Below are 230,015 nucleotides of genomic sequence, written 5' to 3' on the forward strand. Positions count from 1 at the left end.
CAATTTACCTAATAGTAATTTGACTTAACGCGTTGCCAGTTGGCAAAAAACACAACGTATTGCAGCCATTGAAGCCAGCAAATGAACTGAGGCAGAGTTTGCAGATTCTACCTGACCAAAAATGTCTTGGCATCCAACTAAAAATCTCTATGAACTGGGCCATATTAAAATGCGGATAAATTAACTCATCAACTTACAGTGTATAAGTCTCCTCGCCGTCCACTGTCAAGCTGCTGTTGTCGTCTGTCACTTTAAATGCTCAAGCTCTTTGAAGTTAAGCAATTTTTTGAACACGATTCTTACATTTTTTTATAGTTGATCAGCTGGAAAAATCATTCTGAAAGTGATTCCAATGATATTGCTCCTCTTTGTCATTTTTGTAGTCAAAAATTAATAGTTACAGTTATCGTCCTCCATGTGGACGGGCCTTAAGTCATGTTAATTTAAGGGATATACTCTCGCATTTACATGCAGTTGACACTCCTGACACAACGTGCATGTGGTCAATATGATGCAGACCGGATTCACACCTGCATTCCTGTGAGCCAATGGCTGTTATGCTTCATAAGACAATGCACTACCACTCCACAGCTCTGACTCAAGTCTGATTTTTTTCAAATCAGAAAAAAAGTCCTATAATTAATGCATAATGCATCCTTATACAGCTCACACTGTCACTTTGTTTCCTTCCATGGTCATACTAGCCTTTATAGCAGAGTCCTTCCCCTAAGAAGACACGTAAAAGTTAGTTTAAGAAGGAGAGCAAATGGTGTTTTATTTGAAGTCAATTGAGGGGATAACACATGAAAAAATGTTGGACCTTTTTGCTAATCTTCAGTATGTTTGGCTTGACATATTGATATTAGAGTCTAAACTATAACTGGAGTTTGCTACAAAAAATAGATCTTTAATAGAGAAGTCACAGGAAATTTTGTGACACTCATTTACGTCAATGAATTTGCATGGTCTCTACCAACAGATGCTGAGGCTGCCATCTTGTTCTTAAATAAGGAAAATCTGTGAATATACCTCAGTTATTTACCTCAGGTTACTTAGGGGCCAAACATAAGACCAAAACAGCTAAACCTTTGAAACAGGATGGAACAAACATAGAGGGATTTGTGTTCCTGGTCTTTTTAAGCCCTCATTCCTGCTGGCCATGAACGGCATAATTGTCCAGTATGGCAAACAGGGCTTTGGTTGGATTTCCTGTTCTGTCCATAGTCTGTGGTGGACCAGTGTCTTTGGGAAGACGTGAAGGTGGTTTTCTGGGGTCCCCAAAGTCTTAAGCGGTGCCTATATTGAGTTAGGATCCGTATCTAACCAACACTGACCCCAAGACCGACCTGCAACTTGTCCGCTCTGTGGTTGACAAAGGCACCCATGATCAAGGTGGCAGGCAGAGGGTAGAGCCGCTTTTCCAGAACCCCACCAATGATACAGCGACTGTCCAACATTCCTAAAAAAAAACATCAAAATTATTAACAAAATTATGAGTTACATGTGAATCATAAGTTTAATTCATTAGGCATTTAAAAGACTACTGACTCAACAATGGAGGCAAGTGCTATATTCTGTAATGTATACATAGACTACCATTCAAAAGTTTGAGGTCAGTTTTTATCTTCTATAGAAATTAATACTTTTATCCAGAAAAGGATTAATCAAATTGATCAAAAGTGGCATTAAATTCTTTTAAAACGTTTAAGATTTTTATCTCAAATAAATCTCTTCTTTTTAAACGTTCTTTTCTATTCAAAGAATTGAAAATAAATGTATTATCGTTTCACAAAAATATTAAGCAGCAAAACAGTTTTTGAAAATGTTTCTTGGGGATCAAATCAGCATATTAGAATGATTTCTGAAGGATCATGTGCCACAGATACTAGAGTAATGATGCTGAAAATTCAGCTTTGTCATCACAGGAATAAATTAAATTTTAAAATATATTCAAATAGAAACAGTTATTTTAAATTGCACAAATGTTTCTCAATGTTACTGTCTTTACTGATTGAACGAATGCAGCCTTTGTGAGCATTGTGAGCATTTACAGATCAGTGACAACAAAATGCACAATCTACTCATATTACACAGACTTGGAGTTTCAACAGAAACATAGGTTATACTATTGTTAGACTAAGGTTTATTGTTATTGCTATGCCAAGATGAAGCCTACAAATTGGTTTACATGTTCTATGGAAGATGAATAGAGCTTTGTAAATGACAGGGGTTCCAACTGAAGCCAAGTATTTTGAATAGGATTTTTACTTCCTGAACACTACTGTTGCCATCTAAAATGAGGAGTATGATAAGCAAAAACACATTTGAGTAAGAGTATATGAGTCAATGTTAAAAACAGGTTTAAAAAGAGAAAGGGTTCACATTTTGTCAGAATTCAGACTAGACTGAAATTGGGTATTTTATGATCAGTTTTCTGGCAAAAGGCAGATTGCTTTTCTTAACTATAAAACAAGAGATCAACAGAGAAACAATTGATTTTTTTCTTTTTAAAGCCAGTTACCGCACTCTGATATTTATATATTGCACAGTCAGTATATATGCCATTCTTACCCCTGAAGACCATTTTAGCTTCAGGAAGTTCCATCTGGTAACCAAAAGAGAAGGTTGTCTCCTGGGTCCTAGTACTCGCCTCAAACTCCACTCCCACCTGAATCTGCAGAGATGAATTAACACTCTGCAGCTTTACGAAACTATTGCTGTGTCTTGTCATTGAAACAATAACATATCCATCAATACCACCATACCTGTTTGTTGGCCCTGTGGTAGTAGCTGGCATGTGCACCTCCTTTACCAGCATTCAGAGTTGCAACCCAATTTGGCCCTGAGGCACAAAATGATATGGCATTAGAGCTTTAAGTACCTCTGAGAAACAGAACATTTTACATAAAAATAGGATGAGTTACACTCAAGAAGTAACTGCTTAGGACTACTTTCACTGGTGTATAACAAATGGATGACCCTTGAACTAAATCAGAAGACCGATCTTACCTGAGTACTGGCCTGCCAGGGTAAGTATGCCCCCTTCTTCTGCTCGACCTCGATGGTACACCAGCTCTCCCCCCAGTACCAGCTGCGGGGATACGCTTTGAAGAAAGTGTGCAACCATGATAACTGGCACAAAAAAGGCACAAACAGATAACAACATTTACTAGAGTTAATTTTTTTTTTAAATGTGAGCAGGGCTGCCAACTCATTTAGCATGAGACTAATGCAATTGTCACTATGCAGAAGGTCGGTTATCTTGGCGTTTTGCAATATCCTTGCAGCACCAAAGTAGAATTAATATTAGGCAATTATTTCATAAACTTTAATTAAATACACCATGGAAATATACTGAGGTCTGGGCCTCGGGGACCTCAATGGAGGGTATGGCCCTGGGTTTGACAGATCACTGTGGAGGCCTCAGTTTAAGTAGCATGTAAACCGATCATCTCTTCCTTTTAACAACTAGTTATAGCACGAAATAAACATGAATGGACACCCGAAAATTTGGAAGATTGGAATCGAGTCATGTGAACTTATGAAGACCCAAAGATTGAATCGAGATTGGAATTAAATCGTGTGAACAAACCAAGACCTGAAGATTGATTGAATAAGGATTAGAATCGAATAGTGTGAAGATACGAAGACATGAAGATTGAATCAAGATTGTAATCAAATTGTGTGAACATACAAAGACCCGAAGATTGAATCGAGATTGGAAATTAAATCGTGTGAACTCACCAAGACCTGAAGATTGATTGAATCAAGATTGGATTCGAATAGTGTGAAGATACGAAGATTGAATCAAGATTTTAATTGAATTGTGTGAACATACAAAGACCTGAAGATTGAATCAAAATTGGATATTAAATTGTGTGAACACACAAAGACACATGGATTGAATCCAGATTGGAATCGAATTGTGTGACTGTGAACTCACCAAGACCTGAAGATTGAATCGAGATTCTAAGCTTGCTAAAGTTGCTAAGGTGTTCTATGGTTTTAGCTTGTTGCTATGTGATTGCTAGGGTGTCTGAGGAGTTGTCAGAGTGTTGCTATTTAGCTGTTAAGGTGTTTTAAGTGCTTTAGTGTGGTGTTAAGGCCCCGATATACTTCAATAGAAATCGAAGAATTAACTAATGTGACATTTCGAACAAAATCAGGCGAAATCAAAGTTAATTTGGTGTTCATTTTGGGAGTTCGAAACAGCATTTCAAAGCGAACTTTAGGGAAAAGTTTGCTATGGCTGGTAAACAACTTCGTTCTACCACTGGTCCGTGGCGATTATGTAATAGGTAGCTGTCCCCCTTCTTGCAGCATATATTTAAATAGTCAACTAAAAGCTGCTCTCAGCAGTGTGGGGGGTGTCGGATGTTCGCTAACAGCATATCGCTGCACATGTTTTCCACACATTCGCATGTTCACAGTTCTTTTATATTGGTTAATGGTCACATGACATGCAGGTAAACAAACAAAATAATCACTTTTAGTAAGTGTTAAATAATTTATTTATTATAATCTTTAATTTTTATGATTTTTACTTTACTTTAATTAATTATTAGTTTTTCATCAACTCACAAACGGCCTGTAGTTCTCTCAAGTAACCCCAGATTGGGAAACCATGCCATATACTATTAAAGACAGACCCACCAATGACAAGAAACAACTGATTCAAACATATCTCTTTTTTTCTTTTTTTTTTCTTAAGGAGTTTAAAATGAATGCAGTGCTACTCCAAAAGCTTTGAAAATAATAAAACATTTTTTTAAAACAATTCATCAAAATGACGTACAAGAGCAACCACAGAAAAACCTGTTCTGCATGTTCTGTATTGTGTTGTTTAAACCAAAGCACATTTCTGTGACATATATGAATCATTCTGTCTTCGGTTGTAATGAGGAACTCATCACCTGATTCCCTGAGAATGTCAGGGTTGGCCAAAGTAATCGCTGCTGTGAAGTCACTGCCTCTATACTCCGTCTCAAACTGCCATGTGACAAACTGTGCCTGTTGAGTCTATATAAAATATTATAAAGTTAGTCCACACCACATTGTTAAAAAGTGTTAAATTAAACTAGAGCAATTTAGCATACTGCTACTAACCTGAAATACTGCTTTAGCTCTTATTTTCTCACTCAGATGAAACAAAGAGTGTGCATTTAAGCTGCCAGAGGAGTCCATTTCCCCAATAAGCATAGGTGAGTCCTTTATACACAGAAGATGATTGGATTGTAAATTCATCATAACTTATCCAATGCATATATACCCAACACACTTTGGCAATTAGTCCATTATTATTTAAACCTGTCCATTACTGCCCATTAAGATGCACTGCTTTTGAAATGTGTTCAAACAAACCTAGTAACTTGTACTGCAGGTTTTTTATTTATTCAAACATTGCATAATATGCAGTATGAGTCATAAGCTAAAACAACTAACTTTTAATGTTAAATAAGTTACCTAAACCAAAGCCTATTTTACAATTTGGTAAGAAAAGGCATTTAAGTTAACCAACAATGTCAAAAGTCAAAAGTATCAGTCCATATTCATGTCTTCATGAATGTTCCCAGAACAAAACATTCCTATCAAATAACCTTTGGCAGAACTTTTAAAAGACATTTAACATACTTTTAAAAGCTATGCGTCTCTTGTTTTTAACCGTATAAATGCATTCTGTGTGAAGGGCCATTAATTAATAAGCATTAGAAATTTACCGATTCCAAAAGTTTGAATGGTATATAATGTATATTATTGATTTTTTTTTTTGTGTGTGTGTGTGTGTGTGTGTGTGTGTGTGTGTGTGTGTGTGTGTGTGTGTGTGTGTGTGTGTGTGTGTGTGTGTGTGTAAGCACCTTTAGAAGTGCTATTTAAAAATGAAGTTTCTTATTATTGTCTTTATTACTGTACTCCTAATTCAACACAAATCGCAAGTCCAATTTTCCTGCCATTTTGCCCTGATTCCAAACTACATCTATATCAAAAGTGCTGAATTTCTCAGTGTTTAATATTTGACAGCATAGTTGCTTAACTAATATACACAACCTTGTAATGTCATTTGCAGGATAACCCAATGAAATTGTGATGCAGAAGAATAATAATACAACAAATATCGACGCCCCTGTCCAAACATACTGTACCTCTTGCCAAAGATTTTTGATAAGGATGTTGTTAAATCCCCTAAACTCAGCTGTAATGCTCCAGAAAACCACTTGAACAGGAACAGATGCAAGAAAAAATAACTGAACATGATCCAGATCTGTCAGATTCTTACCGTTTCTTTGCTGTCAGTGTCTGACTGTAGGTGCTCAGCGTGAAAGCGATAACTGGACGGAGCAACAGCACTGAGGTGAAATGTGTGACTGACCTGAGGAGAGAAGAAGCACAAATATTTAGTGGTAAATTGTGCTGAAAATGTTAATTAAAATGAGTGAAACTGTCCTGAATAGAGTCATAATTAAAACCACATGTATAAACAAACCTTGAAAAAACTGCTGAGGGTCTTATTTATCACCAGTTTTACACCTTCAATCTGCTGTGGAAATACATCTAGGAGCACAAGCAATTAAAATGACTTCTAATAGACCAATTTTGCTCAAAATGTGTGTATTTTAATTGAATTTATGAAAAATGCATTAAAAAATCAACAGAGATAGAAAAGAGTATCAGACCTTTACAGTTGCGGTGTAGACCATCAAAGCTTCCCGGGTTAGGACGGCGTCCATCTCTCCTATCCCACCGTGACAAGGGTCTATCTTGTGGAAAGGGGGAGTTTTGGCGCCCTGGCCGGTTTGACAAGGCCAGCACACTGCCCATGGGAACCCAGAGCCAAATGAGAGGACCACTCACTTTCAACCTGATCTTCTGAACAGTGAGAGACAAAATTGTAATATTATAATAATAATAATTAATATTTAATAATATATACATAACATTGGGTCATGCATTCTTCATTTACTAAGAAATTACAATATCGGTCACATTTCACAAAAAGGATATGAGAAAAGATAATTGGGGGGAGTAAATAATTTTCAACTCTGCAAGAATCAACTCAATCGAATCAAAATGATAATAACGAATGACCTGCACATTTGAGCTCGTCAATAATCGTGCATTTTCTGGCATTACTTACGCTGAATAAATGTGGGTTGTGCCGTTACAGTATGCAAAAATTATATCCTGAAATCATACTTAAATATAGCTTTTTACATGCAGTGACCGCTGGAAGAGAGTAAGGTGAAAGGATGCTGAGGGATGTAGAGATAACTCAACTACAGACTCTAGCGGCGGAACCAGCTGATCAGTGCAGTCATTTAAAGAAGAGCAGCTATGAAACACCTCCGTGCAGAAACATGCTGCTGTTCATTCCGCACAGCGCTGAAAACAAGACATTTGAAGAATTAATGTAGCGTATTTGCAACTCTGTGTTAATTAGCATAATATATTGTTGTGATATAATGCAAGGTATGCTATTTTAATAATAAACGTCACTTTAAATTTCAGATTCTGACGTCACGGGGCACGTACATTGGGTTCTCCTGCGAGGTATGACTCATTTCTCCGACTCGCTTCTTTTGAAAAGTTCGTTTCAATGAACCGATTCAGTCATTCTTTAACGACATCACGTGGTCCCTGACTGTAGTGCCATCTGGACCTATGGTATGGACCTGGACGCGATATTTTTTTCACAGGATGGTAGGGGAAGACTCATGAATATTCATTAGGGAACTCATCCCTGATTGGTCTTAACCCCAGTGACTGGTATGTTTAGGGTCGGGGTTAGGGGTAGGTCATCAGACCCCCAGTGAGGGGTAGGTTTAGGGGCGGGGTTAGGGGGTAGGTCATCAGACCAATCAGGCATGAGTTCCCTAATGAATATTCATGAGTCTTCCCCTACCATCCTGTGAAAAAAATATCGCGACCTGGACGCACATGTAGCACTTGAGCAGTTGTGTAGTGCGATACACTAAAAAGATCCGACTCAAAGGAACGATTCGTTTAACCTACGATTCGGACACCGCAACTGTCAACATGGCAGATGAAGCAACTAGAAAGGCAGTTTCTGATATACCGCTTTTAAAAACAAATTCAGGACCAAGAGATAAAGAACTATGGGTTCAGAGACTTCGAGAGGAATATTTAGCTCTCATAAAGGTGAGTTATTGTATTGTAGCAAAAGTATATTAGGGAGCTAAGATGCTAACTTAGCTGTATGAACGAATAACCATACGTGTCATTAAGTTAAAAGTGTTCAGTCTTATTGACTTAGACAGTTCATTCTCATTTATGATTAACAGTTTGCGTACAAATATAAACTTCATGTTACAAAATATGTGCGCTTCATATAATAATTGCGTTGCCTTGCAGTATGTTGAAAATAACAAAGCATCTGACAATGATTGGTTCCGTTTAGAGTCCAACAAAGAGGGCACAAGGTCAGTATTATTGCCATAGTTCTTCTTTTTAGGAGCTATTATATTTTAATTAACATCTTGCTACCTTTTTTGTGTAGGTGGTTTGGAAAATGCTGGTATATTCACGAGCTTCTAAAATATGAATTTGACATGGAGTTTGATGTAAGACATTTTGAACCCACTTACTGTATATTTAACTTAATTTAATGAAGGTCTGGATAACCTATTTAGCTTCATCCTGATTTCCAGATTCCAGTTACATATCCTGCCACAGCACCTGAAGTGGCCATTCCTGAGTTAGATGGGAAGACAGCGAAGATGTACAGGTTGGCTTCATGTGTTTATAGCTTTTCAATTTGATCACAATTATGTAATATTGTGTTAAAATGTACCTTTATTGTGAAATGATCTTTCAAAATCATCTTTTGTCACAGAGGTGGAAAAATCTGCCTGACAGACCACTTCAAGCCACTGTGGGCAAGAAATGTCCCAAAGTTTGGGCTGGCTCATCTAATGGCTTTGGGAGTAAGTAAAGTTACATGTTTAGAATGATATGTATTATGTCATTAATTTCCTAAACTAATTTGTTTTTATGAAGGTATTGCATCTCATATTAATAACTAATCTCTGTTCTTTCCAAAGCTTGGACCATGGCTTGCAGTTGAGATTCCAGACCTCATTGCAAAAGGCATAATTGAACATAAAGAACAGCAAAACAGCTGAAAGTAGCCGTAGGATCCTTTGCATATCACTGTCTTAATGATGCAAACACAAATGAGGTTTTCACATGTTTTTCCCAAAATCATGGCTACCTACCACCCTGTGGTTTCAAATTTTTGTTTGCAACCTCGTAGCAACTGTGTATGTCACATTCACATTTGTACATCTGTTTTTTTGTTTTTTGTTTACCGTTCAGGTTTAAAATGCCTGTTCAACGGAATGTATATGTATTCATCAGTAAAGCCTGGTATGTAAATAAATGTGGGACCATTTTAAATTGTGGTCTTGGGGAAACCTCACTATGATTTAAAATGTTAAACCTTTAATTTAAGTTTTATAGCTTACAAAAAAGAAAATCATAGTATGCCAAATTATTCACTTAATCATCTGGAAGTTTTTCTGTTTCCAGCTTTTTAAATGAGAAAAAAAATGTAAAACATTATTTGTGTAGTAGGGTACTGTTCATCCTATAAGTTACTAGATATTAGTTATCCGACGTGTCTTTTAGATGACAAGGTAGTGACAGGAGGTTCCCAGTTCCTTCGGGGCGTAATGGTTAATAAAGCAAGATTCAATGATTTCAATAATTATGTCTTACTCCATAATGAAATATTATGTCACAAATAAATCAAATAAAAGAACAGATATTCTAAAGATATCATTGAGGCCCATGAAATATGTATATAACAAACATTCCTACAGGTTTTCCACCTCATGTGTAATATCTTACTTTTGCATGTGTAATAAGAACAGGAATTGCTCTGATCATCTATCGTCAAACATTTAATATAATAATCAGATTACACAAAATGGAAGTATTTTTGTAATACAATCTTCAAAATGTATAGATCATTCCGTCATAGGCAATCAATATATGTATACTTTCAGTTTTGTTATGGTGCCACATAACAGCAGAAAAAAAAGTGATTGTCAGAGGATGAATGTCAAAGATGATTGTGTGTCCCTGAGAACTATGAGGAAAGTCAAATCTTATATACACAGATAAAGTGGATTTCAGTTCAACTGTAAACATTAATTGACGTATGTCAACAAACCAGCCTAATACAAACCTCTGGATGAAGCATCCGTCATGATCAGTTCGGATTAATAGCGATTACACTTGTGTTTGATCATGAGAGTGCAGATGGTCTCTCCACATCCCCAGCATAGCTGTACAGTATGAGCAGGATCTACTTTTAACTTGCACACTGTACAAGTACCTGAGGTGTTTGAATTTGTGGGAGCCTTTTGGTTTTGAGCAATGAGCTGTTTGAGTTCAGTTAAGATGGTCATGTTGGGTGCAAGCGCAATATCTGTGACCTTGATACGCTTTGGGTCAAATACACAGTCCTCTTCTAGACCGCTGGGCACAGCTTTCATGCCACAGTTAGGAGGTACCCAGGCAGTGTCATATCCCTGACTATTCCAGGTCTTCTGCATGGGATGGTTGTCCTTATCAATTCTTTTGATTTTTCCACAGTCAACGCTTAATTTAAGCACTATTCTGTCAGTAGGTTGTGATCTCAGAGGATAACGCTCTGCTTTCTTCTGGTCACGGCTCACATAAACTCCAGGTCCCAGCATTCCATCTACTGATTGCTTGAACCCATTTGTTATGATCTGACGAGCTTGTTGCACAGAGGTGCCGTGATACATCGTATAGTGACTGCCTGATTTGGCTTCCTGGTTTGCCTGAAGATGACGATCTTCATCATAGAATGCCTCCCAGCCAAAGAATTGGATGGATGACATTTTTTTTTCTCTCCTGTGGATTAAATGGAATAATAATAAATTGCTTGTCAGTTTGATACTACTAGTAAAATGTTTGGACACATCTGCTCAGTCTTAATTACTATTTTCTATCATTTAGAATACTAATAAAGTCAGCAAAACTATAAAATAACAAATAAAAGTAAGTAAATGTATGTTAGTTAGAAATGTTAAACAAATCAATGTTTCAATATAAATCAATATTATAGCTTCTTCAAAATAACCACCTTGTGCCTAATTTACAAGAACTTCCCGGTCCAACTCATTCACTTATATAATAAATAGAATTTTACTTTTGTAAAGAAATGAATTGTACATTTATAAGAAAAAAAACCTTTAGAATTTCTATCAATAATGATATATTTCTATCAGCAATTCCGCCATATAGTTCGTGTAAAACATTACGTTTTATTTTAACGACATTTTCATTGATCAAGATAGCCCTATATTATTCTGAAAGGAAACAAACCTACCTTAAAATGCTTCGCGCAAGTGGACAAGAAATTACATTAAACTCTGAGCCTGAACTTTCTTGGTTATTCTCAAGACAGGAAGGTTTCACTTTCAATTCTTCTTGAACACGTCTTCCTGTTTTGCTGGGGGACAGGGGGAGTAAAAATGCATTTCCTCTATAATTTTTTTTTTTAATTGTGTTTCACTTTTGAAGTCAAATAATGTGGTTCACCATGCATTTGTTTAATACTTGAAAGTGCTCACACTTTTGTGAAGCTAGATTAATGTGATACGTCAATCAAATAGTGTAGACCCGCCTTATTCTTTTGATAAAAAGTATTTCAATGACTAGAAGCGTAAACCTGGCGACCAGCTATGTTGCCATGTCCGCTTATTATAAGCGCTTTTTCCCCCAAAGTTGGTCAGTAATAGTAGTTAGTGGAACCAACTCTAAATAATGTCATTAATCACCATAGTTTTTTTTCTTTTGTCATGTGTTTCTGCGTTTCCCAACTCTCTCTTCTAACCACACGACCACGAGAATAAAACAATACGTGTTCACGATTTAAATGACCAATATTTGTATACCTATGAAAACTATATTATTACAAATAGGTTTGAATTTAGTTTGATTGGGATAATTTTGCCATTAAGGTGTCTCAATCTGAATTATTTGACGACCTACAAAATAATACTAGGCTATTATTAAAATTAAATTAAATATTTTACGTATCATTACGTATCATTTATACGTATTTGGTAAGAGGCGATTAAATACGATTTTATTTCAGATGGTTGTAATCGCTTTCAATTCGATTTCAATTTCGATACTTATTTTAGTATTTTAATTTTCTAGTAAGATCTGGCAACACCCAACGCGTGCTAACTGGAACGTGGACGGTGCATGAATATTTTGGTTATAAAATTAGATCTAATTTGAAAATTTACTCAAGGCTGGTGGTGGTAGAAATCATCTCGTCATAATATTTGTTATCACTTTGTTGTTGTTTTTTCGTGTTTTTTTTACCGGACTGTTCTCTCAGGACACATAGTTATTTATTTTACTACATTCGAAGTGGCCATCGAGCTCGCAGCGTATCTCATAGTAACCGGTGTTCTTGTTTACGGTGGCAGAAGCACCGGTTGTTTTCCACTATGCGCCATTCCACTGGGAAGGAAACTTCACTGCTGCACGCTAGCTTATGACATTGCACCTCTATTTTTCTCAATTACTCTGTCTTACGTAAACGTGACGAAAACCTGCTCCTAAAACCACCTCTGGTCTTCAGGTGTTGCTTTAGCTCCCATACAACGTCATTAAAAGCTTTGGTATTTTAATTAGATTTCAAGCTGTATCGCGAGAGATGCCAGAGCGTCATGGTGACATGCAGTCTGTTAATGCCGCATTGTGTCCTGCCAGTCTCCCAGCGCTCAGTTCAAGCTCGATAGTCAACGGGACGCGGTAACGCTTGCTCAAAATGTATCGAAAAGTTTGGTTCTCCTACTAATGTGACTGCTTGCCGAATTGTCTACTTGGCATTTACTGGAAATGTCCAAGACACGCGAAGTGCTACTTGTTGGGGAAGGCAACTTCTCTTTCTCAGCAGCTTTGAGCGAGACCGCAGGCGACGAGGTCGGTGTGACCGCCACTTGCTTTCAAAGCGAGAATCAAACATGTAAACATGAGGGAGCCGTGTTGAACATACAGCGACTCCGCGAGAGAGGTCGGTTATGTGGTTCATCTTCACCCTGATAATGTTGTCAAGATTGTCTTGTGTTCATGTTCCTGCAGTGCTTTCTTGCGTCTTTGTTGTCCTGTCTGCATGATTTCTGAAATATATTTTGTTCTATTTTAGTAAACCCAGAGTTTACTAATGTAAACATTTTCAAGAATACCTATTCTTCCCACATAAGTATCAAAGGCCCTGAATTTGCATGCCAGCAGCCAAGTCCATAAATTTATACAGCCGGTTGCTATGAAACGGCTGAGGAGGGTTTAAAAAGCCTCCTTGAATTCTGTATGATAATTCTTTAATTCAGCCTTTAATTCAGTATAATCTTTTCCAACAATTCCCATTGCAGGAAATGCTGTTCTGTTTGAAGTGGACTGCACTTGTCTAAAGGAGCACGAAACCATCCAGCATCATCTTTTTGACTGTGTTATTTTCAATTTCCCTCATTGTGGGCGTAAAAGTGGCGTAAAGAAGAACCGCATCCTGTTAGTGAAATTTTTCCAAAGGTAAGTGTGATACACTTGTGGCTACATCTAAGGTCTTTATTAGGGTGTTACATAAGCTTGACTTCCAGCATTATATAATGTTGATACTGAGAAGATCAAGAGTTTAATATTTGATATTTCATGTATAATGGATGGATGTTTTTTTTTTTTTTTCTAGTGCCATTGCAGTCCTGAAGGACAATGGGGAAGTGCACGTCACCTTGTGCAATGGGCAAGGCGGCACTCCGTGTGACAGTCCAATGAGAGAATGGCACAATAGTTGGCAGGTGGTTGCCATGGCAGCAGAAGCAGGGCTAATTCTCAGTGAAATCCGTCCCTTTGACTGTGAAACGTATCAAGGTTACAGATGTACTGGTTACAGGTAAATATCTTTGCACTTGGACAAGTGGACATAGTCCACTAAAATGTGATTTGACATGGTGAATTCAAGTCATCTTTATTTATATAGCGCTTTATACAGTACTGATTGTTTCAAAGCAGTTTTAAAGTGATAACAGGAAATTTTAAATTTTAATGAATAAAAATATTTTGCTAAGGAGTCAAGATAAAGGTTTTCATGTAGAGGGAGGTCTGACCCACATCTTCACTCGGAGTCTCCCGCACACCATGCCCGAGAAACTGAAAATGGAAAAACCCATTGGGAAGGAGACTGTTTGTTTTGAGCTTCCGGCAGAGTTGAGTAATTATATGAACAGGTGAGTGGTAACTCTTTGCTTATTGAATAATAGCGAAACTAAGGGTACATTTAGGCTATGTTTACACGGAAACGATCTGAAGAGAAAACGCAAAAGTGGCGTTGCGTTATCACTTTTTATTCTGCGTTTAGACGGGCGTTATCGGGGGGAAATCCGCGTGCATATGATGACGCAAAAGTGTGTGAAATTCGATGTAGTATGCACTCCAGGCGGCTAGGTGTCAATGTGAAGCACTGCGACACAACAACACCAATATCTGAGAATATTTTGTACAACTGCTGAAAAGACTCTTGTACGTTTATCAGAGCTGCTATGGCAACTTGAAGGTCCAACGTATGGAAATAATCCGGAATATTGGGGTTATTTTCCTGTAATGGCGCATGCCTGTGACGTAAACACGTACGCGACGAGAGCCACACTGAGCAGATTTGCGTTTTTACTGTTTAGATGGGAACGCGACGGTGGATCGTTTTTAAGATTTCCACTCTGGAGGGTGGTTTCACTTTTTTGCGTTTTTAAGCCTCCAAAATGCCGTCGCCGTGTAAACGAAAGGCACATCCGATAAAATATTTTTACGTTTTCACCCAGAATCGTTCTCGTGTAAACAGGTCGTGTAAACCTTTGCGTTTTTTGTGTGCAGACGATAATGTTGTCAAAACGGTCCCGCACTAAAAACACTGTATTATGCATGACAGGCCAGTACTTGGCGATGTCACTTTGTAAAGAAACACTACGCCCCTATTCATACTTTGCAGTCACGTGACTGCAATGGATACCTGGCGGGCAACAAACGCTCACAAAATGGCCAATACTACAATCAATTATATAGTTAGGCTATTTTGTTTCCATAGCACATTAACAAAACATTTAATGACACTAATAACACTAAAAACAATACAATTACTAAATATGAATAATATAACTAAAATGATATAGGCCTAAAAACAGTCTTTAGTTCACAAACAGCACAACTCTGCCATCTGTGAAAATCAAAAGCAGCTTCAAAAACTTGTTAAAAAAGTTAATGTAGGTCCACAAGAGAAATATTAAGCCAGTAAATCAAGATAGTCGTCGCTATACCGTTATATCCATCCGTTATATCCATCCTTGTCTCTGAGAGAACGCGGCGTTAATGCAGCGACAGATGCTAAAAGCTCAGTCCGTTTCTACCTTCACTTTCGGGGAATGAGCGCGTATACATGCACATTCTTAACGCGATTATGCTGAATAATAGTGCATCCAATCGCACAACAACTATCTGGCATGTCGTTACACCCCAAAACACCAACTTTTGTATATTAAAACTGGCGACGTCCTGGCAAGATCCTTGATTAGTTTACTGGGTTTCGTTGCTATAGAACACGTTCTTGCCCGCCAGCCAGTACTTGTGACGTCACCTGCAAAGTATGAATAGACAAATAATATGCATGTGCATGACGTAACCATTTTCACAAATTCGCGTTTTTGTAGTTAACACGAGGACAATAACCGTATTGCATTCAACAACTTGCACTTTGAAACCTGTTTTCAAGAGTTTGCATTTCCAGGCCCCAAAACACCATTGTCATATAAATGAACGGCCAAAACGCATACATTTTTAATGTTTTTAGTTACAGAGGAGTCACATTTTTTTTAATATTCTATAGCATTCAGTTACTTATTTTCAGAAGTGACTTATATAATGTTATTAACGTCAAACAGGCACAAATGCGCATGAAAAATAAATCAGTTTTAGCATAGGTGGCAATAGTGTCGTAGATAAGACATACTTCATCATTAACTCATTACCCACCTTTGAAGCAATTTTACATCATTTATGATGCAACGCTTTTTTGACATAATTTTCCAGCAATCCACGTTTTCACTTATATGGTAGGGGGCGCTATTCCACATCTTCTGAAAGAGTACAGAATCTCTGGATCAAATCACTGGCAAAGAATCAGAAACAAGCGATAGAAGCATTGTAGAACAAGCGATAGAAGCATATGCAAGATAACGTGATCTTCAAACATTGAACATCATATACAGTAGTCAACATTTGAAGTGGATCAAAACCTTTCATCAAAGTTATACATGAATTTTGAACAATACCCGTTCTTGTCTTAGGACAACTTTAATGAACTTTTTTGATCCTCTTCAAATGTTTGCTACTGTAAATCAAAACAGCTTAACGGTGCCGGTAAATGTCGACCCAGGGCGAGGTACAGGACTGTGAAGCTTTGGGGGTGTTGATGGACTCTCAATCTACTCCATCTATGTTTTGATCATCGTTATGAATCCGATCTGGACAGATTCTTTGACAAAAACATGATTTACGCAGCTTTTTGTTCAAAATGTTGCCTTTTTAATGAAATTTACCCTGATTCAACTTTTCAACAACATTTTTTAGTTGTTGTTGTTTAAAAGCAGAGGGTCTGTTCTTTCTTTTAATATATTACATGTTCAGTTATTCATACAACAAAATATTCTGAGGGCCATGAGATCTTTGTGAAAATAATAAAAAAATGCTGACGTGGCTGGCAACTTTTTTAACTCCTTAAAAACATTTAACGCAATAAACACAGCATCTGTTTTTTTCTGTTATCCTTTTGTCTGCGCTACAGTATATGATCACGCTATCATTTATTCAAGTGCTATTAAACCATTCAAGCGCGATGAGACGCAAAAATGAGAATTGAAATTAAATCTGTACTGGCGCGCAGTCTGTGAATCTCCTGTCTGTGTGACAGACAAAGAGGACTCATGCTGACAGAAATTCGTTTCAGACAGCGCACGGCCGCATTGGGTTCTCTTTCATGCTTGAATGGACAAAAACACATAAAAGTATGCCAAAATGTCTGCTTTGTCAAATATCCTCGTAACCACAGTCTTAAATGAGTTAAATGAAGTCTTAAATGTACGTAAAGAGTTGTGAGGACATCGGATGTATGTCAGATCCACGTCATGTGCGGCAAATCTTAAAGTGACAGCAGGCTAATAAACCTGCTGCTGTGATGTCTGTCACAAATGCTAATCAAAGAACAAAAGAAAAAGAGAAAATCACTCACTGCTCTTGACTGAACTTTTGTAGCTTTAAGGATTAACCTATGTTTCATTTATAATTTATGCAGTGAAGACTGTAAAGATTATTAATTTTACTCTTATTTCTCTATATTTCCTACCCTTTAGATTCAAATTTAAAATATACTGTCTTAATGTTGTTTCTAAATTAATTTGGAGATTAAATGTAAAATTATGACAATATAAAAATATATTAAAAACCTAGGTGCGATTAATCACGAATAATTACCGAAAAATGTGCGGTTTATTAGTGCATTTTTGTCACATGGACTACAGAAATACCATACTAACACCATTGTTTCTTACATGTCTCATGACCAGATGTCTTGAGCATCATATAAGCTTAACAGCAGAGGGGAAGATTATTAGTGAAAACTGACTTGCATTTTGGTCTGTTCCTCACACAGCTATCATGGCCTCAAAACACTTGCAATATAGCAGACAAGTCATATTAATCACTTTTATGTTGCTTTATGCGAGGGATGTATGAAATAGCTGTACCATGTTGTCCGATATTAGAGATTTTTTTTATTTATCGGTCTTGTTTATATAGAATATTTAATTGCGCATGTTCTTTATCATATTTTCACATTTTGATTGCCTTTCCCATCGTTTACAGGCAGTGTTGGGTGTAACTTATTACTAAGTAATTAATTACTGTAATTTAATTACTTTTTCATAGAAAAAGTAAAGTAAGGGATTACTTTTTATTTTTCTGTAATTTAATTAGTTACTTCTGATTCAATTGCATTAAATTTTATATAGATTATGGAACAATTCTATATACAACAATAGTGGAATTAACATCTAAAATGTATGTTTTTAATGTAACCTTCTCCCGTTAAATACTTTATTCAGTTCAAGAATAGTTTATGCAACTAAATATTATTTATTTGTAAGAATTAAAAGAGCAGTGTCAGGTCTATCCTTGCATTGTTCAACTGGTCGAGGTTGATATGGGATTTAGAAAGTAATTAGCAATAAGTATTGTAATACTTTTTAGAGAGAGTAATCTAAATACACTGTTGAAGATGTGATTAGTATCTAGTAATTAATTACTTTTTTAGAGTAGCTTACCCAACAATGCAGGTTACAGGTCACAGTTAATCTTTACAATGTATACTATATATTCATACAATTTTAACTAATAATTTATAAATGTAATCTTTAGCAAATATTAAAACATTTTTTCATACTGTATATTACAATGTTGTTATGCTTAAATTCACTGATTTCTATTTTTTATAGAATATTTCAGTATTATAAATGATTAAATGTGCACATAATTTTTTTTAATCTCGTGTCTTTGTAATCTTTAATCAAACATTTTATATTTCAATAACAATAGCAAACGACAACAGTCCAATCAATTGGGCAAAATCAAGTCCTTGCTTAGATTTTTTTTCTTATCATAATAGGGAAGAATAGACTATGGCAACTTTAATCTTTAAAATTGTTTTTACATTTTAGGGATTTATTTTATGTAGGCAAAATAGGATAGGATTGATATTTGCAATTTGTTTTGCCATTTAATAATGGTTATAAATAACATTAAAATGTTAGTGGCCTGGATACTTTTTTACAGAAGTCCTACAGGTTTGGAACAGCATGAGTGTGAGTAAATAATGACAGAATTTCCTGTTTTGCATGAACTATTCCTTTAAGGTAATGAACATTCATAAACTAGAGGTGACAGCGTGGTCATGGCATTTATCATTTATATGCAAACTCCTCTATAAATGGTGACATTGTCAAGCCAAAATCACAAATTATGATCTTTTATCAGTCTTACACTATATTATACAAAAAAAGATGGGCCGTTCACTTTAAAAACAATAATTACAATAATTGCAATATTTTTGTCAGTATGCTAATGCCTTACGAATTTAAGTGTTTTCATTAATTTACTGTTTTTAATTAATTTACTGATTCGTGTGTCTCCTGTCAGGAATTTCCTTGGTCAGCAGTCCCGTCATCCAGTGAAAACTGTCCAGGAACAGTTACTTCGAGAGCTAAAGTCAGTCTGGCCTGTTTGCAGTATAAATTGGGACTTCCCAGAACTGGTAAGCTGCCTACCAGAAACACCTGAGGCTTGTGACTCCACTCTGACCCAGTCAGAGGTCTACTGGATTAAACCTACTGACACATATATATTTGACCAAAGCAAAAATGAGCAAAAGGACTGTGAGTCTATGGATGACCAACAAAGCTTTACTGGCAGCTATGCACTTCGACCGTCTCTGTTGCTGCATGTCCAAGAGATCACCCAGAACGAGGACTTCAGCCCTGGTACGCTTCATGCGGTCAGTGGCCTGGTCTTTCAGAGGGTGCCCATCTCCCTGAGCCGTTCTCCTGCATTCCACCAGCTTCTATTGGTGGGAATGTTCCCTACAGAATCCCATCCTCTCCAGTGCTTCCAAGATTGTTTGGAGTCGCTTCTCACTTCTTACAGCGTCTCCTTTGAAGAGGCGCAAATAGGCCTAGAGCAGCAAGTGTGGATGAATTCAAAGATGCTTCCCAAGTTTGGGCGGATCGCATCACTACCCTCTTTGTCTTCAGCCCTCGATGACGGTTTACAGTTAATTGGCGTCTTAATAAACTTGGATCATTTAGCCACTGTGATTTTCGGCATTTCTGACTGGCGCTTGCTTTGGAGTGCCGATCCTCGCTTTCTTAAGCATTTCGAGGCCAATCCACTAGGACCTTTCAGTCCTTTCTCCCTTTACCCACCAAGCTACTCGCATGATGTCAGTTTCTGGATGGACCCAGAAATCTATGAGGAACTGGACTTCCATGCAGTTGTGCGAGAGGCTTCTTGCGGTTCTGTTAAAAACGTGGCGTTAGTAGATCGCTTCAGACACCCACACATGGGTCATGCTAGCCTCTGCTATAGGCTGACGTATCAGTCGTCAGATCGCGCCCTCTCACACAGCCAAGTCTTGGGACTACAGAATCAGCTACGGAGACTGTTACCCCTGCGCCTGCAGGTCACGCTGAGGTGAAGAGGTTTAAATGGATGTATAATCTCAGATTAAAAATTGTAAAGATGAAATTTAGCTTTGTAGATGGGAAGAGTGAGTCTTTATTTTGACAGATTTTTTTCTGCAGTTTTATTTTTATTACTACACAAAAGTGAGTGGTTAAAATCAAATTTTAGTATTTCAAATGATGTATTATTTCCATTTATTTAAAACTGACATATCAAACTGTTGGAGCTGAAGGGATTATTTTGTTGCTGTGTTTGAAATTCTATCATGTTTAAATATTGCTATTGCTAATAAATCAAATTTTTACATATTGATATCCAAGAAATGTTTACAAATTTCAGTGGTACTGTTAATTTTCCTTGTTGTTTAATATTAATTAATTTAGCATGTTTAGGGATCTCGTTTTAATTAGGAAACTTTGAGGATTATTAATGCAATTATTAACTGCAAATCATTTAATCTGATGCGTTTAAAAAAAAATTCTTAAATATTTTTCTAGGTTCTTTGTAGGGTATGTGTATGTTTACAATATATCTGAAGCTGCATTTTGATACTGTGATATTTCTGGAATGTGCTTATGATAATTTGTGACTAAATTGTATTGTTGCTTATATAAGTGTGTCATTTCTATTCTTCTGGCAGTAGCGTCAACTAAACAAGATCTAAAAAATAATGGCTTGTTGTCAGATTACTCAAACTAACCCGTTTGGTCAAACAGTGTTGGACTTTTTGGGATTTTCTTTTAAAATTGCAAATCAACAAACATAAAACAATGACATTGATCTAAATGAACTAAGCCAATCTAACAGATTTTTATGGGGTAAATACCCTTTTAATGTGACGGTTGCAGTTTATGGCTTTTTACAGTGAAACATGGTGTATGAATATCGTAATCATTCAGTAGCATGTTATTACCAGTGTTGGGTGTAATCCACTGTGTAATTAATTACTGTAATTTAATTACTTTTCCCTTGAAAGAGTAAAGTAAGGGATTACTTTTTATTTTGTGTGATATAATTAGTTACTTCTGATGTAGGCTAATTGCATTAAATACTGTATAGACTATATCGAACAATAGTGGATTTAACATAAAAAAAATTACATCTAATGTTAAAATCATGTATGTTTTAATGTAACCTTCACCTTTAAATTCTTTGGTCAGTTCAAGAATAATTTACAAATAATTTAATAATCTAATTACACTGTTTTAAATGTAATTAGTAGTAATTAATAACTTGTGGTTTATTACCATCTGATACCATTGCCTAAAACTGATATTAATCGAATTAATTGTTCAGCTGGCTTAGATAATAGACACATGTATTGAATGAGAATACATGAGAAAAGAATACAAATAACTGTGTAATGAAATGTTTGTATATATCGAAAAACGTACGTTGGTCATGAAAGCATGCTAAATCGGCGTTTGCAGCAAGGTTATTACTAAACTAAAACTTTAAAATTGAAATGAAACACAGAAATAAAAACGAATTCAAAATACCAAAACAACTACAAAAACATAATAGTATCTCAATGATACTATAATGTAATAATGTTTACCATCCGCTTGCTAATGTCGTCGACCTGCGCGCTTGCGTTCGGTGTAATGATGACGTCACGCACAGCCAGTAGAAACATGGCGACGAAGAGTCTCCGTCAACGCAACAGACGGGGAAGCAAACAAGATGCCAACAACGTGAACACACCTACCACTGACAGCCGAGCAACAAAAGACTACAAATGTTTTGAGGACAATAAGTCTAGTGACCCCCGAAATGAGTAAGTAACCATAATCCAGTCCAGCTGACGCGTGGTGTAAAATTTTGTAACGTTAACGTTAGTGTTGACAGGTCGCTAGCTCGCTAACGTCAGGTTGTCTGGATATGCGACCAATACAGTTGGCAAACACATGAAATATCCACAGACTGTCTAAATAACACGAAGAGACCGAAGTACTAAAATGTATCCAGGCGACGCGAATACGCTCGCTTTTAATGTAACGTTAACATGACGGCTTTCATTCAAGTATTCATTCATTCAAAGGCAGCTATTCTACTACCGGTAACGTTATATAAACGCAGATCAGCGCTCCATTGAACAAACAAACGCTGAAAAAGAAGTTGTGTATATAATTGTCATTCTTTTAAAATGAATGCTTGTTATTAATGAGCTGGAATACTTTAGTGACACATTTTAAGATTTGCCTATTATTAGCATGTTTGATGATGCGTAACGTTAACGTAAATCTCAGGTGCATATTCGCGCATGTCGAATTTCATAATCTTCTTACATTGTCATTAACTTTAACGTTAGCTGAACAGCGCAGGTTGACATCGTTGTCTATTTTGTCTATGCGAAAAGCTGGAATTTCTCATGCTTACTATATTAATTATGCTTGTGAATGAGTTTAATGATATGTAGATTGACGCTGTTTTAAATACTAAATAAATGAATGACAAGCTTGTGTTACCATGTGCTCTGTTCCCATATTGCCTATTAGTTTACTCCCAGATAAGCACATTAGCTCCTATCCCCCGGCTCTTCATTACAGGTTATCCACTAAGGCAGGACAGGTGTGGGCTCCTGAGGGCTCCACAGCCTTCAAGTGCCTGGTTTCAGCCCGTTTCTGTGCTGCACTGCTCAGTAACATTTCTGACTGTGACGAAACCTACAATTACTGGGAGCCAGTGAGTTACATATTTTCCTGGTTCACAATTTTTTGTTAATCTCTCAGAGTACAGTAATAAAAATGGGCCGGGACCATTTTGGGCCAGTTGATGGTCTTGTTGGCCCAGCACTGTGTTGTTATGCTTTGCACACTTTGCTTGCATTTTTTTAGTGTGATTTATCATTATTGTTGTTTCAAAACAAAGATTTAGTAAAAAATTGCGACTTGTGATTGAATAGTAAAAATAGGTCGAAAACTATTATTATTATTAAAGGTCATATATATATATATATATATATATATATATATATATATATATATATATTTTACAAATTATATTTATATAGCCTATATATGTGTGTGTGTATGTGTAAAACAAATAAATACAAATTTCTACAGCTTATAACCATCTTTGAATTCAACACACAATAATGAAATAATGGTGCAATTTGTTTTATAATTTTTAACCCATTAAACATGTATATCTTATAACATATTTTAACATATTATATATTACATACTACGTGTGTGTGTGTGTATATATATATGTATGTATGTATATATATATATATATATAAATTATACTGTGTATTATTTTTATGGTGAGTCAAGTTAAAATAACTCCTTATTGTAGAAAGCAAATCCTTATTGTTGAGCCCTGATCTGTGCCACATTGTGTCCCGTGATGCCCTGGAGTACGTAATAATCCAACCCATCAGCGACTGTCCGGGTGTAGTTCAGATACAAGAGCTTTTTATTTGTCTTAACTCGAAGGTTGTCATGTCTATTCCTGATCACAGACAGACTATAGAGTGGTCTAAAAACATTATGAATGTGCCATTTTGCTGAATTTCACCATTTTTTGAGAGCTACTCACTTTAGTATATAAAAGAAAAGTACCAAACATTCTTAAAACATTCTTTTTATCTTTCTCTGTTTGCTGGCCAGACTCACTACCTGCTCTATGGAACAGGGATGCAGACATGGGAATATTCCCCGGCCTACGCAATTCGTTCCTATGCGTATCTTTGGCTCCATGCCCTTCCTGCCTGCTTTCATGCCAAAATATTACAAACCAACAAGGTAAACTAGTCAACTGCCCAAAACTAGGTACTAGATTGGTTACCAGTTTTGATTCTGTAGTTGTAAGCATTTGTTAAGGTGAAGGATATTTCTTTGACCAGTGAGATGGCTGGAATGTAAAAATCAGATCTCAAATCTGAGGGAAATAACCCCGGGAAAGCTGTGGTTCTACTTATACAACTCGGTGTAATAATTCTTTATTTCTAACAATGAAAGATAGTATATTTATTTTTCTTTGGAGCGCAATTTTACAGTTTAATCAACTCTGTCCAAGACTTTTAAAATGTATATTTTAAATAGCTCTTAGCTATAATATAGAGTTTTTCATTCAATTACATTTACAGTATGCATTTGGCAGACACATTTATTCATAGTAAAACAATATATATTGTACAGTTGTGGTCAATTTTCTATACACCTTGGAGAATCTGCTAAATGTTAATTATTTAAAAATAAATAAACAGGGGTCATAAAAAATCCATGTTATTTTTTATTTAGTACTGTCCTGAATAAGATGTTTTACATATATCTTTACATATATACTCCACAAGATTAAATAATAGATTTTTTTTTTTTAATTACCACATTTAAAAGTTAACATATGCTTAATTATTAATATTTATTGTCGGTGTCGCTAACATACGGAAGCCCTGAACCGCAAGGTGAGAAAAAAAAACGTATCTCGTTATTTCGACTTAATATCTCGTTATTTCGACTTAAGTCGTTATTTCGACATATCTCGTTATTTCAAAATAACTCGTTTTTACGACATAATTTCTCGTTATTCCGACATATCTCGTTATTTCGACATAAATATCTCGTTATTTCGACATAATAAGGGGACATTCTAATATGCATTAAGCTACATTTAGCGTTCTTATATGAGTTTCTATGGGAGGAAAATGCTTAATGTCAAATTAAATGCTTTGCGTTCATATTCTGGACTAGCACAAACTAGCACAAAACCTTGTGTAATTGCTAAATAAGTTAATTGGCATTAATATGCAATGTTTTAGAAAAGTATAAATTTGTAGAATATCCAGTGTTATGAAAACAGTAGGTCAACATAACTACAATGAGTTCTTTAATTCCCGGTCTTATTCTGCCCTCTTGTGGCATATCGAAATGAATACAAACCATAATGAATACATAACGGACAGTGTTATTTACTAACAGACCAAACACAGTAAATAATCATACTAATAAAGTATATATACAACAAAATCTGATGAGCTCAGAATATAAACTCAACGCGTTTAATTACACGTTAAGCAAATTGCCGAATACACTCAAATGAGTCAGACGTCAATAAATTATCGACTCAGACGTCAATAAATGGACGCGCAAATTATAATCATTAATACAAAATGAAACAAAAATGTCTTTTATACACAAAAATGTCTCTATTTGTACAAATTGCTGCACATTCGTTGAATTCTGAATTTTGCACACATAATTGAAAGCAATTTGTTTGTGGATAGTAGCCTAAAACATATCTGCAACATTTATCAAGTTCACGGATAATTGTGCGTGCATTTATTAATCAATATGATACTAAAATTATAATAATGTATACTACAAAAATCAGATAAGTCCAGAATATGAACGCAAAGCGTTTAATTTGACGTTAAGAATTTTCCTCCCATAGAAACTCATTATAAGAACGCTAAATGTAGCTTAATGCATATTAGAATGTCCCCGTATTATATCGAAATAACAAGATATTTATGTCGCAATAACGAGATATTTGTCGAAATAACAACTTACGTCGAAATAACGACTTATGCTGAAATAACGAGATGATATGTCGTAATAACGAGTTATGTCGAAATAACGACTTACTATGTCGAAATAATCATGTCTAACAACATCATAATAGACATTGTTACGAAATAATGCGACGTACATGATGTAACTTTATTGATGTCATCTGGCATTTAGGCTCAGGTAAGCCTAACGCGTTACGCTACTTTAATATTATTAAGTGCAGAGGCCGTGAGTGCAGATACGCTCTGCGTGAGTTGTATTTAGGACAGTAACGTTAAATACAAGTACTCTACAGTGACTCTAGGGGTCGCTGTTTGACAAAAACGGAAATCCTGCATAGTGCCAATTTAATGTTTGCACCCTTTTTTAAATTATGAGTCCCTTTGTTTGAGTCCCTCAATCATCCTTGGTTTGAAAAGATGAATCTCAGAATCATAGTCACTGCTGGAAAAGGGTTCAAATATTCAAAAGATGCTGGAAAACCAAAGAATTGGCAGGACCTGGAGGATTTTTCTGAAGGACAGTGCGCAGTTTAACTGTTCAGGACAAACAAGGGACTCATGAAAAACCATCACAAAAAAACAGTTGTGGATCATCTAGTTAACGACTCGCTATTAAGAATCAAGCGTGTGTTAACTTTTGAATGGGGTCTATTAAAAAAAAATCAGCTATGGTTTATTATGTCTAGTGTTTATTTTATTTTATTTTTTACAACTGTATATATATTGGCCATTCATTATATGCCTTCTTAGACATGTGAAGATGTAAACTAATTTGCTGATGTTCCTATTCAGGTCCTTGTGTTTTATTTCCTGCGCTGCATGTTAGCATTTACCTGTTGTGTGTGTGAGCTCTACTTCTACAAGTAAGTGGATCATACTACATATGGCACCTCAGCATTGGGCTAAAATAGGTGCATTTTACAGTGTGTGACGAAATAAAAGTTGCTTAAAGATCTGATGTCATGGGTCTCACACAGGGCCGTGTGTAAGAAGTTTGGCCTGCATGTGGGACGTCTTCTGCTGGCGTTCCTCGTCTTGAGTGCAGGGATGTTCTGCTCCTCTGCAGGTGAGTCAAATCAAATAGGTCATTTGTGGCTTATCTGCTTGATCACATGGAATTTAGATGATAGTTGTAACTGCTTGTTACTATTGTTATTGCGTGTGTATATACTGCAGGTTAATGTGTGTGTTTCTGTATGTTATATGCAGCTTTCCTCCCCAGTACGTTTTGTATGTACAGTACTGTGGTAGCTATGACTGGGTGGTTCCAGGGACGCTCGAGTCTGGCTGTGCTGGGTATTGCAGCGGGGGCCATAGTGGGCTGGCCCTTCTGTGCCCTTCTGGGGTAAGAAATGGCCAACAATTAATTTTTTTGTATATTGACAAGCAGCAGGGACAAAAAAAATCTATCACACCTGCCAAATGCAAATAAAAATATATCTGCCATAAATATTTATAATCCGCAGTTAAACTGTATTTTGTGTTACGTATAAGTTATATTTCGTCCTTATGAGAATAATTATTTTCCTGATTTTTATTCTCTACATTTTAGTTTTGGGGGGCTAAAAGTGCCCCTATTATGCTTTTTCAAATATTACCTTTCATGCAGTGTGTAATATAGCGGTTTTGTAAATGTAAAAGGTCTGCAAAGTAGAGGAGGGGTTTAGATCTTTCTCTTTGAGAACGGAGGTGATGCTGCAGTGTATATTATGAAAAAAAATTTTTTTAAAGAAATTAATACTCGGCATTGAATTAATCAAACGCGACAGTAATGTTACAAAATTACTATTTTTAAAATAAATTTTGTTTTTTAAAAACGTTATATTTCTATTGATTTTTGAAAAAAATTATTATGATTTCCACAGTTGTTTTCACAGGTGATATTAATATATATATATTTTTTTACTTTGGTATGAAATAGCATATTAGAATGATTTCTGAAGGATCACTGAACTGACACTGAATATTTAACAATATTACTGTATTTTTTTAACAAATAAATGCAGCCTTGTTGAGCAATAGAGACTTCTTTACAAAAACATTAAAACCCTGATCTTACCGACTGAACTTTCTGTGCAAGTTTCTTTACTTTTTTACTTTATGTAACTTTCAAATCTGACCGTTTACAGAACATGTTCATCGGGTTCAAATCCCAGGTTCGACTGCGACCTGGGTCATGTCCTGATCCCACTTCTAACTCACCATTACTTTCCAACCCACTTTGCAAGCAATGCAAAGCAAAAAACAAACATAGTAATAAAAAAGTAATCGTCAGACTGTAGTTTAATGCATGAATTATCCTGCAGTTCCCTAATAAATGAAAAAAAGGCAAATAACTGTTTAATTTACTCACCAAAGTCAATATTTACTTCCTATGGGCGATAAGCTATACAAATAGTCCTGATCATCCAACTAGGTGAATTTAGGATCTGTTTACTGATTGATTTTGCAGCATACCCATTGCCTTTGACCTGCTGTTGCTGAAGAAGAAGTGGAAGAGTTTTATCACGTGGACGTTGGTCGCGTTGCTGCTCTTTCTGGTTGGGAAACTCCTAGATCTTTCTGTCTGTCTTAGGTTTCTGAATTGTTTTTGTGTCCTTACTTCAGACACTGAGATATCATCAACAGCAAAATGCCATTTTAAAATAAAAAATGTCCAGAATCATTGTATTATACTGACATGTTAACACTAATAACACTTATCATTGTTATGTTTTTCTGTAGGTCCCTGTTGTTGGAATAGACAGCTACTATTATGGCAAGCTAGTGATTGCTCCACTGAACATAATACTATACAATGTGTTCACTCCTCATGGGCCAGATCTCTATGGTACGCCTCAAATTATTCATATATACTTCTAGAAATTATTGACTCATCCTTAAAGGTGCTGTATGTAATTTTTTTTTTGGTTGTACTAAAGCATAAAAAAATACCATAATATGTTTGCTGCGATTTAGGAAACATGCTACGTTCAAATGCTTTAAAAAAAAAACAATGCTGAATGCTACAGCCAGTTATTCAACTGTTAAATGTTTTTTCAATGTCAGAATGTCTGTTTTTGCTTTGGTCTGTGTGAACCCTGCCACTGCCAATTTACCCATCAGTATTTCTTCACCCTGGGTTGCCAGTTGGGGGACAACAGCATATTTCAGCCTTTGAAGCTAGCAAAAAAGTGGGTCAGAGATTGCAGATTCTACCTGACCAACAAAGCCTCAACAATAATATCACTGCAAAAGTTCTGTATACAATAGCTAATCAACGTACAGTGTAAGGCTCGTCACTTTTCCATTGTCAATTGCGCTCCTTCCTGTTGTGTGTCCTCAATCTGGCAACCCGCGTATGTTTTGAGTCTGAGGAGGGAGGTGTGGGAGATAACTCTTTTATTTTTCAATTTTTACTGCAGTACCCATTTCAACCGCTAGCTGTCAATATTACATACTGCACCTTTAAAACATACAAAAATTGTTTACAGTAAAGCACATAAATGATAATTATTCTTAGTGCCGTCAGATGGCATCAGTCATCAACAGTTAAACCTTATTGCAGTGTTTTTTTTTTCTCTTACAGGCACAGAGCCCTGGCATTACTACTTTGTAAATGGTTTTCTTAATTTCAACATTGTGTTTTTGTTGGCCCTTTTTTCTCTTCCTCTCACGGCGCTTATGGAGGCACTGCTTCAAAGATTCAATGGTAAGAGAGAATAATGTGTCTGACTTGTTTTTTTTATATAAGTCCTTAAGTTGCCAACTAAAACCCCAACCAAATAATTGTGACGTGTGCCACGTACTGGGCATACTTTTAATCTCATGTTTCTTAATGTATAATTTGCAGTTCAGAACCTCGGCCGGCCGTACTGGTTAACACTGTCTCCTATGTACCTATGGATGCTGGTGTTCTTTACTCGTCCACATAAAGAGGAGCGCTTTCTGTTTCCCATCTACCCTCTCATCTGTCTGTGTGGGGCGGTGGCACTATCCTCGCTGCAGGTTAGAATTGCTTCTGCATTAAACAGTCTTTTCTTCCGTATTGCGACGTATATATCCCAGTGAAACTGCTTCTCGAACAAGACAAATGTAGGGTGGGGCTCGATTTTGTATATTGGAAATTGATTGGATCATTGTTGTTTGCTATTGCTGTGATCTCATCCTCATACCAGTAAATGCATCATCAGAGATGTTGTTGCAAGAGTAATTTTTGTAAATCATTCATAATAGATAATGCAGTATTCAATAAAAAATAAGAATTATCAATTTTGATTTCATAGTGACTTTATATCTGAATGATTTGTATTGGTATACTTAACAAAAATGGTCATTTAGTGAAATATTATAACAATTTAAAATAATAAATTACTATTTTAATATATTTCAAAATGTAATTTATTCCTGTGATGCAAAGCTGCATTTTCAGGATCATTACTTCAGTTTTCAGTCTCACATGATCAGAAATCAGTCTAATATGCTGATTTGGTGCTCAAGAATCATTCTTTTTTTATCATCAGTTGTGCTGCTTAATATCTTTGTGAGAACCTTGATACTGTTTTTCAGGATACTTTGATTAATAAGAGTTCAAAAGAACAGCATTTATTTTAAATAGATTTTTTGTAACATTTATAAACTTTATTTTTTACTGTAACTTTTGATCAATTTAATGCATCCTTGCTGAATAACAAATATTAATTTATTAAAAATTGATTTCAAACTTTTGAACAGTAGTGTGCATGAAACTTCAAGATTCTTTTAAAGAATATCTTTGTATTTGATCAGCACATGTCCAAAAACTTCAGAGAACTGCACATCTTTATTAGCATATTTCCCCAGCGTTGTGTAAATTAGTTAGCTGGTAAACCTGCATGGAATTTCAATGCGATACTTTAATTTATTCTCCCTTTTAAACAGTTTTCTGTCTGTTTTATCCATGTAGAAGTGCTATCACTTCATATTCCAGCGCTATCGTCTGGAGCACTACACCATCTCCTCCAACTGGCTGGCTCTCGGCTCTGTGCTGCTGTTTGGAGTGCTCTCACTGTCCCGATCTGTGGCCCTCTTCAGAGGTAAGGACAAATCATGTAAGGGCTCAACAATAAGCATGTTGAGAGAGATTTGGGCCAATTCTAATGAAACATGCCCCCAAAGGTAGGGTTATATAGCTGGCTGAGCTTGATAAACAAAATGATAAAAAATGTTTTACTTAATCTTTGCCTTGCGCAGTATAATACTCCTTTTTGTGATGTCTCTCTCACTTGGGGTTGTTGTGTGTGTTAAGGTTATCATGCTCCGCTGGATTTGTATCCAGAGTTTCATCGCATTGCTAAAGACCCTGCTATCCACACTGTTCCAGAGGGAAGACTAGTCAATGTTTGTGTGGGGAAAGAGTGGTACCGCTTCCCCAGCAGTTTTCTCCTGCCCAACAAGTGAGTTTGAGTTCTGATTAAACTCTTAAAGACTAAAATATAAATATACACTACTGATTACAAGTTTTAGAGTCATTAATATTTAAATGAATACTTTTATACAGCAAGGACACATTAAATTGGTCAGAAGTGACTGTAAAGATGTATAATGTTACAAAATATTTCTATTTCAAATAAATGCTTTTCTCCTCAACTTTTTATTCATCAAAGAGTCCTTAAAAAATGTATGGGGGTAATATTATAATATTAAGGCATACAGTAATATTAAGCAGCACAACTCTTTTCAACATTGATTATAATAAGCATATTAGAATGAGCTCTAAAGGATCATGTGACACTGAAAACTGGAGTAATGATGCTGAAAATTCAGCTTTGCCATCACAGGAATAAATTACATTTAAAAGTATATTGAAATATATAACAGGTATCTTAAATTCTAATTATATTTCACAATATTACTTTTTACTTGTATTTTTGATCAAATAAATGAGCAAAAGAAACATTTGTCAAAAACATCCAAAAATCTTACGAACCCAAAACTTTTGAACGGTAATATATTTCTATGATACTTACTAAATGTATCTTATTAATTTCCAGCTGGCACTTACAGTTTATCCAGTCAGAGTTCAGGGGTCAGCTACCTAAGCCATATGCCATGGGTCCTGATGCCACCTGGATACTTCCATCAGACATGAATGATCAGAATCGTGAGGAGACATCTCGATATGTGAGTGACCTACACATACACTTGGGACTTAAATTTTGGTTTTGTAATTGGTCTTTTTATTTAAAGGAGTTAAATAATTAAAGGATTAAAAGGGATTTAAAGAGAAAAAAAAGAAATAAGAATGGTAAAAATTTCTAGGTCTAATAATTGTAGTTGTGAAGTAATCAATTACAACTATTTGCAAATAATTTTGGTTTCACTTTATTTTGATGGTCCCTTTAACACATTCTGTTGTCTAGAAGTAACATTGCACCTTCATGTCTACTAACTCTCATTAGAGTATTAGTAGAGTATTAGTAGAGTATTAGTAGAGTATTAGTAGACTGGTACGGTTAGGGTTAGAATAAGTTGACATGTCGTTGCAAAGCTACTGATAGTCAGTAGAGTGTCTGTTGGAGGACCATCACAATATAGAGTTAGCAGATAGTCCACTAAAACTCTAATGAGAGTTAGTTGACTTTTAGTTGCAAAGTTACTTATAGTTAACAGAATGTTCAAAAGGGACCATCAAAATAAAGTGTTACCATAGTGTTTTATTCCTTTTTATTCATTCTTTTAGACATTTCACTCTAATATGTCAAACGAAAAATGTTTCTTGTAATGTCAAACTCGGTTATGAATCCTATAAATCATAACATATTTTCAATTAGAAAATGGTTTAAAAACATGTAACGTTTGTTAAAAAAAATTAGTAGTTTGCATTACTGGATATTGCTGTCAGTCATTTAACATTTCTATAATGAAACAGTTGTCAAATATTTAGCTACTTGCATCTTACCATGCACTCTCTGCTGTTAAAACTGAAGTGCCATGTTGGAATTGGCACACTTCTTCTGTGATCAGTAAGGACCGCCTTCTTTGATTTGATTGGTCATCTCAATCATTTTGACATTGGGGAGGGCTGTTAGGCCACTTCAAAGTCAATTATTCAGCTCTATACACCCATTTTTATCATTTAAAAAAAAAATCATCCACAAGTTAAAGTCAGTGTCACTTATCTACAACCTTTAATTTTTCTCTGCATATGCCAGTGTTGTAGCTGAATGTGAAGTACATATGTCATTTTCCATGTTCTCTGGCTCTCAGGTAGAACTGAAGCAGTGTCATTACCTGGTGGATCTGGCAACAGAAACAGAAGCCCCTCTTGAACCACGATACGCCACTAACAAAGACGAGTGGAGCATTATTGCTGACAAGCCTTTTCTAGACGCTACCAGGCAAGTCTTTAGTGGTGGAGTATATGTGCATTTTTCAGAACGAGTGGAAATTTGTTAACATACAAGAGACATTCAGAGTAAATTAATTCTGCTGTAAAGAGTCATTGAAAATTGTAGGGTGTGTGCTTATCCACTAGAGGGCCTGCTTGTCCTTTTAAAGATACTTATGACATCATTCTCAAGCACTCATAATGAATCGTTGTGACACAGGGTGTCTAATCATCCTAAAAGAGATTATCCTTGACCCAATTTATCAGTAATGAGCTCTGCGTGTCTTTATTGCCCAGTTCATGATGGCGAAATAAATGTAAAAAGGGTTTCTTTTTAAAGAGAGTGGATTGTAGATTTCTGGCTTTTGTGAACTCTTTTGTGTACATTTCATCCTTTTCGTGATCCTGTTGCTGTTCCCTTTTCGTTTGTCTCCCACACAGGTCCTCCAGATTCCTCAGGGCCTTTTTTATCCCGTTTCTGTCAGAGCAATACACCACCTTCAGCAGATATGTCATCCTCAAACCGAAACGACTCAAAAACACCCGGAAAAGAACGCAAGCCTGACCTGCCTTTCCTGCTATTTTTCCATAATCGCATCCCTCCATAAGTCCGGTCTCTTGCAGTGCTTCATCATTTGGTCCCAAGATGCTCCTCCACAACTCTTTCTGGCACACGTGGGATTGTTTTTGTGCGTGAGTGCGAATGAATGAATGGAATGAATGTATACTTGTATGCCAAAGTTTGTTTGAGCAACTTTATCAAGTCGTGCAGTGTCAGCCTGTATGTAGACATCATCGTTGCTGCCCATCCTCTGGACAGTTTCAGCACCGAGCATGAATGCCTTACCCATCTTCCCCGATCATCTCCGCTCCATGCCATGCCTTCTGTTCATTCATTCCAGCGTGTGCTTCTCTGCATCTCTCTGAAGCGTTTCAGAAGATTTCTGTTTAGATTACCCTTTAAGGACTACAATCCCTCATTTGTAATGACCTCATCTTTGATCTGGGAGAATGAACTGTACTCCATGAATGCAGACCCAAACCAGATCTCATGTGTCCAGAGAAATGAACTGCTGTTCATTTGTCCTGTTTGAGCAACTGGCCCAGGCCGGCCTCAGCATCTCAGGATGAAAGTTGAACCAAGAACGGAAGTTTTTCTTCAGTTCCATCGTCTGTTAAAGTGGACATTGACTGTGAGGTCAGACTGCAGACTGCATTGAGTGTTTACATTCCAAATAATGTTGGTCATCTGAATCATATCAGTGTTAACTGTGATTGAGTCAAATAAAAGAAGGCTGTCTTAATGTGTGACTGTTTCAGAGAGGTCATTTCTGGAATGGATGCACTAATATCTGTCGTCTTTGTAAACTTCAGGGTTTTCCCGGTTATTAAAAACCTGAAATTGTTATTTCCTAGCCTGAAAAAGACATTAAATTATGTAAAATCTTTTTTTTTTTTTTTTTTTTTTTTTTTTTTTTTTAATCTTGGATAGCGTTCTTCTCTGTTCCAAACAAGTAAATAAATAAAAAATATATAGATTTTCTTCTAAATTTCAAGTATTTGTATTTAATTAAAAAAAATATACATATAAGTTACTTTTTCCTGGTTTTGCTCTTCTCCAAAAATAAAATGAATTATATTATTTATAAAATATATATATATATGATTTTTAATTATTACATATTTACATATTTAAAATTAAATTCAAATATAAGTTTTTTACAAATAAAAATAAAAACAATTATTTTAAGTATAAAAATATATACATGATCACATATTTCTATCTAATAGTACATATATAATATTATTTTTTCCTAGTTGTGCTTCATTTGCTGTAAAAATACAAAATATTTTACTTGTAAAATAAATAATTTTATTTTCTTAAAATAACCAAATGGATCAATAATATTAAATATGTAAATGTAAGTTGTTTATATTTAAACCATTTTAGTAAAAATAAAATATATAAAAGTTTAAGCAAACTAAATTAATTAAATGTCTCCTGATGTACATTTAGAAATTCCCTCCAGCAGTCTCTATCAAATGATTAAAATAAAAACTTCAAAAAGTGTAAAATGCAAGTTCAGATTTTCTCTTTGTACTGTAAATGAAAATTCTGCCATCATGTACTCGCCCTCAAGTTGTTTCAAACCCGTATGAATTTCTTTCTTCTACTGAACACAAAAGAAGATATTTTGAAGAATATGGGTAACCAAACAGTTGATGGGCCCCATTGACTTCCATAGTATTTTTTATTTTTTCAAACTATGGAAGTCATCAGGACCCATTAACTCTGGTTACCCATATTCTTAAAAATATCTTCTTTTGTGTTCAGCAGAAGAAAGAAATTCATACGGGTTTGAAACAACTTTGAGGGTAAGTAAATAATGTCAGAATTTTCATTTTTAAAGTGAACAACTTTCTAGTGCCAAGTAACATTTTAAAATTGTACAAGCTTTATTTAGAAACCATGAGTAAGAGAGTTTACTTGTATTTGTATGATGCTTTTGAGTTAAGTGCTGCAGCTCTGGGTTCCAGAGACTCATCACTGAAAACACGCATTTCCTGTATGTGTCATTGTTGGTTCTGTAGAGAGAACATAGGTACGCTGTGGTGAATCGATTGTGTGTGTGTGTGTAAACATGCTGAGGGCAATGAATGCGTGGCTCTTGGGATTATTAAGCTGTCTACAGTGACGACATGTTAAGCCCCACAACACTACAGGGAATTCTGATCCTTTTTAAATCCTTGCGTTGACGCTGTACTCTATGACGCAGAACCCCCTTTGAAACATAGTTTTCCAGGGACTGTTCTATGCTTCATTGTTCAAATGTAATTTACAGTTAACTGTAATTTACAGTTAAACATAGCAATGATCCAGAACTTTAAGTGTATGTGCTTTAAGGAGGCTGAATAGTTCTCTATTTCATTTTTATGCCATACTGATGCCTGAAGTAAAAAGTTTTGGGGTGTAAAAAATCTGGTATAACAATGCTCAAGGCTTCCTACAGTCTAAGAAAATCTGTAAAAAAATCTTTGTTGTCCAGGCCTGGAAAAGTCGGAATAATAATTCTTTAAAAGTGTCCTGCTTTTTCACCTTTTCAGCTTTAGTTAGTGTGTAATGTTGCTGTTTGAGCTTAAAAAAGGATCTGCAAGGTTACAAAGCTGGAAGTCCACTCCAAACGGAGATATTTTATTTAACATAATTTACTTTGCCAGAACTACAATGAACGACTCGTTTGGACCACATACCGATTTTTCCGGATCTTATGAAGTCACAATTTTACTCATTTAAATAATCCTTGCCTATGGAATATGCAACAAAAAAAGGGGGATCTTATGAAGTCACAATTTTACTCATTTAAATAATCCTTGCCTATGGAATATGCAACAAAAAAAAGGGGGGGGGGGGGGGGGGGTGAGGCCTGGTTGAGCTGCTGCTAATTTTTGTATTGCTAATGTGTGAACAGCTTGTAACGAAACTTAAAAATAGACCTTCCCTGACTTCCTAGGTTGTCTATGTACTGATTTTTAGGAGAAGGGTTTGGAACGATTTTACTGGGAAAATACAAATGATGTCATGGTTACACATGGACCTGAGAGCCTCTTTTAAGACATGAAATGAATGCTTACTATGTTTACATTCAGGATAATGTCGAAATAGCTGTTCTGTACTGTAAGCGTAATGTCAATGTGTCATGCAAAGAAAAGGGTTTAATTCAAACTGTAGTCTCACATAGCCAGAAATAGCCTAGTAGGTTTCAACTTTAAAATCAAACTATCATAACAGTGTCATTTTAATTAGCCTATATCATCTGTCAACATGATGCTGGTAAATGCAGAGCTGAAAATATTCACATCGCTTTGATGATCAAATGCTTTCTTTACTGCCGCTTTCTCACCTCTGTCATTATGTGTTTGTTATTGAGAGGAAAAGCACGCAGCATATTACAGATTCATCTAAACGTCGCTCTCAAAAGCAGCGTCGGGATGTTCACTGCAAAGGTATTTTCAACTTTTTATTTCTAAGCGAAGAATTGAAAAAGAACTTGAGTATATTGGGGCCTTGAATCACGTTCAGTCTCTTATACGTTTGCATGAGCGTTACGTTTCTGGCTGCAGTTCACTTAACAGCCACCGGTGTCGCTATAACGAGAGTTTCTGTTATTCTACATACAGCCGCTTTAATTTTTACATTTTATATAGATTTATGATATTATAAAAGTCAGTTATTAAATTCATATATATTTTAATTTCATTCATTTGATATTTTTGGTAATTAATGCTATTTAGTGTAGAATGTTTGTTTAAAATGCCATCCATGTATGGCTTATATTAGTCTGGAGACAAAACTGTATCACACTGGCATAAGCACATCTGTTCCACTCATTATGTGTCAAGTCCACATTTAGGTCTGTGATCCACCATCTGCAAAGCCTCAGATATGATGAAAGCAGGTGTATTGCCCTCTTGACCATTTGCTTCTCCATCCTGGCAGGATCAGTCACCTGTCGCTGTCTGTCGGCAGACGAAACGGCAAAACCAGGAATTACTCTGCCTTTTAAAACCATAAGCTGTTTTATGCTCTGTGGCTCTGCCCTTGCTCATAAAAATGTTATTTTGAGAAGTAGCTTCTTGCTAAGATTGTTGCTTGAAAATGCTTCATGCATCCAGGGCTCCAAATTGATGTCATGGTGATGGTGATCTGAGTTCCCTTTCCAAACCTGCTCAACAACAAAAGAAACTACAAGCTTGATCTCAGGTCACCTTAATAGGGTGAGCTGGATCAATGCTTATGAAGATGAACAACATCCTTTTTTCTAAACACAAACTAACAAAAGCAGGCATAGTATGAATAATGGATGCCAGTGAGTTTTAATTGAACAGAAATTAGCAACTGAATGCAGAACAGATGGTCCAGACACAGGCCCATTTAATCATACAAGACATTTTTCTGCACATATCAAATAACCATTTTCTCAGTTCTCATGACCCTATTACTTCTGAAATGGGTTTGATTCTCATTTGGTCTTGTCTTATTGTTTATTTGGCGATCGAGTTTTTAAACGATGCATGTAAGGATTGTCATGCACATTTAAATCTATAATTGATGTGATATGATGTTTTGTTATTTGTGGTGTAACTAACAGGTTGGTAATAAAAGTACTCATATGTATGGAACACAAACAAAATATTTTTTGCAACAATAAACATTCCAAACAGCTCTCAGAATATTGCTCTTGGAAATTTTATTAATTTTCATCCAGGTTTCTGTAAATTAGTCTGATTATGAGAATGTTATATTAAAGGCATACTGTTATAGTTTTTGTTAATATTTGGATTTAGATTTTCATTTCTGTTTTCATTTCAAGTTAATGAAATTTGCAATAAAAGGTAAAGTTTTAGTAATTTTGTTGTGTGTGTTTCATGTCTAAATTAAGTTTTAGTTTTTAGTTAATTAAGCACTTCCACTTTTAAAATGAGAACTGTTTCATTGGCAACTAGATAAAATAAAATAAGTTTTTTATATTTTGTTTTATTTCAGTTAATGTTGTTTTAATGGTTTATTTAAAAATAATAACAAGAAAGGTCAAGTTTTGTGAAGTGCATTGTGGGATACAGCATTCCTTACAGTGGGCTGCACTGGTATGTGACAAAATGAGTATGTCCAAATTCAGTACTCATAAAAGAGTAGAAAAAATACCTGGATGACCTACTTCCGGTGAGATTCTAAAGTGTGCATATGATGGACATTTTACTATCCCATGAGGCCATGAGAGGGGATTTGTGAATGGCAGTGAAGTGATGCAACTGATGCTGGTATGGTCACATGATAATGACAACATGGTGAATGTAGTATGCACGGATTACATTCATACTTTATGCTTTAGCAAATGTAAAGTCTCATCTAGGTATTCTAAATGTGGATACTGAGTACACTTCAAACACTGTATACTATTGCTGCAGAATAGTAAAAGTATAGAAGTATGCTATTCCATTATATGAAACAAATGAAATGAGTAATGCTTCTTCAACATGATTTTCAACAATATCTGTGTAAATAAAATGGTCAAAAAAATGGTAACAAGTCATGAAAAAATAAAGGAAGTTAAAAGGTCCTTATACTCCTGCTGGGACAGAAGTTCCACATGGGCTTTAGTCATTAGTCATAGAATTTGTCCCCAAATGTAGATGCTTTTGATATAGCGAGATATTTTATGTAGCCTAACATTTAAAAAGGCAACATAGCCTAGGCTACTTATTAAACGAAATAACCATTTCAGCATCAATCATTCTTAATCACTTCTGGAATATTTAATAAGAACTCCAGCATTATTAATCTTTCAGCAAATCATGTAGGCCTATATCTTGGCAATAGTAAAAGCATATTTCGCAAAACAAATCTTCATGGAGATCGGAACATGAAATATGGGATCTATTTCATAATGAATCTATTTCCTCACAATGACAGACAACAATTGATATAGTTATTCTTATTCTTCATATATTCTGTATCTCCTATGCCTTTTTGACCCAAGTGGATTTTCTTTAGTTACTGAACCTAGGGTTTTGTTTTTTTCTAATTCTAATTTTAATACAATAAAACTGAAAAGCAAGTTTTGTCTCAAAATATATTGGATGAATAAATATGCAACATTTAAAAAATATATGAAATGTAAATATTAGCAGTTGTATGTAGGCTATGCAACATGGGGTGCGCGCATCTCGAGCTCGTGCGCTGTTTAGTTTACTGGACTGGGCTCGTGCACAGGCATCAGTGAGAAACCCCGTAGCACTATCAGGAACTAGCTAAACAGCGTCTAGCATCCAAGATGGCGGGAGCAGACAGCGACGACTCTCTTTACCCTATTGCTGTGTTAATTGACGAATTAAGAAATGAAGATGTTCAGGTAAACAAAATACGTAAATTTACAATATTTTCTAATTTTAGAAATACACTCGAACGCGTACGTTTTACTTGACACGAATAGCTAAGCAACCGGTAAGATGGGCCTGTCCTAGTTTAGCCCACTGGCTAGTAACGAGAAGATAATTCAGGAAGTAAGACACTACAATATTATATATCAAATTTACTGACAGCTAAAGCCAGCTGTATGTCATTTAGCACAACCAAATGTAGTATTTCATCTTTGTAAAATGACCCAGTTTCGTTTGTAAATAAAGTGTGACGCAGAAAAGTTTGTGTGATTGCTAACATGGCTAACGTTAGCTGTTCTGTGATTTACCTGTTATGTCATTGACTAGCTTAATAGAGAATCCCATAATTTTAGTACTAGACATTTTAAAGCACGGTGAAGGTTTTAGAGAATACCGGTATGTCTGACACGACTGTTGAATTGGTTGAACCAGTTAACTATAACGTTAGGTGAGCTCATTTCCTTGTATTATAAAGATACAGGACCAAAATCAAATAAAGAATTAAAAAGTTTAGTGTTTTTGGTCTCAATGTCATTATTCCTTAGTATTTTATCTATCACGCTATCATTTTAGAGAAGCATAGACCAGTAGTTCGTTTGGTCCCTCTGCAGGTCAGCTGTTTCACCATCAATTGTATTTAGACTATCTTCTTACAGATTTCTGCTCTTTTTTTTCTTTATACTTAGTTACGATTGAACAGTATTAAGAAACTGTCCACCATTGCCTTAGCTTTGGGGGTCGAGAGGACACGCACTGAACTTCTACCTTTTCTTACAGGTAAGGTTTTTTGATGACTGCTGGTTTATATCCTTGTCAAAAATTACTATAACATTTTTATTTTAGGTGTTGTAAACTATTTCACTCATGAATGCTTCTTGTACATAACTTTCAACTTCTCATTTTGTGATTGATCAGATACCATCTATGATGAGGATGAAGTTCTGCTTGCCCTTGCTGAACAACTGGGGAACTTCACCCTGCTGGTTGGAGGCCCTGAATATGTGCACTGTCTCCTTGTAAGCTTTGACTTAGGAAATTGACTCAATAAAATAATTCAAGTGTGGCGCACTGAGTTTAAATTTGTTTCCTTGTGACTTTTCTTACTTGCGTCTTGTTTTTTTTTCAGCCCCCTTTGGAGAGTCTGGCTACAGTTGAAGAGACTGTGGTGCGAGACAAGGCAGTGGAGTCCCTGCGGAAGATCTCCCATGAGCACTCTCCAGTGGACTTGGAAGTGCACTTTGAGCCTCTGGTAAAGCGTTTGGCCAGTGGTGACTGGTTCACGTCCCGTACCTCTGCCTGTGGTCTGTTCAGTGTCTGCTACCCACGAGTTTCCAGTACAGTCAAAGCCGAGATCCGCCAGTAAGTTCAACATATTTGTGAGGAGTGTTTTACTGTAATCCTACTTTTTTTCACTTTGGAAACATTGATCTAGTTAATTCAAGATTGTTCACACAAAGAGCATACTGAAAAAAAAAAAAACCATCAGTGCACCGATAACTTGTATTGCAAGCTTCTTCCGGGTGACCACCTTTTAACAGGAATAAATCTAGTCTCAGGTGGAATCTTAAGTTTTTTTCCTGTATCACTTCTCATGTGTTTGGTTGTGAAATGTAGTTTGTAGACCGGACAGTTGTTGGCGATTCTTCCTATTGAAATGTTGTGTAATGTGTCACCCCCTGTGTGCACAAAAGCAACTAGTCTGTCGTGTGAGAAGAACAGCAATTCAACGACTTTGAAAATTGTGTGGTGTAGGGGTGACCCCGAACAGTCGAAGATTCGATGCATCGATAGGAGGAGCCTGATTCGACTACCAATCTCACAGTCGAATCTTCGCCGAGGTTATAAGGGTGCTCAATGTCTGATTTCACATAGAACTACTGGTTTTCTGTCAATACGTTAATATAGGAGCCTATTATGATAATGCTGTAAATACAAATGTGCAAAGGAAGAAGCTTTAAATAAATATTTTTAACGTGCATGAATAAATCCAAACACCCCGTGACAGATTTAAGTTTCACTTTCGATACGTGACCGAAAGAGGAGCTGGAGCGTTTTGGCGGCAGGGATTTCAATTTTTAAAAATGTCTGGGATAAGAAAATCTAAAGAGTGGATGCACACCATCAGGAAGGATATTTTCCCATACTGGATTTAGCATCAGGAAAACCATGATCGCAAGTTGGTTTTCCTCTGGAGATTCTAAAACGCTTAACGTGAAAAAAGCTTTTAAAACGCTAGGGCACTTCTGGCTTAATTAATGTATAGTAGGCTACCTCATTAAGAAACCATACAATGTGCAGATAAGTAGATGAACCCAGAATATGAACGCAACGTGTTCCTCCGATAGAAAGTCACGTAAAGCGTTTTCTTTATAATTACGGTTTTAAATGGGAGGAAAATTAGCGTTTAATTAAACGCGTTGCGTTCATATTCTGGGCTCATCTGCTTTTCTGTAGGCTATACAGTATGCTTTATTAATAAGATGTGTATAGAATTTTATCTTTTAATATAACTGTCTTAGGACATCAAGCCGTTAAACGTTTTTCATGTTAAGCGATTTAGAATGTATTTTATCTGCGCACACAATGTTGATTTCAAAACATTTCAGCCGGTTCTAATGTGATTTTTGGATGCTGTGAACATGTTTAGACTGTCACTCGAGTTCAGCGTTTATTGTTGTTTCTGCAGTTAAAAAGACAAAGTTGACCATTCTGGCTATACTTTTGATATTTTAATAATATATATATATATATATATATATTTTTTTTTTAAATTTATTGATCACTACGGGTAATCTAATTTAACTATTTGTTGCTTGTGTTTTGAATATATGTTCCCCGGCACTTTGCACACATTTGTTCTGCATCTTGTGACTTGATTCAGACTTATTTCCTTTTTTTTTTTCTTTTTTTTTTTTTTTAGAAAGGTATATTCTGTTCTAATTTAATTCTGTAAATTAATTGTTGATTATTTTTCGCAGCATAGATGTTGCGTTCTGTAGGTAAGCCTGCTCGCACAGGCAATTTAGCCGATTTAATTTGATTTGCATGTGAAATGCAAATCCTGTCTATAGTGTGGCCTTTCTGCAGTTATTTATGTTATTTCTTAGTTGTATTGATCCGAAATGTTTTTCTACATTTTTTTCTATATCTTTGTGTGATGTTCTGTACATCGCGGCTTTAAAATGTCAAAGCCCCGCCCCTTCCCTAACCCCACACACACCATTCGACTATTAGTCGACTATAGGGAAGACTTGCCGATTCTGATTCGACTATGAAAATGCTTAGTCGGGGACACCCCTAGTGTGGTGTTACCGGGATTACTTTAAAAACACAATGAAATTCAAATTATTTTTTTAAAGGGGGTCATCGGATGCAAAATTCACTTTTATATGGCGTGTGGACACACCACCATACAATGAAGAAAATCCATTTGCACCTTTTTTTTTAATAATAAAAAAGCCTAAACGCTCTCAATAATCAAGCCATTTGAATTTTCTGAGCAATTTGACATCATATTGCTCATGCTCCGCCCACGACCACTGACGGACTATCCCGTATTAGCATATTTCTGCCCTCAGCCATTTGTATACTGTACACTAAGGCAGCACTTTACGTATCTTGTGTCGACACGCCCCATGGAAGAGAGGGGTGGGGTGAGCAGTTGCTCATTATCATTTAAAGAGACATGCACCGAAACAGTTCGCTGTGAAAAGAGCTGTTTTTGAGGAGGTAAAAAGCATGTTGTTTGACACTACAATTAAGGAATTTTAACCAAAATGTGTTACAAACTTTACATGAAGACCCTAAAGAATCATACCAACTTGTGGAAAATGAGAAATATTTTATTCCGTGTATACGGCGACATGTAAATAGGTGGGCGTGGTTAACTCACGTGCAGCGTGAGTGAGACTGAGACAATGAGATTTGTCAAAGAAACATGGAGAAAGCAGATCAAGAGGATCCACAAAGGAATTAAGTTTTCTGAAGGGTTGTTGTTAACGTGATATTGTTGGGGAAAAAGGCACAGCAGTCAACTAGAGCAGTGTAGCACCAGTAGGCTAAAGTTTAGAGGAGTGCACATTCACAACGGGGAAAGCATGAAGCTTACTTGACCACAACAGTTCATCTATCAATATCGTAATGAATAGAAATAACCTTAAATAATGTATAGTTATCTGCATCTTTCCGTCTCTTATGTATAGTTTCTTTTTAAACACGAGAATCGCATTCAGCATGACATGCAAGCGGTTGCCGTGGTAATGAACAACCTGCTTGTTCAAGCGAATGTATAATCTGTATCTCAGGCAAAATTACTAAATATGCAGTGCAAGTTATATATAACTCCAAACAACTGGCCACTGAACCAGCTGATAAAATCTTCCTTTGATTCGATGCATGATTACAACTTGACACTCAAATTAACCGATCGCATTTTACTGATGCAAAAGATGTGCACACGCACTGAGAGGGAGCACGGTGTGTCAGTGTGCTTAATGTGCTTAATCGTCATGTAAATAATCTGACCATGAGAATATGATCCTAAATCAGGAATAATTTACTATAAAATTAATAGTTTTTTTGGATTAAATCTGACCGATCCGATATTCAGTATAGGCTCCAATGCTGCAATTAACTAAATTGCCCCACTAAATTATATTTTTCCACTAAATGTTATAATGAAGTTGTGTGTATTTAGTGGACTGTGATCATCAAAATAGTGATCATCAGTTCCACACACACAGAGGTAAAGATATTCCACAATAATCAAGAAAAAACAGCACTCGTATCGGTGAAAACTATAAATTGTATTCGGATAATCCAGGCATGTTTTCAACGGATTTCATTATTATACGCTATAGGGCTGTAGCTATCGAATTTTAGCAATCGATTTTAGCAATCGAGTATTCTACTGATTATTCCATCGATTAATCCGGTAATCGGATAAAAAATTGTGGTAATAAAAATAGATCCAAGTGAACAACAGCCTTTAAAATGACTTAAAAATACAAAAAGGTAACACCTTTACAATATGGTTCATTAGTTAACATTAGTTAGAATGAGAATGAATTAGAATTAGAACATTAGAATGAACAATACTTCTACAGCATTTATTAATCTTAGTTAATATTAATTTCAACATTTACTAATACATTATTAAAATCAAAGGTTGTATTTGTTAACATTAATGTACTGTGAACTAACATGAACAAAAAATGAAACTAACATTAACAAAGATTAATAAATACTGTTACAAATGTATTGTTCATTGTTAGTTCATGTTGGTTAATACATTAACTAATGTTAACTAATGAACCTTATTGTAAAGTGTTACCTAAATATATAATAAGCAAAAATTTGTTAAAATAAAGTATCAAAGTAAAAATATGAGTTTTATTGAACAACGCTGTTTAAATACACCATGTAAAATGAATGATATAAACTAAAATAAACATAACTTATGTACATTACGTAAAAACAAATGTCCGCAGATATCACTAACGGCTTGGTTACAACATTAAGGCACGATCAAATCCTTGTTTAATATTGGCCAAACAAAGTTTAATTAAAATACCAACTTAATCTTTAATATTTGGTCACTTATTTGGCGTCAGAGGTTTTGCGTTCCAGCACATGCAGAGACTGAGTATGTGTGGAGGAGTGTTTACTGTGAACAGAGCTGAGGTACTTTTAACACAATCTGCACGCATGTAAATAATGAATGGTGCATATATTTTTTTTAACTGATTCGCAGCCTCTGTGATTTCATGATAGCACTATGCTTTATTATGATTCTAAATGGTTTTAAATAGATCACGTAGCCTTAGAAAACGTTGTAATAATGCGGTTCATGGATTCTCGTCTGTGGAATGCGCCACTTCTGGTATTTTGCCGGGTACTCGACACGGGTAAATTGCAATTGAGGATTTTTTTTTAAATCGAGTACTCGCCTTAAATCGAGGAACCGTTACAATCCTAATGCGCTATTCATTAGTATAAATGCATTCAGTCTTGTCACATCACTTCTTTCTCTTGCTTTGGCATGTTCTTTGTATCGACAATATCAGCAGCTGTAAAACAGGGCTCCAGAACCAATGTTTTTGATTGAGTTTTTTACAGAACCTATAGACCTTATGTAGCCACGCCTCTTTTCAGCGGTGAGCTCGTTGTCTTTTGACTTCCGGTCTGTATTTTCACAGCGATCTTGCGTAGTTATGAATGAACGGCTCGTTAAAAAAAATTCCAAGGTCCATTTGTTAAGACATATGCTTTACAATGCTTATGATAAACATTACAAAGCTCATGATAACTTTCGTTAACTCTACAATAAGTAAATCAACTTCACCAGCTAATTACTGCTGGACAGCGATGCCATAGAAATATACAGAGCGACCGCAAAAACGGAAGTTCAAAGACAATATTCTAAAGATGGCGGCGCCACTCGTTTCTCTGGTGCATGAGGTCTATATTGCATTTTGTCATCAGACAAATTTTTGTCCCTGGTCTGACTGAGTACAATGTATGGTTTATTGTTTACTCTGGGAATGAATAGCCATTTAGACTAAGTGTAGTTATAGTAGTGTTAATGTTAAAATAACCAAAGTGGACAGGAAAATGATTACCTCATCGTCTTAGTTTTTTCCCTTTAATTGGACACATGTTACCACATGTACCGTCTCTCCTCAGGCACTTCCGCACCCTGTGTTCTGATGACACTCCCATGGTGCGCCGTGCAGCTGCCTCCAAGCTGGGTGAATTTGCCAAAGTGTTGGAGCTGGAGTATGTTAAGAGTGACATAATTTCCCTCTTCACTGCATTGGCATCTGATGAGCAGGTTTGGTTTCAGTAATACTAACTAAAATGTATACACACTAATTTCATCATTAAACCACAGCTAAAACCACAAACCACAGCTAAAGGTTTTTAGCACACGTTGCTTGACAAGACCAATACAGTCTTGAAAGGTTTTCATTGTGTTTATGTAACTCAGTGCTGCTGCAGAATTGTATGGTAAATATCAAAGTGTTTTCTTCTGACATCTGAATGCAAACATTTACATCACTGTAGGACTCTGTTCGTCTCCTGGCCGTGGAGGCTGGCGTCAGCATTGCCACTCTGTTGCCTCAAGAGGATCTGGAAGCTCTGGTGATGCCCACCCTGCGCCAGGCAGCAGAGGACAAGTCCTGGAGGGTTCGCTACATGGTTGCAGACAAATTCTCAGATGTAAGCATAATTATGCGTGTTAATTATGTGCAATTACATTTTTATTGGAAAATCTAAGTGTTTACCACAAAGTGCTGTTTGCATGCAGTGGGACAGCTCCAACCCCAAATGGTTCATAATTCTCCACACGATCATAACTACACTACCGTTCAAATGTTTGGGGTCAGTAAGATGTTTTTGAAAGAAGTTTATGCTCGCCAATACTGCATATTATTGTGAAATATTATTGCAATTTAATATAACCGTTTTCTGTTTTAATATATTTTAATGTCATTTATTCCTTTGATGGCAAAGCTGAATTTCCAGCATCATGATTTCAGTCTTCAGTGTCACATGATCCTTCAGAAATAATTCTAATATGCTGATTTGTAGGGGTGGGAAGTTTTTGTAATCTCACGATTCGATTCAAATTTATTTTTGGGTTCACGATTCTTGATTTTGAATCGAAATTGAATTAAATGGATAGATTTGATTTTAAACTTTGAATTTTATTATAATAATTTTAGCTCAAATTAAAATTTAACTGGAAAAATAAAGGAAATTAAATGACACTTTAAACACTTAACAATAATGTTTCATTAGTTAACTACATTTGTTAACATGAACTAATGAACTGCACGTCTACAACATTTATTAATCTTTGTTAATGCTAATTTCAACATTTACTAGGCTAATACATTGAAATCAAAAGTTTTATGGGTTAACATTAGTTAATGCACTGTGAAGTAACATGAACAAACAATGAACAGCTGGGTTTTTATTAACTCACGTTAACAAAGATTAACAATTACAGTAATGTATTAACTAAAATGAACTAACCATGAGCAATACATTTGTTAATGTTAACAAATAAACCCTCATTGTAAAGTGTAATAGTCATTGTTTTATTTGATCAATCAATTTATAATATCTAAATATTTTATATTGAACCATTTTATTCATAATGAATTCCTCTCTTTTAATTTTGTTAGATGTGGGTAATACTAGTTATATTGTTTATATTTGTTCCCCTGGAACTGTTTTGCCATTTCTGCTTATTATATTATGTTTTTAGAGGGCTTGTTTTGATTTTTTTGTGTGATATCTGAATTAAAATGTGATTGGTTTATGTGAGCGTCAAGTTGAGAAGACATGTATCGACTCAAAGGAAGGGATTATCAGCTAGTTCCAATCAGTGGCTAATCACTTGGAAAATATAAAAATATAATACAAGCTGTTGCGTTCTCAATATTTAGTGACTTGATATTTAGTGTTCATTCGCTTTTACAAGCATGTATTGTTCATTACTACAAACACGTGTAAAAAGTACCTGTACACAGAGGCGGCAAGATCACAAGAAAAGCTTCACGTGTGCCAGTACAGTTTAGAACTGCATTTATTTGAAATGGCAATCTTTTGTAACTGCCACGTGATATCTATTTAATGCATCCTTGCTGAATAAAAGAAAAAAAAATCTTGCTGACCCTAAACTTTTAATTAGTATACAGTTTTAATTTGTCTGATGTTTCTTGCTGCTCACTTACTCGATGGGGGCAGTTTCAAACAAATCGACAATCTGTTGAAGCGACTGCTACTTATCTGTGTGTGCCTTACAAGTGCAATATGCACAAACTGCCATCAGCAAATTCTTGATGCAGACTGGTACATCAAAAGCGGCAAGCTTCGATCTTTTATTGTGAGCTTGTCTTAAGTGAGTCCGATATAAATGGAGTAACCACTTTGATCCAATAAAGAACTCGTCAGACTGATTCAAAACATTAAATCTAGTGAGATGAGATCTCATAAATTATAGTTGATAGTTGATCAGTGGCAGAGCTCTACCATTGAATAGTGATGTAGCAGTCACTGTTATATGATTTGTATTTGTGCACTTTAGCAATATAAAACATTGTTATATAAGCTTCCTGGAAACCTCTTTCCTCGTATGTAGCAGTGCTAAGGTTCAACAGCTGGTTCCACAGTTTCTGGATGACACCTCATAACAGTTCACTGGTCTCTATAATCCTGCTCTGATACTCATTGTTGTGTATTGTTGTGCAACTTGACCTAAATGCAGTTCCATATTATTTTGCCATGTCAGTGGATGATTTTGGATTATCCTGAGCCACTTGAAATGTCAGATTTTACTGGAATAGAAATGTTGAATGCAGTCATATAAGTTCCCAGAAATAGCCTGGGTGTAAAAAGCAATGAACAGACATTTTGACCTTCTTTAGAACCGAGTTATGTACCTCATCTCACACACAGTGCTAGAATAGACTTGATTGTATCCGAGCGTGTCACGGAAGTGACTTTGTCCTTTAGTATGCAAGAAATGCTGAGGTGCTACAGTAAAATGGAAATATGAAATGACATTCTTGTCTCTGTGAATTTACAGTTGCAGAAAGCTGTGGGTCCAGAAATCACAAAGAATGACCTAGTGCCAGCCTTCCAGAACCTTCTGAAAGACTGTGAGGCTGAGGTTCGTGCCGCTGCTGCAAACAAAGTCAAAGGTGAGAGAGAGGCATCAGAGCAGCCAAGTAATGTGTGATCCTGAAGTTGATTACCTCTGCTATTAATTTGGGTATTAGATTTAAATGGAAAATAAGTTATAAGCATCTGTCTTCGTCGCTATACAAATAACCTTGGCCTCATGTACATCTCTCATTAGTCATGAATCCTAATGAGGTTAATTGCATTATATGAATCGCAGCGAATTTCAGAAAAAAAATGACTTGTATTCCAGAATGTTTTTTTTCTTTATTATATATCACATTTTTAATTTGCCTCTATTTTTTCAGCTATAATGTGTTTAGTTCTTCTTATAAAGAATAAAATATTTAACTATTTTTGTAATATAATCAGCATTGCGTTATGAGTGTGTTTTGTTAGTAGCTGGCATTGTAGCAAACTGTGGTTCAAAGACTGCAGATGACTTAAAAGTCCCATTTAGTCTGCAGTTTGTTTGTAAATTTACTCTTAAGTTGGTCTTTCTTTGAAAATTGTGAGATTTTACTGGTATTGCCTACTGAAATTTGTTAATTGTGATGACCCTAATTGTTTTATTTTTCTTATCCTCAGAATTCTGTGAAAATTTGCCAGAGGACAGCAGAGAGACTATCATCATGTCACACATTCTTCCCTGTGTTAAGGTAAAATGCTCAGTCAGCCAAGGCTTCAGTCGACTTTGGCTAGTACATTTGTTATTTTATTCGCCAGACGCCAAGAACAAGGCAAAGTAAAAAAGTAGAAAAAGTCTAGATAAATATAAAATATGAATTTCATACAATTTAACAGTCTGTAATAAAATACCAACAAATAATCAAGCTAAAAGCAATAGCACAAATAAAAAATAGAACACGTATACAAGTTAAATAAACTGCTTTTCAGGTTCTTTAGGTAGATCTAACACTAGTTAGATACAGGTTAGGTACATGAATTAATCAAAACTTATCAAATGTAAAAAAAACACTGCATGTTCTTCACTGTATAAATTAAATAAAGATGAATCCTTAAAGGCATAGTTACAAAAGTAATTCAGTCAAGAGCAGTGAGGGATTTTTTGCAGTGTGCCTTTTGTTGATTGATTAACTTTAATAACACAGACACTTTAAGACATAATGCACAGATCCAATATACTGATACTTTACATGTTTTCTTAACCGTTTACCGACTACGTTTACTAGGATACTTGCCAAGACAGGTATTTTTGCATCATTTTTTTGAATTTGTCCGTTTCAGCGCAAGAAGACGTGAAAGAGACTAGGAAACGAAACGTGACTTTCTGGGTGCGCGCTTTGAATGTACCAAGTACCGAATTTAGTTCTCCTTTGCATCGTCTTGCGCTTTGTTTAAATTGCCAAGGCTTAAGAACATGTGCAAATTAAAATCTTCCATGACAAGTAAAGCACTAGCCCAATGAGTGATGGTTCCGTCAACTCTTGGCCATCGGGAATTCCTCATTGTCGAGGCCTGCATTTAGATCTAGCTCGTCTATTGACTTTACGCAGTATGCGTAAGCCTCTCTGTTTCTCATGTTGAGTGACAGTGACCGTGCGTAAATCTCAGAAGGCAATGAAATTATATCTGCACTAAATACATTTTTTGCATCTAACTCAATCACAGGTGAGTGAAATCGTAAAATTTAGGACATGTTTTAGTTGCCTAGTGGGAAATTCGGTCGCATATGCTGGTGGTTTACTCGCATTGTAGAGGGTTGGTCAGCACTTGTCAAAAACATCTCTGCAATCTGTCACTTTTCTGTCTGATCGCTTGTTCCTCGTTGTTCCAGTGCTCATCAACATTTAATTTGTGTGTAGTTCCAATCCTGGATCAGTTACTGGCAGATAACTCTTGAGTCAGCATCTGTTCTTTAAGCGTCTAAGACTTAAACAAGATCAAATTAACAGTGTGTCATTGTGTCTGTTGTCTGACCTACTGGCTGTAGAATGACTAGAACACTTTTCTGCACTAGCTGGCTCACTTAATGTGTTATATTCTCCTGGATTGTGAGAAGCATCTTGTTCTGGTGAAAATGTCTTGCGTAGATTCAAATCGCTGTTGGACAGGTGTTTTGGTAGCTAATATATGTATTTTTGAGAATGCCATTTGTTTTGTTTATGCCCACAGCATAGATCCAAAAAATGTAAAGATTCATGACAGCACAGCACATTTTATTCCAAACCTTTAGTGTAGCCGAGATACATTAGAATATTTCTCATGGTGAGAGCTGTGACATCCTTCATTGCAATAGAAATTTTTATTGCATTGCATTAAACAAGATCTTCCATTTTTATTTTATAGATTTTATTGAACCCATTTCTAATGTGTGTATAATAATACACACACACACACACACACACACACACACACACACACACACACACACACACACACACACACACACACACACACACACACACACACACACACACACACACACACACACACTCACAGTATCTCACGAAAGTGAGTACACCCCTCACATTTCAGCAAACATTTTAGTATATCTTCTCAAGGGACAATACTATAAAAATGGAACTTGGATATATTTTTGAGTAGTCAATGTACTGCTTGTATAGCATTATATATTTACTGTCCTCTGAAAATAACTCAACATACAGCAATTAATGTCAAAATGGCTGGCAGCAAAATGCCAAAGAACTCTCAAAGGATTTGAGAATTAGAATTGTTGCTCTCCAGAGTCTCCACAAAGTTGACCTAGGCTATAAGAAGATTGGTAACACCCTGAAACTGAGTTACAATACAGGCCAGGGTCATACAGAGGTTTTCCAAGACAGGTTCCACTGGGAACAGGCTTTGCTATGGTCATTCAAAGAAGTTGAGTCCTCGTGCTGTGCGTCAGGTGAGGAAGCTGGCTTCAAAAAACAGACGCATGAGTGCTGCCAGCATTGCTTTAGATGTTGCAGAAGCGGAAGGTCAGCTTGTCAGTGCTCAGACCATACGCCGCACACTGCAACAAGTCGGTTTGCATGTCCGTCGTCCCGGAAGGAAGCCTCTTCTGAAGCTGGCTCACAAGAAAGTTTGCTAAAAGCAACCTGTCCAAGAGCATGAATTACTGGAACCATGTCCTGTATCCTGATACTAAGATAAACTTGTTTGGCTCAGATGGTGTACAGAATGTGTGGCAATGCCCTGGTTAGGAGTACCAAGAAAATTGAGTTTTGCCTACAGTCAAGCATGGTGGTGGTAGCATCATGGTCTGGGGCTGCATGAGTGCTGCTGGTACTGGAGAGCTGAGCTTCATTGAAGGAAACATGGATTCCAACACGTACTGCAACATTCTGAAGAAGAATATGATGCTCTCCCTTCAGAAACTGGGCCGAACGGCATGATAACGACCCCAAACACACCGCCAAGATGACAACTGCCTTGCTGAGGAAGCTGAAGGTGAAGGTGATGGAGTGGCCAAGTATTTCTCCAGACCTGAACCCTATTGAGCACCTGTGTTGATCCTCAAACGGAAGGTGAAGCACCTTGTGTTTAACATCCAGCAGTTCCATGATGTCTTTATGGAGCAATGGAAGAGGGTCCCAGGAACAACCTGTGCAGCTCTAGTGAACTCCATGCCTAGTAGGATTAAGGCAGTGCTAGATAACAATTGTGCTCACACAAAATATTGACACTTTGGACACTCACTTTTGCTGCCAGCTATTTTGACATTAATAGCTGTATGTTGAGTTATTTTCAGAGGACAGTAAATATATAATGCTATATAAGCAGCACATTGACTACTCTAAAATATATCCTGTTTTTATAGTATATAAAATGAGAAGATGTACTAAAATATACTATGAGAAGATATACTAAAATGTTTGCTGAAATGTGAGGGATGTACTCACTTTTGTAAGATACTGTGTGTGTATATATATATATGTATATGGTAACACTTTATTGTGTGTGTGTGTGTAACTCATATATAGTAGTTGTATTTGCTGGATATTTAGTGATGTTATGCTTGATTTAAAGTGAGATTTGAGTTTATGTAGCCTTCAGGTATCATAAGTGATTGAGAGTTGTATCAAAACATTTATTGCAATTAATGGCATTGTGTTGTTGCACCTCTGTCAACAGGAACTTGTCTCAGACACTAATCAGCATGTGAAGTCTGCACTGGCGTCAGTCATTATGGGCCTCTCCACCATCTTAGGCAAAGACAACACCATTGAGCACCTGCTTCCCCTTTTCCTGGCCCAGCTCAAAGATGAGGTAAGCCTGCTGTGAGTGTGTGAGTGTGTGAGTGAGTCTGGCTAAGGTAATTTGCGTCATGTTCCAGTCACAGATGATACTTCTGTGCAACTGCTCACTTTGATCCTGTTAAGGTGAGGCATTGCTAATGCTAGCCTTTTAGTGGAAAGCAGAAAGCATTGAAGTGAGAGATGAATGGATGAGTGTGGCACACTATCTCACGTCTCTTTATTTTATTGGGGCGTTTTGTTGCTTGCTGCTGTCTGTATTGCGATCGCTCTTAGTTGCATGGTCTTTGAACATCTGTCTGTCACACAGCCTGCATGAAATAAATAGAACAAAGCCACCTCCTGGACTGCAGCTTGCATTGATCCATGTTTTAAGACAGGAAACAGTTTCCTATTTGGTGTTAGTTCTTGTATTGTTGTTCAGGAGTAGTGCTGTGTAAAAAAACAAAAACAAATCTTGTCACATAGTTGTCAACTTGTATGTTGTGATAAATTGATGCTTATGTTGTGATAAATTGACGCTTGTGAAATGATACACTGACATTTAATGGTTAACATCCTTGCTGAGTGCATGCAGAGATTAACATATATTGCAACATACTGTTGTAATTGCACAACAAATTGCTTGATTCGAACAGTTTAATGAATCAGACCAACCATTTGGTGAATCATTTTGAATTGATTACACACAAGTAACACATAAAATCTGCACTTTCATTTGTGGTATTTAAAAAAGCATGTTAGGAAAATGGTATCAGTTAGGGCTGCACGATTAATCAAACTGAAACCGCACGTGATTTGGCAAAGGCTGCGATTATTTTATGCTCAGCTTGTCAGTGAAATACAGCTCTGTGATCAGTAGTAAATGCTGCTCCATCTGAAAGCCAGAGGGTGCTCTCATGCAGACACGTCAAATATGCACCGCAGAAGTGGACAACACGCGTCATTACAGGAAATCGCTGTAGCTGAATAAACACAAGATTGAAATGGTTTAAATAAAAAATAAAAAAATTTTAAATGTTGTCTTTTGTTGTACAAGAGGTTCATAAATGCTTCTCATCTTTGGAAAGATGTTTGACATGTGTTGCTTTTTTCAAATTCACGTTATAAGCAGGGTTGGGTATCGGTTGGATTTTATCCCATACCAGTACCTACTCTGTATTTTTTTTTAAACGGCTCCGGTGCTCAAACGGTTCTTGAACCGATACTTAAGAAAACGAAACCACACACACTTTGTCAAAAAAACAATACCCTTTTATTTACAGGGCCAAACTGGACACAATATTAACTTAAATCTTTAAACAATATAAATACAAGTAACATATGGTAATAATAAATAAACCTTTTCACAAAATTTCACATTTGCATAATATCAAATAAAACAATATTGTATCAAACAATGTAATAATACTGAGGATTAATAGAGATTACTACCAGGGTAATCTAATCTCGACATGGCTCCAGGTTCCCATGTTTTGTCTGCTTGAACCAGTCACCGTCTTAGCTACGCAGCGTTGAGTGGACCTATGCAAGAGAACTTCTCTGGTTACTGGTGTAACCTATGTTCTCTGAATAGGGAACGTGACGCTGCGTCCGCTGCCAAACTCCTCGCGCTGCCGACAAGCTTCCTTTTTCGGGAGAGAAATCTGAGGAGCAGATGATGCGCGCGCCAATATAATATTACGACAAAAGAGCGTCGAGGTGGCACCCGCGCCATCAGCCGATGTATTGGCGTGATTCTATATGGGCTTCAGACAATCGGCACACCCGGAGGGCGTTCTGACGCGTAATTTTACATGTGAAATGCAGCCAAACCTTCATTAATCCCCTCGCTATCAGCAGGCATTCCAAATCTTCCGGAAGTTCCGGGAGTCTCCCGCATATTGATAGCGGCTCCCTGATGCCCACAAATTAGTTAATCTCCCGGAATCTAGAGCGAGCGAGCAAGAGCACGCATGCAAGACAGAAGAGACTGTGCTCCAAACTGTATAGCGCGCGCACGGTGGAGAGGGAGAGAGCTAGAGACCTTGCGTGTGTGTGCGTGTGTGTCTCATGAAGCGCATGTAAGACAGAGATTCAGGCACCGAAATTTTCGTTCTTGTTCGGTCTCGTTACTACCGTTTACGCCGGAACCGGTTCCCTATTTGCACCCCGTTTCGGTACCCAACCATATAGGGGTGGGGGAAAAAATCGATTCTTAGATGCATCGCGATGCGGACGTGGACGATTCTGAATCGATTCACAAATGTCAAAAATCGATTTTCAAAAAAAAAAAAAATTTTTTTTTTTAGATATGTAGCCTATTTATAATGACGTAATATTGACGGAACTCTGAAGCGCGGAAGTGCAGTGCCCGGACCGTCTGTCTGTGGCGTGCGCACATAACAGAGACGCGATGGCTGAGCGCGAAATCCAAACACCCTCCTCGTTAAAAGCTGACGTGTGGAAATATTTTGGCTTCTATGAAGTTGAAGGGGGAAAGGAGCTGGACAAGAGCCACACTAGTTGTAAGCTTTGTAGAATAAAACTAAAATATTTCGGCAACACGACAAATATGAGAAGCCATATGACACGTTTCCACCCAGAGGAGGAAAAACACTCGGCTGTACCAGAGCCGTTTCTCTCTATGGCTCTGGGCTGTACCGGTGTTCAGACGATTTCTGCTGCCTTGTCGAAAAATGCTACCCAAACGCAAATCGATCATAGATAATGTTGATTCATTCTCTATTGTTTCCATAATGGTGTAAATCTCACAATATTATAACATCGTTATTTCATTTTAATCAGGGTAAGTGTATGGGGAGCATATTTGGATATTTTAAATGAACTAGCAATTATCACATTTGATATAACAAGTAAAAATGATATTATTATATGAAATAAAATTATAATAAAATTCGAAGTTAAGAGTACAGTATAATGTACTGTTTTTATTTTTAAAACGGTGTGAAAAGTAAAAATTATCATCAAATATTCATCTTTGACCTGTCAAAGTTTCCTACAAGTCTCCACAGCAAGGATGCATAGATTTATGGGCGTGGTAAGCAGAAGAAAAATGAGTCTCCACATGCACCAGTTAGTAGCACATCTCGATGGGTAGCATGAATCGTCAGAACACCTGTTGTTGTTATATTATTAATTTACTACAAGTATGCTGCTAGTTCAGGCACACATTTTTTTTCCTGTTGGTTCTTTGCAATGTTAATAAAATATATTGTACGTTAATTCTTTATGGGTCATTACTTTGTACTTTTAAAGCAAAGTATTTATATTCACACACACACACACACAAAAGATTCAGATAATCGATAATCGCTTTTGAATCGAATCGCAGGCCTCTGAATCGTAATCGAATCGTGAGGTGCCTAGAGATTCCCACCCCTACAACCATAGTTTATAAGTGACTCAAACTCAAAGTGCTTTCAGATGGACCAGCATTTACTACTGATCACAGAGCCATCCGTCACTGGCAAGCTGTGCATAAAAAAAGAATCGCAATAAACCAAATCGGTATTTCATGTTAATTGCGATTAATTGTGCAGCCCTAGGATCAGTGTTTGTATCTTTAGTATTAGTTATATACTATTATCAGGGACTATTATTATTATTATCATTACGCCATTCTGGATCCAAAATAGGTCATTATTGTGATTAATCTTTATTCTATGAGTATTTTACTGATCACTGTTTACGATTTGAAGCAGTGCTGCATAGACCAATTGGTGTATGACATCAAAGTACTTGGAGAGCAATTCGAAAGCATATGGCGCAGACTGCTCTAATGGCGCTTTTCCACTGCATGGTACGGCTCAGTACGGTTCGGCTCGGTGCGGCGCAGTTCGGCTCACTTCGCTTTTCCACTGCGTGGTATGACTCGGCTACGCGCGGCACGGCTCGGTTCGCTTTAGCTCGGTTGCTTTTCCACTGCAGTTAGTACCGCTTCAAAGTGGGTGGGATTATGACTGATCGTTATAGTTTATCTGCTCCTCGGCAACTAACAAGAGGAACGTCTGCGCTTCTCGTCCACTGACCACGATTCAGCCATTTCTTTTTTGGAAGTTTTTTTTCGTCAAGCAAGTAGTTTTAAAACATTGGAGGCTGTTACTGGCTATTTAAATCTAGCGGGTTTGATGTCTCGCAAATACAATGACGCTGGTAGTGACGATTCTGTCTGTCTGACCAATCAGTGATCTACAGTGCTTCCACGTCACATTTTAGTATCGGTACGGTACGCTTGGAACCTCAACAGAGGTGGTACCATTTAAAGCGAGCCGTACCGTACCATGCAGAGGAAAAGCGGCACAAGTGAGCCGTGCCGTGCCGAGCCGTACCGTACCATGCAGTGGAAAAGCGCCATAATCATTCTTGCGGCACTTTGATATCATTTACCGATTGGTCTGTGCAGCGCTACTTCGAGTCGAAAAACCCAAGTCTCATGAAACCATGAAAATCACGCCTTCCGAGTTGTCCCCGATTTGGCTTTGCACGTGCAACTCTCCTGGGAAGAGTGAACACAACTGAAGAGAGCCATCTCTGGGAGGTCTGCACGCATAGGCCTACCTTAATGTAAGAATCTCATAGGGGTGACATAAGAATCTTTTCAGGGTTTGAAACAACACCTGTCAAATGCGATGGGTGACGATGTGAACTAGCCAATTTGGTGGGTTATGTTTCACAAATTGTTCACTCAATTTGCTGCGCGAAGTTTGTGCAAACTGCGCTGTAGAGTTGTCTATACTATACTGGAATTTCCAACTTCGATACGATACCTTGAAACATTTTGATATTCATTACCATTTTCGAAACCAAAGGGAAAACTGCCATATAAACCAGCATACAGATAATTTATCTCATAATACTGATAAGTTGGGTAATTATCACAGGGAGGATTTATTTTAATCATTGAACTAAATACAAAAAAAGACAAGCAAACAGTCAGTAATAAACAATAGCACAAATAAATACAATAGAATAAAGAAACAAATGAAATAAACACTGCTTCTCATGTTTTTCAGGTAGGTCTAATTTTAAATTCAGGTAAGAAATAGACTACAGACTTTACAGAAATTAAAATAATCAAATGTAAAATAACACTGGATATTCTTTATTGTAAAAATGGAATGCAACCTAATGCTTGCAATTAAAGTTGCAAAAGTTATTCAGTCAAGAGCAGTAAGTGCTTTACTCTGTCTTTTGTTCCTTGATTAAAATGACAGACAGCCGCAGGGTTATTAGGCTGCTGTCACTTTATCCAATATACTATTACACATTGTAAGCTTTCTTTCTCAACTATTTACATTCCAAAACTGACTATTTACCCAAATGTTCGCCAAGATGCGCATTTTGACATAATTTTGTATGTATTTGTCTAAGCACAATAAGCCACTAAAAAAGGCAATTTGGTACTCGCAAGCTGTTTGAGAAGTGGCTTTTTGGTGCGTTGCACTTATATAGATCAATGTTTTGAGCGCGAAACCTGCCGAAATGACAAATTATGTGCAATACAAGCACTATTTAAACGTAACGAATGAGACGAGTGTCAATTTGTCATCGGAGAGAAGAGAAAGCAAGAATGAGAAGCTGGTATCGGTGTATCGATACTGCAGAAAAGGACTATTGGAACAGTTTCAGATTTTTCAGTATCCATACATATCGAATTATCAATATTTTTGACAACACTACTAGGGCTTTGACTCCGAACCTCGTTATTCGAATAGAATTCGAATATTTTTAAAAAAATAATGATATTCGAACGAATATTAAGCAGCCTTTATTATTCGAACATGTTATGGGCATTATTTTTTGTAAATGTGTTTGCTTGTAAACGTTGTTTTCAATACAGATTCCGAGGCTTTTTCACGCCTGGTGAAGTTGTGAATCACGAGCTCATTCAAGGCAATTATTGGTCATCTGGGTTCCTGTGGGTGACGTTAGTGTCCTGGTTAGCGCAGCGCCTATTTTGTATATCAAAACAATGGCGCGCCAACTCCTACAACAACAACTCCTGACGAGGAGTTCGAAATCTACACTCCTGACAATTTGAAAAGCAACGTGTGGCGCTACTTACATTTTACCAGGTATTCTTTACTGTTAACATCCTGTAACATCCGTTCTGTAAACGGTAACTTAAGCCCTGGCTTTTTTAATCATTTAGACTTCGATGAGCTAACGTTAGACCACTGAACTTCTAGTCATCATGAAAACAAACAGAGCGGCGCGTAATGGAGTGCATCAGAGCAGCATCAAGAATATCAAATACATTGCCGAGAATCTCTTATTTGCATCTTAAGTTTATTGCCAATAATAATAATGACAGGTTTGCGAAAAGTGTAGGACTCGGTGACGGTGAGCTCGCGCAAAACACATCTTCTGCACAGGAACGCATCTGATTGGCCGATGCGTTCAACAGACATGTCTGTGATTGGCTACAATGCTCAACGTTGCAAAAGCACGTTGCAAGTACCTTTTAATGCAGAGGTAAAAATATAAGTAAAACTGTAATACCCTATGCACTTTTCATGATTAGGTAAGTTAATCGTGGCAGCTGTAATCTTATTCACATTTGTTTTTCTGATTAATTGTTTTGCTCTATGAGAAAGACAAGGTAACAAAATATTTGGGGCTTTACTTAAAACATTCGGGGCTTAAGCCCCCTTAGCCCAGCCCTAGCGCCGTGGCATTTAATGGTCAAAATATTAATAATTAATATTCGAATATAGTCGAATATTAATAAACCAACGAACTTCGAATATGATTTTTGGGCAAGGCAAAGCCCTAAACACTGTGTGCGCTAAATCTGCGCAGTATAAGTCAATATGAATATTAAATGTATCCGAGTTGCGCAGCACCTGTGCATTTCTGTTTTACTTCAACACAACCGCCACTAAGCAGTGAATAAAGGTGTGCTGGTTTGTTTGCTTTGATGGGAATTGTGCAGACACTGAAGAGTTTGCACCCCTGTATTATAGTACTTACTATTTTTGTATTCGCTTATTTATATATTTATTTTCAGTTTTCATTTTAATAATTTTGTGCTTTTATCTTTAAATATTTCTGTTTATTGGTAATTAACACAAATGTATTGGTTAAGTTTTAGTATGTTTTCTGGAATGTTACAATTTTTGTCATGTCTTTTCTGTAGTGTCCAGAGGTTCGCCTCAACATCATCTCCAACTTGGACTGTGTGAACGAGGTGATTGGAATCCGCCAACTCTCACAGTCTCTGCTTCCGGCTATTGTTGAGCTGGCTGAAGATGCCAAATGGCGAGTGCGGCTGGCAATTATCGAATACATGCCACTTCTGGCTGGACAGTTGGTGAGTCCTGACCGTCAGTGTCCTCGAATATTTTATCCTGAAATAGAAATCAGACTGGCCCGTTGGTCAGTTCTTATTTTTCAGTCTCTCTTAAAGTATTTTAACGAATCATCCTATTATCTTATTGACGGCAAGTCGCTTTGGGTCCTGTAAGCTGATCTAACTGATGAGCCATCTTTTTTTTCTCTTTTCTCGTGCTTCCAGGGTGTAGAGTTTTTCGATGAGAAACTCAATTCCCTGTGCATGGCTTGGCTTGTCGATCATGGTAGGTTACCTATCTTTTTTTTAAATATATATTTCCTTTTCATTTTAAGTATTAAAATGTGTTCAACTCTGGCACATAATATGTCCCACACAATGTTAAATGTGAGACTTAAAGTTATTTTTGCAATTCCGTTTGCTTGTAATAGAAAATTTTAAACTGCAGTTATAATGTGTTATAGTTTAGTATATAATGTGAGTCTGTCAGTAGACTAACACTTTAGTCTCTGTAATCTTTAGTGTATGCCATCAGAGAGGCAGCCACCTGTAACCTGATGAAGCTGGTGGAGAAGTTTGGAGCCGAGTGGGCACAGAACACCATTGTGCCCAAAGTGCTGGGAATGGCTAATGACCCCAACTACCTGCACAGGATGACTACCCTCTTCTGCATTAATGTGAGTCAGACCTGATCAGTAAAAGGATCTCCGACTAGTTTGACAACTTAGTCTTATTGGGTTAGCGATACCATTTGCGCCACAAACGTGATTTAATAACACACCCGATGTTTTCGTTGTAGCGAGATATTTTAAAATAAAGTTTTTACCTGTAAGCCGCCATTGTTGTTTTTACCCATTGCATTCTGGGCCGTGACGTAGACTGGTTCCAGTGTCGCTACAAACACAAGGCGCGTAAACACTAACGTTATCAAGTTTAAACTATTACCTCAATTAGCGAGCGAAATGCCTGGGCACTGACTTTTAATGACCCTATAAGTTCAGTTAAACCAGCAAAATATGAGGAAAATATGTTAAATAGGAAGGAAGAACAAAACTCGAACTTGGTTAAGGTATTGATCTGACATAATTATTTGGCATAAAAAGGCAAACTACAGCTACAGGTTTTATTTTGCTATGCAAAAAAGAAAATGCATAGAAAAGCAAACCGTGTAAAGACCGTTTGCTTACGGTAAAACCCACAGTTTTACAATAATGATACATTGATCTTAGTTAATTAATTTGTCAAGATTGCATATTATTCACACTGAAATAAAGTGGTATTTAACAAAAAAAGATAACATTCAGTCATGTCTGTTTCTGTTTATTAGTCATAGGACAGTATGTTTACAGCACATTTAGAAAGAATGATCATTTATACATATTTTCCACCAAAAATACAACCTCTGGAGCTTTAGCACACTCTCCGTGACACGTTCTCTGACTGAAAATATAACTGTATTGGAACTAAGCAAACCCTTCCGCAAGAACCACGAACCCCCATGAGTGCGTTCATCAGCTGTCTGCGATCAAAATCCTCAAATGAATCAGGGCCAAAGTGTCGAGAACAGAGCCGCAGGTAACTGGGGAATTTTACTCGCCCACAAGCATCTTCCCATTGTTTTCTTCTCTTTGCATCAGAACAAGGAAAACAGTGGAAGGTCAAATCACCTCGCTCGTTTGTCTTCGAATGGGCACCACAACCAACAGCCACACAATGTGGCATTTTATCTCTCTAGGTGGGTCCGACGATGAACTGTAGAAGAGTGTGTCGAACTGCCCGCGAATGCTCGCCTCTGACGTGTTCTTTTTAGTTTAGCGCCCAGGACCGTCGTGCGTCATCAACAGTCGACGGCCCATAGTACAAAAAAGCTGAAAAAAAGTGGTGATCGCGCTTTTTTATTTTTCTTAATCATGAAAGCGTTTCAGGTATTTTTAACCAAGCGCCTTAATTAGGAGGTGTATTGACATCATATCTAGACTAGACTATCTTTTAACAAACAGCTGTTAAGTCACAGAGGAATTTATGGGGTTGGTGCTGATGTACTAGCTGGAAAAGCACAGTTTGCCATATGTTTTGACATTTGAAATATATTACAATCTGTCTTAGTTGAATTATTCTCTTGGTAGAATGGTGCTACATCCATTAAATATTTGGCTGTTATCTAAACTTTTCTTTGGCTTCAGTCAGGGTTGTTGCACTCAGATTTTAAATAGACTATTATTGTGGCCAAAATTTTCTATTTGCTATTCTGTCAAACGACAGGGGGCGACTCGAGTAATTCTCCTCTAAACCACCAGAAATCAGCAGTGAAGAAGTAGTTTGCCGTTTAGTGTATTAATTTCTGATTCATATAAAAAGAGTAATAAATGCAGTAGGTTTATTGTACTTTCACTGCAAGTAAACTAGTTAAACAACTGAAGGCTTATTGAAGAGTGTTTAAACCTTAATTTCATCAGCAGGGCTTACTTCTGCTATTAAGCAGTTACTTAAGACAAGTGCAAACTGGGTGCTTAATACAAATGTGTTCCTATTCACAAAATGAGAGGCTTTTATGGTCGCCCATCAATGCAAATGTCTCTATGTTTAGAAGGATCATAAACATGCTGGTACAGACGTACCAGTTCGGCCAGATTCGGCTGGAAGTCGTTCATCTTCGGATGCGGCGCCGCGCGCGATGTTACAAAAAGTCAATATTCTTTGGTAAATTTTATGGTTATCGTCAATACCGGCATATTGGGACACTTAGCATCAGTGCTGCAATGCTGTTTTGGGGCTCTGAACAGTATCTGCAGTTAGTTCTAAAACATAGTGAGCCATCTTATCTACATAGGCTTCAAAGGCGGCATACTAGCTGAATTTAAACCTTGTAATTGCAGTTTTTCAAATGGTGAATTTCAAACAAAACGCATGGGAAACTTGATCTGTTCGTGTAGAGTTTGATGTTCGCATGTTGCTAATATAATTGTGTGATTCTAGAAGCATAAAACAGATATTGGGGCACAGATATTGGGGCACAGATATAAGTTGTTAATTAGGTTTTGTTTGGAAATTGACTACATCTATAAAGTATCTTTTGGATCAAGCCTTCACTTCAGGAGTTTGGGAACAGCTCATTATCCCTGATATGTGAAACTATCTGTTTTAGGCTCTTTCTGAGGTGTGTGGACAGGATATTACCACCAAACACATGCTCCCTGTAGTTTTAAAGATGTCCAACGACCAGGTAGCCAATGTTCGCTTCAATGTGGCCAAGTCACTTCAGAAGATTGGACCTGTGCTGGACAGCAGGTATGTGCTCATCCACATTTGGCCAGAAAAAAAAAATCACATTTCTCTTAATTCTCTTAGTTCATGTTCCTCTGATGTTTTGATTACAGCTGTCTGCAGACCGATGTGAAACCGGTGCTGGAGAAACTGGCATCAGATCAAGATATGGATGTCAAATATTTCGCTCAAGAGGCCATCAGTGGTGAGTTCCACAACTGCTGCTCTTGAGTGTTGTGGAATCAAAAATGCAAACCTAAAAGCTACTACCATTCTTAAATTCAACCTGAATCGGTGCAAAATGACAACATTATGTAACACTTGAGTTAAAATCAAAATATCAAAACTCTGTAATTTAATAGTAAGATTATAAAATGGATAGTTCTAAATAGGGCTGGGCGGTATATCGAGTTTGTACAATATATCGATATTTTTTTTCCCCACGATATGGAATGAGGCAATACCATTTATATCGATACAGTAGTTTAATACGAGCACATCTGAAAAATAGTGGAGTATGCAGTGTGAGCTCCTGCAGTGAAAGAACAGTACAATTTGTCCTAAACATGACACAAGCTTATTAAGCGCTTCAAAATAACTGGTAAGATAGTTAACAAGTTTAAAGCAGCTTGCCCTGTCAGATGCTCGGACAGATAGTCTACTGTTAGTGACTTAAAGATAAATACTGGCGCTGTTTAATGCGTTTGAGACGTGGTGCTTTCCTCAGTGCTTAAATTACATTTCACAGGTATATTCTCCATCTGTAAATGTTCAAACAAATCAAACAAATATGTCCATTTCACTGTCAGGAGAGGATGAGCTTCTGCAAATGAATCTCCGCTAAAATTCAAGCTTCTGTGAATGAGCGCCACCGCGCGCATGCGAGTCAAACAGACGAGCACAATAGAACAGTAGCGCAATAATTCTGACTAAAATACATATTACTAAAATATTTGTTGTTGAAGACAATAAATGTGCCATATGTGGAATTTTAAACCTACAAGTATATTTTTATGAAAGTGACCATTATAATGGGGTAATCAAATGCAGGCTAATATAATTAGTTCGTGCTTTTGTTTTTATTTTCATTTTTAGTTTAGCCTTTAGTCATTTTTAAAAACAAAAGCATTATTTTTGTTTTTAGTTTGTAATGTTACAATGTAATGTGATTTTAACCACCTTTTTGCACATAATATAATATATTGCATAGCCTACATTACATTCCCTATATTTGTTTCCATATCCTTCAATATCAACATTGTTTGGATATCATTGAGCAGGATGTGAAATATTTTTTTTTTTAAATAAATACATTTTCTTTATCCAAATAGAAAAATGTAGAAAGTACCGAGATATATATCGTATATCGCCATTTAACCAAAAAATACAGAGATATGTTTTTTTGGCCATATCGCCCAGCCCTAATTCTAAAGTTGCCGAAAGACGTTCAAAATACCTGACCAGCTGTATACTGTTAGTGAACATCCCGATGCTGCTGGGAGTGACGTTTAGATAAATATGTTAATGTACTGTACGCTTTCCTCTCAATAACAAAATAAACACACAGCAAAAATATCAGCAGTGAGAAAACAGTAGTTAAGAAAGCATCTGATTATAGTTATGTGGATATGTTTTCACAAGCTTTGCAATTCAGCACTCCAGTCAAATCATGTTTATGTATGTAGCACTTCATACAATAGATTGCTTTAAAGCAAGCAGCTTTACAGTATTAAACGTAAAAGAACAGTGTCACTTTCAATTAGAATTATATAAAGCAGCCCTCCAGTGTATCTGAAAGCGTTTGGACACGCAAACCGTGACGTCATGACTTCAGCAAACTTTTCTGGAAATTAAGCTTTGGCAAGCTGTTCAAACTTCAAACAAACTTCCTTTTGCCTTGATTTGTTCAAAATGACATCAAACAAGTTCAATTAAATAATATCAGATCCTTGATTTTTCTTTTAATTCTCTTCCTACAGTTCTTTCTCTGGCCTAAAGTACCTTCTTGCTGAATGTAAGACCCATCTCAAGCTGACCTCCATTGTATTTATTGACATCCAAGACCATCCACTGGACTGTTTATGGAGAAACAATGTGTTCTGTTCCCTATCAGTGAGAAGTGTTTTAGGGAAACTTGGCTTCTCTAAGTGTTTTTTTCCCTCCAGCTATTCACCACATACCATCTTGCTCTTCGTTCCTACCCTGCAATAGGCCCGCTGAGCCCCTTTTGCTAACCCTTCACTTGCTAACCCTCAGCCGGGGGTCACACACTTAGATGGCGTTTTACTATCCACCTAACAATCTAATGAAGCATCATAGGTTAAGAAAAAAAAAATAGATGTATTGAGGCATCAGTTGTGTATATTTAACTTCCGTCACCTGTTCTGATGGGCTTGAACCATGTTTGCTCTTATTGCTGATTTTAAGCTTGAGTTGACCCGCGCATGCGCACAGCATGACAAAGGGCCGAATCACTACTGCAACTTTCAACTCTCATTTGAATACTGTGTTCCTGTGCCCCGTCGTACACAGATTGTTGTTAAACCAAGACCTCATAAAGCACTAGCCGATGTCTATTCTTTCAGTGGCGTGCTCTCGTACTGCTCTCAAAGTGCTTATCTTCTTAAAGGGACCACAACAAATTTCCATCAACTGTTATAACAGGATGGGCATTCCTAAATGGCCCTTTTTATCTTTAGAAGGCAAGCTTCTCCATTCTGTGCCATTGACCATATTGCACATTTAGTTTTTTTGTTTTGTTTTTAAAAAGATTTTTAACTTTTGTCCTTTATATGAAAGCATCTGCATGCCTCTTGCACAAAGGTTCGGTAGGCCGCCTGTGAATTAAGAAGCTCATTAATCACAGGGCATCTTAAACTCTCTCTCAACACAATCCTTTTTGCCTGTGATGTTGACTGTCTGATTCTTCAGCTTCAGAGTGCAGTCAGTATAGTAGTATATTCTATGTAATGAGTGTCTTTAGAATGTGCTTCGGGTTTTATTTGAATATGGTCACATTGCCCTTGATGGAAGGGAACTCAATAAAGAACGTTATATAACCCCATCTCACTGTGTGTGGACCTTCTCTTATCTGTCAAGCCATATACAGGAAAATGCAATATAGCATGAGGATGCCTAAGCTGGGAGAGGATTGCAGCAGAGCTGGTTATTGAAGGCATATCATGAGAAATCAAATTTTCCTTTATCTTTGAAAACTACTTTCAGAACTCAACTTCTGTCCAAAAAACCCCGCCATCCAGACAATGCAAAAAAAACTTATGAATTTTCTTTAGAAACTTGGTTGTCCAGTCACAGTGGCAGGAGAGATAAAAGAATCCATAAATATGAAAAAAAAAAAAAACAAGAGAACATTGTAACTAGTTTATTATTATTATATGTGATTTTATGTAGGCTACTCTATGTACACTATACTATTCAAGAGTGGGGTTTATTTATATCATTCATTTATTTGTTTAACTCTAGTTCAGAAATGATGAATTACATTGATCAAAAGTGACAGTAAACATTTATAAACCCTACAAATTTTTTTTTTTTCAAATAAATGCTGTTATTTTGAACTCAATTCGTAATAGAATTCTGAAAATTGTAATGGTTGCCACAAAATATTCAGTAGCACAAAGTTTTTTTCAACATTGACAATAATAAGAGCTGTTTTTTTAACACCAAATCAGCATATTAAAATTATTTTTGAAGGACCATGTGACACTAAAGACTGGAGTAATGGCTGTTGAAAATTCAGCTTTGCTATCACAGGAAAATGTTTTAATTTTATTATGTATTTTAAATAGAAGTTATTTTAAGTTGTAATATTTAACAATATTGCGGCTTTACTGATTTTAGAAAATACATAAAATGAATGTATAATTTTTTTAAACCAAATTTTTTTTTGAATGGCATAAATATGCAAGGAAAGGGGTTATTGGGCTATTAAAATGTCACCTTTTATCATTTTCTCAAAATTGATACATTTCTTCTTTGCAGACAATGAATAGAACATCTCTTAAGTGTTGTGTTAGGTCTTCTACAACACACAAAAAATTAAGCTCTGCAGCCCCCAGCAGCTCTGCACATCCTTCTGAAGGATCCTGTTGAGTGCTTGGTTTATTTTTAACCTGTCAAACTCACATAATTGGTATAAATCAACCAGAGCGTCAGTCCTGAGTGCTAAAATTATTAATTATTTTTTGTTCGTTTAGAATTCCATATCAAGATCTCATCACTAAAGTCCTGGCAGTTTTCAAACTCATTCATATTTTCACTGGCACACATGGCATGCAAGGTCTAACAGGCTGTGAGAGCTGTCACGTCTTTGAGTGTTTGTTCTGACAAGGCTGTTATCTGTCTGAGTTGTGAAAGCTGTTGTCGTGTCTGCTGATGAACAGTTTACAGCTGGAACATCACGACTCACATTTGAGTGTTAGTGCCATTCTGCACAGATTAATCATCAGGGGAAATTATCCAGCTTTATGCAACATTTCTGTTCATTGAACAGCTATCTATAAAATTACATTTCACATACGATAGCTGTTCTCAGGTTGACTGATATTTGCAACGTTTCTCCAATTTGTATTAGGATCTAGACCAGTGACAAATTGCCTGCATCATATGGCTAATATAAGAAAAACTGAAGTTTCACTGAAACCTACAACTACATTTTTGTTTAATTACTGTGCTGACAAAACACATTAATTAATCTCCACATTGTTTTCTGAAGGCAGAATGGTGTTTCGATTCCTGAATAAATTTGCGCGTTGAACTAATTGTTTGAGAAAATTATTCAATTACCCATTCTTGCTTCGTTCCTCAATGAATGTCCTTTTAAGTGAATCAAATCATTTAACGACTCACTTGCTGCCACCTACTGTGGTTTTTAGTTTCATATTTAAAATAATACATTTTTCCATCATTTTGTATTTGTATATTTAAAAAAATGTATCTGTGTATCCAAAATGTATCCATTCTGTGTTCCTAATGATGAGCCAAAACATTATAACCAGTCACAGGTGAAGCGAATATTGATCATCTAACAAGACCACAGATTATGGCCTGGGTATATTAGATGGTAATCAAACGATCAGTTCTCATAATCATCGTGTTGGATGCGGGAGAAATGGGCAGGAATAAAGATCTGAGCGACTTCGATAAGGGCCAAATTGCTATGGCAAGGTAACTGGGTCAGAGTCTCTCTGAAAATGCAAGGCTTGTGGATTGTTCCCAGTCAGCAGTGGTATACCAACAAACTGGTGACAGGGTGTTGTCGTTCAAGGCTCATCGATGCACGAGGGAAACAAAGGTTATCCCGTCTGATCTCGAATGGAATGGAGTCTTCAACCACTGAAAGTCCATCATTCTCTCGTCAGAACTGAGGTAGTGTGATGTGAGACATGTGGTAGGAACAAAAACATTGCTCGCACAAATGATTTCAGTCAAGGAGAGTGTGACCTTTATTTCCCCTTGTTCAAGAAACTCAGCATATTCAACTGAATATAACAGAATTCATATTGTGATTACATATTAGGAAACATCTTATCACTGAAAACCAACTATAACAAAACAGTTCACTTTTCAATGTCAGTAATAATATCAACACTAGTCAAAGACTGACTACAAATTTTAAATAGTCACGATAAGATCTTTTTCCTCCAAAGGCATAAAATGACAACACTCACTACCAACACCCATATTTTGAACTATTTCTCTAGATATTGCTATACTTTTTTAATATAATATAAGACCATGACAACTATCTCATGTAGCTGGTTCCAAAAAAAATCCACATAGTGGACTTTAAAAAAGAACCTAAATGGAGACTTTGGTTCAAGGTATCTTTTAAAAGAGAGCACTTCATACTGCATTTCCAAACAGGAAGTTTTACTTGAAGAATTAAATCTAATAACAAGACATTCTTCAAAAGGAACAATAAGAATTGAAAGGCACAACACTTAAGTTTCTAAGAAGAAAAAAAAAAAAAAAACGTTGAGTAGTAGTGCACGCTGTGTAAGCTCGTTGCATGTTGATTCTGATTGGTTTAATCCACGTATCTCAAGTCTGAATGTTTACAGTGGCTCTAAAAAAAAACATACTGGTGAAAAAAAAAATACTGTAACCTTGTTCTTTTCTACTTTTCTAATCCACTTCGAGGAGTCCAAAGTAGGTAGTGTAATTGTAGTCAACATGAAATCAAAATTAACCTTATTTACTTTAACACATGTTGTTTGGTCTTACTGTGCACAACCATCAGTGCATATTATTCCACAGATGATTTGTTTTTTAATATTTTATCGTTGCTCAGCACAACTTTTGTCTGCTGACATCACCTAGGTCATGCGTGCTTATTGTTTAATGTTAACTAGCCGTCAAACAGCTGTTTAGGCAATGTGGTAATACAACAAGTTTGAATTTCTTACCATTAGTTACTGCTTTAGGTATCATGAAATAAGCGAATAACAATATTTTGCAGCATTTAGTAATCTTGGTTAAAGGTAATTTTGTAAATATACTTTTGTGTATTGTTAATTCATGTTTGTTCATAAATGTTAATTTATGTGAATATAAATAATACATTTTCAACTGCTTTATATGTCTAAATTAACATTAACCTAGATTAATAAATACTGCAAATTATAGTTTGTTCATTTATATGTAATTATCAAATATTTACTAATTGAACTTGAAACAAATTGTAAAGTGTCTATACAATGGCCATTCAAACAGAAAGCGTTTTTGCATTCCACTGTTCAACTTTTCCAATGTTTTACTATTTAAGCATGCGTTAGACGCAGTGCTGGAAATGTGGTGGAACTGAGTCCAGGGAGTGAATTTTAGGAAAGGATGGAGGGATTCCAGTTCAAAAGATTTCCAGGATCCACGTAATGGCAACCAAATGCTATACATAAATTTATTGTTTTTTTTCTGCATCTATGGTTTCAAAATATCCCCAACTAGGAGATATAAACTCGCAATTCCGAGAGAAAAGTCAGTATTTTTTCCTCTGAATTGGTAACGCACAATTGTCATAAAGTCCAAATTGTGAGATTTGCAATTCAGAGAAAAACGTTATACTTTATAATTCACAATTAAGAGTATAAATCACAACTGAGAAAAGAAGTCAGAATTGCGAGCTTATGGTTATATCTCATAATGCTGTTATTTCTCACAAGAAAAGATGTAAACTTGCAATTGTAAGCTTCCATAGAATGGCATCTTAGTAGTGCTTAGGTCTCGCTCTATATTTTGTTCTCCTTTAATACCTGTTTCACTACCCAGACAACAACATGTGACTGGGCCATGTGGAATCTAAATGTACCAGATGTGGGCCGGATCTGGGCCGACACTATGTTGCTGTCTGGGTAACGAGTACATCATTTTACTACGGAAAAAATGATCTGAATTGTTTCATGCTGACTTTATTTCTAATAGTTATTTTTTATTGTCCTTATATGTACACATTTTTTGTTAATGATCTATTATTTAAAAATCCCACACTACTAATAATGAAAACTTGAGTAGCTACTACTAATTTAAGTATTAAACAAACTACTTATAAAAACACTGAAACTCATAGAACTTTAGAGTATTATATAGGAAAAGGAATATTGCTTTAATACTGATTTTTAAACTCTATGGTAGCTGCACTAAATTTCATGTGCTTACCGAAAAAAAAAAAACATATCAGGACACTAGCGCATCTCACAAACATCTTTAAAAATGATGGTCTGTGTGGGTCTACCAAATGATCAAGTGCACATCTGTAGCATCTGTTAGATGTGACCCAAACCATGGCATTTTGTTCGTCCCTGAGGGAGCTTTTTTCACCATACTTGTGTCTGAGAGCCAGCCTCAGAGTGCTTTATTTCACATTTAGTTTACGAGTACACACCCTTGAGGGGCCTCTACGGTCTCCACCATCTCGCAGTCCAGGAAAGAAGCTTCAGGTGTGTGTTGTGCCGATGGGCTCTCTGCTTTGCCCGTGGGGAGAGGCGGCTGGGCAGGAATCCATGCGTACAGGGGCTCTGTAGGGTGGGACGGAGTGTAGTTCGTTTGATTGTCTGGTGGCGGAGGCCAGTCTGGAAAGCGGGCTGACTTGGGGCCATATGCCAGGGATGAGGCTCCAGGCTCCAGAAAAGGGGTTAGGGTTTGGGTCCATGTGAAGGGAGGGCTGGACAGGGGACTGTTCTGGGGGTCTCTGTAGTCCTGGGGAGGGGGGTAACCATTCTCTGCCAGCTGCATCTGATGGAAGTAGGCCTGTACTTGAGACTGCTTCTGGAGATAGAGCCTCTTCTGCTGCAGTCTGCACATAGGATTACAATTGAAAAGGTGTCATAACTGAAAGTTATAGTGTCGCCCAGATCCGGCCCACATCTGCCACGTGTGGAATCCACATGTACCAGATATGGCCCGGATCTGGGCTGACACTATTTCGCTGTCTGGGCAATTTCAGGACATTATGAATGCAGTTGTTCCTCACCTGTGCTCTTGAAGTTGTTGCTCTAAAGTGCGTGGTGCAGCCTCTTTACAAAACATCTGCCCACTTCCAAGAGTAACTGCCAACTGACTGGCCCTCTGAAATAACAAAAAACAAAACAAGCCATAATAAAAATCTTTTAAAAATAAAAATCTTTTTTATTCATGAAACTCTAGATGGTGCAGGCTGATGGGTCCTTTACATGCAATCACATGATTTACTACATGGCACAAGCGAATTGGCCTCCGCTGATTCTGCAGCCAAGTGAGATTGCTTGCTCAACACTTAAAGGGGTCATGGACTGAGAAATAAAATTTTCTTAGAGCTTTTGGCATGTAAGAGGTCATCATACTATACAAATATCCAGTAAAGTTTTAAAGCTGAAAACTTCCTTGTTTGTCCAAAAAAAGCTTTTATTGTAACCAAACTGACGTGTTATTTCTGCTATGTAATGATTCATGTAGCTACAGTCAGATGTTCTGTCTATGTGTCAGTAAATCAAAACAGTGACTAAACGGTCAACTTCACATTGTCTCTCTTAGTAGGATGGAAATAATCAGTTATATATGGGGGAAATCTATTCCGGAGCTCTATTTTTAAAGCCGACCATTATTTTAGAACGTATTACTTCCTTGGCGACGTGCCATGCAGCCACACATGACACATGTATCGCGTTTATTTCCTTTTTTATAAAAAAAAAATCACAAAGTGTTAACTACATTATGAATTATATGATATATTCCGATTATGAAATATGTGGAAGGGAAGGTGTTGTGTCGTTTATATGATGATCATGTTAGTTGATATAACGCGCAATGAGTTTGCACCGAAATACAGAGGATCTGTCGGCTTTACATTAGGTAAATTCATCCATTTTTCCTGAAATACAAAAAAGTAAGTGGCCGGTGAACTGGGAGAAGAACGAAGTAAACTTTATGGTTTCATACACAATGTGTATCTGATATGAATATAGCACTTTGTCAAAAGTAATATATTCTTTGCTTTGTCTTTGCTATATTCTTCGCTTTGTCGACGGCGCCGACCCTGGTGCAGAAATCGAGTTAAAGTGACGAGATCTCTGCATGCGCTCAACATGTCTGATTGGCTACAATGCTTATCACTGCAACCTTTCATGCCACGGTCTAAATATAATGCTATAATCAACACTTTTCACGATTAGTTAACACTGACAGCAGTAATAGTAAAAATGTGGTAAAAGTTTTTGAGAGAGTTCCACATGTAATACTTAGCAATTTCATATGCAAAGATGTTAGCCAATCAAAGCTGTTAGCCAGAGGGATAAAATCAGGGTAGGACAAATGCCTTTTATTTCTAAACTATGACAATTTTAATTTCTAAAAACCATACTAACATTATAAATGCCCACCTTAAACATTATAAAACAATAAAGCAATGCAGTTCATGACCCATTTAAACAGCCTGGTTCAGTGTTTTCTGTATTCTGGTCCTCTGAAATCCTCCACCTCCCCCAGCTCCACCTGTCTAGATCTGCTATGGGATTTATCTATGCTTTTTAACGTAGCAGCAGCATATAAAAACTGTTTCGGTAAAATACGATTAATTGGTTGACAGAAAGTTTCCGTACGTTGAATAACATAATAGATCAGACCACACATTTAAAGTAATTTTACAGTAAAACACTTAAATTTACAGTTTTTGGAAGTGAAAAAGTGCAAGTCATTGTTTTATTTACAGTGAAAAACTGTAAATTGACATTCCCAGAATTCCACTTCACGTTTGATGTATTTTTGTTGAAATAATGGTTTCTTAGTTTTCTTCTATTTAGTTATGTACATTAGGGGTTTATGTTACATCTAATGTTGTTCAATTAATGTTTATTACATTTTTATTTTTATGTCATGCGTGTTACCATGATGGTGTTTAGTATTTGTGTGAATGAAACTGTGCACCTTCTATATATATTAGTGTTTACCTTCTCAGCTTGTGGAAAAGCTGCTTGTGATGAGCTTTGATTCATCATGTGACTTTTTCATCACCACCTGTTGGGTGGTTGTCAGTATATTACAAAGGTACAAAACAGATATTAGTACTTCAATAGGTTGGTAAATTAACATTATATCAGTTAATGAAATCCTTTTTTCCCCTGTAAATTTAAGTTAAATTTGTAATGTTGCTACCATATTTTTTACGGTAAATTTCTGGCAACCACAGTTGCCGTTTTTACCGTAATTTTTTTTTTTTTTTTTTTTTTACAGTATACCAAAAATCAAGTTTATATAAATAACCAGTTTTAAAAGTTTACATGCCAACCAATAGTCCTGCAATATATTTACACATTCCACTATATTAGCAGAAATACTGTTTTTGTACATTTGGACACTGATATCTGAATCAAAGATATGATGCTTATACTTTGTACTTTATATCTATTAGTTTATTCAATAATACACAAAAAAGTTATTCATGCATACAACTTGAAAACACCTCTTCTTTAATGAGCATTTTAATTTTGGATTAAAATTCATAATTGAAAAAAAATCATAATAAAGAAAAAAACTCAAAAGAATTAAGTTCTTGAAAAGAAAACCTCAAGTAATTTGACTATCTTATATTATCATTTCTCAGAAAAAAACTGCTTCATTGCTTATTGATATTTATAAAATGTTTGTCTGCATGGTCAAAGTCATGTGGTCTAACCAACATGCAGAATCCAGGGATAAACGAAGCAGATCATTTGAGCTTTTTATGATTTGGGTAAGGTTAGTTCAGGTATTACAGTTTTTCTCAATCGATTTGATACATTTCTTCAAACTAATGTGGTTGCTCTCAAAACAATTAAAACTCTTCTTGCTCCATCTCCTCTTACTATACCATATATTCCTTTCCCCTCTTCTCTTTCTACCTCTTTCAATGTTCCTCTCCCTCTCAATATTACCCTTCTTCTATCCTCTTCAAAACCTCTCACTCTTACATCTCTTACTTTTCCCATTCTTCTTCCCATTCTTTTTTTTTAATAGTTTTTGTAATTAAGATAGCTGGGTAAACAATTAAGGAATTTTCATTTCCTGTGTTGTGTGTATTTTTAACGCAGCAGATATTTATTTGGGGCTAATTGAGAACATTCTAAGTGTAACTGAGATTTTAACAAATAACAGAGTTCCCTTTCGAGGGAACTCAACACTGCGTCGAGAACTCGACACTTTGGGGACGCTCCCTTAGCGTGCGCCTCTGAAGTAAGAATAAAACTATTCCAATCCTGATTGGCGTTGCGTCCTGACGTAACATGTGACGGCATAACCGGAAGTATAAAGGTGACGCTGAAACACACACATACCAGCTATCGCTCTTTAGCAAGCGCTCTATGTTGAAACTGTCTGTCCTATTTATTGTTGTCTGTCCTTGAAAGTATGGCGAGTGAACAATTTACAAGAATTGTGCACCCCTGTCCTAGATTTATTATGGGTAGAGACACGCATCCGTTATGTTTAAATTGTTTGGGAGTGCAGCACGCACAGGCAGCTCTCGAGGGAGCCGCTTGTGAGCCCTGTGAACACTGTGAAGCACTCCCACTAAGAGTGCCTCGCTCCCGCTTGGCTATTTTTTCTAAAGATGGCCAAGCTCGCGATCCTTGCAGTTCAGGTCCTGCGTCTATTGAGGCGGCGCAGAGGCTTAGATCGTGGGGATCGCAGAAGGATCTAGCAGATGAGAACGAGACTGCCGAGGCACTTTCTCGTTCGTCTTCTACGGATTCTATAACGCTCGCTCATGGTGCAGAAGCCCGCGCTGCGGCTTCTTCTGCCCGTGACGAGTGCCCGGTGCTTGAGCTGTCTGCTTCCGATGAAGTTGATGTGCTCAGCATCGGAAGCGCGGAACATGAGTCAAACTCGCCAGCTCATGTTTCCGCTTATGAGGAACTGGTGGAGGTTGTAACGTGTGCTGTGGCCAGACTCAACATCAGCTGGCCACAAGATAAGCAGGAGGAATCTCGTCAGAGTAAATTAGACGAGAGATACCTGCAGCACCGTTTACAACCTCAGCGCCGGGGCTTGCGCCTTTTTCCCAGATCTCCATAAAGAGATAGTTAGATCCTGGGAAAAGCCCCACTCGTCTCGCATCTCACATAATACATTGTGTGATTATAGTAATGTTGTGGGTGCGAGAGAGGCGGGGTATGCCAGGATGCCGCGTGTGGAGGAAGCTTTAGCGAGCTATCTTTCTCCCGAAGCGGCATCCTCGCTTAAAGCCCCGGCGCTGCCCAACAAACCATGTAGGGACATGGCTATTTTGCAGGCGTACCAAGCCGATATTCTCAAAGATCTAGATGAGGGGGAGGGACCAACACCTGCTGATATTGCTGAGCTAAGAAGAGCCGCAGATGTATCTCTCCGTGCCACTAAGGAGACGGCCAGTGCTATTGGCCGCTCCATGTCAGCTTTGGTGGCCACGGAGAGGCATTGTGGTTAAATTTGTCGGGCATGAAAGATAAAGATCGTTCCTTTTTGTTAGATGCTCCGATATTGCCTTCTGGCCTGTTCGGCGACGCAGTATCTACTGTCGTCGACAGGTTTCAGTAGGCGAAAAAACAGTCGGCAGCTTTTCAGCAGTACCTCCCCCGCCGGCTTAGATCTGGGAGGGCTGGTCCAAGTGGCCAGCCTCAGCCATCAGCCAGCTCCTCTCATCGCCTGGAGCAAAAGGAGAGCGTTTCCTCTCGAGCCCCTCCTACGGGAGCTTGGCAACAGAGAAAAAGCTCTCATTCTAAATCCGCTGGCCAGAAGGGCGACTTGAGGGCCGTCATTCAGGCTAAGAGGGCTTCAGGAAAGAGGTCCTAGCCAGAGTAATAGGACCTCTAAGGGCTGTCCCCCCCGCTGTGAGGCAACCAAGGTTGTTTTCCCAGCGGAGCCCTTCGGAAAAAGATGTTGTCCCGCCGTCACTGACGCTTCGGGTCGCATCAATTTCCAGCGAACGCACACCATGGCGCTCGCCCCAAGAGCTTGCAAAAGAGCACCACCTATGGTCGAAAAATCATTCTCGTCCACTTCCTGCCAGTTCGCTGCTTCAGAAGGTCGAGAACAGTGCTCGAGAAACACCCGAGGCCAGCTTCGAGAGGCTGGTTCCCTTAGTAAATGTTTTGGAGTGGTGGCGCCTTCTTCCAAATATTTCTATATGGGTCCTGAATATAATAGAATATAATATAATTGACCAGTAGAAAATCTACTGGTCAAAGTGGCCATAGAATGTGTTCCCCTACCAGACAGAGAGTCAGGGTTTTACAGCCGATACTTTATAGTTCCAAAGAAGGATGGCGGGCTCTGGCCGATTTTGGACTTGAGGTACTTGAATCAGTCTCTGAGGAGGTTCAGGTTCAAGATGCTGACAATTCCCATCATTGCGAACCAAATCAGGTTCGAGGACTGGTTTGTCACAATAGACCTAAAAGACGCCTATTTTCATGTCTCCATCCTTCCATGTCACAGGAGGTACCTAAGGTTTGCTTTCGGGGGCGAAGCATATCAATATCGGGTTCTTCCGTTCGGCCTAGCACTCTCTCCTCGCACGTTCACGAAGTGTATGGATGCAGCTCTGGCTCCTCTCAGACTCCAGGGCATTCGTATACTGAATTATATCGACGACTGGCTTACGTTGGCTCAATCTCGATAAATGCCAGTTCGGCATCGAGAACGCGTCCTTGGCCACATTCAGAATTTGGGGTTGAGACTCAACACGAAAAAGAGCGTGTTGGAACCAGCTCAGGAAACAACGTTTCTGGGTGTGGTATGGAATTCGATTACGATGCGGGCACACATGTCTCCCGCACGTGTCCAGTCCATCCTAAATATGGTTTCAGGAGTAAAGCTAGGTCAGGCCATCACTGTGAAGCAATTTCAAAGAATGCTGGGCCTCATGGCAGCGGCATCCAACATTTTACCTTTGGGCCTTCTACATATGCCATGGCGTGCAATGTGGCCACCCTTCAGTGGTGGCTAAAAGCCAAGGGGTTTTCTCCCAAGGGGAATCCGTTTCTTATGATCAGAGTAACGCGCAGATGCCTTCGTTCTCAACAAATATGGAAGAAACCTTGGTTCCTGTCCCAAGGGCCAGTGTTGGGAGCGTCATGTCGCCGGAAATCCGTTTCGACAGACGCCTCCCTCACTGGCTGGGGCGCGGTCATGGACGGCCGCTTTGCCAGGGGTCTGTGACAGGACCATCATCATTCTTGGCACATAAACTGTCTAGAGATGATGGCTGTGTTCAGGGCTTTGGAATGGAGACTTCATCCAGATGTGGTGAAGTTGATATGGGAGAGGTTTGGACCAATGGAAGTGGATCTATTTGCGTCTCGAGAGACGTCCCACTGCCCACTTTTGTTCTCCCTCTCACATCCAGCCCCACTGGGGTTGGATGCTATGGTACAGGCCTGGCCGAGGCTTCGCCTGTACGCTTTTCCCCCGATCGCTCTGCTTCCGGAAGTCCTGGAGAGGGTCCGTCAAGAGGGCATCAGTCTACTTCTGGTTGCCCCAATGTGGCCGACCCGAGTGTGGTTTTCAGACATGATATCACTCCTGATAGCTCCGCCATGGCAGATTCCTCTGAGGAGGGATCTGTTGTCTCAGGCGGAGGGCACAATCTTCCACCCTCACCTGGAGCTGTGGAAACTGTGGGTCTGGCCTCTGAGGGGGTTCAGTACCTAAATGCTGGTCTATCAGCTGGGGTGGTTGAAACCATACTTAGCTCTAGGGCTCCGTCTACTAGGAGATTATATGGCCTCAAGTGGAATGTATTTGTCACTTAGTGTAGAGAACAGGAGTTAGATCCAGTAAACTGCCCGGTGGCTTCAGTTTTGGAGTTTTTGCAAGATCGTTTCTCTGCGGGTCTCTCCCCTTCCACGCTTAAAGTGTATGTGGCTGCTATTGCGGCTTTCCACGCACCCTTAAGTGATGGGCCTCTGGGGAGGCACCAGTTGGTCATACGTTTTCTCCGTGGTACTTGGAGTATGGACCGACAACCAGGTCCAGGGTTCCTGTCTGGGACCTGGCGGTGGTTCTCGAAGGGTTATCCCTGGCCCCCTTCGAACCTCTGCAGTCGGCTTCACCTAGGGATCTTACGCTAAAAATGATATTTCTCTTAGCTATTACCTCTCTTAAGAGGGTGGGAGATCTCCAAGCCCTGGCAGTGACACCAGCTTGCTTGGAGTTTGCCCCTGGCAGAGTTAAAGCCTTTTTGCACCCGAGTGCGGGCTACGTGCCTAAGGTTTCTACGAATACGGCTGGGTCCATGGTCCTTCAGGCATTCCATCCTCCACCTCATGTGTCAGCAGAAGAAGAGAAGCTTAATTTGCTCTGCCCCGTCAGAGCTTTGAGCGTGTACCTCGAGAGGTCCTCTTCTTTGAGGAGGTCGGACCAATTATTGGTGTGTTTTGGGTCACCTAAGAAGGGGCTCCCGGCATCCAAGCAGACTATTAGTAATTGGATTGTTCAGGCTATTACCTCGGCTTACAAGGTGCGCGACTTGCCTTCACCTTTACCTGTTAGGGCTCATTCGACTTTCGGGAGTGCCCCTCCAGGAGATCTGTGAGGCAGCCGGCTTGGCTACCCCACACACTTTTATTAGGTTTTACAGTTTACACCTCCCTAGTACACCTGGCGCACACGTGCTTTCGTCCTAGTTAAGTGCTTGAATCAGTTTCACTCCGGGACAGGCCTTTTCGGTGCGTGGCCTAGTGGGCATTCGTTCCCCAAAGTGTCGAGTTCTCGACGCAGTGTTGAGTTCCCTCGAAAGGATAACGTCTCGGGTTATGACTATAACCCTTGTTCCCTGAGAAGGGAACGAGACACTGCGTCGCTCTGCCATGCCCCTCGAGGCCTTAGAGCGTCTTGCTTAATCGCGAAGCTGGTATGTGTGTGTTTCAGCATCACCTTTATACTTCCGGTTATGCCGTCACATGTTACGTCAGGACGCAACGCCAATCAGGATTGGAATAGTTTCATTCTTACTTCAGAGGCGCACACTAAGGGAGCGTCCCCAAAGTGTCGAGTTCTCGACGCAGTGTCTCGTTCCCTTCTCAGGGAACAAGGGTTATAGTCATAACACGAGACGTTTTGTTTGTTGTGTTTGGAAAAATGGTGAACAAATGATTGTGATTTTTTTTAAACCAGTAAAAAGAGCTGCAAATTTTTTTCCTGATATAATATTTTTGGTTGGCTGTATGAACTACTGTGAAAACATTTGAGAATTTGATGCAGTTTTTAAAAACATTATGCATGTGATTTGTAATTTGCATGAAATTAAGGAAAATTTACAACCCGTTTAGGACAACTACAAAGTGTTCGGGTTACTATATTAGTTGTTTGAGAACAGTGGAGAAATGTGTCAAATCGATTGAGAAAAACTGTTGCAACTCCGCCACAAACTTAATAAATACTTAAAAATATCTTTATTTTGAAAAAATATATTTAGATATGAATGTTCACATAAGTTCATAGTGTATGGAAAGGATCCTATTATATTTTACTTGATGGTTACACCACATGACATTTTAAGAATAATTAAATTTAAACTTTTCTTGAAAATGGTATAAAAGTTTTTCGAAACCAACATTAACACAAAGATTACATTTCTAAAAGCTTGGGTTGTATGATTTAAACAAAAACATTTTCCCCTTTTGTTTATTGTGGACACTCATATACACAATTGACTCACCTGTAGTCGCTGAGCGAGGTACTGCGTCTCCAAACTCTGTCTCCTGGATAGCAAATAAGGGTGCATTTTACCCGTGAATGTCAACGTATCTTTTCCACTAAGACATTGGCGTCCTTCTCCCTGAAATTATTAAAGAATAGGTTTTTATATCAGCATAAATACCTTAGTCATAGATCATTTTCCAAGACTCTTTTCCATATTCTAATTTCAAGTTCAAAGACACAATACTTATGCTTAATGTAAAAATAGAAAACAAACTGAGACCAGCTCAAATTTCTATCTGACCTGGTGACTGAATGGATAGTCCTGTGGACTGACGGTGGGGAGTCCACCATCTCCTAACACTATCTGGGCTTTGTTCAGCTCCAGGAAGCCCTTGGTCCTGGCCAGGTTCTGAAGGTGATGTCTGAATGCCACTAAACCTGTTAAACCATAGGTCAATAAATACAACAGATCTCGAGTCAGATGAACTGGAAGAGATATTCCCGTGACTGCTGCAGGGGTGGTCTGACTCATTGACTACTGCTATAATTAGTACAGAAGTAAATCACTGCGATTATACTCTGCTTTTAAAAGTAACAATTATTCATAGAAGGTCAGATATCAGTCAGAATGAGGGTTATTTTATCCACTAACAATAAATATTCCAAAACACTGATTATGACATGCAAATACATGCCTGCAGACAGTTAAGTGGTGGGCATGCTAGATTTTGTGCTTCAATCACACATAGAAGAACAGATGCAGAAGCAGATTTTTTTGTCTTTTGCTGCAAACTATAGTTTAAGTTTGGTGAATTCTGGCCTGTGCATTTCTATAGTGAAAAGACATTTAACCAATAAAGGATCTACATGTAACAGAATAACCTCTTGGCTTAAACTCTTGATCCCCAGTCTATATACACTTGCAGCCATGATAATGTGCTCTCTTTAAAGGGATAGTTCACCCAAAAGTGAAAATTAGCCCATGATTTTCTCACACTCAAGTCATCCTAGGTGTATATGACATTCTTCTTTCAGACGAATACAATCGTCTTGGCTTGTCCTGGCTCTTCCAAGCCTTATAATGGCAGTGTGGTTGTTTCTGTTTTGAAGTCCATAAAAGTGCATCTATCCATCATAAAAGTGCTCCACACATCTCCGGGGGGTTAATAACGGCCTTCTGTAGTGAAGTGATGCATTTGTGTTAGAAAAATATCCATATTATAAAATATTCATATTCCATATTTAAAAATAATATCTAGTTATTTTACTTTATAACGTTTTAAATATGGATATTTTTCTTACACAAACACAACGCTTCGCTTCAGAAGGCCATTATTAACCCCCCAGAGCTGCGTGGAACACTTTTATGATGGATAGATGCACTTTGATGGACTTCAAAACAGGAACAGCCCTTCACTGCCATTATAAAGCTTGGCAGAGCCAGGACATTTTTTTAATATAACTCCGATTGTATTCATCTGAAAGAAGAATATCATATACACCTAGGATGACTTGAGGGTGAGTAAATCATGGGCTAATTTTCATTTTTGGGTAAATTATCCCTTTAAGTACACTGAATTGGCCATTTAAGCTGTAACTACAGTTATATACTATTAAGTTCATATCCTGTTGCCCATATGTTGTCCAAAGTAATTTCGCAAGCATAAATGTAGTGTGTCCATTCCTTGAACAAAGTTTGAGAGAAAGGTGATGGATGACAAAGCGAAATGAAAAATGATGTGCACAAGAGAACACAAATCATCCCGACCTTGAGTGAGAGAAGTGTCTGAAGCCCTTCGCCCCTCTCTGAAACTGACTAGTGAGTGATTATGAGCGTCCCGCCCCTCTGTGTTGAGTGGCTGCAGGGGTTCAGGAGGCTTCATGCTGAGGAAGACTGGAGCTGCGGAGCTGGCAGGTGTAGTGCTTAGAGCTGGATTCTCTTCAGGCAAGCTGAAGACACTTTGTGTTGAACCCATGCTGTACTCTGAGTCCATGCTGCCGAGGGACGGGTTCAGATCTGTGGAGAGTTACTGAAGTTCACTCAAGTATGTGGATGTAACAGTATTTATTCTGGGTACAAAATGAATGGGAAGACTCATATGCAAGTAAAAGCTGACTTTGGAGAGTACATAAACCTTACCAAGTTACCGTGAACTTTTAGAAATGGAACATAATGCATGGTTTACATTACAATGTAAAAACAACAATCCAAGCATCACTGACCACATTGCAGTCCAGACATAAACATAAACATAAACACATCTGTTTACCTGTGAATTCTCTGAATATGCACTTCACCTTACTGACTAGACTGCATTTTAGTTTGTCCTTTTGTTTATACTTTATCCTTTTTATTTTAAGATTTAAATTAAGCTTTCATTTCATTTTCTCTAACTTTAGTTTATTTATATTATCTTATTTTTTTTCTGTTTATTATGTAAAGCATTTTGAATTCCCATTGTGTAGTAAATGTGCTTTATAAATAAACTTGTCTAACATTGATGTAAGTGACATGAGCAAAATCAAACCGTCTACTAAAAAAGGTTCACTGTGTGTTAATGTCAGTAATTTTTCTCTCCAGAACTCCATTCCTTACATTTAAAAAAATAAGAGACTGACATGATTGCAGATGACCCAGTTTGAATCCTTCTCTTTTTTTATTCCATCTAGTGGGCATAAATAAATTAATTTAAGTTTAATTCAACAATATATTATTAGAGATGCACCGATGTATCGGCCAATAAAAGCAATTATTTTCACAAGCTGATGATCATGGCAGATTATATCCTGTCAATCTAAAGGGGGCCGAAACAACGTGTGAGATTGAAACTCATACTGTGTGTGAAGAAAATCTCTGGTATTGAATTTAGGGCAAGTTAACGAGACAATAACGCATTAATAGTTAAAAAACAGCAACATTAAAGCAGGCTCTATTTGACCATATGAATCACCGATAGTTCAAGCCAGGGTTGCCAGATCTGTGTTTTTTCCCTACACAAAACTATTTGTAGTGCTGCTCCTTTCTAATAATCACAAAGAGGTAGTTACTTCTGATGAGAAACAAAGAGCCTGCTTTAAAATTCTGGACCTTTCATTGTGAAACTCAAACAATAAAACAATAAATAAATTAAATGTGACTTAACAGATCGATTTAGCGCCTCAGTTTAAGTGGCAGCATGGCTGCGAGTCTTTTCTTACCCTTTAATACATAGCACAAAATAAACATGAATGAACATTAGAAGGTATGTCCAAAAGTACAGTACAAGTTGAGAACAATGTCATGTAAAATCACATTTATCTCAGGATAGTCATCCAATGTTCACATGTCTTTAGTTGGCTATAAAAACACTAGAGACGAGCTTATTTACTGTTAATTATATATGTATGTTTTGAATAAATTTGTCATGAAGACAAGTGTTTATCTTATGTGCAACTGAGTTGCATAAAATATTTCCGTTTTTATTTGAGTGTGATTATTACATTTGAAAATAATAGCTCTGTTGTTAATTTTAACATCTAACATCATAGTATAATGTAACAAATGAGAGAGTTCCTTGTATAGTTTGCAGCATTATTTAGGAGATTTTTGTCCTTAAAAAAATCAAACTCTGTATCGGCAGATATCATTCTGAATAATCGACTATCGGTATCGGCAGGGATGGGCAGTATTTCAGACACATGGATTTAAAATACGTATTTGAAATACAAAATACTATTTTGTATTTTGAAACCTTTGGAGTAAATCGAATGGAATTTGTATTTTAATACATTTAAGATGAGTATTTTTGTATTTTCAAAATACATAAAATACTTTTTGCCATTAAACCTCTTTTATCAGGGTACTGGTTTCGTGCATCAACTAGTTCAGACACGCCCCTTCCCCCCAACCCCAACATTCTTTTTTTCTGGAATAAGGTGAGGATGTCATGATCAATTTTACTTGTTGATTAAAGTTACATTTAGAGGCCTGAATAAATATAGTTATTCAGATTTGCCTGCAGTTAACATGAAAGAATAAAAGTGCACAGACAAGTGGGAAAATAGCATTAGCCAATCAGTCTTGATCGGTTATTGATTTTTAGCAACTAGCTTGTCAAATGTGTTTAAACCATTACTGTATGTAAGGAATGGGTGATATGACAATACATATAGCGAGGATATAAAGTGTGAATTGATGGAAGTTTTTCTAAAACTTTTACCTAGATAGGCATAGGCTTATTTATGGGGTAGGCAAATTTATCTGTTCAGCTTTAAGTGGGCAATTTAGGAATTATTGGATTGTTGGAGTGGGAAAAGAAGCACTAATGAATGATACACTACAAAAATCTTCAGCTTTTAGTTTTATTGTTCATTAAAAAAAAACACTTTTCAAATGAAATCGTCTCGGTTACGTATGTAACCCTCGTTCCCTGAGTACAGGGAACGGAGACGTGTCGTCGGGGGAGTTCCCTGACGAATTGGGATCACGCTAGGGAGAGCAATTGCCTTCGAGTGAATTAAAACGAGCCAATGAAAATTGGCATGCAAGATTTGCATTCCGCGACCCGCCTACCAGCGCGGGTATAAAAGGCGGAAGTAAACATTGCGCAATGCTTTTCGCTGAGGAGCCGAACGGTGTCCAGTCCTCCGCGAAGGTACAGCAACATGGCAAAGGGACGACACGTCTCCGTTCCCTGTACTCAGGGAACGAGGGTTACATACGTAACCGAGACGTTCCCTTTCGTCCTGGGAACTCCGACGTGTCGTCGGGGGAGTTCCCTGACGAATTGGGATCCCTAATAAAACGCCATGTTGCTGGCCCCTTCCAGCGCCCGGCAAAGCTACCCTGCAGCAGTTTCTTGAAATAAGTTGCGGGAGCTAGCACGGGAAACAAACTGCTGTTCCGCAAGACCCGCACAGTGGATATGGATAACACTGGGAAAGTGTTCCCTCAAGAGAGGAGGGAACGCTGCGGAAGCCCCAGCCTGACTGAGGAAGGCCAGGAATACACATATGTACTAGCCCGAAGGAATAGTGAAACATACGGCAGTCCCTGAGGTAGTCCCAATCCAAGGGAAGTGGGAGCGTACTCAACAGGGACGACGAACGTGTCCGTCAAGGGGAAGACACGGCTGAACTGCACGTGGCATCATGGGTCACAATAGAAACCACTGGAGCACCCAGTCTACTAGCAACTCCTTACTAGAGGTAGCAGACCTGGTGCCGGGCGGTCCGTCACGCCCAGCACCGGAGGGGTGAAGGAGGAACTCACGAGGCTCACCAACGTAGGGCGCCATACGGAGCAAAGAACGCACTTATCCGCTGTTTGAGGCGGAGTGGCGCAGCAAGCCGACACAACCTATTCCCTCGACCCACTGGCCGTAGCCAGAACTCGGGAGGAAACAGGTTCCACTCCAAGGCTATAGAACCTAGCGAACGTGTTAGGTGTCGCCCAGCCCGCAGCTCTACAGATGTCTGTCAGCGAGGCGCCTTGAGCCCAAGCCCAGGAAGCGGCAACACCTCTAGTAGAGTAAGCGCGCAACCTGTGAGGACAAGGCTCACCCAGAGACTCATATGCTCGGGTGATAGCATCCACTAACCAGTGGGCTAACCTCTGCTTGGAGACGGCCTTCCCCTTCTGCTGGCCTCCGTAACAGACAAAGAGCTGATCTGAGGTTCTGAAGCTTTGCGTTCTGTCAATATAAACCCGCAGGGCACGGAAGGGACAGAGAAAAGCCAGGGCTGGGTCTGCCTCCTCCTGGGGCAGCGCGTGCAGGTTCACTACCTGGTCCACGAAGGGAGGGGTAGGAACCTTGGGCACATATCCGAGCCGGGGTCTCAACACAACGTGAGAAAGGCCCGGCCCAAACTCTATGCACGATTCGTCGACTGAAAAAGCCTGCAGATCCCCGACCCTCTTGAAAGAGGCCAATGCCAACAGGAGCGCTGTCTTAATGGACAGGATATTATCTCTACCGTCAGCAAAGGCTCAAGGAGGACTTTGAAGAATTCTAAGTACCAGAGCAAGGTCCCAAGAAGGTACAGAGTGCAAAACACGAGGTGGATTTAACCTCCTGGCACCCTTAAGGAATCTGATGACCAGGTCGTGCTTCCCTAGGGACTTTCCTTCCACTGCATCGTGATGCGCGGCTATTACTGCGACATACACTTTGAGGGTGGAGGGGGACAGCCTCCGCTCCAACCCATCCTGCAGGAAGGAAAGCACGACACCGATCGGGCAAGTCCGGGGGTCCTCCTGACGGGAGGAATACAATCGACGAACAGGTTCCACTTCAACGCATAAAGGCGCAACGTAGAGGGGGCTCTAGCGGAAGTGATGGTGTCTACCACTGCCTGTGGTAGACCACCTAGAACCTCTGCATCCCGTCCAGGAACCAGACATGGAATTTCCAGAGGTCTGGACGCGGGTGCCATAGAGTGCCCTGTCTCTGAGAAAGAAGGTCCTTCCTCAAAGGAATCGGCCAGGGAGGGGCTGTCGCGAGGAGCATGAGTTCGGTGAACCAAGTCCTGGTGGGCCAATATGGCGCCACAAGAAGGACCTGCTCCGCGTCCTCCCAGACCTTGCACAGAGTCTGTGCAAGAAGGCTCACTGGGGGAAATGCATACTTGCGCAGGTCCCGGGGCCAGCTGTGAGCCAGGGCGTCCGTGCCGAGGGTCCCCTCAGACAGGGAGTAAAACCACTGGCAATGGGTCGTGTCCGGAGATGCAAACAGGTCTACCGGTGCGACTCCGAAGACACTCCAAATCAGCTGGAGCGACTGGGGATGGAGTCGCCACTCTCCTGGCAGGGGAGGCAGCCGTGAGAGCTCGTCTGCCACATGGTTGAGCTCCCCTGGAATGTGATTGGCACGAAGCGACCTCAGATGCTTCTGACTCCATAGGAGGAGGTGGGAGGCGAGTCGCGACATACGACGGGAGCGTAGACCACCTTGATGGTTGATGTACGCGACGGTCGCAGTGCTGTCCGTACGGACCAGTACGTGCTTGTGTCTGAGAACCCCTTTGAGGCGACGCAAGGCTAAGCGTACTGCTTGCAACTCTAGGCAGTTGATATGCCAATGCAGTTGAGGCCCCGTCCACAGACCTGAAACTGCATGCCCGTTGTACATGGCCCCCCACCCGGTGGCAGAGGCATCTGTGAAAACCACAGCATGCCTGGAAACCTGGACTAAGGGCACTCCGGCCCGTAGAAACACAGGATCCGACCACGGGGAGAAGGTTTGGCGGCAGTGCGTGGTCACTTTGACCCGGAACTATCGCTGTTTCACGCCCACCTCGGGACTCGATCGTGAAGCCAGCGCTGAAGCGGTCTCATATGTAACAGGCCGAGCGGCGTTACTGCGGCTGCCATATGCCCCAGGAGCCTCTGAAATTGTTTCAGTGGAACCGCTGTTCTGCCTCGAAAAGACCTGAGGCAGGTGAGCACTGACTGGACGCGTACCTCTGTGAGGTGCGCAGTCCGGGCGACCGAGTCCAGCTCCATACCGAGATAAGAGATCCTCTGCACGGGGCAAAGTTTGCTCTAGTCCCAGTTGACCTGAAGCCCCAACCGGCTGACGTGCCGAAGCACCATGTCCCTGTGATCGCACAATACATCTCGCGAGTGAGCTAAAATGAGCCAGTCGTCGAGGTAGTTGAGGATGCGAACGCCTTGTTCTCTCATGGGAACAATGGCCGCCTCCGCGACTTTCGTGAAGACGCGGGGTGACAGGGCCAGCCCGAAGGGTAGGACCTTGTACTGATACGCTCGACCGTCGAAAGCAAACCGAAGAAAAGGTCTGTGTCGAGGGAGTATCGAGACGTGGAAGTACGCGTTCTTCAGGTCGATCACTGCAAACCAATCCTGGGGACGGATGCACTCGAAAATGCGCTTCTGCGTAAGCATTTTGAACGGGAGTTTGTGTAGGACCCCATTCAAAATACGCAGGTCCAGGATTGGCCGTAACCCACCGTCTTCTTGGGTACAATGAAGTAGGGGCTGTAAAACCCAGACCTCATCTCGGCAGGAGGGACCGGCTCGATCGCGCCCTTCGCCAGCAGGACATCGATCTCTTTCCTCAAGACAGGGGCGTCCACCGACCGCACACGGGTGAAGTGGACGACCCTGAACCTGGGAGGCCGGCGTGCAAACTGAATTGTATAGCCGAACCGGACGGTGCGGAAGAGCCATCGGGATGGACCCGGAAGCGCTAGCCAGGCTTCCAGATAGCGTCCCAATGAACCCACCCGAACCACCGGCGTATCCGCGGAGGGGCAGCGAGGTGGAAGACAGGGACCCGGCTCTGGTGGCGTTGTAGCGACCAAGACCGGGGGAATGGGTGCGCCTGACACCAACCTGCTTCATACAGCGGCGGAACAGAAGAGAAAAATTCTCCACCCGGCCCTCCCCCGGGGGAAGGAGTGGTGATGACACGCACTCCCAGAGAGCAGATCGTTACACACTCTGGGTCGCTCCTCTCAGGGTTGCTTCCCTTCGCTGGGGGAAACAAACTCTGAGCGGGTTGGTTTTGAGGCGCTTCTGGACCACCAGTGTGGACATCGTCTAACCGAGGGCCAGCGCTGTTACTAATCACGGTCAGTCACTAAGCACAGCTCAACCCCGAGTTAGAACTACGCACGTGCAGTGGTAGTGAGAGAGGAAAAACATTAGCAGATTTAGGCATGTTTTGCTTGCCATATTGGCACCAAAATGCTTGCATAATGCCAAAATTCTTCACACACATCCAGGCACTTTAGAACAGCCCAGGAAAGTGTGGCTGTTAAGTCCGAATCTTCAGCATGAGAACACACCATTATAGTAGGAACTCAGCATCATTTCAGAGTATAACAGCCCTCTCTCCGATGTAGCGATCGACATCTGTCCTCCCTGGGGCCCCGAATGAAATGCTTGGTCCCTCATGAGAAGGACCAGAATCCCATCCGAAAGCCTCGACGGCACACGGCACGCTGAGTGGCTCAAACCTTTACGTGAAAGGGGAGACGAACAACGTGCCGACGTGGTCATGCACTCCTGAGAGAACATGAACCACCCACGAACGCAGTCTCACTGATTAGGCATGTGATCGTTGCCGTCAACCAGGCATGCAAGATAGTGATCGTGGCCATCGCTTCGATGACACACGGCACGCTGGGCGCTCAAGCCTTCAGGCAGGGCGAACAATGTGCCGACGTGGTCATGCTCTCATAAGAAAGCATAAACCACCCACGAACACAGTCTCAGCATGTTTGCGATGCGCTAGAGGAGTGAGTGGTTCGTGCTCACTGAAACCCTCAGATCACCAATGTTATTCACCAAAGTAGCCCTCCTCTGGTGCACCAGAAGAGAAACTAGATCGGGAAATAAGCAAAGGGACTCACCTCATAGAGGCACGCGAGTCTTGATCTTGACCGCGCATCTTGAGCGCCGAATAACGCGCGCTGGGTTGCCGTGACAACCCGCGCTGTCAGCCGGCGCTCGACGGCACACGGCACGCTGAGCGGCTCAAACCTTTACGAGAAAGGGGAGACGAACAACGTGCCGACGTGGTCATGCACTCCTGAGAGAACATGAACCACCCACGAACGTAGTCTCACACACTGATTAGGCATGTGAAACAATGAACGTGGCCGTCAAATAAGGACAGGAAATGATCGCATCCAGAAACACACGGGTGAAACGTCATCCTGAAAAGGACGCGATCTTCACTCGTGTTGCTCTTTCAGGGAGAAAGTACTCTCTCTATCGTGCTGAAGCACACAGGGACCCAACGCGGCAACACAGCGGGGAAACTGTAAGCCCGCTGTGCGCACTCAACCGTTTACCAGCTGTGAAAACAGCTTTTGAATTAACAGCATATAGACGCAGCCGGCAGACAGGAAACCGCGCGGTCGCTGAAACGCCATCCCACCAACACAGAGAGATTCCCTCCTGAAACAGCAGACTCGTAGCCGTAAGAAAAATACAATCTTAAAGCTCACTCACTCAGAGAGGACACAATCGGTCGGCTCCGAAGCTAAAAGCATTGCGCAATGTTTACTTCCGCTTTTTATACCCGCGCTGGTAGGCGGGTCGCGGAATGCAAATCTTGCATGCCAATTTTCATTGGCTCGTTTTAATTCACTCGAAGGCAATTGGTCTCCCTAGCGTGATCCCAATTCGTCAGGGAACTCCCCCGACGACACGTCGGAGTTCCCAGGACGAAAGGGAACTAATTTAACATTTTAGATAAACTTTCTAATTTTAATTATCTCATAGAAACAAATAAACATTACATAAAATAAATATAAATTTACTATACTTAAAAATAGGGGTATAACAATATCGTGTCTCAATATATCGCAATACAAAAATGCAACAATATGTATCGTGGATAGTGACAATATGTACTGTATCGTGTATAGTTCACCCAAAATAAAAACTACTGTGTGAGAAAAAATTCATGTTTTCAGAGTTTTAGTGTCAGTGCTACATTAAACTACTATTTATAATGTTGAATATAATAATAATGCAATGGGGGAATATTTGTGGGTCCTGATAATGCCAAATGTCTGATGTAACCAGTAAAGTAAAGTAAAGTAAGTGGCCTACATTATTTTAAATATCTACAATATCTAAATTTCTAGTCAGTGACAGAGTGCAAACATATTCGTCAAAAATAATCTTGTATTTTCAGCTTCAGAATCATCAATATTTTTATTCTGGTGCCACCATTGTCCTGTGCATTGGTTTTCCGTGCATTGGGTTTCCAGCACCAAGTCCAAGCCTATTCATTTACACCCACAATGTAATATCAAATTTAGCATTTTAATCAACAGTACATTTTTTGTTAACCTTTTATCACTTCTTGAGTATCGCAATACAATTGCATTGTAAAATCTCTATTGGGTTGAGATCTGGTGAATGTGGGGGCCATTTTAGTACAGTGAACTCATTGTCATGTTCAAGAAACCAATTTGAAATGATTTGAGCTTTGTGACATGGTGCATTATCCTGCTGGAAGTAGACATCAGAGGATGGGTACATGGTGGCCATAAAGGGATGGACATGGTCAGAAACAATGCTCAGGTAGGCCGTGGCATTTAAACGATGCCCAATTGGCACTAAGGGGCCTAAAGTGTGCCAAGAAAACATCTCACACACCATTACACCAGCACCACCAGCCTGCACAGTGGTAACAAGGCATGATGGATCCATGTTCTCATTCTGTTTACGCCAAATTCTGACTCTACCATCTGAATGTCTCAACAGAAATCGAGACTCATCAGACCAGGCGACATTTTTCCAGTCTTCAACTGTCCAATTTCCGTGAGCTCTTGCAAATTGTAGCCTCTTTTTCCTATTTGTAGTGGAGATGAGTGGTACCCGGTGGGGTCTTCTGCTGTTGTAGCCCATCCGCCTCAAGGTTGTGCGTGTTGTGGCTTCACAAATGCTTTGCTGCATACCTCTGTTGTAACAAGTGGTAATTTCGGTCAAAGTTGCTCTTCTATCAGCTTGAATCAGTCGGTCCATTCTCCTCTGACCTCTAGCATCAACAAGGCATTTTCGCCCACAGGACTGCCGCATACTGGATGTTTTTCCCTTTTCACACCATTCTTTGTAAACCCTAGAAATGGTTGTGCGTGAAAATCCCAGTAACTGAGCAGATTGTGAAATACTCAGACCGGCCCGTCTGGAACCAACAACCATGCCACGCTCAAAATTGCTTAAATCACCTTTCTTTCCCATTCTGACATTCAGTTTGGAGTTCAGGAGATTGTCTTGACCAGGACCAAACCCCTAAATGCATTGAAGCAACTGCTATGTGATTGGTTGATTAGATAATTGCATTAATGAGAAATTGAACAGGTGTTCCTAATAATCCTTTAGGTGAGTGTATATTGTTACTGTGAAGTAAAATTAAGATTGTGTGTCATATCACCTATCCATATTCTTTGGTAGATAGCAGAAAAGGTTCCTACAGTTTTACATACAGTTTTTTAAATAGTGTTCACCACAAGTAAAGACTACATTGTAACCTGGTCAGAAATAAGTATATAAATGGCTGCTATTTTGCATAAGTTTATTTGTAATTGCCAGCAATATGCCTATGCAGTTTCTTTATTCACTGTGACCTATACTTGCACTGGATGACTAATTTCACATGTATTTTGTGTATTTTGAAAATAAAAATACTGTATTTGTATTTAAATACATTTTTCCACACAGTATTTTGTATCTTTATTTTAAATACATTTCCATGTATTTATGCCCATCTCTGGGTATCGGCAAATTCATTTAGTATCGGTGCATCTCTAGTATATATACAGTATATGCATTAAATGAATCAAAAGTGATAGTAAAGACTTTTACATTGTTACAAAAAATTATATTTCAAAAAAGAAAATTCTGTTCTTTTGAACTTTCTAATTGTCATTGAATCCTAAAAAGAGATCCTAAGAAGTTTTTCTTGAGCTCTAAATCAGCATGTTAGAATGATTTCTGAAAGATCATGTGACACTGAATACTGGAGTAATGATGCTGAAAATTCAGCTCTGTGTTCTCATGTATAATTACATTTTTAAATATATTAAAGAGAAAACAGGTATTTTAAATTGTAACTATATTGTTTCACGATATTACATTACAAAATGCAGAACTAACCTGTGATGGGCAGCACAGCAGGTTGGTTGGTGACCTCAGACAGTGTGTGCCGGCGCTGACTGAAGCGAGCTGTATGAAAGGCGGCTAGGGGCACAGTGTGCTCCTCCTCTGCCTCAATGCCCTCATCAATGGACGTCTCCATGACGTTGCTAGGCAGCGAGCCGCTGACTTTGCGGACAACGACTGGAGGGAGTGGGTCCAGTAAGCAGCCATCCACCTGAGATATAAATACACACACACGGTGTTGGCAAAACTATTTTGGGCTGAAACAGCCTAGCACTCTTTGGGACATTTTCTCTTTGCTGTTTTCAGATCTGACAACTGAATCAAAGCTGAAAAGCAATAGGTGTGACGACTAGCTGTTCTCCAAGAGGCAAACAAGAACGCTTTGAAATTGATGTGAAGTGAAGATTATCAGGGAAAAACAGTTTAAATTCAACATGAAATGGAAATTCATCTATTGTCTAAATGTTATAGATCTTATTATTAACAATACATCCATTCATTGGTTTTTGACCTTGTAATTTTTTATCCAAAATGTCTACTTAATCTACTCTTTTCTGTTTGACCAGGAGTTTAAAAAACGTCTCGGTTACGTATGTAACCCTCGTACCCTGAGTAGGGAACGGAAACTTTCCGTCAGATGACGACGAATGGGGTTTCGCTTAGAAAGCCTATCAACTTCGAGTATTACAAAACGAGCCAATGGCAAAGAAATGCCATGGGTCTGCGGAATTTGCATAGCGTATCCCCGCCCCACCTCGTGGGTATAAAAGGAGGACGCCGACAACATGCAGATATGTTTCTTCGCTGAGGAGCCAAGACTGAGCTCAGGCGGTCCCCGCGGTACAGCGGAAAGTGGCAGGCAGACGGATGTTCCCTTTCGTTGTCATTCTGAGTTCCGTCGGATGACGACGAATGGGGTTACCAGTCTAATCACGCCACCTTTCGCTGTCTTCCAGTGCCCTGCGTAAATTTGAGATCCCTGTCGTGAGACTGGCACGGACGAAGGACTCCTATTTAGCACAGGAATACCAAGGTACACTGGGGAGCATATCCCATAGCTTAGAGGGAATATGCAATTATTGCCAACCCGTGGGGGTGGGGGGGGGGGGCTTAGAGAATACACATATGACCCGGAGGGATGCATATGGAGAACACTGGGGTGTCCAGGCTCAGGTGGAATATTTCAACCCCAGGGGTGGCAAGGTCGCTTGCCAAGGGAAAGACACATGCTCAGAGAGGCTTACAGTGGAAATACACATGTGGGGGTCGCTCGGAGAAGGGACCATGCACACGGGAGGTACCTAGACGACGCGCAGGCAATAGACACTGGCGCCGTCGTCAGGAGTGCTGGAGGAACTCAGGGCTTTCGGGGAAGCTCACCTTAGGAGATATCGCACGTATCCAGTCCGTGGAGTGGAATGGCGAGCAAGCGAAGACCGCTGAGCGGGTCCAGTACTAGCTGGTTGAAGCGAGTACATGAGAGGACACTGGCTCCACTCGGAGATTGTAGAATCTGGCGAATGTGTTCGGTGTCGCCCAGGCTGCAACTCTGCAGATGTCTGTTAGCGAGGCGCCATGCGCTAGAGCCCAAGAGGACGCCACACTCCGGGTGGAGTGGGCAGTCACACCAAGGGGGCACGGTCGACCTTGTTGCTGGTATGCCAAAGCAATGGCGTCCACTATCCAGTGAGACAACCTTTGCTTAGAGAGATCCTTTCCCTTCAGCTTCCCACCATAACAGACAAAGAGCTGGTCTGAGGTCCTGAAACACTGCTTCCTGTGTACATAGGCGCGGAGAGGGCGTACTGGACAGAGCAGTGCCAAGGCTGGGTCTGCCTCCTCCAGGGTCAGCGCTTGCAGGTTCACCACCTGGTCCCGGAATGGAGTGGTAGGAACCTTGGGCACATATCCGAGCCGGAGTCTCAGGATCACGTGAGAGTAAGCCGGCCCGAATTCCATGCACGCTTTGTCAACGGAGAATGCCTGCAGGTCCCCTACCCTCTTGATGGAGGCCAATGCAACCAGGAGCGCTGTCTTCATTGACAGGAACTTAAGCTCCACTGATTGCAAAGGCTCAAAGGGAGCACTCTGCAGGGCAGTTAAAACCACTGAGAGGTCCCAAGAGGGAACGAGAGGAGGGCAAGGAGGATTCAGTCTTCTCGCTCCTCTCAGGAACCTAACGATCAGGTCGTGCTTCCCAACAGACTTACCTTCGACCGGGTCAAGGTGTGCGGCAATAGCGGCAACATAGACTTTCAGAGTGGAGGGAGACACCCTTCGCTCCAACCCGTTTTGAAGGAAGGAAAGCACGACACTAATCGAACATACGCATAGATGTGTCTCGTGAACGACGCTCTAGCGGAAGTGATGGTAGCCACCACCGCTGGTGGTAGGGTACTCAAACCTGCCTCGTCCCGTCCAGGAGCCACACGTGGAAGTTCCATAGATCGGGATGAGGTTGCCATAGGGTGCCCCGTTCCTAAGAAAGGAGGTCCTTCCTCAGGGGAATCATCCAAGGAGGTGCTGTCGCGAGGAGTGAGAGTTCGGAGAACCAGGTCCGGGTGGGCCAGTACGGCGCGACCAGAATGACCTGCTCCTCGTTCTCCCTGATCTTGCGCAGGTTCTGCGCAAGAAGGCTCACTGGGGGAAACGCATATTCGCGGCCCTGCGGCCAGCTGTGCGCCAGTGCATCCGTGCCGAGCGTGCCCTCGGTCAGGGATTAATACAAGCCGCAATGGGTCGAGTCGTGAGAGGCAAACAGATCTATCTGTGCGTCCCCGAATGGGTCCCAAATCAGCTGAACCAACTGGGGATGGAGTCGCCAATCTCCGGGGAGGGGCTGAAGCCGTGAGAGTTCGTCAGCTGCACAGTTCAGGGCTCCGGGGATATAAATGGTATGAAGCGACCTCAGATGCTTCTGACTCCATATGAGGAGGTGGCGGGCGAGTTGCGACATACGGCAAGAGCGTAGACCACCTTGACGGTTGATGTACAGTACAGTGGCGGTATTGTCTGAATGGACTAGTACGTGTTGATTCTTGAGCACAGCCCGGAAGCGGCGCAGAGCAAGACGTACAGCCAGCAACTCAAGGCAATTGACGTGCAGAAGGCGCTGGGGTCCTGTTCAGGAGCCCGCGGCAGCACGTCCATTGCACATGGCGCCCCAGCCCGTGGTGGAGGCATCTGTCGTTACGACAACATGCCGAGAAGCTCGTTCCAGGGGCACTCCGGCCCGTAGAAAACTGAGGTACTCGGAGGGTGCCGTGTTTCCATGCCCACCTCAGGACTCGGTCGCGAAGCCAAAGCTGAAGCGGTCTCATATGAAGAGCGAGCGGCGTTGCCGTGGCTGCAGATGCCAAATGCCCCAGGAGCCTCTGAAAAGGTTTCAGTGGAACCGCACTCTTGCCCTTCGAACTGTCTCAGGCAAGTCAGCAGTGACTGCGCGCGCTCGCTCGTAAGCTGCGCCTTTTACATGGCGACCGAGTCGATTTCCATACCGAGAAAAAGAGATCCTCTGCACGGGGTAAAGTTTGCTCTTTTCCCAGTTGACCTAAGGCCCAGACGGGCTAGGTGCCGGAGCACTAGGTCCCTGTGTTCGCAAACCTGGTCTCGAGAGTGAGCTAGGATCAGACAGTCGTCGAGATAGTTCAGGATGCGAACCCCGTGTTCCCGTAGGGGAACAAGGGCTGCCTCGACGACCTTCGTGAAGATGCGAGGAGACAGGGCTAGCCCAAATGGGAGAACCGCGTACTGATATGCCTGCCCCTCGAAAGCAAACCATATGAACGGTCTGTGTCGAGGGAGAATGGAGACATGAAAGTAGGCGTCCTTCAGGTCGATTGCTGCAAACCAATCCTTGGGCCGCACACATTCGAAAATGCGTTTGACCGTGAGCATCTTGAACGGGGCGCCCTGTGAAGGGAGCGGTTCGGAACGCGCAGGTCAAGGATTGGCCGTAACCCACCGGTTTTCTTCGGGACAATGAAGTACGGGCTGTAGAAGCCGGACCTCATTTCGGCTGGAGGGACAGTCTCGATCGCACCCTTCGCCAGGAGGGTAGTAACCTCCACTCTCATGATAGGGGCATTGCCAGTGACCATAGTGGAGCGGACTCCCCTGAAGCGGGGAGGTGACCGCGCAAACTGAATCGCGTAGCTGAGCCTGATCGTCCACGTGACCCAGCGGGACAGGTTGGGAAGCTCTAGCCAGGCTCCCAAGAACTGTACCAGCGGGGTCATACGAACCACAGACTTCCCACCGGTGGTGCAGCAAGGCGGAATGACTGGCCCAGACGTGGACGGCATAGCGGCCCGGTGTGGGGGCACAGTCATTAACCGCGCCCTGACAGAGGAGACCAGGGAAGGATGAACGTTCCACGGGGGTCTGCTCTGCCATGGGGCTGGCGACAGAGGCGGATGAGAGCGGCACGGTCCGGGGACGGTGCGCACTGTCAACCGGCTCTGAGACAGAGGAGGACGAGGGGTGCAAGGCTCGGGGGCGGCGCACCATGTCGTCCGAGAACTCTGTGTGCTCAGGGATGAACATGTCACATCTTGCTTTAACCAAATTAGGGTGCTGCCCACCCGGGGGTGAGCAGCGGGGAGTGGAAAACAAAGGATTCTCCCCCGGCCCTCCACCGGGGGAAGGAGTGGCCCTGCTACCATCTCCTGAGATGTGACCATCATCCCTGAGCAGCCCATCTCAAAAGCGCCGCTTGGCACGGCGTTTAGCGGGGGGCGGGGCAGGAGAGGGCTGTGGCGTCCCCCTGCGGCCTCCAGAGCCAGTCCGGGTGAACGGGCGGGGTGGAAGCCACGGAAGGGCGCCTTCGCCGTTGGGCAGACTGAGGGATCTGAGCGGACGGCGGGGCCGTCGGGGCAGAATATGCCTCAGTCTGCTCATGGGCGGTTGAGAACTGTTGTACAGCCCTGAACCGCACCGCCGAAGGGCTGACCTGGGATATGAGGGTGTCGGGCAGATGGGACTGCCGGACATCCTGCACATCGGACAGGTCAAGCCACAGGCTTGAATGGTGTACATAATCTGACCCAGGGAGCGTGCGGCCACTTTCGTCGCTTGGGGAGCAAGGTCAGTGGCGGCGCGCAGCTCAATGAAGAGCCCTGGATCAGTCCTGCCCTCCTGCATGTCCATGAACACCTGGGCCAGGAAGACCAGCAGAATGGCCATGGCATGCAGTGAGGCGGCTGCCTGTCCTGGGCGCTATCGGATTTCGCCACAAGTATAGATGAAAAACTACAGGCTTTGGACGGGTGCTTAGGATCGCGCAGAGAAGAAGCACTCTGAGGACACAGTTATTTTAGTATCACAACAGAGCGTTCAACCGGGGGACCCCAGTGTACCCATGAGCAGTGGCCATGGGAAGGAAGGGCGGAGGAGATCAACGAGGGATCGCTGGAAGACATGGGGGTCTTCGAGGATTTCGAGATCTCCTGATGCACATCCGGGAAGAAAGGTATTGGGGTTAGACGGCGACGAGAGTCAGCGGCCACCCCAAAACCAATCGTACAGCAGCGAGCGCTCAGGACAGGGTGGAGGGTTCCACCCTAGTCCGCGACTCGCAGCGGCCCGGGAAAGCATGGCCGTCATCTCAGGATCTGACTCGACAAATGCCATATGCAGACCCGAAAGTGGCAGCACTGTCAAATCTTCACTTCCTGAAGATTCTTGCCCGCCCTGTGATGCTGCGATGGACAACAGATCCGATTCTGGAATGTCAAAGGAAAACCGCGGGGGGTCCGAAGACGGGCCCGGTGGGTGTCACGTGATCGTTCACGGGTTGCGTCAATGAAGAGGGGGGCGTGGGGCACGGACGGATAGTCGGCGCCTTGTTCCACACCAACACCCTCAGGTCACCCTGGCCACCAGCCGAAGTAGCACCTCACGTGGAGAGTGTTAGATCAGGGTGTGGATGAGGGGACTCTCTCTCAAACGAGATCATTGAGTCTCGACCGTAATGACGCGATGGTAACGTTCCCGCGGGGAGAACGTGAGTCATCCACAAACGCTGCTCTAGCATGATCTAGCCCAAGCACGCAGAGCAGAGAATGGAAATGAGTCAACCGCAACCAGAAATGCACGGGCGAGCCGTCTTTAAAAAGACGTGCCGCCTGCGAGCTCTTTTGTGAGAGAAAATAAACTCTGAAAGTGTTGAAGCGCCCGGGGAGAAACACACTCACTGGCAAACCACTGCACAGATAAGCAGGAAGCACACACTCGACGGGAGATCGCCGTCACACCAACACCAGAGAATCTCGCTCGTCTGTAAGAAGCTGACAGTTCAGAGATGGCTTGTGGAGTGAAGAATTGGCTCCGAAGCGAAAACGTATCTGCATGTTGCCGGCATCCTCCTTTTATACCCACGAGGTGGGGCGGAGATACGCTATGCAAATTCCGCAGACCCCTGGCATTTCTTTGCCATTGGCTCGTTTTGTAATACTCGAAGTTGATAGGCTTTCTAATCGAAACCCCATTCGTTGTCATCCGACGGAACTCGGAGTGACAACGAAAGGGAACAAATTTGTCAGTCGAACTCCTGAGATAATTAAATATTTCAATAATTTAACGACACATTTGTGTGTTCACGGTTCTCTGATGTTGGTTAATGTTTACATTGCAAGCAAGTAAACAGATAAAATATTTAATCTCTTTTTGTAAGTGTTTTATTTAGATTTTTGATTTTAAAATTATATATATATATATATATATATATATATATATATAGGGCTGCACATATATAGGTCCCATCATCATTATTATTGTTATTATATAATTGTTTTAACTCTAATTCTAAAAATGAGTATAACATATATTTCTGTTGTAAATAACAACTGTCCTGTAAAATAAAAAAATGAATATTTGATCATTATAATAATTATTTTATTTTACACTGCAGGTTACAATACTAATATTTATGTCTTAAATTCTTCACTTTTAAACTTTCAGATCCTATAACCTTCAGAATATTGGTGAAATCCAGTGAACAGAAATGTTGGGAATGTGTAAATAAAGTGAACCTACTGCACAACGAATTACCAAAATGCATGATAAACCCCTTTTGTAAACTCTGTGTTAGACTATGTCTGCAACTCCATGTCCGTGTCATCAGTTTCATTTTTTCAGAGTTATGTAATGCTGCTCTGTCAAATGCCCACAGGCGACCAGCAGCTTTCCTGAATTACAATAAGCCAGTTGAAATAAGTTTGTGAGAGCGTGACCTCAACATGTTTGAAGAGATCCCTAGATTGCCATCTGTTCTGCTCCACAGGTGCTGAAGCTAAATGAATGACTTATCACGCTTCCCCATTCTTCATAAACAAACATTTACATTTTCATTTGGCATTCACTTTAACTACAGCTCACAGTCCATTCAAGAGCTACTGTTAAAGTGTGTTTGTTCCCTGGGAATTAAACTCTTGACCTTGGCATTGCAAGCATCGGTTGAGGTACAGGAGCAAACGGAAAAAGACCTTTTGGAGGCCAAATTGGTACGTATATGGCAGAGTCCCCACAGGATGAGTCAACGCTGCACGTCAATTAAAGGAACAGTAGCTATGGAGATTGCCTTGCGAAAGCCAAGGTGACAAATGTTGTAGTCACGCTTCTCACGAGTGGACTGAGCACCCAGCCCTGATCACACGGGTGGCCCATCATTGGCATTTACAAAAACAGGGCCGTGGTGTTCTGCAACAGCAGGCAGCAAAACTGACAGGCTGGGGTTACTGTAAAAACAGTCTGCAAATAGAGGGCTGAAATGCAGGCTACATGTTTCCCCATGATCAATAAGGGTAGGCAGCATGATCTTATATCATGGTGTGATTCGAAAATCATATTTCATATATTACAAGAACAGCCTTTTTCCACCTTAGAAACATTGCTAAGCTACGCAACATGCTATCTGTTTCTGATGCAGAAAAGTTAGTTCATGCATTCATGACCTCGAGACTAGATTACTGTAATGCTTTATTAGCTGGCTGTCCTACATCCTCAATCAACAAGCTACAGTTAGTGCAAAATGCAGCTGCTAGAGTTCTTACTAGATCAAGAAAATATGATCATATAACACCTATTTTATCATCTCTACACTGGTTACCTATTAAGTTACGTATCAATTACAAAGTATTCCTACTGACCTATAAAGCCCTAAATGGTTTAGCTCCTGTGTATTTAACAGACCTTCTATCGCCATACAATCCATCGCGCTCTTTAAGATCACTAAATTCGAGGCTTCTGGTCATTCCTAGGATATCTAAGTCCACTAAAGGAGGGAGGGCGTTCTCGCATTTAGCTCCTAAACTCTGGAATAGCCTTCCTGATATTGTACGAGACTCAGACTCGCTGTCCCAGTTTAAAACTAGATTAAAGACGCATCTCTTTAACCAAGCATTCACTTAATGCTTAACCTTTGATACTGCTGAATCAGTTCGAATGCATTAACATTATGAACATCAGCTATGCTAATTATTTCCCATCTGCCTTTCTGCTGTTATCTCGGGACGCTAGTCCCGAGGTAAATAGCGTTCGTCAGCTCCAGTTTGTATCCAGCCTCTCACGGAGACTTCAGATGCCCCAACGCCTGTGAAGAGACGACTCGACGCCTCTGAAGAGACGACTCAAAGCCGGCGATATGTTATGCCATAAATTAATACTTGATTAACTAACTGTATTTTTCTATGTACATTTCTGAAATGCAATTTCTGTAAAGCTGCTTTGAGACAATGTGTATTGTGAAAAGCGCTATACAAATAAATTTGAATTGAATTGAATTGAATTGAATTGAATTGAATTGATTACATAATAGTTATTTTAGCTGGAAATGCATTGAAAAACTGTTTATATTTTAAATAATCATAACAGTGATCAAATAATTATTTGTTTGGAAATGCAGTTAATTCAGTGCTTCATCTCATTTGATTAAAAATAGTTTAAATGATCATAATAACAAATATTTAATATTTAATATTTGATTATTTTTAAAAGACAAGTGCATAATCTAATTTGATTAAAAATAGATATGTATTAAATAATAATAATTTTGAACAATGCAATGAATAATAAAAAAAGATTTCAATACCTTTTTTATTTAAAAATAGTTTAATTATTATTATATAATTTGTATAATATTATACAACATTAAATTAATAGTGTGTATTCAACTAAAATAATTAAAATATAATTATAAAAGAATATTATTTAAAAAAAAGCCAATAGGCTTAGTTGTATCACAGCCACAAACCATGATTTGCTACATTGTCTAAAGTGATATTAGGCGGAGGGGCATTCTCCATCGCTCCTATGGCGTGAAAAAACAGGTATGCTTGAGCATTCTGTCCTAGGCACATCTTGTGACATCACGTCCTGTTTTTGGTTAATTTAGAGGACTTTGGTCCGTGTTGTGTTCAGTCGAATCGCACCAGAGTTCGTTTGTTTCTTGTTTGGTGTGCACCAGGGTTCGGATGGCAGCGTTCACACTTATTCAATGAACCGCACTAACAGGGCAATCGCACCAGAGTTTGTTTTAATCTAACCAAACCTGTCAAGTGTGAACACAACCTAAAGTGTAAATAACACTGTAAAATAAGTTGTATAATCTGTGCTACACAAATATATTTACATATCACAATATAAACGATATAGCAAAATCACTGCCACAATGTATATCATCATTGTGGCAGTGCCCAGCCCTGCCCAGCCCTGCTACCACAGTATAAATGGTACAGCAAAATCTCTGACATATTCCAGGTGTCATGAAGCGCATACTGTCATATTGCCTCATACCAGGTATCATATAAATTCCCTTGCCTCTGTCTGAGTCATTCCTATATGAATGATTAGTAATGAGTGCTTGAGATACCTACACTGACGCAAAGCCCCAGTGGTGACACCAGCCGCTGAAATCATAAAGAGCATTTATTATTATTTAATATATATAGGCAGGTGTTATTTTAAGAGGCTGAAATGCTGCGGAGATACTGCGGGTGAGTAACGAGGAAGAGATCAGGCTGACACGCAGGCAGAGGAACTTCACACGCTGCAGACAAAAGCTCTTATTGCTGTCATACAGCAGCGCCAATGAGTAACGCTGCTATTTAAAACATGCAGGCAGAGCTTACGAAATATAGCCTCAAGCACGAAAGGAGGATGAGAGATTTCTCTCAGTGCAAGAAGAATCCATTTAATAACCTTTTTTCACTCTTTGTTTTGTTGCTCACTTCAGTTGAAACAAAACTGACCTTGGGAGTGGCCACGTCTTCCTCTATGAGCGTCTGATCTGGGGAAGAAGGGGTTTGTGGGAAGGTAAATGTGTCTGTGGTGGACTGCAACAGAACAGGTGAACGCAGGTGATGTGCTGCCTGAGGAGGGATGCACGCTTGGGAGGGAACCGCCATGGTCTGTAAAATACCAATATATATCACGGTATTGTAACTATCATGGTTGTACCTTTGTTACATGGAAATGTACTTTTAAGTAGTCTTAGACTCTGTATATGTCAAAGTACCATCTGATACTGCATGAATATGTAATGAATATGCTGACAAATCCATAAAAAGGATCCAAAAAGTTCTCCACATTTACAAGCAACCCACCAAACCTTAAAAGCTTGTTTATATGGTTTACGGTCACAGAGGTTAAACTGAAATAAGGATGGCTGGAATACAGATTTTGTTTCTCATGATTCCAATATTTACATTGTTATACCAACGCCATTTCAATATGTCTGGGAAGACTTCACAGATGGGGTTACCTTGACAACAGTCTGCTCAGCGACGGTGCTAGGGCGGCGCTGGCTGGCGTGCAAGCGCTGTTCCACAGGGAAACTGCTGCGATGCGCTTTCAACCGCTCCACAAGCAGGTAGTAGATAGCAGCAAAGTGGTTATAGCTTTTGTTCTGGAGAGACTGTGACAGGAAAGGCAAGGAGAGCAAGACAGACAAGGAAAGAGAACACTAGAAATGTCACATTTCTATCAGTACGGTTTGAAAAGATTCTGAAAGGCTCTACTTTGGAGAAATCAAATTTGGAATTCAGAGGAGAAATACTACTAGGATTGTCAATTGAATTAAATTGGGCTCACCCACAGGAATCTGAATTACAGAAATGTAATAAAGACACACATTGTTTGGCAAAACATAAATAATAATATCACTGTTTTTGACTAACTATGCATGTTTATGTATAATTATTTCCCACCCAAAAATATGTAAATCCAGTAAAAAAAAAATTTAAAACAGATTTTAGTTTTTGACATGCAGCACAACAAAATGTCTTCATAAACTTAATAAAAATAAATACTGAAATTGAAAATTTAATTCAATTATCAAAGGATATATTGAGCAAATTAGAGAATTTTGGTTCTCAATGAGTGATCTTCCATAATAGCACATAAAATGAGACATTTAATTTATTACATATAATGAAATGTATATAAATGTAAATATAAATTCCTATAGCTGGCTATGTCAAACATCATTAAGGTTTTACATAATAGCCCATATGTTTTGTAATTTGTAAAATAATTTCTTAATTCTTTGTATTTCATTACAATTCAATTTGAAATTTATTTGAATTGAATTTTTAATTTCATTGTACTTTCTTAAAGTCAAATTTGAATTACAGTTCTACATCCTGTTTGCAACCTTAATTCAAATGCAGTTTGATCTCAGGAATTGCACTGGAATTAATCACATTCCAAACCCTGGCCAAGTAAAAGCTGATCAACGGACCTCAATAGTCTTCTGCTGGTCGATGCCCAGGCTGTGCATGAGTCGCAGCACCTGCTCACTGTGCTCGCCCAAGCCTGATTTGCTCTCGCAGGGCAAACCCTGTCTGTAGAGCACAGGCCGCTGGGACGGGACCTCCTGCACCATCCAGCGATGTTCTTTGATCTGACTCAGGGACAAACGCCTGGCTGGATCTAGAACCAACATCTTCCTGATCAGGTGCTCACAGTCTGAAATATCATACATTGAATACAATGAGCTCAAAAGAGATGCTGCCTCCTTCCGAAACTTTATCTTCTGGTGTAAGCAGCTATGTTCTAATTATGTAGCATTTAACCCCCAACACTGTTTGTCAGTATTGATTCCAAATAATATAGATATTGGGGTGGTTGATAAATATCTACTGTATTCATGCCAACTCAAACATGCATGAACAGTCGTATAATTATGTTATTGTGACTTCCTCACCCTCACTCATGAAGTAGGGGATGCGGAAACGACCCTCCAGGACCCTCTGTCTGAGAACAGGAAGGCTAGGGCCGTCAAATGGAAGAGCGCCACACACCAACACGTACAAAACCACCCCCATACTCTGCATGACACACACATACACAGAAAATCAATAAATAAACATAAATCTCTGCCTAGGAACTAGCACAAAGGACCACCCACACACAATGCAGGAAATAATAATTATGTTTTCAATCAATTAAATTACCATTAGTTGTTGACGCAATTCTCCATACTGACTGAGATGACAAATCAACAATTGGGAAGAATTTCGTCAGCTGTCTAATACATACATATTAGTTTGATGCCCTTGAATATGGTATTACCATGCTTTTTTGAACATGGTACCATGGTAATAACATGTTTTTTGTGGACATGATCATTCCATGCTATTTTTTGGAGAACTATGTCAAGCCAAGTCAAATGTATTTATATACATGTAGCATTTTTAACAATACACAATATAAAGCAGCTTTACAGAAATCCATGATGTCGATGTTTATAATCGCATTTAGCAGATTAGAGCTGTTTTTTTTATTTTGCGGTAATACAAGCAATAAAACAGTTGAGATTTGCTATATCAGCCCTACGCAAGTATACTGTATGAGAATAAAGTTGGACATACTTATATATACAACTGTACATAAAGAGCTGGGTTATAATATAGTTACATTTTATGACTAAATAAATCAGGCAGTTGAGATTTGCTACATAGTATATTTCGCTTTACATGATTGTACTGCATGTATGGGGATAAATATATCCATGTTTATATAGAGCTGTGTGATAATAAAGTTGACCCTTTTATGACAATATAAACAATCACACAGCTGAGATTTGCTATAGAGCCTATATTGCTGCTAAAAAAACAGCTAAAACCAGCCAAATCTGGTTGGCTGGTCTTCCAGCCTGGTCATAACTGGTTTAACAGGCTGGCTTTAGAGTGGATCTGACCACTTCTTTAGATGATCAGGCTGGTCTCACCAACCAGTTAAAACCAGCGATACACCAGCTTGGCCATGCTGGGAGACCAGCTTGACCAGCTTAAACCAGTTACATTCATCTTAAAACAGCTAAGACCAGATACGGCTGATTTTTAGCTTTTTTCCCCAGCAGAGGCTTTACAAGATTATGATGTAACCATGTAAACAAAATGGTACATGAATATGGTACTCAGTTATATATATATATATCAAATTAATATAGTATTTACATCTGATATAGTTAGAGTACTGCCAAACTCTTACCCAGATGTCCAGTTGCGGACCCTCATACTGTTGTCCTTCAAACACCTCTGGAGCTGCATATGGTGGGCTTCCACACCAAGTGGTCAGGGGTTCCCCAGGACGGAAGAAGTTTCCAAAGCCAAAATCTGTAGCAGATGAAAAGAAAAAGAATAGTCAATGTCAGCATTGACTTTATATATAGTATGCATTAGTATATTCATTCTGCTTGGAAGACTTAAAGTACATAAGAAAAATTTTACAGGCAAAAAAGGTCCGTTGTCTATTGTCAATAGTGTAGCAACGTATGAAGCTCAGCTCACACAGAAGTCACTTTCAAACTAAGAAGATTTTTATTGGTCAACACCGCAAATCTGTGTGACCAACTTGAAACTGTTGCAATTATTAAGTCAATATTCTGCACATTTTACCAGTTCCAAACCACATCAATCTAAATAACTACTATTGATTTTGTATACAATAATTTATAAGTGATATATAATAGATAACGGGGCTGGTAATGAAAAATGTCTCGAATCACGGTAACCCTTGTTCTCTGAGAAGGGAATGAGACGCTGTGTCGAAGATGACTCTTTGTGGAATGCCTCCTGCATGATAGCGCCTGAAGCACGTGTGAAATTAGTCCAATCTCGAGTGGTGTTGCGTCATGACGTAATGTGACAGCATACATGTAAGCTACAAAGGGGAGCCGGCACACAACAGTGATAGCTTCTGATAAGTCGAAGCCAGTCATTCTCAGGCACTCAGGAGGTGTGGCAAGTGCCTCGTTCTCTTCTCAGGGAACAAGGGTTAAAGTCGTTCCCTTAAGAGGGAACTTGCACTGCTTAGAAGACAACACGAAATACCCACTGTGCCAAACTGACTAGTGCCTTTCCTGGTGTGAAGCTTATCTAGGCACAGCTCAGGATGAGAGGACTTGAGAACCCAGCGTGGAGGGCAGATCCCAGCTAAAATATTTAATGAAGGTGTGCAGGGAGGCCCAGCAAGCAACACAGACTTCTAGACGGGAAGCCTCTGAAAGCAAGGGCTTTAGAGCAGGGGTGCCCAATCCTGTTCCTGCCGATCGACTGGCCTGCACAGTTCATCTCAAACCCTAATCAAAAACATCTGATGCAACCAATTAAGGTCTTCAGGATCACTTGAAAATTAAAGGCAGGTGTGTTTGATTAGGGTTGGTGATGAACTGTGCAGTCGATCGGCAGGAGCAGGATTGAGCACCCCTGCTTTAGAGGATGCCACTCCTCTAGTTGAGTGGGCTCTTATCAGCAGAGGTGGGGTCAAAATGCACGCCTCATATGCTGAGGAAATAGCCTCCATAATCAATCTGCTAATTGTTTGCTTTGAGACAGGAGAACCAATGTTAAGTGACACCTTGTCAATGGGTTTGAAAGGTGCTAGGTATAATCCCTCTAGAATCTCGGCCAGGTCCCAAACAAGAACCCTGGCCTGGATGACAGGCCTCATCCTCCGAATGCCACAAAGGAAACAAGCAATTAATTGGTGTTTCCCCAAAGGGCCAATACTTGAAGGTGAGTGGAAGGCAGCTATGGTAGCCATGTAAACCTTCAGTGTGAATGGGGAAAGACCACCAGAGAAACATCCTTGGAGGAACTCCAGCACTGAAGCCACTGGGCAGTTAACTGGGTCCAACTGGCATTCTCTGCACCATAAAACAAACATATTCCACTATAAGACATAAAGTTTCCTCGATTTATGTAGGAGAACAAAGACATATTGTGTGTTCGCACTAGAACATGACGGCCCCTGAGGTCCGGGAGGAAGCACAGCCATCATCCCCATGCAATTTATGTGCCAAGAGAGATGATGCCCTCTCCACAGACCTCTGGTAAAGCGACCCTCCATAACTGCTCTCAAGCCTGTGAGGGATGTGTCTGTAATCACTATTTTTCGCTGACAGGATGCTCCCAACACAGGACTCAGGAACCACGGTTTCTTCCACATAACCAGGGAACGAAGGCATCTACGCGTTACCCTGATTATGCGGAATGAATTTCCCCTCGGGGAGAACCCCCTGGTCCTGAGCCACCTCTTTTTCTAGGGGTCTCATGTACAGCAGGCCAAAATGTATTACGTTGGACGCTGCTGCCAAAAGCCCCAGCACTCTCTGAAAGTGTTTGAAAGTGATGGCCTGGCCTAGCTTGATGTTGGTGACTGTGGTCAAGATGGTCTCTATATGACTAGCAGACAGTCACACACAGAGTCACACAAAACCCCCAGGAACATAGTTCTCTACTTGGGAGACAGTGAGCTTTTCTTGACATTGAGTCTGAACCCCAAGAACTTTATATAGCGAAGAACGACTTCTTGATGCCGAACCGCCATCTCTTTCGACGGGGCTATGATGAGCCAGTTCTCGATATAATTTAGTATTCTACTTATGCACTGGAGTCTCAGCAGAGCCAGTGCTGCATCCATACATTTGGTGAAGGGATAACGCTAGGCGAACGGAAGAAGTAGGTATTGGTATGCTTTTCTTCTCGAAAGCGAATCTCAGGAACTTCCTGTGTTGAGGAAGGATGGAAATGTGGAAGTACGCGTCCTTGAGATCTATCGTGACAAACCAGTCCTCGCACCTGATTTGACTCACGATAATAGGGATAGTTAACATTTTGAACCTGAATGTCATCAGAGACCAATTCAACACCCTGAGATATATAATGGGGCGCAACCTTCCATCCTTCTTGGGAACTATGAAGTACCGACTGTAAAACCAGGCCCCCCTCTGCCGAGGAGGAATACATTCTATGGCCTCCTTCACTAAGAAGGATTGAACTTCTAGCTTCATTACCCGACCCTGTTGAGGTTGATGATGGTCCACACCCCTCCACTGAATTTTCCCCACATTATGACTGCTTAATAATTATGCACAACTGAATATAAGGCGTTTTTCATTTCCAGCCATCGTTAACAATTATATATCACTTTTAAATGATTATTTACAAAATTAATAGTAGTTATTTAGATTGATGTGGTTTGAAATTGGTAAAATGTGCTTGGAAAAAAAAAATATTAACAGAATATCGACTTGCATAATAATTATGCATGCACTGTATGTGGGGAATTGTTTCATCCTCATGTGAAATACCCAATTGCATGGATTTCTATTGAAATTACTGGATTTCGCCATGGAAAATTCACAGAACAATAGTAAATGTGATCGCACCTTTATTTGCATATAAGTGAATGCATCCCTTTTAAAAAAAAAAAATCATATAAGCTGTCATTTGACTTGTTAAACAGCACAAATAGTTTAAAAACCTAAGCCACAATGAAAGTAAGTGTGTCTTTGTCAAGCTTCTTCAAATAATTTTTTACACTTGCTGAAAAATATCTGAGTGGTTCTTGCCCATTTTGGTATCATTAATGTGGGCGAATTAGCTCAAATCATTTGGAAGACCAAAGCTTAGGCAGCTGACTTGTTGCCTTGCTGCCATATAAGCCATTGCCTTCTGAGGGAGCGTTTGCGTTCGAAGTTACCTCACAAAATTGATTTAGTTCAGGTTTCTGAGGCAGAATATCGAGCTAATGATCTACAACAAAATAGAGAGAGCTTTAGTGATAACCAAGCAAATATTTTTATAACAATATAAATGTTTAGCTAGAAATTATGTAAGTTAAGAGCCTGGTTGGTTTGGGATGAGCTATTCAACAAAGTTTGATACTTAGGATTTTTTTTTTTTTAAATCCCTAGTGTGAAGCAAGCAATAGTGTTATGCAGCCAATATGGAAACTAATTGCATTTTATCTGACAGATCTGGTCACTGGTGCAAACTAATAACACAAGTAATTGTACATATAAACTGTCCAGATGGCCAAATAGATTCCTGACTGTGTGTCAGAGGGTCTGCGTCTACTCATAGACCAGCAATGACGCATTTCCCCTGATCTTTACTCCCGGCATATAATGGACAGGTTCAATTGTGTAATCTAATCTATATCATTTAAAGATTAATTGATGCACGTCACCGCTGAGTGACATAGAGTAATGATTGCATGGGGGCGGGAAGAAAAAACTCATATGCTGCGAGGGCAGACATAAAACAGGATATTGTGTTCTACGTTTGTGTTCTAATCAAATTCTAAAAACATGTAAACATGTAATACAAAACACATAATACAGAAATCAAATTCTGAAAAGTAATGAAGACAAAAGCCTTGATTAGTCAAAGACTGTTTTTTCAGAAAATAAGTTACACCTGACTGTCCGCCCCGGGTCAAAATTGCATTGTTGAGAGAAAATGAGCAATGCGCTATACAAATAAACATGGGCTCACATATTACCTCTTTCATTCGGCACAAATCCAAATGAATCTGCTTTGTGCATTTTTTTGTGCTTGATGTTAAATTAAGTACCAAACGTAGGTTCGGGGGGAGCCTAAACATTCAGTCCCTTCAATCATCATTATAAGCGTACTATATAAGCACCAGACACTGCGTCATCCCATTGACGAATTCTTCCGGCAGCTCTCCTCCTCCCCGTCTCCTACTCTAATTCTCTCTTTCCTCCTGCGGCAGTACCATTATAGTGGGACCATTTTAACTCTGGAGGAGGCTTGAACCCGAGGCTCGGCTCGAGCTCAAAGACAGCAAGCCAAGTTAGTTTACTATTAACTTTTAAGGCTGAATGGGCAGGTGAACTCGTGAATTGCATTATATCACTTATATAATATTTATTTTATATTTATAACTTATATCATATCACTTATTGAAATATAAGTCGCAGCACATTTGAGATGAAAGAAATTTGACTAATATTCCAGAAAATATGATACCAAAATTTCTGTCATGTTCATCCTGCCCTTTTACCTTTATTTTGTAATGTGGACTTTAATTAATTTCACCCCTATCTGCAAACTATTGAAATTTAAAAAAAAAAACACTTAAGTTCAGATATGACGCAATGAAGCCTCGTTTACTAAACTTACGATTTATAAGTTTGATACATGTTTTGAACCACTGAATAAAACAAAATATTCACAAAGGTTTTAAAGCTTAAGTTTCGAAAGCAGACACTATTGTAAAATCTCCAAAACTATTTGTCGAGATTACATATCAATAAGATTAGCAATAAAATCAGATAATCATAGAAAAAATTGCATTTTATCTCAAATTGATCTAAAAATTATTTTCAAGCTGTCTCCATTGATCCACAGACGATTACTCTATAAGTAAGGTTTTAGAAGAGATACCAACAGTATCTAAAAATGCTCAGATTTGGCAAGATAAAGTCTACAATGAAAAGTTGGGTTTCAATATAATGAACTTAAACATTTCTTATTAACTTCTTCCCAGACCAAATTATCTGAGCTATGCTGTTCACATTCATTTTGTATCTCTGCTCTTACTGTGTTAATGATTGTCTCAGTTTCTAAGGAGAGACATCAGAGAGAAAGTTGATACGCCAATGAAACATAACTGTGAACTCCAGCAACATCTACAATAAGATTTCCCTTAAAAATAAATAAATAAAAACCCTTTTAGAAATGACTCTGAAAGATGGAGGCGTGTTTTAAAAAGCCTCTGCTGTGTTATCTAAGTGCATGAGTGACACAATGGCAACGCCCTATAATGCATTTTCTGTGTCTCTCTCTCAGCTTGGTATGACATAAATACAGACAAACGGTCTGGCACAAGGATCCATTCTCTGCAGTGACTGGTACTTATAGAGCACAGCATGTTAGAAGCCTCTCTGTCATCCTCAACCCCACCAGCGTCTATGTAACACAGTCATTATTTTACATCTCAACACTACGACTGCATGCTTGGAAAAGGACAAAACAAAAGTTCACTGTTTGCATTACATACGTATGATGTCAGATTAGCCCAAGTATTTCAATAAGTTATTTTGTTGATTTGTTAATTGTTCTTAAAGGGGACATAACACACGCAGTTCCTGCCAATCTCATTTTAGGCTAATCTTAAGTACCTATAGAGTAGTATAGCATCCTTTATATCTCCGCAGAGACTTTAGTTTGATCAGATTTATAAAAGACAGATACTGTACCGAGTCTTTCCGAAAACAGCCGCGCTCCTGGAGGTGTGCCGTGCAGCGCTACCGACGACTTCCGTAACCCGAACTTGCACATTGATGGGCATGCTCTTGCTCTCGCTCTGGTTGATGTGTGTGCACGCTCTTACGGGAGAATTGCCCATACAAGGAATTCCGTCCTTTATGAAATCATACAGGGCCATACTCATAAAAAAAATTCCAAAACTTATACGAATCTTTATACGAATGTTTAGCATGATAATAACTCGTTAACAGTATAAATAAGTGAGAATGCATGAAATAGTATTAGACATCCCCTTTAATGAATTTCATAATTTTTGCATTTGTGGTGAACCAGTGTGGGGTTTAACCAAGGGCGAACCAAACACAAATTAATCTTCCAGATGAGTCATTCAAACATAATTCTACGCAGACCTCAACTGTCCAGACCCCAAATCAACAGTCTAATCTAGGGCCATAAATGGAGGGGGCTCCAGCTAGTCTGAGCTATCCAACGAAAACCCCCAGCTAAGAACTTTATGGCCATGCAAGCTTCAAAGAGATGAGCCCAGCTAAAGGAAGAACGTGTCAACGTTTGATAGTTTGGAAGAGACTGATTGGTTCAGAGATGGCACTGCTCAGTCATTTGCTCAGCCGTATAAGTGATTCTTTCAAGATTCCCTATAAATTAATTAATAATTCCCTTTGAGCTAAATTGACCTGTTTGACTCTTACACTGATTATGATTTAGTGAGTAAAGTGGCCTTTATTGCAGATGTAACACCATTACTATATGCAAATATTATACAACGTGTATGGAGAAATGGGCAAGAATAAAGATCTGAGCAGAAGACGAAAAGGGCCAAATTGCTACGGCAAGGTGACTGGGTCAGTGTATCTCTGAAAATGCAAGGCTTGTGGGTTGTTCCCAGGCCTTGTCCACACTAATACGTTTTTGTTTGAAAATGCATCCTTTTCTCTTCGTTTTAGCCTTCTGTCCACACTGAGATGGCATTTCTATTAATAAAAACAGAGCTTTTTGAAAACGCTCTCCAAAGTGGATACATTTGAAAAAGCAGTTTTCACGTTGAAGTGTGGACCGTCAAAACCGTGGTAAGACGTAAGTTTAGTCATGTGACGCATATTGTTCCAATAGATATTTATGTTTCTACTGGTATCGTGGCTGTAATGTACTCTTCACTTTCACACTTTTGCAAAAATGTGAACACTCTTCATATCACAGTCCTGCAAAGAGGACAAAAAATGTACTCACATTTGCTGTCCTGCGGCAATACATGAGAGCAGTTTTGTTTTAGACCAAACATATGGTGACTGAGTGCAACCTGGACGCGTCAGTGAAGGGTGAGGTATTTAGCTAAATAAAATGATCCTGTCAGAAGAATTGCGCGATAACTTTATTATTTATTTTCTGTATTATCTCAGTGAGCTTTTGTAAGGTTTTACGAATGCACAGTAAGGTAAAGTAAAACTCAGTTTTCAAATGTATCCGGATTAATGTAGATGTAGCCCCAGTCAGCAGTGGTGAGAAAATTTTACCAACAGTGGTTTGAGGACGGACAAACCACAAACCGGTGACAGGGTGTTGGGCGCCCAAGGCTTATCGATGCACGAGTGAAACAAAGGTTCCCTTCCCTCGCGATGCGTCGATGATGCTTTGGGAACGCCCCTGTGTGATTGCGTCTGAAGCACGTGTCAACTAGTCCAATGGCGAGAGTGAACGTCACAGGCGGGTGACGTCATGACCAGGAAAGGATAAAAGCACATCCGGCTAGAACCACGCTAGCTTCTGTGCCTCAGCAAGCGCTCTATGTCAAAACTGTCTGTCATGTTTATTGTTGTCTGTCACAAAACCATACAGCTCAATATTATATCTAAATGACATCCAATCAATCGTTCAAGTTGTGTGCGGCTCCCTGCCCTCGTTATCTTATGGGTGGGGATACACACAAACTTTGTGTGATGTGTTTGGGAGTGGAGCATGCTCTGTCAGCCTTCGAGGGGGCTGATTGTGAGCATTGTGAGAGGCTGCCGCTTAGCACACTACGCTCTCGCCTGTCACTCTTCGAGGAGAGTATTCAGGTGAGTGTTCCCTGTGCTTTGGGCCCCACTGCTGCAGAGGCAGCACGGAAGCTCTTATCATGGGGATCGCAAATGGATCTCACGGCAGGGGTTTGAGACGGGCTCCGCCCTCTCTCAGCCTTTACCCGTGGTATCCAATGCTCTCCCTCCTGAGTTGGAAGCCCGCCCAGCGGTTACTTTTGCTCCGGAAGAGGCACTGGTGCTTCAGCTGTCTAGTTCCGAGGAACTAGATGCGCTGAGCATCGAAATGGGGGAAGAAGACATGCCAGCTTCTTCCCCAGCAAATGAGGAGCTGGTGGAGGAATTAACTTGAGCTGTGTCTAAGTTAAATATTGAATGGCCAGACGATAAACAAGGCGTTCATCCAAAAAGCCTTTTAGACGAGTGCTTTCTCACATCTAGCACAATACCTCCACCATTTTCCATTTTTTCCTGATTTACACAATTATCAAAAACATGGAATAAGTCATATTCATCTAGAGTTTTTAGCCCTCAGGTTCACATATACTCCGATATAAGGGGGCTAAATGAATATGGTTATAGCACAATGCCAAAAGTAGAACAACCACTTCTCCAGCATTGGCATCATCCTTTAAGTTCCCAATGCTGCCCACTAAGCCTTTAAATACATCATCAATGTTAGTGGGTGTTGTATTACAAATTTATTAAATGTTTAATCTAGGCTCCAATACAACAGTATAGAAACTGAGAAAGTTTAGTAGACTGAATTTAAATATCAGAGTTATCAGCAAGAGATTCATTGCCAGTCCTGTTCTCTCTATTGTGAGTTAAATGAGTCCGATTACTGAGACTCTCACCCTTTGTTCTAATGGCTCTCGGAGCCCCTTTCCCAGTCATTGAATAGTCCGGCTGATTGGATTAGAATATTTGCATTTGAATCACACTGTTATGCTGACAAGATCAGGGCTGTGGGATTTCCGGTAACGTGCTGAAAAGTTTTGGTGCTGTGACCCGGATAGAGCTACTCACATGAATCCAGATTGAAACTTCAAGCTCAACAAAGATCTGACTGAGTTTCCAGACTGAATCTCTACTCACCTGAATCCAGATTGATACATGGAGCTCAAAGATCTGACTGAGTTTCCAGACTGAATCTTTCTGTACAATCAAGAGTTGGTGAGTGTAACTCTATTCAAAAGAATCATTGAGACCAGGATAATTCTGTTATCCTCTGTGCCGCCAGAGAAGAGTTAACAGACAGCTGTAGAGTTTGGTTAACTAAGTTATCCTCTAAAGTTTTCGTTTAGAGATGAAAGTTATCATCTGTCCAGGCAGGGAAGATTAGCATTACGTGTTAATATTGTTTATCCTCTGTTTCGGCAGGGAAGAAAGTTATCCTCTGATTCAGGCAGGGAAGATTAGCATTACATGTTAATATTGTTTATCCTCTGTTTCAGCAGGGAAGAAAGTTATCCTCTGATTCAGCAGGGAAGTTTAGCATTACTTGCTAAAATTGTTATCCTCTGTTTTCAGGAGAGAATAATTGTTTATCTTCTGTTCTTGGCAGGGAAAGTTGGCGTAAAGTGCTAGTAATTTGAAGGAAGGTCAACGATAGTTGATCAGTTTTGGTGTCCCCTCTGTTGATCAGAGAAGTTTTTAGTGTTTGTTTGTGTGGTAACAAAGAAACTCACAAAATCGTTAGAAGGAATACTTGGCTGGTTCCAACTACTGAGAAAGGTGGGCTAGCAACCCCTTTATGGACAGACAGCGAGTTTAAGTCATTGTTAGGGGAGCAGATGGACTCCATAGTGACTGAGTCAGTCAGATTGGATTTGACAAAGAAATTTGGTGTTCACCCAGAAAAAGTATGGTCTATTGAAGAATGCAAGAAGGTGTTAGGTGCATGTATCAGAAAGCTAAATATAAAAGGCATTATCTGCTGCCACAGAGAATTTAGCTTAACCATTGCACAAGAAAAAGCTAGGTTTATTGCTAAGTTAAAAGAACAGGACAAACAATTGTTCACTCGAGTTTCCTGTCTCACGAAAAAGGTGGGCCATAACAAGGCCTCAACCAAATGTGACTCAGAAGACCAACAGTCAGATGGGATTTATCCTGATTTACAAGCTTTCTTTAAACAGGTGTAGCCATTCAACCAGTAACTGATGAGCCAGTAGATTCAGTAAAGGTATGTGGTGAAAGGAAAATATCTCAGGGAATTGAGGGAACTGAAACTCTTCTGTTGTCCAAATCCAAACTGTTGCCAAAGCGCTAAGACCTAAAGATATAGAGAGACTATCCCAGAGCTTACCCTCAAAAGAATTTCTGAATTTAGAAGAGCATTGATCAGTAAAATGCTTTTCTACGACATGTCGTTGGCAGAAGTCACACAGCTGATGTCACAAATTCTAACTGAATCTGAATTCAACAGTTTTGAGTCTGCTGTTACTTCTGAACTACAACATGCCAGAAAAGACGAATTGAGAGAGGGAGTTCTGAAAGCATTAAAGAACATTGGTGGACCAAACATGGACTGGTCAAATATCACTAGTTGTGTACAGAAGAAGGATGAGACTGTTAGTGAGTACACTGAAAGACTTTGTCAGTCAGCTGCATGATTTCCATTTCACGAGAGTAGATGTTAAAACTTCATGCTGATTTGTACTCGGCTTTCGCCAAGATAAGCACCAACTAAGACGTAGCTTTACAGTAACCTATGCTTCTCCATCCATTTACGCTTCTTTCCAAATGGTGATGTGAATCTCCTTCTGTCTGGTGTTAATAGCTGCAGTGTATTTGCACACACAACGGCTGCAACCACAGTGCGGTCCCCTCATGACAACCGTCTGGATTGAGCAGAGTAGGGGACATCTCTAGGGTCTTCAAGTGGGCACTTCCCGTCCTCAGTGTTTCGACGACTAGCCCACGACACCTCAAGAGGGCTCGACAGTGACTCTGGCGCCTCCGTCCCCCACTCAACTCAGCCCAGCTTAACGACCTTTACATCCCTCCTGCTGCTGAGGCTGCTCCTTTACCTAACCACAATCTCTCACAACCTCTCCACAACCCGACCATACACGCCAACCCGTTTGACTATGGCTGTCGAGCCCCACTGCGGATGTTAAAGCATACAGTGGGATAGCTGACACTTCAGAGAAGGGGCTAAATGATAATGCCCCCCTAGTTCGCACATGGTTTGATGGTCTTTTGTCAGAACATAGAAAAGCTTTCCCTTTCTTAGACTTCGCATGGTCCACTAGAACCCTGCAAAAAAACTTGGAGAGGTTGGACTCTGATGTCAAGGCAAGAGTAAAAATTGCAGCAGCATCCTTTAAGGTCAACACAGAGATACAACAGAAACGCAAATGTCCTAAGAGAGAGGGCAGTTGTTATTATTGTGGTAAACATGGACATTGGGGAAAAGAGTGTAGGAAAAACAAAAAGAACTTTAGACAAGTTAACAATGTTACTCAACTGCTACTCAGTCTGCTTGCAACTCTAAAGCAGCCCCTCCCCTCATCATTAAACTCGTGGGGTAGCTTGCTCAGGTGTTAACCATTTGGGCTGTGAGTGCTTAATTTCCCCAGTAACTTACAACAAAGATGAAAGACTTATTTTTGTTTAATAGAACAAAAGGAAAGTGACTGTCTCAGCTTTCCTTTGGGGGGCACTAGTTAAGTAGACTCACAGCCTTAAATGTTATGCTACAGCACAGGCCCTTCATCAGTAATGGTGTTAGGTCAGACTGTAAATGTAAAATGCCCTCATGCAGTGTCCACAGTGATGAATCAAGCAAAAGAAACTTCTGTCAATTGGTTAATTGGTTAACTACCCTCTCAACCCCCGAACCTTTGTTTTACAGCGTGTACCAGTCACAATCCTCATGTATGATGTCCGCAATGACTGAAGTTGTATTAGAGGATGAAGGAGAAATGACTCATGCTTGTCTTACGCTTACATAAACACCTACAAGGGAAGTAAAAGAAACTCCCATAGAGAATTCAGAATTTGAGTTGTTTGTTGACGGTTCAGCTCAAGTAATTGAAAGTAATTCAGAAACAAGCCATTAGAGTCTATGTGGCATGGACCACATTAAGTGATGTTGTTTACAGCAGCTGCAGTATTGTGTCACGGAAGGAAAAACCTGGACTAATGTGTCTCACTGTAAAGTTGTTCCTTTATCTACAGCAGGTGTGCCCAACCCTGCTCCTGCCGATCGACTGTCCTGCACAGTTCATCTCCAACCCTAATCAAACACACCTGTAGCAACCAATTAAGGTCTTCAGGATCTGAAGCAACCAATTAAGGTCTTCAGGATCACTTGAAAATTAAAGGCAGGTGTGTTTAATTAGGGTTGGAGATAAACTGTGCAGGACAGTCGATCGGCAGGAGCAGGGTTGGGCACACCTGATCTACAGGGATAGGATAAGAAACGGAACAAGTGAGGAGACCTGGGATGAACCGAATGCCACAGGCTTCGGGGGCCAACCCTGGGGTGAAGGCTCCCTCATAGGTTTTCCCCATCCACTAGTCCATCCTTACCTCACTGTTTCTTAGGTGTCAAAGGGTTTAAGAAATAGGGAAAGAGGGAACAACAATAGCAGACTCAGAAAAGTTTACAACCCTAGTGTTTGAACAAACACTGCTCTACTGTCTAGCAGACTTGGAAAAAGTTCACAATCCTAGTGTTTGAACAAATACTGCTCTACTGTCTTTTGTTTTCTTTCTTTCTTACTCTGTGCAGATACCACTTGATGATGAATTTCCCGAGACCCATATGCACCGACCTCCTCATCTGCGTATGAAGCCACAAGAAAACCTCAAGAAAACGACTAGACCCACAGCCGAACCAACTATCACAAAAGAAAAAAAAACTCATATACGAAACCTTCAGTCATCCATCAACATTATCAAGATTGTCGTACCAGCAACATCACAGACACTCTCGCCTCGCAAAAGATAATGATCTTACAGAACAGAGTGGCCTTGGATTACATTCTAGCAATGCAAAGAGGAGCCTGCTTCATCATCGGCCCTGAGTTCTGCACCGGTTTGATGGATCCAACAGAGAACTTGAACAAAATCCAACAAGACATTCTTGGTCTTTCAGCAAAATTAGACCAGATGACTGAAGATAATTCTTCATGGTTTCGGAAACTTGTTAGGTAAACCGTGGATATGGATAAAGGAAATAGCAATTCTGCTGTTGTTTCTTCTACTGGCGTACTATTTATGCATCCACAGTATCAAGAGTTTCATTCAACAAATGAGTCATTTGTTGAATGAAACTCTTGATACTGTGGATGCATAAATAGTACGCCAGTAGAAGAAACAACAGCAGAATTGCTATTTCCTTTATCCATATCCACGGTTTACCTAACAAGTTTCCGAAACCATGAAGAATTATCTTCAGTCATCTGGTCTAATTTTGGAAAAACCTGGACTAGCGCCCCTCACAAAGAAATTCCAGTTCCAAACAGAAAAGACTATTACCCTTAAGAACTTAACGGATCCTCATTGCATTTTTCTTTCTGTGTCAGCATGCAATTGCAGAAACATCAACACAACATTATGCCTGTAACGATCACAAATTACAAGATGGGGGGGGCGTCCCATTTTAGATCTTCGTCTTCTCAATCGTTCAGTCAAGAAATTGAAATTCAAAATGCTAACGTTGAAGCAGATCGTGACTCAAATCAGATCCGAGGACTGGTTTGTCACGATAGATCTGAAAGATGCTTACTTCCATGTCTCCATCCTTCCACAACACGGGAAGTTCCTAAGGTTCGCTTTCGGGGGCAAAGCCTACCAGTATCAGATTCTTCCATTCGGTTTTGCTCTATCACCTCGCACGTTCACAAAATGCGTATAGATGCAGCTCTAGCTCCGCTCAGACTGCAGGGCATACGTATTCTGAAATAGAAGCTTTAGCGTTAAGTTCTGCCAGGAAGACTCAATTGCTGCGTCACTTATTACCTTCTCATCTATCCAATCATGTCTAATACTTGCGGTATAAAAGACCGGTACTTACACATGTTTGAGTTCGCAGATGCTGATGCTTTCATTTACCTCCATCCTCCCCACCACCTCCAAGATGGTTCCTTCCCCTCCATCCTCCCCACCACCACCAGGATGGTCCCTTCCTATACCTCCCAGGGGGTCGGCTGCGCCCCTGCCTTCATCTTCAGCCAGGAAATGCAGAGTCTGGACCTTCGGATTGCGAGCTATGGACGGGGCCTACGCCAAAGAACTTTATTGCTTGCTGGACTATCAATAAATGTATTTATTGTTACAGTATTTATTCTCCCGAGTCTTTCTGGTAGAACTACCTAGACGACTGGCTTATCCTAGCAGAGTCGGAACAATTGGCAGTTCGGCATCGAGATGTTGTTCTCGCACATATGAAAAAATTGGGGTTGAGATTGAATGCCAAGAAAAGTGTACATACTCCAGCACAGAGAACCATCTTTCTTGGTGTCGTGTGGGATTCAGTGACAATGAGGGGCGTGCTCTCGCCTGCTCGTGTTGCTTTGATCCTCACAGTTGTAAAAGAGATAAAGCTAGGCCACTGTAAAACAGTTTCAAAGACTGTTGGGTCTGATGGCAGCTGCGTCCAACATTATACCGTTCGGCCTGCTGTACATGAGGCCCTTACAGTGGTGGCTCAAGACCAAGGGGTATCTCCGAGGGGGAACCCACTCCATATGATCAAGATAACACAGCGGTGTCTCCGTGCCTAGTTTATATGGAGGAAACCTTGGTTTCTATCCCAGGGTCCAGTGTTAGGAGCTCTTTGCCATCGAGTTTCGCTCTCGACAGATGCTTCTCTCACGGGCAGGGGAGCGGTAATGGAAGGTCATTCAACTCAAGGTCTTTGGAGGAGTCATCATCTTTCGTGGCACATAAACTGCCTGGAGATGATGGCAGTCTTCAATGTGTTGAGACACTTCCTTTCAGACCTGAGGGGCCACCACGTGCTTGTTCGCACAGACAACACGTCGGTGGTCTCATAAATAAATCATCAAGGGGGTCTGCGTTCACATCCACTATACAAACTGGCACACCAGATTCTCTTGTGGTCCCAGGAAGTTACTCTCTCTCAGAGCAGTTTATATTCCGGGACATCAGAATATAGGAGCAGACATCCTGTCGAGACAGGTGCTGAGGCCCGGGGAATGGAGGCTCCCCACTGAGGTGTAATTTGGAGAGTTTGCGGTCAGGCACAGGTGGATCTGTTTGCGTCTCAAGAAACGACGCACTGTCCACTTTGGTTTTCTCTCACGCATCCAGCCCCATTGGGTCTGGACGCAATGGTAGAGACGTGGCCAAGGCTATGTCTGTACGCTTTCCCCCCGACCGCTCTGCTCCCAGGAGTTCTGGAGAAGGTCTGCCTAGACAGAGTGAGTGTTCTGTTAGTAGCTCCGTACCAGCCAAGCCGAGTGTGGTTTTCAAACCTAATGTCCCTTCTCGACGGCCCTCCTCATGGAGCTGCCGGTTAGGAGGGACTTTCTATCTCAGACGGGGGGAGAAATCCTCCATCTCCGTCCAGAAACATTCAGCCATTGGGTCTGGCCTCTGAGGTGGCCCGACTCATAGATTCTGGTCTCTCAACCGAGGCTGTAGAGACAATACTTAACTCCAGAACTCCATCCACGAGGAAGCTATATGCCCTGAAATGGAAAGTTGTTACTACTTGGTGTAATTTAAGACAATGGGATCCAGTTAATCGTACTATTGGTTCAATACTTGGGTTCCTGCAAGATCGTTTTGCTTCAGGGTTATCTCCTTCCACACTGAAGTCTATGTTACGGCTATTGCTGCCTACTCTATAGGAAGAGATCCTCTTATTATACGTTTCCATTGTGGAACCCTGAGGCCTGCAGTGCATACCAGAGTTCCAGCTTGGGATCTGGTTCTTGTTTTAGAAGGTTTATCTATCGCTCCCTTTGAGCCTCTTGATACTGTTTCAGAAAAAATTCTGACCCTCAAAACTGTGTTCCTTCTAGCCATTTCCTCACTAAAAAGAGTTGGAGATCGTCAGGCCCTTTCGGTATCACCTTCGTGCCTTGAGTTTGCACCCTGGATGGTCAAAGCGTTCCTCTATCCCAAACCTGGATACATACATAAAGTTCCAACAAATATACCACAGCCTATTTTACTGCAGGCATTGTGTCCTCCTCCATTTCATGATGTAGACCAGGAGAAACTGAACCTCATCGGTCCAGTCAGAGCACTGGACACTTATGTCCACAGAGCTGCCCAGTTTAGAAAATTTGATCAGTTACTGGTATGCTTTGGGCCTCCTAAAAAGGCCTTCCGGCATCCAAGCAGATGGTTAGCAAGTGGATATTCGAGGCTATCTCTCTTGCATATGAGGTTATGGGGCAGCCTTCACCTTTGACCATTAGAGCCCATTCTACTAGGGGTATGGCGGCCTCCAAGGCCCTAATTTCTGGGATGTCCCTTCAAGAAGTTTGTGATGCAGCTGGCTGGTCTTCGCCGCTTACGTTTGTCAGATTGTCAGATACTTTTGTCTAACTTAGAAATGGATACCCCTGGGTCTAGAGTTCTCATGTCGTGACAGTTTTTCATGACAGGTTCTTGGCCGTATGGCATTCGGGCATTCTCGTTCCCAAAGCATCATCGACGCATCGCAAGTTCCTTCGAAAGGGAACGTCTCAGGTTACGACTGTAACCCTAGTTCCCTGAGAAGGGAACGAGATGATGCTTCACTTTGCCATACTTCCCACATCCCTGTGATCAACTTGCTTCTGCCTTTTTCGAAGCTAGCACGGCTCTAACCGGATGTGCTTTTATCCTTTCCTGGTCATGAAGTCACCCGCCCGTGACGTTCACATGTGCTTCAGACGCAATCACGCACGGGCGTTCCCAAACCATCATCGTCTTGTTCCCTACTCAGGGAACTAGGGTTACAGTCGTAACCTGAGACGTTATCCCGCCTGGTCCAAGCCAAAAGAATTTCTACTGTGCCACAAGTCACACAAAATGTTAATGATGGTTATGGGAGAAAGGTCACCCTATAGTGCTTCATACTCTGCTTTAGACAATCAGTGGGCCTTTAATGACCACTGTCAATCGTTGAAAGTGCCTACAACTGGGCACATGAGCATTGGTCTGAGGAGTCCCGTTTTCGTTTCCCGTTTTCTGAGGAGTCCCGTGTCTGTGTGCGCCGTTTTCCTGGGAAAGTAATGCCACCAGGATGCACTGTGGGACGTGGACAAGCCAGTGGAGAGAGTGAGATGATCTGGGCAATGTTCTGCTGGGAAACCTTGGGACCAGCCATTCACGTGGATGTAAATGTGACACCTACCTAAACATTTTTGCAGACCAGGTACACCCCTTTATTACAATGGTGTTCCCTGGTGGAAGTGGCCTCTTTCAGCAAGATAATGCACCCTCACACACTTCACACATTGTTCATGAATGGTTTGAGGAACATTATGGAGTGTTCAAGTTCCTCCAAATTCCCCAGATCTAATTGAGCATCTGTGGGATGTGCTGGACTAACAAGTTTAATCCACGGCGGCCCCACCTCACACCCTACAGGACTTGATGGATCTGCTGCAAACGTCTTGGTGCCAGATACCACAGCACAGCTTCAGGGCTCTTGTGGAGTCCATGCCTCAGAGGCTCTGCGCTGTTTTGGCAGCACGCGGAGGACCAACAGCACATTGGGCAGTTGGTCATAATGCTTTTGGCTCATCTATATGAATGACAATGTCATGGACACAACATTGAAACTTATTTCATATTTTGCACAAAATTGATTTAAAATGTGACACACTTTTGTCAATAGGTCAATCATTCACAGTTAATGGGTAATAAAGACAATCAAAATGGCTAACTACTGGCCATTTAATCATCTGGTCGATATATCTCCCAGTAGTACGCATCACACTTCCTCATATACCAAACATCTAATAGTATTCAAAAAACTATTATGTAACAATAGATTTATTTCCCAAGGAAAGTTCACTATTGCTTTGCCGTGTACAAACAGGGTTACATGAAAAGTGTACTGGATGAATTGCATGAGTTAGGAGTATGTCTGTGTTTAAGGAATGAACTGTGAAACTAAATCCAGTTTGAACTGATGTGTAAATATGCAATCCTCTGATAGACTTTGGCTGGCATTGTGTGTGTACGTGTGTGTGTGTGTGTGTGCGTGCATACTGTGAGGAAAAGATCTGATTTTACTTGTGAAATACACCAGAGCCAGTGAGGATCGGGCAATTACACATTTTTATTCCAAGATAAAGCAGAAAATCTTCAGGAAATTGAAGTAGCTGTATTCAGTTTCAAGAACAAATGAAATAAATATAAAAGCATAAAAAATGTAATGTCTTATTACTTTCTTCTAGTACTTAATGAATAAGACAAAGGCTTATTAAAGTTAACTAAAACCGTTACGTAAAATAAACATTAACAGAAATAAAAGAAAGAAAAACCTTAAACTTATTTTAATTCAGCTAGTTGCCAAGGATACATTTCTCATTTTCATTTAGTTTAACTTGATGCAATAAAATACACTAAAATAACTATAACTGAAATAAAATGAATAACAACTATGGCACTTTACAATTAGGTCCCAGTTAACATTAGTTAAAGCATTGACTAACTTTAACTGACAATGGGCAATGCATTTGTCACAGAATTTATTGATCTTTGTTAATGTTAATTAATACAAATATATTGTTCATTGTTAGTTCATGTTAGCTAAGGTCAATTAAAAATATTAACAGAAAATAGAACTTTTTGTTTTAATAATGTATTAATAAATGTTGAAATTAACATTAACAAAGATTAATAAATGCTTTAGAAGTATTTTGCAATGTAAGTTCATGTTAACTAATGTTAACAAATGAAACCTTGTAAAGTGTTACCACAAAAAGTAATATAAATGCCAAAAACACACAACAATAATAGTAATACTAAAACTTAATATAAACACTAAAAGTATACAAATAAAAAAATATTCAAATAGTTTCACTCATATATTTAATTTTCATTCACATATCATTCTTTTTGCCCACTTTCTCAACTTTCTCATCTTGCACTCCATGTGGTTATTCATTGCTAATGTTTGCCCTTGAAATTCAAGGTAAAAACTGAAAAGTGATATTTCAGTGCCAGATTGCACGAGCGAGCTTATAACAGCTTATTAGAGATAGTCCAGCCCCAAACTCATGCTATTAGTTGAACCAGAAGTTGACATTTTAGACTGCTCAAACAAACAGAGCAATGTTTTGACAGAGACAGAGCTTACACTCTTCATAGAAGTCAACAAATTACTTGTAGTTGTTTCATCATATTAAACAGGGATAGAAGAAAATAATTTCAACATCAAGAAACGTTTAAAGGTGCAATAAGCGATTTCTGAGAAACACTGTTAAAAGTGGATCGGACTGAGCGCCACAAAACACCTGTACCCAATCAGCAGTAGGGGGCGTTTTCACTCATAATGGGGGAGGAGAGAGAGTGAGCAAGAGGGAGATTTGAAGAAAGACTGTAGAAAGAGAGATGCCTGATAGACATTACAAAAGAGAAAAGGTCAGAGGAATATCACTGGAAAAGAAGGGGTATCATCAGGCAAGAGCTTTAGGACCCGCATTAATATTAGAAAAGCTTTCTAGCGCTGGAGAGAGCCAAGCAGGAAAGCCTGAAAACGGATGCCAAGGTTGAGTAACATTGGTTTTGCTATGTTTCACAGAACCAAGATCTGCTGTTATTTTAATGTTAGCTATAGTAACAGGACAGTTTTCAGTGTCATTGTTTGTCTTGCTTGTACACTAGCTTGTATATATTCTTGTGAACTGTTTGTTCATGTTTTCTCTTCCTTATCAAACATTCATCATCTTTGCATTATTTTGCTTTGATTTAGCTATGATAAAGAGACATCCTTTCTTGCATTGGGTGTTCGTGCATTTTGGAGATGAAGCAATGAAGGGAGAGACTGATTTCAGATATCAACAGTGTTCCTCAGAAATCGCTTGCTGCACCTTTAAAGCCTGTTGGTGTCAAAGCACCTTTAAAGCCCCAGACTGTAAGAAAAAAAGGTACATCTCTTACCTGCTATCTTCATATTCATGTGAGCATCCAGTAACAAGTTCTCAGCCTTCAGGTCTCTGTGAACAATATTGCGTTTGTGGCAGTACTCCACCGCTGAGAGGATCTGCCAGAATTTCCTCCTCGCATCCATCTCGCTGAGCCGCCCGCGGCTGGCCAGGTAGTCTGTGTTGCCAGACAGGGATCAGGTGTTATTGGGTCGTCATCTGCACATCCAGGCAACATGTCACAGTCATGAATTTTTCATGAAAATGGTATGCAGACTCTGACAATGAGCAGGGAAAGGGCAGGGGAACATCTGTTTAATAGTACTGGTCATAGTAGTCCTGATTAAATACTGTATTGGACTTGACAAAAATACAGCAGCGAACAAAATCTATTTGAAGCTGAACAGCTGGGGTTCATCACACTCATTTGAAATAAATTGAAATGTAAGTAATTTACTTCAAATTAAATAATTTTTATATCGCCTTGAGAGTTGCTTATAATGTTAGTAGTTTGTTGTGCCAAAATCAATTCATGTTCAGTTTCAGATATAACTTGCAATTCTGACTTTTTTCTTTCAATTCTGACTTTTTTCTCAGAATTGTGGGATATAAACTCTCAATTGTGAGTTATAAAGTCAGAATTGTGAGATATAAACTCACAATTCTGAATTTTTTTCTCTGAATTGCAAAAAGTTTATATCTTGCAATTCTGAATTAACATGTAATTGAGTGTTATAAAAAGTCGCAACTACCTTTTTTATTTTTTATTCTGTGGCGGAAACAAGCTTCCATACTTTTGTCATTTTTATTAGTTTAAAAATATATATTTCTATTTAGCTTTCAATTATTTTTATTTCAGTTTTAGTAATTGTAGTACTTCAACTTATTTTATTTTAGTTAGTTGTCAAGGAAACATTTCTAATTATTGTTTAGGTTATCCGTATAGTATTTGTATCATATTTTATTTCAGCTTTATTTCATTGAATGCAAACCATTTTGAACAGTTAAAAAAAAAGAACACTGGTTCAGATATTTTTCTGAAAGGTACTGTATGTTTTCATAGTATATTGAGCTCTTTTTTCTCAAATGATTAAGGGAAATTTATTTCCACAAGCAAAGACCCTTTTAATAACACATTATTTTCTCATGTCCTTTTTGAAGCATCACAGGTGTTTGTGTAATAATACCTTTTGCTATGTCAGAGTGACGTGAATATGCAACCACCAGCTTTTCATGAATTTCAAATCCAACGAAAACAACCTGTATATTCCTTCCCCCCTAAAACAAAAAGCCTGCCTGTCATCCACAGCTGACCACACTTTCAAAACAGGACCTGATTGTCAGCCATGTCTGCTTGAAATGCGAGTCGAGCGCTGATAAAACAGCAGTCCTCTGAGTTAATCAGTTGACAAGGGCACGGAGATGCCAGTTGCATGCGTATGCATGTGTGCGTCATACGGGCCATGTAGGAGACTTCAAAGGGTGCGCTGTGCATGCGAATGCGAGGCAGTGTGCAGCACGAGTAGGATGGTACGATATTGAGTTGAAAGATGGCTTCACATCCCTATGGATTGACTATATGACAACATGTCATTTGCACCCAGCAGGTAGGATAAGGAAATTGAACATTCATAAATTGAACATCCATATCATGACCACACATGATATTTTAACAAAACAAAAATGGAACATCCAGAATGGAGGGAAATATGAAAGAAAATGACTGGGCAGATCAAACATTAAAAATATAGATATGATTAAAGTGAAAAGGAGGTGAGCAAACAGCATACAGAAGAAAAAAAAGAAAAAAAGAAGACAATCACTTAATTGAATCAATCATTGAATTCATTGAATGAATGTTATTTCAGATGAGCTGACCTAATCCAGACTAATACACTTCAATACCAAATAACATGCAGGGGTATTCAAGTAAAGTTTCATGAGATCCACTCAAGGCTCTGAATGTCCATCCAAGCAAAGGCCCAAAAGAATCAAAGGTCCAAAATATGAAATGAATAAAGACATGTGCAATAAAAAAAAAGAAGTAATTTTGTATTTTTGATCTAATTTTACATAAAATTATCTTGTGGAAGTCTGAAATAAAGAGTCAAGAAAGAGATGTTGCATCTGATATTACTACAGGTTCATTGGAAGTAGGCCTACACTGGAAATGGAAGGTTAAGCTTAGTGATACTGTAGCTTAATGTTGTTTACCTAAATGTATGAAGCAAACTGTGAGCTGAAATATCCGCAAAATGAAAAACAACACTGAAATAAGAGTAAAAAAATTATGTTTGTTTCTTTATCTACTGGTCTCGTCTTTTTTCAGACTCATCATTGGTTCAATTCATTTTATATATTAAAATAAAGCGATGAGTCAGAGCCAACCCAGCCATGGGCAGCGTATAATGTATAATATCTCAATAAAAGCAAAAACATCAACCATAAATAATAAAAATTAAAATTGTTACTCTTCTTTATGTATAAATACATTATATTGAATGGGATTACCCATTTATAGACATTTTACCCACATATTGCATAAAGTAAAATGGTATATCAATTATTATGCTCTTATGCTCTAGTCTAAACAATGTAATGACATGAAAAAATACTAAATTAAAAAAACTTTTTTTTCTGGTTCTGAGGAGAATATTCTAATTTAACCCAAATACATAGAAAATTCAAATATTGTACACTGCAGAAAGAGTATGCTACTGTAAACATAGCGTCACTGCATAGATTTACTGCTGACTCTCACAGTATGTGCGCTAAGAAAAAAGTATGCATGCCATCAAATACAAGGAGTATATTAACACAACTGAAGACGTACTGACAAAATAATAAAGGATGTCTCTGTAAATTATCTTATTCCTCTTTTTAAGCAGCAGCTGTCATATCATATTCACTCTCTCTCTTGCTTTGTCAAACGCAACCTTTTGCCCCTTAATGAGGTTATAAATCTCATTCACTGCCTTTCAAGTATGACTGTAGCTTTACTGCATGGGCCTGTTATGGGTGAGATGATTGTTTCTTTGGTCACGTAGCTCTCATCTAAAAAATCAGGACCTTTTTCCATTACAGGTGCCATCACAGGACAAAAAATAGCTTCTGCTCAGCTCATCCATTAGTTTTAAGTGAGTGAATCAGTGTATAGATGGATGAAATATGCAGACGTGGTTTGACCATCTCAATCCACTGCAAGCATGCATTCACTGCACATGCACTACTTAACAGTGTGGGGTGAATATATGGATTACAATGAAATAGCGTTTGTCTGCACATGTAATGAAACGGACACACTCACCAAATATCTCTCCATTTCTGGCATATTCTGTTACTAGATAGAGCATGTTCTTGGTCTCCATGACCTAATGAAAGAGAAGAGACGTGATTCTTATCCATTGCATGAATGTGGAATGTTAAGGCAATGCAATTCATATCACAAAAACCTCAAATCACAAGTGCACAAGACAGACAGCATTTTCATCTGTCACTATAGTGTCGACACTTGGCTTCAAGTGAGAAAACAATTCTACATCCTTTATGGTGTGATGCAAAGGAGAAGACAAACACTGTCAATGGTGGCAAGTGATTCACACTTAGCCAATAATATGTTATGGCTATTATTTTAGATACATAGGTGTAATATTTCTGCAAGCTATCTTTCTCTACTGTACACTGCTGTCCTATCTCTGAGAGCACTAGTAGTAGCATTTACATTTCTTTTGGACATGTACCATGGTAGTGTCATGATTTTCTGAAGTACATTGGAGTAAAGTCAATGCAAATATTGTCATAAAAAGTTTTAAACATTTCTGTTCCACATTATGTTAAAAAGCTTTTGAGTTTCAGACTTGAAAAAAAATCTAGACAATACAATACATAAATACAATAATGAAAATGTAAAAGTTTGGTAAAATAAATAATTTGTCTATTAATTATTTGATAGATTAGTAATAATGATTTCTATTTTATGTATTAATTAATTCATAGTTTTATTGACATTATTTTATAGATTATTACTATTTTTTTATTTTTTGTTTTATATTATTATTATTATTGATAAAATAAGCAAAAAACAAACAAATAATACGCTTTAAAATAAATAATGCATCAACAAAACTATGAAACAAAACAAGTGGATAATAATTATAAAGATTATTATTATTATTAAATAACAAATAGTTATACTTTAAATTAATAAATGTCAACAACAATTTGAAAACACACCAGTAGATAAAAATAACACTAATTATTATTCACTGGCACTAGAAATAACAAAGTAGTTATGTCCAAAACGTTAACTAGTAATGTATATAAGAGTACCATTGTATCTACTACCACACTTGTACCATGATATCACCACATCATCTTATTTTTTGTAAGGGAATGTTTCTTCATTTCATAGCACTATTTTTGCCTGGTTGTGACGTCTAGTGTTGAACTAATGACCATGTGGGCAGTTGGTAGATTTCTGTAGGTTACTGATATTCCCAGTTGACTCTGCCAAAGGAACAGTGAGCAGTTTTGTTTTTTAGAAAGCTCTATGTATAATACCAGACAGACAAATCACAATCTGACCACTGTCATGATTGGACTGCTGCTGATGCTGCATTTGTGTTGAGTATCTGTTCATACTGCATCAGCATCCAGGCCCAGTGACCTAAAAAACTTACATAACATGACAAGACTAACCCTATAAAGCTCCCAGCCGAAACCACTGGATTCAACAGGCCTTATTCTCTAGAAAAATCTCATGGAACAAATGCTAATACAGGTAAGAAACAAAAATAGCTGTGGTTATTTTCAAAAATGCACACAATATGCACACGAACGGTCATGCAGTACCTGGTAAAGCTTGATGATGTGAGGATGGTCCAGCAGCTTCATGATCTCCACCTCCCTGTAGATCTTCTCTAGGTTCACCGCATCAAGCTGGGTCTTGTCTATGATCTTAATGGCCACCTGCAATTCAGCAAATGTGTGTTATGTCTATTGGGCTTTTATTTTGAAGCCACTGATGCATGAATTATTTATAGTTTCCAGAAAAATAAAGGATTATTCACTGAGCTGCACCACAACAATACAATGAAACAGTAATCATTTTAGACCTATTAGCTTTGAAAAAAATGAAAAGACCACTAAGATATGACATTTGAGTATATGACTTAACTATAATAAAGTTGTTGTTTTTTAAACTAGCATAAAAGCATTGCTTACAGACTGCTTCCTGTCTCATGTCTTTACAGCGTCTTTTAAAAAATCATGCAACTGCAACTGGATATATTGCTGTTCCACTTTTGCTTCTAAGAGAAATGGTGGGAAGCTGAATCACTTGTTTGGTTTTATCTGAATTGATCTTGACTGCAGCTCTTAGTCACTCTAAAACTCAAGTTCAGAGGAAACTGACCCTGACACAATGTAATACTAATCTAAACTGACGACAGAGACATAAGGGCAGATCCAATTATTTACAGAAAATACACATCAAGCAATGAACAATTTAATTTATTTAAAGTAAAAAATTAATTAATTTAAAACAGCGACCCGAACATGCAAACTATGTTTCTATACTTATGATTTGCCACGGTCCCCTACATATCAAAGGTCACGGTTGTTGTTGTTGTTTTGTTTGGATCTATTAAGCTATTCAAATATATTTTTTAAAACGTAATGCACGAGACAAAAATCAGAGGACCCCTTTAGAGCCTGTTTTATTTCACAGATAACTTTTAATTTAAATAAACTCTTAATTAAAATGCATACACACGTGTACATTATGTACACAAACACACAGGTGTGTGTGTGTGTGTGTGTAGCCTACTCAAGATGTAAGTCAAATATTTTAGGTTACACCACTTGGCATTGTAGAAGTAACATTTTTGTTTTGTAAAACATGGTATAAACGTTGTTCAAAACTGTATAAAACCAACATGAGTAGCTACATTACAAATATTAGAACTTGGCACATGTTTGACAAAAACTGAATTTTAAAATATAATATATATATATATATAGCCTATATATATATATAGCCTATATATATATATATATATATATATATATATATATATATATATATATATATATATATATATTCATCTCGCAGATCCCATTTGTCACGGACCAAAATACAACTTACAAAATAGTTAGGTTTAACAATGACACTTCCCTTTTCTTACAACACTGATAAAAGTGTAAATGTAAGTTGTTTCCAATGCATGTTAGCGCATGCACTCTGAAAACACCAGTGTGTGCGTATATTAGGCTACTCACCTCAGATTTTGTGATGCGATGTCTCGCCAGCTTCACAACTGCAAAATTGCCTTTTCCCAGCGTGCGCTCAATATCATAAAATCCCACGCGAACCGGTGCCCGCTGCGACGGCTTTTGCTCCTGGGCGGCCATGACCATAGTTTTCTAGTGAACTACTGGATAAAGATGTGTGTGTGTGTGTGTGTGTGGATGGTGTGGCCACCTTCACCTGCTCTTACAAAGCAATTGAAGTGGCGGGTGTGATTGTTTCTAATACCAAAGCTAAAATGCAAATGGGGCATATGGGTGGCAAGGGCTCCTGCACATTTCTTCGTTGCCAGATCAGGGCTCTACATGACTGAAGTGAGACTGAAATGAGAGCGCATTCCAATCCGATGCTCGGAATGATGTTCTGGCGCTCGACATGCATTGACGTCAGTGCAGAATGGATTGTATAAAGGGGCGGATCTCTCAAAGCGGCTTCGATGTTCGTCGCGGCATGTCACCAAGACAACCTTATCCACCTTGTACGTCAATCAGCGCCTATTGCGATCTCTCACAAACACTTCAACTCGGTTGCGTACATTTGACCTTCAACAAATTAAATGCATTTTATTGTTTACATTTATGAAAAACATAATTTTCTTCAACATAAACAGTTGCGCCGACAAGTATGCATTTTAATTAATTTGTGCTACGTTTTTCGGACTACATGGTTTTGCTCAATGCGTGCAAAAAACAACTGTCATAGATAAAAATCAATTAATTAATTAATGAATCACATGCATAGAGATGCTCCCTCTGTGCTTGAAATGCAGCTGACACCATTATATTGCTTCATATTTAGAATTTGTTTTGTGTTAACACCGCAGTGTCGACAAAGGAACCCTAATCTATTAGCTATGTATACCAAATGGCTTTGCGATATTTGCAGTATAACACTTTGAATCTATATTTGGGTATCTAGGCTATATTGCATAGAATTATGTTGATCTTTTTTTCATTCATATATATTTTTAAAATAAATAAAATAAATTAGGTATAAATATGATTTACAGTAGAATTTATTTAGAAGCATAGAATTTATAATTTAATTTAAATATATTTGTACATTTATTTAAACATCTGTAGATATGCGCTCCCCTGACTCTTGAGCATGTTGTCAGATAGCGACCCCTGCTGTCGAAAACGGCTTCTGCTGTTATGTTATTTTATTTTTTTGCTGTTAAACCAACCAAATAACAAACATATAAATAGTGAATTCTGAACACTTACATACAACAATGAAATACAAAAACGGATGACAGAATAAATAAAGATAAAGGAAGACATTAAAAATACTAATTAAATATAAAGTATAAAAAATATAAAAAAAATACAGTAGAAGAAAATACAGAAGTAGTGAATCAAGTTACTTAACATTCTACAGATTGCCATACAGTTTCACAAATTTGACACTTTTTTGTTGTTTGTCTTTTTAGTGTCATAATTAAGTGTTTAAAGACACGAAGAAAATTATTTTAATTTGGGTACTTTTTAAGTTTACATTACATACATTTACATTTATGAATAAAATATTTTGCCAATAAAATTAATACATTTCCTATTATATTCTATATTATAATTACAATGAGAAAAAATAACTAATTATATCACAATGTTAAATCAATGTTTCTGTTATAATATCTTATTACTACACCAGGGCTGTTGCATCACAATAAGTGTATTGTGATTGTCAAAACATTTAACTAAACAGAATTTTATTAATTTTATTTATTATGTTGCAATGTTTAACTGTTTTTATAGTGACTGACACAAATTTCACAATTTAAATTCATAAGCTTGCGATTTGATTTCCGATCTTAATTCAATATCGATTTATTTAGATAAATATCAGGGACAGTATCTACATCTTAATTTTTCTCAAGGAAAAAATCTCCCAACTAAGGCTGTAAACATACAGGGAAAACCTATGAACTGGTATTATTAAAGGTTAAAGGTGCTCTAAGCGATGTCGGGTGACATCACTTCTTGTTGACGTTTAAAGTATTGTCAAACAAAACGAAGGCTAGCTAGACCCTTCCTCCTCCTCATCCGCGCACTAACCCCCAAACCGCACCCCCAAACCCTTCTTATCGGAACATCCAGGTTATTGGCTGGAACGGTTTGTTATGTTTCGTGGTGCGGGTAAGCCCAGTTTGTTTTTGTTGCCGTTTGTGGAGCCTGGGGTGTCTGCAGAGACCGTGCAGCAAGTGCTCCTCTGGCACCTAGTCCGAGAGAGCAGGAGAAGTCTGATGAGGGTGAAAAAGAGGTACAACCTGAACCCTCACAGCCTCTCTGCCCCACTTATGATGAGCTGTTGGGTGTTATGGAGGGCGCTTCAGCAAGGCTTCAGCTGCCGTGGGAGCGCGTGAAGGAAGGAGTCGTTCGCGGCAGGCTGGATTAGCGGTTCCTTTCTGGCCATAACTCCCCAGCTCCCATGACCCTTCCATTCCTTCCTGATATGCATATTGAGATATCCTGTATTCTGCACGCATTCATATTCTGCACGCATCCATCGTTAGCAGCGAGCACACTATGCTGATGTCGAGGGGATGCGTGAACATTGGTATGTGTCGATGCTCCCAATCAACGAGACGTTTGCGAACTATTTCGCTCCTGGAAAGGCATCGGCACTAAAAGCTCCAGCCCTGCCTTCTAACCTTTCAAGATGACATCTTGCTTGAATGGCAGGGCATACACGGCAGCAAGTCAGGCTGGTGCTGCCTTAAACACTATGTCAGTGTTACAGGCATACCAAGCCGACCTGCTGAAGGATTTGGATCAGGGGCAGGGTCTCTCTCCTGACACATTGGACGAGCTGTGCCGCACCACAGATCTGGCTCTTCAGGACACCAGACAAACCGCTGCCTTGATTGGAAGGTCGATGGCAGCGGTGGTGGCCACTGAGAGACATCTGTGGTTGAACCTGGCTGACATCAGGGAGAAAGAAAAGGCTTTTCTCCTCGATGCCCTGGTTTCGCTATCTGCACTTTTCGGCGCCTCCGTTGAGACGATGGTAGAAAAGTTCAGAGAGGCGATGGCATGCTCGGCTGCATTTAAATCATGCATTTCATTGCGATCCGAATCCACGGCCAGACAGCCAGGGGGGCCTGGCCCATCCTGGTTCGAGGATCGGAGACAGGGCCAGAGGTTCAGCGTCGCCCCTCACGCTCCTCCTTCTCCTACAAGGAGTAGGTCACAGAGAAGGCGCGACTCAAGGAAGAAGAGCGATGATGATATTTTCCCATTAAATGGAATGCTTCTGAAGGTCTGGAGTTGGGCTTGGTAGTGAGCGCACACTTTCTAGCTTTTGGGTGGAAGGCCTTCATTTTAAGAATATAATTAAGCCCGCCGCTCTATGAGCAGCAGCATGATCTTGGTAGGTCTGTATTATAAGGTTGTTTAACTTTAGACCTTGGTTCCCTGTTTATAAAAGTATTAAGGGGTATGTTTGATAGGTATTAAATTAGGAATTTAGGGCCCTGAAGTTCCTGTTTTTATAGGTAGGCTTGCATACCTTATCACAGGCCTCCTTTTGTGATAGAGTCGTTAGGTTTATGTTGTAGGTAGTGCCAATCTTGGTCACCCAGTGAAGTGTACAGGTTGTCTTCATCTCATAGAGGAAACTCTAGTGAGGCCACCGTGCATGTGAGCTTCAAACTATTTTTTTCAGTGTGAGATGGCTTCCTCCCATTTGGGTTTGTCTCCTGAGGCCACCGCTTTGTATAAGCTCCAGATAGACCAACCAAGCGTTGGCCCTCATCAGGCCACCTTGTATTTGTATAGCAGGTATATACCTAGCTACCCTAAGTCTGGTAAGAAGGTTGAAGGACTCTCACAAGGCCTCCCTGCTAGATTAGTCCTAGAGCTGGAGGCGCTCCCCTTATCTAGGGTCCCTTTAGAGTGCCTAGCCTCCACAATGTTTTAAAGCACTGTGTAGATCCAGGATTGAGTAGAGTTACTCCCCTCGTTTGCAATGCCTGCTGAACAGTCCCTTCAGACGAAAAGAGGATGATATGTTCTCTAGATGCCCCTTTTATAATTCCTGGTCGCACTAGTAGTGACGACATAGGCTGTCACCAGTCAAATTCGATTGGTGTGATTGGATAGCTTTTCAGACACTGGTTCACGTGGAGGGTGTTCCCCAATAGCGTAATCGAAGCAGTGTCTCCTTCCCTCGTTTTTAGGGAACAGAGGTTACAGTCGTAACCTAGACATTATGTGACATTGTGCTCCAGCAGTTTTATTGACCACTTTCCGCGGTTGAAACACTGATTGATTGATTACATGATACATAATAAATGTTGATAAGTTGTACTGTATATTTCAACATAACTTATAATGTTAATTCGTGTTTATTTACTAGCAGTAAAGAGGAAGAGATGATCAGTGCCGCTTGAACTGAGGCGCTACAGCGATCTGTCTCGTCACAACGGTATTGTTTGAATTTCGTAATAAAATTGACAGAATTTGAAAGCTGAGACTTTTGTTTCATATCAAAAGTAACTTTCTCTGTTTCAGTCTCCTCTTTGCTTCTCGACCTTTCACTGCGTGAGAAAATGGATGTGTAGCGTGAGAGCTGGCAGCCCTGTACTACACATGCATGTAACTGATTGGTGATATATTTGCCCAAATATGAAAGTAAATATATTTAGTTTCAATTTCATTCATTTGTTTTTGTTTATTAGGGCTTCATTAACACCACTGCATACACATTCCAATATTTGCATAAAAAAATTGAAGGATGTTTGACCATTCATTATTTCACAGAAAAAGACAGTCTGCAAGAGATTGTCACAGTCTAATTAATTACTGAGCCCGATACAGCACATCCAGTAAAAGCAGCATAACATGGTCATGCAAACCAATCAGTTTGTGTTCATCCTTCAGAGTTTGGGTTTAAAGATGCATTAAAAACTGGTAAGTATTACTGTTCTTTTCTCAATGGTCATAGGAGCCTATATAAACTAGGATAGTATAGGCTTAAATAAAAAAGGTAAACTAGCGAATGTCTAATAATCATTACCTGTAAACTTAAAGTTGTTTTAGCAGTGAAACTATGGTAGAGAGTAAATGGATGGTAAATATGTAGAATTCTAGGAATTAGTTTTTCTCATTATTTTAATACATTTCGGAAATCTAACACATTCACACATTCCACACATATCCAGGCTTCTTTTGAGCTCTAGCGCAAACCTGGTTTGGTAACCATCCACTTTTTTTGCAATGCCGAAGAAAGCTATTTTCTTTTAATGTGCAAGACTTCCAGTTCATTTGCCGGAATAAATAAATAATTAGAAGAATATCAAAGTGCAATAAACGATGAGCAACAAACCAGTGTGTTTATGATTACGATAACTATCAAACATATTTCTTATAAAGTAATATTATCTTTATATTGTAATCATTACGAACACAAGTTAAAGTTAGGGTAGGCAATTTGTTTTATAAACACTTTTTGTTAAACTGCTTGAAACTCTTTTCACATCCTGATAGCAATCAATATTAGAAGTGATCTAAACATAAAAAATGTAGGCCTAGATATATATTCTGTGGAAGTCACCAGGAACAAAAAAATGTTCATCCAATCATTGCATTTGGTCCAAACGCCACAATGAACTGCAACTGCCTTTTACAGTTCCTCCTGAACCAAAACAACAGGCTTATGCTGCGTTCACGCCATGTCATAACCGTAATTACAAAATGGCAACCCAGTTCTACCCGGAGCTGTTCACAACCTCAGACTTGGATTTATGCGTTTCTATGTCAACACACATCAATGCCAAAATGAATCTGCAGCAGTCAGGTGGCACAACTAGAGCACAAGTTGTTTACGTTCATTATTATTGTATAAATAGGCTACATGACTTTAAATAGGCTACATGACGTTAACTAACCATGTACTATATTATAGTTGCATACTGCCATACTTTGATACACGCAGCGCAGAAAACACTGAGCATGGAAACAAGCATTTTCTGTAAAGCTGTTTTGAAATAAAATGTGTTGTGAAAAGCAAACATGAATTGAACATTAAAATACAGGTAAGATACCGGTGCAAGTTTTCTACAGGTACAATAACTGGAAGCGAATGACACTGGAAGCCTTACACATTCAAGTTACAAATGACCACACTCATTTTTAACGTTAAAAATAAAGTGAACACTTGAATTATAGATAATATTGGATATCTGGCACCAAGGAAATACTTGGGCAAGACATCGACAGGTAGGCTATTATCATTCTTAACAAGAGAATACAGAGTTAAATGCTAATGTCATATTTTATATCAGTAGCCATATAACTCATCCATCCATCCTTGGTCTCTGTAGTATCTCCCGCTTCCACGGCCTTGCAGCGTGTCATACATGTCGTTGGTCACAAAGCCGCTCTCAGTGCTGGCCAGTGTCACAAAACCACTTTCAGTGTCCCGGCCTGCAAGGTTGTCATAATCTCCAGGTGGAGTGTCTGGAGAAGAACCCAGGAAGGAAGTGTTTTTGATGTCAGGCCGTGTGCCAGCCAGGTCTGATTCATGCTGCCTTCGGATGACCTTGTAGACGTCAGGGCTCGGGCTGTTGCATCTTTCTCCAGCGGCCCAGTATCCTGGATCCTTTGGAGGGGTCTCAGTCTGTTCTTTCTTACTGCATGCATAGATTATGTTTTTTGCAATCAAATTTAAAATGGCAGGCTTTCTCTAGTAAAGAGATCAGAGAAACAACGCACCTCTTTGTGAACAGCTTAAAGCAGAAAACTCCCGTCGCCACAATCAGCAGCAGTAGAAGTGGTATGGTTGGCAGCACAATGTAAGCGATATTGAGAGCATTGTCTGAAAGACATGCAGGATATTGGTTAATATGTATACAGTCTGCCTTTGGTTAAAAGTATACAGCCTTTAAACACCATTCAAAAGTTTCGATTAATGTTTCTGAAAAGTCTCTTATGTAATGGCAAAGCTGATAGACTGATTACTCCAGTCTTAAGTCCAGTTTTAAGAATCCTTAAGAATAATGTTGAGACAGTTTAATGCTTTTTGTGGAAACCATAATACTTTTTTCAGGATTCTTCGATAAATAGAAAGTTCAAAAGAACATAATTTATTAAAAATATAAATCCTTATTAGAATGTTTGTCATTTCCGTCACTTTTGTTCAATTTAACGCACCCTCACTGAATAAAAGTATCCATTAAAAAAAAAAATCTTACTGACCCCTAAGTTTTGAACAGTGGTGTATACTTTTTTAAGATTTTACTTAAAAAAACACCAGGTATTCAGTTCCCTTTCGAGGGAACTCAACACTGCGTCGAGAACTCGACACTTTGGGGACGCTCCCTTAGCGTGCGCCTCTGAAGTAAGAATGAAACTATTCCAATCCTGATTGGTGTTGCGTCCTGACGTAACATGTGACGGCATAACCGGAAGTATAAAGGTGACGCTGAAACACACACACCAGCTATCGCTCTTCAGCAAGCGCTCTATGTTGAAACTGTCTGTCCTATTTATTGTTGTCTGTCCTTGATATGGCGAGTGAACGATTTACTAGATGTGTGCACCCCTGTCCTAGATTTATTACGGGCAGGGACACGCATCAGTTATGTGTAAATTGTTTGGGAGTGCAGCACGCACAGGCAGCTCTCGAGGGAGCTGCTTGTGAGCCCTGTGAAACATAAGCTCGCCACAAAATGAGCAGGAAGAATCTTGTCACAGTAAATTAGAAGGCTGGGAAGTGGCCAAGTGGCCAGTCTCAGCCGTCAGCCAGTTCTTCCCATCGCCTGGAGCAAAAGGAGAGCGGTTCCTCTCGAACCCCTCCTACGGGAGCTTGGCAACAGAGGAAACGCTCTCATTCTAAATCTGCTGGCCAGAAGGGTGACTTGAGGGCCGTCATTCAGGCTAAGAGAGCTTCAGGAAAGAGGTCCTAGCCACAGTGATAGGACCTCTAAGGGCTGTCCCCCCTGCAGTGAGGCAACCGAGGTTGTTTTCCCAGCGGAGCCCTTCGGAAAAAGATGCTGTCCCGCCGTCACTGACGCTTCGGGTCGCATCAAATTCCAGCGAACGCACACCGTGGCGCTCGCCCCAAAAGCTTGCAAAAGAGCACCACCTATGGTCAAAAAATCATTCTCGTCCGCTTCCTGCCAGTTCGCTAATTCAGAAGGTCGAGAACAGTGCTCGAGAAACACCCGAGGCCAGCCTTGAGAGGCTGGTTCCTTTAGTAAATTTTGTGGAGCGGTGGTGCCTTCTTCCAAATATTTCTATATGGGTCCTGAATATAATAGAAAAAGGGTACAGACTGCAGTTCGGTCACCAACCTCTCAGGTTTGCAGGGGTGTTACCAACTACAGTGGTCCCAGAACAGGCTCGGGTTATGGAACAAGAAGTACAGGCTCTGCTGGTCAAAGAGGCCATAGAATGTGTTCCCCTACCAGACATAGAATGTGTTCCCCTACCAGACAGAGAGGCAGGGTTTTACAGCCGATACTTTATAGTTCCAAAGAAGGATGGCGGGCTCAGGCCGATTTTGGACTTGAGGTACTTGAATCAGTCTCTGAGGAGGTTCAGGTTCAAGATGCTAACTATACCCATCATTGTGAATCAAATCAGGTCCGAGGACTGGTTTGTCACAATAGACCTAAAATACGCCTATTTTCATGTCTCCATCCTTCCATGTCACAGGAGGTACCTAAGGTTTGCTTTCGGGGGCGAAGCATATCAATATCGGGTTCTTCCGTTCGGCCTAGCACTCTCTCCCCGCACGTTCACGAAGTTTATGGACGCAGCTCTGGCTCCTCTCAGACTCCAGGGCATTCGTATACTAAATTATATCGACGACTGGCTTATATTGGCTCAGTCTCGGGAAATGGCGGTTCGGCATCGAGATGTCGTCCTTGGCCACATTCAGAATTTGGGGTTGAGACTCAACACGAAAAAGAGCGTGTTGGAACCAGCCCAGGAAACAACGTTTCTGGGTGTGGTATGGAATTCGATTACGATGCGGGCACACATGTCTCCCGCACGTGTCCAGTCCATCCTAAATATGGTTTCAGGAGTAAAGCTAGGTCGGGCCATCACTGTGAAGCAATTTCAAAGATTGCTGGGCCTCATGGCAGCGGCATCCAACATTTTACCTTTGGGCCTTCTATATATGAGGACCCTTCAGTGGTGGCTAAAAACCAAGGGGTTTTCTCCCAAGGGGAATCCGTTTCTTACGATCAGAGTAACGCGCAGATGCCTTCGTTCTCTACAAATATGGAAGAAACCTTGGTTCCTGTCCCAAGGGCCAGTGTTGGGAGCGTCATGTCGCCGGAAATCCGTTTCGACAGACGCCTCCCTCACTGGCTGGGGCGCGATCATGGACGGCCGCTTTGCAGGGGTCTTTGGCAGGACCATCATCATTCTTGGCACATAAACTGTCTAGAGATGATGGCTGTGTTCAGGGCTTTGAGGAGCTTCCTTCCAGACATCAGAGGTTACCACGTCTTAGGACGATCAGACAATACATCAGTGGTTGCTTATCTGAACCGACAAGGGGGACTCAGATCGCACCCTCTGTGCAGACTGGCGCATCAGATTATCCTTTGGTCCCAGGGGAAAATACTGTCTATCAGAGCAATGTATATTCCGGGGGTTCAGAATCAGGGAGCAGACATCCTGTCGAGGCAGGGGTTGAGGCCCGGGGAATGGAGACTTCATCCAGATGTGGTGAAGTTGATATGGGAGAGGTTTGGACCAATCGAAGTGGATCTTTTTGCGTTTCGAGAGACGTCCCACTGCCCACTTTGGTTCTCCCTCTCACATCCAGCCCCGCTGGGGTTGGATGCCATGGTACAGGCCTGGCCGAGGCTTCGCCTGTACGCTTTTCCCCCAATCGCTCTGCTTTCGGAAGTCCTGGAGAGGGTCCGTCAAGAGGGTATCAGTCTACTTCTGGTTGCCCCAATGTGGCCGACCCGAGTGTGGTTTTCAGACATGATATTACTCCTGATAGCTCCGCCATGGCAGATTCCTCTGAGGAGGGATCTGTTGTCTGAGGCGGAGGGCGCAGTCTTCCACCCTCACACGGAGCTGTGGAATTTGTGGGTCTGGCCTCTGAGGGGGCTCAGTACCTAAATGCTGGTCTATCAGCTGGGGTGGTTGAAACCATACTTAACTCTAGGGCTCCGTCTACTAAGAGATTATATGGCCTCAAGTGGAATGTGTTCGTCACTTGGTGTAGAGAACAGGAGTTAGATCCAGTAAACTGCCCGGTGGCTTCAGTTCTGGAGTTTTTGCAAGATCATTTCTCTGCGGGTCTCGCCCCTTCCACGCTTAAAGTGTACGTGGCTGCTATTGCGGCTTTCCAAGCACCATTAAGTGATGGGCGTCTCCGTGGTACTTGGAGAATGAGACCGACGACCAGGTCCAGGGTTCCCGCCTGGGACCTGGCGGTGGTTCTCGAAGGGTTATCCCTGGCCCCCTTCAGTCGGCTTCGCCTAGGGATCTTACGCTGAAATTGGCATTTCTCTTAGCTATTACCTCTCTTAAGAGGGTGGGGTATCTCCAAGCCCTGGCAGTGGTTCCAGCTTGCTTGGAGTTTGCCCCTGGCAGAGTTAAGGCCTTTCTGCACCCGAGTATGGCTACGTGCCTAGGGTTTCTACGAGTACGCCTCGGTCCACGGTCCTTCAGGCATTCCATCCTCCACCTCATGTGTCGGCAGAAGAAGAGAAGCTTCATTTGCTCTGCCCCGTCAGAGCTTTGAGCGTGTACCTCGAGAGGTCCTCTTCTTGGAGGAGGTCGGACCAATTATTGGTGTGTTTTGGGTCACCTAAGAAGGGGCTCCTGGCATCCAAGCAAACCATTAGTAATTGGATTGTTCAGGCTATTACCTCGGCTTACAAGGTGCGCGACTTGCCTTCACCTTTAGCTGTTAGGGCTCATTCGACTAGAGGCATTGCCTCCTCTAGGGCCCTCCTTTCGGGAGTGCCCCTCCAGGAGATCTGTGAGGCAGCCGGCTGGGCTACCCCGCACACTTTTATTAGGTTTTACAGTTTACACCTCCCTAGTACACCTGGCGCACACGTGCTCTCGTCCTAGTTGAGTGCCTGAATCAGTTTCACTCTGGGACAGGCCTTTTTTCGGTGCGTGGCCTAGTGGGCATTCGTTCCCCAAAGTGTCGAGTTCTCGACGCAGTGTTGAGTTCCCTCGAAAGGGAACGTCTCGGGTTATGACTATAACCCTTGTTCCCTGAGAAAGGAACGAGACACTGCGTCGCTCTGCCACGCCCCTCGAGGCCTTAGAGCATCTTGCTTCATCGCGAGGCTGGTGTGTGTGTGTTTCAGCGTCACCTTTATACTTCCGGTTATGCCGTCACATGTTACGTCAGGACGCAACACCAATCAGGATTGGAATAGTTTCATTCTTACTTCAGAGGCGCACGCTAAGGGAGCGTCCCCAAAGTGTCGAGTTCTCGACGCAGTGTTGAGTTCCCTTCTCAGGGAACAAGGGTTATAGTCATAACCCGAGACGTTTTCCAGTGTTGATTCAACATAGTTTAGTGGGGTCCAAACATCTGAGACCACGATTGAAAATATGTCTACAATTCAAACTCAAAAGATTTTATTAAATGATATTATCAGCATACCCATTTGAATGAAAACTTAAAATTCTTAGTATGGGTTATGTCAATGTGTTTAAAACCTGATGATCATAATATAGAGCATGATTTAAAATGATCCAAAAAGCATCTTGTGCTTAAGTTGAAGCAACAACGTCTGATCATCGGTACAAAGAGTCACAGGATCAATGACACAAATTTACTTATTGATTAGTGACCTATTAATAGTGCAGAAATATATAACTCATATAACAACTTAAACCTGTATGACTTTCAACTTTCAAAAGATATAACATTTTCTCTTTTTTTTGTCTATCAATTGAAATTTGAAAGTCCATACAACCTAAACTTTCACAAATGAAAGACATAGTTTGATACAAGCTTTCTGAAAAGACACGATTGCTTTACATAATGAACAGATTTAATGTAGACTCAAAACCTAAACTTTTAAATGGTAGTGTATAAAGGCTGTATCACACATGTATAGGAATGATCAACGCACATAAGTTGAGCCCATGGTAAACACGGAAGCTTGATGACCAAAAAACAAACCATACAAACATTGGTTGTAAGTACATGAGGTGTAACGTACCTCATGTAAGTACGTTTGAGCTTTGTTGACCATATTTGATTCTCTGGTCCCTTTACCCTTATATTGCACATTTTACGTTTCGAACATTTTGAAGTGTCAAAGTTTTGATTACATGGACTTCTATTGAGGGACAAAATCTCTAAGTTTTCATTAAAATATCTTTGTTTGTGTTTTGAAGATGAACGACCAGTTTGGAACGACATGAGGGTGAGTAAAAGACAGAAATTAAATTTTTATTCGAAACCGTACAACTACTGTATGTTTATACCGTTTTTAACTGAAGAAGATAAAATCCAATTCTTTTGGACCCACTCTATTTAGTTAAAGGTCCCATATTATGCAAAATTCACTTTTGCATGCTGTTTGGACATAAATGTGTGTTGGCAGTGTGTGTACACAACCACCCAATAGTGATAAAAATCCACTCACTCCTTTTTTATTAGTCCCCATAAATCATCAGCAGTGTCTCCAAACGACCTGTTTTCAGAATGCTGTTTTAGTGACGTCACTAAGTACAGGCCCCGCCCACGAGTGTTGACAGACACTGCCGTTCTAACATAGACCCGCCCTGATCGAGTTCACAGCTGCTGCACTGACGAGAATGTCTCCCAGCGTTGTAGGTGTTGTGTGGCTGGATGTATTAATCCACATAGCTCTCTCTAGTTACTCCCGAAATCTGAGGCAACCGCGGAAGACGAGGTGGAATTATTTTGTTTTTAAAGAAAATGCACCCTCAACTCTACCGAAATTCGTTTATGTACTTGCGCACTTCTTATATCGTACTGTTTACTCAGCTCTTACGGTGAGTTTCTGAAGTAAAACTGACGCAGTAAAACAGCAGACTTGTAGGCTATTAATAGTGGATACATACAAGCAGATGACAAATACGTTATAACCGTAACTAAACTACTAAACTATACCTGTTCCATCTCTATACAGAACTCTGACTCTGTAGGCATTATTTCCCGACTCCGGGTCAAAATGAACACCGTTACTGAGAGTTTCTGATATTATTATCATCATTCTCTGAGATGAAATTGTCCTGAGACTGAGCGCGAGCTCTGAAACTCCGACCCTTGTGCCGTGCTCATTTGCATTTAAAGGGCACACACTAAAACAGCGCGTTTTTCTGAGCACCAAAGAATGACAATTTAAACATGCTGTAAAAAATGATCTGTTGGGTATTTTGAGCCAAAACTTCACATACACACTCTGGGGACATCAGAGACTAATTTTACATCTTGTGAAAAGGGGCATAATATGGGACATTTAATAGGTATCCATGTCATGAGAGTCTTCAACCATGTCTGAGAGAAAAAGATTCACCTGGAGGTTCAGATATGACCACCCTCATGCCATCATCCTTCTCTGTGACAGAGGGGTATCTGGGTGTCGGAAAAGCATCTATAATATACGAGAATTAGGTTTTCATGAATTATCCTGTGTAAGACATCAATAAAACAGCACATTAAACAGAAAAAAAGTATTAAACAAAAGAAACAAGCACATACAAATAAACCAATAAATGCAGAGTTTTCCATATTTCACAAATGGTGGATTACAATGAATCCATCCAACATTAGGCCAGTGGTTCTCAAATTTTTTGACTCCAAGGCCCCCCTTTGTCCAAGACAATATTTGAAAATCCTGCCATGTAAGCTGATATATACGTTTGGTCCTTTTGTTATAATCAAAATTAATAAACTAAAAAATATCAGTTTAATGATGTACATGTTTATTTGTAGTATTTTGTTTTGCATTGTAATTAGGATTAACCTTGTGAAAAAGAAGTACACTTTAGCATACTTTAAAGGGCCCCTATTATCGATTTTTGAAAATGACCTTTCATGTAGCCTAGTGTATAGATCTAAGTGAATAAAAACATTCTGCAAAGTTTTAAATCTGAAAGTGCACTGTATATAAAGTTATTGTCTTTCAAAAGTAAGAGTCGACTCTGAGTCAATGAAATGAATCGTTTTTCAAACGAGTCATAAGCCGTTTCGTTGTGACGTCAAGACAAAACATTAGCATATTGCCCGCCCACTTATTACGCGTGCAGACACCAGGGAAAACTTGAACCTCAAACCTGCAGCTGATTCCTGTGGATACTGGATAGCATCATGTCGAGACGATGCTGTGCTCTACAATGTGAAGGTAAAGACAGTTTTTTCACTGCCCAAGGACGAGCATGTGAAGGATTAGTGGTTAAATTTAATCTTTACCACCATAACACAGCTGTATAATCCTAAACTTTTGCTGTGTTCCCTTTATTTTACTGACGACTGCTTCTCAAATAACGGAGTTCAATGCAGGATTCGCAAACCGCTTGCTCTTGAAAAGATGGTGTTCAAAATACTTAGTTTTGAGTTTTATACTGTGTAACGTTAGGTCTCCTGCTAACTGGTTAAAGGATAACTCCGGCGCAAAATGAACCTGGGGTGTAATAACACATTGGTACAGAGTCGACTGTTTATTAGTAAAGAGTCGACTGTTCTCTGGGATTTGTTTTCATGATAATCGAGTGTAAAGAGTTTTATCTCTAAAAACTGTTTAGCTTATAACGCTAGTATATGGGGCATATAATAAGTAAAAAGAGATCTCTAGTTAATACCACTAACAAGGCTCAAAATAGCCCCACACTAACACGGTAGCTTAATGAGGGTCTCTACATACAAACCGAAGCACTGAGAACTTTGTAAGTGTACAGACAGTTTAATAATAATATACTTTATAAAGACAGTACCATCTCAGAGCCATCTTTGGAAACCTATAACAACAGACTGTGCTGCTCTGGCCAATCAGAGCAGAGTTTTTTTTGTTCTGCTGAACACAAAGGAAGATATTTGGAAGAATATGGAAGTCAATGTTGCCCCACAACTATTTGGTTACCCATATTCTTTACAAATTCCTTCTTTTGTGAACAACTTAAGGGTGAATAAATGATGACAGAATTTTAATTTTTGGTGCCTTTAATTGCGGATTGCATGTAATGTACATCTAAAATTAGTTTTCTTTTAAAATATACTCTTAAATTTGAAGCACAATACAAGTGACATTTAATACAATTAAGATTTAACTTTTTAACAAGGGTATGTTAATATAACTAAATTTAAATAATTTTAAGACTTATTGAGGCCCTCCTGGAAGTTTCTAAAGCCCCCTACTGGTTGAGAACCACTACATCAGCTGTCTTTATTTTATTAAAAACAAAATAATTTGTACTAATTATGCAGAGGCACTATATTAATATACACATTAATAATCTCAAGCTTACCTTTAAATGTTTCATTTTCTGCAGGGATTGGTGCTGGAGGTTTATCTGAAACATCACATGATGACCATGTTATATCACATACTAAACAGGGGTGAGTTTCCAAAAGCCAACTGGTTGCAAGTTCCGTCATTACCAGCAGAGCAAAACTTGCGACCATATTTGGCTAACGATGCTTTTGGGAAATGCACCCCAGCTCTTGTAGCTCAAGGAAGCTCAATCAATCAAAATAATCAAAAATGTATAATGTAAATGGTAAATGAGAACTTTCCCAAATCAGGATATTGTGTTCTCCAGATATGTGGACCAGGTAAACGAATGGGATTTTTATGCTTTTTTATTGTTTACTAGATGGAAATCATAAGCCTGTTTGCTTTAAAAAATAGAAGCACAGCTCTATTTATAAAGCTGCACCGTTTTCAGTGCAGGATGAGTTACATGTAAGGGATAATGTACATCTAGCCATTTGTTATCGGAGAATAAACCCCAACAGGGTATTCAGGTCTTAATTCACCCTGAAGGGGTTTATTCTGCAATAACATCCGGCTGGATGTACATTATACCGCTTATTACATGGCTACATGCCACATAAGTAAATAATTAGATATGAAATAGGCTATTGATCTGAGCTGAAGTATCTTATTAGCTATTTAAATGCAAAGCTTCCAGAGAGAGCAGTTGCAAGCAAGTGGCAAGTAGCCTACAAACTAGACAGACATTTAAGGAATATGGTACTGTAATAATAAATAAAATAAAATAATAATAGCTAATAAAATAATCAAATCAATATTTTGTGTACAATTATTTAATTGTGTCATCCGGTAATGCGGACACACTCTTGTTTCATACAAATGCAGCTGCTGCCAATTTGCGACGATTGTTTTGTACACTGTAATGGATTATAAGATAACAAACAGGTGTTGATTTTAAAACGGTTTAATCTCAAATGAATATCTCTAATCCTCATAATTATTTATGTGGCAAAATACTGTGTAATAAGTGGTATGACTGTACCGTATACCTTCAATGTCCGTATAGTTTGAACTTTGAACTTGCCGCTTGCTAGCAACTGCCTTCTCTGTGGAAGCTTTGCGTTTAAAGATCTAATAAAGTATATGACTCAATATTTCTATCAGTGTCTAATTATTTACAGCAAGTAGCCGTGTAATAAGCAGGATAATGTACATCCAGCTGTTTTTCATCGTAGAATAAACCCCTTCAGGATGATGCAAGACGTCCTGATCACCCTGTCAGGGTTTATTTTGCGATAACAAACAACCGGCTGAATGTACATTATACCTTAAATAACATACCACTGGATGACACAATTGACCAACCGGAATCAAGTATTCCAGAGTCGTGTAATTAGCAAGTTTAATGCTTAGGTTTGTTCAAATCACCAAACTAAGAACTTTATGAGCAATATCATTAGTAAAATTAATTGACTGAGAAATTATTTAAATAAAATATGCCTTCCCAACCTTTGGTGTACTTGCAGATAAAGTTGTTTTTGGTTTCACAATTGTCATCATTCCACTGGAACATGTAAGGACCACCCTGACCCGGAGGAGCAGAGGGCTGATGATACATCACTACACACACCTCATACCCACAAGAAGGCTCATCCAAGTGCCAGTTCCTGTCACACACACAAAACAATGAGCAAAAGGACCTACATAGGGAATGTATCCATCAAATGCAGCTCTCGTCACACCTGAAGGTTGATTGGCTTCCATCCAGCCAGTAGTATTGAGATGGGCAGTCTCCATTTTTCTCCTCATAGTCTTGATCCCTACGAAGCCCTATCCAAAAGTCCCCATCTGATGCTTTTAGTTCATGAATGAAATTTTCTATCAGTCTCTGCTCAGTCTTAGACTCAATACTGAGAAGGTCTCCACCATCACTCCTGCAGGCTCGACTCGCATCTTCAAAGTTGAGTTTACGTCGGCTGTCCTGAAAGTAGGCGATTTTATAGCAGGGCTTCTCAGTACCACGCTTGCATATCTGTTGACCTTAAGAGACATATTATATATGTTAGAAAAGACAATGGCATGTAAATATATTGAAATATATTGATTAATCCCATGTACTTTTATTTAGATAACTTAAAGGGACATTTCACCCAAAAATGAAATTTATGTCATAATTTACTCGCCCTCAAGTTGTTCCAAACCTGTATGAATTTCTTTCTTCAGCTGAACACAAAAGAAGAATATGGCCCAAACTGTTGATGGGCCCCATTGACTTCCATAGTATGGGAAAAATAATACTATGCAAGTGGACCCATCAATTGTTTAGTTACCGGCATACTTCCAAATATCTTCTTTTGTGTTCAGCAGAAGAAATTCATACAGGTTTGGAACAACTTGGTGAGTAAATTCATTTTTGGGTGAACTATCACTTTAAGATTAATCATTTTGTATTTAGTAAATGAAACAAAAACAAATGTGTTGTGATGTGGGGTGTGTCTCAATCAGCACCCTGGTTCAGTAGTCAGGGCACTGATCAGGGAGTCGGCCATTTTAAGGGCTGTCTCAATGGAAAAATCCTACTAGTGCCCTGAAACGTTCGCTCCCTAAAGTAAATACCCAAAATGCACTGTGAAAACCAGGGAGCTCACTATGTTCCACTAATGGAAGTTCTAAAGTGTGAAACATAAATCAAGTGAGCCAACTTACCACACACAATACATGTGATAGGTGAAAACCATTATTTAATTATATTCCAGCATAAGTATACATCCCTAGGCAGGTAATGAACATAATCTAGCCAACATTTATATAATTTAGTTACTGCTGAAATGATGCATGTACATGTAACAAGCAAAATATTTTATCATTATGCACTTTAATTAACATTAAAAAATAATGTTGGAAAGATATCAGTTCTGGCTTTTTGCTCATAAATATTAATAGTGATATTGTAAGAGAACACCGTCATGTAGCCATAAATAGTGTCAAAGTGTCCCAATGTGTAGTAAGCCAGGGTCATTACGATCCTTAATTTGTGTACAAGATATATTCAGTATAAAACCCATAAAACCCAGTGCAATGATTAAGCAGTCTTAAAGTTACAACAGCAATGACAGCACTGAAAAGTGAGACTGAACTCAAAGTGCATTGTCAATAAAAAAGGTCAGCTATGGCAACCTTTTTTTTCTCCAGAACACAAATTTTCAGTTACATGTTTGATTATTTTTCTAAAAAGTAATGGATTACTTTTCGCTCTATGTATACCATATAAATATATAAATGACTATTATTTAATTTAGAAAAAAACGTTAATGTCTGCGGCAGAACATACCTCTGGGCTCGTAAATGTCTGCACCGCAGGGAGGATGGACAACACATCGGGTTTACAAGTGGTGAAGAGAGAAAACAGCCACTGTTAAAGCATCATCTAAAGAAGTCACTCTCTCCGTGTATTCAATCATCTAATTTAAATTACTTAAACAGGAAAAAGAACGAGTCTGATAGTTAAGTGAGCGAAAACAACAACGAAGTCAATGAAAAACCTAGGATAGAGAACGGTTTCTTTAGCATATTATAAAGAACCTCAGGTTATCAAAAGGTCACATAGGCTACTGCATAGATTAAAGTAGCCTATATAAAAGGTGACTTGTTCAATTTAGTAAGCTTTCCCTCCAAATATTACTACATATTAGCATATACTGTAATATTTTAAAATAGGTTAGTCGAATGTAACATTTTCTTTCTTAAATGTGCAACTCACCGCCCAGAATCTTTGACGCGCACGCGGAGATGCTGAATAAAACCAAAACGCAAGCACATTTTCTCATCAGTTCCATTTTGTCACCTTTGATCAAACTTCCATGGGTCTTAAAAATAATTTCACAAAAACAATGGGATTCCGAGAAAATAAAAAAGGAACATCCAACACGAGGAGGGCTTCATCCAGTAGAAAACTAATCACCTGTCCCGTTATCCGCCGAAATCTTTGTGAACATCCAGAGAGGCAGCTCAGAGTGAGACGAGGGAGCGTGACTGAGCCAACACACATACGATCATAACACGTCACCAACTGACAGTAACTAACACGCCATGGGCTTTTATTTGTAGATATGAACGAATTCCGTAACAGTTTACAAGCAGGCTAGCCTATACTATGCCTAATGATCTTCAGATATAAAGTGTTAAAAAAACAAAAACACATTTTTTTATGATGTAGCCTGCACATAGCCCTACGCTCATAGGTACAAGTAGGCTAGCCTAAACTTCTTGAACATTTGTCTACTATGGTAAAAAGACATGCTCTTCATGGACTAGTCTTTAATTTCATCAATATGTTTACTGGAGCTTCAGAACTTCTTTCTGGTCCTCATCCACAGCTGAAACTGTCTCTGGAGCCAATCTAATAAAAAACACAAATGATTTCAAGGTTTTCTAAATTGAAATTGGTTTAGGTAACACTTTATTTTACAGTGCCCTTGTTACACGTTACATTTACTATAGTAATAACAGTAAATTACATAGCACGCATTACATGCAACTAATCCTATTCCTAACCCTATAGTAGGCTACATGTTGTTATTTACATACTCAGTAGTTAAATGTATAATTACACTGTAACAATGACACATTGAAATAAAGTGTAACTATATAAAACATTATTTTATACAAAATACTTAATGCATTTTCTGTTATGCATTGTATTTAGATGCAGCAAACAAGTTAATCTCAGCATTATCATAATATGTGTCATGCTTGCACATTTAACTTAATGTTGCTAGAAACCAATCTGCTGCACAGGGTAATTAAAGTCTTCTACATGACATTAAGCAAAGGATTTTGCAATGATGCATTTATCAGAAAGGGAATTGTTTTGGATAATAGGGCAGGCAATCAATGCTGGTTTGAGATGTCTGTACAGAGCAGAGCAGAAAAGATCAGACAGATTTCAGATCAATAACTAAGCCTCAATAAGCTTAAGTTGGTTTTCCAATAACCCTTCATCACTCGGTCTGGAGATCAATTTTAGTAGGCTAAGAATCTATATAATAATGAAAATGTTAGAAACGGTCAGTTATTTTCCCTCTCTCTCTCTCGTAGAAATACTACCCCCCTTACCTGTTTACATGTTTAAATAATACTTGGGGGTGAGGCCCTATGTGTTTTTCCCTTTTATAATTGGATGTGATTTATGCTGTCCGCAGCAGTAAATTACTATTAAACACACAATTACTATTACCTTATTGAATGCAGTAATACACTGCACTGCACAATCACCTTTAATTATAAAAAGTTTATTGCGCTAGTATCCCTAAGTTGCAGTGAAAAATAATTTGCTAGATGAAATTATAATCAGGTACAGTATGTTAATCTCTGACAGAGAAAAATAAATAGCATTTTGTAGAGGTTTGTACCTTTTTACTGCTGGGTTGCCTTTTCTTGGTTTGTGTTGGTAGGAAATCATCTCCTTCTGTTGAATATACATATTAATTCTGCATGATATTAAATACAAGATGACACACACACACACACACACACACACACACACACACACACACACACACACACACACACACACACACACACACACACACACACACACACACACACACACACACACACACACACACACACACACACACACACACACACACACACACACACACACACACCCCCCAAACTTTTGAACAGTACTGGTAGTATTGTTTAATCATTTTGGGGGGCTGGGATATGTTGTTATCCATCTCAGTTTTGGCTGTAAAATGTACAGTTTTCAAGTTTACTTAAAGTTAATACATACAGGGATTGAACAATGAAACTGAAACACCTGGTTTTAGACCACAATAATTTATTAGTATGGTGTAGGGCCTCCTTTTGCAGCCAATACAGCATCAACTTGTCTTGGAAATGACAAATACAAGTCCTTCACAGTGGACAGAGGGATATCGAGCCATTCTTCTTCCAGAACAGTGGCCAGTTCATTTATACTGGTGGGGAAAACGTTTTCTGAGTTGCTCCTCCAAAATACTCAAAATTGGTGACAGTGCAGGTCATGGGAGATTTTCAACTTCCCTTCCATGTTCATCAAACCATTCTGTCACATGTCTTGCTGTGTATTGGTGCAGTATCATGCGGATTCATGGCACCCTCTTCAGAATAGCCTACACTTTTAAACCATTAGGTGCACATGGTCCTCCAGAATGGTTCGGTAGTCCTTGGAATTGATGCGCCCATCAAGCACAGTAGTGACATGACATTGCAGCCCAAAACATCACTGATCCACTATGTCAATAAAAAAGGTCAGCTATACTTCACTATGGGCACGCACCAGTCCAGGTGTTAAGCCTATTTGGGGCTTCTACACACTCTAACTCGCACAGATGTGGGAAAGACAGTGAATGCAGACTCATTAGAGAACATGTTCCACATTGTTTATAGCTCAAGATTTGCACTGTTGGCACCAATGAAAGCAACATTTGGAATTGGCACGAGTTACCAAAATTGGCTATAGCAGCCTGACCATGAATACTGACTCCGTGGAGCTCCCGACAAACAGTTTTGGTGGAAATAGGAGAGACAAGGTGTGCATTTAATTCAGCAGCAATAGTGACAGCTTCCTCTTGCATTGACAGTTACTCCTGTTGGATGTGGTTCATTCTACGTGGTGCTATGCCAACATTACCCTGGATACCATAGCTCTCCATACACCACAAACACTTGCTGTCCAGGGGGCGTATTACAGAAACGTTCTATCATAATTCTTAAGTTAAGATCTGACAAGTTAATTTAGGATTTTTCACAGATTTGTATAACAGACGCAAATCTTAAGTTGATTTAGGATTCATCTTACAAAATCTCATCTTATCTGTAGTTAGGAAATCTTAAACCCCTCCATCGAGTTCAGTAATCAACTCTCAGGTCTGTTACCAAGCAAGCAATGACAAGCAAAGTGCTGCTATGAAGTAAAATGGAAAAACTGGAGAATAGAGAAACAAAATAAGTGGTGCTGTTCATTAAGTGAAGTTTTGATAAGTTTGGTAGAAAAGGCAAAGCCTAATCCTTTATGTCATAGGAGTCTGTAATTATTTGTCAGAGTTTTTTCGTCAAAATGCAGCACATCATTTGGGTGTTCATAAAGTCTTTTCACCATCAAACATCGCTGTTCTTCATCTTGTATCATTAATAAATGTGACGCCATTCTCAGACAGGGCTATTATTGTGCGATTTTTACAGGCTTTCAAATAAAGCCTTTGAAGTTAGGACACTATTGGGGTTGTCCTAAAGTTAAGACAGTTTTTAGTTTTTTTTGTGGAGTTAGGATGCTTCTGTAATACCCTTTTCCTATTTGTAGTTAAGATAAGATTATGCATTTAAGAAATGTCATTTTGTAATAGCTTTTGTCCTAACTGAAATTGTCATGGTTACCAAACAGATAAGATAGGATTCTAAAGTTAGGATCTTTCTGTAAAACGCCCTCTGGTCACAGATGAGCCAGTGAGACAAGCACCAACAATTTGTATTCTTTTAAACTCTGATACTGTATGTGTCCCATTATGTTGTGTGGAATATGATCCGCATATATAGACAGGAAACCTCCAAAACTATTGCCCATTGTTTCAGTTTCATTGTCCAACCCCTGTACATACATGCATGCATACATACACTATGGCCTTTCTAAAGAAAAAATGACTTCATTTCAAGCAAACTAGGCTCGTATGGTACTCAGCAGGGGCTGGATAAAGCACCACTACCCCATAATCATCTGGCTGCTCCCGAGAGAGACATCAAAGTCTTGAGGAAACCCACCTCCTCCTTTACTTTCCTCTATAGGGGAGGATGCCCTAAGAAATGCTGAGGCTCTAGGGAAAAAGTGCTGAGGAAGGGAGAGAGAGCACTCTAATGAATGGGAGAGAAATAAAACACTTGGCTGTCTGAGGAACCCTGTCCTGCAGCATCCAAATATGCAACGGCTGTGTTATCAGAAGACCCGAGATGAGGTTAAGGCTGATCCAAACTGAACTGAGAGACCTGAGCGGATGTTTTAACCTAATGGGCCGAGTACTTTATTATTCTTACCTTAATTCGCTCATCCCTCTGCTTTTTCAGAAGGGCAATAATCTGGTCACGTTTCTTGGCCTAACGCAAATACGAAATATGAATCAGAATCCGATTTATTGCTAAGCATGTTTACAAACACAAGGAATTTATTTATCTTGATGGCAGAAGAAGCTTCCAGTTTACATTGCATAATAGTTACTGAAGTTATTTATCAACACCTACATTGATGCCAAACTGTAAAAGATGGTTCACCATGATACATATAATTGTGTTGAGTATAACAGCACTGCTGAAGTATATTCCAGCCGACAGCTGCACTTACTAAACAAGCCTCATAATTTTGATTTAACGCCCATTGTTTCTGGCTGCCCTTAATGTCATTTCATTAAATCCATTACATGCTTGTAGATTGTAACTATTTTTCAAGCCAATGTCACTTTATGGCAGGTTAATCAGTTATAGTAATGTAATGTAATGTCTTTGTTGATTATAATCACCCAATGTAAACATCTGTCATATTGCAATCTGCTAAAACTTGATCTTCCACGTTGAAGTAAACACTGCAATCAACATGATGACATATATATATATATATATATATATATATATATAAATATATTATATAAATTACTTTAAATTTTTTTAATTCAGCCTCAAATGCTTCTTTTACAGGGCAGAGAAAGATTTTATGAAAACCTCCCATGTATAATCCTCTGATGAGGGATGGGAATGAGGTTAATTTGCTAAGAGTAATCTCATAAAATGGATCTATCCTCCAGAGGGCCATCCATCTTGGAGATTCCAGGTTGATTACTCACAGCAAGAATACAGACATTACAGAGAGGGTACTGCCCACTGAACTGCTCGACATGCTATCTTCGGATGCAAGGAGATGAATGACGGACCAAATTGTGAAGAATACATTAAACACCCGTTTATATAGAATATGGAAGGCTAGAGTAAACAGCACATGGTAGAGATGGTAAAAATGATTCCATTATACAGACAGTCACACTTAAGATCATGCTAGAAAACATGATCATCAGGTTTTAAGCAAACTTGTGGAGTAAATGTAAACTTGATCTAACTATTTTGCGAGTTGGCAATTTCGTAAAAAATTTTGTGATGTGAATCATTGGAAAACTTATTATTTTTAGACCAAAAGTAAGCATTAAGATCTACCCTGACATTTAAGCAGATCATACGAATATGTATGAGAGAGATTGTATGAATTCATATGAATTAGCCACCAGTTTGGCAAAACATAAAAGTGTTTTTATGTACGAATTGCCATGAGATTGTGTTGGTTCACGCAGCTTTAGTGCTGCTTTCATCAAGGGGGGACATATTAAAAATGAAGACTCTCTGCATTCATGTTTCAATTCAACTTTGTTATACTGATACTATAATTTGCAATGAAAAACAATTATTAAAAAAGAACGAAAAATAATTGGACCCGACTATATGTACAGTTTACTCTTAAAATTGTGATGATAAAACATAATTCACGGACATACAACTTAAAGAACTGAAAATGTTTCTTTTCTAATGTCAGCTTTGTGAAATTGTAATGATCTACGTCTATGAATGAAACTCATATTTGGACATTTTGCATAACCGCATAATATGACCACAGAATTAAAAAACCTTAATGCTCATCAGGTTCTGTGGCAAGTGCGTTTTTTTGTCTGTAAAGCAAAACAACAAGTTTCTTGTCCCAGCAGTGCTGCCTAAAAGGGACAAATCAATACTTCCTTATTCTTGTACACAGATGAATTGATCCGCAAGACCAATGATTTCCTGCTAATCCGATTAGTAGATGTGGTGTTGGGAGAGAAAGAAGCTATGTAGAGATTCATCACTGCACAAATGTAGGGCTTAAGAGCATCTAAGCAGGCTCTTAAGGATTCTGCCAGCTAGATAGCATTACAACTGACTCCTCTGCGAGAAAATTTACACGAGTCAGACAGCGATGGAAACCTTTAAATTAAATCTGCAAATTTATTGGATACCTCTGTTTGAAAGCACTGAAAGTGGACAATCAATCAGCATAGAAACTGCCTGGTAATATGAAGCACAACATATCAGGTGCTTCAACAGCATAAATGATGCAAGGATGCATTACTGTACACATCAAAATTTAGGGTTAGGGCCCAGGTGTGTTCAAATTGAATCAAAGTATCAATAATAGTTATAGTGGTGCTTGCTGTAGCACCATTAAAATATCTACTTTATACCAGTTCTATTTAATGTTGTTATCTTAAATAATCTGTGATGCTCCTCAGATATAGGCTACTCATTGTGCTAATGCGGTGTGCTGAGCACTACTAGCGAATCCAGCCTGCCAGATCCACACTTAGAAAAACTGCTGATCTCAAATCATCTTTCACCAGAGATCTATAACTGCCATGCAGCAATCCACTGTTAAAGATCACAGCAAAGGGAGCATCAAGACAAACTCGGGGCATCTAGTCCACGTATTTTCAAAAAACTGAAGTATGCCACATGCAGTGGATATAAAAAGCATACACACCCCTGTTGAAACCTACACACCCCTGTTTTTGTAATGTAAAAAATTGAACAAAAATAAATCATATCAAACTTATCATAACAGACCATAAACATCACAATCGCAGCTCTTAAGGGTGCTTGTGAAGGCATATCTCAACAAGTAAATGTAGGAGTTTAAATAAAAGATCCAACATATTAGGAATACTTGATATGTGTCATAAGAGTAAGCAACTGTGTATCAAACACTCTATGTAGAGCGAATGTGAAACCTAGAGGCCTATAAAATCCGTTTTATTTTTTTCCAAATTCCGTTTTAATGTTTCCCAAATTCCGTTTTTTCCATTTTAATTTTTGCAAAATCCGTTTTTTCCGTTTTAATATTGGCGAATTCATTTGTTTTTTACCCTAGAAACACTTCATAAAAGTCATGTGGGAACGCAGGCTCATCCAGGTTACTGAAGTTAGCAGCGCTAGGAACGTTTTCAGGCTAATTAAGACCCCTCCGCTTCGTGTCGGGGTCCTCATCACCCTGTCGGGGGTTATTCTCAGAGAACAACCGGCTGAATGTACATTATCCCTTACACTGCCCGGCCAAAACAAGTTGTTTGGATTTAAATTGGCAAATTCTTAAGAGTCTTAGGAATGAATGAATTGGATCATCATTATTGCAGTTAATTTTTATGTTTTTAGCATGTTATATGTTTGACAAAAGTTCTTCTAACCGTAATTGTGTGTCGCTTTTCATTTTTTAAACAACCAGAACCATGTAGGAAGGAAGACACTAGAGTTGACTTTACAGAGTGCTTGACTCTTGCATTATCAATACAAGATCTTGACCAAGATTGATGCACCTTTTGAATAGAAATAACATCTCAACATTTATTTCCATCAAGAGGTGCATCAAGTCTTGGTCAAGATCCTGTATTGACAATGCAAGAGTCCAGCACTCTGTAAAGTCTACTCCAGCACATCCTAAAGACTTTCAATGAATTTAAGGTCTGGACTCAGAGGAGCCCATTCATGTGTGAAAATGATTTTTCATAGTCGCTCCCAACCATTCTTTCACAATTTGAGCCGCGTTTCCACTGCAAACCAGGAACTAGTAGGGACTTTGGGGTGGTACTCTGTGTGTTTCTACCGCAGGGACCAGGCTCTAAATGAAGTTCCGGGTAAAAATGTTCAGCTCAGAAAGTCCCTGCTCGTAAGGTAGAACTTTTTCAAAGTCCAGGAACTTTCGTTGGTGGGACTTGGAGGCCCAACATGCTGATTGGTTGAGGTCACACAGCAATTTTATTGGTTGACTCCACACAGCATTTTATTTCAACCACCATTTATAAAAGTCTGTTGCGGTGCGTGCAGTAAGAGTTGTTTGCAATTCGAATCAACAATGGAGTTTAAAAATGAAGACCAATGAAGAGGTTCGGGCTTTATTAAGCTTATATGCGGAGGACGAAATTCAGCGGGAACTGGAAAGTCGTGTGCAGTCTAACGTCACCGGACTAATTTGCCTAATTTTCACGGTACTTTAGACCAGTGTTTCCTGACCCTGCTCCTAGAGGCACACCAACAGTGCACCCTTATCTGACCCATACATTTCTGGTCTTGGAGTCTCTACTAACGAGCTGATGAGTTGATTCAGGTGTGATTGATTAGGAAGAGTTGGAATGTGTAGTGTTGGTGAGCCTCAAGGTTGGGAAACATTGCTTTAGACCGTGATGAAAACACAGACAGCTACAGGTCTGGGGGAAAAAAGTTCCTTCCTGGGACAAATTGTTCCAGGTCATTTCGGTGGAAACGTGGCTATTGTCATCTTGGAATATGGCCATGATGTGTCTTTCTACATGGTTGTTTAAGAAATGAAAAGCTACACACATCATCAATTAGGGTTAGAAGAACAGTTGCCAAACATATAACATGTTGGAAACATAATAATCACTGCAATAATGATCCAATCATAGACACAGTATGCAATATAATTATATATATAGGCCTATTGTTGTGTATCCATGTAAACCTACCTGCTGATAAAAACTGAATACTTTATAGACTGAGTATTTCTGCTGAGGCTAAAAAGGTTTGTTTGGTAGAATTCAGCAGAATAAAACAGCATTTTCTTAAGTATTCAAAACAGTTTAATGAAGCTGGTTTGTTAACATGCAGTGCCACTGAGACCTCACCATGTCCATGTATTTCTGTATCTCCTCTTGTTTTTGCTTCAAATAAACATCCTGCTGGATTTCATCATCCCTCTCTACCAAGAAAACAAACAGGCCAAAGGAGATTACATTTAATAATAATACAATACACTCATACAATCAATATAGCCTAACCTAAGTTACTACTTACTTGACCATGACGCTTGCTTTGCGGCAGCATTTGTGGCTAAAAATAAAACAAGAGAAGATTCTTCTTTACCTTATTTTATTGTAATCATTTTCACGCGCCACCACAATTTTGGAACAGTATTTAGAGACTACAATTTATATTTTACACGACATAGGCTACTTTTAAGCGCATAAACAGAATTTTCTCTAATGGTGCAATTAGAAAAAGTACTGTAAAGCACAACATTAAAGGTGTTTAAGCGTTTCACAGCTCATTCATACACGTTTGCAACGCACTTTAAGACAATTTGCATGTACAAAATACTTTGAATGACCAAATAAACGTCACACTTACAGTGCGAGGTCTTCGCAACTTTTAACCGCTGCCTGATGTCAGCAGAAACGAGACGAGACTCTATTGGAGGTTGTAGGGAAAGGGAGTTCCAGAAAACTTTCGCATATGCCACATCTTCTTGTGACGCTCCATCAAATACCGTATAAAGTTTTTCGATTTCTGAAAGGCTGTCTAAAACCTCTTCGTTTAGTTCTTCAGCCATAATAGTTTGCGAGCTTCCTGTTCTAGCCAGAGGTAACAGCCACGTGAGGATGTGTTACGGTTGCCATGGTGACTGAACGCTCAGATTAATAAACGGAAGTGCGGGGATTTTATAAGGAAAGAAGAGAGGCAACTGCAAAATATTCGTAGTTTTAAAGGGAATAAAATTGAAAATACTAAATACATTTTTAACAGTAATTTTAAGTTAGGCTAGACAATTTAACAGACAATAATGTTTTCTTGTAAATTACTTAATTGTAGAATGTATAACTTCATGTAGAATGTGCTTTGAAATACAAATCTGTTTTATACACAAGACAATACTCGTAACATATTTTTAGCCTACGTGTTTTTTGTAAGAATTAGCTTATAATAAATTATTGAATTATATATAAATTAAGATGAACAAATTTAAAATGGCGTTTCTAGAAATCCCTGATGCGTGTGTTTCAACTATTTTACTTAAATGGTTGTTTCTTCTTATTGTAATCAGTTATGTTTGTTATCTTTATAGCGCAACACTGCACTGTCTTGTAGCACATGTTTATAACTGACTGTACATAGAAAGCAAAATTTTGAAATATCTTATTGGCCTATATACCTACTGTATCCTATATATGGCTGCCCTGTACTGTCTATACAATCATCAAGGTCATATTAGGCTATTGTAAGCCATAGTTAAGCAGCACAAATAGTTAATAATAAATCAATATAAAAATAGGCCTACAGCAATGTGTAAATGCAGTCACCCAAAAAAGGAGATTTTTACAGCAAATTTCTGCCCACCACTGCATTTGTCTAATGTAAATTTAAAATACAATTTTAATTACTTTTTTATTTTGCAGAGGCAGACTTTTTCTGAACTCAGTTATCAGTTGACAAATTCAAATGTTATTGAACAAATATTTATACAAAAATGACCAATACCACCAAATCTTATCAATTGAAAAATCAGAAAGATGTGTGATGTGTTTCACTTTATTTTCAGATGCATTTCATTACAAAGATCATTAGCACAAAAAAAAAAAATTGTTGTTTTACAACTGGTCTTCACCTGGTAGTGAGGTTAGTGATTACTATAAGGATTGTAATCAACTAACTACACTGCCTGATGACCACACAGTATAGCCTCTGGCAGGGTCCATTTCCATCATTGTTTTATCCTAATGTCTCCTGCAGAACCTGCACAAATCCACCAAAATCATGTCAGACCTGCATCTCACAAAAGCTGTTCTTAAAATGACAAATAGATCAATATGATATCCATAAACACCGTCAAATAATTGTATCAGATCTGTGTTTCCTTGCAGGTTGTTGTGTTGGCAGTATGGTTAGTGATTGTAGATTATATAAAACAATCAGCTAACAACACTGCCTACAAACCAACCCCAACAGGTTAATATATCAACACATTAATCTGTTTGTAGGCTACCATGTAAACCTAAAGGAAGAAAAGACAAACAACAAAAAGTCACTTGGCAAAACAAACAATACATTGAAATAGGCCTTTAGGCTAAATCTATAATATAGGCTACATACCCAAATCGAAGAAAGAAATAGCTAATACCCACTGAATGCTAAGACAACAAATATTAATAATTTTAGTCTTTCAGTGAGAAGTCCCTTGACTGAATTCTTCTGCACTCTCAGGTTTGTGTTCATCTGTTGTTGTTACCACCCTGCTGACGTCACATCTCCAGGTGGGGTTGCATGTGAATATAACTACCTCTTTTTAATCATAGGTAACTTTACCTGTCAAATAAAACAATTCATAACTGGAAAACGAACGTCCATGACGACCATTGAAAGTGAGCCAGTCTGAAGAAACTCATCAGGAGGTCTCTGTCCCGTCGTCTTTCAAAGTCCCTCTGCTTTGGATTCCAGCACAAGCTGCCTGTAGCCTATTTATAGCCAGGGCTGATATTGTATGTTCAAATTCAGCGCCCTCTGAGGCGGGAGCCGGTGGAGCGCGAACTACGGCGCTCACCGCTGCTGATACTGGCGCTATTTCTCCCATACAATACAGAGATGCGCGCCGTACAAAGAGCGAAAATCTAAAAGCGTAAAATCAGTGGAATGTAGGCCTACTTAATTGGCTCAAACCAATGAACTCTTCATACAATTACTCTCACTAAATATAAACAATAAAACATTTTCACTTGTGCACTCCCCTAAACACTGAACTAAAGAGTTTGATGAACTTATTCTGAGCACAAAAAAAATAAAAAAATAAAAATAATTAGGCTAAGCCTTTTTTAAGATTTACGCAGTTAATAGTAAACTTCCATCAAATTGAATTGAATAATTCTTACATATTGTTCACATTATGAATTAATAATTTTAAATGAGTAAAAAAACTAGAGCTATACTAGAGCTATACAAAACTAAAACGTTTTGTATAAATCGTAAACTAAAATTGAAACATTTTCTTTCTTTCTTTTTTAATTTATGAATACGAATCACGTAAACTAATGGTCCATTCCCTTGTTCCATTTAGATTTATACAAAATGTTTCATTAAGCTCCAGTTTTTTATGAATTTAAAATGATTAATTTATAATATGAATAATATGTAAGTATTATTCAATTCGATTTGATGACAAATATACTATTAATTGAAATGCGTAAATCTTGAAAAAAGCCTTAATTTTTTTTAAAATGAATAGACAACATATACCTACGCCTATCCTTTGTAATTTTTCGTGAATGAAAACAAATGTTTGACATAGACTGGACGTACCGTCCAATATTTACAGTTTTTAATTTTTTTTTTTTTTTTAAATATAGCCTTTGTAGAAAATTTAGCAAGATGTAGGCCTAGCCTATAGGCTACCTATTTTCAGTGATCGACACCAAGACTGCCCGACTATTCCTCACAGCATTGTTCTAATATATTAATGATAATAATAATAATACATTCTCCCGCCAAGTATACTAATATAGTTCGATTGCCAGGTACCCTTAGAGCGACTTTGCATGTGCGTTCATCTGTAGGCTATTTCCCATCAGCTTCTAAAGCTAATCCAATCATATTGTAGAGTTGGAAGGATCAGTTTATAATACACAGTATCAAAGGATTAAAGTATACATTGCTCAGCCGTTACCTGTTATCATTCCTTAGGTTGAAAGAAACAAAAGTCAACCGTAACGAGGCTTGGAGACAACAAACTGCCTCTGTCAACTGAAAAGTTATGTTGATAGCGGTGGGGAGGCAGTTCTATACAGTGTTTAGTGGACAATGGCTCTCTGGACAACGTTACCAGAGAGACCATTCAGTCCACGTGAAGACAGGTCTAGGCTTGCCCAGAGGGACTAAAAAAATTTAATAATAAAATCACCACGTCCTTGCAGGCCCAACATATTCGTAGGGAACAAGTTTGCTCAACTGTTCTGTGAAGCTAATCAAATCTCTGTATGTTCTCTATATATTTTTTTGGTTATCAACCTGGCCTACTAAATTGGGGATGGGTCTGTAGAACAACCCAATATCATGGTAATAAATGGGAGTCCAGACAAAAATAGACAGGAAACACATTCATTTAGCTACAATAGGCTACCTATTTGTATATTGGTTCAACATGGCTTTTAATTTTGTTGACATATATGTTTAATTTCTTTAGTAGCTCACACAACGATTAGGAAAACAAATTCCTCTTTGTTGAACCCAAGACTAATGATTAGTAAAGACTTAATTTTGAACATTATTAGTGCCTCCCACAATTTGAAACACCTGTTCAATCTAATTACAGATCAGCACATCCTGAGACATTAAAATGCTGACTGATGTTCAAAGAGATCGAAATTCTTAGTTGTGGAGCCTAATATGACTTTGCAAAGCTGAAGCAAAACACCAGAGTGATAGGCCTACTCATTAAGCTGTAATACAAAGCAAGTTTGTTAGTTGTATATTTAAATTGCCTACTTTTAAGATTTTTTTTAAAAAAACACACAAATTAGCTTCTCTGATTGACTCACCACTTGAAAATGAAGGAAGAGATTGCAGCAACAGTGTTTTTTATTGCAAGACTAGCAAAGAAACATGGTAAGCTGGACCGTGTTCGGAGGGAGAAACTTGCTGTGGAGCTAACCTCAGTGCTCTTTGAAACTTACAAAAGTCATTGGTACCCAGAAAAACCAACCAAAGGACAAGCTTTTAGGTGAGTATCCTAATGCTAACTTTTGAATTAAGTGTAAAATTAAGTAATCTGAGTAATCAAGGCCTTTTTCTTTTCTTAGGTGTCTAAGGATGAACAAAACTCAAACAAGAGACCCAGTAATCGAACGTGCTTGTCGCCAGAGTGACATTCTTTATGAAAATCTTGGATTACCAAAGGAAATGACCATTTGGGTTGATCCGGGAGAGGTGTCCTGCCGGTAGTGCTGAATTTGCTGGACGATCAATGAAGTGCATAATAGTGTTTATGATTTGATTGTACCGCTGTCATACTTCCAAAACTGAATATTGTTTGTTCTCAATAGGTATGGTGAGAAGTCAACGCCATTTTGTGTTACCCAGTTGGAGGGGCAAAAGAGAGATGGGGAGTTCTCTCGTAGGATAAATAATGCGGTGGAAAGGGCTTCATCGGACTACCACTCTGGAACCTCCTCTGATGAGGAGGGAGGAAACACCAGCATGAGCAGCACCGTGAGCAGCACTGTGAGTAGCAGCAATAGCAGCAGTCTTTCAGTCCCAGAGCCCAAATGCATCCCGACGGTCTCAAACCCAAACAGTGTGTACCAGGTAACCAAGTCCATAACCACACTTTAGTCCTTTAGCATGTCTTTAACACTACTTGTTGCCGCCTTAAACTTGCACTGGTTTAAGTGCTGTTTTCCATCTGTAGTTCAGTGAGTTTGGGCAGCCGCCTCCCATGCAAAACTGGGGGACATATCCTAAGAGAAAACCATATGCTGCTGAGGGCTACCAGCAGGGCTACAGGCCCTCCTACGGCTTCTCTGGTCCAAGGGTGGACCGATTTCACTGGGTCAGCAAGAACCGCTCTTAGACTTTAATTTTAATATCACAGCGTGTCATTGTTTTGCTGAGCAGCTATGCAGGCATATGTGAGTTATTGAATATAACTTGATTTAAATGTAATGATTTAATAAATTATTTATGTAGTCATGTGGCAATGCAATTTTAAAGTTAATTTTATTAATTTTTTTATGGAAAAGACTTCCTAAATAAAATCTGTTTTAATATAACTTTCTTGTGTATTTGAAGTTTGTACTTATGCCACTAGATGGTGACAAATGCATGCCTTTTGGCAAAGCAGAGAATTTCTTCTCACTTGTAGTTCCAATTAAGCTCTTATGACTAATACTAAATTATATGGTTTAACTGTTGATTGCTGTAATATACAGTGATAACTTGAAGCACTTCATTCTGCGTTTCCCTTCACTTATGCTCTAACTTTTGTACTAATTTCACATTGTGTACTGAAAGTATTTGTCAAGTCAGAACTGTTGGGAGCTTTTTTTTTTCTAGGTGTATGTTTCTGAACTTGACTAGCAGTAGTCTTTCTGTTGAAAAGGAGTGTGGTTTGAGATTCTATCACCCTGTATACTACGTTTTCAAGGCTTGCTCTAAAAGCAGCACTAATGATTTGCAGATACCTGTGAGGTAAAATATTTAGACTTGTCTACAATCTGAATCCGGTGAAGTGTTTTGATTGGAACTGACATTGAAAGTTGTGTAGTGTGAGTATAGCAACCTACTAACCTCTCTCAGATTGGCTCTTCGTTATTCATGTGAATAAGCACTGATTTAGGCCTACAGGTTTGGAGCTTTTGTCTGTGATCTCCATTAACTGCCACTGAGTGGAATACCTGCTAAAAATAGTGCAGTGTGGTATTGAATTAAGTTACAAAACTATAGGCCTCCCAAGATGTATGTTGAAAAGTGCATATGCCTTGTTACTGTAATTAGCTGTTTATACTTGATCTGAGTCAATACATTTACTTTTATGTCATTGGTCAAATGTAAATTAATTTAGTTGGCGGGAAATGCAACTTTTGATGGTGATATATAAATGTAGCTTATTTTTTCAGGGAAATAACAGCACACTCAAGGAGGGTATCCAAAGACTTTCAAATATGTACATGGTTTCCCCATTTTTATTTTAAGCTATGGTGTTCACCAACCAACAGCAACTGTTAAAGGTATACTGTTAAAGTCATGAGGCACATTTGCACAAGGTCTCTCCCTCTCTGCTGTGCATGCGCTACACGGTATGGAGCTCGCGAGCTCTAGATTCTGGGAGATTTGAACTAATTTGCGGGCATCAGGAAGCCGCTATCAATATGCGGGAGACTTGGGATGTCTGCCTAACCATTTTGATGACAATAACCCAGACTTGCTCAGTTCATCAACAATAATTGAAACTGGTAATTGTTTATTAGCAATTTTGTTTGTGTCACACTCAATGTTACACACTGTCCAACCTTTATCTTTGAACATAGTACAGCATTATCTTTTTTTTTTTTTATAACTTTGTTTTGCACTTTTTTAGAATTTGTGCATCTTGGCATTTCCATGCACCTTTTTTTTTATGTGATATTCCTAAATTTGTACAACAGGTGGATGGAATCATGGTATGACCCCTTTCAGATCCAAAAATTACAACATCAGTGATTACATATAGCTATATTTAAATACAAGTAGTTTGATGATAAATTACTGCTAGGGACAATTCAGTTGTCCCTGGATATTTGCAGGGACATGTCCATAGCATTCCTACTAAATTCTATGTCCTTGGATGGACTGCATCATTACAAGAGAGTTATGACTCTCTTTGAATCACGGAAAGGACAAACATAGCGAGGGAAAAGTCTCCCACAGTTTTCAAATATATTTACACCTGATTGATGATGATTTAGAATTGACGTTACATACGTTATATTGAAATGCTGGTGATGTCATGATACACAGTGTGCGTACTCAGCGTACAGGCAGATGTCACTAATGTATTCAAAACAGTCTTGAATATACTTGAATCTTCTCAAAATAATTGATCTGATATAGCTGAAAACATTAAGCTCAAATAAAATTTTTTTTGTGTGTATTTAAGAACCCTTCAAAATGAATCTATCAAAATATAATTAAACATTCAACTTATATGTTGCTTGCAAAAATATATATGTTTTATCAGAACATAAAATATATGGATGCATTTGAATAGCTGTAAGTGAGGAAAGATACTTTTCGAATGGTCTTTTGGCATCTACTTGCTGGGAATATAAACACTACTCAGACAAATTTTGACCCCTTGGTGCGGCCCAGCAGTGCAACAGGCTCAACCAATGGTGTGGTTTGGGGCGGGACTATCCAGAGACAGGAGACTTCTTTAGATTTGTCAGGCATGTTTGCAATATGTGGTGTTGATTTCTGCTTAAATGTAGGTGCAGACTGCAGATGTAGCCTGGTGAAAAGTACATGTGCTCCATTGCATGCAAATCCACATCCACTGGAGTCATTTCCCAATCCGACATCCTTCATCCTTCATCCTTAATCCTCCACCTCCTCCCATCCCTTCCTGTTTACTCTCTTGCTATCGCTAAAGAGGCCACAAAATCAAGTAGTGTATGGTCCAAAATCTAAAGATTATGTAACACATCCAGCATGGTTTTATATTAACTTTCTGTATCAATGTCATAGTATAACAAACAAGTGCTTTCAAGTGCTTTCCAGCTTTCCAATTTTTATGCCAGTGCGAGTACTTTGTCTGGTTCACATCAGCTCATAAGTGACTTTTTGCTAATTAAAAACACCCAAGTTCTGTAAATGTTTTAACCTTAAAGACACTAACTAGTTAAAGGTGATGTGTGTAATACATTTTTTTTGCATAGTTTTTTGTTTAGATTTTTAAAGAGACCCAATTAAACACCTCAATCTTCATTGATGTCAACATACATTTAAATTAAACAACAACAACAACAAAAAAAAACTCAAAAACTTGTTTTCTTCATAATAATTCACAATGCCTGTAGCAGAGAAAAAAGGAATCACTTCATACTCACTTGGCACTGTGCCAATTCATTCACTACTCGGAAGTATGACTCATTTTTCATGAGATGGGCCTCATTGTTGAAGAACTATGAACACGAATCCACACCCATACTTCAATAAAGCAAAATTACACAAGTTACATTTCATTCCGATTCCACAAATCCATCCAATGCATTGATGCACCTATATATATTTTTTTTAAATAATACAGTCAGGTTGAGCTAAACTGAAAGCTGTAACATGACAGTTTATCAAACATTCTGCGACACATTGAGCTGTGGTACATATGCAATTGACTTCAAATTAAGATGTAAAGTACATTAAATTTAAAATGAAAAACAAATTAAATTGAAAAGAACACATCAAATGAAACAAAAAAATTTCTGTAATTGGAACTTCATTCGACTAAATTAGTTGACCTTGGACCTTGGGCCTTGGCCTTGGTTTACTGAGCAGAAAAAAATAATAAGTATAAGTATAATAAATGTACTTATTTATAACTTTACCTGTAATAAATTTAGCAAAACAAGATCTATTTTAGACATAAATGTTTACGTGTGGGATTGTAAGCCTGGTAACCAGTTTTTGTTGACTAAAGACTATGGATTTGTTTTCTCCCATGCTAAATATTAGACAATTACATATAGTAATAGAACAAATATACCTAAAGTAATATGTAATTATCCATTTTAAACAAAGACTTTTTTAAATATAATCAAACAGTATGGTAAAATAGAATATGTGCTGATGCGAAACACTTCGAGAGCAAACGGCATTCTCTGAAGTACAAGTCTGAATTGCAGAGGTGTGAAAATGAGCATTGTAGAACAGTGCAGACTATACAATTGTGGAACAGTGAAAATATTATACTACTGTTACATGTGGAGAAGAAACGTTGCATTGTCTTCAGTTTAAGAATCTTACTGTCTTCGGAGGGCTGATATGATAAGTGCCTTTTCATTCAGAAGAAAGAAGTGTTCAAAAGAACAACAGTTCACTGGCTATAATCAGAGAAGCTGTAACAGGGCTTTAGCAACAATTCCAAGAACTCTGAAAGAGGGAGGGACCCGGGCAGGAATAGCAACCGAGGGGGCCCCAAAACAGAAGGCTGCCATCAATCTTTACTTGTAATTAATATACAGAACATTCCAGTTCAGCTTTCAAAGAAAGTGAGGAACAGTCATAATATATTGTTATACCATATTGTTTGTGAAGCACCAGCCATTCTGTTGTTCTCCCATTATTATCAATGGTTGCACACAGAATGTTTTATTATCAATGGTGGTTGCGCAGTAAACGTGAATTTTGAAATTAAAAACAATGTATAGTAGAAATAATTTCCAAATGTGGTGCTTAAATGTATTTTCCTCAAAATATAAAATGTTAAGCTTGTTTTCTTCAGATAACAGATGTCTCAGCGTAACACTTGACCCATCAGATGTTTAGTACAATATAATAAATTGTCTCAATGAGCTCTGGCACACAAACACATTAGCAGTATATCTACTTTTTCTATTAGGTTATAAACACATTGTTTGGTTTAACCATAATGTGCTTTCCAGCCAACATCTAATGAGAAATTACTATTTAGAAAAGAACATAAAAATATATGTTTGTATTTTTGACAGACAATTTGGTGGCCAATAAGGAAAACGAATGTCTAAAAAAAAAAAAAAAGAAAAGAAAAGGAGGTGGGTGGGAGGGGTTGGTGGATGGATGGATGGGGGGTGGCGATATAGATAAAATATGCACTACTGTTCAAAAGTTTGGCGTCATTAAGACTTTTTTTGTTCTTAGAATTTTTTTTTAGTGTTTAGTGTCTGTCCAGAGACATAGTAATATCCTTTTTTTGTTGTTATTCAAAAGGAGTGCTACTAGAATATGTCTGCCTCTGCTTTCTTTTCCTGTGATCTTGCTTAGCGGATAGACTAACAGGACCAGCGGTTTCCAATCGTCTACGCAGGCGTGCGTGCGTAAAGGACCTCAATATAATGTTGCAGAGAGCGATGGGGGAGGTGAAAGACACAGCATTTGAGGTTTTCTGCACTCCAATCCCAGACAATTTAGTGATTCTTGTTAGTTGTCACGATTATCAGTGAGAGTGCCCATCATTACAACCAGTGGGCACTCCACCTCAGACTATTGTCATTCCCTAATTAAACTATATTTCCCATAACTCTCTGCCTGGACTCATCATACCTGATTGCCTCCACCTGTGTCTCATTACCTTATTAAACTCACCCTATTATAGCCAGGTTTTCACATTCATTCCCTGCGAAGTCTTGTACGTGTAACACTGCATTGCTGAGCGTTTCCTGTGTTTTCCATGTTCCTGGGTTTCCCATTCCTGTCTCTACCTCTGGATTTGTTTGTCATTGTTTGGACTGATTACCATGTGCTTCTGACTAGTGATGGCGAGATGAAGCTTCATAAAGCATTGAAGGGTTCCATCCAATTGGTTCACTCATGTGCCGAAGCTTCATGGTGTTTCATTTGCTCTATTGTGCCATCAAGTGGACAATAAATGTAAAACGTGCAGTGTGATTATAATGACACTATGGCTTTGGTGTCTGAAGCATTGAATTAATTAATCAATGATGTTTGTGATGCTTATACATAAAGTATAAACTTTTATATGGTGTCTGTCTTTATGATACAATGACAGGGTCAAAATGAAAAATGGAAACAAGGGAGAGCGTTGTCATGTGAATGTGCTTGTGTTACTTATTTTTTGACTGTGCTGACACAGTCAGCATTTTATTCATTTTTATTTAAAAATAACAACTTCTCCACAGTGCTCGGCTTCAGGCGGTTTCTTTTTTTTGAGATTATTTCACCTGCTTTAGAAAATACCCTTTCACAGGGCACAGATGAAGCAGGGGTACAGAGAATAGCAATAGCAAGTTGGTACAAGTTGGGATATACTTTTTTCTGTCTTTCCCAATATTCCAGGGGGTTCTCCACTCTGGCGATGTTTGGTTCACCCAAGTACTTCTGGACCTCCACTGTTGCATCTGCAGTGACATTTTGAGCCCTAGACTGCAGGACTGTGGTGTCCAAACGATGCCACAGTTTGTTACCTAAGACAGACAGACAGGCTGTAAGTGACTAATAATTAGACATTTATTACACAACAATTAGAATGTATCCAGTATCTATTACTTTGAGTCAAAGGCTGAGAAGCTTCTGATGTGTGTGGTTGTGAGGAGGACGAGGAGGAGGACGGGCTGTTTCGAATAACAGCAGCACATTCAGCAGTGAGCCTCTTCTCGGCCTCTGCTGCTTTATTGGGGCTAAAGAAGCCTATCTTTTTAAACCTGGGATCAAGCAGTGTCGCCAGTGACATGATGCTCATTGATTGCAATGTGAATAGCTTCTCTCGTAACTGTCTTTTCAGACTCTCAGCCATTGCTTTGCTCTCTGGAGTTTGGAGAACTCCCATGTCCTGCTCCAGTGTGTGGTGTAGCATTGACAAAAGAGGAATGACTTTTGATCCGGACACTCTCTTCTCCTCTGACAGCTCAACTGTGGCATCATGAAATGGGGACAGCACTTTTAGACATTCTGCAATAATATTGTAATGTTCTGATGACAGTGGGGCAACGTCAGTGCGAAGGCCTGCCAAAGCTGCTCCTACAGGTTCCCTGAGGTCATAAAGACGTTGGAGCATATGGTATGTGCTGTTCCATCGTGTATCCACTTCTTGAACTAGCTTCAGTGCTGGCTGGCCCATTTGCTCCTGCACCTGTGTCAGCCTCTCCTGTAAAATTAGCAATCAAAAAGTGATTAATGCAAGTGTCACTGCAGCAGCACAAAACAGTGGCATTTAGAATATTGCAATGAAATAAAGAACTTCACCTTTGCAGTTGTGCTGCTCCTGAAATAGCCCACTATCTTCCTTGAGTTTGCCCGGATGACAGACAACACAGCGTTTTGGTCAAGAGCCTTTTTTACAAGCAAATTCAAAGTATGCGCCACACAATTTGTGTGACGCAAACGAAGCTCCTTGGCACAAGCACCCATATTTGCAGCACCATCAGTCACAAGGCAAGTAACTTTGTTTGTAATACCCCCTGTGACATAAGTGCTGCTTTTGCTTGTGCCAAATTTCCAGCAGTATGTGCCTCAGGGAAATACAGCACCCCTAAAACAAAAGACTGCAAAGAGGTGCTTGCATCTATAAAATGGCATGTCACAGCTAGATATGCATCGGTGTTTATAGAGGTCCACATATCTGATGTTAAACTAACTGCTGAGGCTTTCAACACCAAGGCTTTGGCTTTCTCCTTGGATTCCTTATATTTGTCCTCCACCATAGCTTTCAAAGCCTAAAGGAAAGAAGAGAACACTCTTGGAATGGCAAATATGGGAAAAATATATGTGCTGACATACGCACCTGCCTTGTGGGGAGAACATAGGTTGGGTTCAAAGCTTTAACAAGCTTTCTGAACCCTATGTCCTCCACAATAGTGAAAGGCTGGGAATCCTCAATCACCATATTGACCAAGCCCTCATCCACATCCTTCTTCTCTCCTGATGACAAAAAATCCTTTAATTAGATTAATAAATTATTTACAGTATCAGTTAATGTTATATAATACAAATATACCATGTCATTTTATGTTGGTATGCTGTCTTATCATTGCATCCTAAAATGGCTTACCTGAGCCTGGTCCACCTTGGTTGGTCTCCTTGTTTACGTGCAGGGCTCTATAATGCCTCAGCATAGATGAGGTGTTGTTGTTGTATCCAAGTTCTTTGGAACACAACAGACACTTCACCTTTTAAAATACCAGAAATAAGAAGAAAGACATTAGAACAAGTAATACCTTGTGTTGCCGCATTTATTTATATTACACTAGTTATTATTACAATGTAAATACATTATTTGGTGAGATCAGCTCAAAGTGTTCCCAGACAGGGGAAAATCTCCTTTTTCTTGCTGGTTCCATCGCAAAAAAAAGAAGCTTGAATAGATCGCTAACAAACTCGCAAAGTCCCAAGTCCACAAAATGTGAGGGGGAATCCATTGCATTTTGCTGGCCCTTATATTTCAAATAGACCGCCAAACTGCGAACCACTTCCTGAAGCAGTCACGTGGTACAGGCGGCTCGCGAGGCTTCAAACGTCACCACAAACGTCACCGACACAAGCCTCGATACGCGCTTCACAGAAATCATCCCGGATTACTCGACACACGCTTCGAAGCCTCGATACGGGAGGACACATCACTACTTCTGACCACTGCCTGTTATACGGTTTATGATCTTGGATTTTCCCATTAAAAACTGCATTTGGATTCTCAACCTTCATGTCTCGGAGCAGTTTGTTACATTGGTGCTATGGGGTGCAATACTGTATGTGTGGCACAATGCGCATTTTGTTGAAATATGTGATAAAACTGAAAGTTTATGGGTAATGTGGGGATACCTACATCTTTTCTCCTGTTTAGTGGATAGTCAAGGAGTGAGGGAAGTTATCTGTTGTTGGTTTTTCTTTCTTTTAACGACAGGCAAGTTGGTGTTTATTCCCCTCCAGGTAGAGGTGTTTTTGTTTCTTTGTCCTCCTACCGAGGTAATGTTTTATTTTAATAAAACATAATTATGATTTTATTTGTTATATAAGAAAATAAAAGGCAGACATGCCACTTTGAACTCAAACCTCAATGTTTGGTTTTGTGACTCTGGGGCTGGAAATCCTCAAAGTCTCTCCACATGTTTGTTGTTTTTTCATTTCCTATTTACCCCTAGACTATAGGGGAGGATGTCTGTGTGGAGCGAACATACACAGAGAACTCAGTTATGAAACAAAATAATAATACTAATTCTCAACTTGTGTGTCTTACACACGTTACTATGTACACTTCAAGGGCCAGATTTACTAAACAGGGTAAATTCCAAAAAAGTGCAGATGGGAGTGGAAAGTTCTGCTCATGATCTACTGATGACTTCCATAATGACCAACACAATCTACCAAGAGCAGCGCAAATTAGCATCTGGTTTAAGACATGCTTTTTTGGGTGGTAACGGCACACATGCCAGAAAATTGACTAGAGCAAATCTCAGTAAATCACCATGCATGATTCCTTTAAGTAGCCTCACCTCCCACACATTTTGCATCTGAAAGGGAAACTCCTACAAATGCATGTGCAATAAGGTCAGCCGCAAAAATAACTGTGTCCACGCCTTTTCAGCGCTAATATTTCACTGTGTGTCTTTAGTAAATCCTTACAGTTTTTTAATGTCAAAAGAGAGTTTGCGCTGGCGGAGTAAATTTGGCCACAAAGGTTTAATATGACGAATTATCGATTAAACAACTTCTTTTCTTTACCGAAATCTCTCAGCTTCTCTCTCCGTTTGCCTGCACTTGTATCTCCTGAACAACCACTCCCACTACAGAATACAGAACACACAGGTGAGGGCGGGACTTAAAGGGATAGTTATGAAATTCTGTCAGTAATTACTCACCCTCATGTTGTTCCAACCCCGTAAGACCTTCGTTCATCTTCGGAACACAAATGAAGATACTTTTGATTAAATCTGAGAGCTGGATCACTCCTCCATAGGCTTCTAAGGGATTGAAACTTTGATTGGCCCCGAAAAGTTATTAAAGACATTGTTAAAATAGTCCAAGTGACTACAGTGGCTCGATCTTAAGTTTATCAAGCGACGGTAATACTTTTTGTGTGCAAAAATAACAATTTTATTTTAACTATTCATTTCCTTCTCTGTGGGCCTCTAGTCAGTTAACGTAATGTGATTGCGTAGAGCTACGTCACACGTAGGCTCACTATTGGCTGATGCTGGTCATGTCTGTGATGCGTGTGACATACAACACAGAAGCGCTACACTATTACACTACGCGCACTCACTTGAGGCCCACAGAGAAGGAAATGAATAGTTGAAATAAAGTCGTTATTTTTGTTTTTTTGCGCACAAAACGTATTCTCGTCGCTTGATAAAACCTTTGTGTTTACTGACAGAATTTTCATTTTTGGTTGAACTATCCCTTTAACACTCATAAACCTAATAAAATAAAAAAGATATAACTTGTAGGTTAATACCACGTATTTCACATGTGCTTATCATACTTTACGTATGATAGGGTTCTTAAAGGCATACATACACACATTTTATAAATCAATATATAGAGCTGTATACTCCATTCACATTTTAGTTTTGGACTAGAACAAAACAAAACCAAAAATAAATTAATTTAAATAAACACATTACCTGTAGAATTGTATTGTACGTTGTTACAGCTGCATAAAAAAAAAATTAATACTGGGGTGGCGAGAGAGGCCACTTACCAAGTTATAAAATAAGTTGTATGAAAAGTTAGTGGAGGCAGGTATTTTGGCAGATAGTTTGGAGGATAATGATGAGGAGAAACCTCAGGATGCAGACACTAAGGTGGTGTAACCGTACAATCCCATGTTGGAGATTAGACTCAGATAATTAGATTAACAAATAAAAAAACAAGTATGTGAGGCTCAAATTATTTGGCTGCACATTATAAAAGCGGAGAAGAATTGTGAGATTCAATTGCGTAAATTAGATCTAGAGGCTCAAGCTTTATTAAGAAAACCAGTGCCCATGCCTCGTTCCCCACCTCTCTGTACTATATTGTCCCCAGTTTCACCAGTTAGCCCCGCTCCGCTTTCTACTGATTCTGCGTTTGACATCAGTAATTATTGAAATTGGCACCTTTCTAGTAAAACTGACACCTTTGATCAACTTCACAAATTAGTTTTGCTAGATGATTTTAAAAAATGTATCCCTGAAAAAGTTGTGCAGCACTTAAATGAGCAGAAAGTAACAATGCTTGCGGAGGCTGCTGTGTTAGCTGATAGTTGTTTTTTTTCTGCAAGAGTTGCAAACTCTTAGTTTTTCTTCTTCAGCTGATAAGTTTGTGTTGGGAAGCGTTCCCTTCCCAAGTTTTTTTGTGCTTGAGGAAAAGGGGAGCTTGGCCCAAAATGAATGGTAGAAATTCTGTAGCCTACATCAAGGAGAAAGGGAAGCTTGTTTTTATTGCCTGGATCCTCGATATTTATTTTCCGAGTGTTAGGTGTGTTAGGTTCTGTCTCCTGTTCCTTCTTTTTGTCCTTTGTTGTCTTTTGTGTTTTTTGGCGGTTGGCAAACCAGCTTGAGGTGCATTTCCATCACCTACTGGGATGGAGTGTGAAGCCTAGATGAACGAAAGGAACAATTAAATTAGAGAGAAAAAAAACTATCTTGTGTTCCTTGTTCCTATTTGCCGCCATCATCTGTTGGAATCATCACACCTGTTCCTTGCTTAGTTATTCATCTCTGTGTATTTAAGTTCCTGCCTGTGTTTTGGTCGTTGTCTGGTGATGTCTATGTTAAGCGTGTGTTGCTTCAAGTTCGCCTATCTGCTGGTTTATTGTTATTAAAACTTTGTTTTGGAATATCTTCGTCTTCTTCCCCTGTTTGCCAGCAACCACCTGTGTGACCCTAACATTTCTTTCCCATATGTGTTTGCCAAACAATGTTTTATGCACTGGCTGTTAATTGTACAGGAATACAACCTGAATACTATGTTTTGTAACAGATGCATTGTCCATGGCGGTGCGTGCTGAAACATAAGAGAGAATGGTACAATTTTATTTTCCCTAAAAAATGATTTTTTAAATTTTTTTTATCCATTAATTGATTTAAAAAAAATGACGAGTGTTATTTCCAAGGACATAGTAATATTTTTTGTTGTTGTTATTCATGTGAGGAGTGTTGCTGGAATCTGTGTGCCTCTTTTTTTCTTTCCCTCTGCTTGCTTCCTGGATAGACTAACAGGATCACCTGTTTCCAATCGTCTACGCGGGCGCTGATTGGTGCATGCCCAAAGGACCTCAATAAAACGCTACAGAAAGCGCTGGGGGAGGTGAGAGACAACACGACGTGCCACTTTGAACTCAAACCTCAATGTTTGGTTTTGTGACTCGGGGCTGGAAAGCTGGAGATCCTCAAAGTCTATCCACATGTTTATTTTGTTCGTCGTTCCCTATTTACCTCTAGATTAGGGGAGGACGTAAAATCAGCAAGTACACTTTAAATGTATCAAAATTAAATAGATTTATATTACAAAACAAATTCAGCATTGATAATAATAAGAAATAGTTTCCCCTCATCAAAGCTACTGTATTTCACTTTTTTGTCACACAGCTATTTTGCTTCTTCATATAAATTAGTGGACACACTTTTTAATCCTGATAATATTTCTCAGAGTGGGTTTATTTTTAAAAGTTAATTTCAAGTCACACTTAAATGCACAAAATATTTGCCCTTCTGCATTTCTGTGTAAGAAATGCATAATTGTAACTGCATTTTGTCATAACACTGCATTTTGTTTCCGTGAAATGAACACGGACCCTAAACTCAAAATCCGTGGCAGTTCCACGGAATCGCCGAAAATTCCGTGATGTGCCCACGGAAGTGATGCCTATGTAAGTCAATGACAGGCAGCATCCGTGGTCCACACACGGACAGTTACAACACACGCGCTCCCCCAATTGACGTCGTTTTATAATTTGTAAATGTTTCGCTTTAAATATTCTGAGTTTACTTAAAGTACTTTACTTTAAATATTTAGTTTTAAAGTGATTTTAACTTGATATTGCATTGCTCTGTCGTCGTTTGATCGCTAGGATAACGTCTGGTCACCCTGAATTCCGTGACCGTACCACGGAATATTCAGTGGTCGCCACAGATTTTTTTCACCTTCACTGGTCGAGATTGCCTATTGCTGATTTTGACACTTTCAGTAGGCTATTCAAGTTGTCTGTGTTTGTGATGCATGTAGCCTAATTAAACTGTGAACCTCTTATCTCCCCTGACCTTCTATAGCCTTTTGTTTATTGACAAATTCAGTGATGGCACCACGGATTCTTCCGTGACTAGACTACGGAATTCTTCCGTGACCGTACCACGGAATATTCATTGGTCGCCACAGATTGTTTCACCTTCACTGGACGATATAGCCTATTGCTGATTTTGACACTTTAGGCTATTCAAGTTGTCTGTGTTTGCGGTGAAATGTAGCCTCATTAAATGTGAACATATTGTCTCCCCCGATCAGTTTGTAACAGTTTTTACTTATTGTCAAATTCTGTGATGGCACCACGGATTCTTCCGTGACCGTACCACGGAATATTCAGTCGTCGCCACAGATTGTTTCACCTTCACTGGACGATATAGCCTATTGCTGATTTTGACACTTTAGGCTATTAAGTTGTCTGTGTTTGCGATGTTGCCTAATTAAACTGTGAACATATTATCTCCCCCGATCAGTTTGTAACAGTTTTCCTTATTGTCAAATTCTGTGATGGCACCACGGTTCCCTTTCGAGAGGTCTCTCCTATTGCGTAAGTAGCTTACGCTATGGGAAAACTCCTTTTCTCGAGAATATTGAAGTCTTTATGTAAAACGCATTGCAGCTGCACAGCTGACAGCAATGAACGAAGGCAGCTCGGTCATTGGCTGTGCTGCGGCAACTTGCTCGAACCAATGACGGGGCGACTCTGAATGCGCGACCAATGAGCGCGCTTCGCGCCCGCGCGCGTCAGAGCCCGCCAAGATGGGCGTGGCCAAGAGCTATATATTGGGCGCCCCGTCATGAGAGTTCTTTAGATTTAATCTCCTTCAGCGAACACCTTCTTCGCTGGATCCTCCGGATTATTGAAGCTTCGCCGTCGAAAAGCATACCAGCGGGATTTGCTACGAGGACGTCGGCACTTCAGCCGCCTTCTAACGCGATCCTACTGAGCCATCCGGCGTACTGCTCACGCAAGTATTTACATCTGTTCGCTCTGCGACACTTGTAAAAGAGCAAATTTTCCAAGGCGTTGTTTCAAATGCCTTCCTGCGCGTCGTGCAGAGACCTTCTCCCGGACGGGGATCGTCACATCATCTGCGCTCGCTGCCTGGGCCGGGACCACGCAGAAGCTGCTTTGACCAAGGGCGGATGCCCCGAATGTGACGACCTGGGTCTCTCCGCACTGCGGGCTCGCCTCGCCGCTTTCGCCGTGAGCGAGCCCATCGCCGCCATCCCTCTGTTCGAGCCGCGCACTAAGAAAAAGCGCCGCTCACAGAGGCTTCCTGAACCTGAGCTCAGTGACGTCACGCCGAGCCAGTCTCCGCGTGCTTCACCGCCGCTCTTGCCTTCCCCACCGCCGGTTCAGTTCACCCAGCCGGACCCACACCCCTCTAGCAGAGCGGTGGGCCTTGTGACTTTCGGCGCGTCCGAGGACGACGGGGGAATGGATGACAGCTTGTCAATCGACGCTGCATCGGACGACTGGCCGGGCTCCACTCTCGACCCCGCCCCGTCGACGCTAGCTAGCGCGAGCGGGGGCTCCACCATGGATAGCGAGATTATCCGCGTTCTCTCTAAGGCCGTGGAAGACCTCGGGCTCGATTGGTCTTCTCCCGAAGAACCAACCCGGAGCCGACTGGATGAGTGGTTTCTGCAGGGGCGCCAGCAGGCCCCTCGGCAAAGGCCTTCTCCCTTCTTCCCGGAAGTTCACGACGAACTCACCAAGTCGTGGAAAGCCCCCCACTCTGCGCGCCTAAAGCCTTCTTTTTCTTCCTCGCTCTCCTCTGTGGACGGCGCGAAGGAAAGAGGCTACGAGGGAACACCGCCCCTCGAGGAGGCCGTGGCCAATCATCTCTGCCCGCCCTCCACCACCGGATGGAAAGCCAAAGCTTCCCACCCCTCGAAGCCCTGCCGCACTACTTCAGCTCTCGCCGGTCGCGCCTACGCCGCCGCCGGCCAAGCTGCATCAGCGCTTCACTCTATGGCGGTACTTCAAGTGTTCCAAGCCAAGCTTCTCCGCTCTATGGACGAGTCTGGCCCCGAACCCGAAGCCTTTAAGGACCTACGCAGCGCGACTGACATAGCCCTGCGAGCCACGAAGGCCACCGCCCAGTCTATCGGCCGTGCCATGGCTAATTTGACTGTTCTCGAGCGCCATCTGTGGTTGACTCTGACTGAGATGAAGGACGCGGATAAGGCGCCATTTCTCGACGCGCCTATCTCCACCAGCGGGCTGTTTGGACCGGCGGTTAAGGGTTTCGCCGAACGTTTCACTGAGGCCCAGAATGCTTCACAAGCTATGCGGCATTTCCTGCCCAAGCGCTCCAACTCATCGCAGAGCAGACAGAGGCCGCCGCAGCCGCAGCGGGCTAGAACAGCCCCCACCGCCTCTCAGCCCGCGCCTCAGGCTGACGCTCGACGCCGCTCGCGCTCTCACAACCGCAAGCCGCCTTCTGAGCGACGGGGTCCTCGGCCCAAGATTGTGCTGAACCCTGAGCCTTGAAAGCCGTCCTAGCCACAAGAATGAAAAGAGAGTGTCTCGCAAAAGCCGGACCACTCTCTCTGCAAAAGCTCAAGCATTACCCAGTCCCCTTACAGGCGGCTGGATATGTTCATACAGCAGTCAATGGGCCAGTCACAGAGCTCGCTCACCTGCAAACAAACGCCGTTTTTACGGCGACGCACAGAAAACACAAAAAGAGTCTTTTTCTGCCTGTGTCACTAAGGGTTCACATGTCCACAAAGTGTGCATTCCCAGATACTGTCAAAACAGTGCCAAATTCATTCCCAGCTCAAGCTGCGCACCCCATGAATGTAGATCACGTGCCTACGGTCATGTACGCACCACTACACACAAGCACTGTTCACACAGTTATAAATTCATCCCCAGTAAAAACGGGAAACATTATAAAAGTGACGCGTGTGCCTACCACTGTTTATGCACCCCCACTTATAAACACTGTCCTTACAGTGTCAAACACAACCCCAGCCCAGGCTGCGAGTTTTACAGACACAGCGCGCGCTGCTGTAATCACACACGCGCCCATTCACTCAGCTGCTCAGCGCGCGCCCCCGCCTTTGAGAGCTATGAGCTCAGGCGATTCGCTGGCCGGGTCCCTGTGTCACAGCGGCCCGCCCCTAGCCTGTATTCAGCCCATATCTGTACACGCAGCGGCATGGGAAAATATTCCAGATATGCCGAAATGGGTATTGAATATAGTAAAGCACGGATACTCGCTCCAGTTCGCTCGCAGACCACCACGTTTTACGACTGTGGTCGAGACGAAAGTGAGAAAAGAGTGCTCACATGTTCTACGCACCGAGGTGCGCAAACTAATAGAAAAGGGCGCTGTGGAAACTGTTCCCCCCTCTCTGAGCGAGGCAGGTTTTTACAGCCGCTATTTTCTCGTCCCGAAAAAGGATGGCGGTCTCCGCCCCATCCTAGATCTCAGACACCTGAACAAAGCACTAATGATTCGCTCGTTCAGAATGTTAACAACCAAGCATATCCTCGCGCAAGTACGCCCAGGAGATTGGTTTCTCTCAGTGGATCTGAAAGATGCTTACTTTCACATTCCAATAGCGCCTCATCACAGGCCGTTTCTGAGATTCGCTTTCGAGGGACAGTCGTACCAGTACACAGTACTTCCGTTCGGCCTGTCCCTGGCTCCCCGTACATTCACGAAATGTATGGATGCAGCACTTTCCCCCCTAAGGCGAAGGGGAGTGCGAATACTGAATTATCTCGACGATTGGCTGATTCTAGCACAATCAGAGGGTCAGTTAATAACACACAGATCTTGGATTATCAGCCATTTAGAATGCCTGGGTCTAAGAATCAATTTTGCAAAAAGCATACTATCTCCCAGCCAGAGGATTTCTTTACTGGGAATAGTTCTAGACTCGATGCAAATGACAGCGCGTCTCTCATCAGAGCGCGCGCTCACCATCCGGCGCCTTGCAACACCACCGTCAAGGGGTTTCAGAGGATGCTCGGTCTCATGGCCTCAGCATCGGCCGTACTCCAGCTAGGATTGTTGCACATGCGCCCTCTCCAACGCTGGCTCAAGAACCGCGTCCCTACTCACGCGTGGCGTTCGGGCCACCTTTTAATCAGAGCGAACCACGGCTGTATAAAAGCCCTGACGCACTGGAAAGCCGCCGACTGGTACCAGTCAGGCGTGAGTCTGGGTGTGAACACAAGGAGAAAGATGATAACGACAGATGCCTCCAAAATAGGTTGGGGGGCCCTTTACGAGGGCAGGCCTGTCTCCGGCTTTTGGTCAAACCCGGAGAAGCGCCTACACATAAACTGTCTGGAAATGAAAGCGGTCGCTTTGGCTCTCAGAGCCCTGCTCCCACAGCTGAGAAACGAACACGTCTTGGTCCGAACATGACGGTAGTATCGTACATAAATCGCCAGGGTGGACTCAGGTCGAGCTCCATGCATTCAATGGCCAGGAGACTCATTTTATGGTCCCAGCACAACTTGCGCTCGCTGAGAGCAGCGCATGTGCCAGGTGCCCTGAACCAGGGGGCGGACATGCTATCCAGAGACAAAATTCTCCCAGGAGAATGGGCTCTCAACCCGCTGACGATTCACTGGTTACGGAAAACCTTTGGCAAAGCGGAGATCGACCTCTTCGCCTCCAAGGAGAACGCGCACTGCCCTCTTTTCTTCACGAAAAGCATGGATGCGCTCGCCCAGAGCTGGCCGAGCCGTCCCTTATATGCCTTTCCCCCGATCGCGATGCTACCGCAGGTCATCAGTCGGGTCAGAGAGGAGAAAAACGCAGTGCTGCTGATAGCCCCACTCTGGAAGAACCAAACATGGTTTCCAGATCTGATGCAAATGCAATCTGCACCACGGCCGATTCCACTGAGGCCAGACCTCCTCAGTCAGGCCAACGGGATGATATTTCATCCCCGCCCCGATCTGTGGGCCCTTCATGCATGGCCCCTCAACGGGTTCCCAGGAACCTCACGAGCGGAGCACTAAAAACTATCGCTGAGGCGCGGGCGCCCTCCACGAGACGCTTATATGCCCAGAAATGGAAAGTGTTCAGTGTCTGGTGTAATGCCAAGGGCCTGAACCCTGAAACATGCGAGATTACGAACGTACTCGCTTTTCTACAAGGGCTTCTGGAGGCGGGCCGCGCCCCCTCCACGCTCAAAGTATATGTGGCGGCCATCACAGCATCACACGACCCTGTAATGGAACGTCCATTGGGAAGAAACGACCTAATTATTCGTTTCCTAAGGGGCGCTAGGAGGATGAACCCTTTACGCCCCCCCTCAGTGCCGATCTGGGACCTAGCTACTGTCCTAGACGCTCTTAAAGGGCCTCCGTTCGAACCACTCCGAACCGTGCACCTTAAACAGCTCTCGCTCAAGACTGCGCTCTTGCTGGCACTCGCCTCGGTCAAGAGAGTGGGCGACCTGCACGCGCTTTCGACAAGCGCTGCCTGCCTAGAATTCGGACCTAACGACTGCAGGGTCGTCCTTAGACCGAAACATGGGTATATTCCTAAAGTGCTCACCACTCCCTTCAGAGCACAGGTTATCTCCCTAACTGCGCTATCGTCCCCAGCAGACGAACACGACGCTAATCTACTCTGCCCCGTTAGGGCTCTCAGAGTGTATTTGGAGCGTTCTGCCCTATTCAGACAGACAGAACAACTGTTTGTATGCTTTGGCGGCCGTACGAAAGGTTCCGCCGTTTCAAAGCAGAGAATCTCTCACTGGATAGTTGAAGCTATAGCGCTGGCTTATGAAGCTAAGGGACTTCAATGCCCCTGGGGAGTCAAAGCACACTCCACCAGGAGTGTGGCTTCTTCCTGGGCATGGTCGAGCGGGATACCGATCGAGGATATTTGTGCGGCGGCAGGCTGGGCCTCACCGTCCACATTTATCAGGTTCTACAACCTTCAGGTCCCGACACTGCATTCCAATGTACTATCAGCATGATGCTAGTTGAACTACGAGTTCGTATCTAGATTATGTATGTGCTTGTGTCACACTGAGCGCCTTCTAGCCGCTCTGTATTCTTTCCCACATATAAAGCTCGCCTCTGCCGGCTAGTTGGATGATAACTTTGCTTTTTTAGCTCAGGCACCTGCCTCTGGCTATCATAAGGCGAAGTTCAGCACGCACGGCGTTTTGCATGGTGTTCCCATAGCGTAAGCTACTTACGCAATAGGAGAGACCTCTCGAAAGGGAACGACTCGGTTACTAACGTAACCTCGGTTCCCTGAGAGGAGGGAACGAGTATTGCGTAAGCTGCCGTGCTTGTGCTTGGTTAGTTCGCTTCAGTCGTTTTAACCTAAAGAACTCTCATGACGGGGCGCCCAATATATAGCTCTTGGCCACGCCCATCTTGGCGGGCTCTGACGCGCGCGGGCGCGAAGCGCGCTCATTGGTCGCGCATTCAGAGTCGCCCCGTCATTGGTTCGAGCAAGTTGCCGCAGCACAGCCAATGACCGAGCTGCCTTCGTTCATTGCTGTCAGCTGTGCAGCTGCAATGCGTTTTACATAAAGACTTCAATATTCTCGAGAAAAGGAGTTTTCCCATAGCGTAAGCTACTTACGCAATACTCGTTCCCTCCTCTCAGGGAACCGAGGTTACGTTAGTAACCGAGTCGATTCTTCCGTGACGGGACCACGGAATTCTTCCGTGACCGTACCACGGAATATTAAGTCGTCGCCACAGATTTTTTTCACCTTCACTGGACGAGATTGCCTATTGCTGATTTTGACACTTTCAGTAGGCTATTCAAGTTGTCTGTTTTTGTGATGCATGTAGCCTAATTAAACTGTGAACATATTGTCTCCCCTGACCAGTTTCTCTAGCCTTTTGCTTATTGACAAATTCTATGATGGCACCACGGATTCTTCCGTGACGGGACACACGGATAACCGGATAACTAGAGGCAGGCTTGATCAATCAAACTTCCCATCCATCATCTTGTGTAAATAATATTTGGACTAATTTACATTTTTTATGTTTACTCAATTGACAGATAGGCATATACAGACAACGAAAAAAAAATGATAAAGACTAATTATAAATTAATGTTAAATCGGACGAGTCTGTTGCCATGACGGCGACCCCACTTTCGCGGGTTTTCCGTCATTGCGAGGATCCCCTCTACAAATCGGTATGTATCTCAGACCTGCTACTTATTTACTATCTATAAATGTAGAATTATAAGTTTTAATGCGTTTTAGATGGCTTGTATTGTTGATTGCCAAATAGTTGACATGATATCGTGTCTGTAGTTGTTTTTCTCTAAAAAAAGTATGCATTTTTACATTACAAATATTTAATGTTTTCTCAAAATTAGTTTTTTTTTTCATCCATCCAGTAACGTTACCAACATCTCATCCTATGTAGCACCATCATGTACACCAAAAAAATATAGAGGAAATCGATTTTTTTTCTCCAGTATTATTTCCTAAGTAATGAAAGCATATAGGCCCTATCCTGAAATCCGTCTATTTTTTTTCCATCTTGTGTGTAAACAAAATGAAAAAATAATTTTGCACCTGGCTTTATCATATGCATATGTTCAGATTTATGTTACCGAAAATATATATGCAAAATTGCGCATATTTAATGAGATAATGCCTACTTTGCATAATTAAACATACACATTTCAAAAACTTATAATACACTGTTTTTATATACTTAATTGTGTAATTAATCAACTGAGAAAGTTTCATGGTGATATCTATTATTTTAAAAGTTTACCCTATTCACCTGTAGTGTCTCGCATTAATGTGGACATTATATTTTTTTCTCAGAGATACTGTATATCTAATTATGCTTTCTTGTGTGTTCTACAGATTATTTGCAGATTATTTTATTTCGATAGATTATCTCTATCGTTTAAAAAAACAAAGGCACTTTTAAGAGCCACTCTTTCAATCTCTCTCTCTCACTCTGTTTCTCTCTTAAGTCTCTCACACTTTCTGTCTCTCTCGCTCTCACTCTCTCTCTCTCTCTCTCTCTCTCTCTCTCTCTCTCTCTCTCTCTCCACCCCCTCCTCTCTCTCTCACACACACACACACACACACACACACACACACACACACACACACACACACACACACACACACACACACACACACACACACACACACACACACACACACACACATCTTCATATCTGTATTGTGTGTCTATTGTCTGTATTTTTGTATCTATCACCATGTCAGAAAACCACCCAGGAGTCTTTGAAGATCCCAATGAGGCCAGGGTGAGAAATTTTGATAACTTTACACCCATATCTATGTCAAATAACTTTTGGTATTACATATTGTTTGTTTGTTGTTGTTGCTGTTGAGGTATAATGTTCTAGACATTTAATGTATATTGAAATAGTGTAGTATTTTATATCTTGTAGTTTTTGATTTGTGTTTTTTATTGTTACTTACTAAAAAAGCGTCCATCAAACATAACCATAAGTTAGCCATCAAAGTCTGATATTCAGATGTTTGGAGTAAATCCAGTGTCTTACTAAAACTGTATAATCACTGAACCAGGACGAAGTCATGTTTGTGACAGACATTATGCCTTCTGTCTGGTTTACAGCATCAAAACATGTCAAAAGGTGGAGGGCTCAAGAAGACATGCCCAGCGTGCAAAAATAAATTTTTTAATGGCTTCAAGAAGTGCCCTATGTGCAAGGCCCCACAGCCTAAAAATGTGCGCCTAAACAAAAAGATTGAAAAATTCGAGAGAAAAAAAAAGATATGGGTTGCCAACACAAAAAAAAAATCAGGTGACCTCACATTTGTGGGACGATGCCATCATTTTGGTAAGTAACTTTTGTTGTCCTGTCACCATAGTCCAGTTATTTTTGGGTACTGGGGAGACTTTCTGGTTTTGACTGAGACAAGATAATGCATTAACATATTTATGAAAGCTATTTATTCAATAGCTTTAGCATCTTAACTGTACTCTACTATCATTGAAAATGTTGCAAACAGACCAAAGACTCTCAGGATCACATAGCCTGCAGTACTTTAAGATACATTCAGCAACAACCCACAAAGGGCTTCTGGGATCCTCTGGGATCTTGAATACAGCTATTCCTTGTGATGTTCCAAAAGTCTGCTTCTACCCTAAGTATTTCTTGTTGACCTGCATTTGTGTCCCAGCTTTGTGATAAGCAGACAAAGATACATACACAGCCACACCAAAGCACTTGTAATTGTTTTTAAGGATTTTTGTAAAATGTTTTTTTTAAAATCTTTAGATAGAGAAGCTGCACGCAGTCGGCTGGAGGCCTTTGCTCCTGGTGGAAAATCCACACAAGAAGGCCAAAATGATCTTGCCTAAAGATAAAGTGTTGGGCAAAAGTGCACAGACCTGTGTGCAAAACATTTATGAAATTTTTAAAATGATGGTTGAAGGTAAGACTATATTTATATACTATAAACTTTATATATGTATTTTTTTATATATATTATTATTTAGGGGTAGATGGTGTTAAGCAATGATTGGAAATAGTAAGGGCAACTGTGCTTCTCTGATTATATGAGGCCTGTGGATTTTGTATTATTTTGCCTTAGCTTTCACATTTTGACCTAATTGCGTATAGTAAATTTTTTGTGTTTGTATTCTTCTAGTGAATACAGAACAGGCAACAGACAGTAGCCATGAGCCTGAGGAGGCTACTGTCACTCTAAATTTTGAGATAACCCCATTAAGAGAACAAGGTGCGTTTGGCCCAGATTTGGTGCCTTCACTTTATTGTGTTCTCTGAGATTTTTGTGAAAATATGCTTTAGCAGCAGATGTCTTTTCACTACACCTATTTAAACTTTTATAAGACACAATGTCACCATCTCTCCACTCATCCTCAGATTCAGTAGCCACAATATCCGTGGACCAGGGGGCTGGGACTGTGGCTGATTTTAACAAACCTCCTACTGGAAAAGGTCTTAAGCTCTTCAGGTTTATTTATGTTCTTTCACAAAATTCACAAAGAATTTCATTTTAGCACAAAATAATTCCTAAATGATGTTAAAATTTCCTCATTAGGGCTTAGCCCAATTTTTTTTCTCCTAAAATGTTGAGATACTTTCATCCCTAAGATTCTTTTTGAATACAGACCCTAATTGTACTGTATATTATGTAATCTGTGTATACACTTTAGAGAGACAACATCTTTTTTGCACTCATTCTCATCCTCAGATTTGACAAGCGGCATGAGTTTGGACCAGGGGGCTGGGACTGAGGATGGTCCAGAATTAGCCCTCCTCCTACAGTACAAGGTTTTACAGTGTCCTGAGTACTTCCAACCATAGCCCTGTTATTTGAGCTCACTGTATGCTGTCAGTGGGAACAAGAAAGAGAGAATTTGGTACAACATAGACAAACAGAGAACAGGAACTTTATGCTGAATGGTACCATGAGAAATTAAACTAAAAGTGAGCTCATGGTCTCAGATGGTTTGCTATGTAGTCTATGCTGTACCAAATTCTCTTGTTCTTCTTCCTACCAACAGCACTTGGGAAGCTCAAACAACAGGGCTATGGTTGGATGTACTCTGTAGTATTGCTTTAAGCTCTTTTTTTTTCAGGTCTCTGTTATGACCTAATTTTATATTATGATACACAATGCTATTTCTTCACTCATTTTAGATTCAGTAGCCGCAGTATCTGTGGACCAGGGGGCTGGGACTGTGGCTGTGGCTGATCAACCTGCTACTGGACAAGGTCTTAAACTTCTCAGCTTTATTTCTGTTCTTTATCTTTAAAACAGTGCAATGGTTGGATGTACTCTGTAGTATTGCTTTAAGCTCTTTTTTCAGGTCTCTGTTATGACCTAATTGTATATTATGATGGACAATGCTATCTCTTCACTCAATTTAGATTCAGTAGCCACAGTATCTGTGGACCAGGGGGCTGGGACTGTGGCTGTGGCTGATCAACCCACTACTGGACAAGGTCTTAAACATTTAAACTTTTCTGTTCTTTATCTTTAAAAGAATATGCTTAAGCTTCAAATATCTGTACTGTACTGAACCAAGTCTATTTGTTTATATAGGGAAAAGACGAAATCAGAGGAAGAGAGGTCTGAAATCTGACATCTGATATTCTGTCATCTTTTACATTATCAGCACAAAAGTATTAATTGAATTGTTGTGCAGGTCTTCCTGATATTATTGGTTTAATTAATTTCCATATGAATTGTATGCATAGTGTTCATACTGTAGATACGCAAGTTTTCAAGTATTAAGTATTTTCTAAGGCTACATTTGCATTTGGATTATCATCTATCATTCACTACTCTATGTTCTTATGTTGTACAGTGAGAACAAAAGATTGCCCCCACAACAATCGGGATGTGCACCCATACCGTGGGATAATACGGACAAGGCAGAGAAAGGTAGGATTGGAGAGGTAGTTAGATTGTGTTATCTGATATGATGTCTTCCCTACAGAAAATACATCTTGGCTAGCCTAAGCATGTTTTGAAACTGGTTTGATCAGCCATTTTTTTTTTACCAGTTCATGTTTTTGCATGAGATTTGATGGTTAAGTTGGTTTGACCATCTTATGATGTCCATTCTTAGCCTGATACACCGAATGCTTTCACATTATTTCACTTTGTGTAAAGCACCTGGGACCTCATTTATAACCGTTGTGTACGTACAAAACAGGCCCTGAAAGAGGCGTACGCCACTTCCGACGCATAAATTGTGATTTATAAAAACAAACTTGATGGGAAAATGTGCGCACCTGCACACAAACTCTGACCCATGCATACGAACGTTTTGGAGACGGAGCAGTTTGGCGACACCGATGGTGAGATGGAGTTATATTTTTTTTGTTAATTTTAGAGAGAAAATCTAAAGAAAATTATACATATACAGAAATATAATACAAATATAATTTCACTCACAAAGCCTGTCACTTGAAGCAAATATCCACACCTTAAATGAGCGCCAGCGAACGCGTTGGGCCGTTTAGTTAAACTGACGCATATCTAATGGCGGATGAAGTAAAACCGTAAATCTTCATTATGAGCCCCAATCATACAGTGCATGTTCACAATAACATTTTAAATAAAATGATTTAAACTATGTTTTACTTCTGATACAAACATTTTGATTAAATATGCCATTCTCATTAATGGATTTAAACACATAAACTACATGAAATTTACTGAGGAGTTCAAACATTTTTTATATTCAATAAATATAAATATTTGTCGTGGATGTAATGCTTTTGAAAAATTTTCCCCTGGCATGCTATCTTTTAATGTTTTAACTACAGAGAGAATTGCTTACCATGATACTAGCAGATTGTGCAAATATAGCCTAATGCACAACATGGTCTATCTGTTTCCATTAAAAATATAAATCAATTAAAATACTATTTGGCCAGTGGAAAAGATTGAAAAAAACTTTCTCTGAAATTTATTTTACACTATTTGATTTATTTATTCAAAAACAAGGCAAGGATAGGCTACTAAATGGTTTTTATTAATGTAATGTGACAGCACATCCGTATTTCATATTTTCCTAATGTCTTGTACCGTTAAACATGTTATCACGTGGATGAATAATCATATGCAAATGATATGCAGATGAGGATATGCATAGTAAAACTAGGCGTTGTAAGCTCATTTATGGTTATTTCGGGGAGGAGACGCATGTGCGCACAATCTTCTGGTGGCTGGGATTGATAAAGTGAATTCTGCGCAGATTCTGGCGTACGAACGGTTTTATAAGTCTGGCTTTCGGGCGCACGTACACTTTTAGTAAGGATCCTACGCACAGTTTTATAAATGAGGCCCCAGAAACCTATCCATTGGGATATTTGCTTCCTGGTGGGCAGATACTTTCTGCTTCAACCAATTGCTACTTGGTCCAATGTTACATGCTGGAACGCACCATTTTCTCTTCCAGCCCACTCTAGCTTAGACCATCCAGCAACCAGCATAATTTTTCTGCAATGTTTAAACTACAACTATAAAACTGTGAAAAGATATTTGATTAAAAAAAAAACACCCTTAAGGCTCTTGCAGTGCCAATTTAGAAGTTGTCCTGCATCACGGGGTGTGAGTAACTGAGTGCTAGTGCTCCTTCTTGGGCACACTACTCAAGGCTCAGGTACCCCAGTGGCATGCCACTGAACCATGACATGTTCAAGTTACTTAGCATCATAAATTAAACTAAAGTGTACCATAATAGGTGAGACCCGCATCATCTGCTTAGATGTAAGCAAAGCTAACCACTGTATCTGTTATGATCCGAATGCAGCAGTTTTTTTATTAAATAAACTAGAACAAAGACAAAGACTAAGAATAAACTTGAACTATGACAAAGGCTAAGACTCCAGAACAGACCCGACAACATGCAACAGAACAACATCAAGAACTCACAAAGACTGAGCTAGAAACAGGGCTTAAATACAAAGGCAAACAAGCTAAACAAGATAATGAGGGGAGTGGCTAATCAGAGACACCTAGGTGTCTCTGATTAGCCACTCAGATTAGCCACGCCCCTCAAGATAATGAGGGGGAGTGGCTAATCAGAGACAATGTATCTGATTAGCCACTCCCCTCATTATCTTGTTTAGCTTGTAAACAAGATAATGTTTACAAGCTAAATCAGAGACACCTAAGCTGCGTCCCAATGTGCATACTATCCATCCTAAATAGTATGTGACATTAGTAATTTTAAATACTATTTAGGGGATAGTATGCACATTGGGACGCAGCTCTAGTCTTCCTAGGTGTCTCTGATTAGCCACTCCCCTCATTATCTTGTTTAGCTTGTTTGCCTTTATAATAATAGACATAACGGGAACTGCTAAACATGAAAAAAGACAGGGGAACACAGACAGGAAACATGACAGAACCCACACCATGATAGTATCTCCTGTAGTCACAGTGGAGTGTGTCCTATTGCTAAATTTCGAATGCATGTCCATAGTGAAATTTAGTACCAATTGTATCACCAGGAAATTCTTTGTTGTCACATCTATAAAATTTGCCCTTGATCCATATCTCTAAACATTTATTTTTAAATGCCTAGAAATATTATTTAAAGGTCCTTATACAGTATTTGATGCGGAGAAAGGGTGGGAACCCTCTTCCCCGTTAACTACATGATGTTTGCTATTCTGACAGACTATTGCTTGCAAGTAATCTGAATATGGACCAGATTGTTGTTCTGCGAAATATTCCCGTTCCTATTATCTTTACCGGTAATCGTGCAAGACTGGAAAAACTGGTTAAAGAACGACCACTGCTCAATAAGACAAAGGACCTTGCTGGAAATGAACATTTGACCTCCCCTCATACAGTCTCACCTAATCTACATTTCATTCTCTCGCAAGAATACATATGGTTTAATGTGAATGATTATCATTGAGTATTATGTTTAGTATCATTTCAAATGTCTCAGAGTGACTGGTACAAATGTATCATTTCCAAATAAGTAAAACAAAATGTAATAAGGTTTTAAGAAGTTTGGAGAAAACTGGCACACAAAGGAAGATAGGCAAAGGTTTTTTTTAGATCAATTATTGAAAAGCACACTTAATTGAGTGAGAAATTGTTTGTGTAGGCAGGGAAACAATTTTTTATTGGTGCATTCTCTAAAACAATCATGCATTAGAGGCCCCCTCGAAAACTAGATGTCACATCTCAAGGGGTTTTCCTCTTACAATAATTACTGAAATTATTTGAAAACTGATCAACTAATGTCATTCCAAATCATTCAATTTAAGTTTGAATTGTAATTCTGTATGCAATATTTCATGTAACACGTTTCCATGTCTTTTTTTGCCTTCCACAGGGGAAGACCGAACTCCTGTATGACTGGATGCCCTGCGATCTATGGTATGGTACCCTTGCTTGGACAGTTCACCCTTAGGCTGCGTTCACACTGCAGGGGCTTAATGCTCAATTCCGATTTTTTTGAAAAAAATTTTTTTGCAAGGCCGTTTACATTTCCAATTAAATGCGACCTTTTGTGATCTCCTGTGTGAACGTGAAATGACCCAGAAGTGACCCGCATGCGCAGAAGTGTACTCAACGGTCAACAACGTCACTTGTTGTTTGCGGAAGTTCCGATAAGAGCCCTCGAGTTTGGCCTGAATAGAGTTTGCCAGAAGGTTGGTGGTTTAATCGCCGGTTCCACCTGACCAAGTGTCGAGGTGTCCATGAGCAAGATACCTAACCCCAGCTGCTCCCGGCGAGCTGGATGGCGCCTTGTATGGCTGACACCGCCGTCAGTGTATGAATGAGAGAGTGAATGGGTGAATGTGAGGCAAAATGTAAAGCACTTTGGTGGCCATTGGGTCTGTGAAAGCGCTATATAAATGCAGTCTATTTACCATTAATTAAATCTGAAACCTCGCTTCCCTTCCATTGACTGGTCTCAGCATCGTCCACCATAGTTGTTGTTTATCTTCTCATTCCCGCCTAATTAAACGCAGAATTATGACGTTTGTCGCGTATCAATGACGTGCGGGTCGGATACATGTGACCTGGCCGTTCAGACTGAAGTCGCATTTCAAAAGATCGGATACGTATCGGATTTGGACCACATACTCAAGTGGCCTGGGACGTATTTGAAAAGATCGGATCTGTGTCGTTCAGACTGTCATGAAAAGATCAGATACAAGTGGGGCAAAAAAATCGGAATTGGGTCGTTTCAGCCTGCAGTGTGAACGTAGCCTTAGTATACCACATTTTTTACATTCCAATGCACAATACAAACCTTCCAGCAACTTCAAAGACAACACGTTGCATGGCAAGCAACTAAACCAGTTGGTTAGAACTACTGTGTTTGACAGATGACATTGAGCCAAAAAACAAAAAAAGGAAAATAAACATGTCTCAAGTGTATTTTGACATTTAGATTCAAGGGGAACTGCTGAATAAGAACTATTGACTTATAGCCGTAGCTTGTGATCATGATAGTTGTAATGGATATACCTAAAGTTGTGTTTACCACACCCTTGACTATTCATTACCAACCCTACTCTCACTGAGTGCTACATTGGCTTTAAGCGAGGCCAGACAAGATTGCATTATCAAAATTCTGTTTTTAAGTCTTTGCAATCTACTTTATACTACTGTATATTCTATGTACTACTATCTTAATTTTATTAGGTTATGAGTTAACAGTTACCAGTTGTAAAAGGTGTTGTCTAGAAATTTTTCTTTGTTTATTAAAATCTCTAGATGCTATTTTCATTTTTAGGCCTATGGTTAATCTTAACATCACTCCTATTGAATACCTTGTCTAACATCTTAATTACTGTACTCTAATATTGTGTGATAGTGTAGTGTAGACGTTACAGCATTGAATGTTAAGTCATTATTCACTTTATTCACAACCTTTTTCACTAACCACCTATCTCTTGTCTTTTTTAGCGGGAAAACCTGGCCTCCAACTTGGCAGACGGCTTGATATTCACCCCAGTTTTATTTGTCTGTCATAAAACCTACACAATGCAATTTGATCCTTGTCTAGTTTGTTTTTTATGTTATTTGTAAATTTTTGGCTTGTTTGTATTGTTTTAGTAAAGATTTGTATTTACTAAGCTTTTCTATGTCATGTCTAACAGACATCACTCACACTCATGTAAGTGACCTAGCAGAGATCATTGTGTAGTAATTTTAATAATAGGATGTACATGAAGATTTGAATAAATATACTAAGCTTTTCCTTTAGTAGGCATCATACTAACAGCATTGGGCTTGTTGGTATGAAGGACTGGGGACATTTGTATTAAACATGACAGTTTATTTTATAATCTCTTGTATGTTGACAGTTTGTACAACTTATCAGTTTGTCAGGAGTACTGGAACTCCTTTTCATTTCATTCCTTCCTCTTGCTGTCAAAGACTGGTACACACTATATAAAGTCCCGTTAAGTCGCGCACCAGTCTTCATTGTGGTACCAATGGTTACATTGCAGAAGAGTTTGGGCTGTTAAGTAACAAACGTTTACTTTAGTCTCTAAAATGGGAACTTAGGGCCCGGTTCTGTTGCCAGGTAAAAAAAGGACACTGCAACCAGGCTGTGGGCAGTTGACAGACAGTAGCACTTGGGGCACTATCTTGTACCCAGCGCAATTGACTTTGTACCTCGGTGCATGTATCATTCCTATTTTGCACCCACACACAGCGGACTTTTCCCTCCACAGACGCAAACGTTCCCTGGTGCTATTTTGCAGGTTTAGAAAACAATCACGCCACTGACCAGGAAAAACCTAGTCTAAAGTCAGTGGCGCGTTGCGCATGTTATGCTATTTTAAGGGCGCCTGCTTGGCCATAATCAATGCGTGTGCACAACGCGCATGCACTTTGCTTTTCTCATCTACACACAGATGCAGCAGTTCTCATTTTTAGAAAACCATGTACATTTTTACAAGGGAAGATATTCACATACGAGGGAATCATTGTTGTGTCCATGAAGATGTAAAAAAAATAGGCATAAATCTAGCTAACACATTTATCCAAATTTTTAAACGCCTGTTTGAACAAGGCTAATTTGGGTGGGTTTCTATGGGAGATGGGCCCCATACAATGTCACGTTTTTTTCCGGCCCTGACGAGAACGTTGCTCTCCTCGGTTGTGAAGCACTCCTGGCGCACATCTGGCAAATCCTCTATTATAATGAATGGAACAAGCGCACCTGCTCTTAAAGGGAATGTGAGATGTCGCTCTGATTGGTTTATTTCATGTTAGGCCCAAACCACACCTATGAGTAATGTAGCTACTTCATTTTAGATTTGCGTTGCGCCCAAGAATCTCGCTGGTAGGCTATAATAGCAACAGCGCCCAAGATCCGCCCACAAAGTTACTTGCGTTTCGCGTTTGATGTTTCAGATGTTATAATAGGGCCCATTGTCTCTCAAACATGGTTCAAGTTATGGATGAAATGGGGCTCAGCTCAATAACAGTCAGTCATTGCTGAATTGCGATGACTTTAAACAACAAAGCAAAATGCTCCAGGTCATGTGATGAAATGTCATACAGTAATCTACTAAGACAAAGCAGGCTGTTGTATACAATGAATCTTGATATTAATTTCTAACTATAATACACTACAGTAGTTGATAGAGGTGAATGCACTCTAGATGTGATTAATATGGATTCTGTCCTCCATTCATTTGTTAAATAGGGATGTTTGCTAATGCCAGCCATAATGGACAGAATCTGCCTTATGGACAATAGTGTATCTTCTACAGGTTCTTATTCATCCTTCCTACAGTGTCCTCACTGTCCTGTCCCATCAGTTTCCTCATCATAGTGGTAGTTATAACTGGCCAGTCTATTGCTAAGTCACAGGTATGTCCTTTTTCCTCTTGATGTTCAGCAGACCATCTTTATAGAAATCACAAACTAGACTTAATCTACACTTTAACATGGGTATTGTAAATGCTGAAAAAATATTGAATTTGTCCTTGCATGATAGTGGTTAAGCTGATGTGTATCCAGGGGAGGGCTGGGTCAAAATAATATACAATGAAATAAGACTTAATTAGGGTGATTACAACAAGAAGACCTTTAAATATCCTTTTTTTCTTTAATGTTATTCACTGGAAATTATGCATATATTAATTATTTCTAAATACACAGAGACTTTTGTGTCAGTCCTCTCTAATTTCCATCGTGTGCGACTGTCTGTCAGACCTTCCATACCAGGTAGTGATGAATAAGATATATGGCATTATAGAAGAGTTTGTTTACACATAACATGTCCAGATCATGTCTGATTAATGTGTTTTTTTTTGCCTGTTCATAAGGTGGGATGTTAATATCCCATTTCAATTCAATTCATTATGTCTGATGTGAGACGCCATAAATGTAAGAGTATCAGGGCTCAACTATAATAACTGGGACTTTGGCCTCCTTCTCAGGATGAAATTTGCTGTTTGTACTCCATTCTACATCCCAATTCACCTCCATGGAGCACTGAGACTCATACTGTATCTGATGGGACTGATGATGGGGGTATCACCTGCAAACTTGATCTCGGTCGTTTCTCCTCCAACAGTACGAGCAATAACTGTACTGTACTGTTGCTGGTGGTTTGCACTACTGATCCACTGTCTCGTGACCTGTCCTGTGCCACCCATCAACTGTCTTGTGCCACCTGTCCTGTGCACTGTGCCACTGACTTGCTGTCCCATGCACTGTCCTGCACAACTCATACTGTTTTGTGACACTTGCCTACTCTCACATGGCACTCACTCAATATCCCATCTGATGTGCTTACTGTCCCTAGTCATTTGTCACTGTCCATGGGTTAGGTTTCGGATTAGGTTTAGGTTTTTAACAATTTATAAGTCTCACGGGACAGTGGTGCGGGACCATAGACCAGTGGCACAGAACAATAAGTGAGTGGCGCAGGCCAGTGTACAGGACAGTAGGCGAGTAGCACGAGCCACCAGCGACAGTAGAATACAGTTTTTGCTCCTACTACCTCTCTACAGCCTTGTGGTGGCCTATCCCTATTGAGGGCATGTATTACCATATTATTAAAATTGACCAAATTAATTATATGAAAGTATCAAGTGACACAGAGCTATTTTGTGTTCATGACTTGCAGGCTGGAGAACAGATTGAGAGGATCTATCATGTTATATGCTAAGCTATGCACGCATAGGTGTTAATTGACTCCAAATGTAGCAGAGTAAACAGCCAGGTTGATGGCATTTTCCACAGCCTGGTAAGCAAACTGATAGGGATCCATGAGTGATGATACAATGGTGTGTAGCCTGAATGCAGACCAATCAAGTCAATAAATTTTTTTGTATCCAAATCAAGTAAAATCATAATCAACTTGGAGTTGAAGCTTACCATAGCTTTTAAAGACACATTCTACTTTCCATTTTCTGAAAAAAGAGGGTGTCTGGCAGGTATAGGCCTACTCAATCAGGAGTTGGTCAACTCGTAAATTGAGCAATGTCCAGGGATGAGAGATATGAGGCTGTAAAACAACAGTGCTGGTGGACATCTGGCATGCAGCTTAATTATACATTCAGACACTGGCTAAGATCTTGTTGTCCCGTTTCCAGCTCTGAACCTATCACCACCCTTACTGAAATGATCACTTTTTTCATATTAATTTAAATACTATCCTGCTTAAATACATTGGTTTTGAATATATGAAAAACAAGATTCGTGGCTTTTTATCAAAGCCCTAACCTGTCAAGTCAACACAGCATGTTAAGTACTGCCAAGTGACACCGGGTCCCATGGACAATTATTGACTTTTGATATCACCAGTGCCACTTCAGCATCCTGAAGAGTTTTTATATTGTGACAGTATACTGTAAAATGTAGATTTTCAATGAAGACTACTAGGCAATTATGTACTTTATGCACTTCAATTACAATCACAAATAATTTACAACATTTTCAAATTCACATTCAAGTTTATTGTAGCCATTTCCACAGTTGAAGAAATCTATCTTTGTGTGCTCACATGTACCACAACACACATCCAACACACAAGAAAATTCAATAGAGCATAAATGAGCTCCATATTGTCCTTTAAGTGCTAAAGTTGAGGTTGAAATGTCACAGTCCAGAATGCATAAAACAGTCCATGTCCAACAGTCCATGCAGAGGGCCAATCCATTTAGTAGATATTGCATTGATATTAATGTACACACTCATGATTGTAGTATATGAAGTCGCAGTGCAAAATAATTTCACAACACCTAATGTTGATAATTGAATTATCATAGTGCATATTTACGTGTCTGAAAGCTTGGGGGTTAGCCTGGTAATAAAAGTTAGCCTGAGTCTGGCCATTCGGTAGCGATAAATTATTGCTTGCTGGAGCTTGTTGAAGTTTAAAAAGATAGGATCAGCCCTTGACTGATAGCTTGTCTTGGCTGATAGTATTCTAGCTCAGCATTCACAACTCCTTGCCACCGGAGACAACCAGCTCAATGGAATCAAATCCAAACTAGCACTGTAGGGAGATGATAATCGAGCGGAAGTGCATAGGAAGGCGTGGCCAGGCAACCTGGGGTAAGTACTATCCCTGAATCATTAATCATCAACCAATAATGTTCCTTCTAGTGATGCCTCTGTATCTTTTGCCTGATGTGTGAAGAATGAACAAGCAATGTTCTGGGTAGTTGTTATTATTCAGGAAGGGTGAGAGATAATGGAAAGTTCACAGATTTTAAAGGGGTGGTTCGGAATTTTGGACATCGGGGCTCATTTCCAAGTGAGCCTTATTGTTATTTATCAGTGGAGACAGTTTTCAAAAATTTTCATCCAGTCGTTCAAGATGCATAGTTCGCCGGTGCTAGGCTAGCGCGAGTCAACGGTATCTGCTAGCCTGCCATTAAAAACAGTTTTCCCACTCCACAGTACACCAAAAGCAAATAAATTATAACGCCAGACTATCGATGTAAATGTCTGTTGAGAGAATAATGTTAGAAATCAAATTACCCTTTCATCGCATTGCAATAGTTATACTTTGTTCCCTGTATTTATTAGCACAGTCTACAGCAGTGGCGGAGTGATATTCAGTTACCTAGGCAACCGAGACTAAAACTAGCTAGCTAGACGTCCCCGACTGTAGTCCGCTTCTGTTCTGTGTTTACTTTGCGGCGCAGTACTACTAACCGGAGCAAAGTAAAATTCCGCCGCTGCTGAGAAACTAGTTCCTGTAAATGTAATGAGATCATTGAGATGCAAGAGTAGTTTGATTTCTAACATTATTCTCTCAACAGACATTTACATCGACAGTCTGGCGTTATAATTTATTTGCTTTTGGTGTACTGTGGAGTGGGTAAAACTGTTTTTAATGGCAGGCTAGCAGTTACCGTTGACTCGCGCTAGCCTATGAACTATGCAACTTGAACGACTGGAAGAAAATCTTTGAAAAATGTCTCTACTGATAAATAACACTAAGGCTCACTTGGAAATGAGCCCCGATGTCCAAAATTCTGAACCACCCCTTTAAAAACAAAACAAAACAGAGTGGTCTCCTTTCTAATCTTCTTCTGACTCTGGACTACTAAAGTCATATTCGTCATCAGTGTCCGTTCTGCATTCTGTGTCCTGTATCTGAAGGTCATCAACTATAGCACTATACGTGCTCACAGCTTGTTGGCATAAACTCTCCAGTGCAGAGGACCTCCGCATGAGGACACTTTTGAAACCAGCTGCAGCATCCTCTGACATGTCACCAAAAACTGTAACATACATAAACATAAGAATAACAAGTATTGTTCCAAAATTATAGCATGTAGAACCATATATGACAGAAAGATGTTACTCAATTTCTTGTTTTTTTTTTGTTCAGATTTTTTGGTTATTTTTTGCAAGAAAACTTAAACACGGAATACAAGGACATTTTATTGTCATATGCATAGTTATTGTATGTAAGAAATTCATAGAAATTGTATGTGTTTGACATCCTATACTTTGCATAAATTGGGGGTATAAAGTGCAGTCGGGGAGGGATGGGGGTTTGCAGAAGCTGTGACTGTCTGTGTGTGATTGGGGGGGGGGGGGCTATGTTGAGGTGAGGATAGGGCAAGTGGTATGACTAATATAGAAAAAACAAAACTTGTGGCTCTTTTCCACGGACTGGTACCAGATCCACTTGACTCTGGTACCAAGCACTTTTGGTTCCACCTCTGTTGAAGTTCCAACAATGATGTGTAGATAGCTCTGTGGTCATTGTTATCGCTAGCATCATAATGTTAACGTTCTGAGCAGGCCCTCAGCAGCAGCTTAGTGTTAGCAAGACAGGATGGCCGATAGAGTAAATATTGCCATCTCCCCAAAAACATGTCTGTATTGTGATGAATTCAGAATACTGTTGATTTTATTTGTTCTTCTGTAGTGATTGATGTTACCAACTTTTACACAATGGTGATGCTAAGATAGTTTACTTCAGTGTTGCTATAGCAACCGGTTACATGAAATGGTACTTTTATGCAGTGGAAAATGAAACCAAAACTTTGAAACCAAACCAAGTAGAGTCATATTGAGGTGAGTTGAACTGGTACCATTCAGTAGAAAAGGGACTATACATATGTTAGTGAGAAAAAAAACTCCAAATTTGACTTACAGCCCATTCTGATGTTCTCTTTCAGCTTCTCCACTCCCTTTATCTCCTTACGAAGAGACGTGATGTGCTGAGACATCTCCTTCACCAGGATACTCTGCTCCTCCTCAAGGCGTCTAACTAGCATCATTTGTTAAAAAATAGACCGTTTTAACCTGAAGGAGCGACCTTTAAGTAGAGGGAATTGATGGAAAAAGTGATTTAGTATTTATGATGATTAAGTTATAAACCCAAACATACAAGAGAGAGAGAGAAAAAAAATAAAAAAAATAAAATAAAATTATATATATATATATATATATATAGAGAGAGAGATTTTCATTGCAATAAAATACTTAAAATAAAAAAAGACAGGCATACATTTTAGAGAACATGTCAGGACTACCATACCATCCTCACGTCTCTCCCAAGGCAGGATGTAGTCCTCTGTCAAATTGGAGGCCAACTCCTCGTCAATTGTATCCTCTGCAATTGCATTGTACAGCAGGATCTTTTGTTTCAGTTTTTTTTTTAATTCTCTTATTTTTCTTCTTTTTCTTTGTCTTGTTTGATTGCTATCTGCAAAGTGAAATAAGAAAAAAATCAGGAAAACACTTTTTGTTTGTTTGCATTTACAATGTGCCATTTGAATATTAGTCAACCAACCATTCTGACGATAGAGGTCATGCTTCTTGCGTAGCAGGGCCACTATGATGCTCTCTATCTCAGCCCTGAGATCCTCTGTTGCTCCCTGTTCTGTTGTGCTAACTGGCTCTAAATAGGTAACACAATTAAACGATTGTTTCATTTAAAAATGTCTGATCACCTTATGTAGTTCATATTTGAACAAAGTAATTAACAGTTGTATTTGTGAAAAATCTGAGCGCTACGCATGATTTACCTGTGACTGCCCACTGCTGAACATCACCCACCCACTGCTGTGCTGTTTGTTCAGTGATGTCATTCTTCTGGCAGAAATCACTGAAGCTAGCAGCTTCCAGCTTTGCCCTCTCGGAGATCTTTAAATCACACAAAAATAAAAAAATATCATGCAAGCTTTCAGCCAATCCCGGGATCAAGAAATTCCTTCATCTACAGTTTATAAATGAATGAATGAATGAGCTTATTACAGATGGATGGACTCCAGCTCTGCTGTTTGTTGTTAAAATGTATGTTGTGTCAGGCAAGAGGACCATTGGGAAATGTCCTTACTTTGATGTATCTGCGGGCCAAGACTTTGTGAAGGTTCTCTGTCTTTTTTCTGTTCCACCCCATGGCCTGTTGAGTGAGCATATTCTCTCTCCCTGATTAAAAAAATAAATATGCATGCATGATTGGATCAATTTACATGGGAAAGACCATTGCAGTTAGACACAACCTAACACAACAAATACTTTAGTGCAAGGAGAACAGGAAAATTACATTTTACAAGTCAGAAATACCTCATCACAGAGTATGGTTTGTAATGTGTCATACCAACCTGCCTTTGTCATGTACTTTGTGACAAGTGCTGCCCTGGAGAGAAAGCTGTTTACCTAGATAAACAATACAGAAATTAATGTATTCCTATTTTATATTACCAAAAAACAACAACAACAAATAAACAAAAACATACTGTATGTATATGTGAACATGTAGCCATACTTATTGTTGAACTAATATCTTATCGTCAACTAGCTCTCCACCTCAGAATGCCATGGAAACTAAAGCGACCACGCCCTTTCAGCCATAGCCATAGACAGCAAAATAGGAAAGATCAAGCCCAATTTTTCAAAGTTGGGTCTTGCCAATTGGGTCTACATTTTAAAACATCACAATGACATGCCAGAGCTGTGACAATCGGCATTTTCATAGAATCCCATGAAACTGGGTGATGATTTTGCACTGTCACCAGCCTGGTGTGTCAAATGGGGTCCTACTGGTAGGTTGGAAAAAGTCTACCATGGCCTACTGGTTAGGGCCTTGGGCGTGTGTCTCGTTCGAATGCCGACCATGAGGAAAGTGGTTGTGTAGAAAGTGAAAGTGGGTGGGGAAAGTTGTTGAACATCGCTGTCCTGTCCACATCCACGGCTAAGGTGCCCTTGAGCAAGGCACCAAACCCTTCACTGCTCCCCGGGCGCCGCATCAGCTGACTGCCCACTGCTCTAGTGGTTAGGAGTTAGTGTGTGTGACCTCACTGTGTGCTGTGTATGTGCGTCTCTGATTCACGGATAGGTTAAATGCAGAGACTGAATTTCCCTAACAGGATCAAAAGAGTGTATATATTTAAATAGTGCAGCTCAGAGGGAACATAACTTGAAATAGTGATGTATCATGCAGACACCACCCCTTCTCACTTTTACTCAGAGGAGACATAATGTGTTTTGCACTTGTGACATAATGCGTGTTGTGCTCTGATGGTCATTCGAGCAAGCATAGATCTTTGTTTGATACCCTGATGTACTTTATCCTTCACACTCTGCTTGTCTCACACATAAATGTATCAGTGAAGTCTCCTATATCTACATAGTTACAATAATGTCGGTGATAACATACTTGCTATACTTCCTCTCCAACAGTGTTCCCTGCTCCATCCTGATTCCTACCGCCCCATCTCACCTGCAACATAGTGTTGGATTAATTTCATACCATAACTTTAAAAATCTAATGTTATGCAATCATGGATTATGTGCACATTAAAATCACTTTCACATTAAAGGTGACATTTTATCTGCATAATATACTACACAAGATATCAAAATCAAAGTCTTACAATTTAGTATATTGCCACTAATACCAGATTAAAATAATAAAAAACAATCATTGCTCGGCTTTTCGCATTAGCTGTCTGCTGGCTACTGTTGCATCTGAATTTCAGTAATTTGAGGTACCTCGCATTTTGCTGTATGAGCTTTGGCATGCATCACACTGAGAAATGGCCTCATTTCCATCAGCGGTTGAAGATCTGATGATTCTTCAGTCACTTTGCTTAGGTATGGCCAGTACCTAAAAAGAAGCACAGCATTAGTAGGCATTATCCAACACTTTGCCTGGCCATCAATATAAAACAACTGAAAAAAAAACAGCTACTTGACACTTAATGTACAGTAGGTTGACCGAGTTTCAATATGACAGAGAAAAATTACCTGCAGACAACATCCATGCAGAAGAAAGTGACATTGGCCCTCTCTGACAATTCCCTCTGTAAAAACATTGGGTAGGCAAGGCCTCGCCACGGTAGTGGTTCAGTCCTCGCAGCAATATCCCGTGTCTGATACACAAGAGGACAATATGGTTAATGGTCAATTTACACAATGAGACCTGTGGAAAACAAAGCTAATCAAAACCCTCTATTCAAAGCCTTTCAGTCTCTCTCACACACACACATTTCCCCATCAATCTCTACATATGTGACTAACTGAGCTTTAAAAATTTAAAAATTAAACATGACTCTGATACATTTATCCACAAATGAGTTTCCACAACGTGTAACAAATGGCATCTGTACAATTGCACACTTCTGATCTACCCACATACCTGCAGACTGCCACTTGTATCCCCTCTTCATCTATTTTGGACGATGATTTTTTTGACGTCTCCTTACTCGCCCTGAACCTTGAAACGCCACATGTTCCACTGTTATCTGCCTGTAAAGTCAGATATCACTCGTCTTAACAAATAGAAAACAGAAAAGACACTCAAACATAAGCAGTAGATATACTGTCTTAATATGCAATATTACAATTAAGATGCAATGTCTGCTGCCTCTGACATTGTTGAGAAAGGCTGATACCTCCTCATCTTTGGCAAGAAATAACCCCTTGTTCCTCATTCCTGTCCATTAAAATTGATCACAAAAAAAATCCTCTTTTAACTGACCAAACATGACTCTACATGCAACTATTTCTATGACAATGCTTTGGTTTTGATATTGAGATTAATGCCTGTGTAATATGAACATACCCCCTTGATTTTTTGAAGCGATAATGTTTGCGATTGCCATCGCAACACACTGCCAACATGTCTGGGTGACATGCTGGACAATAAAAGTCATTTACTTCACACATCACCTCTTCTGTATGCTTGCAAAAACAATATTCGAAAAAGCTTTTCTGGAACGTATCTGCACAGACAGTCCCCGGCTATGACATAGAAAAAAATTGTGTTTACAGAAAAGAAATATTACAATATTACAGTAATTTGATTGTGTGAAACAATGATTCAAGCAGATTTACCCTTCCAGCCTGAACAGAACGGTGCTCCAGTAGCTTTAAAAAGGCATGCCTTGACATCGAAGGAGCCGATACTTTGATGTGAGCAAAAGCTTCAAAGACCTCAAAACTATATAGTGTCTGGCAGTTTGTTGTGCTTGGCCAGTAACGGTACCTGAGGAGCTCTTTCACCCCTGGGGTCCATTCCACATGGCAGGTAGGACAAACTTTAAGGGGCAAACAGACATCATATCGTCCTGTGAAAAAAGAGACACATTAAACGTGTTTCACAGAATCAACTTTTTCCAACTCAACTGTCCCTTATTAATTCACTGTAGTATTTGATATGGCATTAACATTTGGAAATTGGTATATTTCTCAAGAGAAAAGCTTTGCCTTGATTGCAATTGTTAACTTCTGCGGTACTACGAAACAAAAAGCAGGACTTTCCAAACTTACCATTCATGGTGACCACAGAAATATGCTTGCCAGAGGTGACCTCAATCTCATGGGTGCACTCACATAGTGCCCTATTTGCGGGCAATGGCAACTGACATACTGCAATGCAAAGAGGTTGTTACATTTTTCCTCAATCGAGAAGGTATATCACTTGTCATATCAGTGATTCAAAACCAACATCTACAAAATAGACAACTCTACCATGTCATTATCACTGTTTGCTTACTAATAGCACGTTTCATAGTCAAAGACAAACAAAAACAATTTTTTCAGTCAAAGAGTGATTCAAATTAAGAGTTTAAAACTTTTCCATTGACAAAGTATATCAACAAAGAATATTTGTGTAATTAGTAATTACCCTTTACTAGTCAAAATAAATTGTTAATAAACATACCCTGCTCACAAAAGTGAGGCTGGCCGTTTTCACCCGTCACCACAGCCTTTGTGGGGGGAATAGGCTCCAGGTAGCCGTGGAAAAGTGCCTCCCTGCCATAGAACACATTCTTTTTGTGAGCCTCCATGTCACATCCTCCACATAGATACTCCATGTCCAGTGGCACACAATCCAGGCACCTAATTACCGCCTCTCCGGCACCGCAACCGTGACATTTTTGGTAGAAGTCTCTTTCAGCGGACAGTTTAGCATCAAGCAGCGCTGGCCTTGCTGCTTTTGCCCTTGTATCAGCGTGTAGCTGCCGCTGTGCCCATGCTGTTTTTTCAGCTGCCACATTAACCTCAACTGAGTCAAGAGTGTCCCTCAGCTCTTGAATTCACGTTTCTGAAAATAAATGAAAATAAATAAATAACTGTTAAACAACCCTTCGATTGAGTGAAGGCACAATAGATAAAAATTACTTAATACTGAATGGTACGACAATAATTATGACTTAAAATCTGACTTTGACCAAGCCATACTCGACAGTGTCCATTCAATGTTGGTTTAATGTACTGTATATGGACTGGATCATGGTATCACAAACCATTGTATCACAATGGTCTCACAAACCGTGTAATTTGCTTCCGATAATAGACCAGTTTGAAATGAAGAGTTGGAGTGTCTATCACTTCCCAAAATAGGCAAGAATTTCTAAAAGCAAGCTATGCAAAAGCAATGAGTGCAGAATTGTAAAAAATTAGAATATAATGCACATGTTCTGTCTACAACAACAAAATACAAACACAAACCACTTTTAATGTAGTTGCGTGGAGAAGAAGCGTGAGACATCAACAACAATGAATTGAGGAAAAGTTTACAGGGTCATTAGAAAAGTTGTTGATATGGAGGAATAGGAAATGTAGTTATAGGGATTATACAGACATACTCACCAAGACTTGCAGTAATCTCTTCTTCGATCTGAGGGACTTCCTCAGACACTGTGTTCACTTGAACTTCAGAAGCTGCAAAGGCCAATACAATAGGTTATCTATTCTATCAGGGTCTTACTGTAAAGCATCATATATTTTAGTCCAGAAAATTAACAATATTACATCATACATCTGGCTCAGTGAGCTCAAACCATCTTTTCACTCACCAACATGGCCGCTGCGCTTGCGACTGCTTTCCCTCTCTTAATCCTCTTTCTTTTTTGAGGGACATGGCTTCCCATTGCCATTGCAGCCTATATGAAAATAAAATATTAATGTTTTCTGATAGAATATCAGACTTATGGTTATGTTTGATGGACGCTTTTTTCCAAAGTAACTAACAATAAAAAACACAAAACTAAAACTACAAGATATAAAATACTACACTACTCCAATGTCCATTAAATGTCTAGAACATCATACCTCAACAGCAACTACAACAAACAAACAATATGTAAATAGTGATTTTCAGAGACATGGGTGTAAGTTTATCAAAACTTCTCACCCTGGCCTCACTGAGAAGAGCCTTGCTAATTTCAGCAGCCATATGGCCCCTGACCTCATTGGGATCTTCAAAGAATCCTGGGTGGTTTTCCGACATGGTGCATGCACAGATACAATACAAAAATACAGACAATAGACACACAATACAGATATGAAGATGAGTGTGTGTGTGTGTGTGTGTGTGTGTGTGTGTGTGTGTGTGTGTGTGTGTGTGTGTATGTGTGTGTGTGTGTGTGTGAGTGAGAGAGAGAGGAGGGGGTGTAGAGAGAGAGAGAGAGAGAGAGAGAGAGAGCGAGAGAGACAGAAAGTGTGAGAGACTTAAGAGAGAAACAGAGTGAGAGAGAGATTGAAAGAGTGGCTCTTAAAAGTGCCTTTGTTTTTTTAAACGATAGAGATAGAGCAATGGAGATAATATGTAAAACAGCAAATAATCTGTAGAACACACAAGAAAGCATAATTAGATATACAGTATCTCTGAGAAAAAAATATAATGTCCACATTAATGCGAGACACTACAGGTGAATAGGGTAAACTTTTAAAATAATAGATATCACCATGAAACTTCCTCAGTTGATTAATATCACAATTAAGTATATAAAAACAGTGTATTATAAGTTTTTGAAATGTGTATGTTTAATTATGCAAAGTAGGCATTATCTCATTAAATATGCGCAATTTTGCATATATATTTTCGGTAACATAAATCTGAACATATGCAATATGATAAAGCCAGGTGCAAAATTATTTTTTCATTTTGTTTACACACAAGATGGAAAAAAAATATCAGACGGATTTCAGGATAGGGCCTATATCATAGATATCATATAGAGACTAGATGCCCTATTGGCCGCTGGAAACCGAGAAATCCGGCCGCCATCTTGAACCTGTCGTATTCCTAGTTTCGTTGCGTGGCAGCAGATAAGATGCCAGAGCATTGTGGAGCATTTTCCTGTTCTAATCGCCGGACCATCGAAAATAGGGCTTTTCACAAGTAAGTCTTAACATTACCGTACTATTGGTTGTATTTTGTGAATAGAATATTACCAGATAATCGAGAAGGGGCAAAGATATTTGCTATTACTGTACTGAAATCGTTGTGAAATGCTGTTTACTGCATCAGCCGGTGTTCACCCGGCATGGAGAGGTGGGATAACTGTTAAAGTAATAATTACAACAGCTTCTAGGTTATCAGATAAGCATTCAACTGCCCTGTTGTATAGGTTATTTTCGTTTGCGCACATGATATCAGGAAGCAATGTAATACACGCATGACAGCGATGCGCAAATTGAGTTACCCCTCCAACTTCTAGTGTTATTGATAACCTATATCTTATCACATGCGATTTGGCTATTGATATTACAGAAGTCCTGTGGTAAAATTACATTATTAACTTACTCCATCTACCCTTGTAAAGTTAATCCGAATAGGGCTTTAGTCTCGACATTTTCCCCTCCCACATCCACATACAATAAAATAGGCTTAATGTCTTCCGAATTTAATTTTTAGAAATTACTGATGCAAACACGTTGAAAAGCTTCTTCTCAATTTTTATTACAAGTTCGGTGGATTCGGTGGCTGCGTTCTGTGTGTGTGTGTGTGTGTGCGTGAGAGAGAGAGAGAGAGAGAGAGAGAGAGAGAGAGAGAGAGAGAGAGAGAGAGAGAGAGAGAGAGTGTGTGAGAGAGTGAGAGAGTGAGAGAGTGAGAGAGAGAGAGAGAGAGAGAGAGTGTCTGTTCGTGTGTATGTGCGTGTCACAAATCATAAATTGTTTCTTCAACTTATTAAAATATCTTACTTTACTGCAACTATCTGTTTCTGCTTCTTTATTATATTTATAGTGTGTGATTTATAAAATACATTATATGTATTTTATAAATACATATATCCTTCATGTGTGATGAAGGATATATGTATATCCTTCAACCTTCATCACACATAATGTGTCTGATCACTTTATATCTTATATCAGAATATTATTACTGTTAAGCCTACAATGGATATTAAAATACGCCGAACCATGTGTCCTGTATCATAGCTACATGAATGACCTTTAGAGCAAAAAAAAAACGCGTGAAAATCAGTTCAGTATTCAGTGAGATACGATTAATATTAATGCGCTGACAGCTCATTTCACCTGCCATTCAGATTACACTGAGCGGAGCGGATGACCGGTTTAAGATGGCGGCTCCCATTCTCGTCCGTGCCAATAGAGATCGCTAAGACATGTGACCAACTGGGCGGCAACGTCATCAGAACGCAAAGAATTATGGGTATGTTTGGCCCGTTTACATCGGTTTACATGGGCTGGCATAGCAGACTAGTGTTCTGGCATGAAAAAATAAATAAAAATAGCGTGAAAAACAGAATATAATCCTACAAAATGCAGCGGGCTAAAGAAAACATTGTCGGACCATACCAGAAAACTGTCGTCCGTTCAAAAGTATGCTAAAGTTTTAAGAACCACACTCCTCGCTCTCTCTCATCTATCTGCATGCAATCGCAATTCATGTCAAGATTGCAATGCTGGAGTGTGTGTGTGTGTGTGTGTGTGTGTGTGTGTGTGTGTGTGTGTGTTTGTGCGCCCGCGAGAGAGAGAGAGGCGCGGGCGCGATCGAACTGTGTGTGTGTGTGTGTGTGTGTGTGTGTGTGTGAGAGAGAGAGAGGCGCGATCGAACAGTGGAAACATAAAACATACTCCCTCATTTTGTTCATAGAGGTTATCATTCAAACTGCAAAGTGTTTACTTATATTTGTGTAACTTACACTCGCAATAAAACACAACATTGTGCTTTTGTCACACTCTAAACTCTCGTCAAGCTGTAACATACAACTGTCACCCAAACAAACACACACAGTTTTAAAAGCAACATCCAACCCCATTTCAAAACAGTCTGTGGGTTACATCTTGGACATTAATCATATCGCATTGGTTTTCATTTCTTTTCTTCAGAGCAGTTACATATTCTACATTGATTAAAAAAAATCAAATGTGTTTTTAATGGTAGTATAATTTTATACGAAAATCCATTATTTACCATTCAGATGAGAATAAAGTTAGGGTTCATTAAAATTAAGGAAAACAAATATATTGATCCGTTCTTAAAGGATAATTCAGGTATTTAGCACTTTGAGTCTATTTTCTAGTTTGTTTTGGATGGACTAAGTTTGAGTGGTGGGTAGAATTTTGACGATGGGTCCTGTCTCGACTTTTTGAATCTTTTAGAATCGCCTCTGACCGCTTCAGAGTGAGTGTCTACGAGCGTACACAAACATGTCCTTAAAATAACCCGTAATGTTCGTTTTCAAAACTGTGCAAGAAGGACTATTGCAGTTTATAACACAGCAGGTAGACGGCATCTAGAACACTGCGTTCTTCCCTCCATGCAATCAAGCCTGGCGCCTTCTGTTTGTGCCGCGGATTCCCAAAATGCTTTGCGTTCACCACTGGTAATACGTCACGATGACGTCACATTAGCAATCTCTATAGGCAGTAGCGGTCGATAGGGCGTCTACCTATATGATGTCTATGGCCTATATGCTTTCATTACTTAGGAAATAATACTGGAGAAAAAAAATCGATTTCCTCTATATTTTTTTGGTGTACATGATGGTGCTACATAGGATGAGATGTTGGTAACGTTACTGGATGGATGAAAAAAAAAACTAATTTTGAGAAAACATTAAATATTTGTAATGTAAAAATGCATACTTTTTTTTAGAGAAAAACAACTACAGACACGATATCATGTCAACTATTTAGCAATCAACAATACAAGCCATCTAAAACGCATTAAAACTTATAATTCAACATTTATAGATAGTAAATAAGTAGCAGGTCTGAGATACATACCGATTTGTAGAGGGGATCCTCGCAATGACGGAAAAACCGCGAAAGTGGGGTCGCCGTCATGGCAACAGACTCGTCCGATTTAACATTAATTTATAATTAGTCTTTATCATTTTTTTTTCGTTGTCTGTATATGCCTATCTGTCAATTGAGTAAACATAAAAAAAAATGTAAATTAGTCCAAATATTATTTACACAAGATGATGGATGGGGAGTTTGATTGATCAAGCCTGCCTCTAGTTATCCGGTTATCCGTGTGTCCCGTCACGGAAGAATCCGTGGTGCCATCATAGAATTTGTCAATAAGCAAAAGGCTATAGAAACTGGTCAGGGGAGACAATATGTTCACAGTTTAATTAGGCTACATGTATCACAAAAACAGACAACTTGAATAGCCTACGGAAAGTGTCAAAATCAGCAATAGGCAATCTCGTCCAGTGAAGGTGAAAAAAATCTGTGGCGACGACTTAATATTCCGTGGTACGGTCACGGAAGAATTCCGTGGTCCCGTCACGGAAGAATCCGTGGTGCCATCACAGAATTTGACAGTAAGGAAAACTGTTACAAACTGATCGGGGGAGATAATATGTTCACAGTTTAATTAGGCAACATCGCAAACACAGACAACTTAATAGCCTAAAGTGTCAAAATCAGCAATAGGCTATATCGTCCAGTGAAGGTGAAACAATCTGTGGCGACCAATGAATATTCCGTGGTAGGTCACGGAAGAATCCGTGGTGCCATCACAGAATTTGTCAATAAACAAAAGGCTATAGAAACTGGTCAGGGGAGATAAGAGGTTCACAGTTTAATTAGGCTACATGCATCACAAACACAGACAACTTGAATAGCCTACTGAAAGTGTCAAAATCAGCAATAGGCAATCTCGACCAGTGAAGGTGAAAAAAATCTGTGGCGACCACTGAATATTCCGTGGTACGGTCACGGAATTCAGGGTGACCAGACGTTATCCTAGCGATCAAACGACGACAGAACAATGCAATATCAAGTTAAAATCACTTTAAAACTAAATATTTAAAGTAAAGTACTTTAAGTAAACTCAGAATATTTAAAGCGATACACAGTGGTGGAAAGAGTACTGAAAAAACATACTCAAGTAAAAGTAGCATTACATTCCAAAAAATGTAGTGTGAGTGGAGTAAAAAGTACTTGTCCAAAAAACTACTTGAGTAAGAGTAAAAAAGTAGCTTATTTAAAAGTACTCATGAGTAGTGAGTAGTGAGTACTGAGCTGCGGATTCTACCCCTTATAATAAACACTGTGCACTACAATTTATAAATTAAAAAAAATTGCACATACTGTAATTCACATTATATTTTCTTCTTTGTCAGAAGGATTGAAGAATACATATCATCCATCTTTTTAAAATGCATCAAATCAGTACACTCATCACCATTTAAATCATATTATTTGGGGGGGGGAAAGCATTTAAAATTAGGCGAAAAGAAACTGGGCCTGAGCATGCTATTGTTGCACATAAAATATCAATATTCATAACTGTGCAAAGAATTCAAAAACCTTTAGAAACTCATATGATAGTTCAGCATCACACACCATGAGATGGGTTAAATAGAGAGATTAAAAAATACCAAATTTCTCTGCAAAACGGTACCAATGTTAGTGTTTTGATAAATGAGAATCACTAATATTATCAGATTACCTCACCTAATGCACTGAAAAAGGCTAAGATAGTGAGCTAACACTAATTACACACTTTAATCCCATGCTATTAAATATGTTACAATTTAAACGTAAATGCACATTGTTCTAGAAGGGTGGCATCATCCCTTACATTTTACACGGCTACATTTACTCACATTGTAATGCTGCTGATAATATAATTTGTAAGGAAAATTGTGCATTAAATAGGGAAGTTATATCGAGGAAACTTTTACAAAAGAAACAAACAAACACACACACACACACACACACACAAACACACATGTCTCTTTGTAGTCTCGGCGAAGCTGTTTTATCAGCAGCATCCACACACAAAAAAACAAAAGTTCAACATGAAAAAGGGTTTTGCGCAAGTGCACTTGCCAAATGAAGACGGATCGTATAATGGATCAATCAAAAAACGTTGTTTATTAACGAGCTGTAGTCACGCACTGACAGAAATGCAGTTCAAGTTAACGCCATGGCATAGAGTGCACTGATTCTGAATCTGGCGGCATGGCGAGCTCGAGAAGCGGCGGTGCACAGATCGTGACGCGCGTCTCTCTATAATGTGATTGTGAAGTAAATGGGAGCGGGAATTCACCGCATTATGAAATCGTCACGCAATACCCACAGCCTCAGACCAAATGTTAGGCCATTTAGACAGGCCAGCCTATATAAATATCATATTAAGCAGAAATGTGAAATGTACCTTTAGCATATTAGAGGAAGACGCTGATATCTGGATTGAACTGATGCGTGAAGAATGCACTTCCACAGCAGTCACGAGTAACAGCAGGAATAAGCGGGTAAAGTTTTCTATGCTTAATTTGATTTGATGACAGTCACGAGACCGATTACTCAATCCAATCACGTTGATGGATAAAAATAAAATGAAATTAGGCTAAAACAAGCATATGTAACGAGTAACGACCACAAACAGAAGGAAAATAGCAGAGAAAAAGTACCGATACATAACTTAAAATGTACTCAAGTAAAAGTAAAATTACACAATTTTTAAACTACTCAAAAAAGTACAATTTCTGAAAAAAAAACTACTTAATTAGCCTACAGTAACGTGAGTATTTGTAATTCGTTACTTCACACCCCTGGCGATACATTTACAAATTATAAAACGACGTCAATTGGGGGAGCGCGTGTGTTGTAACTGTCCGTGTGTGGACAACGGATGCTGCCTGTCATTGACTTACATAGGCATCACTTCCGTGGGCACATCACGGAATTTTCGGCGATTCCGTGGAACTGCCACGGATTTTGAGTTAAGGGTCCGTGTTCATTTGACGGAATTCCGTGAGATCAGGTTGTTTGTTTCACATAGGCCTACTTAATACACATAATCCACAAAATTTGCCAGGTTACACTTGCACCCCATTGAAGTAAAGACTAAAAAGTAAAATTTTTTAAAGGAACATTAGTATTTTTGAATGCAGCCACTTGGTTCAGAGTTGAATAATATATTATATATTACAATATAGGGCTGCTCGATTATGGAAAAAATCATAATCAAGATTATTTTGGTCAGTATTGAAATCATGATTATGTAACACGATTATTTCACATGACTTTGGGAACGTGTTGCATTTATTAAAAGACACCTTTCAACAACTCTTAAAAAAATCTAAATGTGAACATTTATTGTACTTTTTGAACTATTAAACAGACCTGCAAACTCACAAGTGGTGAAAAAGGTGACATGTTTACAAAGTAATTTGTTGTAGGGGGTAACAAGGGCATTATTTACCTTAATAAATGACAATTTATTAAACCTTACTAAATATGTTTGTCAAATTCTTACATTTGATCAAATTCAGTTTTAATAAAAAGGACTGTTATCCATTAAATTAATTTACACTGCAAAATTACAACTGTAAAAATATTATGAGATTAATGTTTAAACAAATCATTAAATAAAAAATTAAATCAATGATACCTTTCAACAATAAATCAATAGGTGACGACAAGTGACCGTCTTAATAAATGAATCGAGTCATTCATTAAAACGATTCGTTCAAAATAATGAATCATTCAGTAACAAAACACAGCGCTTAGTGTTGCTTTTCTTTTGTAACTATTTTCGTCGGTGAAATAGGCCTAGAACAAATCCAGTCAATACTGCGTCTAATGCGTCTGTTATGTTACTTAAAAAAACTCTACATTTGTACCTCAGTATGTTTCTTGTTTCTTCAATGTCAAAGACCCAGTTACACTGACTTGTGACGCGTCATGTTATGGACTAGGAGCAGCATGCTTACAGAACGGTAGACCAGTAGCCTTCGCGTCACGTGCTCTCACAGACACAGAGACGCGATATGCCCAAATAGAAAAGGAGCTTCTGGCTGTTGTGTTTGCCTGCACAAAATTCAAAGACTATGTCTACGGAAAGCCCACAATCGTAGAAACCGACCACCAGCCTTTAGTGACCATCATGAAAAAGCCCATCCATGCCGCTCCTGCCCGTCTCCAGAGAATGTTGCTTCGCCTGCAAAGCTACGACATCAGCCTAGTCTACAAAAAGGGCAAGTACATGTATCTGGCAGACACCCTCTCAAGAGCTCCCAGCTCACAAGCACCACAGAGCCCTGTGGAAAACAGTGACTACGAAGTCATGAGTGTGAGCTACATTTCCTCAACACGCCTGGAGGAACTCCGTAGACACACAGCAGAGGATGAGGTGCTACAAACTCTTGCCACTATCATTCGACGCGGATGGCCCACCAGAGAAAGCCAGCTCCAGTCTGCCATCAGCCATTTTTTTCCATACAGAGATGAGCTGACAGTGGAGGATGGTATCATCATGAAAGGCAATAAATCCGTGATTCCCCGATCCCTGCGCAAGGAGTACATCAACATTGTACACAAAGGCCACCCAGGTATTGAGGCAACCAAGCGTAGAGCTAGAGGTGTAATCTTTTGGCCTACAATGTCAAAGAACATCACAGAAGAGTTGCTCTCATGTGCAGTATGCAATAGTACAAAGTCACATCAGCCGAAAGAGCCCCTCCAGCTCCACCCTGTTCCAGATCTGCCATGGTCCACAGTGGCCGCAGACATTCTTGAGTGGCATGGCAAACATTATCAAGTTCTCGTGGATTCATATTCCGGCTGGTTTGAAGTCGACCTCCTTCGAGACTTAACCTCATCAGCCGTCATATCCAAATTAAAAAGACACTTTTCGGTACATGGTACACCTCACATACTCATCACTGACAATGCTAGACAATACACCAGCCAACAGTTCAAGGATTTTGCTGAACAATGGGATTTTACTCATACCACAAGCAGCCCAGACTTTCCCCAGTCAAATGGACTCGCGGAAAGAGCTGTCCGCAGTGCCAAGCAACTCATGGAGAAATCACACAGGGACGGGTCCGATGTGTTTCTCAATATCCTGAACCTCAGAAACATTCCCCGTGACCCAACATTAGGCTCTCCGGCCGAGCGCCTCATGTCTCGCCAAACTCGTGCAGCAATTCCGGTGAGCACTAAACTGCTGGAGCCTACCACGAGGAATGTCAAGCAAGTCACCGCTCAACTCCTCAACAAAAGGCGCACGCTGAAGCGCTACTATGACAAGTCGAGCCACCCACTACAGCCGCTGGCAGAGGGACAAGTGGTCCGCATGCAGACAGCGAAAGGCTACGACAAACTTGGAACGGTGAAGGAGATGAGTAGGGAACCACGGTCCTACATAGTTCAAGCAGATGGGAAGACTTATAGGAGAAATCGCCGCCACATACTCCCTGTGGTTGAGCCGCCACCACCGCAGCTCCTGGACGACCCAGACCCTCAGGACACCTGCCCCCCTACAGTGGACAGTTTTCCTTCACCACAAATGCCGACACCAAACACTGTGCAACCCCAACACCCACCCTCCCCCCAGCCCAAGCCAGCAGCGCACTCACCCATCGAGAGTCACGACACACAATACACCACACGTTCAGGTCGCATCTGCAGACCAAATCCCAAATACATGTGAAAAAAAAAGAAGAAAAAAAAAAAAAGTTCTTCCTGGTGTAATTTCATCCCAGCTATTCAGCGTGTTCAGTAGTGTGACATTTCATGGACTTAAACACCCTTGGTGATTTAGTAGACTATGAAGAGGCCTAAATGTTAAAGTGCAATATGAGGTATTCATTTAACCTTATTTGTTTTAGTTATGTTGCAAAGACATGTTTACCAGTGTTGCCTTGTTTGATAGGGCTAAAGACTAAAAGGAAGGGATGTAGGCGTTTGGTTAAATGATTATGCAGTTTGTTTATTAAGGGCCACCGTAGTGGGTTGTCTCAGCCAGTCAGAATGCCCAGTGGTTTTGGTGCACTTCTATCTGGTCTGTATCGGATGCCAGTTATCGAATGTTTGGATTAAACGCAGTCATTTACATTCTGTGTTATCATTGACTCATACCAACAAATACAGACTTTCTACATTACCCACAGACCTTAGTTAGGGTAGCGCCATATTTCATTTCTGACAGGACTAGGCTCGGGCTGTGAGGGAGGAAAGAAGTAACGTATGCATTTTGGTGACTGTTCTGTTGTATAAATGTAAGCAGCGTGTGGTTTGTCTACGAGGTAAATCAGACTAGGCTACTACAAACTTTGATTTTATGAAAATTATTTGAAAATCGGACAAAGGCACAAGACTGAGTAGGCAGAACACAAGACAAAATAAGAGTGTTCTTGCAAAACAGAACATGGCAAAATAATCGTTTTTACTCGATTGTAGGCTACTATTTTTGATATCGTTTGGAGCCAAAACCGAAATTGAAATCGAAATTCGATTAATTGCACAGCCCTATTATAATATACTATATAGGTTCATGAATAATATATTATATTTAATCATGAACCTGCTAAAGAAGAAAGAGATCTACACCTGAAAAGACTTACCTGAATCTTATCAGGATCACAGGTACAACAAATGCCGTTTCTCATGTTAAATACATAAAAGAATAGTTTTAAATTGTTTTTGACTATATGTTTTGATGGAATATACATTGTTTTCTTCCTCAGAACAGCAACGGAACATCTTGCACAAGCCCATAGAAATCTGAGTGGTCACATATCGAGAGGGATGTACATGGCCCTATGAAATACTTGATTCTGATTGATAAATCGCAACATTCAGCAGTCTAATATTTGCTTGTATTGATCATTGTCCGTAGCAACGCTGTATATCAGAGAACAAAAATCTTGGTAACTGAAACCAGTGCTATATACATTCATGTCTCTCCTATCACACCATTGCTTACCAAAGCATGATGGAACATTATAATAATAATAATAATAAATTGAATTTGTATAGCGCTTTTCTCGAACTCAAAGTCGCTTTACAGGGCAGGTGAATCAGCAAGAGAAAAAAAATGAAAAAAAAACATATAGGGATGGGAGGGGCGTGGGGCTACGGATAGGCAGAGGTGAAGAGATGGGTCTTGAGGCGGGACTGGAAGATGGTGAGGGACTCAGAGGTGCGGATCTCATGGGGGAGGGAGTTCCAGAGCCTGGGAGCTGCCCTGGAAAAGGCTCTGTCCCCAAAACTGCGGAGCTTGGACTTGTGGATGCAGAGGAGACCGGCTGAGGTGGATCTGAGGGACCGTGAGGGTTGATAGGGGGAGAGGAGGTCAGTGAGGTATGAGGGGGCCAGGTGGTGGATGGCTTTGTAGGTAAGGACCAGGATTTTGTATGTGATCCGGTGGGAAATAGGGAGCCAGTGTAGTTGTTTTAGGACTGGAGTGATGTGGTGCCAGGATTTGGAGCGGGTGATGAGTCGGGCGGCTGCATTCTGGACCAGTTGGAGTCTTTTTATGTAGTTTGAGCTAATACCAAGGAGTAGTGAGTTGCAATAGTCCAGTCGTGAGGAGATGAAGGCGTGAATGAGTCTTTCAGCAGCAGAGGGTGTGAGTGAGGATCTGATTTTGGCGACGTTGCGGAGGTGAAAGAAGGAGGTTTTAATGACATGACAGATGTGAGGTTCAAGGGGGAGGGTTGAATCAAAAACCACGCCGAGGTTGCGGGCCTGTGGGGATGGGGAGACAATGGTGTCGTCAATGGTGAGAGTGATGTTATTGGTTTTGCTGAGAGTGGATTTGGAGCCTATGAGGAGGAATTCTGTTTTATTGCTATTGAGTTTGAGGAAGTTATGTTGCATCCAGGTTTTAATAGCTGACAGACAGGAGTTGATATGGGAGAGGGGAGGATTGTGGGGTGATTTGGTGCTGAGGTAGATCTGAGTGTCATCGGCATAACAGTGGAAATTCAGTTTGAAGTGACGAAGTATCTGACCAAGGGGGAGGATGTAAATGATGAAGAGGAGGGGGCCGAGTACGGATCCTTGGGGAACGCCTTGGGTGACTGTGGCTGTTGCAGAGGTGTGATTATGAAGAGAGATGAAGTGGGATCTGTTGGAAAGGTAGGAACGGAGCCAGCTGAGTGCAGTACCTTCGATACCAAGGTCTTTGAGTCTGGTGAGCAGGATGTTATGGCTCACGGTATCGAAGGCTGCACTCAGGTCGAGAAGAATAAGGATGTTGAGGGAACCAGTGTCAGCGGAGGTGAGGAGGTCATTAAGGACTTTGAGGAGAGCAGTTTCTGTGCTGTGGAGGGGGCGAAAACCAGATTGGAGAGGTTCAAATTGGTTATTGGCATGAAGATGGGTTTGTAATTGTAAAGCGACTATACGTTCCAGGGTTTTAGACAGAAAGGGGAGGGTGGAAATTGGGCGGTAGTTGTTGAGGGAAGAGGGATCCAGACCAGGTTTTTTGAGGATAGGGGTGACAGCGGCAGTTTTGAAAGCAGAGGGAACAGTTCCAAGGGACAATGAGGAATTGAAGAGGTTAGTGAGGTAGGGGCAAAGGACGGGGAGGCAGGACTTCAGGAGTGGAGTAGGGAGGGAGTCAAGTGAGCAGGTAGTCGGTTTGGAAGAGCTGATGAGTTTAGAGATTTCAAGAGTGGTGACCAAATTAAACTGGGAGAGGAGGCAGTGTGGAGAAGGGGGAGAGAGGTCAGGAGGGATGGGGGGAAAAGGGCCCGTGATAGGTGCTGGAGTAGATACTGGAAGGTCGGATGCAGGGGATAGAGATTGATGAATGATATTGATTTTATCAGCGAAAAAGTGAAGGAATGAGTTGCAGAGATCCGGAGTAGAGGTAAGGAAGGTGTTGGTCCGAGGCTTGATGAGGTTGTTCAATGTGGAGAAGAGGGTTCTGGGGTTTAGACATGGGTTGGTGAGGATGGTGGAGAGGTAGGCAGATTTGGCGGCAATGAGGGCATCTTTGTAGGCAATGAGGTGGAGTTTATAGGCTTCATGGTGGACTGTGAGAGATGATTTTTTTGTCAGGCGTTCAAGTTGGCGTCCAGTTTGTTTCATTTTCCGGAGTGCAGGTGTGTACCAGGGTGACGAGTTGTTAAAAGTGACAGTTTTTGTTTTGAGGGGGGCCAGAGTGTTAAGGGAGGTACACAAAACGGAGTTGAGGTGGTTTGTGAGATCATCAGGTGAGGTGAGGGTTGAATCCACGTGGAGAGTGGTGGAGAGCAGGTCAGAGAGATGATGGGGATCAATTGATTTAAGGTTGCGGAAGGTGATTTCTCTGAGGAGGCGGGGGCGGGGGGTTGGAGACGGAATGGTGAACCGTATCAGTTTGTGATCAGAGAGGGGAAAGAGGCATGGATGGAGGTTGAGCACTGGTTGGTTAGTGGAGCAGACCAGATCGAGGATGTGTCCTTTTTCATGGGTGGGGAATGTGACATGTTGGGTGAGAGTAAAGTTGTCCAATAAAATTGTGAATTCTGATGACAGCTTGCAGGTGGAGGAGTCTATGTGGATGTTTAGGTCACCGAGTAGTAGCAGACGTGGAGAGAGAGATGAAGCTAGTGTGAGGAGTTCAGTTAAATCAGAGAGGAAGGAGGGATTTGGTTTAGGTGGCCGGTAAATGAGGATAACTGTCATGGAGGAAAGAGCTTTGAAGACGAGATATTCAAATGATGATACTGAAGGGAGGGTGAGTTCAGTAATCCGGAAGTTCTGATTATAAATAACGGCGAGGCCACCTCCACGGCGGGAGGGGCGGGGTTTGCAGATGTAATTGTAGCCAGTGGGGGATGCAAGGTTGAGGGAGAAGAAGTCATTGGGTTGTTGCCAAGTTTCGGTGAGCAGAAGGAAATCCAGCGTGTTGTCAAGGATTAATTCATGGAGGGCAGGGGCTTTATTGTTAAGGGATCGGGTGTTGAGGAGGCCAAAGTTGGCATGGTGAGAGGGTGGTGAGATGGGGGCAGGCTGGAAAGATCTGAGGTTGTCCCGATTAGCAGTGCGAGTGAGGGGGTAATGCAGTTGATAAGGGACAGTGAGTGGATTTACAAGTGAATGGAGAATAGGTATATGTGAAGTATGAATAGTACTGTAGTCCAGTTCGGGTTTTCTGTGCAGCCAGTCGGTGCGCTCAGCTCTATGTGATCCAGCGGGGGAAGCGTTCCGATGACGTGGCAGAGGTGCGACAGAGCGTGCAGGTGACCAGATGGATGGAATGGATTGTCCGTGTTGGAAGTAAACAAACTTGCGGCGAAAACTTCTGTGGATGTAACGGGGTCGGCGTAGAAGTCCGAGCTGTTTGATGACTGGGATGCAGGATGGAATTGAGTAGTTGATCAGTTCGACCAGTTGCAGAGTTGAATATTTGAACATGATGCCGAGCGGAGGGACTGAGAGCTCCGTGATAGCAGTTAGTGATGGACTAGGAACACAGAAATGGATGACTGATGTAAGTGCCAAAATGATCCATGGCATGACAGGAGGAGATGAAAGCAATTGGTGGAGGTTGCCTGTGAGAAAGAGGTAGGCAATCGGGTTAGCCGCTATTGCAGCTAGAATTAGAATTAGCAGGCACGCGTTGATGAAGGCGGGCAGCCAGCAAGCGGCTAACCGACGAGGCGACAGTCCGGTCGAGGTGCCCAAGCGGCTTCGGGAACCAGCTGTGAGGCTGTCCAGAGGAAGGGTTACAGTGAACATAAACAAAACATAAACACAAGAAGGAATAGCAGACAGAGAAGCGGCGAACAAACAGCGCCAGCGTCCTCTCACGTCCGCGAAAGAATAGTAGCTGTGAATAGAGTAGCTGTGAATAGAGTAGTAGCTGTGAATGTAAAACATTAGCCTTTACATGTTTGTCTTAAACTTAGTTTTGGTGAAAAGCCTCAAATTGTAACAACCGACCAACTGTACTTTATCCCATTTCTTTACACAGATGCTTGCATCAGAAGTACAGGCAGTCGGTTGTTATCACAAAATAAACCTTACTGTGCGTTCACACCGCCGCCGGCGAGAGCGACAAAATTCGCTCTCGCCACCACGCCGTAGAAAGATTTGTGGACGCTCTGGTGTAGATCGAATGCTTGGTCTTTATTTGAAGGCGCTGCAAAGCAAACAAGCATGTTGATCGTTATTCTTGCAGACTGACCAAGTAGGGTATAAGTTAACCTCATGTAATCTTTTAAATGTGAAAGTAAGAAATTGATAGATGGAAAGAACTTAAAGGGTCACTCCATCTCTGGAAAGATGAATGTGAATTTAAAATGGGTAATATATGTAGAAGAAATGTGAAATTATTTTTGAATTTGGAGCTTTCTAGACTGAGAAAAGACAGAAAATGTATTTTTGGCATATGTGGATGAAAGACAACAACTCCCAGAATGCACTTGCTTCGCTGCCCTAGGAGGCCACGCCTACCGGTAACAGAGAGCAGTAGTTAAACAACAAGTCTAGGCTACTAGTGAGTCTCCGTGAGTCAGCCCGAAAATGTGTTTCGAGATCGCCCAAAATGTCCGGGATTCGCCTTTTGCGTTCTACAGTCTCCATTCAACATGTTTACTGTGGCGAGCAGGACGAGTGAAGGCCGTGTGGAGAACGACGCGAGGCCGGTGGCGTGATTACTGATGAGCGACACCTGTGAGTCGCACCGGTCTCGTATCTCTCACGGAGGAGTGGGAATTTTCTTAGCAATGTTAAAATGCACATCAACCGATCACTTGTTTAGCGTTCATGTAAACACTACATTCAGATTCACCAATCAGAATGAATTCAGTTAGATTGAAACAAAAGCTGTGCATATAAACAATGAATGGCGACTGCAGAAAGCAAAAGCTGAATCCCGGACATTGACGGCCGGACATGTTTGGGAAAAAGAGGACAGTAACCCCTAAAGTTACTACTCAGCTTTCTCCACTGAACAAGGGCCTGCTAGCTTACCTTCCAAAAAAGATGGCTGACACTATGTGTAATCCCAATCCTCCATAATGCATCCATCTGCGTATTCAGTACCTTCGTCCATATATTCAAAAAGTTTCTGCCGGTGAAATCAAACGCACTGGCACTGATCTGTGATCGGTCTGTTAGCGCATTAGGTCCAGCCCCCTATGGGGGGGTTTGAAAGGGTGAGATCTAGTGCTTGTAGTCTTTACAGAAATCCCCCTGTCTTACACTTCCTCCTACAATGACGTAAAATGAAGATTTTTGCGTCATTGTAGGAGGAAGTGAAAAAGGTAATTAGAGGATTTCTCTCGTCTCAGGGGAAAATGAGAGAGTGTTGCACGACCATTCAATAGTATAACTGTGTTTCTAACAATGGAAAGCTTAATGCAAATGGGTGCAGTGACCCTTTAACAATTATAGTGACATGTTTGCAAACGAAATAAACCAATTAAAAGCCATTTATGTGGTGTGTTTTCTGTGTTCATGGTTAAGTGCTAATCTAATTTGTATTCCCGCTGAAAAACAAGTGTTCTAGCGCGAAAATGTTGCCTATAAATAGTGTTGCATGCCTTCTTATCAAATTCACATGATCAACCTCTCCTCTATTTTGCTTGGGAACTAATGTGGGCGGAACCAAAGTTTACTTGACTGCGTTCTCTGGAATCCTCTCAAGCGGAGGACTTCTACATTCTGATTGGTTGCCGCTGGTTGCGGCCAAACTGCCAAACCGCGTCGTAGCTCATTACCATAAAGTTGACCTGTCTTCAACTCTTCTTGCCCTTCTCGCTTTCCAGGATGCCCCGTGCCGTGCCGGCCTCGCCGGAGCTCGCCGGAGCTCGCTGGAGCTCGCTGCAGCTCGCTGGCAGTGGTGTGAACGCACAGTTAACATTGTTTGGTAAACATTACATGTAGGAGACTGTTTAGCATACTTCTGACGTACAGGTCTTTTACTACAGTTTACTATACTGCTTCCAGAAATCATTAAGGCACCTTCATTTTTTTTCAGTCTACCCCCCATACCCTTTAATGACCTTTTTTTATTTTTTATTATCTACAATCCTTGAAAAACTTTTTAGTAGTCTGGACGTAGTAGTTCAGAACCACTTTGGGGTCTAGAAGTAGCTTTTTCAGTATAGCAGTTCCCATTTTCTACTTGGTGGGGGAGGGGTTATGTAATGATTAAGAAAACAATTAAATGTACTCAAGGGATATACATGAGTGGTTCTCAAATGTAGTGTGTGGGAAATTTAGTAATGCAATGTTGACATAATATACATCAGGAACAGATTTAGGATAATAAGAAATTCAGTTAGAATCCTAAAGGAGGAGACACTCCCCAATCTCATGGAAATTCATTAATATTACAGAAATGTGCGTGGTGATTTTGCAAAGGTTATGTAACTTCAACTTAAGGATCTCTGATAAAACTAACATCAAGAGTGTTAAGGGACTGACTTTTAGATGATGACTGGGATGTATGAAGAAGATTTTATATATAAAGCTCTGCTTTGACATAGAACTGTGGCCTATTATTAAACTATTAGTAAAAACTTACTAATTCTAATTCTCATTCAAATATTGAAATGCCTTCCCACTGCTTTCACAACTCTGGATGTCCAAGTACTGAGTCTGTTACAAGAAAACTAATTTGTTGCTCACCAGAATACACAAGTATCTGACCTGTGATCTCATATTACAGAAATGTTTATGTCCTCACTTCTGCAGAATGTGATGGAAATTTTTTAGACAAAACAAATGGATGAAATTACATTCATTAAAAGTTGTAGTGATGTAAAAAAAGTACATACTTTAATATCATGGCAACATTTTATGTATAAAATGGAGAAGTTACTTGACAAAAGTATAAAATATAAGAACCAAGTTGGTACATTTTAATGGAGTATTTACGTACACAATACTCAAAATGATAGAACATAAATGGAGAAAACCATTAATGCATAAATGCAGAAACCCAATACATGCCAGTTACATTTTCCATGTAAATTCTTAACATAGTTATGTGATTAGAATACTTTGAATATATCGCAAGGTACATCATCGTAAAAGTAGGCTACTTCTTTGTAAAAAGACTAGACTAATTTAAATGGAGATTTCATTACATTTTTGTCATAAAACATCATTCACATGTATGAACAATGGACTTGAGTCAAAAATAAAATGAAAAGGAATAAAAAAAGGATATTATAAAACAATACAATGTTAAAAAAACTGAAAGTTAAAAAAAGTTCTTAAAAAAGTTAACCATGGGACTTTTACATTTTTTAAAGACATTTTTTTAACTTATCAAATTTATATTTCTGTAGCTCTTCATTTTCTGAACATTACATAGACCATTATTTAAGCAACATTAATTGGCTTCCATTGGTCAAATGATTTTGAAACCACAGCTGGTCTTCATCATCTCTGGAGTTGAGTATTGTAGTTCAGTGCTGTTTTACTAGCAAGGATAAAAAAATAAATAAATAAAAACCTAACCTGAATCCCTTCACAAGCATATGGTTATGATGCCTATATTTTTTGAATCACCAGCATCACAATCACCATAATTAAACAAATGAGCCCCAACACCAGTAAAGCAATATTCAGGTTCTTTGCTACACTGGAGGAGTCTCGAGCTTTTCCAGCATCTCCAAGGGTATTAGCATTATCTGCCTACAATAACACAAATATTAATAAAAAAATGCAGATTACAAATGTGTAAATTTCAGTTATTGATAGCTGTTTTTTTTAAAACAAATTGTAAGTGACTTACTCTGCATGAGTAGATGATTGCTGCAACTCCAAGTGGCAAAAAGCAACAAAAAGTGTTGAAGATGGACCAGGCAAGATAAGTGGGCTCATTCCTGCGGGATGTATCCATTTTTCCAAGCTCCATTGATTCTGTTTCCATATATCACTTTCCAAGCTTTAGGTACAGAGTCAGTGCAGGGTGGGTCGAGGGACTGGTTTAAATAGGGTGGGCTACTGTCAGAGAAAGAGAAGAAAAAAGCCAGGAGAAGGGAGGAGTACATAAAAGGGGGTACATTTTTAAGAGGTTACAGGCCATCAGTTTACTCACTAAGCTGTTGCATTAGCATAGGGGACATTTTAGAAATACAGCTGTTGCAGTTGTTGAATGTACATTTACTGTGCATTTGCTAACTATTACAAAAAAAAACTCTCTAGTTTACAATAGTGCAGCTGTTGTGGTTGTTTTGTTGTTGTAGTTGCTGTATGTATGATGAGAGTGAAAATGTCTTGTTCAGACTAGATAATATGGAACTTTATGAACATTATATGAATATATAGACATTTCAACTAACATCTGAAGAATTAAAGGAAGTTTAGTCTTGACTTTTAGGGTTCCAGACTCTAATTTCAGGGTAGTACTAGGCATGGGTGTGGTACGAGTGATAGAGGGAGTGATGGGGGTTGAGGAAAAATGTACTAGATGCTCTTTTCCGAGTCTTCTTAAGCGTTAGTTTTGTGTGAGGAACAGACCAGAAAGAAAATTATCTGATAAGAAATTATCATGTCCATAAGAGAATTTCAGTTTATATTTATTGTTAAAGGTTGCATTTTGCTTAAAAAAAGGTGCATTTAAGGATAAATTACCACTATTCCCAC

At 39.8% G+C, this 230,015-nt stretch overlaps 13 protein-coding genes and 2 long non-coding RNA genes across 22 annotated transcripts; 6 read left to right on the plus strand and 9 right to left on the minus strand.

The window, feature by feature from the left end:
• Positions 1-749: 749 nt before the first annotated feature.
• Positions 750-7,307, minus strand: LOC143714935 (mitochondrial import receptor subunit TOM40B). The gene is made up of 10 exons (XM_077206428.1): positions 7,133-7,307; positions 6,672-6,864; positions 6,482-6,549; positions 6,275-6,367; positions 5,107-5,208; positions 4,914-5,019; positions 3,010-3,132; positions 2,766-2,842; positions 2,572-2,674; positions 750-1,459 (listed from the first exon to the last, which is right to left on the minus strand). The coding sequence occupies exons 2-10, from the start codon at positions 6,814-6,816 to the stop codon at positions 1,320-1,322; spliced, it is 957 nt and encodes a 318-aa protein (XP_077062543.1). The 5' UTR covers positions 6,817-6,864; positions 7,133-7,307; the 3' UTR covers positions 750-1,319.
• A 506-nt stretch (positions 7,308-7,813) lies between these two features.
• On the plus strand, positions 7,814-9,792 carry ufc1 (ubiquitin-fold modifier conjugating enzyme 1). The gene is made up of 6 exons (XM_077206501.1): positions 7,814-8,154; positions 8,368-8,435; positions 8,513-8,576; positions 8,664-8,740; positions 8,849-8,939; positions 9,057-9,792. Exons 1-6 carry the CDS (start codon positions 8,032-8,034, stop codon positions 9,135-9,137), a joined length of 504 nt encoding a protein of 167 aa, XP_077062616.1. The 5' UTR covers positions 7,814-8,031; the 3' UTR covers positions 9,138-9,792.
• Positions 9,793-10,091: 299 nt separating this feature from the next.
• gig2p (grass carp reovirus (GCRV)-induced gene 2p) lies at positions 10,092-11,467 on the minus strand. Its single transcript, XM_077206490.1, has 2 exons — positions 11,374-11,467; positions 10,092-10,896 (listed from the first exon to the last, which is right to left on the minus strand). The coding sequence occupies exon 2, from the start codon at positions 10,884-10,886 to the stop codon at positions 10,239-10,241; it is 648 nt and encodes a 215-aa protein (XP_077062605.1). The 5' UTR covers positions 10,887-10,896; positions 11,374-11,467; the 3' UTR covers positions 10,092-10,238.
• Positions 11,468-12,216: 749 nt separating this feature from the next.
• On the plus strand, positions 12,217-21,693 carry fdxacb1 (ferredoxin-fold anticodon binding domain containing 1). The gene is made up of 5 exons (XM_077206471.1): positions 12,217-13,081; positions 13,440-13,596; positions 13,754-13,957; positions 14,133-14,291; positions 19,300-21,693. Exons 1-5 carry the CDS (start codon positions 12,907-12,909, stop codon positions 20,351-20,353), a joined length of 1,749 nt encoding a protein of 582 aa, XP_077062586.1. The 5' UTR covers positions 12,217-12,906; the 3' UTR covers positions 20,354-21,693.
• Positions 21,694-21,925: 232 nt separating this feature from the next.
• On the plus strand, positions 21,926-34,514 carry alg9 (ALG9 alpha-1,2-mannosyltransferase). 3 transcript variants are annotated; one of them, XM_077206466.1, is made up of 15 exons: positions 21,926-22,117; positions 22,839-23,025; positions 23,955-24,089; positions 26,651-26,721; positions 26,836-26,924; positions 27,068-27,203; positions 28,311-28,398; positions 28,583-28,688; positions 29,427-29,549; positions 29,691-29,845; positions 30,783-30,912; positions 31,125-31,272; positions 31,870-31,999; positions 33,086-33,216; positions 33,648-34,514. In XM_077206466.1, exons 1-15 carry the CDS (start codon positions 21,945-21,947, stop codon positions 33,769-33,771), a joined length of 1,926 nt encoding a protein of 641 aa, XP_077062581.1. In that variant the 5' UTR covers positions 21,926-21,944; the 3' UTR covers positions 33,772-34,514. The 3 variants fall into 3 exon arrangements, with proteins under 3 accessions (XP_077062581.1, XP_077062582.1, XP_077062583.1); XM_077206467.1 differs by having other exon boundaries at positions 21,928-22,117; positions 22,890-23,025; XM_077206468.1 differs by lacking the exon at positions 22,839-23,025 and having other exon boundaries at positions 21,960-22,117.
• A 5,430-nt stretch (positions 34,515-39,944) lies between these two features.
• ppp2r1ba (protein phosphatase 2, regulatory subunit A, beta a) lies at positions 39,945-67,683 on the plus strand. The gene is made up of 15 exons (XM_077206470.1): positions 39,945-40,117; positions 40,832-40,922; positions 41,061-41,161; positions 41,272-41,504; positions 46,830-46,977; positions 47,211-47,366; positions 49,744-49,858; positions 50,427-50,497; positions 53,940-54,074; positions 61,203-61,376; positions 61,581-61,641; positions 61,878-62,032; positions 64,501-64,643; positions 64,733-64,824; positions 66,599-67,683. Exons 1-15 carry the CDS (start codon positions 40,040-40,042, stop codon positions 66,613-66,615), a joined length of 1,770 nt encoding a protein of 589 aa, XP_077062585.1. The 5' UTR covers positions 39,945-40,039; the 3' UTR covers positions 66,616-67,683.
• A 2,377-nt stretch (positions 67,684-70,060) lies between these two features.
• On the minus strand, positions 70,061-134,730 carry sik2a (salt-inducible kinase 2a). 5 transcript variants are annotated; one of them, XR_013195652.1, is made up of 16 exons: positions 134,305-134,648; positions 132,877-132,993; positions 131,333-131,396; positions 128,042-128,203; positions 107,884-108,008; positions 106,595-106,718; positions 106,130-106,356; positions 105,152-105,304; positions 104,640-104,798; positions 94,387-94,603; positions 83,536-83,784; positions 82,069-82,205; positions 81,784-81,903; positions 75,059-75,125; positions 73,108-73,202; positions 70,061-72,930 (listed from the first exon to the last, which is right to left on the minus strand). XR_013195652.1 is itself a non-coding variant. In XM_077206453.1 (15 exons), exons 1-15 carry the CDS (start codon positions 134,440-134,442, stop codon positions 72,501-72,503), a joined length of 2,517 nt encoding a protein of 838 aa, XP_077062568.1. In that variant the 5' UTR covers positions 134,443-134,730; the 3' UTR covers positions 70,061-72,500. The 5 variants fall into 5 exon arrangements, 4 of the variants coding, with proteins under 4 accessions (XP_077062568.1, XP_077062569.1, XP_077062571.1 ...); XM_077206453.1 differs by lacking the exon at positions 75,059-75,125 and having other exon boundaries at positions 134,305-134,730; XM_077206454.1 differs by lacking the exon at positions 75,059-75,125 and having other exon boundaries at positions 106,130-106,320; positions 134,305-134,585.
• A 4,256-nt stretch (positions 134,731-138,986) lies between these two features.
• layna (layilin a) lies at positions 138,987-153,818 on the minus strand. The gene is made up of 8 exons (XM_077206487.1): positions 153,502-153,818; positions 153,073-153,090; positions 151,484-151,781; positions 151,251-151,408; positions 149,773-149,817; positions 147,825-147,902; positions 141,049-141,151; positions 138,987-140,966 (listed from the first exon to the last, which is right to left on the minus strand). Exons 1-8 carry the CDS (start codon positions 153,575-153,577, stop codon positions 140,615-140,617), a joined length of 1,128 nt encoding a protein of 375 aa, XP_077062602.1. The 5' UTR covers positions 153,578-153,818; the 3' UTR covers positions 138,987-140,614.
• Positions 153,819-153,948: 130 nt separating this feature from the next.
• Positions 153,949-163,251, minus strand: hoatz (HOATZ cilia and flagella associated protein). Of its 2 annotated transcripts, XM_077206492.1 has the most exons (7): positions 162,987-163,251; positions 162,654-162,689; positions 162,485-162,558; positions 162,326-162,364; positions 157,815-157,874; positions 155,153-155,208; positions 153,949-154,140 (listed from the first exon to the last, which is right to left on the minus strand). In XM_077206492.1, exons 1-7 carry the CDS (start codon positions 163,186-163,188, stop codon positions 154,077-154,079), a joined length of 531 nt encoding a protein of 176 aa, XP_077062607.1. In that variant the 5' UTR covers positions 163,189-163,251; the 3' UTR covers positions 153,949-154,076. The 2 variants fall into 2 exon arrangements, with proteins under 2 accessions (XP_077062607.1, XP_077062608.1); XM_077206493.1 differs by lacking the exon at positions 162,326-162,364.
• A 3,822-nt stretch (positions 163,252-167,073) lies between these two features.
• Positions 167,074-168,391, plus strand: btg4 (B-cell translocation gene 4). The gene is made up of 4 exons (XM_077206489.1): positions 167,074-167,343; positions 167,423-167,560; positions 167,666-167,927; positions 168,031-168,391. Exons 1-4 carry the CDS (start codon positions 167,171-167,173, stop codon positions 168,190-168,192), a joined length of 735 nt encoding a protein of 244 aa, XP_077062604.1. The 5' UTR covers positions 167,074-167,170; the 3' UTR covers positions 168,193-168,391.
• A 20,829-nt stretch (positions 168,392-189,220) lies between these two features.
• On the plus strand, positions 189,221-197,542 carry LOC143714836 (uncharacterized). Its single transcript, XM_077206261.1, has 12 exons — positions 189,221-189,280; positions 189,616-189,841; positions 190,283-190,439; positions 190,656-190,745; positions 190,892-190,966; positions 191,223-191,302; positions 191,672-191,746; positions 191,903-191,977; positions 192,078-192,104; positions 192,343-192,419; positions 195,841-195,884; positions 197,427-197,542. The coding sequence occupies exons 3-7, from the start codon at positions 190,352-190,354 to the stop codon at positions 191,678-191,680; spliced, it is 342 nt and encodes a 113-aa protein (XP_077062376.1). The 5' UTR covers positions 189,221-189,280; positions 189,616-189,841; positions 190,283-190,351; the 3' UTR covers positions 191,681-191,746; positions 191,903-191,977; positions 192,078-192,104; positions 192,343-192,419; positions 195,841-195,884; positions 197,427-197,542.
• Positions 197,543-204,218: 6,676 nt separating this feature from the next.
• Positions 204,219-206,660, minus strand: LOC143714837 (uncharacterized). Its single transcript, XM_077206262.1, has 7 exons — positions 206,629-206,660; positions 205,565-205,619; positions 205,297-205,388; positions 204,986-205,103; positions 204,751-204,858; positions 204,496-204,663; positions 204,219-204,273 (listed from the first exon to the last, which is right to left on the minus strand). The coding sequence occupies exons 2-7, from the start codon at positions 205,575-205,577 to the stop codon at positions 204,239-204,241; spliced, it is 534 nt and encodes a 177-aa protein (XP_077062377.1). The 5' UTR covers positions 205,578-205,619; positions 206,629-206,660; the 3' UTR covers positions 204,219-204,238.
• Positions 206,661-207,860: 1,200 nt separating this feature from the next.
• LOC143714805 (uncharacterized) lies at positions 207,861-209,489 on the minus strand. The gene is made up of 5 exons (XM_077206241.1): positions 209,128-209,489; positions 208,734-208,832; positions 208,299-208,531; positions 208,027-208,205; positions 207,861-207,897 (listed from the first exon to the last, which is right to left on the minus strand). The coding sequence occupies exons 1-5, from the start codon at positions 209,279-209,281 to the stop codon at positions 207,861-207,863; spliced, it is 702 nt and encodes a 233-aa protein (XP_077062356.1). The 5' UTR covers positions 209,282-209,489.
• A 781-nt stretch (positions 209,490-210,270) lies between these two features.
• On the minus strand, positions 210,271-214,836 carry LOC143714838 (uncharacterized). The gene is made up of 3 exons (XR_013195622.1): positions 214,452-214,836; positions 210,604-211,034; positions 210,271-210,352 (listed from the first exon to the last, which is right to left on the minus strand). It is a non-coding gene; the product is annotated as an uncharacterized LOC143714838 (long non-coding RNA).
• Positions 214,837-228,252: 13,416 nt separating this feature from the next.
• Positions 228,253-229,422, minus strand: LOC143714839 (uncharacterized). Its single transcript, XR_013195623.1, has 2 exons — positions 229,162-229,422; positions 228,253-229,061 (listed from the first exon to the last, which is right to left on the minus strand). It is a non-coding gene; the product is annotated as an uncharacterized LOC143714839 (long non-coding RNA).
• Between the last annotated feature and the right edge of the window lie 593 nt (positions 229,423-230,015).

Source organism: Siphateles boraxobius, unplaced genomic scaffold (genome assembly GCF_051911475.1).
Source record: "Siphateles boraxobius isolate OS27281-9 unplaced genomic scaffold, OSU_SipBor_1 56, whole genome shotgun sequence".
Lineage (NCBI taxonomy): Eukaryota > Metazoa > Chordata > Actinopteri > Cypriniformes > Leuciscidae > Siphateles > Siphateles boraxobius.

Bases quoted from the DNA above. Each gene is read 5' to 3' on its own strand.
- alg9 (XM_077206466.1), top strand. From the start codon at position 21,945: ATGATGACGTCACGCACAGCCAGTAGAAACATGGCGACGAAGAGTCTC. The intron at 28,399-28,582 runs GTTGGGAAACTC...GTTTTTCTGTAG, and splicing joins TCGCGTTGCTGCTCTTTCTG to GTCCCTGTTGTTGGAATAGA. The intron at 30,913-31,124 runs GTAAGGACAAAT...GTGTGTGTTAAG, and splicing joins ATCTGTGGCCCTCTTCAGAG to GTTATCATGCTCCGCTGGAT.
- fdxacb1 (XM_077206471.1), top strand. From the start codon at position 12,907: ATGTCCAAGACACGCGAAGTGCTACTTGTTGGGGAAGGCAACTTCTCT. The intron at 13,958-14,132 runs GTAAATATCTTT...TATTTTGCTAAG, and splicing joins TACAGATGTACTGGTTACAG to GAGTCAAGATAAAGGTTTTC. The intron at 14,292-19,299 runs GTGAGTGGTAAC...GTCTCCTGTCAG, and splicing joins TTGAGTAATTATATGAACAG to GAATTTCCTTGGTCAGCAGT.
- LOC143714935 (XM_077206428.1), bottom strand. From the start codon at position 6,816: ATGGGCAGTGTGCTGGCCTTGTCAAACCGGCCAGGGCGCCAAAACTCC. The intron at 5,209-6,274 runs GTAAGAATCTGA...CTGTGTATAAAG, and splicing joins ACACTGACAGCAAAGAAACG to GACTCACCTATGCTTATTGG. The intron at 3,133-4,913 runs GTGATGAGTTCC...TTTTTGTGCCAG, and splicing joins TGACATTCTCAGGGAATCAG to TTATCATGGTTGCACACTTT.
- hoatz (XM_077206492.1), bottom strand. From the start codon at position 163,188: ATGGCTGAAGAACTAAACGAAGAGGTTTTAGACAGCCTTTCAGAAATC. The intron at 162,690-162,986 runs GTAAGTGTGACG...TTTTATTTTTAG, and splicing joins AGTTGCGAAGACCTCGCACT to CCACAAATGCTGCCGCAAAG. The intron at 162,365-162,484 runs GTGAGGTCTCAG...TAGCCTCAGCAG, and splicing joins TACAGAAATACATGGACATG to AAATACTCAGTCTATAAAGT.
- btg4 (XM_077206489.1), top strand. From the start codon at position 167,171: ATGAAGGAAGAGATTGCAGCAACAGTGTTTTTTATTGCAAGACTAGCA. The intron at 167,344-167,422 runs GTGAGTATCCTA...TTCTTTTCTTAG, and splicing joins ACCAAAGGACAAGCTTTTAG to GTGTCTAAGGATGAACAAAA. The intron at 167,928-168,030 runs GTAACCAAGTCC...TTCCATCTGTAG, and splicing joins ACCCAAACAGTGTGTACCAG to TTCAGTGAGTTTGGGCAGCC.
- ppp2r1ba (XM_077206470.1), top strand. From the start codon at position 40,040: ATGGCGGGAGCAGACAGCGACGACTCTCTTTACCCTATTGCTGTGTTA. The intron at 47,367-49,743 runs GTAAGCATAATT...GTGAATTTACAG, and splicing joins TTGCAGACAAATTCTCAGAT to TTGCAGAAAGCTGTGGGTCC. The intron at 61,642-61,877 runs GTAGGTTACCTA...TGTAATCTTTAG, and splicing joins GGCTTGGCTTGTCGATCATG to TGTATGCCATCAGAGAGGCA.
- LOC143714805 (XM_077206241.1), bottom strand. From the start codon at position 209,281: ATGGAGTATCTATGTGGAGGATGTGACATGGAGGCTCACAAAAAGAAT. The intron at 208,532-208,733 runs GTAAGTTTGGAA...CTTTTTTCACAG, and splicing joins TTCTGTGGTCACCATGAATG to GACGATATGATGTCTGTTTG. The intron at 207,898-208,026 runs GTATGTTCATAT...TTTAATGGACAG, and splicing joins CGCTTCAAAAAATCAAGGGG to GAATGAGGAACAAGGGGTTA.
- sik2a (XM_077206453.1), bottom strand. From the start codon at position 134,442: ATGGTCATGGCCGCCCAGGAGCAAAAGCCGTCGCAGCGGGCACCGGTT. The intron at 106,719-107,883 runs GTAAGAGTTTGG...TGTGTCATGCAG, and splicing joins GTCCGCAACTGGACATCTGG to AGTATGGGGGTGGTTTTGTA. The intron at 73,203-81,783 runs GTGAGTCAATTG...TTGTTATTTCAG, and splicing joins ACCTCGCTCAGCGACTACAG to AGGGCCAGTCAGTTGGCAGT.
- gig2p (XM_077206490.1), bottom strand. From the start codon at position 10,886: ATGTCATCCATCCAATTCTTTGGCTGGGAGGCATTCTATGATGAAGAT.
- layna (XM_077206487.1), bottom strand. From the start codon at position 153,577: ATGGAACTGATGAGAAAATGTGCTTGCGTTTTGGTTTTATTCAGCATC. The intron at 147,903-149,772 runs GTAAGCTTGAGA...CGTATATTATAG, and splicing joins AGAAAATGAAACATTTAAAG to ATGCTTTTCCGACACCCAGA. The intron at 141,152-147,824 runs GTGAATCTTTTT...CATGTCTTTCAG, and splicing joins GGTCATATCTGAACCTCCAG to ACAATGCTCTCAATATCGCT.
- LOC143714836 (XM_077206261.1), top strand. From the start codon at position 190,352: ATGATCTTGCCTAAAGATAAAGTGTTGGGCAAAAGTGCACAGACCTGT. The intron at 190,746-190,891 runs GTGCGTTTGGCC...ACTCATCCTCAG, and splicing joins AACCCCATTAAGAGAACAAG to ATTCAGTAGCCACAATATCC. The intron at 190,967-191,222 runs GTCTTAAGCTCT...TCTCATCCTCAG, and splicing joins CAAACCTCCTACTGGAAAAG to ATTTGACAAGCGGCATGAGT.
- LOC143714837 (XM_077206262.1), bottom strand. The intron at 204,859-204,985 runs GTAAATCATGCG...TTACCTATTTAG, and splicing joins TCAGCAGTGGGCAGTCACAG to AGCCAGTTAGCACAACAGAA. The intron at 204,274-204,495 runs GTATGGTAGTCC...CTCTACTTAAAG, and splicing joins TTGGGAGAGACGTGAGGATG to GTCGCTCCTTCAGGTTAAAA.
- ufc1 (XM_077206501.1), top strand. From the start codon at position 8,032: ATGGCAGATGAAGCAACTAGAAAGGCAGTTTCTGATATACCGCTTTTA. The intron at 8,741-8,848 runs GTTGGCTTCATG...CTTTTGTCACAG, and splicing joins AAGACAGCGAAGATGTACAG to AGGTGGAAAAATCTGCCTGA. The intron at 8,940-9,056 runs GTAAGTAAAGTT...TTCTTTCCAAAG, and splicing joins CTCATCTAATGGCTTTGGGA to CTTGGACCATGGCTTGCAGT.